At 39.6% G+C, this 252769-nt stretch overlaps 8 protein-coding genes across 12 annotated transcripts; 3 read left to right on the forward strand and 5 right to left on the reverse strand.

Moving 5' to 3' along the window:
* Positions 1–5398: 5398 nt before the first annotated feature.
* On the reverse strand, positions 5399–16085 carry RTCA (RNA 3'-terminal phosphate cyclase). The gene is made up of 11 exons (XM_067467766.1): positions 15864–16085; positions 13557–13657; positions 13009–13152; positions 12526–12649; positions 11663–11721; positions 11363–11504; positions 10125–10249; positions 9287–9345; positions 7712–7806; positions 6775–6879; positions 5399–5892 (listed from the first exon to the last, which is right to left on the reverse strand). Exons 1-11 carry the CDS (start codon positions 15909–15911, stop codon positions 5794–5796), a joined length of 1101 nt encoding a protein of 366 aa, XP_067323867.1. The 5' UTR covers positions 15912–16085; the 3' UTR covers positions 5399–5793.
* A 2168-nt stretch (positions 16086–18253) lies between these two features.
* DBT (dihydrolipoamide branched chain transacylase E2) lies at positions 18254–40369 on the forward strand. Its single transcript, XM_060774006.2, has 11 exons — positions 18254–18351; positions 22383–22506; positions 23344–23419; positions 24932–25113; positions 27286–27413; positions 28041–28284; positions 31493–31659; positions 33468–33545; positions 35345–35536; positions 37076–37147; positions 39795–40369. The coding sequence occupies exons 1-11, from the start codon at positions 18298–18300 to the stop codon at positions 39960–39962; spliced, it is 1485 nt and encodes a 494-aa protein (XP_060629989.2). The 5' UTR covers positions 18254–18297; the 3' UTR covers positions 39963–40369.
* A 1010-nt stretch (positions 40370–41379) lies between these two features.
* LRRC39 (leucine rich repeat containing 39) lies at positions 41380–51970 on the forward strand. Its single transcript, XM_067467767.1, has 9 exons — positions 41380–41764; positions 41991–42215; positions 43214–43319; positions 43706–43862; positions 45282–45418; positions 45600–45745; positions 46923–47075; positions 47580–47719; positions 49505–51970. The coding sequence occupies exons 2-9, from the start codon at positions 42091–42093 to the stop codon at positions 49561–49563; spliced, it is 1023 nt and encodes a 340-aa protein (XP_067323868.1). The 5' UTR covers positions 41380–41764; positions 41991–42090; the 3' UTR covers positions 49564–51970.
* On the reverse strand, positions 49335–59618 carry TRMT13 (tRNA methyltransferase 13 homolog). The gene is made up of 11 exons (XM_060774004.2): positions 59216–59618; positions 58248–58294; positions 58083–58149; positions 56646–56711; positions 55557–55629; positions 54729–54835; positions 54021–54188; positions 53720–53786; positions 52743–52817; positions 50831–51254; positions 49335–50038 (listed from the first exon to the last, which is right to left on the reverse strand). Exons 1-11 carry the CDS (start codon positions 59402–59404, stop codon positions 49843–49845), a joined length of 1479 nt encoding a protein of 492 aa, XP_060629987.2. The 5' UTR covers positions 59405–59618; the 3' UTR covers positions 49335–49842.
* A 1487-nt stretch (positions 59619–61105) lies between these two features.
* On the forward strand, positions 61106–80354 carry SASS6 (SAS-6 centriolar assembly protein). Its single transcript, XM_060774003.2, has 17 exons — positions 61106–61216; positions 63756–63816; positions 64678–64757; positions 65547–65651; positions 66930–67101; positions 67553–67630; positions 68299–68418; positions 68496–68687; positions 69125–69319; positions 71230–71319; positions 71410–71589; positions 73415–73496; positions 75124–75245; positions 75595–75720; positions 77809–77900; positions 78196–78290; positions 78393–80354. The coding sequence occupies exons 1-17, from the start codon at positions 61149–61151 to the stop codon at positions 78479–78481; spliced, it is 1947 nt and encodes a 648-aa protein (XP_060629986.2). The 5' UTR covers positions 61106–61148; the 3' UTR covers positions 78482–80354.
* A 3505-nt stretch (positions 80355–83859) lies between these two features.
* MFSD14A (major facilitator superfamily domain containing 14A) lies at positions 83860–112540 on the reverse strand. The gene is made up of 12 exons (XM_060774002.2): positions 112202–112540; positions 98488–98583; positions 96295–96357; positions 94380–94507; positions 92806–92920; positions 91997–92215; positions 90179–90292; positions 89809–89880; positions 87190–87302; positions 86771–86868; positions 86309–86472; positions 83860–85237 (listed from the first exon to the last, which is right to left on the reverse strand). The coding sequence occupies exons 1-12, from the start codon at positions 112286–112288 to the stop codon at positions 85031–85033; spliced, it is 1476 nt and encodes a 491-aa protein (XP_060629985.1). The 5' UTR covers positions 112289–112540; the 3' UTR covers positions 83860–85030.
* Positions 112541–116502: 3962 nt separating this feature from the next.
* On the reverse strand, positions 116503–153824 carry SLC35A3 (solute carrier family 35 member A3). 5 transcript variants are annotated; one of them, XM_060773997.2, is made up of 9 exons: positions 153731–153807; positions 148305–148413; positions 132533–132737; positions 129439–129593; positions 129222–129344; positions 127089–127260; positions 125233–125351; positions 124260–124393; positions 116503–121393 (listed from the first exon to the last, which is right to left on the reverse strand). In XM_060773997.2, the coding sequence occupies exons 2-9, from the start codon at positions 148404–148406 to the stop codon at positions 121303–121305; spliced, it is 1101 nt and encodes a 366-aa protein (XP_060629980.2). In that variant the 5' UTR covers positions 148407–148413; positions 153731–153807; the 3' UTR covers positions 116503–121302. The 5 variants fall into 5 exon arrangements, with proteins under 5 accessions (XP_060629980.2, XP_060629984.2, XP_060629981.2 ...); XM_060774001.2 differs by lacking the exon at positions 148305–148413 and having other exon boundaries at positions 153731–153824; XM_060773998.2 differs by lacking the exons at positions 148305–148413; positions 153731–153807 and adding an exon at positions 143946–144280.
* Positions 153825–159682: 5858 nt separating this feature from the next.
* Positions 159683–249348, reverse strand: LOC132773418 (keratin, type I cytoskeletal 9-like). Its single transcript, XM_067467089.1, has 65 exons — positions 249242–249348; positions 239063–239259; positions 237056–237192; positions 236159–236247; positions 235457–235604; positions 234409–234444; positions 233768–233803; positions 232732–232767; positions 231184–231231; positions 230815–230856; positions 229534–229572; positions 228385–228423; positions 227823–227855; positions 226066–226104; positions 224919–224948; positions 223944–223979; positions 221992–222039; positions 220476–220796; positions 219104–219139; positions 218708–218743; positions 217559–217600; positions 217354–217398; positions 216612–216656; positions 216348–216392; positions 216137–216181; positions 215915–215950; positions 215627–215662; positions 214106–214141; positions 213718–213762; positions 213022–213066; positions 211699–211731; positions 209656–209697; positions 209495–209533; positions 206638–206679; positions 203977–204012; positions 199408–199449; positions 193247–193285; positions 191164–191199; positions 190954–190989; positions 190386–190415; positions 188694–188726; positions 188361–188387; positions 185209–185253; positions 183176–183205; positions 182959–182994; positions 182009–182038; positions 181641–181676; positions 181426–181455; positions 180350–180385; positions 178066–178107; positions 176657–176695; positions 176455–176490; positions 176324–176359; positions 175568–175603; positions 174885–174968; positions 173045–173116; positions 170706–170744; positions 170523–170561; positions 168710–168748; positions 168555–168593; positions 167075–167104; positions 166695–166862; positions 163943–164005; positions 163067–163096; positions 159683–161685 (listed from the first exon to the last, which is right to left on the reverse strand). The coding sequence occupies exons 2-65, from the start codon at positions 239256–239258 to the stop codon at positions 161599–161601; spliced, it is 3402 nt and encodes a 1133-aa protein (XP_067323190.1). The 5' UTR covers position 239259; positions 249242–249348; the 3' UTR covers positions 159683–161598.
* Positions 249349–252769: the final 3421 nt, after the last annotated feature.

Consider the following 252769-nt stretch of genomic DNA (forward strand, 5'->3'; position numbering starts at 1 on the left):
ACACCGAAAAACACAGCAGAAGAGACTTAAAATAATAATATTAATGAAACTTTATTTATACCTCACCACCATCTCCCCAAGGGAACTCAGGGTGGCTTACATGAGGCCAAGCCCTACAATTCAGCAATTCAAATAAACAACATACAATGACAATAAAATATAAAATAAATAAATAAATAAAATACAAGAAGCCAAAAAATATAAAATACATTACAACGCATGCGTAAAACCACACATATATACGCAAACACACATACACACACACACAAAACACATATACACAGACTCGGCCACAGTAAAACCACACACATACACACACACACAAAACACATATACACAGACTCGGCCACAGCAATGCATGGCAGGGGACAGCTAGTAGGGGAGATAAAATTAAAAAGCACGCAAGTGCCAAGTTTTTGAAAGGATTAGTATATGTGTGTGTTTTGACACCCGAAACTATGCAGAAGGCATTTGCAGTTAGATTTGTGATTGTACGCAGAGCTCTCTTCATTTGTTTCAAATCTATTTCAGTGTAATTTATTTGGGAAAGACTTTAGTTCTTAACACACTGATATCTCTGATTAGCATCATTTCCTTTATTAACAATAGGTGGATGTGTGAGCACTTTAGTTTGTCCTACTTTGCTAATCCCAAGATTAAAGGAGCGGCTTCTATATACTCAGGAGATTCCCATGTGTAATCAGAACTGTCCCGGAGATCCACATTTCCATCTGTGCAGACTGCAATATTTCATACCATTATTGTAGTCTTAGCTGTTCTTGTAGTTACTCTGACCAATTTTTACCATTAGGGTTTCTACTTACAAGCCTTCCCATGCTGAGTCTAGTGATCCTTAAACAGTAGAAATGCAGTCCACGATCTGTACTCATCCTAAAGAGAGTGGTATACTCCACCAAAGCTCAGGCTCCACTGATAAAGTTAAGGATGGATGGAGGGACAGACAGACAGATGTCGCCAGATCTCAAGGTAGTGTACAAAATAAAATCAGCACAGATTAATTGGCAGAGGAAATTGAAGTAATTATATATGCATTATGCAACAAGAATATGTGAATTTTCTGCGTTGAAGGCAAGGTTCTTGCTTCGAGTGATCTGAAGACTTCAGCTTGAAGTGTTTGTGGAGGGAAGTGATGGAGAAAAAAATCTATTTTATACATCCCCCGCTGTCCTGATTTTCCAAAATCAAATTTCTGATCCATGCTGTACCACAGGCAGTACTTTGTCATGACAAAACAGTATTTCAAGTGCCATATAAAAGAAGGAGGCTCATATACGTTACAACTCTTTTCCTTGGAACAGTTATGTAATTGTTTAGGCTGTCATGTGATATAATTATTGTTGTACTAGACTTGTCCCTTTAGTAAAGGTAAAGCTTTCCCCTTGACATTAAATCTACTCAAGTCTGACTCTGGGGGGGGGGGGGGGGTGCTCATCTCCATTTCTAAGCCAAAGAGCTGGCATTGTCTGTAGACACCACCTAAGTCATGTGGCTGGCATGACTGCATGGAGCGCCATTACATTCCTGCCAGAATGGTAGCTATTGATCTACTCAGATTTGCATGTTTTTGAACTGCTAGGTTGGCAGAAGCTGGGCCTAACAGTAGGAGCTCACCCCACTTCCCATATTCGAACCTCCAACCTTTTAATCAGCAAATTCTGCAGCTCAGTGGTTTAACCTGCTGTGCCGTCATGGTCCCCTCCTGAACCCTATAAAAAGGTAAAGGTTTCCCCTGGCATTAAGTCTAGTCATGCCTGATTCTGGGAGGTGGTACTCATCTCTATTTCTAAGCCAAACAGCCGGGATTGTCCGTAGACACCTCCTAGGTCATATGGCCAGCATGACTTCATGGAGCACTATTACCTTCCTGCTGGAACCATACCTATTGATCTACTCACATTTGCCTGTTTTGGAACTGCTAGGTTGGTAAAAGCTGGACCTAACAGCGGGAGCTCAACCCACTCCCCAGATTTGAACCGTCAACCTTTCGGTCAGCAAGTTCAGCAGATCAGCGGTTTAAGCCGCTGCATCACCAGGGAGCCTTGTAGGTCAGGCTTAAACTTTGACTTTCATAAATTCTCAAGGAAAAGTTCAATTTCCTATTTCCATTGCTATGGGGTTGCCTTGGAGATGGGTGTGAGGGGTATGATGGTGCTGAAGTACGTGGGTCTGAACGACACTGACAGCGAGGAGGAGCTGCCCCCCCCCCCCCGGCTGGGAGGAGAGGACCACCAAGGACGGCTGGGTCTACTATGCCAACCTTGAATAAATGAGACCCCAAGGGCCATCCAGTCCAGTCTTCTGCCACGCAGGAATACATAATCAAAGCACTCCTAACAGATGGCCGTCCAGCCTGTTTTTTAAAAAATCCAGAAAACGAGAAATCACGAGACTCTGAGGCAATGAGTCCCACTGTTGAACAGCTGTTACAGTCAGGAAGTTTTTCCTAATGCGGAAAATCTCTTTCCCTGCAATGTGAACCCATTATTTGATGTCCTGGTCTCTAAAGATGCCCGGGGGACAGTTCCACCTTGTCTCCTGTTCTATTCTAATAATATAATATAATATAATGTAATATAATATAATATATAATATATATATTTATAATATTATAATGTAATGCAATATAATACTACTAATAATATGATATTTATATTACATATAATATTACTAATAATATTACAATATAATGGTGTAGTACAATAAAGTAATATTTAATACTATGCAAATAATATAATATATTGTATGTATATATACCTTGTAAGCTGCTCTAAGTCCCCTTTGGGATGAGAAGGGCAGCATATAAATGTCGCAAATAATAAATAAATAAATAAATAAATGTGTCATTCATTTATAATTGCACTGGCTTTTTGCAAAGCTTGAGTTTTCACAACAATCTTGTGAAGTAAAAAAAAACAAACCAAATGTATGGGGAAGCAGTATATGGCTGCTTACAATGTCAGTGGCAATGAGTCAGTTGCTGAACCACAGTAGTGGATCATACCACTTTCTAAGAAAGCACTCTGAAGTTGTCAGTATCAAAAAGCAACAAAATGGGGGCCCTGAAAGCAATTAGTTGCAACTGGAGGAAAAGGTCCTTTTGGCAGGACACCTTCGCTGCAATTATTTCTTCTCGGCTTAGACATTTACAAGCAATTGTGAAGCTATCTGCTGCCCCCATCGGGCACTTCCAGGCATCGGATGTCTTTCTGAGGATCTTTTGGATTATAAGTAAATCAGTCCAATTCTATCACTACACAGGAACACATTTGGAAAAACATTGCTGCCAAATATCCGGTAGCTGGGAACGGGTGAGACTCGGGTCACATTAATGCTACCAGAACAATTTCCTGGATATATTTTTAGATCTTTTTCTTGAAGAATAACACATACCTATTTACAAAAATCAATTTGTCAAGACCAATAGCTTGCGATTTCTTCACTCTGCTTTCACCCAGTCAAGTTCCTACAGATTGTGTTTAATTGAGGAAACTAGGATTATCTTGGCGATTGCTGTTTAATTGAAGGAAAACGGGGTTATCTTGTTGGAAGCTGATCTAAATACCCATATTCCGCAAGACAAAGAGAACACAGCATACCATATTCCTTAAATGAAAACCGATTAGCTAAATATTGAACAATTTCCCACAAAGTGCAAAGATATCATTGCCACACAACTACTTGATAGATACATGGAAATAGGTACTCTTGTGCATATGTGGATTAATAAATAGTCTGATGATCTCTACCTAGCAATTCGAAAACATTCAAACGTGAGTAAAACAATAGGTACCGCTAGGTGGGAAGGTAACAGTGCTCCTTGCAGTCATGCTGGCCTCATGACCTTGGAGGTATCTACGGACAATGCTGGCTCTTTGGCTTAGAATAGAGATGAGCACCACCCCCCAGAGTCGGACACGACTGGACTTAATGTCAAGAGGAAACCTTTACCTTTATATACATTTTGGAATGAGGTGCTTCATGTACAATCTTATGAATTTGCCCATTCATAACAGAAAGTGGCTTTTAATGTTACTTAATTTCTCCTGTATGTGATAGCGAATTTATTTATTTATTTATTTATTTGCCATATTTATATACCACCTTTCTCAGCCCGAAGGCAACTCAAGGCGGTTTACATTCGGCACAATTGGATGCCCCCCAACATACAAAATACAATTCAAAACAGTAACGTATAAAATATAGGTTCATAAAAAGTCAATAAAAACAGAAATCCTTAGTGTCTCCTTACTGAAATCACTATTTAATTGCATCATCAATCATTCCGTGGTCTATCATTACCTGTTACATTGCATTGCAAACGCCTGCTCAAAAAGCCAGGTTTTAACCTTTTTGCAAAATGTTTGCATTGCTGTGTTAATCCCACAAACAAACATTGTATTTTTATTTATATAGATGGATGAGATATATAATGGACGCTGTCAGCACAGCCAGTGTGATGTAGTGGTTTGAATATTGAACTAAAACACTGGGAGACCGGAGTTCAAATCCCGTTCAGCCATGGAAACCCACTGGATGACCTTGAGTGGGCCACACTCTTTCAGCCTTAGAGGAAGGCATGGGAACGAGGGAGAACCTCTCCTCCTATGAACCGTCATGGAGGTTAAGATCTTCCAGGGAGGCCCCGCCCTCTGTCCCACCTCCGCAGATGTGGTTGGTAGGGATGAGAGACAGGGCCTTCTCAGTGGTGGTCCCTCGGCTATGGAACTCCCTTCCCAGGGAAATCAAATCAGCGCCCTCCCTCTTGGCCTTCAGAAGAAAAGTGAATACATAGCTTTGAGATCAGGCCTTTGATGAGTGAGGTAATGCAGTGCTGGAAATGAATATGGAATTTGTGCAATACGACATTTGGAATGGCTCTGGAGTACGATTTTGGACTGCGTGGTTTCCTGCTAAGATATTTTTTAATGCTTTTGCTTTTAATGTAATTGTCCATTTTAATTTATTGTTTTATACAGTATCAAATTGCTGCCAACCTGTAAGCTGCTCTGAATCCCTTTTGGGGTGAGAAGGGCAGGGTATAAATGTGGTAAATAAAACCTGATGATAAAAAATTTTCAAATAGAAGAAATAAAACACAAGTGAAATTATTTGGGGCTCCAGTCAGGAATTACTCATCAATTAGGGTAAAATAAAGATAATGGTATGTGTATGGGGGGGGGGGGGATGCAGATGAAACACTATTTAACGAAGGAAAATACACCTCTAAATATTCAATGTACATTTTTTTACACTGCAGATTTTCATTTGATAATTGAAATCTCCCCACAGCCCTGAATAATGCCATTATTACTAACCAACATTGCTATGGTAATTATAAAACTATGAAGATCTGTAAAAAAAAAAAGCTGCAAACATATTCATCTGCTGAGATTGTTTTATTTTGGTGGAATCATGTCCAACAAATGGTTACAGAAATTTCAAACAAATGTAGACGGTGGCTGCTGTACTTTTGTGTATATTCTATTGCAGTGCTTGGGGAAAAAAATAAAAATGACTGAATCACAGAAGTCATTTTTAATGCTGAAATTATTGCTTTCCAGCTCAGCAGTATCTGTAATGATCAGCTACTTCTCTGTGTTTCATTCTCATAGGAAAAAAAAACAGAAGACTCCACAAGATGAAAAACCCCAACATCCTTTAGTGGAATTAATTCGGACCACTTTCTAATCACATTATCTCTTCCGAAATGTCTAGGTGAAATGTAGTGCAATTCATTGCGGAGGTAATTCTTAAATAAAAATTTAGCAGAACCTATAAGTTGGCATTTAACAATCCAATTCCTTGGCACTCAATAATGTAGGCATCCTTGGATGAACCATCATCTTCTGACTTTGACACCGTAAATTTAGCCTGCAAATTTTAAAAGTAATAAAAATATTTTATTTCAGTTCATCCAAACAGAACTCAGAGTACGGTATAAACCCTAAAGCAACAAATAAAGCACCACTATAAAAACAATACTACTTGAGAAGAAGTAAACCATTAAAGTTTATAATCAGGAGAAGCAATGCAAGCACTGTTTGTGAACCGCCGTGAGTCGCCTTCGGGCTTGAGATACAGCGGTATATAAGCAAAGTAAATAAAATAATAAATATTAAAATGCTCAAGCAAATCAAAACATCATGACTTAGCATCAAAATGATTGTGATGTCAGTTCTATCACTTGACCGCCCCTAGAGAGGAAAAATCAAAGTTGGGGAGGCACCACAATCCATATCTCCTAATGATAGTGCCCTGAAACAATTTTATTATTACTTGAAAAAAAACCTCCCCACTTAGAATAAAATTATATATGGTTTACACACAAAGCAATGTACACGATATCAACTATGAAATCAGACTCTGAGAACTGGGCATTGCCAGTCTGGTTGGCTTCCATACATGTAATAGAGAAATAAGATATAACAGCATTACACTCTTTACCAGTACAGTATAACCTTCATATCCACAAGGTAAATACCCTCAGTTTCATTTATCCACATATGACAAAATATGAACTTTTTGGGCATTTTCTAGGTCCCCTCAGCATGACTCTGTGGTATTATTGAGTCAGAAGTCCTTCATTTCAATTACATTTGCTATTACCCAGTTTTGCATATTCATGTGAAGTCCAGGAATGTATCCCCGACGGACATGGTTGACTGTATCTTGGTCTTATTTTGAGCCAGCCCAAGTTTTGCTACAAACATACAAAGGCAGAACTTGGCAGATGTGCTGATCTTATGCACTCACCTTGGTCAGCTGCTCTGCAAAATGGATAGCAGTTTCTGTATGAAGAGTAATCGGTCCTGTTTTCACTCGAGAGATCCCATCTGCCAAAGCCATGAAAATGATCAACTTGGAAGGAAAGGAAACAAAACAATCACGATTAAGCGTTGCAGTGATCAAACAGGACATCATGGTGTTTAATGACATCAGGATGAACCTAGTCAAAGCAGGGATCCCTAACTGCATGCCTCCTCTAGAATCTTTTTACATTTATATTTATTTATTTGTATTGATAGCACTCAATTACCATGAAGCAGGACAGAGGGTGACCAATTCAGGTAAATCAATTAAAGCTGCAACAATAAACAAGGTTATCCTGTAAAGTGTATGAAACACTCAACATTTGGCCAGTTTACTCCAGTGTCCTAAAATAGCAGAATATTGATGAGTTTCCAAAGAGGAGGAAAAAACCCAGTGTGGGGACAACTCTTAAGAAAACTGCTTTGTATACTGTTCTATATGTCCAAACACTTGCCTATTCTGAGTGGAGGGGTCGTGCCTTGGTGTAAATAGATTTGGTTTTTAAGCTTTTCTTCCAGCTGAGTGTATAAAGCCATATTTAGAGTTTAAAGGGTCCATGCTGAAGTGTGCCTATAAAAACAATGAGGGAAATTCTGGATACTGGTACAATAAATTCCCAAGATCCTAATGAAATGTAGGGAAGAATCTATCCTGATATTCTGGCATTCTTGTTTTGATTGATGTCTCCTTGCCCTGGGCAGATGTTGTTGGTTGAATGAGAGACTTTTTATACAATTTATATCTTTTTTTACTATGTTTCTGTGTTTTAATTATGCTGTAACCTGCCTCATCCAATGAGAAAAGGTGGTTAAGAAATAAAATTATTATTATTATTATTATTATTATTATTATTATTATTATTATTACATGTGCCTCTTACTTGGTCTTGCAGGTAATCATCCACGGCTCCTCCATGTCGTAGATTGCCAAGCAGCATTTCTGCTGCTTCAATTCCAACTTTGTCAGCGCTTTTACCTGTTTTTAAAAGTCCAAACAGAATTTAGTCCCTGAACTAAATTTAAGAGGTTAGCCTCTTAAATAAATGGAAAAAGTACAATTATAGGTTACAACATTATGCTGCACGTTTCTGTTTTAGCACAACTTGGTTCACTCTCAAATTCTCAGAAAGTAGTATAAAACTAAGTTATTAGATATAACTTGTTATCCCAGCAAACTGAAACAGAGTAGAGATGTGGGAAGGGTCATTACACTAGCTTTGCTGAAAAATTGATATTTCCTACTTTTATTAGCTTCCTTGAAGCATGCCTTTTTATTTTCTTCCTGTTGTATTTTACATGATGTTTTTAATTCACCTGTAGTACCTGAATTTGTTTACTTAAACAAAAACAACAGTTTATTACAGTCCATAGACCCATCAGTGAACAAACAGCCATTAAAAATATCCCATCTCATTGTCCAAAATTAGTATACATGGTTTTAAGTAATACCCATGTCCAAGGTTGGCTTCTTTCTCAGCCTTGTTGCCACTACAAGAAATTTTGCCACTATGAGGGTCACCCTGTGGCACTTGTCCTCCAAAAGATATCTAATAATCCCCTGCAGGGGATGGCTGGTCATGCAGAATGAAATTCAATATAAAAATTGGCTACGTTGCACGGTGTAATAGCGGCACTTCAATAAAATATGTTCTATTGTTTCTTCTTCATTACCTTCACAGGGGCATAGTCTTTGGGCGTAAGAAGTTCCAGACAATCTGCCTCTTAGCAGGTCTGAGGGGAAAACGTTTAATCTTGCCGTTGTAAAGAGTCTGCAATATTTGATCACTGTAAGATTTTTTAGGTATTCACATGTTTTAAACGGCTCTCTGTATGGCAAGCTGAAGACACTGGGAGAGCAAGGTGAATTTGAGCAGGCTCTTAGCTCTCCCAGGGCAATGTCCTGGAACCTTTGCTTTGGGGATTCTTGTGCCATTTTGAATCCCAATTGGAGCAAAAGGGATGCAGATAGTCCAATTGTGGCCGCTTTCCATTCAATCCTCCTCGCTCAAAGGGGTTTGGAAGCTTTATAGGGAAGATATGTAGTAAACCCTGTTCCCAGTTTAAATACCATTGCTTATTAACCATAAGTTTGTTTTCAGAGTCCAGGCCCTGGTACTCAATGGACATTCACCCATTTCTAGGAGCAGGACCGCATTTGATACACATTTAGAAGATCTCTTATAAACCTTGTTTGCACTCTGTCTAGGTTTACAGTTGAATTTTCACACCATATGGCCGCAAATTTATTTTTAAAAAAATCTTACTTTGAACTACCTGGTAGAGGAGTGGACTATAAACCTGAGAAATAAATAATAATAATAATAATAATAATAATAATAATAATGATCCCCGGTAATATAATAACTAAACCACATTGACTTGTAACATCAAGAAAAGTCAGCTTTTTGTGAAGGACTAAATTCTATAAAGAAGTGGCTTCATGCCATAAATCTCACCTCTTTTTCCAAGGGATGATCCTGCTAGTAAACAGCCAGTGGACGTTTCTGCAACAATTCTAATTTTTTTTAAAAATGCGAGAGATGAAAAAGAAACAGATCAAAGTAATTATATACAGAAAATATCCTTTGCTGAGCTTTGATAATGTACATAAACATACATGTATGTCCAAGATTTACAGTCACTTTGGATGCAAATTATGTCTTCAAAACTTAAGACCATTTTCCTAACTTCTTCCTGAGGAATTATCAGCCTATTGATTTTAGTGGATTAATGTTCACTTAACACTATTTTTCACTTTGTGGCCAATATATCTGTCTGTCTGTCTGTCTACCTATCTATTTATCTACTCTTGTTTCTACTAGGTTAACATCTTTGATTGTGTGTTTGTGTATGGCATGGGGTTGGACTGGATGGTCCTTGTGAACTCTTCCAACTGTAGGATTCTACCTTTGCAATTGTCATATTTCACAAAATAGTTGTATCCCCATGACTACCATCTTGTTTAGAGAGCCAAACGTAGGGTTTTCCTGGCAAGTTTTATTCAGAGGGGAGTTGTCATTGTTTTCCTCTATGGCTAAGAGTGTGTGACTTCATCAAGTTGACAAATGGGTTTCCATGATCAAGCAGGGATTTGAGCCTTGGTCTTCCAGAGACCAATCCAACACTCAAACCACTATACCATGGGGGATTTCACATCATGGAAAACAAATCCATGTACTACACATAATCCTATGGGTTTCAGTTGCAATAAGTCAACTCAGATTCAATTTTTGCTTTCACTTGGCTGGAAAATACTTTCTGAATGGAAACACTGCATCATTTGAACCTACTTACATTATTCCAGTTCCAGTTCCAAAGGCCTCATTGTCAGGTTCTCGAACCGCCTGTATATCGACATAGAGATCCCGGACCTCCTTTCTAATACATCTCACTGCTGCTGAAGCCGTGTCTTTTGCTATCTAAAGATATTATAGAACAAAACCAGTACAACAGTTAAATCATGCAGAAGCTTTGAGCTGCATATAGATGATTCTGCTGAGAATTAATTTTAGAGTCAAAAAACACATGTAAGAATCAGCTACACACAATGGGTTAGGTTCAGACTTCATGGGATGGAAGAAAAGACTTCCCTGGCAGAGGGTTGGACTACATGGCCCGTGTGGTCTCTTCCAACTCTGTTATTCTATGGTTCTATGAAAAGGGAGAAGAGGAAGAGTGCAGTTTTCATCTATTCCCCTTCAATCCACTGAACAGGGTTAGGAGATCATACAGAACAACACATAAAGTAGCACAATTATATGTAAATAGTTATTGGCGAAAACTGCTTTTGTCCCTTCCACCAACGCAGTGGTTCTCAGCTTGTGGGTCCTGCGATGTTTTTACCTTCAACTCCCAGAAATCCTAACAGTGGGTAAATTGACTAGGGTTTTTGGGAGTTGGAGGCCAAAACACCTGGGGACCCACAGGTTGAGAACCACTGCTCCAACGTATGTCTGTAGAGGACCTCAGTTCCTTCCGTTTTGGACTGGAAAATGTACATTCAAACTGGAATGTAAAATGCTCTCTTCTACTTGACACAATGGGACACATTGTTTGCTAGGTATCTTTTGTACATGTACACAGTGGTACATTAATCTTTACTAAAAAACACTTTTTTCTCTATAATCAAGTCAATAAAAACTCATTTTTATAAGTAAACTAGGTACTAGTGTATATACCCAGCACTGGTCTGGTGCTCCCTTCTTTCTCTTTCCCTCTCTTTTACCCTTAACTTTTCCTTCCTTCTCTCTTTTTTTTTTCTTCTTTTCTCCCTCCCTCCCTTCTTTCTTTTTTTCTTTCCTTCATTCTTCCTTTCCCTTCATACACGTCACCTAAAAATGTCTAGAGACACATATTTTGTCAGACATGGATAAATAAAATGATGAATACCAGGACTGTGGATACAGGGGTGATATCTAACATGCCTTAACCATTTCAGTAAATCTAATTTAAATGTGACTAGGTCTGGATCTCACCCATAATATAGGAAACACATCTTCTCCATCCCACTTCAGATTACTAAACACACTTACTTTGATTGGCAAAGCTCCCGCAACAAAGGCTCTTCCATGTATCTTTGTGACCGTACCACGGTCAGTTAATATAATTGGGCTTAGCTGCTTAACTGGGGATATTTGGACCATCACTTCACCACCGCCCTTGGGGTAGTAGCCTCTGTAGAGACACAGAAATTGGGCAGGTTACATAGAAAATAACTCTTCCATTGCAACATGTTGTTCTTGCAGTTACTGAAAATGCAGAAGAGCTGCTGGTCACATGTACTCACTACTTAGAAACTAAACATAAAACCACGTGTGATAATGAGTTTTTACCTCCTTTTTATAATACAGTCCAGCGTCAAATTGAACTTCTCAACAATTGGTTTGAAGACCTGGAAGGTAAACAGATTTGTTGAAAAACACAGATGACTGAAATGACTGAAAGATTCTGTTCTGTGATGGTGTTTAAGGAAATATAAGTATCTAACTCAGAAGAGAACAACTCAGTACAGACCACTTGGCTTGCATGCTTTTTTCCCATTCCTCTTTCCTTCGGGGGGTGATTGGAAATGATCAGAGAAACTTTCCCTTCTTTTTGTCCAACTGCAGAAAAAATGAGTTTCCACGAGCAATACTTTACGCCTGGGGTCCTCAAACATTTTGAACAGAGGGCCAGGTCACAGTCCCTCAAACTGTTGGAGGGCTGGATTGTAATTTGAATAAAACATGAATGAATTCCTATGCACACTGCACATATCTTATTTGTAGTGCAAAAAAAAAACCCCACTTAAAAACAATACAATTAAAATGAAGAACAATTTTAACAAATATAAACTTACTAGTATTTCAATGGGAGTGTGGATGACGAAAGAAGCTTTCTAGAAGAATCCATACCAAATGCAATTTGACACCACTTTAACTGCCATAGCTCAATGGTATGGAATCACAGGATTTGTAGTTTTACAAGGTCTTTAAACTTCTCTGCCAAAGAATGCTTGTGCCTCAACAAACAATAAATCCCAGTCCTGTGGCAGTTAAAGTTATGCCAAACTGCATTAAGTGTACAGTGTAGATACGCTTTTAGTATTCTTATACACTGGCACAGAAATCTACTATGACACTATTATATGTGGGAGGGGGGAAGACTACTTGGAATGTGGGATCAAAGGCTCCATCATAGACAAAGTATCACTTACCATCACTGTATAGTCAATCTGGGGAGCCATCTCTGCATTGGTGCCACCTTTCAAATGCAGTTCGGAAGGAGCGGCTGCAAACAACACACAGGGCATTGCGACTTGCATCAGCAGGCAAACACTCCTATGCGGGAATAGGAGACAAGGCAGGATTTTTTTATGCCCTGCATTTCCTCCAAGGAATTTAAGGGATTCCACTATTATATTTTCACAACAAATGATGTGAGATAAACTAGGTGGAAGAGGGTTTGGCCCAACATCACAAACTGAGCTTCACGGCTTAATGAGAATTTTAACCCAGGCTTTCCCAGTTCAGGTCCCACATGCCAAACATAATTGATCAGTTACTACAAGTCCCACAATCCATTAGCACTGGCCATGCTGGTGGGGACTGGAGATTATAGGCCAGATCATACAGAGAGACAAAGATTCCCCAATTTTTTAATAACACAGATGAGTTCCATCAAATACACAGAAACGTACCCAGCTGTTTTGGTATCTGCAAGATGGGTTCCACCCTTGATCTTTCCTGGCGTGAAAGTTACTTCTGTGGATCCGATTTCCCCCCCTTCCATCTTCCCATCGCACAGGGCTCGAACCATTTCCAGTCCAGACAGGTGCTGAGGCCTTCAAACCAAGAGAACCGAGTTAGAACATAAACACCGCCCATGTGTATGGTCACTGCAGAAAAGCAGCCAACTTTTGGTGTGACCACTGTCCATACCACACTATGGCAGAGTGGCTAAGCAGGAATAAAATACAGTCAAACAATGAGTATTGTCAAGGCTTGGAGACACTTCTAGAGCAGGGACGCACAAAGTGGGGACTTTACACAGGCATACATCAAATAATAAAGCGTCTGATAGAGTAGCTCCTTTCTCACCAAGTATTTTTATATGTGTCCCCCATGTCCATCTTCTTCATCTTCAGTCAGGCTGGACATTTAATTAATAGTTAATTTTACACATGTATATATATATCCCAATAATCACTGTTTTAAATGTAATTAGTCCCACAAAAAAAAGGTTTACCTAAGGCCAGGCTGACTCCTTCCAGCCCGAATATTCCTCACCCGTAAAGGCGTGCCAAGCAGACAGCTCAGGGCTGTGGAAACACGCAGGATCTGGCCGCCCTGCAAAGGAAAAAGAGGGTCAACCCCTAAGAGCAATAGGACTTGCCAGGGATGTGATCAGGGACCTTCTTTTCTCATTTGATAGGCAATTAAAGGAGCAAAAATTGAAAAGTGGGGATGGACTTGGAGTTGACAGGTTCATGTTATAAGCCATAGTGAGCTATGGAACTGATTGGGATTACGCTCAGCATGAGTTAGGACCAAAGAGGAATGGAAGACAGATATGTATAATAATAAAATTATTAATATTATTATTATTTTATCTCGCCTTTCTCCCCACAGGGATTTAAAAGGCTAACAATGTCATGGCATAATACAATAGAACTTAAAAAGCAAGGCAAAAACACATACATATGATTATAAAAAAATAATTAAATATTTGTGTCATGAGTGCAAAAGTTAAAATACAATAAAATACAATTAAAATTCAACTTAAAGACTAGACTGCTCCCCAAAATGTTTACTTCCTTTCATTGATGGGAAAGGTGGAGCAATAACAACAACAGTGACCATAATATTAATAAGAGAAGCGAACTCCATCTATTGTGAAGTATTAATACAGCATGGCTAGGACCTTCATATCTACTGGAATTTGGTTTGAAGCATACCAAAATCTGTGGATGCTCAAGTCCTGTTATATCAGATAGTATATTAAAATAGCATCAATTATATCAAATGGCAAAATCAAAGTTTGCTCTTTGGATTTTTTAAAATATATATACATTTTGAGCCTTGGTTTGTTTAACCTGTGGAAGTAGAATCTATGAATAGAAAAACCAATTGTATTAAGTGCCATTATTTTCTACAATGAAGCATAATTACATTATTGCGTTATGCAACCCATGAATGCTAATAGGGAAACAGATCCCATAATACGGTAGGAAACCACTAAACCTGAGCTAGTCAAGGTGGTGGTCCTTGGATCAGTGCTGATCCCCGAGTCATTGGCTTATGGTGTAGACTTTGGAGGCAAGGGTTCGAATCCCGACTTGGCCATGAAAACCATGAAAACCCATTGGGTGGCCTTGGGCAAGTCATACTTTCTCATCTTCAAAGGAAAGGCAAATGCACCCTGAACAAATCTTTCCAAGCAAATCCTATGATAGGGCTGCTATGTACACGAAGGCCCCTTCCACACAGCTGAATAAAATCCCACATTTTCTGCTTTGAACTGAAGTATATCGCAGTGTGGACTCAGATAATCCAGTTCAAAGCAGATAATGTGGATTATCTGCCTTGATATTCTGGGTTATATGGCTGTGTGGAAGGGCCCCTTGTCTCTCATTTACCACAATGTAGTAATCCAGTCATAACTTTGCAGAGTGGACGCATGATTGACACTTGCAGTCAAGGCTGACCCAAAACATTTTGCTGCTTGAGATCAAAAAGGCAATGGTGGCACCTCTTCCATATTCATGATCATCTGACTTGAGCTTGTCAATTATTCTTTTTTGAAACTACAACCACAGAATACTATAACGAGTATTCTGGGACTTGTGGGCACATTATACCAACAAAAAGGTACAATACAGCTGTCCCTCCGTATCTGCGGATTCTGTATCTGCGGATTCCACTACCCATAGCTTGAAAATGTATTTGAAAAACCCAAGAAACAAAGCTTGATTTTGCCATTTTTAATACAGGACACCATTCTACTAAATCACTTCATATAATGGGACTTGAGCACCCACGGATTGTAGTATCCGCAGGAGGGATCCTAGCTGCAAACTCCTGTGGATACCCAACATCCACTGTATTCCAATTGGGAAACATAGTACAAATAAAGGGGAGTTAGCAAGGGCCCAGCCTGGAAGTCCATATCTGAGTGGCTGATCTTCAAATATCCACTCCACGGGGTGCATCTACACTGTAGAATTAATGCAGTTTGGCACCACTTTAACTGCTGTGACTCAATACTATGGAGTTCTAGTTTTACAAAGTCTCCAGTCTTCTCTGCCAAAGAGTGCTGATGCCTCACCACATAGCAAATCTCACGATTCCATAGCACTGAGCCATGACAGTTAAAGTGATGTCAAACTACATTAATTCTATAGTGTAGAATGATATAGTCCAACACCTCCCAATCTGGATAATGGTATCTCCCACTGCATTCATTCATCGACAGACTCAGCGCCTGCGAGGATGCCCTCGGGTCCTAGTGCCCCCGCCTTTGTTCTTCTTAGTCTTTTGCTGTCTCCCAGCTCACCCCTTCCATAATGCTGCCATCGATCTCCACCCGGTCTCCGTCGCCCATGATGCGCCGCAGTTGAGAGGCAGGTCTCTAGATAAAGTTGGGACGGGCCAGCCGTTGAAGCCAGGCCGAGGCCAGGCAAGAGAAGGGGCGCAGCGAGGCAGATGGAGGCAAAGCGCAAAAAGAAGAGAGGGCGGGCGCAGCAACCAAAGCGCCTCCTCCGACTCGCCAGGAGTCGCCAAAGCAGGGGAGCATGCGCAGAACGGACCTAACGTCTTCTGCAAGTTCACACAGAGGAAGAGTTTGGGGAAGTTTGTGTATTAGGGGAAGAGGTCTAGCCATTCAATTAAAACAAAGTCTGCGGGATCCTGGCACTTGTAGTCCATAAAATATCCCTTCCTGACTTGCTCTGTTCAGAGGTGCATCTTCATTGCCGAATTAACATAGTTTGATATCACTACCATCGCTGAATGCTATGGTATTGTGAGAGTTGTAGTTTAATAATAATAATAATAACAACAGCAACAACAACAATTTATTTATATTTCGCCCTTCTCACCCCGAAGAGGACTCAGGACGGATCACAGTGCACATACACAGCAAACATTCAATGCCGCTTTTGTATAGACAATACATAGACAGACAGAACAGAAGGAGGTGTGTTGTTTCGATGCCATGCACAGTTGGGCTCGAGTCCACAGAGAGGGCTGTCGCTCCATCCTCTATGACGAAGAGCCCTCAGGACTTCCTCATTCCAGCATTTTCTGATCTTTTCTTTACTTACTTAGGCAATCCCTCGTTGTCCGAGTAAAATAGTCTTCCAAGTACTGGCGGTGGGTCCGTAGGTGACTAACCAGGGAGCCCTATTCTTGACCTGCATCTTCTCCCGCAGTGAGGGCATAGGTTTCCAGGTGGAAGGCGGTCCCAGTTGGGATTGGCTTATTGCACCTTCCTCTTGGCACGTTTCTCCCTTTCGCCCTCCATTTGTGCCTCTTCAAATTCTGCAGTACTGCTGGTCACAGCTGACCTCCAGCTGGAGCGCCCAAGGGCCTGGGCTTCCCAGTTCTCAGTGTCTATGCCAGAGTTTTTGAGGTTGGCTTTGAGGCCATCTTTAAATCTCTTTTCCTGTCCACCAACATTCCGTTTTCCGTTCTTGAGTTCGGAGTAGAGCAACTGCTTTGGGAGACGGTGGTTGGGCATCCAGACAACGTGGCTGGTCCAGCAGAGTTGATGGTAGATGACCATCACTTCAATGCTGGTGGTCTTTGCTTCTTCCGGAACGCTGACATTGTCCATGTGTCTTCCCAAGAGATTTTCCAGAAGCAGCACTGATGGAATCGTTTCAAGAGTTGCATGTGACGTCTGTAGGTAGTCCATGTCTCACAGGCATATAGCAGGGTTGGGAGGACAATAGGTTTTTAAACAAGCACCTTGGTATCTCTACGGATGTCCCAGTCCTCAAACACTCTCTGCTTCATTCGGAAAAATGCTGCACTCGCAGAGCTTTTATTTATGCTGTTATAAAACACACACACACACACACCGCTTTTAAGGTAAAGGTAAAGGTTTTTCCTGACATGAAGTCCAATTGTGTCTGAGTCTAGGGGTTGGTGCTCATCTCCATTTCTAAGCTGAAGAGCTGGCATTGTCCATAGACACCTCCAAGGTCATGTGGCTGGCATGACTGCATAGAGCACCATTACCTACCCGCCGGAGCGGTACCTATTGATCTACTCACATTTGCATGTTTTCGAACTGCTAGTTTGGCAGAAGCTGGGGCTGACAGCAGAAGCTCACACCGCTCCCGGATTCAAACCTGCAACTTTTCGGTCAACAAGCTCAGCAGCTCAGTACTTTAACCCACTGCACCAATGGGGGCTCTTCCCTCGCTTTTAGCGGTACCTAATTTCTCTAATTACAGCTAAAGCTGTTTTTGAACTGCTTAGATAAACAGTGAGCAGGGCTGACAGTCGGCTGCTCATGCCGCCTCGGGGCTTCGAACTTGCAACCTTACATTTGATAGATATTATAGTTGCTGATTATTTAACAGCTGTGCGAAACCTCCGGGTTTAGCTTCCTCTGTCTAAGAATGCTGTGCCTAAGTAAACTACAACTCCCATGATTCTATAGCCTTGAGCGGCGAGAGTGAAAGTCTTGTCAGGACTGCATTCTTACAGATCATAGAGGGAAAGTCACAAGAGCCTATACACATCCGGTTCCTGTTCGAATTTGAACAGGAAAGAGTTAAGCCGCGCTGACTACACATATACACTTCCGGCTCTCCTTATCCCTTCTGTACCTGTCTCCGAACCTTCTCCCGGCCCTCAAATGAAGGGGCGGGGCAACTTTCTCTCATCCTATTGGTCCGGGTGCGCAAATGCTGCCTTCTGATTGGCTGTCGGGTGGGAGGGGCGTAGGGGCGTGCGCAACTTTTCCTCCCCGGTTAAAGATGGCGGCGACGGTGGTCGCGCTGAGGAGTTCTTGTCGGGCTGCGGGGCGCCTGGTAAGCGGGGAAAAAGGAGGGCTCGGGAGGGCGAGAGCAGGCCTTCTCGGCGCGCCTCTCAAACACCCAGTGGTCAGAGCATTGAGCCATATGGCAGCTCAAGCGGTGTCAAACTGCATTAATTTTACAGTGTGGATGCAACCCTGGTTTTCGCCTGTTCCATTCAATATCAGTTTCAGGCCACTGTTAGATCCCTGCCCAGTGTTCTTAACTGCGATACTGTTCCTTGTGATTTCCTTCTGCTTCTCATGCCTTCATGATTTTTAAAATGCCCTTGCCTCCTCAGTCTGTGGCCCTCCAGCTGTTTGGGCCTCCAACTCCCAGAATCCCTGACCATTAGAAAAGCAGGCGAGGGCTTCTGGGAGTTGGAGGCCCAAATAGCTGGAGGACCACAGACTGAGGAGGCCTGCTTTTTTAATAATAATAATAATAATAATAATAATAATAATAATCTTTATACCCTGCCACCATCTCCCCAATGGGGACGCGAGGTGGCTAACCTGAGGCCAAGCTCTTTAAAATACAATACAACACAATAAAATACAGAATACAAGACACAAAATGCATCAGAAAATAAAATTACAATAACAAAGTAAAATAATAAAGCAAATTCACACAATAAAATGCTTTAGGGAACATGACATAAGAGAATTCCCAAACCAATAACACTATGTCACACGATTTTGTTCCTGGGTTAGAAATGGTTAGAAATTTCCAAATTGGTTCTGTCATAAAGACATGGGCAAAGTTTTTTAAACTGCCCAAAACACAAATCAAGGAACATGAAAGGCACTGCAGACTACTTCCACCAGAAAAACCAGCCATAACAGAGCACCTGAAGAACCAACCTGGACACAGCATATTATTTGAGAAGACCGAAATGCTGGACCACTCTAACAACCACCGGGTAGGACTACACAGAGAGGTTATTGAAATCAGGTGCGGAGTGGCTTGTTCTGCTCCACAGTCACACAAGGTGGAGGATTCTTCTAGGTGTTGCCATTTAGCCAGGTTGTCTTTTGATCTGCCCACTCCACTTCTGAGTCTGTTCAGGGACTTCCAAGTTGCCCATTCTTGGTTTGCCCCTGGAGGAAGACCCTTATGAGGGGCCATCCATTTGGGATTTCCTGGTTTAGCTGCCCAGAGGGATACTCTTGCTGTTGCTGGGGAAACATTAAGAGGAGTGGTGGTTCTCATGAAGCTTTTCCTTGATTTGAGTCTACTGGGAAGAGGCTGATAGCCATGCAGTGGGTGGATTTCACAGAGTTCAACCTTATTTCTCTCCCAGTTAGCAACAACTTCCCATTGCATATTTGGGGTAGGGGTGGGCAGTGCTAGCTAGCTTGTATGGTTTATCAACAGGTTTAAGACATTCTGCATATTTCGTTCAGTGCTATGTTCACCAGCTTTGCATGGACAGACTTGTACCAAACAGGGCAGGCATACTTAGCAGTTTGATGCCATGGTGCAATGCTATGGAATCCTGGGAGTTGTAGTTTGGAGAGGCACTAGCCCTCCTTGGCACTTAAACTGTCATGGCTAAATACTATGGAACCACAGGAGTTGCGGGCTGGATCTACATTGTTCTATATTCCAGGATCTGATCCCAGATTATATTCTTATCCCAGATTATCTGGCAGTAGACTCATATATTACAGGCCCCTTCCCCACATCTGAATAAAATCTCACATTATCTTCTTTGAACTGAAAATATGGCAGTGTTGACTCAGATAATGCAGTTCAAAGTAAATATTGTGAGATTTTCTGCATTGATATGTGTGGAAGGGCCCCCAGTTCAAAGCAGATAATCTGGGATCAGCTCCTGGGATATAGGACAGTGTAGATCCAGCCTGTAACTCCTGTGGTTCCATAGTATTTACCCATGGCAGTTCAAGTGGTGTCAAACTGCATTCATTCTACAGTGTAGATATACCCGTTTAATTTCAAGATTAAACTATAAAAATTAAACTATTCCATTGTTTCAGCCATCATAGCCAGTTCCTTCTTCATCGCACCATGACTCTTCAGATGACACATGTCCAGTCTAAAAGTAGACTGTTAGCTAGTTTGTTATGATTGTCTGAACATTTACATTTCATATCTAAACATGATAATCATTTTAGCAAACCAATTTGCACATGATACATTTCATGTTGCTTATTTTTTCCATTTTCAAATGAGAATGAGAAAATACCTAGGATTTTCCCCTGCTTCACCCTGCTTCAAATTTCCAGAACTGTTACTCAGTTAAAAGTATCACATTGCAACACAGAATTACTTGCTCTCCCATGCAGGTGCTTCAATTTCTGAATCTGAAGAGAAGATTATTTTTAGTTTTTTCCATGTGAACGGCTTGAGGTACTTTGAAGAATCAGATAATTCACTTTCAGCAAAACATTCCACAGTTATCTTTTGTTTTTAAGGCAACAGTTCCTTTTGGGAGGCTAATCATAATCTCTGAGAATTATGCAGCAAACACTGCTTTTGAGATTATCCTGCAAACATTCTCTGTTTGGGAGTGACCTCAGATCAAGGCTGGATCTGCTTCCATATATCCCAGGATCTCATCCTAGATTATCTGTTTATCCCAGATTGTCTAGCAGTGTAGACACATATAATCAACTTCAAAGCAGATAATCTGGAATCAGACCCTGGGATGTAGGGCAGTATAGATGCAGCCCTAGAGAGAGATGTAGTGAGTCATTCCATGTGTGTTTCTATCTATCTCAGCATTGATTAATGAATAGGACATAGTCCATCTATTTCACCAAATGCAGGTTGCCTCCTGCTTCTCAAAAGAACCTGTTTCACATTTGATCAATACTTTGATTCCCACTTTAATTTGAATAGCTGTGGATGGCTTTATGAATTCTGAAAGTAATAAGCAAATAGATACAAACTATATATCTTAATATACCTGTCTGGAAATGTATCATCTTAATTATATTAAGAAAACTTCCATAAAAATTAATCTTAGTTTTCTCACTGTCGTATAAACTTAATGATAGAACCAAATCTTTTGTGATTTTTTTGATAGGGCGAATAAAGTTATGCTGGTTGTTACACTCAAAAATTCTAACCAGATTTTACGGTTTGGTGGGAGGTTTCCCATTCATTCTCTGATTTCTGCTGAACTCATGGGGTTTATGATGACTGTTCCTTCATTGCTGGAATATGTTTCAGACATATGGAGTGAATTTTTCAGAGATATGGAGTGAATGTCAGAGATATGGAGGCTGACCATAATATCTGAGAATTATGCAGCAAACACTGCTTTTGAGATTATAGAATCATAGAATCAAAGAGTTGGAAAGAGGCCTCATGGGCCATCCAGTCCAACCCCATGCCAAGATTACTACAAACATTCTCTTTTTGGAAGTGACTTCAGATCTAGGCTGGATCTGCTTCTGTATATCCCAGGATCTCATTCCTTACATTGTCCAACAGTGAAAAGGCAGATTCTGGTTTAGTAGAGCTTTAGTTGACTCCAAAATAAAGTGCATACCACTTGAGCTAGTGGAATGGGGTTTGGGTTTTATTGCGATTATGTATTCTTATAGAATACATGATTCTGGAGATCTGTGTTTGATTTATGTGTTCTTGTAGAATATATGACTCCATAGACCTGACTCACCATGGAAACCCACCGGATGATCTTGCATAAGTCACACTCCCTCCATTCTTGAAAATCCTATGATAGGTTCAGTTTAGAGTTGCCATGTGTTGGAAATTACTTGAAAGCACAAAATACTAGAGCATGTATACATGCCAGTTGGAGAAGCCATAAGAGTTTTGTAAACATTGTTTTTGTATCTTCAAGTAAACTTTTACTTTGTCAGTATCTCTCTTTTGACATAGAAACGAAACCCGTAACACCAGTAAATGCAAGATCAATTCAAATTACACTCAACCTAAAACTTACCTAAAAACAAAAAAAATAGTGTTTACATTCCTCAAGCAAATTGGACGACAATAACTAGTAATTGCTATCAATATTATTCTAATAATTTCATTTTTGTTCGGTTTGACAGTTCTGCATACGTCATATTAGGCCCTATAGTAGTATTCGTTTGCTGAAAGCAAGACACATTTATGGATTTGATAAATCTGCCTGGAGGTATCGACATCAGCACCAGTTGTTCAGAACAACTGTTGGTAAGTTGATTTCTCACTAATTTTTAATGTTCTGTTTACTGTGCATTTTTTCCCCTTCAATTCCAAAATGAATTGGAATTGGTTAGAGCAGGTAATATTTACCATTAGTCTGTTTCTAGTGATTCAAATTTTGATGAATACACAATTGTTCTGATACTTTGATGTTTACTAATGACATAATCTTATCCAGTCTTAAATGGATGGCCAGAACTAAGCAATTACCTCTTAGTTATACTGAGATGCAAAGTGTTTAACAATTCTAGAAGAAATCAGGATATTATTAAACCATGATTTGAAGTTGACTTGCTCTAAAGCCTATAATCATAGTTTTGTTTTTTTTAATTTGAACAAGACAGGAAAGTTTATTGGTTTGTTCACTCACTTGCCTAAAGGGAAGAGAGACAATGCTTCATGTCAAGCAAGAAAGGCATATTCCTATTTTTGGTTGGTAAACTAAAGTGTCATTGGCTGACAAAGCAAGCCCAATGAGCATAGCAACAATCATCAAAGTCATTTTTCGCCTACAATTTTATGTATTCCTAAATACAGTGAATTTGATTTCTTTGTAAATGTGCAGAAAGCTAGTCCAGTGTGACTTTTCTGTAGATAACTCAGTCATACTGTAGACAATGGCCTTGTAAAATGATGTCACTTGTATACATTACTTTGTAGATTTTAAAAAATATTTTCAGTATTTAATATTTGCAAAATCCATAGATATGGACAGCAGACTGTTCTTCATTACCTTGGGCTCCTTCAGACTTCAATAAAGTTTTAACTTCGGGTTTTAAAAGTTCTACTCTTTTGTTTGACACTTTCTCCATTGTCTCTTTAAAGCTTCAAGTGGCCAAATTGTACAGTTCAAGCTTTCTGATATTGGAGAAGGAATCACTGAGGTGACTGTCAAAGAATGGTAAGTTACACTGCGTCCTTCCGCAGAGAAGGAGAGTCTATGGCCAACTGCCAATTGTTTCCTTAAAAGGAGGGAGGGAGGATAAAGAAAAACAATTATTATTATTGTTAACAATAATAATAATACTGTATTTCTGGCGTATAAGTCGACTGGGCGTATAAGACGACCCCCAAATTTTCCAGTTAAAATATAGAGTTTGGGATATACTTGCTGTATAAGACTACCCCTCTTCCAACACACACCAAATGAAAATTTTAAAAACACCAGATTTGATTTCAATATGGTAATTTTCCTATTACCATACGTCCTCCTCTGCCTCTCCGATCTCGCATGTGCGTGCCTGCACTGCTTCACTGCAGTCTTCAGGAGCTAGATCTGAGAAGCATAGAAGGACGTATGGTAATAGGATACAAGGGCGGGCCAGACAGGTGAAAAAGGCATGTTTTTGTGGGCACAGTGCTGCTCTATCTCTTTTTTCCTTACCCCGGGCGTCCCGGATGCCTGCAGCTTGCTTCACCCCTCACTTGCACCTTCCTGGTGAAGTGCCCCCTCATCTTGTCATCAGGACCTCATGAAGTCACTTCTTCCCACGAATCCTGGTGAGTGGATTTTCTTCTACCACCCTTACTGCTTTCATACGGTCGCTGCATCCGGCTGGGATGCAGCCACAGTCATGTTTGAGCTCCCCCCACCATATGCAGCAACCACAGATTCTCCAGTCCGTCTCAGCAACCGTCTTATAAGACGACCTCCGACTTTTGAAAAAATACTTACATGCCAGGAAATACAGTTATTATTATTATTATTATTATTATTATTATTATTTGTAGCTCTTCATAGCTCAAGGCAGGGCACAACACAGTCAAAACACACCATCATAAAATACATACAATTAGATGCCTATATTAAAACACATTGTTATAAGATGCATATATTAAAATACATAATACAAAGAGTAGAATACAATAGAATGGTTTAAAGTTGACTGAGTTGTTTCAGTGATGTGTAAAAGAGAAGTATGTGAATGAAGCTCATCAGGCAGAGAAACTAATTTTATTGAAAAGCTTTAAAATAATTCTGGGAAAGCAAAAAAGGATGAAGCATTTCTGGTGGTGGTGATGAGGATAATTATGTAATTTTGCTTTGTGTTGATTTTTTTGATGTTGTATTTCTGCCAACAAATTCAGTGGGATTTTCAGGTGAAGAGCAACAGATTAATTTAAAAGTTCATACCTGGAAGATATATTTACTTAATTAAACATGAGCCCACCTTCCCCATCTAAGTTCTCAAACTGTTATTAAAGCACATGCACAGAAAGCAAAATTATTTTAAATTGTGTTGTAAGAATATATGAAACCAGACCACAAATGAAATGAAATGTTTTTGTTTTCCTTCTCATAGTATCTAGCTTTGAACATACTGTCCTGCTATATGGATGCAAAATATTTTTTCTCTTGATGATGGATTAGCACGACTGCCATGTGGTCCATGCAAATATCTTTTTCTCTTAGGTATGTCAAAGAAGGGGATACTGTATCTCAGTTTGACAGCATCTGTGAAGTACAAAGTGATAAAGCCTCTGTCACTATCACCAGCCGCTATGATGGCGTCATTAGAAAACTCCATTATGCATTAGATGAAATAGCCCATGTGGGGAAACCGCTGGTGGATATAGAAACAGCCACTATAAAAGGTAATGTTAGCTGGCCTTCATTGTTTTTCTGGGATGTATTAGTCCCACAGAAGTAAATGCAGCTTTGACTTTCAAAGATTTAAACCAAACCTTCCTTCAGAATGAACTTTTTACCAGAAGATGCACAATAAAATAAGACTTGTATGAGTTTTTACAATCTCCCTTTTTCTTGTAGGGCAAAGAATACTGAATATACTTAATTTCCTTTTAAAAAGCTAATGCTGTCTTTATTCAATGAATATATTTTTTTATTTTAAACTATGGGTGCCCCCAGTGGTGCAGTGGGTTAAACCGCTGAGCTGCTGAACTTGTTGACTTGGTCACAGGTTTGAATCCGGGGAGTGGAGTGAGCTACCACTGTTAGACCCAGCTTCTGCCAACCTAGCAGTTCGAAAACATACAAATGTGAGTAGATCAATAGGTACCGCTCTGGCGAGAAGTTAACAGAGCTCTATGCAGTCATGCTGGCCACATGATCTTGGAGGGGTTTATAGACAACATGGGCTCTTTGGCTTAGAAATGGAGATGAGCACCAACCCTCAGAGTCAGACATGACTGGACTTAATGTCAGGGGAAAATCTTTATCTTATAGTTAGTAAAAACCATCCAGGATCATGGAGGTATTGCTAATCTCATTTTTAAATAATAATTTAATAATTATTGAATTATTAAAAACAGCCCAGCAAAAAAAATCTTGGGGTGTTGGTTTGGGATCTGTTCCTGGAGTTATTTGGGCCACAGAAAATGCATTGGATAGACCACATCAGCTCTAGTTTCTTAGATATAGTTATCATGGTTTTCAGTGGGCAAACACATGGTGACTATCAGATGGCATATGTTCTGTATTTCTAAAACTAGAGCTGAGAGGGGAAAACTGGTGCCGTTTTTGGAATTGGCAGGTCAAATATATTTAGAAACAGGTCTAACCTTTGAGGCACTAAAATGTGTGTTGCCCAGTATAATCATACATTAAATCGGAATGGATAGAGTGCAGACAATGGGTTTGCTAGCGGGGGTTGCAGGCCAGCAATACCAGAGGGCTTGGTGTAAATAAAGAAGCCAAAGTGTCCTTCCTGTCCCAAATTGATCATAAGATAAACCAAGCCATATCATAAACAGCTTTTAAATGTTTTAAAAGATTTTAAGGGTTTTTTGCTATATGGTGTGAAGGTGGAAGGGAAGCATGTGAAACATTGGAGAAGCATGTGAAACATAAAGTAGTTGTAGAGCTTGACATCCTTAACCACTCATGTTTACTTCTTTCCTTTGATTTGACAACTAGGCTGCCTTCAGTGGCCTCTCAGGCACTTATAGATTCAGGTCCCTTCTACACTGCCATATAAAATCCAGATTATCTGCTTTGAACTGGATTATATGGCAGTGTAGACTCATATAATCCAATTCAAAGCAGATACAGCAGTGTAGAAGGGGTCTCAAACTCATATGCTAGAGCAATTTAGAAGGTGTCAGACCCACACCACTCCAATAATATGTGCATGAAAGAATCGTACTTACCTTCATTAGCTGCCAGATTGTTAGTGGCATAGGTAAAGGTAGAGGTTTCCCCTTGACATGAAGTCTAGTTGAGTCCAACTCTGGGAAGTGCTGTCATCTCCATATCTAAGTCGAAGAGCCAGCATTGTCTGTAGACACCTCCAAAGTCATGTGTCTAGCATGACTGCATGGATTGCCGTTACCTTCCCACCAGAGCGGTATCTATTAATCGACTCGCATTTTCATGTTTTCAAACTACTAGGTTGGCAGAAGGTGGGGCTAACAATGGGAGCTCACCCTGCTTCCTTAATTCTGACATTTTGGTCAGTATGGTCAGCAACTCAGCAGTTTAACTCGCTGCGCCACCGGGAGTTACACATGCAAAGTGATTTTTTGGGGGGACAATGTACAATGTTTGTATCCAACGAATAGTGGCACAAGAAGACTAGATATTCGCAATAGTTAGTCATTGGCCATTGATTTATATAGGTTGTGTTACATTTGTATTCTACATAGAGGTTGTATGGTATAATGCCATCCACAGATACTTATGCTGGGCTGATGTGGGACCTCAGCCACGGATAGTTAAGTATATCCCACATGCTTAAATGAAATAATGGATGTAAAGCATCTTAATAGCATTCACTATACTTTCTTCATTTTTGGTCCAACCTCCAGATGTCGCTCCTGAAGAAGATGTTGTGGAGACGCCTGCTGTGTCGCATGAAGAGCAGACCCACCAGGAGATTAAAGGCCACAAAACCTTGGCCACCCCTGCCGTCCGCCGCCTTGCCATGGAAAACAATGTGCGTGCATTTTGTCTTGAAACAAGCCACCTTGCAGTAAAATTTCTCATATGTATTGTCAAGTGGGACTGGATGTGAGAGAGCCCAGTAAAAGCCATTTATAAAAGAAAGACTGTTCTAACCTTAAGGCCAGGCAGAGGAGGGACCAGTATGTGGCAAGGTCTGGCAGCTTCTTTGTGATGCCTTATTTCAATCTCTACATTTGAAGCTAGAGCAAAAAGTTTGATTCTTTGATACTTCTGCCGTGTGTTTCCCGTTGGTGGCACCTTCCATGGTGTGGGCTGGATCTGCAGTATGTTTCACCTATTGTACAATGGCAGTGGGAAGAGTATTGTGGGTTAGGGTAAACCATGGAGCCTTCTTAGAATAAATCTGGGCCCCTTCTACACTGCCATATAAAATCCAGATTATCTGCTTAGAACTGGATTATATGGCAGTGTAGACTCATATAATCCAGTTCAAAGCAAATAATATGGATTATCTGGTTTCATAAATATTCTTCAAATACTTCACTAGTTTGCCTTGTAGCACGTTTATTTTCTTTGCAACCCAGTTCAGTAGAAGTGTGTATATTTTCCCATTTGAGCTCTATTTCCGGAGTTCCTCAAATTGATGCATGTCTTTCAGATTAAGCTGAGCGAAGTTGTTGGAACTGGGAAGGATAACCGTATCCTCAAAGAAGACATTCTCAATTACTTGGCCAAGCAGACGGGAGCTATTTTACCGCTTTCGCCAAAGCCTGAAATAATCCCACCTCCACGAAAAAGAGACCTGGCGGCAGACACATCCAAGGAGAAGGAGTCTAGAATCCCTGTGCCGATTGCTGGACCTGTAGTACTTTCAGGGAAAGATAAAACGGTGGCCTTATCAGGTAAAATAATTTTTGTCTTAATAGTATACATTAATTATGTGATGATAATATGAAAAAATAAAATATTTAATGGTTTTGTATTCATATTAAAAAAATAATCCTGGTAGAATGCCAGTGGCTGCTCCAAAAACAATTAACACAGTCATGTTAGATTGAATTTATTAATAAGTTACATTTATTTCCTGTTCTTCCTTCCTTGGTCTCATGGTGATATCCACAAGTAAGGCTGAGAGAGAGAATTAGTCTGATGTCACTCATGGAGTTTCATTATGAATATAGATTTGAACCCAGATCTTTCAGCTCCTGATCAAACACTGTTTTCCATTGTACCATACGTAGTCGTGTCCTTTGTGATCTCACTAGAAATAAATTACACTGTTCTGTCTCCCAGGAGCATGGGTTTTGCATTACCTTTTAGTTGCTGGAAACAGCCTTTCCTTGAGTTTATCCCAGGCTGCTGCAGCCTTTGCTAGGCCTAAAAGGTTAGCAGACAGAGGCCGGAAAGCCAGTTTGCAGGCTCTCTGCAAAGATTGGCCAAAGAGTAGCTCTTTGGGCCCACCCCTGTTTCCAGGGTAGAAGCAGCCATTTTGGAGGTCTCCCTGCCCCTTCAGTCTTTAGGAAGAATCCATGATGTGCTGTTGGCAGACAGGTACCTCCGAAGATACCATTGTAAAAACAATTGAGACCGATAGATAGATAGATAGATAGATAGATAGATAGATAGATAGATTTATTGAGTAACTAGCTGTGCCCTGCCACGCGTTGCTGTGGCCTATAGTAAAACTTATCAAAGTTGAGGTAGATATCTGGACTATTATGAAAGAGAGGTACCTACCTATTCCTTCCCCCTTTTCCTCCCCCTTTCTCTACTTTCTTCCTTCTCTCCCTCTTTCTTTCTTTCCTTCTTTCACTACTTGGTTTCATCCTTCTCTCTTTCCTTCATTCCCTCCCCCTTTCTTCCTTTGCCTTTCTTCCCTCCCTGTTTGCTTCCTTCTTTCACTTTTTATTTCCTTTTATTTCACCACCATCATAACAATAACAATAATGCAATGCATTGCCTCTGGGACCTGACACCTCTCCCATTCTCCCTAAAAGGGTCTCATAGGAACAATAGCATCATCATAATAATAATAGAAATAACAACCTTTACCCGCCACGTGTTGCTGTGGCCAATCTTCCCTCTTTCTCTCCTTCTTTCCCTCCCTCCTTCCTTCCTTCCCATCTTTCCTTCTCATCTTCTTTCTCTATCTCTTTCCTTCCTTCCCCCTTTTTCTTTCTCTTCTGCTGTCTCTCTTTTCTTTCCTTCCATCTTTCCTTTTCTTTCCTTTTCTTCTTCCTCTAACTTTCCTTCCTTCCCCCTTTTTCTTTACCTCCCTTTCTCTTTCTTCCTTCTTTCCTTCCTTCCTGTCTTTCCTAGATTTTGACAGGGCGGGAAGGGGCGGGGTGGGGTTTGGAGGTGGCCTGAAGTAAAAGGAGGTAAGATTGGGGCAGGGGAGTGATGGAGCGTGGGGTTGCGTGTGTGTGTGCGGCAGCGGGGGGAGTGATGGAGTCTGGGGTTGCGTGTGTGTGTGCGGCGGTGGGGGGAGTGGGGTTGCGTGTGTGTGTGCGGTGGCGGGGGGAGTGGGGTTGCGTGTGTGTGCGGCGGTGGGGGGAGTGATGGAGCGTGGGGTTGCGTGTGTGTGTGCGGCGGCGGGGGGAGTGATGGAGCATGGGGTTGCATGTGTGTGTGCGGCAGGGGGTGTGTGTGTGCGGGAAGCGGCGCGGCGGGGCTTGGAGTGGGCATGGTTTCCGCAGAGGGAACATTGGCCGGAAGGCCATGTGCGCGCGCGATGGAACTTGCGGCTGGGCGCCAATGCGCATGCTCAGTTGTTTTGCCGTTTTGTGAGTGTGTTGTGTTGTTTTTCATTTTGAGTAGGTATGTTTGTACCTTGTGGGTTGTGTTATGGGCATGGGAATTTTGGTTAAGTTTCGTTGGGGTTTTTTTGAGTTGTGTTGTTTTGCCGTTTTGTGAGTGTGTTGTTGTGTTGTTTTTCATTTTGAGTAGATATGTTTGTACCTTGTGGGTTGTGTTATGGGCACGGGGATTTTGGTTAAGTTTCGTTGGGGGATTTTTGAGTTTTGTTGTTTTGCCGTTTTGTGAGTGTGTTGTTGTGTTGTTTTTCATTTTGAGTAGATATGTTTGTACCTTGTGGGTTGTGTTATGGGCACGGGGATTTTAGTTAAGTTTCGTTGGGGGATTTTTGAGTTTTGTTGTTTTGCCGTTTTGTGAGTGTGTTGTTGTGTTGTTTTTCATTTTGAGTAGGTATGTTTGTACCTTGTGGGTTGTGTTATGGGCACGGGGATTTTGGTTAAGTTTCGTTGGGGGATTTTTGAGTGTTGTTGTTTTGCCGTTTTGTGAGTGTGTTGTTGTGTTGTTTTTCATTTTGAGTAGATATGTTTGTACCTTGTGGGTTGTGTTATGGGCACGGGGATTTTAGTTAAGTTTCGTTGGAGGATTTTTGAGTTTTGTTGTTTTGCCGTTTTGTGAGTGTGTTGTTGTGTTGTTTTTCATTTTGAGTAGATATGTTTGTACCTTGTGGGTTGTGTTATGGGCATGGGAATTTTGGTTAAGTTTCGTTGGGGGGTTTTTGAGTTTTGTTTCCTCGTTGGATGCCCCTAACAAATTTATATATATAGATTGAGTCATAGATAGAAAACAATTGAGTTTGATTGAGTTATTTAGTTAGAGATAGATAGATTAAAAGAGAACTATTTAGATAGTTATAGAGGATTATCTAGATAGTTATAGAGATACCCTTTTTGGAGAAAGTTATACCCTCTTTTGGAGAAAGATTGCCTCAATTATTGAACCCCAATTGACTGTTTTTTTTTGTAATATTGATAAACTGAGCCAAGTCTACCAGGATTTCATGAATAAATACCCTGTTTGATGTTTCAAACTTGAATTGGACTCAGTTATTCAAGAAAGCTCAATCTTCTAAAGAAAGACCCCAGCAGTTCGCCTAGACCTAGATAGCAGCACGTCAAAGTTTTATTTTAAAGTGTCTGGCCGTAACGGCACATACACAGTTATTGAGATTGTTCAGTTGTTTTTACTCTGTTTTGATTGCTTGTTTGATGGAAAGTGGAAAAGAAAGCAGACAATAAGAAACCCTGTAACTGTAAAAGTCTTGTTTCAGTTTCATATTATCCTGCTTTCAATTTCCAGGATTCCAGAAAGTAATGGTAAAAACCATGACTGCTGCTTTGAAGATTCCTCATTTTGGTTATTGTGATGAGCTTAATCTTTCTCAGCTCGTCCGTTTGAGAGAAGAGTTGAAACCTGTCGCTCAAGAACGAGGCGTTAACCTCTCTTTCATGCCCTTCTTTTTAAAGGTGAGATATCAAGGCAGGCCTATTTAAAGCAAGAGTTTTTGCTTTCACCTTGTAGCTATATTTTGGCATAATGAAGACTCTGAACTGGGTTGGGGCACTCTTTATCCTCCTCCTAGCTGAACATGGGGTAAAAGTCCAATAGGTAAAGGTAAAGGTTTCCCCCTGACATGAAGTTCAGTCATGTCTGACTCTGGGGTGTGGTGCTCATCTCCATTTCTAAGCTGAAGAGCCAGCGTTGTCCGTAGAGACCTCCAAGGTCATGTGGCTGGCATGATTGCATGGAGCGCCATTACCTTCCCGCCGGAGCGGTACCTATTGATCTACTCACATTTGCATGTTTTCAAACTGCTAGGTTGGCAGAAGCTGGGGATGACAGCGGAAGCTCACTCCGCTCCCCAGATTCGAACCTGCAACCTTTTGGTCAACAAGCTCAGCAGTTCAGCGCTTTAACCCACTGTGCCACCGGGAGCTCCAAGAGTCCAATACAATCTAGCAAAAAAAGTAGTTGGAACACAATGCAGAAACTGCTTATTTTTTGCATTGCGGCTGCTTACCTATTTCATATATATTTTCCTTTGTACACCAGATTTCTCTCATCCACCTAGAAAGATACTGAAGTGATTAATTTATTCTTTTATTTATTTGCTGGCCGATGGGAACACCATATTGTCGAAGGCTTTCATGGCTGGAATCACTGGGGTGTCGTGAGTTTTCCGGGTTGTATGGCCACTTTCCAGAACCATTCTCTCCTGATGTTTCTCCTGCCTCTATGGCAGGCATCCTCAGAGGTTGTGAAGTCTATTGGAAACTAAAGTTTTATATACCTGTAGAACAGTGACTCTCAACCTGAGGTCCCCAGATGTTTTTGGCCTTCAACTCCCAGAAATCCTAACAGCTGGTAAACTGGCTGGGATCTCTGGGAGTTGTAGGCCAAAAGCACCTGGGGACCCCAGGTTGAGAACCACTGCTATAGAATGTCCAGGGTGGGAGGAAGAACTCTGTTTGAGGTAGGTGTGAATGTTGCAATTGGCCACCTTGATTAGCATTTAATGGCCTAGCAGTTTCAAGGTCTGGCTTCTTACTGCCTGGGGGAATACTTTGTTGGGAGGTGATTAGCTGTCCCTGATTGTTTCTTGTCTGGAATTCCCCTGTTTTTGAGTATTGTTCATTATTTATTGTTATGATTTTAGAGGTTTTTTTTAATACTGGTAGCCAGATTTTGTTCATTTTCATGGTTTCTTCTTTTTTGTTGAAATTGTCCACATGTTTGTGGATTTCAGTGGCTTCTCTGTGTAGTCTGACATGGAAGTTGTTTGAGTAGTCCAGCATTTCTCTGAGGATGCCTGCCATAAATGCAGGTGAAACGTCATGAGGGAATGCTTCTGGAACATGGCCATACAGCCCAGAAAACTCACAACAACCCAACGGGAACATCTTCTGATGTTCCAATTGGAAGAGACCTTCTCTAGTGGAAAGAGGCTGGTGTGACTTTTGCAAGTTTCCCCAAGAGCCTCATGCAGCTTCCCAAAATCTGCTTCAGTGGGATGGGGTTCAGGATACTGGAGCAGTGATCGGTAATAAGTCCCAAACTTCTGTCCATGGGATAGGCTTCCTGGAGCATCAGACGCCTTTCAGTGCTAGATAAAGATATGTCTCCCTTTAGATCCATCTCTTATCTTCTAATTTTTTATATATAATAACTTGATTTTGAAAAATAGATACATGTATACTTCCAGGTTACATTTATCAGTTTGAGCTGTATTCTATTTTTGCATTTGTTACTGGTGTTTTGTTTTTATATTCAACAGGCTGCTTCTTTAGGGTTGTTACATTACCCTATTCTTAATGCTTCTTTGGATGAAAATGGCCAAAACATTACGTACAAGGTTTGTATATGATTTTCTAAAAGAGTAACCTTCTTTGCATTTACAATTCAGGCTTCTTATAGTTAATAATAAGAATTGCAGGCAGTCTCCAAGTTACAGACATCCGAATTACATATGACTCATAATTAAGAAAAGGAGTGAGACAACAGTAAGTGAGAGCAATCTACCCCTCGAAAGGGAAAACCACTCCTGGAAGAGTTATCATGGGGAAAATGTGCCTCAATTGAAGCTTTATCACAAATCCTTGTTTCCACAACAAGCCAAATATTTAAAAATTTAATTCTCACAGGAACAGAAAGTGAGGAGAAATCTTCTGAACAGGGGCACAGACAGTGTTGCAATTAAACTTTAAAAAGCTACCTTTTCCAGCTTACACACAAATTCAGCTTTAAAGCAAACCTACAGAACCTACAGAATCTCTTGTGTAACCCGGGAACTGCTTCTATTAATTATATAAATACTATTGTAATATTATATATATATATATATATATATATATAATGTTACAATATAACAGTATAGTACAATATAGTAATATATAATATTGATATTGTACTATACTAATAATATAATATATTGTATGTATATATATCTTGTAAGCCCCTCTGAGCCCCCTTCGGGGTGAGAAGAGCAGCATATAAATGTCGTAAATAAATAATTAATTTTTTTTGTAATATAATTTTTTGCTCACCAGTTTCTTAGATGTGTGCTTCTTTTTAAATACTTTTAAATTTTCCTTTTTCCTTTTTTAATACACACACATATACACACACATTAACAACTTACAGTGTAAACAGAACACAAAACAATGAACATTCTGCAAACACATAACCCCACCACCAAGGCCTGAACAAGTATATTTTCCTTTGCCATAAATTTATGAGTCAACCAGTAAACAAACGTCTTATCCAAAATTCCTGACCAACAAGGTGGTATTGTTTTCCCTTATCAATCTCTAAAATATATTTAATGAAAACTAACCAATATGAATCTAAGTTCTGATATATTAATTTCCCACTGAACACCCTCATTTCCATTGATGCTTTATCATTTAAGGCTATGTTCCATACCTCTTCATACCATGCTTCCAGCAATTGGTTACTATCTTCCAATTCCTTGCAATTATAAGTCTCACCACTGTGAGTAAAATAATCACAATTTTGTTTTTTTCTCTTTTCTAAGTTCGGCTTTGTGGCATCCATTAGTAATGCTAACCTAGCATCTGGGGCAATGTTTAATCCCATTTCCATAAATGTATTGTTCCAAAAACTCTTCAGCTGGGGGCATTTTCACCATAAATGAAAATATGTCCCTTTGTGCACGTGTGCTTCTTTTAAAATACTTAAACCTCTGTTTTCGTGTCTCACTCTTCTTCCAAGAAGCATACACCATTCTTACCTGTGTTCCTTTCAATTCATAGCAACCCTGTGAAGGAGGTCAGGCTGAAAATCAGATGGCAAATGGCCCAAGGTCTCCCAGTGAGCTCTTTATGGCCAACTAGAGATTTCATTTCATGTCTTTCTAGTTCTGTCTTGAATTAAAGACACTAGTTAATGTTGCTGGAGGGGAAAGTGTCACCCCAAAGTTCAGTTTTATGTGCCCTCCCTGTTTTGAAAGAAAAATCTTGCCACAAAATGCCTACAAATGGTCCATAGTGTTTGCAAAGAGACGTTCAGTGCATGTTTGCCTTTGTCCCAGTAAGCGTTCTTCGACCTAAAATGACTATGAAATTGTGTTGGGCTAGTTGTGGGCCTCCAAAAGTCCCTCTTAATTCCATTTTTTCTGGTTATATATCCTAGGCTTCTCACAACATTGGAATTGCGATGGATACAGGGCAAGGCTTGGTGGTCCCCAATGTGAAGAACATTGAAGCCCGAAGTATATTTGACATTGCCTCAGAATTAAACCGCTTACAAAACCTGGGAGCTACTAACCAGCTGGGAACAAATGACCTCACAGGGGGAACATTCACACTCTCCAACATTGGCACAGTGAGTTGTATAACATTTAACCTCTACTTCGAGAACATATCTGCACTTATTTAAAATGTAATGATGACCAGATCTCATTGTAGGAAATGGGGAACACCAGATGTAGTTTGTGGTCTTAGATCTGGGAGGAAAGGGATAGCTTTCCTCCCTTACAGCCTGTGCTGGACGGGGTCGCACTCCCCTTGAAGGCGCAGGTTCGCAGCTTGGGTGTGACCCTGGACTCATCGTTGAGCCTGGACCCCCAGGTTTCAGCGGTGACCAGGGGAGCATTTGCACAGCTTAGGCTCGTGCGCCAGCTGCGCCCGTATCTCGGGAAGTCTGACTTGGCCACGGTCTTGTCACATCCCGCCTGGATTACTGCAACGCTCTCTACGTGGGGCTGCCCTTGAAGACGGCCCGGAAGCTTCAGCTGGTTCAGCGCGCGGCAGCCATGTTACTAACTGGAGCGGGTGGCAGGGAGCACACAACGCCCTTGTTGTCCCAGCTCCACTGGCTGCCGATTTGCTACCGGACCCAATTCAAGGTGCTGGTTTTGGCCTACAAAGCCCTAAACGGTTCCGGCCCAAAATACCTTTCTGACCGCATCTTGGCCTACGAGCCCACGAGGACCTTGAGATCGTCTGGGGAGGCCCTTCTCTCGATCCCGCCTGCATCACAGGCACGGCTGGCGGGGACGAGGGAGAGGACCTTCTCGGTGGTGGCCCCCCGGCTGTGGAACACTCTCCCGGCACACATTAGACAGGCGCCCTCCCTCCTGTCCTTTCGTAAAAGCCTTAAGACCTGGCTGTTCGAGAGGGCATTTAATTAAGTGCTAAGCAACAAACAATACGGTAATGAGAACTGGAATGGTACAAGGAATATGAGACTGGCTATGATTCCACTAAGAGACGAAGCGGATTTTTTGTGTAGTCTGTAAGTGTTGTATAGTTATATGTTGTTGATACTGGCCTTTTGTAATTGTCTTTTATGTGTACTGTACACCGCCATGAGTCACCCGTATGGGCTGAGAATGGCGGTTAATAAGTGCATCAAATAAATAAATAAATAAATAAATAGCTAAAGATGTGTGTATGGATCTCCCATTACTGTTACATGGGCAGACTAAGGAAAAGAAGAGGGCAGAGGGGAAAGGGTTCAGTTAAGGTCTATACTGCATATGTACAGTTGTGCCCACATCGCCATCAATGGATTGTTAGATCAAAACATGAGTCAACTATTTGTGGTTCTCCGGCATGTTGTTGGACTACTGTCCCCATCAGATCTAGTCTGCATATCCAACAGTTAAGAATGATGGGAGCTGCAGTCAAACAATATCTGGAGTGCCATAAGTTGCTCTCTCCTTAATGAGGCTGCTTCATACAGACAGCAGAAAAATTAGGCCTCATAACCTCTGAGGATGCTTGCCACAGATGCAGGCGAAACGTCAGGAGAGAATGCTTCTTGAACATAGCCATACAACCCGAAAAACTTACAACAAACCAAAATTAGGCCTGTTCCTTGTATTACCTTTACCTGATTCCTTCTATTTTGATACCCTAGATTGGTGGTACATATGCAAAACCAGTGATACTCCCTCCTGAAGTGGCTATTGGAGCTCTTGGAAAGATACAGGTATATTAGTTTTTGAAATATAAAGGTCTAATTTTACTTCATATGAAGTAGAGTCTGGGTAGAGAGCCACATGATATAGTGGCTTGTGTATTGGTTACGTTTCTAGACACTGGAGTTTGAAGCCCCTCTTGGCTATAGAAGCCAAGGTGGCAAGTTTGAAGCCCGAGTCGAATTGAGGGTAACAGCACCCAACTGTTACCCTAAGCTCACTGTCCACCGAAGCAGTTGGAAAACAGCTGAGCTGTGAGTAGAGAAAATAGGCACCTCTTTACCAGGGAGGTATTTTACGACATCATAAAAATGCCAGTGATCAAAAAACAAGGAGGGAAATTCTACAATCGAAAAGGGCTCATCATCACAGCAGATGGAGCAACAGTACCCCCCTGTGCCGGAATCAAGCATAACCTCCAGCTGCCAAAATTGAAAAAAACTGAAATACCTCTTGTCTGTCTGTCTGTCTGTCTTGTATGTCTAAAATGGCATTGATTGTTTGCCATATACATGTGCATTGTAATCTGCTCTGCGTCCCCTTTGGGATGTGAAGGGCGGAATAGAAATACTGTAAATAAATTCATACATTTTTTTTTATCTCAGTGGGAGTCGAAGGCAAACCCACTTCTGAACAGATTTTGCATAGAAAATCTTGTTGGTTCACCATAATTTAGAAGTGACTTGAAAGTACACAATGATTTCTGAAGTTTGTGTTGATTTTATAGTGTAGGTAGTAGGTTCAAAATTATTATTAGTAGAAATAATAATAATAATAATAATAATAATAATAATAATAATTTTGTTTCCCCCTCCATGACTTGAGGAAAAGCACAACACAGCTAAAATACATTACCAAAAAATACTTACAATTAAATATATAGTGCAAGGATCAAAACACAGTACTTATGCAGGCACTTAGCTGTAAAAAAGGAACTGTATTCTTGATATTATTTGCCCAGTCTTCATGACAAAAAGTATAGTTATTAATCCAATATCTGGAAGACCTTATCCAGTTAAGAAAAACTTTTCATCAAATCAAATATTAGTCTCCCCTATCTAAATTTCCTTTTTAGATGCCTTAGTGCTAAACACGGTTTAGTTGCTTTTATTATTAGCTAGTTGTTTTTATTATTAGCTAGTTCTCTGCTTTACCAGACATCCAAGTTACTAGGGTAGAGAGTGGAATCATATAGGATTTTTTTTAAATGCATGGGCTATTTTTATATATGATCTGTTAAAGGGTCTGCTGCAGCTTGAATGCTTTTGACAGGTGTTTGCTAGATCACCTGTAATATATACAAATCAAAATACCAATGTCAGGGGTGCTTTGAATGCGATTTTCCTGCTTCTTGGCAGGGGGTTGGACTGGATGGCTCACAAGGACTCTTCCAGCTCTATGATTCGATGATCTATGTGCAGCTCAGATGACTGAAGTTTACAATGCTAAGCCTACTACCTGCACTAGGATATTTAGTGAGACATTTCTGAGTAGTGTACATTTGGGATAGTATTGTGTGACTGCAGCATTGTATGTGCTTATCTGGATATAAGTCTCATGACACCCATAGAATTGTACTGTAAAGGGCACTTGAAATATTACACTGTGTAACAAAATTTGAAACATTTTCTGTTCCTGGTTTGAAAGTGTTATTTCCTGTTTAAATGTGCAGTACTTACCCTATATACTCGAGTATAAGCCGAGTTTTTTCAGCCCTTTTTAGGCTGAAAAAGCCCCCTTCAGCTTAACCTCAAGTCAAAGTTATTTATTATTTTACTCTGTTATTATTATTATTATTACATTTATTATTTTACTCTATTTTATTATTATTATTGTTATTACATTTACATTATTTTACTCTATTTTAATTTTATTACATTTATTATTTTACTTTATTTATATTGGAAGGATACGCAAGTACATTTACATTGAAAAAGGTTAGAATAATGGTTTAATCAGAGTTGGACAGTCTTATCTTAAATTAGGGTTTTATGGAAATATTCAAAATCATTTAACCTACTGATACCTCAATTAATGTAATTTTATTGGTATCTATTTTTATTTTGAAATTTACCAGTAGGTGCTGCATTTCTCACTCTCAGCTTATATTCGAGTCAATACATTTTCCCATGGTTTTTTTGTGGTAAAATTAGTTGCCTCAGCTTATACTCGGTTCGGCTTATACTCGTATATATACGGTACTTTGAAAGTTGTTGTTATACTCCAGAAACTTGGTTTTTGTTTTTTATCCTTCTGTTACCTGAAACCCAAAAATCTGTAACTTTCCTTCATGAAAATGTACAATTTTAACCTTAACCAAGTCTTTGCAGTTTGATAAACTTTTTCCATGTTTTTATGATAGACTCAATTAGGAAATTATATGTATAACCCAGGTACAAACATCATGTTACATAGTGTTGTCATTTCTCTTTCTCATTTTGTTTTATTTCTTTGGTTTGAAGTTTTCAGAAAATACATCACAATTGTTTTTGGGAGATACCACATGAGGCAATTCTGTAGAGTTATTGGAAAAGCTTTTAGATCCAAAAAGTTCAGGACTCTCTGAGTCAGGTGAAATGTAAAAGGCGCTGGGAAATTCTCATGTTGTAATTCTCCGTTTTCCAACAGTATGCTTTCTTTCTGTCCCTTCTTTTCTAGGTCGTCCCACGATTTAATAGTAAAGGGGAAATAGTTAAAGCACAAATCATGAATGTGAGCTGGTCAGCGGATCACAGAATCATTGATGGCGCAACCATGTCCCGTTTTTCAAACTTGTGGAAATCCTACTTGGAGAACCCCGCTTCGATGCTGTTGGATCTTAAGTAAAGAAGACTAAGGCCTAGACTCAGTTTTTAACTGTGGAACTGCTATCAAGCTGGCACTGCTAGCGTGACCTTAAGAACTACTACATTTCCTAATCTATGATTACCTTGTGTAACAACTAGGACTTTCAGACAGTGACCACGACGCTGGTTATCTGTTACATTCTGTCTGGTTGAGCAGCTTGATGGTAAATTATTTGGTGGAAGATTGTTGTCAAGTCATGATATGACTCCTTGTTAAGGTAGTGAGAAATCTACGGTGATTTAAAATGCTTTATAGTCACATGACCAGAAGAAGCTGCTAAGATTTCTGGATTTATAGACTGCTTGTGCTATTCACAAAATTAATTATGTTGAAACGTATTTCCAAATGGAAATAAAAGTTTCTAGTTGAAGTATTAAAAAATAAAATCTAAGGGGATGTTGCCAAATTTCTATTGCATCTAATGCCTTAGGAAAAAAAATTGAAATAAAAAGCCTTTTATTTTATTACATATTTTAGACATGGCCTTTTCTTGCTTAATAGTTCAAACTTTCCTTTTCTTTTTAAAAATTGCCTTTACACCAAAAATGCTTCTTGCTGCAGGTGTCTGTTGAAATTTACAACACACACGGTGTAGCATGCAAAACCCACAGTGCTTCCCTTTGGAAGGAAAAGCTGTATGCCACATATAGAATGGCACATGCATTTGGAAGATAGGAACTTGGTTCTCGGGTGTTACAAGGAACACTAAAGCTGCACATAGTTTGCAGATATCTATCTGGTAATGTGCAAAGCTGCTCCTAGTGGAGAGATCTTTGCAATATTCAAGAGCAGTGTGTTGTCGAAGGCTTTAATGGTCGGAATCACTAGGTTGCTGTGAGTTTTTTGAGCTGTATGGCCATGCTTCAGAAGCATTCTCTCCTGACGTTTCGCCCACATCTATGGCAGGCATACTCAAGAGGTTGAGGGATCTGTTCGAAACTAGACAAGTGAGGTTTATATATCTGTGGAATGTCCAGAGTGGGAGAAAGAACTGTTGTCTGCTTGAGGCAAGTGTGAATGTTGCAGTTGGCCACCTTGATTAGCATTTAATGGCCTTGTAACTTCAAAACCTGGCTGATTGCTGCCTGGGGGGAACTTTTTTGGGAAGTCTTAGTTGACCCTGATTTATTCTTGTCTGGAATATCCCTGTTCTGTTTTATTAGTGTTGCTCTTTATCTACTATCCTGATTTTAGAGAGTTTTTAAAATACTGGCAGCCAGATTTTGTTTGTTTTCATAGTTTCCTCCTTTCTGTTGAAATTGCAGCTTCAAAGGGTTTAAGAATTATGGATTGCTTGTTGTCTGTAAGATACTCATACTACAATTTATTTGGACTGCTTTATTCTTTGATGTGTGAATGAATCTGCACAAATACTGTTTCAGATATCATTGCAGTGATATCACAAAGAGATATACCAAATTCTCAGTTATGCCACCCTATATGATATAGTAATATCTTCCTGACTATTACACGTAGCAGTCTTTGTACAGCGCAAGAGACTTTTCTTGGCATCTAGAAACATGACGGCAAGTTCTGAAAAACAGAGAGATTTGAAATTAGGAAATATTTCAGGAGTGTATGGCATCTGAATACAGCAGCACCTACTATTCCAAGCCAGCAATGTGGTTAAAATTAGATCTGGCATTGCATTTCAGTCTGCCCTACTCGGTGCGCGGTTTGTAAATGACTTCAGCACGGCAGGCGAGATTCATGACAGCTTCCAGTTGTTGCGTCAAAACCGATGAGACACGCAAAACCAAGCAATAAGGACAATGATTTAGGTAAGATCCTATCTTGTTCCTATCTTCACAAAGGATATGTTAATCTGTATGTTCCTATCTTCACAAAAGATATGTTAATCTGTTGATTGAGTTTTGTGTTGCTTTGAACTAAACACTTTATGTGTCTGGCGGTTCATGATCAATGTTTTGTCAAGCAATTGTAAGAAAGGCAAATGAGGCTCCAGTGTGAGAATTTGGAAAATGATTGTTGCTCTTTTTACTTTAGATATTTCCTGCTGAAGGACATTTTAAGTACAGGGATCTCCTGTCTGCAGTGGTAACGGAGACGAAATGATCTAGATGTCGAATCAGAATGCAGACGAGCCATGACAGAAACGACAGTTTGCGTTGGCTTGTTTACATCCGTCAAAGCACTTTGGGAAGTCAGGATCCAGAAGATAAATGAACAGCTTCAAAAAGAAAAGGAGGTTCAACAAAGGGTTGCAGGGAGGTAGGTACTCATTCGAACTTGGGGATTGTAGGAGCAGGAGAGTAAGAAGAAAGGTGCTTTTGATCTCATTTTGATCAGATTCCATCGGTGATCTGGAAGGATGTTGGTGCCGAAGGAAGGAAGCAAAGGGGAAGTTATTTTACAGCACATGGGTGCACATCAGTGGTCTAGGATTCCTTCAGGACTTTAACATGTATGCAGTCACTCCTCTAAGTTTGCAGTTTTGACATTTGAGGATTTGATTATTCATGAATTTGATTTATTCGTATTTACCCTATTTATACCCCGCCTTTCCCTACCCCGAAGGGGACTCAAGGTGGGCTTACACAGAGGCAATTATTCAGTGCCTTAAAACACATACAACTCCAAAATATTAAAATTAAAAGTAATACATATTAAACATTTAAAAACATTGCATTCCATATTTAAATCATGCCATCTATAATTGTAGTCCAAGCCATTCCATAGTCCAAATCTGTTATTGCACTGCAATATTCTCTGAAATCCTGATCCCACATCCGAGTTCTAACTTTTCTTCTGAAGCCTAAAATGTCTAAAATGTTAACATTTAAAATGTTCTCTCTAGGAATATCTATGTCTTCTAGTGTGGCTGTATGGTAAACTCTTCTAGTCATGCAGGAGACAATAGAAATTGTTAGAGACAACGCCTTTCTAGGAATCTATGTGATTTGATATTCAGCTTCCAGCAGAAGTTGATCATAGAATTGCGCCGGAAGACTAGAAATTCCTAGAGAGGTGTGTTCTCAAATAAAAATAAATAGCAATGTAGTTATTTGTAGATTTTTCACTTTCATGGCAGTCCTGTTACTGTAACCCTAGCAAATTTGAAAGGCTGACTGTACTGATTTATTCACAAACAAGTATCTTTGCCTGATCTGTGCCAAAACATGTGGCTTAAGACATTTTGGAATCTAAAGTTGGAAATCTTGGGCAGCAAGGAAGAGTTATATGAAAAGTATGCAACTTTTCTACCGTAGGTTGACTGTTGCTTGGGAAGAGAGGGCTAGCTTTGCCAAACTGAAACAAAAAGTCATCACTGAAAATGGAAGGGCTGTTTTAAGAATTGAACAAGAAGAATGGAAGGTAATGTCCATGTGACACTACTAATAACAGATCCCAATGGTTATTATAGTTTTTGGTGCTTTGCCCATTTTGTTTAATTATTCTATGCAAGAGTCAAGTGTCTGCATGCTGGAGTTTTATTTGCTTGATGGTCCATTTTTTCATAGAGTGTATTATACAGCGTCAGACATTTGTGTGTAAAATTATGTATATGCACTATGTAGATTGTGTAGAATAATATACTGTTAAGTTTTTTTTGTGTTGTCCTTGTTAGAATATTAAATGTCATTATATTGATCTTCTGTGTTGTTAAAATATTAAATGTATTTGCATTTTTAGTCAAACTTGATTGATCTGATATACTCAGCGATTCACCCACTCCCTCCTTTTATCTCTTACCAATCTAGACACTACCTTCTTGTTTGCTGAAACTGAACCACCTCCAGGAATGGCAACTTCACAGAGTTAGTTTGGTAAAAATCCCTCAGTTTATTGGCCGCTTTCAAAATCTCCTTGTTCTAGATCTCTCTCGAAATTCCATCACAGACATTCCCAGGGAGATCGGTGAGTTGAAAGATATTTTTGTTGTTGTGACCTCTCACTTTCTGTTTTAATGCAGCAGGTTTGACTGAGTCTCGGGATTAGGTTCTTGGTAGGATTTCAAAAATAAAATAAAATTTCACTCCTGAAGAATGTGGGTTCGAAAGATGTTGGGATTCTTTATGTTTTAATAAAAATGGCTGCGATTCTACATCAGGAAACACACATCTGGCACAAAGCATTCCTGAGAATAACTCCAGGCATGTATGGTTTTAATAAAACCAATACTATTAAAACATATTAGGTCCTTAAAGTGCCATAAGGTCTTCCAGTGTTTTGGGAGAAAATAAAAATAAAAATTGAACCCAGTCTATAAAAGCTAGACCCTAATCCTCTTTATTTTCTTTTAATATCTACCTCTAACACAGCGTTTCTCAACCTGGGGGTCGGGATCCCTAGGGGCCTCACAAGAGGGTTTCAGAGGGGTCGCCAGAGACCATCAGAAAACATATATTTCTGATAGACTTAGGAACCTCTTTGGCAGAGAAGGCTGAAGATGTCTCCGGCTGTCCTTCTCTTCCTTTTTGGAAACAGATGGCGGATCCTCCCACCAAAAGCCCTCCTCCACTCTCAGCCAAGGGGAGGGCTGTTTCTGAGACTTCAAGCGAGGAAGAGAGAGCGTGCTCAGTGCATGGCGGCATGGTGCAAATGTGTGTGAGGGAGAGCATGTGAGGCTGGAGGGAGGCTCACGCCAGTGAGTCCCTTCAAGGTGTGGGGGTTCTGTGTGGGAAGTTTAGCCCAATTTTATTATTGGTGAGGTTCAGAGTGCTCTTTGATTGTAGGTGAACTACAAATCCCAGCAACTACAACTTCCAAATGTCAAGGTCTATTTTTTGCAAACTCCACCAGTGTTTTTTAGTATTCATGCCAAGTTTGGATTAGGGTTAGACTACATCTCTGGATGTAGGTGAACTACAACTCAAAAATGCAAGGTCAATGCCCACCAAACCCTTCCAGTATTTTCTGTTATTTATGCAAGTTCTGTGTGCCAAGTTTGGTTCAATTCCATTGTTTGTGGGGTTCACAATGCTCTTTGATTGTAGGTTAACCATACATCCCAGCAACTCCAATTCTTAAATAACAAAATCAACCCACCCCCCAACCCCATCAGTATTCAAATTTGGGCATATCAGTATTTGTGCCAAATTTGGTCCAGTGAATGAAAATACATCCTTCATATCAGATATTTACATTAGCATAATTACAGTTATGAAGTAGCAAGAAAATAATTTTATTGTTGAGGAACTGTATTAAGGGGTTGCGGCATTAGGAAGGTTGAGAAACACTGCTCTAACAGGTTGCTGTTTGCTGAAAAACAGCACTGTTTGCAAATAGCTATTAGTTCCTTTTTTATAACATTGGTTTTGTTTGTCATTTCTGCAGGTCAGTTGACAAATCTCCAAGAGCTGAACCTCAGTTATAATAAAATTAAATCCATTCCTAAAGAACTAAGCAACTGCGTCAGCTTAGAAAGGCTGGAACTGGCTGTGAACAGAGACATTTCGGACCTTCCCCATCAGGTCTGGTGCAAATATTTTCTCCCAGTTACGCCCAGGGCCAGGTAGTGCTGCCAAGTTCTTTTTCAACATTCATAAAAATAGCATCTCGTTCTTCCTCTTCATTACAATCCAAGCTTTTGGTCTCACGAAAGATTGTTTATGGGGCTGTATTATTGCTCAGATACTTTCTTCTTTTCCTTAGCTCAGTGATATGAAGAAACTCTATCACCTAGATCTCAGCATGAACCAATTTACCACGTTCCCTTCAGTCATCCTGGTGATGCCCAACTTGGAATGGTTAGACATGGGAAGCAACAAACTGAAAGAAATCCCTGACAACATTGACAGGTAAATATATATCTGGAAGAAAAATCCATCTTCGTTACTTAAGTCTAAAAATATTTAATAGCAATGGTAAGTTATTGAAATAAAATGTCTTCTTACCTAGAATTAAATATACTGCTGTATAGGCAAACAACATTGTACCGTATAACAGAACAGATGCAAATAGTTTGAATTGTGAGCTTCAAGTTGTTAAGCAGATAAACTTTAAACTATCGTATATCACGGTATAATAGTTGCCACAGCACAATCGTCATACCCCTTTTTCTGGCTCTAGAAATGACTTCCAGTCTTTCTTTGCGTAATCAACACATGTAACACGACTAGGACGGTGTATTTAAATGGTGTATTTTAATATTTTGATAAATGTTTTTTAATGTTTATGTATTGTATGTGAATTTGTGACCTGGCATTGAATATTTGCCATGTATATGCTGTGCTCTGCCCTGAGTCCCCTTTGGGGTGAGGGCAGAATATAAATGTTATAAATAAATAAATAAATAAATAAATAAATAAATAAATAAAACAGCCATTTGGGGCCCAGATTCTCCCTCCTTCCTTTCTTCAAATCAAGACAGTTTTTTAAAACCCCAGAAACTACTACTACTACTATTACTACTACTATTACTACTTTCTTGGAGGTAAGACTTTTTTTTTAAAAAAAAACAACAACCTAGGAATGAGAATTCATGGCAGTTTTTTTTATCAAGTAATAGTCGCACCATTTTTTGTCAAAAAAGGATTTAAAAGTGTGACTATTATGTGATGAAATACAGTATCCTTTATTGATCTATAGACTTTTTCTGAATGTCTACAATTCCGCATGGCTCAGCACAATAGCTCCATATTCACAACTATGCAGTGCTGAGCCATTTACCACTAACTCAATTTACTATAGAGCTGTTGCCAGTCCTTTCCCTGGCAATTTGTGACTGGTGAAAAATGAAGGGAATCACAGAAACATCTGGCTATATCTCTATAAGAAATGCAATTTCATAATCTACTGAGGACTCCTGGGTTCCATATGAATTACTCAGAAGTGGATATGCATATTATGCTCACATTCTTGTATCATTGTGGCAACACAAAGGAATTCCATATCTGAAGAAGCTGCAGCAATTATAGCTACATAGCCACTCAAGTGATTTCCATCATAATGAACACATCTGTTTTGAGTTTACAGAGCTGAAAACCTACATACTTTGTGGCTGCAGAGGAATGAAATAACTCATTTACCAGAATCCATTCGAAACCTACAGAACTTGAGCACCTTGGTTCTCACCAGCAACAAACTCCAAGATATTCCTGTTTGCATGAAGGACATGCCAAACCTGCGGTGAGAGTAAAGCCATTGCTTCATCTGGCATGCCTATGCTTTTAAATGCACTTTCAAGTGGTTGCTGCTTCCATTCATGTCTGCTCTAGACGCTCAATGACTGCAAGGGCCATTCCTGCTACTTATGGGCATGTCTTGTTCAGAGGAACGCTTCAGATGGGATACAGAAAGTTGGATTATATATAACAATGGAAAAGCATAGCTTTAAAAGCTAACTTTTTTTTAAAGGAGCATCAATTACAAGACATATTTTGGATGTAATGCTAGATCATAGCTACTTTAAAATAAAAACATGTTTTCCTTGAGCCCATGTGAGCCCACAACTCAAACAAACTTAACACGAAATGTTAATTTAGTAACACAAAGTTAACTGTGTTGGAAATGCTCAATCGTAATTTAAAAGAATAAAGCATATGGTGCTAATTTTTTCAAATTGAGAATCTGATTATTAGACCTGAAAGTGCCTCGCATTTTTTATTTTTCCCCTTTAATATCTGTATCCAGATTTGTCAACTTCAGAGACAATCCCCTAAAGCTGGAAGTAAAACTTCCCCCTTGTGAGAACGAAGAGGAGGAGGAAGAACGAGAATTGTACGGAATTCAGTTCATGCATGCTTACATTCAGGAGTCGCTCGGCATAAAAGGTATCTCTTTTTACAATTAATTTTTTTTTTCGTGTCAGGAGTGACTTGAGAAACTCCAAGTCGCTGCTAGTGAGAGAATTGGCTATCTGGGTTGCTGTAGGTTTTTCGGGCCATCTGTAAGGATGTTGCCCAGGGGATGCCTGAATGTTTTGATGTTTTACCATCCTTGTAGGAGGCTTCTTTCATGTCCCCACATGGGGAGCCGGAGCTGAGAGGAAGCTCATCCGCCCTCTCCCTGGATTCGAACCTCTGACCTGTCGGTTTTCAATCCTGCTGACACAAGGGTTTAATAAGGGTTGAAACCCAGTCTCAATTCAGACAAGAAAATTATCTTCTTTTGAAACAATGCAGTCTTCTAACCCTTTCCATTCCAATCTCCTTCCTCAGAGAGGAATTGCATAGTGAAAACTAAGACATTTCTCTCTGAGATATGAAAGATCATTTTAGGACAGTTAGGGGAAAATAGTTGCCATGTGTTCAGTTTTCTTCTCCTCCTTAAAAGGTCTTTGATCTGAGAGCACCTAACAATACAAATAAGTCCCTTCTTCAACCCATCATTCTTCTGCTACAGATCTTGATCATAGCCATTCCTGGCTAGTGGAGAATGGGCGGAAATGCAGATAATCCCTCAGGTATTTTTCTATTGCTGAAAGAACCATGACAGGTATCCTTCAGGGCCTCTTAGGAGTTCTCCAGAGGTCACAAAAGATGTCATGACTCTGCATCCAACTATAGCAGTGGTTCCCAACCTTTGGGCCTCCAGGTGTTCTGGACTTCAGCTCCCACAATTCCTAAGAACTGGTAAGCTGGCTGGGATTCTGGGAGCTAAAGTCCAAAACACCTGGAGGCTCAAAGGTTGAGAACCACTGAAGTATAGTAAGACAGCTGGATGCTTCCTTATCACTTCACCTACTCTTCAGCAGCCAGGAAACTGTGATATTGAAGAATCTGAAGCAGAGGGAAGGGGGATGGCTGGGATGGGATTTGTGAGTTGTGATTGTGTAAGTTGGATTTGTGACATCATGTCAGGATGCTAGACCACATTTGCTAAACAAAACAGTGACCCAAGCCAGCCTTAAGTAACCTGGTGTCCTTCAGGGGCAGTCCCCTCCCTGTCTCACAAAGGTAGATGTGCAACGTCCTGCTCAGCGCCTGTACAGGCTGGATTCCAGCTGTTGATGGGCTCGAATTTCTACTCTCTTGCTTTAACATTTCATTGATCACATCTGTATTTCAATGAAAGTCTTATTTGAAAGAATATGAGTATTTTGAAAAAGGTTATGTCTTACATTGCTTGGCTTTTCTGGCCAAAGTTACCAAAGGAAGCTTGAAAACTACTCTTCCTGTATCTCTGATTGTGGTAGTTCTAGGGAAATAGTTTTGCAACTGTTTTTGTTTTTTTCCATTGAAAAAGTCACATGACGGAGAGGAACCAGGATTCTAGTGTTCCCCAGTTAAAGTCACCTTGCTCCATGATAGGAAAAAAGGATAAACAATCCCTGTATGTTTTAGCCACAATATTGATTGAGTCTCCTGCAGTATCTTAACTGTGCATTAACTGAAATATGTGATTTGTCTCATAGTTATCAAACAAAAAACAAAGCAGAGGACAATCTTCAATAGAAGTGTTTTAATTCTACACAGAAGTAGAGTTCAAAAGTAGTTAAAATAATGTACAAAAAGGCTTACAAAACAAGTTAGATATAATAAATAAATGACCATTATTTTAAAATATAAGTTTCTTTGCATGTGTATTTGTCCCTTTGTTTTTTTCCTCTTTTTCAGATATGGAAAGTGATATTGGAATTGGTTCTAATGGTGCTGCTGATGCTGCTAACAAGTGAAAAAATATTCTGTGCCAATTTGGGTTTTTGCTGCTATTGGAAGGCAGCTTTTATAGTTCTCCCAAGCAAAGAAGGACTGAGTGACAGCTATATTTTCGTTAACTAAAATATCAAGTTGTTTATGAGGAATAAGCAAGTGTTTTCATCTTCTGTCACCAGAGGAGATTATAAAAATAATTTGGTAAACAAAATACTGGATCTTAGGCTTTCAGAGCCATTTGGTTCTATTGCTACATTACTGTATGTGTCAAATAGTAAACAACAGGATTTTCCCCACTTTCAAGCAGATGAGGTGGGCAATTCAGATTGACATGGCACAGCTGTCAAAAGGACATTTTCTAAGGAAACACTGAGGTCTGTATAGTTCTGCAAGACAGCTTCATAACCTCTCTGCCGTAAATATTCAATCCGACCATGATCGATCAACAGTTTGCAACGGCGGCCTATCTGTTTCCGCTCTTCAGCAGTTAATAGCCTAAAACCAAAAGGGGAGAAAAGTGCATTTTAGGTCATAATAATACTAACATTGTTAAGGATCAGAACAGAACATTGGAATTACTTGGGATGCTATACAGAACTGAAATTAGCAAGGCAATTTTTGTACATCCTATATTTGTATGAATTATAGTGTACTTTAAAACCTTTAACCATATTTCGGCACATAATAGTCACATTTTGGATGGCAATATTTGTATTTTTATGTTCCTCATAGAATAGTTGCAGAGCCGTTTGGGGCTATTCCCCCTTCCTTCCTCAACAAGGCACTTTAAAAAACCTGAAATGGGGGTCTCTGGAACCTGGATCTTCCCTCTTCCCTCCAAAGAACTCAATTTCCAGGTTTTGTAAACTGCCTTAACTTTGGAGAAGGAATTGATCTTTCCTCCTCCTTTCTTTGAGGCAAGGTAGTTTAAACAAACCAAAAAAGGAGCTGTTTGAAGCTGGATCATAACGTAAGGCAGTTTATTTTATTTTTAAAATCAGAAACCAGAGAATCAAAGGCAGATTTTTTCATCATGTAATAGTTGCACCAATTTAAAAAGGGATAAAAAGTTTTAACTATTATACAATGAAATACAGTAGTTTTCATTAAATTACATAATACATTTTGTCACAAAAATCATCTAACCAACATATCTGAAAGATGCTGGGGTCCACATCTACCCGATCAACACTTCTGTAACTCTCACTTTTTCAACAGATTTAAAATAGCAAATGCATGTAGTTGACAGTGACAACATACGGGTTTGTCCTGAAAATGACCACCTACCCTTGAAGGCTATCCCAATTGCTGTCAGCACCATTGTCATCATCTTCATGTTCTTCTGCTTCATTGCTTTGCTCCTCATTCTTTCCATCGGTTGCAGTGTCTTTCCTCGCAGTCTCTCTCAAGCCACACGTTGCCCAGCTTGCCATTCTTCTAAAATAATTGAATTCCGCTGCCCCAAGTCCTGCAGCGGTAAAAAACTCCTGGCCAACATAATGCTTCCAATCACACCTGTGATGGCAACACAGCGCAATGACAATTCCAGCCACGGGACTCCAGTTTTCACTCACAGAATTGGTACAGGTTTCATCAGGGCAAAAAGATGTTTCACTGGTTTCATCAGTCTTCAAGCGTTTTGGTGCAGGATCTTCCTCTTTGTCATCACAGTGTTTTGCATAGGTTTCAACTAAACATCTCAGTGCAAGGTCTGTGAATACATATGCATTGCTTAAACTGTGTGTTTAGAATTTTATGTTTGGATCTTATTTACATCTCACTGAATTCACATAAACGACACGTGTCAAATTCAAGGCCTGGGGGCAAAATTACACCCACCATGTCATTTAATGTGGCCCTCCAGATGCTGGACTACAACTCCTATATTCATTATCATTAGACATCATGACTAGAGGTGATGGGAGCTGTGATACAATAACGTTTGGAAGGAGTGCAGTTTGTTCTGTTGAGTCAAGATGATACTGTTTGAAGTGAGATACAAGGCCTGTGGATATGATGTCCAACATTAAAATGTCCTTTAACCGTTCCTCAGAGTCACAAGTATTACTGGGTTACAATTCCCATGATCTCAGTCTGCATGGCGGATAATCAAAAGTAATGAGCGTTGTCATTCAGTAACATCCAGGGACCCATATAGGGTAAAAAACAAAGCGCCAACCACTATATTAAAAACTAGTTGGCCCCTGTATCCACAGATTCTCTGTCAGATTCTCTGCATCCACAGATTCTCGGACCATTGAAGGTAAACATGAGGTTGATGTAGCCCTTGATGAAAATGAATTTGACACTCCTGATATAAACCCTTTGTTCATTAATGTATGTACCACACAGTATAGAAAAGCTATTATTTATATTACCAAATAATCTGTACAGTTAATTGATTTACCCCAAAATAAAATTTAAACAGGGCTGAGCTTAATATATATGTATGAAGCCACTTGCTAAGTCTTGTTAACTTGTTTCCTCACATTATTTGAATTACCTTTTATATTGCAATTTGTGTGTTCTTAAATTAAACTATAATAAAAGATGTCACAGGATGCTAAATAGCTGGTTTTTTATTTGCTAAAAAGAAAAATCTGTGGATGCAGGCAATATAGGAAGACCACACAGAAGTATATTGCATGCATACTTATACTTTTACTTTGCTTACAGCTTGTACATATGTGTTCCAAATCACACCTGCCAACATTTCTGCAATGAACAAATACAGTAATGTTGTTCTAAAATTGTGTGCCATGTATTTCTGTGCTCCCACCCTCTGATTTTAGGTAAGCCCTGAAGAAGGCTTTAAGAACTTCCTACAGATTTGTCAACTTTTTATGAAATAAATAACAATTCTATTAACATCCTGAGATATGTCTCTTATCAGCTATAGCTAGTATTGTTAATGGTGAAAGATAACTGAAACTACATTCCAGCAAATCTGGAGAACCACGTATGAAATGCACTTTTCTATATACCAAGAAAGGGCATTGAAATATAGATGCACTAAACTGTGTGATCTTTGGCAATTGTATTATTTTATGCAAAACTAATTTCTTAAAATTATTGCTCCGTTTCTGCTCTCTGCCATTGGGCTTTCTAACTCCCAACTGGTTTAGTTAATAGTCAGAAATTATGAGAATAGTCATTTTAAAACATCTGAAGAGCACAAATTCCTGTGATGCACCTCTACCTGTTGCAGCACCACACACGTGTTTTCCAATTCCTATGACAGGGAGCTTTCCTTTTGCAAGAACAGGAACCTTATCTAAAAGGCAAAAAAGAAGAAGCCAAGTCAGAATTAGTACACCGAGTCAGTACCTTTCTGGATTATATAGGTACCCATATACAACAAGCAGTCAAGACAAATCCTGACATTATATACAAATGACACATCACATATAATTTCAAGCTATTTCCCATAAAATTTATTTTTCGACTACATCTCCATGAATCTGGAAAAGAACGTGCTCTTTTCCAGCAGACTCTGGGACACATACCAGCAGGTCAAGAAAACAAGAGACCACTTTCAGTTCAGTACGAACAAAATGTATCAACACCATCAACACACTTTCTTTGTCAAATGTGTCCAAACTGCATAACTGAGTACAGTGCCTTCATTTTCATATTGTTTGTGCAATAAATTACATCTATCCACATGTAAATATTTTTAATTGCAAAAACATATACAGATGAACAGTACACAGGACTGAAGAGATTTACTAGATGTACTGTCTGCAAACATATTCAAATTAAATTATCCATGCGAAATCAAATCATACTATTTAATTGATTCCTGACCTGGTTTGAGTGATAAGGTTTCAAAAATTCAGCCAGAGGCCATTGGAAGTATCTAATCTTCCAGTTACAGAGAAGTACTGATATACGTCACTGCATCATTTAAGATTGATTTGTTTATTGGAGCTAAATTAAGGAGAGTAGACACAATTTTTGACTTAAAATAAGCATTTTTTTGCTTTTGATGGCAGAATTCCCTACCCTGTCCTGACAGATTTTTGATCTCAAGCTATATTTTCTACAATTGCATTGAGGTTAACAGATCCTGGCAGAAAATTTGTTCTCAGGTGTTTGCAGCCTTCTGTACTATCTTTCAGAGAGTTCATTAAGGCACTTTTAATTAGAGCTTTTGGAAATGAATAAACGACTTACTTAAGCACAAGTGCTGTATGTCAACTTGAAGCCTTTCAAAACTATTTCTGCTGTGCTTCCCATCTACCTGTGTAAAAAGATATATTATTATAAAAGTAAGTAAAACTACTAAGGTACTCAGCATGTTGAAATTATAGTATAAATCTAAAAACAAACTACTCAACAATGGAAGTTACATTATTATTGTGACTATGTTTTTGCAAGGTTTAAAATGGAATGGTATTTATATTTTTAGCTTTTCAAACTGCATTACTTAAAAAATAGGGGGGGGGGGAAATAAAAGCTGGCAATGATGTCCCACCTTGAACCTTGTAGCTGCCCTTTCAACAAGAAGAAAATGGACATCTTTAGTGTCCTGTAAAGCTATATCCACCCAGTGGGACAGCTTTCCTCGACCGGCTCCAAATTCGACAAAACAGTTTCCTGGTCGAAGTAATTCCAGTCTTTCCATGTTGCCTAATATAGAGGCCTAAAGAGGTAAAAATATTATGTATGAATGTATTCTCAGCAATATATCCTACAATCAGCAGCACTTGCCAGAAAACCTATTAAATGGTTTATCTTTCTTTCTTTACATGTGATTTAATGATAGCAAAAAATAACTTTTTGTGATTCATACTTTATGACTTCTTCTTCTTGTTTTAAGCACTCTACTATAGATATCATAGATGCACCTTAGTTAACTGAAATGATTAACAGTCAGATAGCAGTAAACTGTGACCATACAGGATTTTCTTTTACATCTCTTGTTAGAATGTATTCCATTGATTTATTTCATATCAAATGTCAGAACAAATGTGAACAAAAGCTCTGTTATGCACCAACATAAGATTTGGGGTTCAGGGAAGGCCATACATTCAGGGACATTTCTGAAAATTTCTAGTAATCTTTTAATTGACACTATCAAGTATAATCTGTAAAAAGATAAGATTAAAAAAATGGTTGACACAGAATCAACTAAAAAATAATTAGAAAATTGTTTAAAATAGGGCTTAGAGAAATGTACTACCTGTTGCTTCAAATGCTTAGTAGCTGCATCTCCATTTTTGGGGTCACTCAGAGCGCTTTGTAAGGCCTGATGACAGAGGATTTGGTCCTTAATTACATTATTTATACCTGTAAATGAGATGCAGCTATGTTACTGAGTCTCAAATGAGGCTGCTGTTTACTTCATTTTTAGCAAATATATTTTTAAGGCTGAGTTGTCAGTGTCACATCAGACACTTAATCTGGCTTAGGAATTGCTTTAAATAGCTACTGTGGCCTTACATATTTCTAAAATAACCTCTTATAAGACATGTAAATATTTGGGGTGCTGTGCGTTTTCCAACAGACCTCACATCTGAGGATGCCTGCCATAGAAGTGGGTGAAACGTCTGGAGAGAATGCTTCTGAAATATGGCCATACAGCCTGGAAAACTCACAGCAACCCAGTGATTCTGGCCATGAAAGTCTCTAACAACTCATGTAATTATTTGATTTCTACAGTACAACTTAACCTGTAATAACATAATAGCTTGCAGTAACAGCTTTGGTCAATAGGTGGCAAACATCCTTAGCTTTTCCTAGAGATAAAGCTAAGTTCAGTCTTTGAAATATAGGCAGTTTGCCCTGTTTCTCTCTGCAAGGTTCCCATACTATCTATCCCAGAGAAAGATAGACTGGGGCCAGGAGTAAGGATAAATGCTGACTGGGCACCAAGATGAACAAAAAACCACAAGAAAGAAAAAATGAAAGGGAAAGGGGAAAAAAATCATCGGTATGAAGAAAGATGAAGGGGTTTAGATCTTTGCAAAGCTAGATACTTCTGTCACTAAAGAAATAATACCAAACTCACTGGTACTTGCTCTTCTTAGCTTCCTAAGGAGGTCTTCTAACTCTTCTTTAGATAGTGAAGAAATTGGAACTTGCTAGAATATGCACAAAAAGACATATGGAAAAAATTGGCTATTGTTGATATATTAGAAAGTTAGCCCATATACACTAAACAGAACAAGGTTTTTAAAAAAATTATTTCCTGATATTAATGACTGTTGCCATTAGATTGAAACTAGTGATCACATAGTTTTACAAAGAACATATTATAATTTTCCTCTATTAGACAATCTACTTACATAACGAAGGAGAAAAGTAAGTTCAACTTGGTAATAAACCTGGTATAGTGTATTCAGCCCTAATCTACAGGAACAGGGGGGCACAGTACTTTACTTTGTCTTATTGTTTCTCTTATTAAATGACATCTAAACTTATACATATCTCTGCTGATCCAGCATGAAAAAGATAGTAGCAGATGTGAGAAGTTGGTGCAATCATCAGGATTTTCCATGCAATCCTGGTATTTACAGTTAAGAATATCCTAGTTAGAGAGAATGGGGGCTTCATCGAGCCCTTAGGATCCTAAAGTATGCTGCCATGGTAATTAAATTGGTACTGGAGTGCTATTATTTAGTGAGTATGGGCCCTTAAGTATGAAGCCTCAGAGGATTGATAGCATGTTTGTGACTTTTTCTAGAGAAGCAAGACATCATGGTCTATGCTGCATTTGACAAACAAAAACAGCTCAACCAATTTTAGATGTACCAGACTGAAAAAATAGGTTTGTCTTGCTTCAAAATTATGGTAAAACCCAGGAAATATGTTCAGATCTAGACATGAGAGATGATACAAAAAGAATAGGGAAAGTGCAGCCTATGTATTTCATTTATGGACCTCTGATGCCCCAACATCAGTCCTGAAAAGCCTCAAGGGTCTACCATTTTTGTTTTCAAAACTCTTGGGCAAATGCAACCTTCAAAAGCCCACATGTAATTCACAAGATAGCATTTTTACTGCCATATTTTTTTCTCCAAATCACACTGTATAATAATTAACAGGTGCTCTCTTTCTTAACATTTACAAACAGCTTGTATTTAAAACAATTCCTCACCTCTTCTTCTTCAAGCAATTCTGTTGCATTTTTCAGCCCTGCATTAATATCTTGGGCAAAGTAGACCTTTAAGTAAACAATAAAACAAATCAAATTATTTATGCCTATTTATGATTCAACAATGAAGAGGGTTTTTGCAATAGTATATATGGATTCGTAGAGATTTCAATGAAACTATTCAATATAATATTCCACCCTTTCACTGGGGCTTGATCATATCATGGCATAAAGCCACCATAATGGTTGGACTACAGCAATAATTCTCAGTACATATCACATCTGTGAGAAAACAAATCATTAAAAAAGGTAGAGGTTTCCCTTTGACATTAAGTCTTGTTGAGTCCAACCCTGAGGGGTGGTGCTCATCTCTATTTCTAAGCCAAAGAGCCTGCGTTGTCTGTAGACACCTCCAGGTCATGTGGTCAGCATGACTGAATGCAGCACCGTTACATTCCTACAAAAGCTGTACCTATTCATCTACTCACATTTACATGTTTTCAAACTGCTAGGGGCATTGGGGGCTAACCCGCTGTTAGCTCACCCCCTCCCTGGATTACCCTACATCACTGGAGAAAATATACAGTTTAGCTGGTATTGCAACACCTGACATCTGCCGGGAAGTAGCAACTAGTAAAGAAGGGACCGAAACATTGACATCTTTGGCCCATCCTCTGCATGTCAACATCTTAAATCAAGAAACAGCTTTCTAAGATCTACAGAGACACTCACAGGAACACCTCAGCAAGCAAGAGTCCAAAAGTGGCAGGCTAAAACCCAGAACCTCAATCTGTGGCTAATACCGGATGAGAAACTCCCCCAGGGCACACAGAAGGCTGGACGACTAAGAAGGCACTGAATAGACTGCGCTCTGGCACCACGAGATGCAGAGCCAACCTTAAGAAATGGGGCCACAAAATGGAGTCCACGACATGCGAGTGTGGAGGAGAGCAAATCACAGACAAAACATATGGAGAAATAAAATACAGTACCATTCACATATATTGTATATGGATTGGGGGTGCATCTACACCAGGAACGGGCACACCCGGGCCCTCCAGGTGTTTTGGACTTCAACTCCCACAATTCCTAACAGCCTCAGGCCCCTTCCTGTTAGGAATTGTGGGAGTTGAAGTCCTCCAGGGCCAAGTTTGTCCATGCCTGATCTACACTGTAAAACTGATAGTTTGATACCACTTTAATTGTCATGACTCAATTCTATGGCATCCCGGGAGTTTCAGTTTGGTGAGGCACCAACATTCTTGGGCAGAGGATTCAAGACCTTGACAAACTACAACTCCCAGGATTCCATTGCATTGAGTCATGGCATTGATTTTACAGTGTAGGTGGAATACTAGCAGATGAGAGTATCACTGACAAACACACTTTGCTTTTAAAGAACACCTCATTTATTTTTTCATGGAATTCAAGTGCACTCACAGGCTTTGGCTTCTCTCTTGAATTACACTTCTTCAAATGTTTCTGCAGCTGATCTTCATAAACAGTGCTAAATAAAGAAATGGAAAGGAAACTAGTATTGTGATACTAGACATATTCTTTCTCTCTCTCAACGTATAACACACAAACAGCATTAAGTTTCCTTACTGCTTTGGATCCAAAGGGCAGGGAATTCTTTTTCTGCTTTTTTCTTCCTGGTTAAAAGAAAGACATTTCAAACTCAAAAACACTATGACACAGTCTTTGTTCAAATACATGGTTTAAAAACTTAAACAATTAATTCAATAACTTGCTGTGCGTTTCACCCACACCTATGGCAGGCATACTCAGAGGTCTATTGGAAATTAGGCAAGTGAGGTTTACATATTTGTGGAATGTCCGGGGTGGGAGAAAGAACTCGTCTGCTCGAGGCAGGTTGCTGTGAGTTTTCCAGGCTGTATGGCCATGTTCCAGAAGCATTCTCTCCTGACATTTCACCCACATCTATGGCAGGCATCCTCAGAGGTTGAGGGGTCTGTTGGAAACTAGGCCAGTGGGGTTTATTTATCTGTGGATTGTCAGAGTGGGTGAAAGAACTCTTGTCTGCTTGAGGCAAGTGTGAATGTTGCAATTGGCCACCTTGATTAGCATTTAATGGCCTTGCTAGCAAACATCTTCTGACAAAGGATTCCCCCAGGCAGGAAGCACCCAGGCTTTGATGCTGCAACGCCATTCAATGCTAATCAAGGTGGCCAATTGCAACATTCACACTTCCCTCGAGCAGACAAGAGTTCTCTCTCCCACCCTGGACATTCCACAAATACGTAAACCTCACTTGCCTAATTTCCAACAGACTTCTGAGTATGCCTGCCATACATGTGGGTGAAACGTCAGGAGAGAATGCTTCTGGAACATGGCCATACAGCTCGGAAAACTCACAGCAACCCAGTGATTACAGGCACTGAAAGCCTTCGACAACACAATCAATTCCATAATGCTATGGAATCCTATGAATTGAGGCTTCCGCAGTTTTGGGCAGAGGCTAGACAAGACACTGTCAAACTACAACTCCCAGAGTCCTCTAGCATTGAGTTAAAGCGGTATCAAACCGCGTGGACTCTCCAGCTCGGGCGTACCTCGTGGGCGCCGTGCTCCCCACAGAAGCGCCTCCCTTGGGCCGGGACCATCTTGCAGAAGCGCTTTTTCCGCTCCACGAAGAAGGCGCAGCGCCCCGGCGGAGGGGAAAGCGGCAAGGCCTCGGCCGCCGCCATCTTGCGTGGCTGCCCTGCCTCCGCCTCCCGCCGCCTCCTCCAATCCGCCTCCATCCTCCTCCCTTTCTCAGTCCTGGGCGCTGAATTCAACCGAAGGCGAAGGAGGGGAAGGGGCCTCTTGCCCAGAAACGGCCAAAGACCCCCTCCTTCCCCGCTTTCCCCCGTTCAGGCGCATCCTTTCCCTCTCCTTTCTAAAACAACGCTTTGTGGTCCTCGCCCTTGAGCAGCCCTTATCGCAGCTATTCCCAAAGTTTGCTCCTGTCAGTGTTGTGGACTTCAACTCCCAGAAGGCCTTGCTTATTCGGCCAATGGCCAGGAACTCTGGGAGTTGAAGTCTCAAACATAGGCAAGACCTAAGCAGGCCTCTTCAACCTCCCAAGTGTTTTGGACTTAAGTTCCCAGAATGCCTAGGACTTCTGGGAGTTGGAGGCCCAAACTGTTGAGTTGCCAGAGTTTGAGGATGCCTGGCCTGAAGTTTGGGAAAGGCCACACAACCTAAAATTGTTCCCTTGGGTGGCTGAGAGAGTGACACCTTTGCTTTTTCTTTGTTTTGTTTCATGCCCATTCTTAAAACTATTGTGTGTGGAATCACTTTAAGGCTATGTGTATATGTAACAAATGGATTTTGTGTCTAAACTTATCCCATGAGGTTGTCGTACAAATAGTCCTTCTAGCGCAGTGTTTCTCAACCTTCCTAATGCTGCGACCCCTTAATACAGTTCTTCATGTTGTGGTGAACCCAATAATAAAATTATTTTAATTGCTACTTCACAGCTGTAATTTTGCTACTGTTATGAATTGTAATGTAAATATCTGATATGCAGGATGTACTTTAATTACCGGGACCACATTTGGCACAAATATCTGATATATATATATTTTGTCGTGTCAGCAAGTTGCTTGTGGTGTGAGAGAATTGGCCGTCTGCAAGGACGTTGCCCAGGGGACACCCGGATGATTTGATGTTTTTATCATCCTTGTGGGAGGCTTCTCTCATGTCCCCGCATGAGGAGCTGGAGCTGATAGAGGGAGCTCATCCGCCTCTCCTCGGATTCGAACCTATGACCTGTCGGTCTTCAGTCTTGCCGGCACAGAGGTTTAACCCACTGCGCCACTGGGGGCTCCTAATATCCGATATGCCCACATTTGAATACTGGTGGGGTTGGGGGGGTTGATTTTGCTATTTAGGAGTTGTAGTTGCTGGGATTTAAAGTTCACCTACAATCAAAGAGCATTAGGAACTCAACCAATGATGGAATTGAACCAATCTTGGCACACAGAACTCCCATGACCAACAGAAAATACTGGAAGAGTTTGGTGGGCATTGCCCTTGAGTTTGGGAGTTGTAGTTCACCTTCATCCAGAGAGTACTGTGGACTCAAACAATGAAGGATCTCTAGACCAAACTTGTCATTTGGGAGTTGCAGTTGAAGTGTTCAAGCTCTTGGCCTTCCCAGGTAACCTTCAGTTTCCTGTTGGCTTCACACTTGTGTCTTGGCAGGGTGATGCTTCAGGTGGTTATCTTTCAAATTAAAGGGAAGGAAGAATGACAACTCCAGAAACTTTGACGTGCTATTTGAGGCTTATTCAAACACCCACAGCCCTTCCTCCTCCTCCTCCTCCTCCTGAAGTGTCTTCTTGGCAGAAAGCTTCGCCTTCCCTCTCCGCCATCTCGCTTCCCGTCCGTTGTCCCTGGTGGGCGGGGCCTCCCTTTCTCCACCAATCACGGCGGCCCCCTGCCGAAGCCCCGCCCTCTTTTGCCCTCCGCGGGACGCCGGCGCCAAACTCGAAGCGCAAGATGGCGGCGGAGAGCCTCTTCAGCCACTTGGTGCCAGTGCAAGTGAAGGGACAGGGCTGCGACGAGAGGTGAGGGGCAGGCCGGCTTTCCTGCCCGAGGGGAAAACGAAAAAGTGCGGGTCCATTTCGCAGGAGCCTCACAGCCAAGGAGAGGCTGTTTCCTGGCGGGGGAAGCGTCTCACTCCGAGCCGCTCGCCTTCCTCCGCCGGGGCGGTTGGCCTTTCCTGCCGGGATGGGAAGGACTCGGGGCTCCGGCCGCCTGGAGCTTCAACATGTCTGAATCGCTCAAAAAGAACTGTTTTTGAGGTATCTGCCTCAAGAGTCCTTCAAGTCAACTTTTGATTTATGGCGACCCCAAGAACGAGAGATCTCTATGAACAGTCCTGTTCTGGATTTCCCTGACTGTGGGTGCATCTGCGCTGTACAGTTAATGCAGTTTGACCCCACTTTAACTGTGCTGTGGGAGTTGTAGTTTGGTGAGGCATCAGCTCTTTTGATAAAGACTACCACTCCCATGGTTCCATAGTAGAGAGAGAGATGTCAGTTAAACTCAGTGTCAAACTGCATTCTTACTATATTAGTTGTATTATATTTTATATGTATTATAATATTTATATATAATATATTTGTATATTATATACAACATATATAATTATATATACACACACACACACACTAGCCGTCCCCTGCCATGTGTTGCTGTGGCCCAGTCTGTGTATATGTGTTTTGTGGGGGTATATATTTGTGTATATGTGTGCGTATATATATGTGGTTTTGCGCATGCGTTGTAATGTAAATTATTTTGGGCTTTTTAAGTCTCTTCTGTTGTGTTTTTTAGTGTTTTATGAGTGATGGTCACTTGTTGGCCTGATAGGTGTGTTGTGTCCAAATTTGGTGTCAATTCGTCCAGTGGTTTTTGAGTTGTGTTAATCCCACAAACGAACATTACATTTATATATATTACCATGATAACTTTATATTATATATTACATATAATATTATTAGTAATATTGCAGCATAATGTGTTATTTTTATGTAGATTTATTTATTTATGACATTTATATGCCACCCTTCTCACCCCGAAGGGGACACAGAGCGGCTTACAAGATATATATACATACAATATATTATATTACTAGCATAGTACAATATTGTTATTATATATTACTGTATTGTACTAAACCATTATATTGTAATATTATTAGTAATATTACATGTAATATAAAATATATATCACCCTGTCTCACGGATTTGAACTGCTGACCTTCAGTTCAGCAGTTCAGTCGGCATAAGGGTTTAACTTGTGCCACTGCGGTTCCTGCAGCTACTTAAATCACAGAATACTGTGAATCCTTGGTATCTGCTGCAGTTTGGTTTGATAACGAAGTAGATATCTAGATCTGTGGATGGTCGAGTCCCATTAGATACAATGGTGTCATAAAATGATGTTCTTTATATTAAATGGAAAAATCATTGGGTTTCTCCTTCTCCAATATTTTCAAGGCATGGATAGTAAAATTCACGGATATAGACTCTGTGGACACGAAACACCAACTGTACTACCATGGGAAAAAATGGCAAAACTTAGTATTTTCAAGATTACCTACTCTATATCAAGGGTCCTCAAACTATGGCCAGATACAGCCCTCCAAGGTCATTTACCCGGCCTTCGCTCATGGTCAACCTAAGTATGAAACAACTTGAAAGCACACAACAACAACAATCCTATCTCATCAGCCAAAAGCAGGTCCACACTTCCCACTGAAATACTAATAAGTTTATGTTTGTTAAAATGGTTCTTCATTTTAATTATTGTATTGTTTTAGGTGTTTTTTGAACTACAAATAAGATATATGCAGTGAGCATAGGAATTCATTCATGTTTTTTAAAGATTATAATCTGGCCCTCCAACAGTTTGAGGGACCGTGACCTGGCCCTCTATACAGGTTTAGGACCCCTGCTCTATATCCCAGAACAGATTTACCCTCTTACGTGGGTCTTTAAAGGGTGGCAATTGAGTATTTCTCCTTTTAATCCAATGAATTGATAGGAATCACTGTTTAAATTGTATCTCATAATTATGAGTGTGAAGGCATCTCTGCTTTTGAAATTTATGTTCCCATGCTCAGATTAGTTCCTCATAGCAACATATCAGTCAGTCCTTTCCTCTATTTGGTTGTACAATGAGAGTCAGGGCCCTTCCACGCAGCCATATAATCCAGAATATCAAGGCAGAAAATTCCAAATATCTGCTTTGAACTAGGTTACCTGAATCCACACTGCTATATTTTTACATTTATGTTAAACTGTTCTTCGTTTTAAATATGATATTGTTCTGCCATGGTTTTTTTTTTTTTTTTGCTCTACAAATAAGACATACGCAGTGTGTATAGGAATGCATTCATTTTTTTTTCAAACTGTACTCTAGGCCCCCCAACAGGCTGAGGGACCGTCAATAGGCCCTCAGCTTGAAAAGTTTGGACACTCCTGCTTTAGGGTCACCATAAGTCATAAGTAATATGAAGGCATATCACAATAATAAAATATTTCAATTTGTAAAATTGAAAAATAGCTGGCACTGATGATTAATAGTACATTTCTGTTTTAGGCGGATAAATGTTCGTGTCAGTATTGAACTGCAATCTACAACAAATCCCATTCAAAGGAAGGTCAGTATTTGCTTACTATGCCCTGACTTACTTTGAGAAAAATGGATTTTTAGTTGTTTATGTGTGTGATCCTGCTGATAATACTTATCACATTGATACGGCAACTAGCGGCAAACATGTACCTCAATGAAACTGGAGGAAGCAGTAGAAGTAGGGATTACTGGCTTCCCTCTAAATGCACATTGTGATAGATAGTGTTGCTTGTCCATGGACAATACTTTAAGGTTGAGGACCTTTTTTTTTTTTTTTTTTTAAAGAGGGATGTATTCCTTCTGGAGATAAGATGTAACTGGGGACTGCATACTATTGTATTTTTTTCTTTTTTATACCCATTTTTCTCAGCATGGAATGTAGAGCACTTTAAAATAATAAAAATAAAAAATACTTAACCAAACAGCTATTAACATTTTAAACAAAAGTTGAAAAAATAAAAGATCAACCTACCATTTTCAAACAGCTTTCTGCCATATGATAAAAGAATCAGGCATTTTTAGGCCTCCCAGTGGAAAGAGAGCCATTTTTTTGTTCTGACCTTGAATTTAGCTGTGTTCTGCTTATTACCTGACCCAGAGGGGTAGTGGAGATAATGCTAAAAGGCGGGTGCAAACTTCTATATCCCCTCTATCATCCTGCTTGATCCAAGAAATAGCAGCCTAGTGGCAAAAACATGAAGACCAAGCAGAGTCCAGGAGGAGAAGTTAGAGCTAGATGGAGGAATATTCCCATCATTGCTCTGAATCCTTTTTTAACATACAGTTCTGTATGGTTTCATGTATGGCTATGCTGTTACTGAATGCACTTCATCAGAGAAATATATTATTCTAGACTGCTTTATAATTATTTTAAACACTTTGCTTTTAGGATTTAGTTGTTCGGCTAACTGAAGATTCTGATCCCTTTTTTCTATATAATCTTGTTATTTCCGAAGAAGATTTTCAAAGGTAAGTTTTCAAGTTATTGTTCTGATTAGGAATATTCAGTTAAATCACATTTTTAAAAGTTTTAATTGAATTATTAAATGTTTGGTCATGGTTTATATATCTTATAAAGCTTAGAGTAAAGTTCATAGAGCAACTTAAAGCATTCTGTCTGTAGAATAAAGATTATGAGACGTACAATTTCAATACTTTCTATTATAATGTATCCAATATTTTGGCATTTTTACTTGGAGATCACATTGGCCTTAATGATGAACTCCAATTTAAACCCTGGTATTTCAAGTCTATTACATTGGTAGTTTAACTGGTAATTCTGCGATCAATAGCCTAAAAATAATTATTTTTGCAAGTTTCTAAACTTTTTAGTTTGCAGTGTTTGAATTATGGGGGTTTCCTCTATTTGCAAGTGTATGTCATTTTTTACCTGTAATAAGTGCTTACATAATTAATGAAAGAAAAACCAAGTGTATTCAAAGTGCTTTGTTATATATTGCTTGTACAGTGGGCCTTCCATATCAGTGGGGCATTGGTTCCTGGACCCTCCTGCAGATACCATTTTTTTTACTTCAATTGTGGTTTGGATAAACCAAAACTGAAGTAGTACTTAGAAAGTCTTAATGGCAAGGTAAGACTTTGCCTCGATAAAGAGAGACGTTTTAACACCCTTTGTAACAATATATTAGTACGTTTATATTCTGATTGTTCTGGATTTAAGGAGTTTTTTGTCCTTGGTTCAGTCACTCTTCACAAAAATAGGCATGCCTATTAATAATTTGTTTCCTTTCTATATAGCTTAAAACTCCAGCAGAGTCTTCTGGTAGACTTTTCTGCTTTTCCTCAGAGATTTATAGATCTTCTCCAGCACTGTATCCAAGAACAAAATAAAGACATTCCAAGGTTAGTAATATGTAAACAGCACTCTGTATTGTCTTCAAAACAGTTAAAGGATACAAATAACAGCATCCAAGAAACCAATATACACATTTTATGGAAATCACTGCTTCATCAACTTGGGACCCAATCCCAAATGGAGCCCTCTTAGCTCAAAGTTGAGATCCTGAAAAAGTTGGCAATAGTAAAAGTTTTTTGAACATCACCTAGTGAGTGTTTTGGACATTACACAAATCTGTTGTGCACTTTTTACAGTGAATTCTGCAAAAGATGCTTCCGCTGTTCTTCATAAAAAGGAAAATCACCCTGTTTAGCAACCTTTGCAAATGCTGGCTTGTTATCAGTAAATGTTTGTTTTGTATACCTATTTTATATAACTATAGCTTGGGGTTAGCTAAAAATTTCCAGGGCCAAAACGAGGCCTGATCTTTTTAATCTGATGTTATTGCATGAGACTCTCAGCCAATATGATCAAGAGGCAGAGATGAAGGCAGATGTAATCCAACAATATATTGGAAGCTGCACATTTCCAACCCCTATATACTTACATCACATTTAGTAATTAAAAAAAATGAATTGCTGTTTTGTCATCCATTATTTTGGTGTTCATTAGACTTTAGCAGTGCGAGTTAACTTTATGCCCTTTAAATCAGGGGCGGACAAACATGCAGGACATATATGCAATTTTTCAGTCCTGCATCCTTCTCAATATGACTTGAAATGACATGTCATAAGTAGTTTCATTTTTAGCCAGTTGGGGATGGTGGTGGTGATTTATATTTATTTAGAGCTTTGGGACTTTTGTAAGTGCAAAACTGCAATGTTCGGCAAATGTTGAGTTGTTTGGGGAATCACTACATGGGACTATATGGGTCGATGTGGCTCGCAGACTGCACTTTCCCCATTTTTGCTTTAAGTGGGGGACGTGCATTTTCTGTTGTGAGATTCTAGTACTTTGTCTTGAATGGAGCAGAGCATCCTTGAATGATTTGCATCATCCTTTCTTCCCTTAATTGGGGCTTATGCAAATCAGATCTATGCTCATTGTCCTGCACAAAAAGAGCAGTTCTCTGAGGAACAGGGTATTAATGGATCTCCAGTTAAGCTGCTTGTTTTACCACTTTCTCTTTTCATGTCATCTATGATAAAGTGCATCCATATTTTGACAGTGCACTTTAATGGGATGGGAACATAATTTTTGCTTTTATATACTGGTCTGTGTGCTTCACAGTTTAGGGATCCAGCTAACAAATATTGTCTTGTGGTCTTATTCCTTATTTTTAGGTTTTTGCTACAGCTGATTGCTTCAGGATCAAGTTTAGATCATGGTCCATCTTTTTTAAATGTGATTGAGACAAATCCATTTAAACATCTTACCCACTTGTCCCTAAAATTTTTACCAGGAAATGATACAGAAGTCAAGAAGTTCTTGGCAACTTGTCTGAAATATATTAAGGTAATACGAGTGTTTTAGCTGAACATTATGTTGCTACTTTTTCAGTTTTCAGTTCAATTCTCTGGCCATAATAAATATTGTTGCATTATTTAGTAAGATGGGGAAGTAAAATATAAAGTCATGGGGCATCTTGTTCCAGGGCTTGCTGTCAGTTGATATATTGCATTGTACCTAAATATAATCTCATCCTACATTTCATTATAATTTTGGAACTGTATAAGCCAAGTACAATTTTCACAATGCTGAAAAAGACACTAAGAGTTAACTAGCTTAACTTGTCAAGCTTGTAATAATATATCTTTGTAATTGTTGTGCTGAAAATTGTACGCTTAACTGTGTTTACTCAGAATTTCTTCTGAGTCTAGTACAATAAGTGCATTTAGGGTCGAAGTTTTATTATTTTAAAAAAATGGAAATACCTCAAGTGACTTACAAATTCAGTTGTTTATAGGAAGAAAAATTGCAGCTGGAACAAAAACTTATCAAAACAGAAGAGGACCTGAAGAGACAGTTGAGCTATACACAACAGGTAACAACAAAATAAGTGTAAGCCAGTTTATAGAAAATTAATGTGAAATATCTTTTTTCTGCTTTAATTGACCCATTCTTTACATTGTATGCCCAAACATAGGGCCATGGAATGTCTTGCACTGACCTTCTGTTTACAACAGAAGGTCAGTGGAAAATATTTTGTGGCCCTCATTGCAGCATGAACAAAAGAATCTTAATCAAGAGAAAAAGGTTTGTAGACTGAGGTCTATGTCATCAGATATGTACACTGAGTTTATGAAAGGTAATGGTAGAAACTTCTTAATCCCAGTTAGTTTCAAAGGTATTAAGTGATTTCTTTGTTGAGACAAAGTAATATGGCTATGTCTTCAAATACTTTAGATAGAAAAAAAACTACTTCATCAAATACAGTTTATTATTGATTTCAAGTGCAAAAAGACCTGTTTCTTTTAAATGAAATGTTTGTGTGTATCTGAATAGACATAAGAAAAGGCGAAATAATTATTTTTCTGTGAGGTATGTTGAGAAAATGTCTACAAAACAATTCTTGCACTGGGATACGTGTGCATTACTAGAAACAAAAACTCTTCCCAGACTCTTTCATGAAGCATTGGCATACTATTGGCTAAGAATTGTTTAATTAGGTGTAAGTTAACCATCTAAAGTTTCTCTCTCTCTCATACTTAGAGTTTATCAGAAAAGAGCAGGGAGTTGGACAAGTTAAGAAATGAATGGACATCCAGAACAGCGTCACTAACCAACAAACATAATCAGGAGCTGGCATATGAAAAGGAAAAAGCTCTGCAGGTGTGTAAGGAAACAACATGAACCAATAACACCATCATACATTGACCTGTTGTTAAAGTGCCGGTTTTTCTTTGCAGACGCAAGTACAATATCAACAACAGAATGAGCAACAGAAAAGGGATTTGGAAAGCTTGCATCAGAAAACTGTCCTGCAGCTGCAGACCAGGTTGAACGAGGTGGAAAGTGCCAATAAAGAGCTGATGGAAAAGAGATACAAAGGAGATTCCACAGTCAGAGAACTTAAAGCAAAACTGTCTGGCATAGAAGATGTATGAAACGTTCACTTACTATGATCTATATCCGGAAAACATATGTGATTTTTCAAGTATCTATTCACCCATAAAAAGAGTTATAGAAAATATAACACATACGATATTGCAGTAATTTAGATTTGTAGTTTATATACATTTTATTGCTAAGGTTGCTTTTATTCATTTTAATCTATTTAACTGTTAATTTTGTTTGTTTGTTTTGCTATTTTTGCTTAATTTGCTTATTTTGATACTGCACATGGCATTGAATGCTTGCCATTTTGGTTTTGGAAGGTGCCCTGAGTCCCTTTTGAGAGAGGGCAGGTTAAAATAAATTATTATTATATATTATATTATTATATATTCTGCATTGTGTGGTACATTTTATCAAACCACACATATATGCTACAAATGTTTAATTACAGTGCTTTCAAAATATTTTTTCAATCTACTAGGAATGCCAAAGAGCAAAGCAAGAAGTTTTGTCACTACGTCGAGAAAATGCTGCCCTAGATGCTGAATGTCATGAAAAGGAGAAACAAGTGAATCAACTCCAGATGCGAGTCGCTGTTTTGGAACAGGAAATCAAAGATAAGGACCAGCTAGTTATGAAGACCAGAGAAGTATTGGATGTAACCCAAGAACAAAAGGTTTTTAATCTTTCTGTATAGCAGTAATTTTAATTCACCAGTTGTGACTTTAAGAACATTATCTATGGATGAGAAAATTACTACAGAAATGTTGTAGCTGTTTATATGCTTCATATAGTTTAATTATTATATGAGGAGTAGAAGGCTTGTGTTGTATGTAGTCTGTATTTTGAATTATTATGTTTTCCTAAAGTTATGTAGTGTTCCATATTGCAATAGGTGTTATTCTTTGAGAAGGCCTAGAATCCAGTTGGTCCTGCTGAGCTAGTGCTGAGAGGCAAAACCCCCTTTCCATTGAGACCAAGACAATTGAGGACATTTTATTGGAACTTCAGTTTCCAATGATAAGTAAAACCAGTTCCAAGTAGTGCCCTCCCTTTGCCTTGTAGTAATGTTGCTTAAGATAGAAAAAATAGTGAGTAACAGCATGTTCTTGGAGGCCATATTTTTCCCTCCCAAGTTTTCTTTTCCGATACCTTACTCCTCCATCTTAACTTTTCCTCCGCATATTAAGACACTGTTTCTCCCAGTCTCAGATATTTCAGTTTACACTGCTCCACTCAGCTCTTGGGTGGATGCTGTCTTGTTTGCTGATTTAGATCAGCTCTAGGGAGGCTTCAATCCTTACCTACTCACTTCAGTGGTGGCAGGTTAGCCCAGATGGATCATTGCAACTAATTATGTGATTATGACCACGCCCTCTGGACTCTTATAAGCCACCTTTCTCCCTTCTCTTTCACTGGAGGGAACCTAAGGACTTATAAAACCGACAAGCATGTATATACTAAGAGACTAGCCATCCCCTACCACGCATTGCTGTGGCCCAGTCTGTATATCTGTGTTTTGTGTGTGTCTATATGTGTGTGTGTATGTGTGTTTGTGTGTGTATATGGTTTTGTGCATGTGTTGTAATGTATTTTTTTGGGGTTTTTTAAGTCCCTTCTGTGTTTTTATGAGTGATGGTCACATGTTGGCCTGATAGGTGTATTGTGTCCAAATTTGGTGTCAATTCATCCAGTGGTTTTTAGGTTATGTTAATCCCACAGACTAATATTACATTTTTATTTATATAGATAGATGTTTATGGTGCATGGCTGAGAAAGTCACCTGAAAAGAATAAGCTCAGGCAGCAGTTAAACTAAATGTGTTAAACTCAAGGCCCACAGGCCAAATCCGGCTGCCATATCATTTTCTAGGGCTACACCTCCTGTCTTCCTCATCATTAGACATCATTTCTAGAGCTGATGGGAGTTGTGATACAGTAAGATCTAGAAAGCTGTAGTTTGTACTATATAGTTGGGAGAGTGGGGTTTGAATTTAGAAAAAAGGCTTGTGGATTTGATGTCTGACTTTAAAATGTCCTTTAACCTTCCCCCTTTCCCCAGCCTCAGTGCCACAAGTACTGTTGGGGTGCAGTTCCCATTATCCCCAGTCCACATGGCAGATAATCAATTTTAGTCTACTTCCCTATCCTTTTAACTGCCCCTAACCATTTAGTTTTAGCTAACTCCATTTAACTGTTCAATTGCCAGGTACATCTGTCCCTCTTCTTACATGGTGAGGGATATGCTAACATTGAGCACAGGGTGGCGAGCTTTGCTGCTTATCACAGTACTGTACTGAATTGTGGCAATTTTAAGCAAGTTTAGGTATACAGTAATATATTATACAGTCATTACAAAAGATTGGTTGATTATAGACTTTACCATACATTATAAACATAATTAAAGATGACTAACTTTTTGAGATGTTAGTGACTTAGATTAGAGTAGAGCTTTAAGAACTTGCATTCTTAGAACATTTTAAATAATGTACTATATAATGATCATTTAAATAATGATTTGTATAAGCTACGTATCTCAAATACTTTTTTTAGATTCCCTAATATGAAATGTACATTCTTTTAATAGGCAAGCCTGGAAGAAAACATCGAAAAGAAACAAATCGAAATAGGAAAATTAGAAGGAACACTGAAGTCTTTATCTTCTGAACTCCTTAAGGTTTGTTCAAACATAACAGTTGAATTTTGTGATGACAATGATGTGATTTCATATCGTCTTGTTTTAAAATTCTGTAATGTTGTTTACTAGGCAAATGAAATAATAAAGAAATTGCAAGGAGATGTCAAAACTTTAATGAGCAAGTTAAAACTGAAAAATACAGTAACAATTCAGCAAGAAAAACTCTTGGCTGAAAAAGAAGAAAAACTGCAGAAGGAGCACAAGGAGCTACAAAAGACAGAAAGTTCTCTTCGAGAAAAAGATCAAGAGGTAAATTAAAAACAGGACTTCTGTCCCATAAATGTTTAAAGGCTTTTTAAATTTTCACTTTACTCTACATCTGTACCTTAAACATTCATTTGAATCTTGCTGACACATGATCCAAAATGCACTGATTCTTATTTTTCACCCTGTGAAGACACCAAGGATGGAATGAGAGAAGGGGAGGAAAAAAAAATGTTATTTTACCCCTTCCAAAAGCAGAAGCCAATGAAAATTGAGCTGCCCAAATTCCCACTATGTGAATGATCAAAAACACACATAGACATGTTGGGTAAAACAGCAACAACAGTATCTTTAGCAGATCAGAAGCTTCTTGAGCATAGTAAAGTGAATGAGCTTCAGCAATTACAGGAGCAGAATCAAGCTTTAAAAGTTACAAAATACTTTACTGAAAGAACTACATTTCTATATAGGAAATTTATCTATTTATCATAAAATCATAGAGTTGGAAGTGATTTCATGGACCATTCAGTCCAACCCCTGCCAAGAAGCAGGAAAATTGCATTTAAAGCACCCCTGACAGATGGCCATCCAGCCTCTGATTAAGAGCCTCCAAATAAGGAGCCTCCACCACACTCCGGGGCAGAAAGTTCCACTGCTGAACAGCTGTCACAGTCAGGAAGTTCTTCCTAATGATCAGGTGGAATCTTCTTTCTTTCCTGTAGTTTGAAGCCATTGTTTTGCTTCCTAGTCTCTAGCGCAGCAGAAAACAAGCCTCCTCCCTCCTCCCTATGACTTTCTCTCACATATTTATACATGGCCATCCTGTCTCCTCTCAGCCTTCTCTTCTGCAGGCTAAAGATGCCCAGTGCTTTAAGCTGCTCCTCATAGGGCTTGTCGCCAGACCCTTGATCATTTTAGTTGCCCTCTTCTGGACACATTCCAGCTTGTCACTATCTCCCTTCAGTTGGGATGCCCAGAATTGGACACAGTATTCCAGATGTGGTCTAACCAAGGCAGAATAGAGGGGTAACATGACTTCCCTGAATCTAGTCATTAGACTCCTGTTTATGCAGGCCAAGATCTCATTGGCTTTTTAAGCTGCCGCATGATATTGTTGGCTCATGTTTAACTTGTCCATGAGGACTCCCAAGATCTGGAGACGTCTTGTTTCTGTCCATGCTTACAGGAGAAGAACACAATGGAGGACTCGGGTTGACCATGTGACTAGAAATTGAATGAAAAGAGGCATGTCCTGAAAAGTATAAGTCTAAAAAGCAGAATAGTAGGAGAGAAAGAGGGAGGGAGGCTTTTCCTTCCAGCTGTTTTCTATTTTCTTGATGACGACTATAAACTTGCCCAAAATGTGGTTGACTTCCAACAGTACACAACTTCCCGATCTTGTCATGCCATCCCCTTCCTTGCTGCCTGCACAAGTGAGCAAACACATACATGCACCCTCCCTCCTCATGATATCTTCAAGTTATCCCTGCTCACACAAGTGAGTGAATACACAAGTAATCTCCTTGCTGTCTTTCCTCTCATTGTATCATCTTCCTGCATGGGTGTGTGATCAAGCAGATGTGCGTGCACACCTTTCCCTCCTTGTGATACTCTTATTCCATCCCCTTCTCTCCCACCAAAGGAAGTCTGCTAGATTTGGAACACAAGTGCAGTCCAGCCACCCTGCTTAGCAAAGTGGTAAAAATGGCACAAGACAGTAGTGGAGGCAGGGCAGATAATCTGCCAATTATCAAATCCATGAAGATGAAATCCACAAATGTGGAAGGAAGTCTATATATCATTTTGTTTCAAAGGCAGTATTTTGATATTATTGGAAGAAATACATTAAATTAATGTGGAAATATTTCAGGTGTGCAAATTACAGGAGCAATTAGAAACGACTGTGCAGAAACTAGAAGAAAGCAAACAGCTTCTCAAAACAAATGAAAATGGTAAGACCTTAATTCATGACTATTCCTGCTAATTGTAAAAAAAAGCCCTCAACCAACCAACTAACAAAATCAACAAAACATGGATATGAGAGACATAAATAATACCTGTATTTACTCGAGTCTAATGCACCATCAAATTTAATGCACATCTTAATTTTCAAAACCTTGAAACCAAAAAAAAGTATTTACCAATGAATGTAGTGCACAGCAGCAAAAGGGCACACTTTGAAATTTGGCCATTACAGGTTGCTCCCTGCTTAGAATTCATTCTTTAAAAACAAAAAGCTTCCAGCAACAGGGAAAAAACCATTGGGGTGCATCTATGCTGTAGAATGAATCCACTTGATTCAATGCTATGGAATTATGGAGGCTGTAGTTTTATATGGCATTGAGACATCTCTACCTAAGAGGGCTGGTGCCTCTCCAAACTACAACTCCCAGGATTGCATAGTATTGAGTCATGACTATTAAATTACAGATGACATCCCTCAAATAGGAGCTCCAGATGCTCTTGAAGCAGCTTCCCCTTTGGCTTTGGCTCAGCATTCAGATTACTATATTACATGCATCTAATGCGCACCTTAATTTTGGCAAGGTAATTTAGTCCAAAAACTTGAGTGTTAGACTCGAGTTAAAACAGTATCTTGTAAGACTAGGCAGTAACTCTTTCCTCTCTCGTCTATTTATGGGTGATACCAAATGCAGATGTCTGATGGATATGGGGTGGGACTATTTCATTTTCTTGCTGAGGTCTTGCAACTACCCCCAAAACATTCTCCCAGGGAATTGAGTCCATTTTTGGCATCAGTGAGAAGGGAAAGAATTTCCATTGTTCTGTGACTGGAGCAAGAGCACCATTTTGGATTTATGCTGAAGTGATTTTTTTTTATTAAGGGGATCTAGATTTCATTGTCTAAAGCAGTGGTTCTCAACCTGTGTGCCCCAGATGTTTTGGCCTTCAAGTCCCAGAAATCCTAACAGCTGGTAAAATGGCTGGGATTTCTGAGAGTTGAAGGCCAAAACACCTGGGAACCCACAGGTTGAAAACCACAAGTCTAAAGAGAGTTTTTGAGGTTGATCTCCAAAAATATATGGAGAGGAAAAATATACTTCCTCTCCTTCCCCATCCTTGAAAATGAGTAACAATACATCTTATTTCCTCCTCTTTTGCACAGCTTCTTTGTACTTCACTTTTAATGAAAAATTCTAATGATATGGTATATTTTTGATGTAGGGGGGTTGCATTAATAATCCTAGAACAGAGAAGGCAAGTGTAGCTCCTCCACATGTTTTGGAGCACAGCTCCTGGAATCCCTGAAAACCCTTGTTGGAGTATGTGGAAGCTGCTGTCTAAAATATTTTGAGGCTACCAGGCTGTCATCCTTGTTCCTTAGAATAATAAGTTTGTCAGCCATTAATTTACTTTTACTAGGCTGATATCCATTGATCACCTGAGATTACATTGCTTTGCATTCAGTGGAAATTATAGCTGAAATTACATTCTTAAGATTGTGTTGTGTACATTTTGAATATGGCTATCTAGCACTAAACTGGGCACAGCATTGGTAAATTTGAAATAGCAATAAAGGCAATTAAAAAGTGACATTTTAAATATTTTGATTTGTAGTCATCACATGGCTAAACAAGCAATTGAATGAAATTCAACTGACAAGAAAGCAAGATGTGTTAGGAACATCTACCTCTCCTAGCAACATCACTTCAAGAACGGGCAGTTCTCCTCTTAGCATGGTAATTGCGATATCATTCTCTGTTTATATTTCTGTTATAGTGACCTGTTTTGATATATAAGAATATTGCATAATGTTTCAGATGAGAGAGGGAAGGACGTGTTTGAGGCTGGTTGACTAACTTACCTTCCTAAATCAAGGAGAGCACTGTCTTGAAGTCCATGAGAGCAAATGAAATATAGTATTCCAGAAATTAATAACTGCTATACAAATAGTCGTATGATTATTTCCTTTTGTGTGTGCTTGGCTTACATTTTTTAAAAATGCAATAGAAAGACATCAAAATATCTTGAAAACTGCTTTTTAGGGCGTTCTTGCTTTATCTTCATAAGTTTCACCTTGTTTAACAGGTTGACAGTAGGATACCCTTTCTCGGTTCTGGACTGAGCTATCCCATCTCCCCATTGCTACCTTTTCAAAGCTACCCAGACACAGCGTTTGCCAAAAACACCAGTCAGCAAGCTTCAGGAATAAAGGCAGGCATTTTAAATATTTTATGGTCTTCTTTAATTTCTTTTGCATTTTTCAGGTTACACTTGCTATGCACTCTGTATTTAGACTTCTTACTGTTGGGGTTAAGGTCCAAGGGTTTTGTTATTGAAAATCTTGGGATAGTGGTATTCCTAGGCTTCCTGGTGAGTCTTTGGATTTGTGAGGCAGTTCATCTGTTCCTTGTTTTTCTTGGGTTCTGTTTTTGATAAAACTTTGAAAAGCATTATGATCCTAACCCCCTCTGAAGTTGACCACTGAATAAAAGGCAGTAATTTTTCTGAAGGAGAATGAAGGATTTTTATATGGCATTATATAAATCAAATGGAAATGAGAAACAAGTTGTTCTGATTTTCACAAATGCATTTGTGTAAACACCCTCATGGTTTGAACTGAATAGTGACATGTAAAAGACAAGTGAACTTTAAGAGAGTAAAATTTCTATTTCGTTGTGAATAAAAACGTTTTCAGGGTGGTGGTAGCAGCCAATAAATAGGCACTTCTATTTAGGAAATGCAAGTGGAAAAGTTAACTTCAATCTAATTTTCAATCTCTTCCACTAGCAATGTACATTACCTGACTTTGCCATCAGAGGCTGAGGTGACATATGCCAGCATAACGCCAACTTATGTTGATATCTGTATTTTAAGGGAAGGAAGTGTCCTGTATTTTACCAGTACCCCTTCTCCAGCCATGCAGTAGCAAGTATAGGGGTTCTTGTTGTGTCTCCCATGTTATATCAGCTCCACTGGTTGCCAGTTCGCTACCAAGCACAATTCAAAGTGCTGACTTTGGCTTATAAAGCCCTAAAGGGCTCTGGCCCAGTTTACCTGTCCGAATGCATCTCCCTCTATGAACTACCATGGAAATTAAGATCTTTCGGGAAGGCCCTACTCTCGATCCTGCAACCTTCACAGGCATGATTGGCGGGGATGAGAGAGAGGGCCTCCTCAGTGATTGCCCCACAGCTATTGAACTCCCTCCGTGGCGAGATTAGATCAGCCCCCTCCCTCCTTCAAAAAGATGGTAAAACTTGGCTGTGGGACCAAGCCTTTGGGACAGTGCAATAAGGCAACAATAGGAAACTTTACCCTGCTGACCGGACCGGTATTACTGATCTCAGATGGTTTTAAACTATTGATTTTAAAGTGGAGATAATTGATGTTGGTGTTTATGTATATTTATAGTTTATCTTAGCTTCCGGCATTAAATGTTTGCCATATTATATGCTGTGCTCTGCCCTGAGTCCGCTTTAAGTTGAGAAGGGAGGAATATAAATGTTTCAAATAAATAAATAAATAAATTCTTGGTCACAGCTCTGTCTCGAATGCATTGCTTTGCTCCAAGGTTGATGTCAGCTTCATCTAGTTAAGGCATGGGCAAACTTTGGCCCTCCAGGTGTTTTGAACTTCAACTCCCACAACTCTCAATAGGCTGTTAGGAATTGTGGCAGTTGAAATCCAAAAGAACTGGAGGGCTGACGTTGCCCACGGCTGACCTAGGTCCATGTCAGCTGTCCTTGTATATCCAGGAAAGAAACAGCACTCTGGGCTTAGGGTTTTCTCCAGGAATTTGACAACCAGAATATCCCAGGATTCACTCCTACAGCAAAGCAGTTGCTGAGCTGCAGCAAGAACTGCTGCTGCCGCAGCTGCTGTTAAGACTGCTAGAAGAATTGGAAATGTTTTTATTTATTTTAAAAAAAATTTACCACGTCTTTCTCCTGCCAAGGAACCAAGGCAGCTTATAACATTAAAAATGGGCTAAAATGCACATTGCAAAAATTAAAAAAACAAACAATACTATTGAAGCACGTAGTTAAAATAGTTTAAAATATATTTTAAAAGCATTTGTAAAACAGGATAAAACACACACTGCTGCCAGCACAATTTCATTTTAAAATTTCCATCATTTATGGGACTTAAGAGTGACTTTTCCCTCCCCTCTCCTCAATGCCAACAAATGGAAACTTGGACCCTTTGATTGTGATCAGGATTCTTCTCAGACCTCTGTGATGTTTGAAACTGCTCCGGCTATAAAATTTTAAATGTGTTTAACTATTTTTGTGAGCCCAGCAGGTTCAGTTCAATATGCAGCTTTCAGAAAATAACAGATGTCCAGATCCACAGCCAGGAATTCCTGTGTTGGGGAATACAAATAAAGAAAAGTGAGTTCTTTTTGCTTTTACAATACTGTTAAAACATAGTTGTTTTAGAAATAGGTATTTTGTAAAAAGAAAAAAAAAGTAGCATTACCTTCCCGCTGGAGCAGTACCTATTAATGTGCTTACATTTCCATGTTTTCAAACGGCTAGGTTGGCAGAGGCTGGGCTAACAACAGGAGCTCACCCTATCCTGTGGGTTTGAACTGCCGACCTTTCCGTCAGCAAGTTCAACAGCTCAGTTGTTTAACCCACTGCACCACCACTGCAATCTAATACATTTGTGTTTTCTTACTATTAGTGGCGAAAACCTGGGATTGGATGCAAAGTATCTGAAGAAAAGGGAAGACAGTATTCCTTTGCGTGGGCTCAGTCAAAATACTTCTCACAACCCAGGTAAGCAAGCACAAAATAATTATTCACATATGTGAACATTTGCTGTACATTTTTAATCCTAAAAACATTAATTTGAGAGTGTCTCTCTCCTCTAATTCGCAGGTCAACCAAAGTCTACTGCACTGAAAAAAACACAGATACCCTCCAAACCTGTAGCTCCTCCCAGAGCTTCTGCTTATTTTCCAGGGTAACAGATAACATATTTGGCTATAATAAATGTATTACGAGCAGTTGTACATTAGCTAAAGTATGTCGACATTAAATTTCAAGCAATTAAGCACTGTGATTACTTTCTACAGTTTAATATCAAGAAGCTAGTATTTACCTGAAATGTTTAAACTGTCATTTTTATGTAAATAATTAGCGTCCCAACCCTGACTTCAAAAATATGGATTATAATTAACTATTAAGAAATAAGCAGCCATTGAACTTGTATACTTGAGTATATAATCTTACTTCTGATATCCATTGTGAAAGATGCCATCAAGAAAGGTTTGCTGTTTTTCTTGCTTGTGCCAGAGATGACTTCTGAGTGAAGGAGTTTAAGGATAAATAACTCACCTTTCTCTTTCTCCCTATAAGCTAGTTCTGTTAGGCTCCTGAACGTAAATATTTGTAATTTCTAGTTAATGGGTCTGTTCAATAATATGGTGTAACACTGTAGTGTTGTCCACTGATTGCAAAGACATCCAGGTATTTGCAGGTATGGTTTATTTTGTCTCTTATCAAAGAGTAATATCTAGTTTTCTCTAACGCTGAAGAAGCATTACTTAACGGCTGAGTTCGAGCTTTAAAATGTCAAAAATAAAGCACTTAAAAGGTATGGATGTGTGGCTGTTTAGACGGTTCGATTGCAGCTCCCATCAGGTCTAGCCAGCAAAGCCTGTAGAGAGGAATGCTGCTCGGTTGGTCCAGTAATATAGATAGGAGTGTATGTTCGTCATTCCTGCCAGATATTCCTAATGTGTTTGCACTTGCTATTTGTGCTGAATTTAGACAGTTCACTGCAGAATTTTAAAAGTCTTTTTAGCATTTAACTTTGATAAATATAACCTATTACACATTCTGCATGGAGAAATGGTCTGCATTATAATACTGAGGAGTCGAGCATTCAAATCATAGGACAATATAAATTTTGCTGCCAATCAAAAGTCTTGTTTTTAACCCGCATGTCTTTTAAGAGATAGAGGAATTGGAGATTATGCCCCTATGCTCTATTTTAAACTGTTTACAGTCCTTTAAGACATTCTGTACAGAGCGCCGGATTCTGTTTTGCACCTGGCAGTTTCACTCTTGCTGTATCTGAAGCAATGTCCAGTATTTCCTTTCCGTCCCTTAAGAGGTTGCTCCTGAGAACGGAGACCCTCTGGAGTACCATGTGAGGAGGCACCAGTGGCTGGAAGAAGCAAATGTGGAAATCTGCAATGATTATAACCTTCCCGCCTTCTCCAGCAAGAGGCCTAATAGATTGTGACTTCCTTTATGAATGTAAAGCCCCCTTTCCGTGCCTGGATCCCACCTACTGAACCCTTGAGCGTGGAAATCAATTTGTAGGGTGTGGGTTTGGACTTGCATTGAAATCAGTGATGATTTGAGCACATTTTAACTCTGCTTTGTATCTGTGGAATTTCAAAATGAGGTTGGCTGTAAAACGTCCATAGATGTTGCCACATAATTCCCATTCGTTTTAGTAGAGCCTGATGTCGCTCATTCTCTGTTCTTCAAATTCTGTATTAAGATTTTGTCAAGTGTGTTGTTTTGATGACTCTCGGGTTTCTGCATTGGTTTAAAAGGTGAATTTCTTTAGCTGTTTTAAATCATTTCAGGTATTTTATAGGCAGATTGTACAAAATTGTAATAACTCTCCTGTCGGATAGACAGGTGAAAATTCTCCTGCATGTTGTTTGAAGTGTGTAAATATAAATGAAATCTTTTGAACATGTACAGTTGAATCATATTTGCAGTGTAAAAGTTGTACATTTGTCTATAATCAGAATGATGTGCTCATATTTATATCGAAATACTCTTGTTTGTACATTTTCAAATAAAAGTAAATATTCATCTGTAGTCTTAATTTTAATGTCAGTGTGGAGTTCATGTCTAAACATTAATCTTACTGAAGATTTTGAGCATTTCATTTTGTCTGATGGAAGGCTACAAATCAGTTGAGGAATGTATGGCATCATTTGTAATTTTTGCTGAAATCAAGGCTAGTCCTAGTATTATTTTTTGCTGGAAGTGTCTGAACTCACTTTTAAAAATTAATTCAAGTTGCTTCTGGTACTTCACTTCAATACATTAGTTGATTCTAACTTACCTTATTAGCTGCTTGAAGAGTTACTTAGAACATTGGGTACATATTCTTATATTGTTATGTATTCATATGTTTTATGTAATTATGTTTATTGTTTGCATTTTTGGTTGTGTTTTGGTTTTCTTTATTGTAATTGTTGTTTGGGCCTGGCCCCATGTAAGCCGCTCCGAGTCCCCATTGGGGAGATGGTGGCGGGGTACAAATAAAGTTTTATTATTATTATTATTATTATTATTACATATACACTGCACACATATCATTTGGGAATTGAATTGTGGGATACAGTGAGATGCTAGGAAAGTTAATTCCAGAATATATTAGATTTTTGTCCAATTATTCTTCCTAGAGACAGACTTGTTTGCCCTATTAAAATGGCTTTAGACTGAGAGGCAGCGATTAAAACAAACACAGAAGCCACAGTCTTTAAAAAAGACACAAACAACCCATCCCGATTCCCAGAGTACACTTAATGAACCTAATGATGTCACCCACAACATCAATGGTTCAGTCACTGGCTCATCTTCCATTGCAGTTAGCTTTATGACATCTGTGCCCTGCATTCCCCACAGAACAGGAAAATCTCTGGAAAAGGAGGCAAATCTGAAATTAAATCTGGTTGCTTTATTTCTAAAATGGGATAGCACTAATTTTATGGCTGCTGTGTCACTGATCCCAAAACAGCAAATATGAAGAAAAAAATGAATCTTTGAAGTGATAGTAACAAGACAGCCGAACAGAAAGGTCCAGTTCATTGACATGCTGTATGCTTTCAAGCTGCTTGGGGAGGAGATGATAGAAGGGTCACATGTAACTGGATTGAGCATTCCTCTCCACTTGCAATGCATCACTATGTGGCGTGATTGTTCTGTTCAAGATCTTCCAGTCCATGTTGGCGACTGCCATCAAGGTAACGGGACAGCTGTTCAAATCCCTAATCAGTTGTAGAAATTCATTGGTTACCTCAGGCAAGTCACTGAGGGAAGTAACAGCAACATTCCTATGAATAAATCTTGTCATGTAAATACTTTGGTAGATTTGCTATAAATCAGAATTAATTTGAAAGCACATGATACTCTTGAGTTTCAATATATGAATGTTAAGTGCTATTAAGTTGACTTTGAGTTATGACAGCCCTCTGAATGTCATCCTGTTATTAGCCCTGCTAAGGTCCTGCAGACTGAGTGTTTCCTTGACTGAGTTCATCTATCTGGAATGTGGTCTTCCTCTTCTACCAAACATTATTGCCTTTGTTTTTGAGTCATGTCTTCTTACGATATATCCAGTCATAATTAAAGTAATCCTGGATTCAACTTCATGCTTTATTTGCTCAAGGGCCCATTTTTCTTTATAGCAGTCTACAGTATCTGTAGAACGCTTCTCCAGGATCTTTCAAATGAGTTTTTATTCCTCTCAGTGTACTTCACTGTTCAACTTTCACAACCATAGAGATGGGCAATACAACAGTACGACCAATCCTGACTTTGTTCAGTGAGAGATCTTGGCACTTCAGTATTTTGTCTAGTTCCTTTTGGCTGCCCTTCCAAGTCCTAGGATGCACCTACACTGTAGAATTAATGTAGTTTGACACTTTAGCTGCCGTGACTCAATGCTATGGAATCATGGTAGTTGTAACTGTAAAGGTCTTTAGGTTCATCTGCCAAATAGTGCTGGTGCCTCACCCAATTACAACCCCCAGAAATCCAGATCATTAAGCCATAGCAATTAAAATGGTGTCAAATGGCATTAATTCTAGTGTAGATGCATCCTGTCTTCTGATTTCATGACTGCGGTTTCCATTTCTATTAATGACAGACCCATAGTATGGAAATGTTGAATTCTATGGTCATTATTTTTGTTTTCTTAACATTGACTATATACCTGCCTTTGCACTCTTTTCAGTAATAATGACCTAAGTCTTTGCCATTTAGTCTGAATTGGCATACATTACTTATATTCAAAGTGCTGGCTTTAGCCTATAAAGCCCTAACGTATCTCCTGCGAATCATCGCAAAGATTCAAGATTGTCTAGGGAGGCCCTGCTCTCTGCCCCACCACCCTCACAAGTGCAACTGGTGGGGATGAGAGACAGGGCTTTCTCAGTGGTAGCCTCTTGTCTATGGAACTCTCTCCCCAATGAAATCAGAACAGCCCCTCCATCCTGTCTTTCAGGAAAAAATTTAAGACATTGTTATGGGACCAAGCATTCGAGCAGTAACTATAGCAATGCAATACTTGAGATCTCTTAGAATGACAGACTAATGGACTGATCCTGGACTACGATTTTGAACTTACATGATTTTAATTGCTATTTTAATAATTTATGTTTTATTGCTGGTTTTAATTGCAATTGTTATTTTTGCGAATCTGTTTGTTGGGCATCAAATTGTTGCCACCCTGAGTCCCCTTCAGGGTGAAAAGGGTGGGCGTACAAGTATGGGGAATAAATAATAAATATATCACAAGTGGCAATTCTATTATGTAGTGCAAGGATAGTAGATGACAGTGTGGAGAAATTGCCATTATCAAAACCCTGAACTGCTCGCTGGCATTACTACCTACACCATGTACAGCATTCATATATGTTTGCAACTTTAGGAAATTGATTATGTAGTAATTAAATCAATTTATAATTCACAAATCTATGGTATAATACATGTGTTTCACATTAAATTGTAATGTTAAGTTCTGATCTGCCTAATAAGAAATTTCTGAAGGAATTGCCATTGCTACAATTTGTAAGAGCTTGGGGAATGCACCTGTTCTTAGACGTGGTGTCCCTCTATTAAATTAATAGCTTAATATATAGTGTTTTTGCTGCAGTGGAGTGTAGGATTCAGACACATTTTTTTTGGATACTTGGTAGCTTGACAAAGCACTACATTTTAAGATCAGAAATAACTTTTGCTCTCCGTCTTGATCCCAGCACTTTATAGTTTATCTTCTATTACAGAAGATAGAAATAAAAATGTTGCAATTCTTTCAGCTGTTCTTAGTGGGCTGTACCAAAGATAAATAAAGGCTTGGCTAAAAAAAAAGATAAACACCTAGAACAGATAAGACACCTTGATTACCAACAAAGCCACTAATAATCTCATCCATATGCATGCTCACAGCTCTATAGTGCTGTTCCAAAGAATTTTAAAAATCACTAAAATATGCAACTTTATTAACAGTGTATTTACATATTTTTCAGCTTTTTAGTCAACCGTGGTGAAAGTTAAAAAAGCTTAAGCAATAACCACAGCACAAGATGAAAACATTTTGAACTATACAATACTTTATACACATTTTATACAAAGGAACACTTAAATAATACAACTGGACACAAAAATATACACTTTTAGAGAAATTCACATCAGTAATTGTATAAAGCTCTCTCCAGTACTGTGGTCCTGAAACTGCAGGACTAAACCTTGGCTCTGAAGTGTTAACTTGTGAAGGTCCTGAAAGGCCACTATAGAACAAGGGTTGCCCCTCCAATTGCTAGGCAAGGCTTATTTACCTCTCCTCTTATACACCTCATGCAAAAATGGCAGCTCAGCAATAATTTGGCCTTAGTTCCATCCCATATAGCCAGTGATCCTGTCCAGCAACAGAAGGGGCAATCCAGGATAGAGCACATTGACATCTTCAAGGCTATCAGCTTAGAGTTGAGTTTGTATATTCAAGTTTTGAGGTCCTTATGCAAAACATCCAAAGCATAGTGGTATCAAAGTGTGTTTACGAAGGTAGAGTTCTGGAGCCAATAATAAAATCTAGGCTCACTCTACCCACTAATTTAAGTACTACATACTGATACTATACTCAATTCAAAGAACAAAGAATTAGCAGAATAATGCACTTAAAGGAGTGTGTACTGTTCAGGATGTGTGTTCAACACATGATTGTGTTAATAATAATAACAAGACCTGCAAGACATTGATTGGAAAGTCCCAAGGTCCCCCCAATTCACCACCTTTCTTGGTCAAGTGCATCTGTGTTAAGGCTTCAAATTCATCCGACCCAAGATTTACAGATAAAATAAATGGGTACCCAAGTCCTGCTAGTATGTCTCACTGAGACCAGCATGAAGAGAATAAAGCTTAACACCTTCCGGAAACTGGTGCAGGAACACATGCCGTTACCTTCAGTATATATAACTTTGTTTCAAAATTAAGATGTGAAGATTTAATATCCCATTAGGACTTTATGGCAAAAAAACCTAAACAGAGGCTTTTAAAGAATTAAATAATTTAAGTTGTAACTTCTTTGGAGGATTTTCCACTTCCTTTTTTTGTGGTTCTTACAATTTTCATGCAAAGAGAAAAATTCCTTAAGTCCACCTTAAGAAATGACACTTTCAATGGAAATGGAATGTGCATCCAGAACTGCAGGTGAAAAAGAGTAACGGTAAGAAACTCGCTCTAGGAGTCCTGGAGTTTTGTTGTCATACATTTGTGTCTTGTAGCAAAGGTTCTTTGGCCTCCCCAGGGGCCTGTGGACTGTGCGGGTGGCCATGTCCACCACAGTGTTTTTTCCAGCTGCTAGAGCGGACATTTAAGTTGGTGTGTTCTGGAATAAACAAGGCAACAAGTAGAGCCAGTAAGACAGAGCAGGCTCCAAATAAAAAAGGAGGACCCGGAATGATCGAGTTCTGGAAGACAAAACACAGAATAAAATAAACACAGAGTTGACAGAACTAAAAAAAATGAAGAGTGAACTGAAGCACAGTATCATGTTATTCCAACACCACCACCCCTCATTAACCAGAACAGTGGTTCTCAACTTATGGGTCCCCAGATATTTTGGTCTTCAACTCCCAGAAATCCTTACAGTTGGTAAACTGGCTGGGATTTCTGGGAGTTGTAGGCCAAAAACTTGAGGACTCACAGGTTGAGAACCACTGATCCAGAAAGATTAAAAGGTATATTAACCTGTGAGACTCTAAACAGTAACCTGTTCAACTTGCTTCAGGCAGTTAAAATACAGAACACTAAGTGCACATGGAAGGACTTCTAGCTGCTGCTTCTCGATACACCTATCTTCATCATGTACATTTTCCATAGATGACTGAAATCAGGAACAGGGAAGTGTTGCGTGTCTAGGGTTACATTCTATCCTGGAATATGGAGCTATCATTATTTATTTTCACTGAGGTCCCCCATCAGCCTCGTGGTTGCCTTCAAAGGGCACAGACAGCTCACATCGCTTTCGATTATCCACCATGTGGACTGTGGATAATGGGAATTACAACACAACATCACATGTGGCTCTGAGATTGGGGAAAGGTTAAAGGACATCATATCCACAAGCCTTGTATCTCAATTCAACCCACCCTCTCCTGATTAAACAGAACAAACTACAGCCTTCCAGATGTTATTGTATCATAACTCCCATCAACTGTAGTCATAATGTCTAATGATGAGGAAAGCAGGAGTTGTAATCCAGCATCTGGAGAGCCACATAAAATGACATGGCAGGCCGGATCCAGTCTGTGGGCCTTGAGTTTGACACATATGCTAGAATCTGTAAGCAGCTACATGACATGCATGGAAAAGGCCAGTGTCAAAAAGTGGGCAAAGTTTGTACTGTTACAAAACTGGATGGCTCTCCTGCTCCTTAACTTGCAAATTTGCCTCCTTGTGGTTTAGCATTTTCAGTAATATGCTTTTAATATGTAAAGTGATCCCGCCGCCCGTTATTACAAACAAACTGAAGACAATACCTGCTGTGAATGGTGCTGTGTAGCTATGCTATCTCCCAAGTCATTCTGAGTCACTGGAAGCTCATTCAGTTCTACATGGAAAATGTAGAATATAAATCCATAAAGTGCTGGTCCCAAGCCGTTACAGAGTCCTCGGATTCCTGTTATCATTCCTTGGACAACACCTAGGAAACAATTTTGAAAGTCAGCCACAGGAAAGTGCTTTTATTTCATGGGATACTCAATATACAGCATGTTTAACACATATTTGCCTGCCTTCCCTGGAAACTGCATTCAATTCAGACTGCTGGGAAACATTTTGACATTTTTTTTACTAGTACTCAATGTTCTGGTTAAAATAAAGCCATCTGCAGAGTCTAATGAAAGCAAAATGTTAGCATTGTCTGTCAACACTCAAGAGCAGTTATAATTTCAGCAGTTAAGGAATGAGAGTTTTCCCTTTTAAATTTATAAAGCACCCACCTTGTTGATCAGCATCAGCGGTCCGTGAAACTAGTGCACTGACAGCTGGAAACGTGATGCTAGACATGGCAGCCACAGCACCTGCTGCCCACATCATCCTGGAAGGCAGGAAAAAGAGAGAAAGGGGAAAAAACCCCAGAAGGTATGTGAACATCCATCATGCGAAGGATAGGTCAATTGGAAAAGAACATTTTTTATGTAGCTGTCAAACTTCTCCATGATAAATCTTTAAATAGAGAGTATAATCACTTATCACACAGCTGTACAACATTTTAAATAGAAGCAAAACACTGATCTTGCACTCAACTATGAATCACCAAACACCAAGAGGTATTTTTAAAGAAGCCTCCTAAATTAAAAACAGAATATGCTAAAAATGTAACACTATATAAAAGGAAATGCCTTGAGAAGCAACTTACCAAGGTTCTGAGCCAAAACCATACCACGCAAGCTGTAGTATTTGAAATCCCAGACCCAGCAGGATGGTGTTTTTGTTTCCAATTGATCTCATAAGTAAACTCAAAACTATTGTCTAGGGGAAGGAAAAAGACAATTGGTAACCAAAAAACCCAGAAATGTGATAAAAGCATTGATAGCATGTAAACGTATGGCTCTTGGGGACTTCCAACATCCATGCAGAGACAACCCTTTTCAGGAGTGGCTCAGGACTTCATGGTCTTCATGACAACCATGGGGCTGCCTCAAGTGATAGCTGGCCCTATTCATAATGCTGGCCACACATTGGGCCTGATTTTCATCTCCGAGGGTAGCCAGAATCTGAAAGTGGAGGAACTGAGCTTGATTCCGTTGCAATGATTAGATCATGTCCTGGTTAGTCTTAGACTCACTGGTACCCTTAACCTCCACAGAGGTTGTAGACCTATTAAGATGGTTCACCCTAGGAGACTGATGGATCCAGATAAATTCCTGAGGTCTCTTGGGAAATTTCCCGCTGCCAGAGTTGCTGATCCTATTGGGGTTTTGGTCAGCCTCTGGAATATGGAGGTGGCCAGGGTGATCAATATGATCACACCCCTTCCCAGACATGGAGCTAAGTAAGCTCCCTGGTTCTCGTGTAAGATGGGATCCGGGAATAGGGTTACAACCCGAGCTAGATGGGGTCACACTGCCCTTGAAGTCTCAGGTTTACAGTTTGGGGGTTATCCTGGACTCTGCCTTAAACCTGGAAGCCCAGGTGGTGGTGGTGACTACGTCGGTCTTTGCACAATTAAAGATTGTGCGCCAACTGCACCCGTTCCTGGAGAGATCGGAACTGGCCAGAGTGGTACACACAATTATCACATCCAGATTAGATTACTGTAATATTCCCTTGAAGAGTTCTTGGAAACTACAGTTCGTTCAAAGATCAGCAGGCAGGCTTCTAACGTGGGCTGATCTCAGGGAGCATACCACTCAGTTACTGAAACAGTTCCACTGGCTGCCTATACATTTCCGAGCCCAATTCAAAGTGTTGGTTCTCACCTATAAAGCTCTATACGGCTTTGGTCCTGGTTACCTGGAACACCGTGTTGGCCGAGCACTGACATCATGTGAGAAGACCCTTATCTCAACATGGGCCCGCTCAAATGTGCACTTAAAAAGGACCAAGGAAGGCTCTTTCTCAGGGATGGCATCAGCACTTTGGAACTCCCTTCCCAAAGAATTAAGATCTACCCCATCCCTGTTCCGGAAGGAGGGAAAGACCTTCATATTTAAGAAGGCTTTTAACTAAATTTAGAACCACATTGGGTACTGCTGTGCTATGTTTTAAGATCCAATGTTTTTAGGTCGAAGGGGTTTATATGGGAGAAGGGGGATTGGTCTTATCCAATATTTGATTTTAACTATGTTTTCACTTTGTATTGTATATTTATATGTTGTAAGCCACCTTGAGACTGCTTGCAGAGAAAAGTGGGGTTAAAAACATCTTAAATAAATAAATAAATAAATATTCCGTTAACTCTTAATGACTTTGCCAAAACCATGCTGGTAAACAATGAAAAACTGAGAACATGGAGAATAAGAGAAACTGAACAGTATCTTCTAATACTGTATAAAATTCATGAGAGGGAAATTCTTAGATATTATTTACTACTCTCAATTTGCTGCTTTTTGGCAGAGCACCATATTCTCTTATGTTATAACTGTCATTTGGCAAGCTGTTTGTAAAGTTTCCAAATGAAATGTCTCTAGTTCTCTACTGAACATATTGAGTATCTCCTTACTGCTTAGTCAGAGCTGCTATGATGTAATAACACCACTTACTACAGAGCACAGCCACACTGTGAAGACTTTATTGCTACTATCAGCCATATCACAAATCAGTCAGTATATGGAAGCCTTTCAAACAGTCTTCATTTTATGGATGGCAATATAATGTTCAACCATGAATAGCAGCATCATAATTTCCAAATGTCTCAATAACATTAAATATACAAAGGCCTAGTAAGATCCACTGAATACACAGAACCAGTTCCACACATCTTCTACTTTTGTATTCCAGAGAAAAAAGCAAAAAAAAAAAAATTCTTAAGATTTATATCTACTTTCAGTTGCAGCTCCACAGAACTCTGCCCTAGATACTCAGGGCCCTGAATGCTCCATATGCAGTTCTCATTTCACCAACCCTATGACCTGCCAAAGCACCTGCCTTCTCCAGTTAAATACATCTCAATAGTGGAGAGCAACTTCTAAGGGTCAGGGAGCATATCAGCCCTTCCCTGGGGATCTTAGAGGACCACTTCATCCTGAACAATTTGCCACATACATACACATTTTTGACTTAAAACTAGTCAATCACAGCCCAAGCAGCCTTCATGCTGTATGACTGGCCATTCTGAGCAAAGGGGGGCTTTTCTCAAAAGCAGAAATTATTACCAGTTCATTATTTCCTGTCTAAGACATCCAACTGTACTTCTTGAGGCTTAAGCAAGTGTTGTTAGTCAACTCAAGGTACAAAAATCACATAGGAAGCTACACTGAATAGAATCTGCCCATCCCTCCTGTACAACACACACACAACTGAGAGTTATAGTTACCTGTGCGACAATAGAGAGGATTCCAAGGACTGCTATAAACGCTGCAACACTTTCCGGTGAGAATCTCATTATCTAGAGAAAGAAATAATCTTTATTACTGCATTTTGAAAATAGTTAAAATTAACTTTCTTATTGAAATGAACTGGCTCCTATTATGATACTGAAATGCTGAGTGTCAGTGATTTCTTCAGTACAAACACTCTTTAAATGATTCCATAGTAAAACACAAATAATAATTTCATTCCAACATAGCTGTTAATGGAAATTCAACTCCCAAACTAGCAGTCACTAGCAGACAAATCATTCAGGTTGTGGCCCTCATTTTTGTGTATTAATCTTTAAGAATCAAAATAATGAGGCAAATGCTTACTTGTCTGAGGTACAAGAAGAAGCTGGAGTACTGGCCTGCCTCAGGGAGGTAGGAGAGAAAGACTGTTATGCAGATTAGCAGCACAATGGAATCCTGACCCACTTTCTTCAGTGACTAGGAAAAGGAAAGTAAAAAAAAAACACCCTTGTAAATCATCAGCTATACATTACTAATAAACCTGATGTCCCTATGTCTCTTAGTATGACAGAGATCATGACTGACACAGGTTTGATTAAACCAGCATACAGAAATTGGATCAGGTAGGGAAACTAGCTATCTAGCTCCTGAAGGATGCTGCCTTATCACGATCCAGCATATCAAAGCTGGAGCGCGATAAGGCACTGCAATTGTCTAGCTCATATGGTAGATACCCAGAAGGTTGCTGGAGGGTGGGAGAGGACAATGGAAACACTGTTTACATTTGCTGTGGTTAGGGGCACAGGTTGCACACAAAGGCAAAAAACTGCAGACAAAGAAATGGTCATTTATTTGCCGGAGAGAATACCCCTTTAGGAATTATTTGGTCCTCTAGTTTAACTGGAGGTTATTAACCAGGAGGCACAGACAGCAGATTCCCAGAGATAGCATTTTCATCAAATCCTATCCTAAAAATCAACCCTGCAATAATGTGGATGGGAAACTATGTGGTCATTTCAGCATAAATACTAGAGTTGTGTATAATTTCATTATTAATTTGTATTTTGGATCAAATTTGTTAAATTCATGCATACGAATCGATATTTGAAACATGTAGGAATGGTTGGGGGGGGGGTTAGAAATTGAAGAACACACTAATCATTTTAGTTAATGTTCTGTAACATTCAAGTGCCTCCCAAGGTTAGTTTATTTTTCAGTATAAGCATTAAGCAACTTTGGTAAAGCCAAATATAAATAAATAAATAATAAAGTGCTTTTAAAAACCAGTCTTTTTTTCTTTGACCCAATCACCATAAGGATGACACTGGAGACAAAATGAAAGTTAATGGGCGGGAGACTGAGAACATAGCCATCTTAAATGTAGTTTGGGAAGGTTAGGCCCCCTGTGGCAGAAAACGCAAAAGGCCCTACCCTAAACTACATTTCTCAGAATGCAGTGCTCAGCATCAGAAAGCCTCAATGTAAGTAATAGTATCAATCTGTGCTAAGTTGAAGTTATGTGGTTGTGTGTCATAAAGACCGACAGGAATTCAAGGGAATTGCTGCTATTGCATTTTGGGAGGATAAATTGTTCTTGTCTAAACTTTTAAAAATCTCCAAAAACCTGTAGATGTGTGAATCTTTCTGAAATCTGTGGGGATTGATGCCCTGGTTAGGGCATTATATACAATGCCCTTGTGCATTGTATATAAAATTCAAGTAGATAAATCTTGTAGTTCTTTTAAAATGTTGTTTATAAAAACATTGCAAATTCCCCAAAAACCTGTGGATAAGTGAAATGTTCTGAAATTTGGTGGGCTAACAGTGGTAAATGTGTTCTATCATTGTAGGAAGTTTCACTCAAATAGCTTTAAAAATGAGGGGGACGGAGCTCCTGAACTTACCCCAATTATAGTAATTATGCGCAATTACTATAGCGAAATAGTAATGAAATTTTGTTACTCCCATTATAGTAACAAATTTTTCACAAACTATACTTTAAAATCACTTTAGAAATGAAGCGTCAGCACCCAGTTTTGTAATGACTTTTGAACGATTTTTTAAAATGGATTTCACATCTCTACTAAATACAGTAGCGAAACTAATGCACATTAATGGATATGCCATAATCTCAAATCAGCTCACACCACACTCTGTACACCAAACAATTAAATATATTACCGCAAAAGGGTCAGCTTGTTCCCAAGAAATGGGTGCGCCCCATGACGCAGGCCTCATCTTTTCTGGCAACGATTCAGGCACAGCAACAAGAATAAAACAAATATCCAATAATGCAATAGCTGTCGCTAGGACCACCACCAGACTATCTCCATAGACTCGACCAAGATAGGCACCAATGGCAGGGCTGGTAACTAAACTTGCAGCAAATGTTGCTGAAACCTATGAATGGCAACAGTGAAAAATAGTCAGTGAATAACATCTCTAAATATCTCAGGTCATAACAAATGTGTTCTTGATTAGAGGACAGGAGAAAGCTACGAAAATGTTTTTAATGCTTTTTGATACACAGTTGTATACAAGGCACCTCACAAAGAAACAAGACCCACTTCATATAAAATAATAAGAAGAATACATTCTGAATTATTTATATTTGGGACCTGTTTTTTCTTACAGCAACTAGTAATAGAACAAACAGGACCAAATTTATAAAGCATAGCCAGAAAATGCAATGTACCATTAGATAAAGAATATTTTGTTCTATCAAGATGGTGAAGATAAGGTTGTACTTTAAAATGCTAACAGAGAAGAACAAGGAGGCATACAAGTTCTTAACCATCATATGTTTGTTTTACATGGCACTGAATTATTGCCCATTGTAAGGCCGCTCTGAGTCCCCTTTAGGGTGAGAAGGATGGGGTATAAATACAGTAAATTAAAATAATAATTAATTAACCATATATAGTTTTAAAAGGTTCTAATTACTAAGGTCTTTCGTGTTTTTAAAGAATACAAAAGAACTACACACATACCAAGCCATAGGCCATGCTTCGTTCGTGTTCTTGGGTTATATCTGCTACATAAGCAAACACCACTGAAAAGGTCACTGCAAAGACTCCGGAGACAGAGATAACAGCGAAGTACCACCTGGAGGGAAAATCACCATAAGATTAAAAATAAGGAGGAAGCGCTAGGAAAGGTAGCTGATTAATAAGCAGCACACGCATTCACCTATTTAATTCTGCTTGTCTGAGTTGTGCATGTATTAACATTTATTTTCCAACCAGTGTCATTACAGTCATAAATACATCAAGAATAGTTAAAAGCTCTATGGAGAACATTTATAAAAATCAGAAAACTAATTTTTATTCATACTTGCAACAGTGAGCTACACAAAAGCAAATCACATAATAAGATATAACTATAGTGATCTACAGTTATCTCTCAAGAACTCTTCTCCCATCTTTTGGACAGACATCTCAAAGCCAACTATTCTGTTAAAAATTTTATTTTGTTTAGTGAGTGGAAATATAAATTTGCTTGAATACTGGCACAGCAAATCTTATATGAAAGTCAATGTTAAGTCTTTCCACTAAGAGAATAAATATCATCAACAACCCTAATGTTTGATACCAATTTGAGATCAAACCATTTAGTAGTTTTTATTCCAGATCAGATATGGTCCTTATTATGGTCCTTTATATGCAAGAGGAAGAAAAAGAAGAGGAGGTGGTTGTGGAGGAGGAAGCTGCAGAGGAGGAGAGGGAAGCAAAGGAAAGCTTTGGACTCATGTTTCATATACAGAAGCTTCCTATCTCACATGCTAGATCACTTTGGAACTTAAGAGTAACTCCAAAGCAGAAATATGCAAGCTATTATGATAATGCCTCCAAATATTGAAGCAGGTCTCTGAATTTTGCCCATAATTGTTTTTGTGCTAGTATCTTGCATGTATACTAATATCAAATTAATGTCCAAATACTCAATTCGTAAAAAAGGTTTCCTATGCATATGCACTAGATAGGTTGATGTGAAAAATAACAGCTTTGTAATCAAATGGTCTTTATTTTGTCATTTATTTTACTCTTGCTTGGAGGTATTGTAAATGTCAATGATATGAGGGAGAAATCTTCCATGAATCACAAGATGTGAGTATTACCAAAAACAATATAATAAAAAATCAATTCCAAAGAAACACTTACTTAAAGACTTATCTATTCTGCATCTGAAGAAACTAAATGACCAAAACCTGTAGAAAAAGTTGGGGAAAGAGAAATTTCGTAGGCCCACCAATTGGATCTGTATGTCCAAGTGTAGGGAATGGACTCCAAGAAAGTCTGAAGTGTACCAAAAACAAGTGTTGCCCTTTTATTCTCCAGTATTGCCTGAGAGCAAAACAAGCAAGGAAGCCAAGGACAGTTTTCTATGCCACACACAATGCCTTCATTGGTAAGTGATCTGGCCTTCTGCCAAAAGGACCAATCAGAGCTTGAACAACAACTGTCAAAACAAGCTGAAGAAGCTGACATTTTAACAAGGCTTGTATCAAGAACACAGGATCAACACGTCCAAGACATAATTGAAAAAAAAGAAACAGAACACTAACCATGGGCTGATCTTCATCAGTGGAATTGGTGCACATGTAAAAAATACTGTTAGCAGCAAGAAGGATTTTCGGCCCCACACATCAGACAAAGCTCCAATCAAAGGAGCGCTCAGGAAAGACAATAAGCCCTGTGAAGTAAACACAAATGTTTTAAGAAAAAGAAACACCCACACTGATTTGGGGGTGGGTGGGGAGGACAGCATCTATACATAATATGAAAGCCAACTTTTAAGTGAAGCAACAATTTCCCTGTTCCTTGCAGCAAGTAGCAGATCAGCAGCAACACTCATCAGAGGGTTTCTGTGAATGCTTCTTAGACCACTAAAACAGAGGGTGTGCCATATAACTTCCTCTTGGGGTTTTTTTGTGAGGGGGGGGGCAGTGTGCCAATAGGTTATAGACAGCTGTTTGCAATTAATATGAATTATCTCCAGATGACCAGGCATTTTTTCTCTGCCTTGAGCATGCTGGAGATAAAGAGTGACTAGATGGGCTAGCAGCTGTTACAGATCTACCTGGTTTTTGTATCTACTGCTTCACAAAGCAGGATAAAGCTCCCATTAGCTCTGTGTGGCAGTAGTTCTAGACTGAGAAAAAGCACTGAGATCTGTTTCTAAGTAAGGAAGTTTGTACTCTAGGGGAGTCAATACCAATAAATATGCAAACTGAATATAAATGATAAGAAGAGCAGAGGGAGAAGCTGTAAAGCCAACAAGATAAATTTTTCAATGATATTCTTCCCCAAAGTGCAACACCAGACATCTTATTCCAAAACAGGTATTTAAGTTTGAGGAACTTCTAGAAATTCTTTGGGGGGGGGGAGCAATACACTAGCCCGCTATCAGATAATCTTCAGAACTGTATTATGTCAGTATTGGGGCTACAATTTCTCACATAGTTTTAACAGGGGCTGCAATATATGTAGATGGGATGGTGAATGAAATCAATATAGCTTTGCTTTGGTCAATTGACACAAGTATGCATTCAGTATACAGGGTCTACTATAAAGACAGACAGTTAATGGCAGGATTGCCAAACTTAAGCCTGATGCAACATTTGGAATCCCCAGAGCGACCTGCAGCACATTTTACAAGCTACTGAGCCATTTTCCTGTCTATGAAGTTATCTTCTCAATAAAACAAAGTTACTGATGCATCAATGACACAATGTGTACCCTGGCATTAGACTGCCATTCCATTCAATTGAAACTGCAGCAGAGAATTAAATTTGCAATATTTCCAGAACAGCAACTCAAAATACAGTTTAAAGTGGTGGTGGTGGCCTGTGGCCAGTGGAAGAGCAGACTAGGATGGCAGGGCTGTTAAGTGAGGGGAAATGGAAGGGAAGCTGTTCTTCACATACAACAGAATGCTGGAGGGCAAGTAGTATCTTGTTTCAAAAGTGATAAGAGCTGCATGGGTCATTTGTGCCTATGTCTTGAGATGATGTGCTCAGGCTTGCTTGAGGTGAGCTAGATACTTATGAAGGGATTTGTGGAAGCAAATCATGGAAGAGTAAGACACTGGGTTTGGATGTTGTTTTTAGGCATAACATTTCTTTTATCACAAGCTTGGTTGGAATCAAGCCTAGAGCTCTCCAAGGTGACTAAACTGTGTGTGCCAGGTGGACTGCAGGTGGGGGTTCACATGATGAAATACTTTTCCATATTTTTCCATTAGGTACAACTTACTATCGTAAAATGACACAGAATAATTCAAATGCTTTCCTTTCTAGCATTCCTCTTTCCATGTTCAAAAAACTATAACTGAACTCTAATAGTGTGGCTGCATCTAACAACAAGTAACGCAGCATTGTCTCATGGACAATTGCTTGAATTATATGCATTCAAGCACTTACAGAAAAACATCCCCATGTCCCCCTGAAAGAAAGGATTTTAAAGTCAGTCTTATCTTACCTTTACTCCTTGTATTAGGCCATTCATTAAAAATGTGTGTTTTGGAAAGGTTTCATGCAAAACCTGTAAAATAATCAACAGAAATTCTCAGCAATGCTAATGCAGCATTAAAAAAAGCACACTGGTTTTTCTTATGTACTCTGGAGTGTTTCATGTAAGGAGGAGGAAAGACGGGACGAGTGGCATGTTTACAATTAAGGGGCTGCAGCTATAACATGACACAACATGAAGTATAGTGCTCAAACAGGAATATTTTTCTAACAACCAATGCTGCAGCTGCTGAGTCACCCAAACCAATGAGGTTTTAGGAGCTAACATTTGGATAACAAGTGTAGATCTTTTCCTATCCCTACAGAATAGTACAAAATAAGCATTAACTATTGCAAACACACAGGAATAAGCTTGACTAGTCAAGAATTTGCTTTCTAATCCCATCTTCTTTTATGCACACTCTGCACAATTTGCAGTCATGTGACACTGTAGACTTTTTCTGCATAAAGAATTTGTGATTGTGTGTCCTCGGCGCTTCACAAAATAAATTTGAAGGAAGAGTTGTGTCTTATGGATGATTGGATAGGTAAAATACAGGGTTAGTCAAAATGCATAGGCCAATAAGCCATTCAATTGAATGGCTTATTGGCCTATGCATTTTGACTAACCCTGTATAGGTCTGCATAAATAAAATAAATATGACTGATGAGAGTGTTGAAGGATTCAGTGTGGAAACAGAATCTGTAATCCTTTTATTTAAATAGGTTACAAAGTTCACACATGAAAAATTGCCAGTGTGTTTTATGGCTTCCCTCTGAAGTTCATAGTACAAGTATATCGTTTTCAAGACATACACTAACCCAAAACTGTTGTGAAGTCTACTGCGAGAGAAGAACCCAGAGGAGAGAGAAAACGTTGCCACTTGTAGTACTAAACATAATTATCACCAAGATCTTTTGGGTTTCTACCAACTCAAGCAGACCCACTGGACTAGCTATCGAACACTTAGTCAATATGTATAATCAAATCCTGTTGATTCAATTAGTCTACGGCAGTCAGGAATAACAGCAGCATTCAGGTCCATATAATTTCTTGCTTTGAGTTTGTACACTACAGAAACACATTCTCTAATGCAGGGACAGGTGTTTATGGGACCCAGATGATGTTGGACTACAGTCCTCATTATTCTTTACACTTAACTAAAACAGCTAAAACTGGCGAGAGTTGCACTCATTTCCCATCCCTACTCCAAAGGATTATTTTTATGCGTGATATCAAAGTTTGCTCAGAGCACTTTGACTGCAATTTTAATTTAATGGTACGATGAGGAAGCATTTTCAAAGATAAGTGCATTTTTAACCTTTCATCAAATACAAGATGAGCCAGTTTTCCAGGAATATATTACAATAATATCTCATTGAGAACAGAATGCTTATCTGAGTGCAAATCTCAACTATAATGAAATGCCCCTTGCACAAATATAATAGTATTACATACTGTTACACATTATCTTTAATAAAACATTGAGCCAACTACTTGAATAGCAACAAGTCACAACACTGGAAGGTAAATAATAAATGAATCAATTTCTTACATTTCTCTCCCCTTTTGCAACGTGAAAGCCTGCCTTCGCTCCCATATGCTTAGGAACCCTTGCACCTACTCCACTACTCTCACCAACTCATTGGTAGTTATTTGATGGCAGGCTTAACCATTTTCAGTGTCAGTAATTTGCAAAAACAGAGGTCTAAGAGCAAAGAGATAAAGTGGCAAGCCAAACATCTTTTTTTCTGCAACTGTCTTTAGGAGAGACAAGTTATTGAATCAATAAAAGATGGCTTATGTTTTTTGAGCTGAGGGTGCACAATCCTAAGCTCAATAATGGTTTAGTAAGTGAGAGTGAGAAACAGGGCAACACTTTCCCAATTGACATGTATCCTCCCAAGTGTTTCAAGGAAACTTTGCCATCAGGTTAAAAAGGGAGTGCTGTCTGCAACCACTGTCCTAAAGTCAACGTTTAGAATGCGGCAAGAGATGTGGTACTACTACATGGCCAGCTACTTGCTCCTAGTTGCACAGCTATAGCTATGAAAGCCATAAGGCCAAATTAAACAACTGACTATCATTATTCACTTGAGCCAGAAAACAATAACTAACATGAAATTAGAAAATGTATAAAGCAAAAGGAAAAGTACTACTTACCACTAAGGTAGGTGCTGTCAGGAGGCCCCAAGCAAAAAATTCCAAAAATATAACTATCACAGCATGGTAGACACTAGGCGAACCTATTCCTTGAGGCTAAAAAGAAGGGGGAAAAAAGATTACAACTGAGGTAATGCACACAAAAAACTCTCATTACAAGAAGAACGAAATTCATTCAAGGACGTAAGACAGCTATCATTATATTTATGTGCAATGCCATACAAGAATTTAGTGCAGCACATCTCAACCTAGTTCTTCTACAGATGTGTTGGTCTGCTACTTCCATCATTAGCTGTCAGCAGAATTTAGAACTCTAAACCACCTACTTGGTGAAGAAACCAAAATGTACAACGGGAGATAAAAACACACTAGCATGAGGCTTGGTTCTTCTTGGCACATAAAACCAAACCATATTTTGGAATTATAAATGTAGCCACATGGCAAACATTAATGTTGCAAACCTTTTTCTACAATTTAACAAAGAGTAAAGATTTCTATATCCACAAGTTTTAACTTTTCTAATTCCTACATAACAGCCACTCGAAAGGTTTGATACTATTTATACATGAGTATTTTCATTTAATTTCCCAGATAACTTTCAAGGTGAAATATAAAAAATGCAATCAAATCAAAACCTACCATCCACAATCCATTCAAGTTATATTAGGGTGGTAGAAAAGCAGCACGAAACTAAATAATGCCTTAGAATGGGATGGACACAATGAAACCCTCTAGAATAAAATTTGCCATCAGCGTTGTAAATATGACCAATGGTGAAGAATTCTAGGAGCTGCTATTCAACAACATCTGGAAGGGCAAATTTTCCTCATCCCTGCATAAGAAGACCTTTGCGAAAATGACTCTTAAACAAACCTCCCTTTATGAATAAGAAGAACATAAATGTTTAGGAGTCCTTATTACTGCTGCTGCATCTACAGGTGACTAAATCATACATTTATGTTAAGTTCACTAAGTCATTCTTCATTAAAATACGATGCAAAAGCACGTTTGAGGAAAATATTAAAAACTGAAAGTTTTAACTGCCATGGGTCTCCAATTAAACATTAGGTAGGGTTGCCCTATGAGTTCAAAATATTTCAATACTATCCAATTTTGAATTGAACACATAAAACAAAAAAGAGCATTTTATGTACATACTATTTTTTGCTCTCTGGGAGCAGAATTAGAACTCAATGATCCTAATTTCAAGACTACAAATTAAATTTAATTCTGATGTAGAATTAAGACATGGCAGGGAAAAATTCCAGCCTAAAACATGAAATATCCCATCACAGCTCCAAATAATCTTTTTTTCTCATAATGAGAGTGCAAAGATACAACAGCTAAAGTGCTTTAGTTGTTTCTCTAGAGCAGGGCTTTTAAAACCTTTTCTACTTGTGACCCCTTTCTGCCTGGAAAATTTTCACACGACCCCAGCTATATAGGTATATCAAATAGGTATAAAATCAATCATGTATTGAAAATAAATCTGCATGTGCAAGTCTTGCTAAACAAGTTGATTTTCATGAAGTTCAGCTGAAGCATCTTCTGAAGAATAAATTGTAAATGCTGTGCACGTTGTTGCTGAAAGAGCGATCAGAAATCTTTTACTGTTGTCAAATTTTTCGTAATCCCACCATTGAGCTCAGGGGATCCGATTTGGAGGCCGGACTCACAGTCCTGGTCCTAAATGGGATAGCCTTAGCTCAAATGCTCTAGAGCAGTGTTTCTCAAAACTCTGCTCTTCAACTGTTTTGGGCTTCATCTCTCAGAAATCCCTTACAATTTACCAGCTATTAGGAATTGTGGGGGCTGAAGTACAAAACATCTGGAGGAGCAGAGTTTGAGAAACAGTGCTCTCAAGGACAGAAAGATTCACACACAGAGCTTGACTATCTCATCCTTGCTCCTCACAATGGTGGATGGAACACAAACTCCAGAAAGTGAGACAAGTCTTAGGCTTCCCTTTAAAGCTGGAGCTACAGAGGGGAGGATTAATTTGGTTTCCCCCCCAAATTAATCCTCCCCATAACCAGCTCTAAATGAGAACAAGATGATTGAGGGGGCCCTGCCTATACTTGATGTATATTGCCCATTTCTGGAATTAGTGCCTACAACTTCCATCTTGGCTTTCAAGGATACAGCTCAAGGTCAGAGACAACAGTGTATGTTTGGCATGTCCTGGTTACCAAAGTTAACCCAAGTTTGTTGAACTTCATATATAAACATATAAAGAATTATATAAAACAGCACACTAAAACTTCTCCCCTTCCCTATATGTGCTCTGCCTTCTGGATATTTTGTAGAAAAACTGACACATCCAGTGCACTCAATGTTGGACCACAGTTATACTATGCCAATATGGTTATGCAATATAATGGAGCACTCTGGCCACCATCTCATATATTTCCTTCTTGTTGTTAAGAGGAAATTGTTGAAGACACTGAACTGAAAGTAAGCAAGAAAGCTGCAACATGTGGTCTGAGAGAGCATCCTGTAACACATCTTTCTGAGAAATCAGGGGATTTTGCAAATAGCACTGAAGTTATTACATAAAATATTTCATAATATCAAAGTAGTTTCATATGTTTGTGTGCATGTGTCTTCAAATTGCCTTTCAGGGCAAGGAATCCTTAGAGGTGGTTTGCTATTTTCTTCCTCTGAAATATAGCATCTGGTTTTTGCTGGTGATCTCCCATCCAAGCACTAGCCAGGGTGAACCTTTTTAGCTTTCAAGAATAGATGGGATCGGATCCCTTACACCTAGTAATATAGATCCCTAAGTTATAACTTTAAGCTCTTGCTAAAACAATCTATATTTTAAGCACATCCTGACACACCCAAAATCTGTACAGCATGTTTCCTTGAAATGGTCTAAACAAAGAGGCCAGGAATTTAAACAATTTCATTACAAGCTATAACATATGGTAGTAGAGGCTGTATCAATTCTCCTTCCGTTAGTTATTTTAACATTATACTAGATTTATTTTCCTAGGATGGTTAATTCACCATAGAGAATAGTAAGATAAGTAAACCTTCTCAAGACTGGATAAAGATTAACATAATTGACAAAAACATTTCTGAATAGAAACATGTGAAAGAATAATACACTAGATGGAAAACACAGTACTGTATCATTCATTATCCATGTTTATTTCAGCACTCAACTGATCGTACAGTTGAACATATTTATACCAAAGCCACCCATGTCTGCAAGCAATTATGCCATTATGCAACACAAGAAGACTTCAAGTTAAACACAAGGTAAGTGGAGGTTGCTTACCTGTAAACACGGTTTCCCGAGTGACCACCTGTGGATTTGCGCAGGAATTACCATAGGTGCAAATCACAGGTGGTCACGAGGGGAAAATGCTATAACATCAAGTGCACCAGATCTTATTATGCATTCCTTTTCAACCACCACCTTATTGCCATTTTTACTCCAGATTGAAAAGAGTGCAGTGGTATTTCTCATCTAAAAAGGAATCCAATATGATAATATAATATACTTCTCTTTTACAGTAAAAGAAATGCCTTCTGTCAAGTTAAACTACTGGAACTTCCAGCTTAATACCATAAACTTCATGTGTGGCACAGATATACAAGAGTTAGCTTGGATACTCCTGAATCCTCACTTTTGAACCAAAATATAATGTTATGGGCTAAATTGACAAAATAACATCTTGGTCAAGACAGGAAAGGAAAGAAGCCAAAACTTCCCATGGAGCAGATGAGACACACGCTCCTAATACCAGGCCATCATCAAGTGGTTTCTTTGAACCACAAATCATATTGACTTTAAGTGTGATGAGCAGGTAGTCTCCTGAGATCTATAACCTACTGGTGAAGCAGATTGAACCTGAGTATATCTACATGTGAAGTGTGATGTTTACCAACTATTTATGACCATCTGTAACAACGTCCTATACTGAAAGATTATTGCAGCCATCCCAGGGCCCTTCCACACAGCCCTATATCCCAGAACATTTAGGCAGAAAATCCCACAATCTCTGCTTTGAATTGGGTTATCTGAGTCCACACTCATAAAATGTGGGATTTTCCACCTTGATATCCTGGGATATAGGGCTGTGTGAAAGGGCCCTCAGTCATCTCTTCAAGGACGAACAAATGCCTTTGAGAGCAACAGTTTTGTTGGAAATGCTACCACCATGACTGACAATATAGCAGCTGTTTTGGGCCAAGCAATATAAAGCTGTAATAGATTATGGGAGTTATAATCTAGAACATATGATTCCCTATCCCTTAAATAAAGATCATTATATGTATTAGGATATTACTAAAACAGCTTCTACAAGTCTAAACATATTGTACAAACCAAGGGTACAAACATCTCAGATACTCAACTGCCCAGATTCTTTGGAGGAGGGAGGAAAAAACATTTAACAATAATTTACAGATTTTAAACAAGCTTAGGCTGGCCTATACTCTAGAAACCTCTCGCAGACTTCAAAAACAAAACAAAACAAAAACACCTTAAAACTAATGCCTACAGGATCTAAAATACATCTCTTTCAATCCCAGAAGTTGCAAGAATGGTTTGATAAAGAGAGAAAAAACGTAAGCAGGAGGAAATGGACAATGAAAAGAAATTGTTCTATAACAATCAGGAAAGCTGAACCAAAGCCAGGAAATGTGAAGTATTTAAGCAGAAACACAGAATCAAAGGTTGATACTTAAACCAATTTCCTGTCTCAAATCGGTTTTGACACAACCACTCCCAAACACACCTCTCTCTTAAAAGCATTGGGGCTTTTGATCAGAAATTTGGGACTCCAAAAGAGCCCTGAATTTTTTGTCCAAAGTGTATGTATGTTGGGAGCAAGATGTCAATAGTACCAAAACTTTCCTTCAGTGCAATTCAATAAAAAGATAGCATGTCTTGATTACTTGGCAACTGTAAAAGGACTGACAATCATGTAGACCTCCAGAGGTTACAAAACTGAAACATTCGAAGGCCAGCCAAAGTAGCTAATAATGAGGAATGCTGGGAATTGCAGTTCAACAACATCTGGCAATTTGCCTGATTCTCCTTTTTCTTCAACAATAGCAAGGTGTTAAAAGAACATATCTGTTTCAACAGATTACACACCAGAACTCATGTATTTTTATGTGTCAGCTTTACACTGTTTTTTAGTTTTAGTAGTTTAATTCTATTTTAATATCAATCTTTTGTATGTTTTAGTTATTGTGGTTCCTTGATATCTGCTTGGCATTGGTTCTATCATCTTGCTATGAATACTGAAATCTGTGGATACTCATGTTTATTATACAATAGCATAGTAAAATATCAAAATCAAGCTTTGCTTTTTTGGAAAGTTTTAAAAATATGTTCAAATTGAATCCATGGATGAATATTCCATGGATATGGAGGGCCAACTATGTACAGTGAGCTCATCATATGCACAGGGGTTTGGTTCCTGCATAGAGAGAGAAAAAGCAGATTATCACGCCCCATATTATTTAATAACACAAAATGTATCTCTGTTCATATCATCACTATTTAATAATATGGAGTGTGATGATCCATGAATTAAACTCAAAGACAGGGTTGTTTTATTTTGTGAGGTGCCTTAAATTGTAGCCTTTGAAGGGTGGTGGAGGAGGTAGAGTAGCAGCAAGCACCATCACATCCACTTGCAGTCTTGTAGTCTGCCAATGGCTATTTTCTGTTATAAATCTAATCCCAGCTGATTTTAAAACCCTGAAACACAACAGAGCTTTGTCTTAATTATTCTTTGTAGACAAAAGGCACACAAATATGTCTGAAATCAATAATCTCAAGGTAGTGTGCAATACCATCTGAAATGGAAATAATCATCTTAAAAGTTGGATATACTGACCCCAAACACAGCAGAAAGAGACACAAAAACCTTAACCTATGGATTTAAAATTGCTACACACATGGTCTGATACAAGTAACCTAACATCTGTGTCAAATGCCACCAGATAAACACTCTTCAATGTGAAAAGGATAATTAGAGTAGGATCAGAAAATATATGATCTTCCAAGTATTATCTGACCGCAGCTTGCATCAGTTACGCCAATGGTCAGGCAAGTAAAAGCTGGAGAACCACTTATCTTTCATTGAGAAGCAAATGGAGGGAAAGGAAGAGTTTTAAACATGGTTTTAAAAGGGAATTGTGTTTTTGAAATGGCACAAGACAGTGGAATTGAGCAGGTGCTTGATGAATTTAAAAATTAGTTGTCAAAGGTAAAAAAAATTACATATACATATATAGTTCAATATTCTAACAGTAAGTTTTAAATACAGTTAATTAGTTATCCAAACTTTAAACGGTTCTTTTTTTAAAGTAAAGTATTTAACTCTATTTCTTCAAAAAAAAATCTTTGAACTTACAAATTGGAACATCCTATCAGCAAAAATATAAATGCGAGAATCAGCTGACAATTAAACAGTAACTTATCCACCCTAACAGCTACTTCAAACTACAGTCAAAAATGTAAACAGGAGACCTGTCCACAAGGACTCAGAAATACACTCACTGGGGACTTTAATTGGTGGCAACTGACAATAGACTCACTAGGGACTTTAATTGATAGCAACTGACTGACACATGAGTACATGTGCACACCAGAACTCATGCTTTGTATGTTAATCATAAGAAAGTACTGATGTAGTATTATGTTATAGATGCCACCTCTGGATTGATGACCAAGTAAGAAAATTAATTTGGACTCAAATCAGTCAATGATTAAACCCTGTCAGCTGTCATAGCTGAAGTTCCAAAGTATGTGACAAACAAATAAAAAAGCACAAGCAGATCACACTGGATTCAGAAGAGTCATCTAGTTCAACACTTGCCATTCAGGAACACACAACTAAGGCACTCCTAAAAGATACCTATTCAAGCTCTATTTAAAGAACTTCAAAGTTAGATACAGTAGTCAACTACCTTCTGAGTCAATTTAATCCATTACTAAACACGTCTTACTGTAAAAATGTTCCTCTGTTCATGTGGAATTTATTTTCTTGTAATTTGAATCTATTGTTTTGTTTTCCAACTGCAAGTGTAGCTAAAAACATATTCTTCATGACAACTCTTCAGGTATTTACAGATAGCTATCATACCATCTTTCAGTCTCCAGGCTAAGCCTGTCCAGCTCCTTACATCACTCCTCATATATCTTAGTATGACCACCCTTCTCCAGATACTTTCCTGCATGTCAATATCCTTCTTGAACAATGGTGCCCAGAACTGGAAACTATACTGCTGATGAGGTCCAACCAATGCAGAACAATGACACAAAACTTCCCTCAATTGGGACGCTATGCTCCTGTTGATATAGCTCAGAAATGCGTTGACATTTTTTTACTGTTGCACCACACTGTTGACTCATTTTTAGTTTGTGATCTACTAAAACCTTTAGAAAACCCTTAGAGTGCCAGTGGCTTCAGCACTGGAATACTACTCAGAGAATAAAGCTTGAATTCCCATCGGATCATGGTAACCCTCTGCATGACATTGGCAAATCACAGATTTTCAGGCTCAGAAGAAAGCAAAGGCAAATTCCTTTCTGAACAAATCTTACCAAAAAAAATCCCCCTCCTCTGATAGATTTGTCTTGGAGCTGCCATTAGTTGGAAATGACTTGAATGCAGTCACAATATCCCTATATTCTCAAACTGATTTTAAGACAGGGGTTATCCTGTTTAGATTGATACATTTCACTTCTGCCTAGATACAATACTTTACAGTTGAGATTCATTTTGTTATTTTTGTAGGGAGATGTAGTTTTTTGTTTTTGTTTTTTGCTTTACTAACTAACACTTTGGGTTGCTTTCATTTTTAAGGTTTCTACACTTAACTGTTCTAGGGTTACACAAATCCTCTAGGAAAAGTCATCTAAACTGATTATATCTAGTTTAGTAACAATGCTTGCAATGGCGGACAACACCAGCACCAAGTAAGAATAATACTTTAACTACCATCTGGCTTTGTAAACAGTACAGAGTACACAATAACTGAGTAAATGTCTCCAGAAAAATAGTATTATTAGTAAAATATTTATGAAACAACCCTCCAACACTGGCCAAAAAAGCAAGACATGATGGTAAAATCCACTCTTGCTATTTACAAGCACCTGATGATTACCCTAAATCTAGAAATGTTAGTCAAAAAGTCAACCCCACAAAACCTGGATAGATTTATCCATGTGTCAATGTGAGTACTGTACCTTAACTCTTATAAAAAAAGGAAGCATCCCCTTCTGTGAGTAGTATGGCAGAAAGCAAGAGCTTAGTCTGTCCTGGGAGAACCTAAAAGAAGCATTAAACCCCTCTGCTGTGTTCCTGCTTCTGGCGTTTTTGAATGTTTGGGTGGAGAAATAGCAGCAGCAGTCAGGGATGGATGGTTCCCTAGAAGGTACTGGTGCTTTTTCCTCTTTGTGGAATGACCTTCAACATAGCCATGGGACATACCACAATCCATAATTTTGGACCCCAAATCTGCCCTTGACGTCAACTTATACATGAGTATATACAGCACATGGAAACTGCCTCCCAAAGTCAAAGTGGAAATTGTAATAGAAACACGTCCTATGAACTAATTAAAGCAAAATCTAAATTAGAAATTCCTCAAATAAAACAGTACCCCAAGCCCAAGGGCAAGAAAGGGATCAAATAACAAACATGCTGGAAGACCATCTGGGGTAGTGGTGGGATGAAGTTCTACTCATCATACAACTCTTTTTTGAAAAACTAATGAGTCAAAAATTGAATATTTTTTATACTCACAATATCATATCTTCTCTGGGATAAGTACTACAACTAATCGTGGAAGCAGAAAGAGGAACATCTGTTTTGTACAGAACTCTTCCCCAGTATTTCAAAGTAGAAGACATGGTTTTGTTATTAGTGATATTCAAACAAAAGCCCTTGTTGCTACCACTCTTTCCACCATTAGTTCCTGAAATTACTGTATGTTTCATCTTTTGCAACAAGTCATCCTACAATGGATTATAATTATATGTTACTGAAACATTAGCAACATTTGCTTTCGAAAACCTGCCTAAAACAGTGGCTCTAGGTATAATGATAATTTCCACTCACACTATAACACTATACTCAGGTAGCTGAGCTTTTAAATAGCCTGAAAACTGTTTACATTACCCAAAATAACAGATTCCCACATTTAGGGTACTCCCTAAATATGCAAAAACAGCTATAGCTAGTGAATAATATACACTGAATAAATGTATTATGGATTGAGTACCCCTTATCCTAAATGTCTGGGAAGAGAAATGTTTTGGGTTTCAGATTCTGGAATTCTTGCATAAATGTAATTAGGTATTTTGTAGATTGGACCCAAATCTAAACATGAAATTCACTGATGTTTGATATACATAACCTGGGGATATTAATATATACAGTTTTTAATTATTTGGGGCATTAAACAAAGGGTGCATCTATGCTGTAGAATTAATGCATTTTGACATTGATTTAACTGCTATGGACTAATGCTACATAAACATGGGATCTGTAGGTTGGTGAGGCACCAAAACTCTGTTAGACAACAGGGACCAGGTAAAACTACAACTTATATAGTAGTTTTAGGCCTTAGGTTAATTTTTGGAATTTTGTATATAAGTCTGTTCCGACATATACACATTCAACTTAAGAACCTACAGAACCTATCTTGTTTGTAATTTGGGGACTGCCTGTACACTCCATAAACATACCCTACAGATAATGTTTTACACACTATGTTTAACCATTTTATACAGGTTGGGCATTTTTCATTTGGAATTTCAAAATCCTAACTACATGGGTGGTTTAGACTGTTGATGCCAAACTACAGCTCCCAGGATTGAGCTATGGCAGTTCAAGGACCTCATCACACTAGAGCCTGGATCCACTTTAAAACCTGGATTACTACCTCTTATGTCCTATGGGGTTTGGTGTAGAACAATATTTTGTGTCCTATGGGGTTTGGTGCAGATCATGGAAAGAAAACAACAGCCCATGCTTTCCCCTCTTAATGTGATGAGGTTGATAGGCCAAGAAGCTGCAATATAGAACTTAGTCTTGCAATGTGGAACAGGTCCGTATTATCCCAGACCTGGAGATTTCAGGATCAAGTGCTGAGATCTATGGATGATCATGTGCAATGCCACAGGATTATGACACTAGCCATCCCCTGCCACGCGTTGCTGTGGTCCAGTCTGTGTATATGTGTTTTGTGTATATGTGTGTATATATGTATTTGTTATGTGCATATATGTGTGTTTGCACATATATATGTGGTTTTGCGCATGTGCTGTATTATTTATTTTTTGGTTTTCTTAAGTCTCTTCCGCTCTGTTTTTCAGTGTTTTTATGAGTGATGGTCACTTGTTGACCTGATAGGTGTATTGTGTCCAAATTTGGTGTCAATTCGGCCAGTGATTTTTGAATTATGTTAATCCCACAAACTAACATTACATTTTTATTTATATAGATTATTGAGCATTACACCTTATGGACCTCATCACACTAGAGGCTGAATCCAATTTAAAGCCTGGATTAGTGTTTCTTGTGTCCTAAGGGGTTTGGTGCAGAATAATATGATCCCATGGAAAGAAAGGGACGGTAACCCGTGCTTTCCTCCTCTCAATGTGATGAGATCAATAGGTCAGGACACTGCAATGAAGAACTTGGTCTTGCAATGTGGAACAGGTCTGTATTATCCCAGACCCTGAGATTTCAGAAGAGTCAAACGCTGTGAACTATGGATAACCATGTGCAATGTCACAGGATTATGATGACATTATTGAGCATAACACATTATGAACCTCATCACATTAGAGCATAGATCCACTTTATAATGAACTGTCGAAATTTAAGACACAAGTGAAGACCTGTCTCTTCTGGCAGGCCCACCCAGAAAGTATTAAAGCATAAACATGAATTGTAATGCATGCCCTTTTTGTTTAATCTCTCTTTGTCTGTTTTAATATGTATTTCATAGAGATATGTTTTGGTATGCCACTTTTATGGAGGTACATTTCAGTGTGTGAATTTGTAATGTTTCTGCTGAGTTTATGCATTTTAATTGTTTTGTAATTCGCCTCAAACAATGAAGAGAAGCAGGTAAGAAATAAAACTATTATTGTTGTTTTTGTTGTTGGCTGCTGCCTCCTGCAGAATTCTGGGGCTTGTACTTTAGGGAGGGGGCTTTATATTTATATATTTATTATTTCCTGTATTTTTACCCTGAAAGTACCCCCAATAGTGCAATGGGTTAAACCCTTGTGCCAGCAGGACCTCAAAATAACTGGTCAGCAGTTTGATATGGGGAGAGCAGGTTGAGCTCCCTCTGTCAGCTTCAGCTCCCCATGTGAGGACATGAGAGAAGCCTCCCACAAGGATGGCAAAACATCAAAACATCCAGGCATCCCCTAGGCAATGTCCTTGCAGATGGCCAATTCTCTCACACCAGAAGCGACTTGCAGTTTCTCAAGTCTTTCCTGACACGCTCTATCTCAGGATTAAAAAAGCCGTTAAAACATTGCACATAGACCCAAAATCCTAATCCAGAAATCATTCCAATCAAACTACAATCATTTTGTAGCTGCATATAGCCCTGTATTACTCTCCGAACGCTTGGTTCAATAGCCAGGATTTAACTTGTTTTCTAAAGGACAGGAGGGAGGGGGCTGATCTAATGTTGCTGGGAAGGGAGTTCCACAGCCCAGGGGCCACCATTGAGAAGGCTCTTGTACTGTTTAGGCTGAAAGGTCCTGGACCTCACTAAACTACAAACCCTAGAATTCTGCAGGAGGCAGAAACCAGATTTAAAGTGGATCCTTGCTCTAGTGTAGTGGTTCCTAACCTTTTTTTTTTGACAAGGGGCCACTTGACCACTCTGCAGGGACCACTCTGCAATATTAGTACCAAAAGGGGTTACAACTCAGATTTGGTCAACTTTAGATTCGGTTTGGTTATTTGGGGTGCATTGGATAGACCACATCAGCTCTAGTTTCTGATACATAACATATGCCATCCAGTAGTCGCCATCTGCTTGCCCACAGAAAACCATATTTAATAATCCAGAGCTGATGTGGTAGTAGTAATCTTTCACGAGTAGTCAGCCTCTCCCCTCCTGACATCCCAATTGCCTTGGCACTATAAGAGGGTTTTGCGAGACCAGCTCTCGTTGCTGAGTGGTTTCGAGGCAACGGTGTAGTAATGGTGAGGCTGCGGACCATATTTTTGTTCTTGGGGAGCACGAGTGGTCAACAGCCCATGGGTTGGGAACCACTGCTCTAGTGTGCTGAGGTTTTATGTCAGGGATCCTCAAACTAAGGCCCGAGGGCCAGACACGGCCTTCCAAGATCATTTACCCATCCCTTGCTCAGGGTCAACCTAAGTCTGAAATGACTTGAAAGCACACAACAACAACAATCCTATCTCATCAGCCAAAACCAGGCCCACACTTCCCATTGAAATACTAGTAAGTTTATATTTGTTAAAATTGTTCTTCATTTTAATTACTGTATTGTTTTTAAGTGTGTTTTTGCACTACAAATAAGATATGTGAAGTGCATAGGAATTAATTCGTGTTTTTTTCTCCAAATTATAATCTGGCCCTCCAATAGTTTGAGGGACTGTGACCTGGCCCTCTGCTTAAAAAGTCTGAGAACCCCTGGTGTAGACCAACAATCTTTAGCCTACACGCCTACCTTTTACACATATGGTTTATTGGGAACTAGGCTGTGGCATTATGATAGTATAAATATGTGAGAGGAAGTCACAGGGAGGAGGGAGCAAGCTTCTTTTCTGCTTCCCTGGAGACTAGGACGCGGAACAATAGCTTCAAACTACAGGAAAGGAGATTCCACCTGAACATGAGGAAGAACTTCCTGACTGTGAGAGCCGTTCAGCAGTGGAACTCTCTGAGTGTGGTGGAGGCTCCTTCTATGGAAGCTTTTAAACAGAGGCTAGATGGCCATCTGTTAGGGGTGTTTTGAATGCAATATTCCTGCTTCTTGGCAGGGGGTTGGACTGGATGGCCTATGAGGTCTCTTCCAACTCTAGGATTCTATGATTCTCTTTAGCTAGAAATCTGGCCCTCTGTTTAAAAAGTCTGAGGACCCCTGCTTTATGTGCTGTCAAACTACATGAACTTTAAAGAACACACGGTCAGCAACGGATCCCTTTGGCAGAGAAGTTCCTTATGAAACGACAACACCTGGGATCACACAGCATGGAGCCAAGGCAGTTAAAGTTCTGTCAAGCTGCATCAACTCCGCAGCTGAGATGCTGCCAAAGTTTGTGTAAAGCGAGCCAACTCGAGAACGGAAGTGCCCCCCATGTCATCCACCCCACTTTGGAGTGTTGGAGGGGAGCTCAACCCGTGCAAGAGTCACACGTGTCCCAACATTTCTTTGCTGGACGGCAGATTAAGAAGGTGGGAGGGAGTCCCGCACACGTGTCGGAGGGCACGCTCCCCAAGGCTTCCTTGAAGAGTCTGCTCTCGAAATGGGGGAAAGTGGACAAGTGTTGATCCCAAGTCTGAGGGAGAGACGTTTCCGGGCTTTGGGGCGGACTGTGGCCGCTCAGTGGGTGGAAGAGAGGCCTGCAAGTGACCAGGGGCGAGGCTGAGGCCCGCAAGGCCCCTCCGTGAGTGAGGCCTGCTCCCTCCTTGGCCTCACAAGCCTGGGCCTACTCCTCCTCCCCCTCCTCCGACTCACCGTGCCGCCGTCCTTAATGATGATCTTCTTGGCCAGCAGGATGCTGCGGTTGGCGGCCCTTTTCTTCTTCTTCCCCGCCTGGGTCATTTTACCATCCTCCTGGAGGAGGGCCGAGGCGGGGGAGAGCGGCGGCCGGCGAGAAGAGCTCGGGCCCGAGGCGTCTTCTCGGCCTTTCCCGGCAGCCAGGACTCGCTCGCTCGCTCGGCTCTCTCTCGCCTCAGACTCTCTCTTCGCCTCAGTCACCCGCCGCCGGCGCCGCCATCTTGGAGCGAGCGAGCGAGCGAGGGAGGGAGGGCAGCCAACAACAGAGGCAACAGAGCCTCACATCACGCGATCCCGCGATTGGTCAGGAGGCGGCACACGTGAGCGCGGAGGCCCCTCCCACGAGGGACGCCGCGCGGGAGCCTATCGCCGCCCGCTGACGATCCCAGCCGACGCCCCATTGGGGGGAGCGGCACGTGAAGTGAGGGAGAGAGCACGTTGGGAGGGGGCGGGGCTTACCGTCTCCATGGAGTCCGCCTCGGGCTCACAACCAAAGCGCCCACAGCCCAGGACTCTCGCAGCGTTCAAAATACAACTCCCGTCATCCTCCACCGCCGGTCTTGCTGGCAGGGGCAGCTGGGAATTGGAGTCCAGAAGCATCTCGCTGTCCCAGCCTCGAACAGGAGTTCTTGCGAGAACATTTTATGTCCCTTCCCACCTGTGTACTTGACTGTTAGTTATAGTTGACTACACCGCTGGAGAAATTTTTTTTTATAATAATTTTTATTGTGCATTTTACATATATACACACATAAATAATGGCTGTGAAGGGACATAGGGAAGTAGGGAAAGTAGATTGGGGGAGGGGGAAGTTGGGGGGGGGGGGAGAAACACAAAACAAAAACGATCACAAATGAGACCCGTCACCTCCCCAACAAAAACTTAAAATAGCTGTACTTCCCAAAGTCGTCTGAGGGTTAATAGAAAATTTCCAATGTCAGTTGCGGTTCGCCAAAGTCCTCTCGAATTCACTTCGGTTTAGAGATTCAAAAGCAGGATAAGTCTATCATGAGTGGAATCTTCCTTGAATTAATATAGTCTCTGAATCCTGACCAGTCCGTTTTTTCTCGAGTGTTGTTTAGTTTCTGTGACAGAAATTTATTTATTTACTGCATTTATATACCGCTTTTCTCACCCCTGAAGGGGGAACCCCCGGTGGCACAGTGGGTTAAACCCTTGTGCCGGCAGGACTGAAGACCGACAGGTCACAGGTTTGAATCCGGGGAGAGGCGGATGAGCTCCCTCTATCAGCTCCAGCTCCTCATGCGGGAACATGAGAGAAGCCTCCCACAAGGATGATATAAACATCAAATCATCCGGGCGTCCCCTGGGCAACATCCTTGCAGATGGCCAATTCTCTCATACCAACCTTTGAGATTGTTTCTTAATTTTTTAATTATGGAAATTAAAATAACCAGATTACTATTTTTCAAGTGATATATCACTATATGTAATAATAATACATGCAATCCCAGTTTGCATCTACAATGTAAAATTGATGCAGTTCAACATTACTTTAATTGCCATGGCTTAACATTATGGAATAATGAGAATGGTAGTTTTATTTATTTACTTCATTTATATCCTACCCCGATTAGGGTAGGCAGCAATTTGATGCCATAAACATACATATAATAAGATAAACAGTTTTATAAGGTGTTTAACCTTTTTTGTCCAAATGGGCTGGGCAAAATCTCAAGTACCAGGATCCCATAGTATTGAATCATGGCAGTTCAAGTGGTGTCAATCAGCATTAATCTTTCAGTGAAGACGCACCCTATACCTGTAGATTGCACTAAAGTGCAAGTCTGGCCTATAAAGTCATCTGGTGTTCGTGATTTAAATCAGTGCCGCAAATCCAGCATCCAAATATTGTTCACAAAAAAAAATCATGGCTTCAGCTAATTCCTGTTATTTATCTTCCCCCCTCCCCCTTCTCTATATCGTACCTACCTTGTAAATTACTCTCTATTTTATAAACTGTACTGAATTTTATGATGACCAGTAGTTGTAATCAAATAACTTAAACTCTAATGTATCACAATCACAGGGAAGGATCTGTATTGCATTTGTGCTGAATGTAGCAGATGTTTGATTTAAAAAAGACACAGATGGTGACACCTTGTTGGATGCCCAACAACAGATTCAGTGACATCTTGTGGCTGTTCAGGAAATCTCATGTCAAATAAGGACAGTATATTGTGCTCAATAAATGGGAGAATTTGTGTTGAAGTTCCACTTACTATTTTCTGCCTTTCCTTATGATGGTCTGTGAAGAGCCTTCTAAAATATAAGCCTTATATTGCATCCTCTGAAAACTTACAGGACCACCAGTGAGGTCAGATCTGCACTGCCATACAGTTTAGTGTCTGAATTCAGATTTTTTTTCATGTCAGGAGCAACTTGAGAAACTGCAAGTTGCTTCTAGTGTGAGAGAATTGGTCGTCTGCAAGGATGTTGCTCAGGGGACGCCTGGATGTTTTTACCATCCTTGTGGGAGGCTTCTTTCATGTCCCCACATGGGGAGGTGGAGCTGACAGAGGGAGCTCTACCTGCTATCCTCGGATTTGAGCTTTTGTCCTGTTCGTCAATGGTCCTGCCAGCAAAAGGGTTTAACCGGGTCTGTGGTGCAGCTGGCTGGGTGTCAGTTGCATTAAGATCACTACTGACCGAAAGGTCATGAGTTCGAAGCCATTCCAAGTCAGAGTGAGCTTCCGGCCAATTTGTGTAGCTTGTTGTCAACCTTTGCAACCCGAAAGACAATTGCATCTGTCAAGTAGGAAATTCAGGTACCACCTATGTGTGGGAAGGCTAATTTAACAAATTTACAAGGCCATAAAAATCTCCAGCAAAAACATGTGGGGAATGCGGAAAGTGCTTCATCAGTTTCGCAGATGGACTGTGAAGCAACAGCTCCCCTGATGGCCAGAAAATTGTAATGCGAAATAGCATCTGACTATCTGTCTATATGTGTTGTGTCTATGGCATTGAATGTTTGCCATGTATGTGTATATCGTAATCTGCCCTGAGTCCCCTGCGCGGTGAGAAGGGCGGAATATAAATACTGTAAATAAATAAATAAATACATAAATAAATAATAAAAACCCACTGTGCCACCAGGGGCTCCTGAATCCAGATTATCTGCTTTGAACTAGATAATGTGAGTCTACACTGCCATATAATCCAGTTCAAAACAGATAATCTGGATTCAGAAACTGGGTTATCTGAAAGTGTAGAAGGCGTCTGAGACTACTGATCTACTATAGGTCATGTGGGAACAGAAACTCTTACCAATTTATAGGGCCCATGTTGTGGTAGAGATGGAAACAGATAGTTTCTTAAAATCTTCTCATATCTGTTCACAAAATCACATTCTGAATACAGCCTTGAATGGTAGAAATGTGCAGAGAGGGAAAGTTAGGGTAGAGAAACTCCTAACCATAGAAGCAACTTCCTATCTTATAGAACAATACACACTGCTGTAGTTCTTCATTGCTCCCACAAAACCCACAGCAGCCAAAAATTAAATAAGTAAATGCCTTTTATGTCACCAGGGCATCCCTCTAGTCAAGGACAGCACATGGCCGGTTGGTCTGACCACTGGAACAGGGAAGTCATTAGAAAATGAGGATGTGTGTCTTGCAGTAGATATGCTCGTGGATTATTTAGGTGGTGAAAGTAAAAGTGCCTTTTCTTCACCACTGGTATCATGAGGAAAATATGAAAAATAATACTTTTTTGCTACATCATAACTAGATCCTACACTCTCCTGGCTCGTGACTTCCTTGATGGAAGTGGGTATCTCAGGCCCCTTCTACACTGCAATATAACCTGCTAAGATTATCTTTCTCAAACGGTGAATCAAGCTCAGTCACAACATTGTATTTAAAGACACCGGGAAGAAGTATGAAAAAGTCTCAGTCAGAGAATGAATTGTTGAGGCAGTTTGAACCCCATCCCTCCCTGTGCCCACCATTCAGTTTTGGGTACCCTTCTACACTACCAGATTGAATGGGATTATATGGCAATATAGACTCTTATAGTCCACTTCAAAGCATATAATGTGGATTATCTGCTTCGATAATCTGGGTTCTGAGCAGGTAGGTGCCACACTCTCTGTAAGAACCAAAGCATTTCCTGCCTGGGTGGAAGCGGACTTAAGTAAAACAATGGTTTTGATAGAACATTTTGTATTAAATTGGTGTAAGGCCACTTACATGAAATGTGATCAAAAGCAATCATAGTACAGAATGTGCTGCTAATAAATCAATCAAGAGTTTATAAACATCAAAGAAGAGTTGTCGATTTATATAAAATGTGAGCATAGCCCTCTCATACATAGATTTTTACATACTTGGAACTATAATCATAAAATTACATCTCTTAAAAACACAAAGATAACAAAATTCAAAAGCAATGGTAATTAAAAAGCAACCAAACACACAATCCATTTTGTACAGACATAAAAAGTTGAAAAGGCAATAGTAGAGAGATGGCACACATGGGCCACCAACCTGTAAAACCAGTTCTGAACTCTCCTAAACCTATGTCTAAGCTAAATCTGCTTAAATATAACCAGTGAATTTGGTGGAAAGCTATGCTCAGGAGCCGATGGATGTTGACTCCACAACTGGACCCTTGACTTGACAATTATTGTAGACTTTGAGACAAAAATTGACAAGACAAAGAAGTATGGTGACTGGTAGAGATTTTGTGTGTGTGTCAGAAGCGACTTGAAAAACTGCAAGTTGCTTCTGGTGTGAGAGAATTGGCCGTCTGCAAGGAAGTATGAATGCAAGGAAGAGGATGTCTGGATGTTTTATCATTCAGTTGGAGGCTTCTCTCATGTCCCCACAAAGGAACTGGAGCTGACTGATGGGAACTCACCCTGTCTTGTGGATTCGAGCCACCAACCTTCAGGTCAGCAGTTCAGCCGGCACAAGGGTTTAACCCATTGCGCCACACTGGCTCCGGTAGAGATCATAAATGAAATTACTCTTTTGGATTTATCAGTATAGATTTGCACTGTTTGCTTTGTTTATTCATCAGAAAGCTAGCCATGTAAGTTTTTATTACTTTTATTTATTTATTTTATTTATTATAAAAATGGCAAGTTGAACTTGCCTGCAGACTAAAATCAATTGCAATTAGCTGTAATTTTGTCTTTCTACTCCTTTTGGGGTGTTGAAAACACACATACTTTCATAAAAATGATATGCAATAGTGATAAAATACACATACTACACAAGATGCAAAATAAATTAAAAAAAACCCCCAAACCTGCGCATTCATCACAATGAAGCATATGTCATAGTGAAGTATTTGTTCCCAAGGTGGATTTCAAGTATACCAGAGCTGACTTACAGATACATGTACAGATACATTACTTGTCTTTGATCAAGTGTAGTATCTCTTCTTATCGGTTTAATATTTGCGAACTATATATTTGTTATACATGTATGAGTCCATGGCTGTGTGAACTAAAACTCAGGGCATCAGTGGTACCCTATACAGGGAATGAAAATTGCTGTTCTATTATCCCATGTGTGTTGTACAGCTTACATGTCAAGATGCAGGTGGTGCTTCACACATCTTTCTCAGCATTATTAAAAAGGGATTCTGAATGACTGAGTCTAAAAGATCTGACCAAAGAGAAACTCTCCTTAGCTATGAGAATCTGAGCCCAGGGAATATGATAGTCATGTAAACAATTGAAGCCAATTCCGTTCCATAAGAAGAGTTAGATGTTCCAGGAGTTCAGGCCATGGCTCCATCTACACTAACCACTTAATGCAGTTTGAGGCTAACTTAAAACTGCAGCAGCTAGACAACAAACTCCCAGGAAAGCAGCCAAAATAAATCCCTTATTACGCACTAGTGCTCTGGGGTTTGTGTAATCACTACCTGTACTACCTAACTAGTAATCACACAAAACAATACATGAAGTTTTCGTTAAGATAATACCGCAATGATCTAATTGATGACACACACACATCAGTTTTCAGACCATAACATGAAACGCAACAGCTCCTATTAATACAAAAAATATAAACAATTAGACAAACTAAACTCAAAATGGTGTGATATTTTCTATTAAATATGAGGAATCAGGTCATCCTCGCCATTTTGGAAAATATTTTCAAGTTCTTTGGCAATTTCTCCCTTTACCAGTGCCAATGCCTGGAACATAAATTATGTTCTCTGTTAACCATTAGTGATAGAGACACTGCATGTAAGTGATAGTTAGCATTTAATTTGAAAAGAAGAGCTGTGACATCTCTGTATACATCTTTGGAGGCTTAACTAAAAGAAAGACTTGACAAATATTGTTAGTGAGGCTGCAATCCTGTCCACGCTTATCTAGAACTTATGTCCTTTTGATTTACTTCTGATATTTTTTTTTTCATGTCAGGAGTGACTTGAGAAACTGAAAGTTTATTTCTGATGAGACATTATAAATTATTTCAGAAAAATTCAAGAACTTCATGGAGTACCTGAACACCATTAACTGGTTTAATTCATGGTTACAACATAACTAAAGAGTCATATGAATACTCTTAGACCCCTAGTCTCTTACAAAAGGCCATGCTTTTATATGTACACGTTTAACCTATGCATTTTAATTAATAGATATTGATTTTTATGTGTGCTGTAATCTTGTCTATGTGTTTTTAATCTATGTTGGGTTTTGTATTTATCTATTGTTTTGAATCCTGTTGTACCCCACCAGGATAAACGGGTAAGAAAGAAAAAGTATTATTGTTGTTCTTGTTGTTCTTGCTGTTATGTTTCAGATTAAATGCAAGGTTAAATAGGTGTGTATTCCCTGGTTTTGATGTTTCCATAAGACATTTAATAAGAGGTTTGCTTACATGAAACTGGGCCACATTTTTTTAAATGGAGTCACACAATGCAACCTAGCTAATCCAAGGACATACAGTATGACCCCCATATCTATGAGGAATACATTGTTGGACTGACTGTGGTTACACCACTAAATTACCTCACTTCTGGTCCCACCAAACTACAGAGCTATGCTGGAGGACCCAGAGGAAGTGGGAATCCGCTGGAGGATCTAGCAAATTCCAAAAGAGAGGATTTGGGTTCCACCATTCTAGGTGTCTAACTTTATATGCACAGCAAACCACATCAAGTTGGCAAACCTCCCATTGGTCCGGCCACAAGATCCCAGCATCAATTCTTAAGAGGGCTTGGCTCACTCACTACAGCTCACCATTAAAATGCATAGAAACACTCAATATACATTTATTGCAAGATATTATTTCTGCATCATGCTGGGTATTTTAAGAAATGTTTTGTCTTGAAGCCACAAAAAAAAAAAAAAAAAAAGAATGGGTATGAAACTGAAACTATGTGTGTTCATAAGGATTATCATATAGCCAATGAAGTCCTTACTGGTCACAATTACTTCCCAGTGGAACCCATTCAACATTTTCCCAACCAGAATGCTCACAGGGTGCATGGGGTCCTGTAGTTGTCCCTTGGCTCCCACTAGAAGGAAGCCTGTCATTATTGCACAATAACAATCTTCATTTCTTGGTTAATGCAATTGACGTGTTTTCTAAAAAGGGAATTTACAAAGTGGACTGAATTACTTTAATTACACCATTCCACTTTTTAAAAAAGCTCTGTAATATTGTACAGTATATACAGATGATATATAACCATAGCTCCAAAAGGAATCATATAATACAGTACCTGTAAACAATTGCCTGGCAAATCTCAAAAATACCTTTAAAAATATTTTCAAATAAATTTTGTAAACAACAAAATGTACTGTATGTTAAGTACAATAATTTTTTTGCTTGTCAAGAAAAGTAATTGTTCTTTGAACAAACAGACCCATATTCAGAATCAATAATGGCACTATCACTCGCCCTGTGGCCATTTTCTAAATACAGATGGAGCATCCCTTTCTGAAGTGCTTTTGGATTTTTGTCAGATTTTGGAATACTTGCGTATATGTAATGTGATATCTGAGAGATGAGACCCAGGTCTAAACGCAAAATTCATTGATGTTTTGCATACACATAGCCAGAAAGTAATTCATACACAATATTTTAAATCATTGTACAATGTTTATGTACACTGAAAAACCGGAAGGTAAAGGTGCTACTATGTTCGCCACTCATATGGACATTTTTGGATTTTGGAATATTTCAGATGTCAGGGTAAGGGATCCTCAACCTGTATGAGAATAAACACAATTTCATGGGTGCTATGCCACCTCCATTTGTTTCAGTGGGTCTTCAGTGTGGTCTCCATTTAAATAAATAAGAAAGGTGCAGTCAGCATGCTTTGTGTGAGCTGACCACTATAAACAGACAATCTACACAACACTCTTGACATAATCTACAAATGATAATAAAAGTATTAAATTTTCCCTCTCATGGAATCTATCAAAGAAATTGGTCATCACTGTTAAGAAACATATATAGATGTTTTACAACATCAATTTCTGTTTATTAATTCAGCTTTCTATATAAAATATTAAAAATCTGAAAAGGAAATTTATTCAATAATATCTTGCAAGTTTTTGAATCGGAATACCTAATCAGAACTGTCTCGGTAGAACAAGATTCTTCTGCTATTTCTTTTCTTTTGCTTTGATTTGGTACTTATGCAGCTGTTTTAAAAACATACTAAGGTGAAACAGTCGATTTGCAAAAACAGGTATGATTCAACAGACGTTGTCATGTGCTCTTGCAAGAAGAGTGCATAGGACATTTCTGTAGCAGTCAAAGCCAGTAAATCATTCTGATTTAATCTCAAGAGTTCAAGCGGGAAGCATTTCTAATTGCAGGTCTTAGAAGCAATGTGTTCCCTTTTGAGTTTTACTTTCAGCCTCTCTTCTTTTCCAGAGGAACACACTGTTTTTCATCTCCCCCTCATTGGTCTTCTATAAACCATTATTTGATATCATTCCTCCAATACAGCATAAACTCTTCCTTTCCTGTGCTCAATGGTCCTCCATACAGTTTTATTCTGAAGTCCTTAATGCACAGTTTTGGCAAAATGGTCCTTTGTGGTAGAGCTTGCTACGCTTTGATAGGGTTCCCTGCGGGCTTTGGATCATAGCCATATAGGAATGTCGCAGCTATTACAAGAACAGCTCCAAGGAAGAAAACACTAAAAGAAAAAGAGAGAGAAAAACTTAGAAAACGTGTCTGTTTCACATTCGGGCTTGAATCTTCTTGATAGTTCCAAATACAGCAATTCACCAAATTAAGGAGTTTTACATGAACGTTGAACAAATGATTAAGTGGATCTACTTTAAGTGGGACTACTAAGTGGCCTCATAAACCAGATAGTAGCTCATACAAGAAATACTTGTTTTACAATCAGAATATCAATTGACTTTGCATTTCCCATTCCTCTGTTCTTTTTTTTAAAAAAGGATTATAGTTCAATGTATTGTCAAAGGCTTTCATGGCCAGAATCAATGGGTTGCTGTGAGTTTTCCAGGCTGTAAGATCATGTTTCAGAAGCATTCTCTCCTGAAGTTTCACCCACATCTATGGCAAGCATCTTCAGAGGTTGTGAGGTCTGTTGGAAACTAGGCAAGTGGGGTTTATATATCTGTGGAATGTCCAGGGTGGGAGAAAGAACTCTTGTCTGCTAGAGGCAAGTGTGAATGTTGCAACTGGACAGCTTGATTAGCATTGAATATCCTTGCAGCTTCAAAGCCTGGCTGCTTCCTGTATGGGGGATGTTAGCTGGACCTGAGTGTTTCCTGTCTGGAATTCCAGTTTTCTGAGTGTTGTTCTTTATTTACTGTCCTAATTCTGGAGTTTTTTTAAAATATTGATAGCCGCATTTTGTTCATTTTCATGGTTTCCTCTTTTCTGTTGAAATTGTCCACCTGTTTGTGGATTTCAATGGTTTCCCTATGTAGTCTGACAGGGTGATTATTAGACTGGTCCAGCATTTCTGTGTTCTCAGATAACATGCAGCTGTGGACAAGTCTAAATAGGGACCACCAAACGCAGCATTGCCCAAACACAAATCAAGGAACATGAACTGCACTGCAGACTAATTCAACCAGAGAAGTCAGCCATAGCAGAGTACTTGATGAATCAAGCTGGACACAGCATATTATTTGAGAACCCAGAAATGCTGGACCACTCTAACAACCACCATGTCAGACTATACAAAGAAGCCATTGAAATCCACAAGCATGTGGACAATTTCAACGGAAAGGAAGAAACCATGAAAATGAACAAAATCTGGCTACCCGGTATTTTTTTTAAAAAAACAACTCTAAAATGAGAACAGTAAATAAATAACACTTAGAAAAGAGAGGAATTCCAGACAGGACACAATCAAGGCCAGCTAACACTAATCCCCCCCAGGCAGGAAGCAGCCAGGTTTGAAGTTGCAAGGTCATTCTGTACTAATCAAGGTGGCCAATTTCAATATTCACGCTTGCCTCAAGCAGAAAAGAGTTCTCTCTCCCACCCTGGACATTATTCCACAGATATATAAACTTCACCTGCCTAGTTTCTAACAGACCCTTCAAACTCAGAGGATGCCTTTCCATAAATGAGGGTGAAACATCAGGAGATAATGCTTCTGGAACATGGCCATGCAACCCAGAAAACTCACAGCAACCCAGGATTATAGTTTTCACTCTCTTCCCATAAGCTTGTCACGAAAGACTAGGACCCCTCCAGAGATATGCTAAGGAACTGGAACAATAATGAAGAAAAAAACACTATATTAAAGCTATGTGGTTAAAATTTTTGTTTTACAAGAATTTCATATAACTTTCCTGCTTATAGATTTAGTTGGACAACTCCTCCCATGGCCTTATGTGTGACATAGTCAAATTCCCTTGTCTGGTCATTTACCTCTCAATTTCCTACAAATTATTCTTTATCCACTACTGATTTACCAGCCAAAGTTTAGCAACAAACAAAAGGCAAAGTTGGTAGGTGTTTTGCTTTTGGCATTTAATTATTGACCTGGCCTGCACTGTTGCTTGATCTCTCTGAAATGAGCATCTGGTTGAAATATAACTTCAATTATGTGCTTATCTACAAATGATTAATAATATGAGTTTGAAAACAGAAACCACTACACTGTTTTATGAGGATTTTATTCCTTAAGGAAGAATCTTGGAAATGACTTATAGAACACTACGATGCATGTTTATTTGGAATTAAGTATCTCGAGACTAACACTTGTGCTAGCAGCCCTCAAGCTTTGGAGAAAGGCTGTAATAATGTGTTTTTGTATATAGATATGCTATATATTTGAAGGTAAGATCTTGATGGAACTTTTCTACCATGTATTAATCTAAATTACAACCAAATTGAATAAACATCTAACATACACAGGCCCTTAGTATCGACTGGGTTTGGTTCCAAGATCCCCCGTGGGACACCAAAATCTGTGGATACTCAAATTCCATTACAACAGCATAGTAAAATAGTTTGCGTACCTTATATAAAATGGCAAACAAACTAGGGCTGGAGAGAGCTTTGGAAAGGGGTTCATAAGACAAGCCCTTTGAGCCAAACTGAGCCACAACATACATCTCTACCAGTTTTTATCTAAACTACAGTTTAATCCAAGTTGACATTAAAGATATCAAGCCAGAAGAATGGGAAGCACAAAAACTAGAAATGCCTATCAACAATTAACAAGTGCAATGTAGATTGAACAGCCACCTATGGCCCCTTTGACACTACCATATAAAATCCAGATTGTCTGCTTTGAACTGGATTATATGGCAGTATAGATTTATATAATCCAGTTCAAAGATGATTATGTCGATTATCCGATTTGATAATCTGGATTATAAGGCAGTGTAGAAGGAGCTTTAGGTGGCTTCCTACTGGAGAGATAGGGCGGGCTACAAATAAGTTGTTGTTGTTGTTTTGTCGTGTCACAGCCATCCCTGCTTAAGCATTTGAACATAATGTAATGAAAATTCATTTATACTTTTACAAAATGTTTGAATTTTCAGATTACTTGTGTAATCTCCTCTTACCTTGTAGGGACAAAATCTTGCAGCCAAAAGTACGAGATTAACGTTGACAATATAATAGATAATGACGTTGCAAATCCCTTTAAAATGTTGTCTGCATATTTTATAACAGCAGCTATAACGAGGCCTCCAAGTGCCTGGCAAAATATCACAAAACAGATTGTTACCATTTTTTTTTATTAAATCAATTAGATGAATTTGAATTAACTGTATTTGCTTACAGCAAAGGGAAGAAACATGAGGGTGGGAGCATGCATTTACTCAGGTTGGCCTGGTGAGTTCGTACTTGAGCTAATATCAGAGGCAGCCTCGCACACACCCTCAACCTGTAATTCTTAGTCTTCCTAATTCCAGGAATAAGAACCAATGAACTCATAAAAGCTATTGCTAAGCAAATAAGGATAGGATTGTGCAGTTAATCACTATGCTATGTGAGCTGCTAACCCTTTACCTTCAAGTATTGTATTACAAATTGCTACTGAGTAGCTGCACATTCATATGTAAACAATTGGAGCTAATTACATTTTAAATACATATTTAAAAGGCTGCCTACATGCAATGCTTTGCATCAAAAATCTTTATTAATGCTAATCTGTAATGGTAAGAATGTGTAAAAGAAATCCTGTTAGTATTACTGAAAGGCATGTTACCTGGTCATCTAAATTATTTGCATTGGAATTTATGAAAATTGCCAATGAAAGCTGGAAAGAAGGATGTGTACATCTTCCTCATAGATGCTTATAATGAAATAATCATACAATGATACTGACCTGCCTAATTGGCAGCAGTTTTTAAAATAGGTCCCGTTTTTATCCTAGTATTTTAACCCATTAAACATAATTGTTGCTGATTAATAACGAGCAAAGTTGACCCCCCTCCAATCCCTATGGAACGGCACTTGCATAATGTGGGAAAACAAGCCCAGATGATTCTCGGAGAGGAGGCTGGTGAAGAAAACGTAACTTTGACTCATTACCTGCAGCACGACTACTATCCAGGTTAGCTTATTATAACCTTGAAAAAACCCGTTCTTTGATACAGGTTCTCCGTCATAAATATATACACCCATCAATCCAAATATGCTACCGAAAAATCCTGAAAGACAAGTCAGATTTTGAGTCACAGTAAAACAAGAAACAAAAAGAAGCCTTTGCCCCTGCCACTCCCAAATTCAGACATATCAGGGCTGGTAATATCACTACAAATAAGATATGTGCAGCGTGCACAGGAATTCATTCATGATTCATTCATGATTTTTCAAATTATAATCAGGCCCTCAACAGTTTGAGGGACTGTGACCTGGCCCTCTGTTTAAAATGTTTGAGGACCCCTGGTGTATACCAACAATCTTTAGCCTACACTCCTACCCTTTACACATAGGGTTTATGGGGAACTAGGCTGTGGCATTCTCTTTAGCTAGAAATCTTCTTCCTTGGGAGGCCGGTTGGGTTACCTCTCCACTTGCTTTTTAAATTCAGTATTTTTTTAAAAAAATCATTTTTTCTGGACTTTTTAACATAGTCATTGACATCTTCCTATTATATTTTACTATTATTGTTATTATTAATAATAATAATAATAATAATAAATTATAATAATTATAATATAATTATTTTAATATATTATTATTATAATAACTATTGCATTGTTATTATTATTGTATAGTTTGTTTGTATTTGTAATATTTGTAGTATTTGTCAAATCTTGTATGGTGTTTTTTGAAATCCCATGTTTATGCGAACTGTCCAAGGACCCTACAAGATTTGAAGACCAACATCCAGGAAGAAATTGCCAACATAATGCCTGCTATGCTGGCAAGAGTCATGACAAACGCCAGAAATCGGTTTACTCAGTGTATGGAAAATGGGGGACGTCACCTACCTAATTTGATCTTCATAAAATAAAACTTTAGGTATGCACCTACATTATAAAAGAATTCTGATTCATACAATGGATTTTATTAAGTTTTGAAAAAGGAAGTTATGCTGCTGCACCCTGTACATCATTTAAAACAGGTTAAATCACATAATAAAATCCATATAAAACAATTTAAAACTATAAAAATCTATGACTTCCAGGTTTAAATCTATGTCCATTTGCATCGTTAAGCCATTCCATGTTCGTTCACAGTACTGAGTTTGTCTGGTTACAATGAGGTTCCAAAAGCTTGCTCAAAGAGCCAGGTTTTTATTCTTTTCCTAAAAATCAGGCGAGAGGGGGCTGATCTAATATCCCCAGGGAGGGAGTTCCACAGCTGAGGGGCCACCACTAAGAATGCCCTGTTTCTTGTCCCCGCCAATTGCATCTGAGAGGCAGGCGGGATCGAGAGCAGGGCCTCCTCAGATGATCTTAAATTCCTGGAAGGTTCATAAGGGGAGACACATTCAGATAGGTAAGTTGGGCCAGAACTTGCAATAAGGGCACAGGAATGGACACGTTAAGATTGTTCTTTAAGGTCATTGTTCAGAACCTCACACAGAAAATGCACTGGCTTCCAAAACGTTTTGGCACATAGCATGGAGGGATTGCTTTAAAAAAATAACTTTGTCTCATTGTAATAGTTGCAGTGTACTTTGGATTCCAGCCATATTCTTTCACACCCATTAACTGCTATCAGAAATCAAACAAACTGAGCTGTGTCAGACAATAAAGGGAACAACAATTGCATTTTGAACAGGATGCAACAGCCCTAGTTCCTGTTAGCACAGCTAATGGAGAGTTTGGCATATGCTTTTGTAACAATTTGATTGTACCGAGCATATTGAGGCAATATAATTACGCTCTGAGCTACACCTTAATTTTCATCCTAGGTTTTTTGCAATAAAGGCTTACCTAGCTGGATGTTTCTAATCCATACAGATTGTTTTGTTTCTTTCAAAATTTTCTCAAAGTACACTCCAGCAAATCCACTTGAAAAACAGGCAATAAGTACTGCAATCAGGCCCACAAACTGTGACCCTGCTGAAAGCTCTTTCGTTGCTGTTGTTTGTGAGTCTGTTGGCCACTGAAAGAACAAAAAAAGGAAAATGAATTCTAAAGGAGTAGCTCTGCTGATTCATTATAGCAAAAGCAACAGAGTCTTGATTAATTTGTTAGCCTTTAAGATGCCCCAAGTACAGCAAGCGAGAGCATTAAAATGATACATACACAATAAAAGAGATGCAACGACAAGTCTATGCTTTGTATTTTACTTACAGAAAAATACGCAATGAAATACTAGAGCTAACCTTAACAAATGGGGCTACAAAGTGGAGTCCATGACATGCAAGTGCAGAGAAGAGCAAACCACAGACCACTTATTACAATGCAACCTGAGCCCTGCCATATGCACAGGACCTTCTTAAAGCGACACCAGAGGCACTCCAAGTGGTCATCTTCTGGTCAAAGGACATTTAGCATAATGCCAATTTTTTAAATTTTGTTTGTGTTTTTAAATACAGGTTAACTCGCATTTGACATGATAAATATAAATATAAATATAAATAAATATAAATATAAATAAATATACCAGAGAAGTTTTCCATCCATGTCTCAATTTAAGTCCAGCATGGTGTAGTGGCTTGAGCGTTGGACTATGATTCTGGAGACCATGGTTCGAATCCCCATTTGGCCATGGAAAGACATTGGGTGACTTTGGGCAAGTCACACACAAGAGTAAAGCCCTTCTGAACATATCTTTCCTCAGATGAACCTTGTGACAGGTTCACCTGAGGATCGCCGTAAGTTGGAACTGAAGGCACACAATAACAACAAGACACAACCTTTGCATCCATTGGTATCGGCAGCTAGGATCAAACACACTCATATTCTAATATAGTCTTTCAGGCATTTTGGGTTTCAATCCCCAGAATTCCTGAGTACTGACTGTACTACAGGACTTCTGGGAATTGAATATTGGATATTCAAAGTGACTGTTCCAATTTTCAAGGGTGTGCTGCATCTATACCCTTAACTAGCCTTTAACTGTTACATGACTCCCCCTTTCAATGAACAAAAGTAATATATATTTATTCATATTCCATTTTTATACAATTTATTGCCATTTATCAATATTTTAACCCCAACTTATACCAATGGGATATTATGTCATAAGGGTGCATGGAACAGCAGTCTAAGGTGGGGTTTCTTAAACTTTTACATTCATACCTCTTTTTGCCTAAGAAAATTTTATGTGACCCTGGCTATATAAGGTATATAAAATAGAAATCAGGCCCGTAGCCAGGATTTCATTTCGGGGGGAGCTGAATTTTTTTTCAGGGGGGGTTTCGGGGGGGGGTGAGTTTCGGGGGGGGGGGGCTGAGTCTGAGTGAAAGAGGGTCTAGCCTAGCAAACCTTTTGTATCATTACCCCAATACCCCCATGCATATGGGATATATTGTGTATGGTGATCAGATCATGTTATTAATAAACATAACAGTTTAAATAATGCACCAATAAGGCCTTTTCGTGAACCACCATGAAAATTTCGGGGGGGGGGGCTGAAGCCCCCCGAGCTCCCCCCCTGGCTACATGCCTGATAGAAATAAAACCCAAACATTTACTGATAATTAATCAGCACTTGCTGGGTTTGCTTAACAGGCCGATTTTTCTTTTAGTGAATTACAACTGAAGCATTTTCTGCAGAATCCACTAAAAACGCTGCACATTGTTGCTAACAGATTTGTGTAAATGGGTGGCTTTCAGAAACCTTTTACAGGTGCTAGATTTGCCAGACTTTTCATGACCCCAACATTAAGCTAAGAGGATCCTATTTGGAATTAGGACCTACAGCTGAAGAAACACTGTTCTAAGAACTTAATGAAGTCTCAGTATGGTGTACTGAGTCTCCTTGGGTGCCTTCAGAAAGATAGGACAGCTTATAAATAAAGTATTATTATTATATTATTATTACTTCTGAATAAAGTTGTATTTCAAATAACGAATCAAGTAACTATTTTGTTGATAAAATTCAGAGTAAATATTTACCTGTACAAATGCAACTCCTGCCATTAGAATCACTAATGAAAGCCACTGATATACTCCTAGTTTCTTACTGAGCATAGACACAGAAAACAGTGCCGTAGTAAGGATTTTTAACTGATATGTGACCTAAAAGAAAAAAAAAAGGCAAGATGGTTAAAACAACACTTCCTTTGTTTGCACAGCTCTTAACAAGGAGCACCACTCTATCAAGTGCTAGTACCTGGTAAGTAGCTGCATCTAAGTTTGACAAGGCCACATATAGCAAGTTATTTTGTAGTGTGTAAATCCCAGAAGGAATAGCAAGCTTAAGGGTCTCCATTGGCTTGTTGAGGATTTCATCATGCAACACTCTGTTCAGACTTCGTAGATTGCATTCTGTGAAGGAAAAGAAGTTTAAACTTTCTGTAAGTTCTAAAAATGAACAGTTAGAATGTGGCTTATACATTTCAGACATTGTTTTGTGTAAACTAATCATTTTAAACATGGCATACCAAAATTATATAATGAATGTCCACACAAAACAAGAAGTGTTTCAAAAAAGTGCAAAACTGAAATAATGCAGGTGGTAGGCAGGAATCAGTTGGATCATTCAGGTGACATACTGGGTGAGGGAGGGAAACCCAAAACTGTGCCCTGGAAATTCTACTGGCACAAGATTTTGATTGGTATTGTAGGCTGTTATGGGACAAGACTGGAAGAAAGTACATATCTTGTAACACAATACTGAATTCAGACCACTGGGTTGTTTTAATAAATGTACAGCCATGACTAGTACTTGCTGCTAAAGAGATAAGATTTTCAATGGTTTGCCTTTTCTTTAGGGGATCAATTTATAGTAAAATAAAGGACACAAAATTTAACTATATACTAGGCTTGTGCAATTCAGCTGGAAGACGATCCATTTTTGGGATTCGAAATTTCGTTGGGTACCCAGATCCGTTTTCGCGAGCCTCCCAAAAATCAGCTAATAGGAAAATCTGTTTTCGGCTAAGCAGTCAAAAGATCTGGGAAGATTAGGCCAATTGGTGGCAATAGGGAACTTACAAGGCTCCCCTGGGATCCTTCCTTAACTTCGTTCAACAAACCCAGACTCTCTTGAAAGGAAGAAAGAAAAGGGTCCCAGGAAGAATGCTTTCCTTTTTTCCTTTCAAGGGGGTCTGGGTTTGAGGAACAGAGTTAAGGAAGACTGCACCACATACTCCCGAATAGAAGGAAAGAAGCTGTACCCGGTAGCCACGTGGGCCATTTTGGGCAAAAAAAAAATGGCAGCTGAGGCCTTGCCGTTACAACTGTCTGGAGAAGCCAAAGAAAAACGGCTAAAACAGATTTGTGCATAAGTCTACTATGTACTCTATAATCTCATGTGTAAGTCTAAAATCATACAAGAAATGGAGTACTATATCATAACTCTTATACAAAAAGGAATCACGCACTTCTCTGAGGCTGCTTCCACCCTGCCATATATATAATCTAGATTATAAAAGCAGGCGATCCATATTATCTGCTTTGAACAGGATTATATGAGTCTACACTATCATATAATCTAGATCATAGCAGATAATATGGATTTTATATAGCAGTGTAAAAGGGGCCTGAATAGGATGGCAAAAGGCAAGAGCTTAGTCTGCCCTGGGAGAACCTAAAAGAATTACTGACACCTCTACTCTCTCCACTATGGCATCGCTTCTGCCCTTTTTGAATAACTGGCTGGGGAAATAGTGGCAGGGGTCAGGGGCAGCTGGCCCCCAAGTTGACACTGGCAAAGCAAGCTATTCCTTAATTTATTATGCATCTTATCAAAATCCATAATTTATTATTGTTGTTATTATTAACTTTATTTATACACTGCCTTTCTCCCCGTGGGGACTCAAGGTGGTGAAAAATCCCACACTTTAGTCAAGTTTAAAAAGCACAATACAAAAGTTAAAAAACAATTAAATGTGGTAAAAACAGATTAATATATAATAAATTATAACTAATACACTTAAAATACCCTTTAAAACTCACAGTCCAGTCCATCCCCAAATTCCACCCACAACATCCCCAGTCTGCCCCTTATTCTTCCCTAAATGCCTGCTGACAGAAGAAGGTCTTAACTTGTATATATGGTACTCCTTTCTCAACCTCACACATGTCTTCTTTGAACCCCGGCACTGTTATTATGGAAATGGTACTAAAAATACTGCTATCATTGAACTGTCATTGAACAGTATTGTTCCTCTTGTACAATATCGTTTAATTAACTGTGGTAGTGAATGCTGGTAAGCAATTTATCCAAAATGAGGTCACAGAGAAACGAGAAAGATGTGCTTGTGGTAAACCTGGTGTTTGCAAAAGCATGTTTAGAAAGTCTGATTGGGCAATCCACATCCCCAAACCATCCAATGATGACATTCAAATGTCATAAAAGCAAAATGAGAGCTGTAATTGAAAAATCAGAATCGAGACTGCATACCTTCCGACATTTCACAGGTGGAAACTAGAAGACATGTGGCCAAGCAACACTGGAGTGTGGTCAAGGAGGCAAAGGTTATCACTGAGGACGAACAGAGAAGCTAGGAGAGGCTGCAATCATTTGACCATTTGCTTTTGAGTGAGAGTACTGAAAAGGGCAAGATTCTGCCCAAGCATGTAGCCGGGAGGGGGGGGGGGTGAGGTGTTTCAGCCCCCCCCCCCCAAATTCTCAGGGTGGTCCGCGAGAAGGCCTTACTGGTACATTATTTAAACTGTTATGTTTATTCATATCATGATCTGATCACCATGCTCAATATATCCTATATGCATGGGGCTATTGGGATAATGATACAAAAGGTTTGTATCCTCAGCCCCCCCCCCCTTGAATCAAACTCACCCCCCCCCTCCGAATCAAACTCAGCACCCCCCAAATCAAAATCCTGGCTACGGGCCTGATTTTGTCCTACTTTTCCTCACCCTCTCAGGTTAACTGAGTGCAAAACATTTTGCATTTTAAATTCAGTTTACAACAACTGAAGTAAGGTAGGGATGAATGGGAGAATTGGAAGGAGGAGAGAGAAACAAAAACTTTTTTAAAGGAGCTGTAAAAATGGGGAAGCAGGGGATTCATTGGAATTGTCTATGCCAAACATAGACACTTGGAGAACATAGATCTGGAAGAAGAACCGAATGCCCTTCTTGAAAGGAATTAGTTGACTCCAATCCTTAAGAGGGACATTAATTGTAAGGCAGAGAATGCACAGAAACTTTGTGTACAGGTCTCACTTGTACTGACAATATTTTAACTGGCTTTTGGTGCATTTAGAAATAAACAAGGAAAGAAATAACCAAGCACGTACTGCTGTCTTTGTAAACCAACAAAATACAGGCCGTAATCTTGAGAAGTTCGGCAATAACTACGGCAGTTGAAGATAAGTAACGAGGCCCTTCTTCTTTCAACGTCCGGGAATAACGCATAGTCAGCACCAAACTAGTTGTCTGGAAGACCAATATCCCCAGCGAAAGGTATTTTAAGTTGGCAGACATAGTTTGATTATCGCTTTCCTGAAGAAAAAGAAAAGAAGCAACATGATAAATGAAAGGTACATCAGGGATAACTTTGTCAAGTGAAGTCGTACAATAGTCTGAATAATTCACAACAGAGAGAAATCTCTGGAAACCAGAAGTAATGAACCAAAACATTTAATGTGAAAGCACAAGTTCATATGCAGAGCAAACAGTTTGCAGTGCTGGAAGTTAAACTAAGGGTCCTTCCAGACAGCCCTATATCCCAGGATCTGATCCCAGGTTTTCTGCTTTAAATTGGATTATACGAATCCACACTACCAGATAATCTGAGATAAATAGAAAACCTGGGATCGGCTCCTGAGATATAGGGCCTGTCTGAAAGGGCCCTCAGACATGAAAAAATACTTAGTTTTTGCTTGCTTTGGTTATTAACTTAGGCTGGGGCTCATTCTCTTGTGCAACTTGTCACTTCAAAATCTGTTACTCAATTAAACATTAATGCATCTCAATGGAAGAAGCATTTTCTCTTAATTGTTATTTAATTTTGGGAAAATCTCATCATTCTGTGTTTGTTTGTTAATGGTTAACTAACAGATACATGAGAATCAACAAGATGTACACCCATTACATAATCATTTACTAAAAACTATTTTGGCTTTTTACTAAGTGGGAAGCAATAAAGTGCACACCTGGTACAAACGGTTCCGGCCCAGCTTACCTGTCTGAACGTACCTCCCTCTATGATCTGTCTCAGAGGCAAAGATAGTCAGGGGAGGCCCTGCTCTCGGTCCCACCCCCCTTGCAAGCACAACTGGTGGGGATGAGATACACGCCTTCTCACTGGTGGCCCCTCGTCTATGGAACTCCCTCCCCAGAGAAATTAGATCGGCCCCCTCCCTCCTTGCCTTCAGAAAAAAACTAAAAACATGAAAAAAACTAAAAACATGGGATCAGGCTTTTGGTCAATAATGAGAGCAAGGCAATAAGAGATTATAATTAATTTAATGATGACCTGAAATGGCCCTGGAATATGACCTGGATTATTTTAATTATTGTTTTAATGCTATGCTTTAATTGGGTGATTTTAATATTTTGTTTATTTGTTTTTTTGGGGTTTTTTTGTCGTGTCAGGAGTGACTCCTGGTGTGAGAGAATTGGCAGTTTGCAAGGACGTTGCCCAGGGGACGCCTGGATGATTTGATGTTTTTATCATCATTGTGGGAGGTTTCTCTCATGTCCCCTCATGAGGAACTGGAGCTGATAGCGGGAGCTCATCCACCTCTCCCTGGATTCAAACCTGCAACCTGTCGGTCTTCAGTCCTGCCGGCACAGGGGGCTCCTGTTTATTCGTTGATGTATGCATGCGGCACTGAATTATTGCCTTTTTAAGACTGCCTCGAGTCCCCTTTGGGATTGAGAAAGATGGGATACAAGTATAGTAAACAAATAAACAAATAATAAATAAATACAACTTTCTTCTACTAAAAAACCTATACGTCTAACTTGTACTAAGTTCAATCACTGATCCACTCCAGTCAGTACTACTTATATTGCCAATGGCTCTGTTCTGTATGTCAAAAGCTGGGAAATTCTGAATACAATGCACACTCTATCACTAATATGTGCCACTTATAGAGAGACCAGCTCCCTCTCAGTGTTGCAAAGTCATAGCTTGGGAAAGTTACTTTTTTAGACTATAACTCCCAAAACACCCAATGCTAGCTTAGAGAGTCTGAGAACTGAACCCCTCCAAAGGTAGCTTGTTCCAAGTAAACTATCAAGCTCATCCAATTAAGCACTATTCCTTGAAGTATTCAACCAGCTTGCACATTAGCCGCACAACATCAGCATACAAAGATCAATCCATGCCATCTGAGTCTAATGTGCTAAAACGCATGACCAGAAAATGTTGTACAGAGCTGTGTTCCAGGTGCTTGAAGCAAACCCCACCTTCTAAGGATCTTGCAGGTTTCCACCTTTTAAACCATGTGATTCATGGTTTGATTCATGGTTTGATTCATGGTTTGATGTAAACAAAAGTATGGAATTGTAACTTCAAAACTAGACAATCAGGCAGAACATCAGAAGTGAGTATAACTAATAATATTATTTAAAGGATAATTTTCTCCTAGGCATGAAGGTTTCAGAATATGAACTATGGAAGTATATAAGAATAAAATTAGAAAGGACAGGAGGAAATCTGTGTTCCAAATGAGATCTGACCAAAGCAGAACAGACTATGACTGCCTCAATCTAGAGACTAAACACTATATTCCTATTAATGCCTCCTAGAATCACGTTGGCTTTTTTAGTTGCCATATCGCACTGTTGCCTCATGTTCAGCTAGCTAGTGGTCTAATAATTGGTTGTTGTGTGTTTACTAGGCTGTATGGCCATGTTCCAGAAGCATCCCCTTCTGATGTTTTGCTTGTATCTATGGCAAGCATCATCAGAGATTGTGAGTTCTGTTGGAAACTAGGAAAATGGAGTTTATATATCTGTGGAATGTCCCAAGATGGGAGCAAGAACTCTTGTCTGTTGGGGGCAAGTGTGGATGTCGCAACTGGCCGTCTTGATTAGCATTTAAGGGCCTAGCAGTTTTCAAAATCTGGCTTCTTACTGCCTGGTGTAATTCTTTGTTAGGAGGTAATTAGCTGGCCCTGATTGTTTCTTGTCTGGATTTCCCCTGTTTTTGAGTGCTGTTCTTTATTTGCTATCATGATTTTAGAGTTTTTTAACACTGGTAGCAAGATTTTATTCATTTTCATGGTTTCTTCCTTTCTATTGAAATTGTCCAACTGAATTTCAACAGAAAGGAAGAAACCATGAAAATGAACAAAATCGCTTCATCTACGCCTGCCATAGATGCAAGTGAAACGTCAGGAGAGAATGCTTCTGGAACATGGTCATACAGCCCGGAAAACACACAACAACCCAGAGATTCTGGCCATGAAAGCCTTCAACAATACATTGGTCTACTAAGACTCCTAGATCCTTTTCACGTGTACTGTTTTCAAGCTTGGTGCCACCCATCCTCTCCTGAAACCAGCAGCCCAACCATTCTGCAATCTAGACACATAGACACATATAGAGCAAGAGAGAACTCGACTGTCTTCTGCCGGTGACCACTGGTTAAATATAAGCATCTGTCATCTTCCTATGTAGTTCCATCCTAATTGGAGCCAACTTCCCTTGGCCACTATTTTCAGCCTTTTTGAGTTATTTTAAAAAATATCTTTGTACCACTAGCAAACTAGTTTATCTAAAAACTGCTACTGCTTATTTGTGGCCGTGGTGATCCATGCCCGAGTTAAGAACAGAAGGGTGTGCTCTCCAAAGTCCCTGGGGTCACTAAACTGAACTGACAAAGCTAGGGATTAAAGCAGAACAAGTTGAGCAGAATACTTTCCTCACTTGTTAGGGCAGGAGGTCAATTGCTCAAGGTGGCATTTACACCTGCTGAGGTCTGACTGGATCCATTCCATAACTGCTTACTTTGGCCAAGTCCCAATCTCAAGATGCCTAACAAAAATATGATTCACTCTCTAGCTTGCAATGCATTTCTCACATGGTCCACAGAACGAATTAGTCATTTAGCTTAATCAGGGCTGGGCAAAATATGTTCCCCTTCCATGTCGTTGGATTGTAAGTCTGAACATTTCTAACCAATGCTTATCTGGTTAGATGCTGCAGTCCAACAATAGCTGGAGGGATGTACTTTGCCTTTCCCTGATCTTAAAGATTAACTTTTGCTTTTGGGCAAAAGGTTCAATACATTAGTACAATATTCTTCGAGGATAGCATACGCAACAAAGGAATAACACAAACAAGCTTACATTTGACACTTTTATGGACTACTAACCGTCCCCTGCCACACGTTGCTGAGGCCCAGTCTGTGAATATGTGTTTTGTATGTTTACGTTATGTGTGTATGTGTGTATATATTTGTGTATGTGTGTTTGCGTATATATGTGGTTTTGTACATGTGTTGTAATGTATTTTTTTTTTGCTTTTTAAGTCCCTTCCACTGTGTTTTTCTGTGTTTTAATGAGTGATGGTCACTCGTTGGCCTGATAGGTGTCTTGTGTCCAAATTTGGTGTCAATTTGTCCAGTGGTTTTTGAGTTACGTTCATCCCACAAAAGAACATTACATTTTTATATGCTAGAAGTTAGCATAGAGTTGCACAGGAGGACATAGTAAATTCTTAGAGGATACCTCTCTAGATTCTCTGCCACTACTCTATGGTATGCTGAGGCCATAACTGCGATTTGGCTGAGAACATATCGCCTGTGGATACAGGGGTCTTGCTGGATCTTAAAATAATTTATTGAAATAGCAGTTTTCTATGTTCTTCAAATGTGTGAATGTGACCTTAGAATGATAGGCAACCACTCTCTTTAAAAAGTATATAGAAGAACAATGAAATACATGTTTTGTTATATCATTAAGGTTTCTGGAAATAGTGAATTTCTGGTATATGTCTTCTCTTGGAGCTTGGCCAGCCAACTGCAGCAGGTCTGGGAGCAATTTCCACCCCATGGGCCTCCTAGAAACTTCAAGGATTAGAAAAACACCCACAAAATCAGAACTGGCTAGAAATATACTACAGGTTTTGAAAATGTATAATTTTTGGAGTTAAGCAATGCAGATGGGTCCTTCACAGAGAGGCTTCTAGGAAAGGCAGGTCATCATTACTATTCTTTTTTAAGTTTAATAGTGGAGCCATGTTTTATGAATTTGAGGAATAGGAGGCCTTAATTCTGGCTGCCTGAAGCCTAAATACCTTAAAGACACTACATTCCTTTTGACATTGGAAGCTAAACAGAGTCAGTTCTAGTTAGTACTTGGTAGGCTTGTGCAATCCGAGTAAACCGTGATCCATTTCATGTCCCGGCTTTCGTGTTCCGACTTATCTATTTTTGTTCTGGGGTGCCAAAAGGTCCATTTTCTATTGACCCATTGGGGGGGGGGTCCCCTGGCTCCCCTTCCCATCATTTAAAGCATTTAAGTTGTTGCTTACTCTAGAAGAGAGGCACTCAGCTGAAGGCAGGTGCATGCTTTAAAGAGGCTTCGTACCTGTTTCTGCACTAGAGGAGAGGTGCTTGGCTGCAGGCAGTCACATGCATTTTCTCTCCTGGGCCTGCACGCCACACACACTGTTTCCAAGGCAAAACCAGTTTCTTACTCTAGAGGAGACGGAGAGGTACTTGGCTGGAGACAGGTGTGTGCACTTTCTCTCCCAGCTGCACAATGCCAGCAGCCACACACTTTCCAAGGAAAGGAAGCAAGTTCTGGAGAGGTGCTCAGCTGCAGGCAGGCGCATGCACATTATTTCCCGGGCTCTTATCACACCAGCAGCCACGCACTATTTCCAAGCCATTTTAAGGATGCTTCCACTTCCAGATAAGGAAGAGCAATGACCTCCTGGAAGAGTAGTTTTCAGGGAATTAGGGTTTTCTTTTTGTTTGCTGGGGGATTGATTAAAAAAGATTAAACTGTGATGCTCCTGCTTGCTTTCGTGTTGGGCAGGTTTTCATACCGTTGTGAGCTCCCAAGTACTAAAGGTACCAAAAGAAATGGAAGAAATTAATTCCGCGCCCAAGTCTAGTACTTGGATGGGAGATGGTCAATGAATACAGGCTATCTTTTAGAAGAAGGAACTGGCAAAACCACCTCTGAGGGTTCCTCGGTTAAGAAAACCCTATGAACACCCACTCACCAGACGCCGATAGGTGAGTTGAAGGCACAACATAGACAGACAAAACTTATTGGTTTCTATGAGCATATATGGGAGTAACTATTTGAGAGTCCATATTGGGTTGACTTCAGGGCCACAGGTGACACTTAGTCTATTTTTTAGTTTCAGGAACTTCCTGCAATCACTCAGTTCAGATCTTGAGCAAGAGATAGCTATCAATTTGACAACATCAGGGAAAGAAGGATAATGAGGGAAAGGGTGAACTCTTTTAAAAGCGGGGGACAAGAGAGCAAGCGTGACTAGGGATTTAAATCCTCACTATTTTGTGAAGGTGAAAAATGATGGTAGCTTTCTCTCTTTTCCTCCACAATACTGTTTCCATATTCAAATATCCCAAAGTGTTTTCTGTGCAAGGGAATTTTGTGAGCAAAAAACCCCAGCAAAAAACAAAAAACAAAAACCTGTATATTTTCATTCCCAAGCCTTCAGAATGTTTAAATATGGTTAGAAAATTGTGCAAGATTCTTGCAAGTCTATTATTCCTCTTGATGAATTTCCCTGAGGCCTATTTTTTGACCTGTGAATATACAACAGTGACAATTGGCTCCAGCCCAACCTTTGGCACTGTTCCTTCCATTTTTACCCGTTTTGGCTTTACCCTGCCAATACAAGCAGAACTTTCTCATGCACGGATAAGATCAGTTCTCTTGCTATAGGAGAGACCGCTCTTTCTAACTTACAGGATGGCATTACATTTGTAAAAAAAACTACCCGAGAGAAAATAAGCCAATGCAACAGGGCATCTAGGAAATGTTCATAAGAGACTCAAAAGTCCCCAAAGCCTTCAAGTATTGTCTCTGATGTCTGAGAAGTGAAAGGTCCTCTGGCACTCCTTTCACTTGGTAAGTTTTACAGAGCAACTTTCCTGTTTTGCCAGACTTTTACATGGTTTAAAGTTCAAGGGTTCTCAAGGCCCCTGTTTTATGAAAGCAAAAAAAAAAAAAAAAAAAAATTAAAAAAAAATTAAGAAAAGTGTGGGCAGGAAAACTCACAATCTTTTTTGGGAAACTTCCTGCATATAACTCCCCCTCCCCACACCCACAAAAGCTCCATTCAAAAACTCAGTGGAGTAGGAGGGGAAAGAAAACTATAAATGTATTTGTGAATGTTTTTAGAAGTCCACAGTAGTTGGCTCAGTTTCCAGCTTGTGCCTTATCTCCTGGACAACTTGAAAGCTACTGTGTGCCTCTCAGAGGTCGGTCATGTTCAATGTAAGCAGGCAGAGAACATAATGGCAAGCCCTCCCATTCCATGTACAAATGCTTACCAACACCAAGAAGAAACGTTTTATGTATTTATTGTTTGTTCATTTGTTTCATTTTAAAAAAATCAGAGTTGGAAGAGACCTTGTGGGCCATCCAGTCCAAACCCCTGCCAAGAAGCAGGAAAATCACATTCAAAACACCCCTGACAAATGTCCATCCAGCCTGTTTAAAAGCCTCTAAAAATGGAGCCTCCACCACACTCCGGGGCAGAGAGTTCCACTGCTGAACAGCTCTCACAGTTAGGAAGTGCTTCCTAATGTTGAGGTGGAATATCCTTTCCTGCAGTTTGAAACCATTGTTCCGTGTTCTAGAGGCCTCATCACACTAGAAAAAATATCCACTTAAAATCTGGTTTCTGCTTCCTATAGAATTCTGGGGTTTGTAGTTTAGGGAGGAGCCTTTAACAGCTTTACTACAAACCCCAGAATTCTGCAGGAATTTCAGTGAATTTTTTCTCTAGTCTGAAGTGTTTAGTCTCCAGGGCAGCAGAAAACAAGCTTGCTCCCTCCTCCCGATGACTTTCCCTCACATACTTATACATGGCCATCATCATGTCTCCTCTCAGCCTTCTCTTCTGCAGGCTAAACATGCCTAGCTCTTTAAACCACTCCTCATAGGGCTTGTTCTCCAGACCCTTGATTATTTTAGTCGCTCTCCTCTGGACACATTCCAGCTTGTCAATATTTCTCTTAAATCATGGTGGCCAGAACTGGACACAGTATTCCAGGTGTGGTCTGATGAAGGGAACTCTTCTGGGGAACCGATGGCAAGAACATCGGTGATCTCTGAGCATCTTTGGGCTGTAGTTGTGCTGGATGTTATTTTGTGCCTGCTAAAGTGACCCAAAAAACCAGACTAACCAGCAATCTTCTCTGCTCTCTTTTCTTCTCTTCCTGGGGCACTTTTGCAGTATACAATTAAAGCAATGTTGTTCAACTGTAACTAGTATGACAACTTTCTATGAAATCCTAGGATTCTTGGTTTAGGGAGAAACATTGAGAAAACTTAGTTGTTGTGGTGCCTCACTAAGCTACATATTTAAGAAGCAATTACAGCAGTTAAAGTGAAATCAAAGTGCTATAAATGCACAGTGTGAAAAGGCTCCTGGCCTGTGCCATGCACTGCTTTAGTAGCTCCACTCTATTTCACCAGCTAGTTTCTGATGCTGCGACAAAAAAAAACTAGTCTATATAAATAAAAATGTAATGTTCATTTGTGGGATTAACAGAACTCAAAAACCACTGGACGAATTGACACCAAATTTGGACACAAGACACCTAACAACCCAATGTATGTCCTTCACTAAAAAAATGATTTTATCATTTGGGAGTTGTAGTTGCGGGGATTTATAGTTAACCTACAATCAAAGAGCATTTTGAATACTACCAATGATAGAATTGGGCCAAACTTGGTACACAGAAGTCCCATGACCAACAGAAAATACTAGAAGGGTTTGGTGGGCATTTACCTTGAATTCTGGAGTTCTAGTGCACCTACATCCAGAGTGCACCGTGGACTCAAACAATGATGGATCTGGACCAAACTTGGCATGTACCCTCAATATGCCCAAATGTGAACACTGATGGAGTTTGGGGGAAATAGACCTTGACATTTGGGATGTATAGTTCACTTACAATCAAAGAGCATTCTGACCCCACCAATGATAGAAATGGGGCAAACTTCCCATACAGAACCCCCATGACCAACAGAAAATACTGTGTTTTATGATGGTCTCTGGTGACCCCTCTGACACCCCTCGCGACCCCTCCCCATGGGTCCTGACTCTCAGTTTGAGAAACACTGCACTAGAGGAACCATCACTGAGGCCAATAAAAGGATGAGATGTTACTATTTTCCATTGTGTATAAAACCAAGTTCACATCTCCTTTGAAGAAATGAATTACTCATTACGTGTATTTATTTCTAATATTTGTATTCTGCCTGATATACCATAGCTTAATGTGCATGCATTTTAACTTTAAAGCATTTTAATTTAATTTAAAAGACTTTCTGTATATACTTCAGTTTTCAATATTAATGTCAAAAATATGAGCTATGATTTTACATAGGATTTGTGCTACAATGTATTCTGAATACTGCCATGGCAATTTGAAAGCATAACAGAAGGATCGGTGGCCATTCCTTGGTTGGTTTTACAATAGGAGGAAAGTCTGAGAGTAGAGGAATTAGCTGCACAGATGTTTTCATTCAAAGAATGAAATGGATAAGGTAAGAAGAGGTTCAAATATTGTAAGCCAGCTTTTGGGGCAGGTCAGGTATATACAGAATTTGACATCAATTTGAAATGGCCAATCCAGCAAAAAGAGCTGTGCTTCATTTGTAGTCTTAAGTAAGGCAAGTTAACTCATCAGCTGTTGGTTATAACCTAAGAAATATGTTGCTCAAGGCAAGAAGGGTGACCATTTTTCCAGGATGACAAGTTTTACAGGTTCTGTACCTAGCAACCCAATATGCCCTTTCTCTTTGTCAATTTAAAACGAAAACATTAACACATAGTATTTAAGTTATTTAAATATGAATGGCAAGGATTGTAAATATTCCCATATAACCTTTTGTGTGCAAATCAAAAACCGTATGAAAGTTTTCATGTCAGACTACACAGAGAAGCCATTGAAATAAACAAGAATGTGGACAATTTCAACAGAAAGGAAGAAACCATGAAAATCTGGCTATCAGTATTTTTTAAAAAACCTCTAAAATCAGGAAAGTAAATAAAGAGCGACACTCAAATAACAGGAATTCCAGACAAGAATCAATCAGGGCCAGCTAACACCTCTCAACAAAGGATTCCCCTGGGCAGGAAGCAGTCAGGCTTTGGAGCTGCAAGGCTATTCAATGCTAATCAAACCAGCCAATTGCAACATTCACACTTGCCTCGAGCAGACAAGAGTTCTTTCTCCCACCCTGGACACCCCACAGATGTATAAACCTCACTTGCCTAGTTTCCAACAGACCTCACAACCTCTGAGGATGCCTACCATTGATGTGGATGAAATGTCAGGAGAGAATACTTCTGGAACATGGCCATACTGCCTGGAAAACTCACAGCAACCTATATGGAAGTTAGCTTGCTGTAATGTGCCTTCAAATCATTTCTGAAAACCCTAAGAAAAGAGATTTTCTGGTGCTGAGGGCGTGATACTCACCCAAGATCACCCAGTAGGTTTTCATAGCTAAATGGGGAATCAAACCCTGGTCTCCAGAGTCATAGTCCAACACTCAAAGCACTACCCCACTTTAGGGCTGGCTTTCATAGAATCATAGAGTTGGAAGAGACCTTATGGGTCATCCAGTCCAACCCCCTGCCAAGAAGCAGGAAAATTGCATTCAAAGCACCTCCGACAGATGGCCATCCAGCCTCTGCTTAAAAGCCTCCAAAGAAGAAGCCTCCAGCACACTTCGGGCAGAGACTTCCACTACTGAACAGCTCTCACAATCAGGAAGTACTTCCCAATGTTCAAGTGGAATCTCCTTTTTTGTAGTTTGAAGCCATTGTTTTGCGTCCTAGTCTCCAGGGCAGCAGAAAACAAGCTTGCTCCCTCCTCCCTATGACTTCCTCTCACGTATTTATACATGGCTACCATGTCTCCTCTCAGCCTTCTCTTCTTCAGGCTAAACATGTCCAGCTCTTTCATACCACTGCAATATTTGTCTCACCATCTCTATGTCCGGAACGTAAACCAATCTGATAAAATATACACAAATTAAATTTAAAATGCACAGGCAAAGTTCACTCCTCATTCATATACCAACATAATTTGACTGCAGTGATCTCAAAATGAAAAATCCCAACAGTATTTGGAAAACCAGTAGTACTCCTAGCTACAATACTAAAAAGAAAACAGTGGATTCTGAAAAACCTGCTTATAAGGAGAGGCTCCACCTCACTCCCATGCCTGAAAATGTTTGGAAATGTTTAAAACCAAAAGGGAACAATACTTTGCTTCATACTATTATTGCCATTCAAGTATTCTCATTTATTATTATTATCTAATGTGGAGGAGTGTAATACACTCTTTAAAAATCCTAATTTTTACTTTCATGTATACATATCACTATTATGATAAAGGAGAATTTTACTACACTTAATATTTTTTTTGCATATTTAAAATACAAATTCAGCCAAGATTCCACCCTGTCCTATATTTCCTAAACATAAAAATGGATGTTTTCAAAGATCACATATAGATATACCAACTTCAACTGTCAGCTCCTCTTCGTCGTCTGCCATGATTCTACAACTTGAAATGCTAAAGAGCGTAACATCATCCAACCAGCCTCATTCCCAAAGGATCACGCATCAAGAGATTCATTTCTCCCATGTAGTCTCAGACAAAAGTTACAGCTTTCAATTTCTTGCAGCATCAGCTTGCCTGATTCCAAATGTTAATGTTAATGTTCTTCTTCAGCAAATGCCATACTTCGCAATCTTGAGTGCAGTTAAATTTTTTTACGAGGAAACAAGTCCACAAGGATGGCTGTGCAGAGCTGACTCTGGGAAGTCTGTCTCCTGCATACGAGAACTAAGGTACATGCTGTAAAATATTTTCAGTCAGATGCTACACCTACCAAATGACGTACCAATGGATTGTGCAATTAAACGACAACCTTCCACAGGAATAATAACCCTGCCCACTGATAAAGCATACAGTAACCGAAAGAGGTTGTTCAGCTTGTTCTCTTTAGCTGAGAGATATCAGATGAAAGACATTCAATATAAACAAGATCTGAATCTACAAACCACATTGTGTATGGAAAATATAAAGCACAGGATTGATTATCAGAAGGAACGTTGGCAGGGCCAACCATTAAGACTCCTCTTTGCTCCTATCCTACGTTAACTGCAGGTCCTCTCTAGAACAGCATTTCTCAACCTGGGGGTTGGGACGCCTGGAGGGGTCACAAGGGGTGACAGAGGGGTTGCCAGAGAAAACAGTATTTTCTAATGGTCATGGGAGTTCTATGTGGGATGTTTGGCTCAATTCTATCATTGGTGGAGTTCAGAATTCTCTTTGATTGTTGGTGAACTATAAATCCCAGAAACTACAACTTCCAAATGTCAAGATCTATTTTCCCCATACTCCACCAGTGTTCACATTGGGGCATATCGAGGATTCGTGCCAAGTTTGGTCCAGATCCATCATTGTTTGAGTCCACAGTGCTCTCTGGATGTAGACGAACTACAACTCCAAAACTCAAGGTCAATGCCCACCAAACCCTTCCTGCTGATTATGGGAGTTCTGTGTGCCAAGTTTGGTTCAATTCCATTCTTGGTTGAGTTCAGAATGCTCTTTGATTGTAGGGGAACTATAAATCCCAGCAACTGCAACTCCCAAATGACAAAATCAACCCCCCAACCCCACCAGTATTCAAATTTGGGCATATCGGGTATTTGCCAAATTTGGTCCAGTGAATGAAAATACATCCTGCATATCAGATATTTATGTTACAATTCATAACAGTAGCAAAATGACAGCTACTGTAGCAATGAAAATAATTTTATGGTTGGGGGTCACCACAACATGAGGAACTGTATTAAGGGGTCTTGGCATTAGGAAGGTTGAGAACCACTGTGCTAGAAGGACTATTTGTCTCCTGCTCCCAAGTGACATTAATTAAGCATATTTTAAAAAGGTGGATATTGCACCTTTCTTACAGTTCAAATTATTTTAACTCACATTTTGATTCAGTGGATCCACTGTTACTATATCCAACCAATAGGTTTCCAGCCATGCAGCTCTTGCACCATTCTTGCACTGACATTGTTTAATTTTTATTTTATTTTTTTACTAAGGATCGGCCACAACCACCATTCACAAAGAGTTTTATATATGCTGATGACCTTGGCTTAACAACACAAGCAAAAGACTTTGAAAGAGTTGAAAACCAACTAACTAATGCTCCGAAAGATCTCTCCAATTACTGCAAAAACAACCACCTGAAGCCTAACCCTGCCAAGACACAAGTGTGTGCTTTCCATCAACGTAATTGTGGAACTAACAGGAAACTAAAGGTCGCCTGGGAAGGCCAAGAGCTTGAAAACTGTTCCCACCCTAAATACCTCTGCGCTATCTTAGATCGAACGGTAACATTTAGGAAACACTGTGCGAACACCAAGCACAAAGTAGCTGCATGCAATAACATCCTGCAGAAACTTACTAATAGTGCATGGGGTGCAGACCCAAAATTAATAAGAACAGCAGCTCTGGCCTTATCTTACTCAACTGCTGAGTATCTCTGCCCTGTTCGGCACAAGTCTGCCCATGCAAAGCAGGTGAATATGGCAACCAATGAGACATGTAGAATAGTCACACGATATCTTAAGCCTACACCTGCTGATAGACTCTGTAAAAGGCATAGGCAAACTTCGGCCCTCCAGGTGTTTTGGACTTCAACTCCCACAATTACTAACAGCCAGTAGCTGGGAGTTGAAGTCCAAAACACATGGAGGGCTGAAGTTTGCCCATATCTGCTTTATAAGCTAGTTGGCATTGCCCCCTCTGATGTGCGACATGAAGTTGCTGCCAATTGCAAGAGAAATAAGGTTGAATACTGTGAAAGCCATCCACTGTATGGCTATCAGCCTCCTCCCAGTAGACTTAAATCAAGGGAATGTTTCATGAGAACTCCTCTAAATGTTCTTCCAGCAACAGTAAGAATATCCCTCTGGGCAGCAAAATCAAGCAATTCCAACTGGATGACCTCCTATGAGGGTCTTCCTCCAGGAGCAAACCAAGAATGGATAACTTGGAAGTTCCTGAACAGACTCAGAATTGGAGTTGGCAGATCAAAAGACAACCTGGCTAAATGGCACTACCTAGAACAGTGGTTCTCAACCTGTGGGTCTCCAGATGTTTTTGTCTTCAACTCCCAGAAATCCTAACAGCTGGTAAACTGGCTGGGATTTCTGGGAGTTGTAGGCCAAAACACCTGGGAACCCACAGGTTGGGAACCTCTGACCTAGAAGAATCCTCCACCTTGTGCGACTGTGGAGCAGAACAAACTGTGGAGCAGATGGAGATTCCACTTGAACATTAGGAAGAACTTCCTGTGAGAGCTGTTCGGCAGTGGAACTCTCTGCACCAAAGTGTGGTGGAGGCTCCTTCTTTGGAGGCTTTTAAACAGAGGCTGGATGGGCATCTGTTGAGTTTGCTTTGAAGGCAATTTTCCTGCTTCTTGGCAGGGGGTTGGACTGGATGGCCCATGAGGTCTCTTCCAACTCTATGATTCTATGAAACATCTCAGCATCTGTGTGCTTGTCCACAATTACAGAGGAAGAACTGTCTAAAGCTATAGACAATGACGTTGCTGTTACATATTTTTGGTCTAAAACGATTTAGCTGGTTGTGATCCCTTTATTTTATCAGTTTTAAACTTCTTTATTTATGCAATGCTTTTGATACAAATTTTAAAAAGTCATACAGCTGCATACTCTTGGATTTGTTGTTGTTGTGCCTTCAAGTTATTTCTGACTAATGGCAACAGTAAGGTGAACATATCACATTGTCTGAATGTGTGCAAGATTTGTTCAGAGAGAATGTTGTATTTGTCTCCTTTTGAACCTGAGAGGGAGGTGGGACTGAGAGAAGGGCTTCTCCAGCACATCTTAATGCCTGCGCTGGTTCATAGAAGGAGATGAGGTCTCAAAGATAGGTTGGACCTGAATTGTAAAGGGCTTTATAGGTAATCACCTGCACTTTGAATTGGGCCTGGAAACTTATCGGGAGCCAGTGGAGCTGCTTTAGTATCCCATTGAAGTGCAGCCTCACACAGAGCTGTTTCAAAACAAGGTCTCATTCACTGAATTTTACTAAAACAGGACAACTATTTCCCATTTCACTACTGAAATATCTTGTTATTTCTTTTCTAATTCATGTTTGCATTACGAATGTATCATACAACAAATTCAGCTTCTTAATCCTTAAACAGTTCTCCTTCTAAGGTGGTCCAATAGAGAACTGAGGCATTTTAGTAGAGCTTTAACTTTTGAAACACTTATCTTGTGACAGGAGTATCTCAGGGATGATGAGCATTTTGCACACTAATCACAAAAACTAGTAGCACTGTCCAAAGGCATCCCAATGCTGCTATAAAACACGCCATGTGGTTCTCATTTTAGTAACACTGTGGTCAATCTTCAAAGTAGGTAGCAACATGATCTTCTAAACAAGATAGGGAAAATTATAAAATGGTAATATATTGAAACCCATTCTTGACTCCTTTAAAATATTGGTGGGAAGAGACATTTACCACTTTATCACATTAATTCAATACTACTGAACCGCTTAAGAAATGGCAACCTACTATATTTATCACATCATGTAGGCTTCAAGTGTAGGGAAGAGATACCTTAAGGTTAAAAAAGCGTTGCAAAGGGTTGTCTTTTCAGACGCTTTCTAAGCTGGTTGGCAAGTGACTTCTTTTGCAAATTATCCGGATAGAGATGGGCAAAATGATCAATTGTGGTATGTGATGGTATTCATCGTTCCCAGCTTAAAATGATACGGTTAAGCAATTTATGGGAGCAGCCTCCTTTGAGAAAAAACTCCAACATTACCTTTTGCTTACTGAAGACGGAAGATGGGCAGTATGTTGTGTTTCTTTCTGTTTCATACACTTTCTGGGGGACTTCTTTCCTTCTGTGTGTTGTGTGTGCCATGTGTTACCTCGGGGAAAGAGAGAGAGAGAAAGTGAGGAGGATTGCTAAAATGATAGCAAAGGGAGAGCCCTCAGATGCCTCCTTCCCTCCTCCTTCACTTCCTTTGGTTGACCCCAGGGGTCATCTAGTCCAACTCCCTTCTTTCTGTCATGTAGCAAAAACAGAATCAAAGCACCCCCGACAGAGGGCCATTCTGTCTCTGAACAACAACAACAACAACAACAAAGAAAATATGTTCCTAGTTTGCAAGTATTATTTCCTGTTTAATTGTGTAGTCCTTACTTTGAAAGTAGTTGTTGTGCTCCAGAAACTTTGTTTTTGTGTCCACAAACTATGTTAAATTGGTGGAGAGACTACAAGATATTCAATCATTGAGAAACTAGAGAAAAACATGCTGTAGCAGGATGTCCTTCTTGTGAAAATAGGGAGGGACAGAGGGCGGGAACAACTCTCAACAATGTGATGGCAAATCAACTGAGAACTCCTGAATAAAATGGATAGTTTGATAGTGTGTGATGTGGTGGAGGTAGGAAAATAATCAATTTAATTTCAAAACAGAGTATGCCTGAGCTGCATGGCAATCTACTCTTCCAAACATTTGAGATGTTCAGTGGGATGAAGTCTATTGATAAATAAAATACAAAGGTTTTGAACTGGTTCTCTACTAAAAGGAAGCCAAATGTATCAATTTCCAGGGAGTAAGAAGAAAATAATCATTTTTAAGATGTGCTTTCAAAAGTTCCAGAAATGTAACAAAGTAACTGTGTAGGAAAAACTTAGAAAAGACAATAGAAAAGGTGAGCTCGAAAACTTATAAACTATTCAGCTGAAAAGAGTTTTTCAAGTACCAACAGATATATCTTTAATGCTTCCTCCATTCTAATTTTCCCTTCAATATTATTCAAGATATGAAAAATATCTAACATAATACGCAAAGATTTTGTAAGATGACAACAGCCATTCAGGAATCTAATCCGGACGAAACGTCAGAAGCCAGATACATAAGAAATTCTGGGCCTAACTGGGTTTGACTTTACTATTACTCAAATGATTAACAGTTACTGTGTACATAAAGTGATGCAACAGTTTTGTATTGACACAGGCATTCCTGTGCCAAGTGCCTGGTGCCAGAAATCGAGAAGTTTCTCCCTCTTTACGAATAAATGTTATATACACTGACTTTATTGTGTAGTCATCATTCACAGTTCTGCCGCTTTTCAGCACCAGCCGCAGGCCCCAGCCAGTAAAGTGTAGAAAGTAACCTAAAACTTCTCCCCATAATTTTCTAGGGATTTATTCAAGACTCACCTTTAAGATATACATAAATAAATTTCTAACAAATACCATAAAATTTCAAAGTAAAAGGCTGTGCATATATAATACCATTCAGCTAAAACTCATGCACAATTTGTGGGAGTTTCTACAGTTCAAGTCTATTTCCATGCTCTTCTCTGTTTGGAGTGGTTGCTTGCATTCTCGGTCAGTGTCCAATTTCATATAGCTCATTAAAAAAAATAGAAATCACTACTACTGTTTCCTTTTTATCTCCACTGCTGTGATACGCAGCAAGAGTTGGCACTGACAATCACTGATATATGACATCATGTAATGTTTCAATTTTTCATGAATAATAATAATAATAATAATAACAATATTTCTATTCCACTCTATCTCTCCGAGGGGACTCAGAATGGATTACAGCATACACAGATAGGCAAACATTCAATGTCTTTAATACAGTGAAATAACAATGCTACACAAATACACAGAACAAAGGTAAAGGCTTCATTATTCATTCTATCATTTCCCTTTGCCGGTCATTTGCCAAAGTGGGGGATCCTGGCTATTTTACTTTCTATTTTAACTATGTGAAGCACTCACAGTACAGTAGCAAACATGTTTTTAAATCATCAGCACATCAACAGGTCATAATCGATATGCAGAGAATGGTAAAATACAATGAAATGGAAAGATGTTCCATATTTAATATACCATTGATCCAAGCTGTCCTTTGTGGGGTTTTTTTTGTCATTGATCTAGCAATCTAAATTGTTATTGCCATATTTGTTTATTCATTTTCATGAACTGCTCACTCCATTCCCATCTTTTCCATTCCCTAAGGCTTTGGGTTTTCACATGTGAATGTATCTTCAAGTCACCTGTTGACTTATGGCAACTCAATGAATTTCACAGGGTTTTCTTAGGCAAGGAATAGTCAGAGGTGCTTTTGCCAGTTCCTTCATCTGAAATGTAGCCTACAGCACCTGGCATTTGTTGATGGTCTCCCATTCAAGTACTAGCCAGGGATGACCCTACGTAACTCCCATGATGGAGCCCCCGGTGGCGCAGTGGTTTAAACCCTTGTGCCAGCAGGACTGATGACTGACAGGGAGAGCACGGTTGAACTCCTTCTGTCAGCTCCAGCTCCCCATGCAGGGACATGAGAGAAGCCTCTCACAAGGATGGTAAAACATCAAAATATCGAGATGTTCCCTGGGCAACGTCTTTGCAGACAATAAATTCTTTCAACACCAGAAGCAAATTACAGTTTCTTGTCGCTCCTGACACACACATAAAACCTCCCATGATCAGGTGGGATCTACTACCTTTAGAACAGGCATGAGCAAACTTTGAGCCTCCAGGTGTTTGGGACTTCCTACCGGCTGTTAGGAATTGTGAGAGTCGAAGTCCAAAACACCTGGAGGCCCAATGTTTGCCCATACCTGCTATAGAGAGTCAGGCTCTCCCTCATCAACTCTGAGCCACTCCTTATCGAACTCCAGTATACTAATCCCAAGAAAACCTACTATTTCATTTCTGAAATGAGAGGTGTGTGACATATGTCCATCTCCAAACCTTTTTTTCTGTGATCCTGAAAACCCTGAGTTCTTAAAAGATAATAGTCCTCTACACGTGTTCAGACAACACACCTTTTTATTATCATCTCACAGCACACAATATGGGGGGGGGGGGGACTTTGCTATGATTTCATGGGTTATGAATGCATCTACTGTAATAACCCCCAATACAAATCCAAAATACAATCAGATAAAGGGAAATCACAACAAAAAGTCCTCTTACGTCTTAAAACTAAGGTAACTTTTACATCACAGGTTTTTGAAAATGACCACTGAGAATAGACTTTAGTCTTCCTGGAAAACCCTAATGACAATAAACTCTTTTTGCCATGAAGATGCTGCAAGATGTTGACCTGGCTTTGCTGCAACTGACTAGGGGCACATCTACATTGTAGAATTAATGCTGTTTGACTCACTTTGACTGTTGTGACTCAGGGTCCTTCCACACAGCCATATAACCCAGAATATTAAGGCAGAAAATCCCACAAGACCTGCTTTTAACTGGGTTATCGGAGTCCACACTGTCATATATCTCAGTTCAAAGAAGATATTGTGGGATTCTATTCAGCTGTATAGAAAGGGTTTCCTGCTACTGAATCATAGGTGTAGTTTTGCAAGGTTTCCAGCTTTCTCTGCCAAAGAGGGCTGGTGCTTCACCAAACCGCAAGTCCTTGGATTCCAAAACACAGAGCCAAGGCAGAAAAAGAGCTGTCAAAATGCATTAATTCTATAGCGCAAATGCAACCTAGGGCAACTCCCTTGAAAAACTGACAAATGTGTACTTTGCATGTTCTCAGAAACACTATTTCCCCTTATAAAAAACAGGAGGAAAAAGGATGAAAATCACTTTGGTACCATTCTACACTGCATTTGGAGGAGTTGGCTTACATCCATGACAGCTCAAGTGAAAATCATAAGCAAGTACAGTAGAGTCTTGCTTATCCAACATAAACGGGCCAGCAGAACATTGGATAAGTGAAACTGTTGGATAATATGGTTGGATTAAGGAAAAGCCTATTAATGTCAAATTACATTATTATTTTACAAATCAAGCACCAAAACATTATGTTTTACAACAAATCGACAGAAAATGCTGTACAATACACATTATGTAGTAATTACTGTATTTACAAATTTAGTACCAAAACATCGCAATGTATTGAAACAGCTGTGTGTCCGGGCGGGAGGCAGACTGCGTTGGATAATAAAGAACATTGGATGAGTGAAGGTTGGATAAGTGAAACTTTACTGTACAAGAGTTTAGGTCCAGGACCCCCACTACTACCACCTCAACGGATACCAAATTCCATGGATGCTCAAGTCCCATATTATACAGTGGTGTCATAAAATATGCCAAAAATCAGGGTTTGCCTTTTGGAATGTTTTGACACAATGTTTCCAAGCCGTGGATTGTACAATCCATGGATACAAAGAGCCAGTCTTAGGCCCCTTCCACACAGTTGAATAAAATCCCATAATATCTGCTTTGAACTGGGTTATCTGAGTCCACAGTGCCATATATTCCAGTTCAAAGCAGAAAATGTGGGGTTTTATTCAGCTGCGTGGACGGGGCCAAAGAATCTTAGGGCCCTTCCACACAACCCTATATCCCAGAATATCAAGGCAGAAAATCGCACATTATCTGAGTGTGGACTCAGATAACCCAGTTCAAAGCAGATATTGTGGGTTCTCCTACCTTGATAGTCTGGGATATAGGGCTATGTGGAAGGGCCCTGAGTCCACACTCAGATAAAGTGGGTTCTCCTCCCTTGATATTCTGGGATATAGGGCTGTGTGGAAGGGCTCTTAGTCCACACTCAGATAATGTGGGTTTTCCTGCCTTGATGTTCTGGGATATAGGGATGTGTGGAATGTCCACAATCATCCAGGCGTCCCCTGGGCAACGTCCTTGCAGACTTGCAGTTTCTCAAATCACTCCTGACACGACAAAAACAAAAAACAAAAACACTCAGATAAGGTGGTTTTTCCTGTCCTTGATATAGGGCTGTGTGGAAGGGCCCTCTGAGTAAGAAGAGAACCTATGGGCCATGTAGTCCAACCCCACTGCTGTCATGTGGAGAGAGCACAATCAAAGCACCCTGGGCAGATGGCCAGCCTGCTACTGTTGAAAAGCCTCCAGCACACTCTGAGGCAGAGAGTTCCACTGCTGAACAGCTCTTCCAGTCAAGAAGTTCAGGTGGGATCTCCCTTCCTGTCATTTGAACCCATGGCTCCACTGAGTGCTAGTATCCAGGGGAGCAGACATAAACAAGGCTGCTCCTTTTTTCCTTCGGGCATCCTTTCAGATCTGTATACAGGGCGATCATGCCTCAAGTCTCTTCCCTTGCCTTGGGCATCCTTCCTTTAGCTTCCCTGTCATCCCAAGCGGAGCCCTCCTCCTCCTCTTTCCTTCCCTCCCTCTTTCCTCCCTCCCTGCCCCCCGGGGTCCTTTCCTGGGCTCCTCACCTGCTTGCCTTGCTTTGCCTGCCTGCCAGCCGCGCGGGGAGCCCGGCGCGCTTCCCTTCCGGGTGCCTCTTCCCCGGTCCCGCCCCGAGAAGGCTCCGGCTGCCCACAAGGCCCCGCCCGCTCCGTTCCTCCTTCGCGGGAGGCGAGGGGAGCCAGGGTCCGGGGAGGAGAAGGTGTCCCAGGAAGGCCGAGGCCCCTGCTAAGGGCTGGCACTGCTTTGCCACCCAATGCTGGCAACCCAAGAACGCCTCTACGCTCTGCAACGAAGACAGCTTGGCTGGCACCACTTTGGACTGCCAGGGCTCAATGCTCTGCAATCCTCGGATTTGTGGTTTGGCAGGGAAGGCTCAAGACCAGCTGTTTGGGCCTTCAACTCCCAGAATCTCTGCCAATTGAACAATACCGGCTGTTAGGAATTGTGGGAGTTGAAGTCCTAAACACCTGGAGGGCCGAAGTTGGCCCATGCCTGCCCCAGAGGGATATGAGTCCCATAAAGGCACTGGACTCTCCCTAAATAAATACCTTTCTGGCCTTGGAAGTTAAGCAGGATCAGCCCTGGTTAGTTCTTGGATGGGAGGCCTCCTGGGAAGACATGGCGCTGGAGGTTATGTTGCAAAGAAAGGACCTGGTGCAGCCACCTCCTAGTACATACCTCTTGACCCATATGAAATTCATGGTGTCATCATAAATCAATATGTGACTTAAGAGCCCCCGGTGGTGCAGTGGTTAAACCCCTGTGCCGGCAGGACTGAAGAGCGACAGGGCGCAGGTTCGAATCTGGGGAGAGGCGGATGAGCTCCCTCTATCAGCTCCAGCTCTTCATGCGGGGACATGAGAGAAGCCTTCCACAACGATGGCAAAACATCAAAACATGTGGGCATCCCCTGGGCAACGTCCTTACAGATGGCCAATTCTCTCACACCAGAAGCAACTTGCAGTTTCTCAAGTCGCTCCTGATACAACAACAAAAAAGGTGACTTATTTATTTATTTCGGGCATTTCTACCCCACCCTTCTCACCCCTTAGGGGGGACTCAGGGCGGCTTACATCCGGCACAATTCAATGCCAACAATTACAATAAAGTGCAATAACAATAAACTTGAAGATAGACATCAACACTGTAGTGAAAGCGTACATTTCTGCCCATTGCTGCACTTCAGCCCCACTTTAACTATCATGGCTCAATGCTATGGAATCTTGGAAGCTGCGGTTTAGTGAGGCTTAATTGAGGTTGGTATGTCTGTGCTTTAACAATGTTATAAACCGGAGTGGAAATCATCTATCGGACAGATGGCAAGCTATTTAACCTCAGCAGACGGAAAGCCAAAACGAAGGTTACAACAACATCTGTTATAGAACAGTATGCTGATGACAACGTCATCTGTGCGCATTCAGAAGAAGACCTACAAGCTACTCTAAACGCCTTTGCAGAAGCATACGAGATGCTCAGCCTGACATTGAACATCGAGAAAACCAAAGTGCTCTTCCAGCAGTCACCGGCCAATCCCTCTCCAATGCCAGAAATACAGCTTAATGGTGTAACATTTATTATTTATTATTTATTTCAAGCATTTCTACCCTACCCTTCTCAACCCCCTAGGGGGGTTGACCATTTCCACTACCTTGGCAGCTGCCTCTCCACAAAAGTCAACATTGACACTGAAATTCAACACCACCTGAGCTCTGCGAGTGCAGCATTTTTCTGAATGAAGCAGAGAGTGGTTTGAGGACCAGGACATCTGTAGGGATACCAAGGTGCTTGTTTATAAAGCTATTGTTCTCCCAACCCTGCTATATGCCTGTGAGATGTGGACTGTCTACAGACGTCACATGCAACTCCTGGAACAGTTCCATCAGCGCTGCCTCCGAAAAATCCTGCAAATCTCTTGGGAAGACAAACGGACAAATGTCAGCGTGCTGGAAGAAGCAAAGACCACCAGCAGTGAAGTGATGGTCCTCCGCCATCAACTCCGCTGGACCAGCCATGTTGTCCGGATGCCCTACCACCGTCTCCCAAAGCAGTTGCTCTACTCCAAACTCAAGAACGGAAAACGGAATGTTGGTGGACAGGAAAAGAGATTTAAAGATGGGCTCAAAGCGAACCTTAAAAACTCTGGCACAGACACTGAGAACTGGGAAGCCCTGGCCCTTGAGCACTCCAATTGGAGGTCAGCTGTGACCAGCAGTGCTGCAGAATTTGAAGAGGCACGAATGGAGGGTGAAAGAGAGAAACATGCCAAGAGGAAGGCGCATCAAGCCAACCCTGACCGGGAGCGCCTTCCACCTGGAAATCAATGCCCTCACTGTGGGAGAAGATGCAGATCAAGAATAGGGCTCCACAGTCACCTACGGACCCACCGCCAGGATACTACAGTTGGAGGACCAACATCCTCGGACTATGAGGGATCGCCTAAGTAAGTGAAGTAAGTAAGTAAACTGCAACGTGTTGTAAGATGAAAAGCCATGTAAATACTGTCTGAATATACATTTTGTACCAGAATACATTTTCTACTAATGTGCAAGCTGAGGCGTATATCACATTCTTGAAAATTATACAGCACACATTTATATCCAACAGGTGTCATCCAAGGAAGTAAATGATGAAATCGGAGATTCTTTGCTATGACTTCCTCATTGGCTTTTTCACTTGTTATACCTGCTGCCTAAAGCACTCTGCAGGGAAAATCCTTTGAGACTTCTTTTATTCAAATGTTTTACTGCGGGAAGAGAAATTTAATCATATCTGAGGGAACAAAATAGTTCTTTCAAAAGAGAGAAAATGAACAGCCGTTCTCTAACCGATGATATGAAATTGTGAGCAACTAACAAGAAAAGCCAGTTTGGCTGCAAAAGGGTGTCCTAGTTGGGCAGATCTCTTTTCATGCTTTAAGGGCTTGTTTTACTAGAATAGATAGTTGCAGCGTGAGGGAACAATCCTGTTGTAGCTCAGCAGATGGGCTCACTGATGATTCAGAAGGGATTGTGGGATTTCCTGAGATTCAAAGTGATGCAGATTCAGGCCAGATTCAAAGTGTTGAAGATTCAGGTCAGGGAAATGAAACTGGCTCAGAAAGTGGCAAGCTCCAAGATCAGTTACAGGTGCCAGAAACAATATCATTAGATAAGGGGTTGAGTGAAGAAGTATTAAAGGGATAGAAAAAATGGGTGGAAAATGACATGACTTCATGACTGCTTATTCACAGCCAGTTGTTTACCTTAAAGTTAGTTCAGACAAGGTTAGCTTTCAAGTTAGAAGCAAGGCTTGAGTCTCTGGTCAAGTGAAGTCTTGGATTCAAGTATCGTCGAAGTTTTCTATATTCTTGTTTTATGATTCTTGCTTAAGTTTTTCTAAGTATACCTTTTGCTTATGGATTCATGCTGATTTTTGGCTATTCCTGGACTGTATTACCTTTGGATTTTATGACACATTTGGATTCCTGTGTGGCTATCACCTATTGCTAAACCTCTTTCAGATTATTTCTCTCCTTTCTTTTTTCTCCTGCTTTTTTCCCATATATTTGATGTGTTTTTACAATAAACTGCTTGTTTATACTCTGAACTCTTGTGATGCTGTGGTCATAGATGGCTCCAGGCCTGGGATGCAACAAATCCACACAACTGTTGAATGAAATTTTTTGTTGTGTCATGGTTTCTGGTGTATCATGATTTACATATTCTAAATATGTCCATCAGAATAAGCACACAATTTGTACATATATGTTACCTTGTACCAGATCTGAGGTCATAATCTGGGTGTCAAACTAGGACTCTTGGAGACAAGGGTTTGATTCTCCCCTTAGATGGGGAAACCCAGTTGGTGATTTTTGGCAAGTTATACTCTCTCAGCCTCAGAAGAAAGCAACGGACACCCCTCCCTCGAAAAATCTAGCCAAGAAAACCTCATGATAGGTTTGCCTTAGGGTTGTTGTAAATTGGAAACGGCATGAAATCTCACAATCCCACCAAAGGATTAGCATCAGCACTCATTAATCCAAGTTTCTTATAAACTTGGAAACATCCTACTACAGTATTTATGTTGCGTTATTCAAGCAAAAACAGACGGTAGCTTTTTATATATCCCTATGTTCAGCTCGAAGCATCACACATACTCAGTTCTGTCCCAAAAGGAGTATTGTCATTTGGAAATGGGCCAAGAAAGAGTGTTTGCTTGGTGCCATCCTGTTTTTTATTATCATGTAACTGTTCACTTTATAGTTGAGAATGAACTGTCCTTTTGTTCTGTGTACAGAATGATCTGTGTGTGACTCAAATGTTTGCACACTTTGACAGTGAACTTGATAGGGTAAAAGACATTGCTTTCATATTTTGTTTCTTTTTTTCAATTTTAGTTGGCATATCTTTGTGACTGCACTTAAGCTGTGCAAGAAATACCAAACACTGTATAACCTTCTGGGTTAGTCCAGATAGGCATGTCCTCTTCAGTATGATACCGTTATTTGATGGTGTTCCCATTTTTATTTCTAAGGTTCCCAGTTTTAAACGATTACAGTGCCCTTTCTAAGTCAAATATGCTGGTTGTTTTAGCCTCACCGTTTTCCCTTCAGCCAGTTGTTCTATATTTCACTGCTGTCCTCTGAGAGCTCATCCAAAATTGAATGCAGCTCTTCAAACCAAAGATGTTCCCAATTTCTTTTGTATGGCATGAATGGACAACTAATATTCTTCAGTTTCAAAAGATCTTTCTTTCAGGCAATCGGTTCAGAGCTATGACAGGAGAGATCTTCCTCTCCCAAGAGCCTACTGAGTGAAGATGAAGAAGGACAGAGAGAAGGGGCTGCCAGAAAGAAGCTTTTTGCCCATTTTTGACTCTGGCCTTGTCCACCATCAGTGTGCAGCCTTCGACAGATTATGACTAAGGGAATGGGACCCTGAAAGGATCCACAGCCCGTTTTCAATACCAGCAATGGTGACATTGCTGCATCCTTTCTCTAATCAATACATCATGATCTATAATCCCGATAACCCGGTGTTAATATTTTGTGGTAATACTTGGCCTTGCATGAAGCAAGTATTCATGGAGGCAATGGATCATAATTTATTAGTGCTGTTTTCTTATCTTTCTCTAATCATACCTTTTCTCTTCCAACATCAAGTCTTTGCCAAGCTTTGCACCAGGGAACTGTACCAGGTTAAGTTGCTGGCTGAACAACTGAGGCCCCTTCCACACTGCTGCATATCAGGCATGGGCAAACTTTCTAACTTGGGGGCTGCATGCTAGCACTCCCTGCTAGGAGGACTGGCTGCCCGGTGAGGGAAGGAAGGAGGAAAGAGAGAAGGAAGGAAGAACGAATGGGAAGAAAGGAAGGAGAAAGAGTGGGAGAGGAAAGGGGGGAGGAAAGAGGGAAGGAAGAAAGGAAAGACGAGGGAAGGTTGGTTGGGTGGAAGGGAAGGAATAAGTTAAGGATAAAGGAAAGAGAAGGAAGGAAAGAAAAGGAAAGGAAGGAAGGAGAAAGAGGGAGGAAAGAGGGTAGGAAGTGAGGCTAAAAGGCTGGAAGGAAGGATGGAAGAAGAAAGAGGGAGAGAAGGGATAAAGGTAAAGAGGAAAGAAAGAGAGAAGGAAGGAAATACAAAAGGGAGGGAAGGACAAAAAGGTGAAAGGGAAGGAGGAAGGAAAGAGAGAAGAAAAAAAAAGATAGGATTGTGTGAGAGAGGAGGGCCTGAGAAATGAGCCCAAAAAGTCACATCCAGCCCCCTGGCCTGGGTTTACCCATACCTTCCATATATCCTAGGATCGATCCCAGATTATGCGCTTATCCCATATTATCTGGCAGTGGAGACTCATATAATCCAGTGTAAAGCAGATAATCTGGGATCAAGTCCTGGAATATAGGTCAGCGTAGAAGAGGCCAGAGAGGGCATATACACACACATACACAGAGAGACAGACAGATAGTCAAACTACGTTCCAACTCTGAAAAATACATGCAATCCACACTGAAATTCATATGAAACCAAAATCTTTATTAGAACAATTTAATGGCTATTCCAATGAACAATGCAAATTATATTACATCTTACAACTCTTATAAAGCTGTCATTGTTTGTTTCAGTTATAAACCTGATTTACAGAATCCTAAAATTCCTATTAAAGATGAACATTTGTCACAAGATATTCCTGTTATGGTTTTCATCATAAAACAATGACAAGGGTGAAATCTGAAAATGCTAAGGACACACAACACATAGGCTGTAATCCTAAACATAGTTACCCAAGAGTTAAAGTAATTGTAGTTACTTTTGAGTTACTATATTTGACTGTTAAAATTTATAGAATTTCTTTAGAATTTAGGATCAGCCTTAAGCTTTTGGATTTTGTCTGTCCAGACACCATGGCACATTAAGGTAGATTTTAGGATTCATTTAGTTCTGTTTATTAATTACCAGCATTGGGGTGTTTTTGAAAACGTGAAATACTATATTTTGGATAGGTTCATATCAACACAAAGCATGCTGTATATTATATAAAATGTATTGCATTTAATGGTTATGTGTTAGAAACAATTCAATAGTGATAACTTATAACTAGGACACCTGAGCACAATGCAGATATATATGCTACTATCACATTTCTCTTTGGAAATGCGATCATGGAAAATTTATACAAGTAGGCTATATATATTTGTACAACTATATTGTATTGTTATGGGATTTTGATTGGGTTGAATGATCTCTCAGAGGTGCATTACAGCCTAGTGATTGGTAGTAGAAGATCCAGGTTTAGTAGTGGTGATGGTAAAGCTATTGTATAAAACCTAACAGCGGTATTCTTAAGATTACAAAATACATGCCTTTATTCTTTCTCTGAGAAACTCTTGCATTACAATATGGAAGAGAAATGGTCCATTATCAGATTGTGACTAGCACCTGATAATTTATTTATGGAATAGTTTCATCCCTCTGGAATAGGTTGGAGAGCAGGAGGAAGCTAAGATATAGGGAAGCCTGATTTCTTGAGATGTGAGGGTAGTTTTGGTAGAGGCCAGCATTATATGTAAGGGCCATACATGGAACATGCTGTAGTTCCAGGTCAGAGTAAGTCAGCTTTTGCTCTTTATAACTGTGTCCAATGATCTGCTTACATACTCTATATACCAGTGGTTCTCAATCTGTGGGCCCCCAAGGTGTTTTGGCCTAGAACTTCCAGAAATCTCAGCCAGTTTACCAGCTGTTAAGATTTCTGGGACTTGAAGGCCAAAACATCTAGGGACCCACAGGTTGAGAACCACTGCTATATACTCATGTATAAGTCTGGGGGGGGGGGGGGGGAATGCTCTGATATTGCTGTAAGCATAGTTTCCCAGTTGTAATCCTCACATTCAGCTTCAGCCCACTTCATGTGATAAATACACTTAGGACTGCCGTTCATGGTTTCGTATTTTGGATCATTACCTGAAAACCAAAGTGTATTGCCGAGGGCTGGGTCTTTGCCCTCATGTATACAAAGATTGTTGAGCTATTGTTACAATGGGACACAGTTTCAAAACATGCTAAATCCTGCAGATATCAAACATCAAATAAGTAGATTGTGGCCACTTGGTCACAGATCCTTTACGAATATTGAATTCCTATTTTGACCAAATACAACTGACAAATGAATTATATCTCAAAAAGCAAATAAAACACTACATTTCTAGCAAATGAAATACCCATTTCACATCAAGATGAAAGCATAGTGCACTAAAGAAAACAGATAACTCGACAGACTAAATGACTCACATACAGAGTACGTATACAGGTGTGGAACGAAGGGTTTATCAACCTATAAACTTGACTCAAATGCTTCATTCAGAAAACATTCTTGAAAGCTGCCATTTCCTTGGAATTACTTCAAATGTCTATCTCATCCATTAATACATGACTGAATGAGAGATAGCAAAGGCACTCAAAATACTGAAAAGCAGGAAGATGACGGCAGGTTGCTTCCCAACAGCATTCTAGAAAAGAATAAATATAATAAATATATATTTACCATAATATTATTTTCTGATATTTTTGACAATTTGTCCCTTTTTTCTACAGGGTCCATTCTGATTTATCACTCCACTCTGGTCATTTCACCTTAAACTAAAATGTCCATGAATGTTTTAGACTTCTTTCATACCAACTACTTGGTCATTATTTTAATGGTCTTCTTTGAAATTTTGGTTGTACTCTATCCTCCCTGACATGAAACGAACAGCACAGTGTACAGTACAGTTTTTCTCGTCTGGATACTCCAGAGATTTATGTAATGTCATTATGATAACTGCTGTTTTATTTCCAACTCCTTCCCCATTAATCCCAACATTGCATTTTTTTTACGACTGCTGCTCTCTGAAATATTTATGCCAGCAATTTTTGTCACACTGCCTCTTTGCTATGTAGTCAAAGTTAGTTCAGATTCTACTGTCAATGTTACTGTTATTTGCCTGAATGTGTGTATTCTTTTGGTAGTTTTTTGAAATCTCAGCCAACACTTGGAAAAGGTATTTTGTTGAACTGTAATTCCTAGAATCCACCATGATGTTTAGGATATTCTGGGAGATTTAGCCAAAGGAAAACAAGGAGACAAAAAAATTCAAAGCTCTGAATCTCTCTCCCCCCTCCCCCCCCCTATTTTTTGCCTCTTTCTAAGTTAGGAAAAGACCCAGAGTTTTCATAGCCAGATTGTATAACCATCTATAAGCGTAGTTCCCTCTCACATATCAGTTTCCATCTGTGGTTGTATCTCTTAAGTGCTCTACACTTTGGGTTGAGAGTAATTTTCACTCTTCCAGACCATCAAACTTTTGTGGCAAAACAAAACCAGAATAATGGTACTGTCTGTTCTTCCCTTAGTACTAAACAGGTCCACTGAATATTTTCCCCTCCTCGGTTTATCTCTTCTCAGTCAGTTTACCCCCATTTCTACTCCCAAACTATAGGTAGTAATGGAAAAAAAGTGTGTAAATAAATGGTCTAAATTAGGTGTAGGAATCACTTGCTTTCCTGATGTTGTTGAACTGTAACTCCCAGCATTCATCACCACTGGCTAGGCTTACTAGGGCTGCAGGGAGCTGCAATACAACATCTACACGTGTACATGATTCAAATGGTACAATATCTATGAAGTTTGTTTCACAGACAAAATTATTAAATATATTGTATGAAATCACCTTCATTCAGGTGATATGTGTAAGAAGTATATGAAACATTTGTTTCAATCTCCAAGACACTACAGTATATACAGACCAAATGAAATAAAATCTGATCCCAAGCTTTTTGGATAAGGGATACTCAATATTTTTTTTATATTGCCATTGTTATTTCATAGAAAGAAAGAAAAAATGTACTTACATTGCCAAAAGACTGGTGGGTTTGAGAACCCTGGATGGGAAAAGATACAGAAATTATTTCAGAAATGATATCTCGTGGCCTGGGGAAATTGCCATTATATCTTGCACTGCCTTTGGACCAACATGGGAACCTATTGAAGTTCAGTATTTTCCTTTTCTAAACTATTTTTCTCTGATTGGAATTCCAAAGTATGACCCAGATTTTTTTAAAAAATAAAAGGGATATTGCAATATTTCGGGGGCGGGGAGAAGCTCTATGGTAGTTGTATGATGCATGGAGTTAATTTGGGTGAAAGTGGTGGTGGGATGGGGTGTCATCTTGAATGTGTCTTAGGATAGCTCTACACTGCTATATGATCCGGATTATCAAATTAAATAATTCAGATTCTTTACTTTAAAGTGGATAACATATGTCTAGACTGGCATATAATCCAGTTCAAAGCAGATAATCTGGGTTTTATATAGTAGCATATTTGGGACCTAAGTTTTTTTGTGAGCTACAGTCACTGATTTCAATGGAATGTATAGAACAACACACGGCACTTACTACAATGCACTCTGAGCCCTGCCACATGCACAATGGAGAATGTTCTTACAGCGACACCAGAGGCTTAAAATGGCTAGCTTTTGGTCAAAGGACATTTAGCATAATGCCAGGTTTTAAACGTTGTGTTTTTTTATACATTATAACTGTATTCTCAACTTATTTCTGACACAATAAATGAATAGTACAACACTATACACCAGGGTGGGGAACTTTGGGGAACTTAAGGAATAAGGAGGTCCTTAACTATCAAGAAGATAAACAGTGGCTAATGGAAACCTCATTCCGGATTATAGAAATTAATAAACTAAATCTTACAGCCATAGTTCTTACATGTCCACCATACTGGTAGCCTCCGCGTCCACCTCCGTACGGGTTACTTCCATACTGGGGACCCTGTAGAATCAGAAAGTAATAAGAAAATATGAAAAATCAATAAGAAAAATAATCATTATTTTAAATTGTAAATGGCAGTATTTCTTTGACTATTTGTTAATGCTATAGAGAAGACGCTAGAGCAAATACTTAAGTTATCTATTGTTTGCTGCTTTGCCAGTACTAGGGCTGTAAACCATGTTTAGACAGAGAAAGAGATCTCCATACATCTCCAGATGTTTTGCACCTTTTGATAATTTGTATGTATTTTGAGAACTTTTTGTGGATTTTCACATGGGCAGCATGGTACTTGTGGAAGTATAATGCTTTTCTTAGCAGAAAAAGTGGGTATTTTTAAACAAAAGCCCCCAAATGTGAAATACTATTGAACAATGTATAATATATATATAAATAAAAATATAATGTTTGTTTGTGGGATTAAAATAATTCAAAAACCACTGGACAAATTGACACCAAATTTGGGCACAATACACGTATCAGGCCAACAAGTGACCATCACTCATAAAAACATTGAAAAACACAGCGGAAGAGACTTAAAAAGCCAAAAGAAATTACATAACAACACATGCGCTAAACCACATATATATAAGCAAACACACACATATATATACACAAACTGGGCCACAGCAATGCGCGGCAAGGGACGGCTAGAGTCTTATAATTTCAAAGGCAATAAAACTTGAATTTGTTTGTTTGTGTGTGACAACAAAGCAAACATTTAATCTCTAGATTCCACAATTTTGGCTATAATAAACCTGTAAAGCAGAGTGCTAATATAACACTCACTGCCTACTACAGTTAAAAAAAATTGTTGGAATTCTGTGCCTGGATTTAAGATGAGGTTGTGGCACTGAAAGAAACTGGCTAATCCTTCAATCCTTCATCTATTCAGACTGCTTCCTTCTCCAGTCTCTATTAGCCATCATGTGCTTGGGTGCTTTCCTGTGTGGCTAACAGAAGATTTTTTGGGACAGATTTTCCCCCCAGCAAATAGTGAGAAAGGGAAATGCTTACTGCTCCCCTATCATATGGCTCTGATCCAAACCACCCATCCAACATGACTGTTTCCACTGGAAAAGCAAAAGATCTCAAAACTTACAGATTCTTTATGTTGAGTCAATCTCTTACAAAGCCATATGTTAGGGTTATTTGCTTTCAAATTAACTCTATTTTATGACCATTCAAAAACAAATCTAGCATGCAGTTTTCTCAGCAATATTTATTCATAGGAGGATTTTCACTGGCTTCCTCTAAGGCAGACCTGCACAATTCAGCAGTAGTAAGGGGTCAAATTACAACAGGCTAAACTTTTTTGGGTTGCAATCCCAGAAACAGGACTGGGTTGAGGAACTTGTCCATGGAACCTTATAATAATAATAATAATAATAATAATAATAATAATAATAATAATAATAATAACAACAACAACTTTATTTTTATATCCTGCCACCATTTCCCCAAAGGGACTCAAGGCAGCTTACATGGGGCCAAGCCCAGCATAAACAAAGTTTAGAAACTAAGACACAATTAAAAACATAATAACATAAAACAATCTAAATAAAACAATAAACCAACAGAGTATTAAAACATCATAAAATTTAATCAAACAACCTCAATGGCCAATGATCAGGAGTATGGTGGACATGGACAGATTAGATAAGGCAGGGCAAGGACTTGTGCAAATTGTAGACTATAGGGCTGGGGCTGGGGGTAAAATGCTGAATGGACCTAGTCAATAAGTTAGGGCTGGGCAGACCTGATCAGGGACTAAAACCATCTGGCATCCCTCCTGCAGCTCTAAGCATGGGCTTCCTTTACAGCTTCTAGGGGAGTTGCGTCCAACTGACATCCCAACATCTCTTATCTACCCAATAGCACCTTCGAGACTCTGAGGGCAGCACCAGCGAGGGGACAGAGCACAACAGTGAGAGCAGCTGATGAGGAGCCCCGTTCACAGGCATTGAAGAAGAGGTGGCATCAGGATCCAGGCACTGGGACCTGGCTCTTACTCTTGGTCCCAACCTGAGCAAGGAGGATCAATGTTGAAGCTGTGCTTGCTTGTGTACCAGTGGCTTTGAGTTCCCAATGATCCCCCTCTCAGGAAGGAGCTGCTTGTCTATGACCTCATCTTTCCCACTGATGGTCCTACTAATAGACATCTGAAATAATTTGGGTGGCAACCACCAGCCCTTCAGGCAAGGAGAACTGCATTGTTGTTGCCCAGGGTGCTCTGCCTGGCAGCAGTCATGGGCTACCTGAAATCCTTTGGGATGTTGCATGTGGCCCATGTTGTGCAGGTCTGCTTTGCTGCTAAAGAGAATGTGATTTGCCCAATGTCAAATCCAATGCTTGAGTTTGGATTTGAATTCTAGTCTTTCTTAATCCAGCACTCCAACAATTACACAATTCCTGGCTCTGTAAAGCCATTTACTCATACAAATACTGCTGAACAGTACTCTTAAACTGACCACCATCCTTTGGTTCTGCTATGTTGATTACTTTGGTTGTCTCTGCCAATAGGAACTCTGCTCTTAAAAGAACTATCCAGCATTATTTTAGTTTTTTTTAAAGTTTCATTCACTTGTCAGAAGTCTGACCAGTGAATGACCAGATGATTATAGCAAAATGTAAATGTAAATGACCAGAAGATTATAGCAAAATGTAAATTCTTTTGGAAAATATTCCTTACTTGTCCTCCATATGGCCTTCCTCGTCCACCACCATATTGGTTGCTGCCACCATACTGGCTTCCTCGTCCACCACCATATTGGCTGCTGCTACCATATTGGCTGCTACCACCATATTGGCTGCCATATCCGCCACCATACTGGCTGCCTTGCCCACCATAAGAAGAGCCCTGTTAGAAACAAATGTTTTCATAATCTAGCTGCAGGCATCTAATATCTCCAAGAAATCAGATGAGAATGATAGTTCAAGAGTAGGGACGAGGAAATAGAATTAGCTCCTCTAATGTTAGAGGGAACTGCAGCTCTAGAAAGAAGTTAATCCATATACACAAATGAATCATGTATCCTAGACAAACTAATACAGCAGACAATAAATACTTACAGAAATCCCACCGGGGCAAAGACATCTGCCCTGGAAAGAAAAGAAAAAGCATGTGTGATATTTTTTGACTGAAGGAAGATTTAGCATCTTATCAGATGGCAATCTATATAAATAAAAATGTAATGTTCGTTTGTGGATTAACATAACTCAAAAACCACTGGATGAATTGGCATGAAATTCGGGCACAATGCACCTATCAGGCCAGCGAGTGACCATCACTCATAAAAACACTGAAAAATACAACAGAAGGGATTTAAAAGGCCAAAAAAACAAAAAAACACTATAGCACATGCACAAAATCAACTCCTCCGGCAAACAAAACACACAATAGCATATTCACACTCTCTTCCGGACTACAGCTCCCAGCATCCCTAGACCAGGCTCTTTAGGAGAGGAGGATGATCCAAATGCACCACTTCCAAGCTGCAAGATTTCTTCTCCTTGGATTTCTATGAGAGCATCCCAATCCCTGCATATTTCCAATTTTCTATTCCTGGACTGCAACTCCCAGCAATCCTCCAGATAGATAGATTAGATAGAGGTAGGTAGGTACGTAGATAAATTAATCAGGAGGACAGCGGGGAGTTCAGTCCAAGAATAGGTAGAGAAGGAAGAAAGGGGGGAAAGAGGAAGGGAAAGAAAAGAGGGGGGGAGGAAGGGGAGAAGAAGAGAAGGAAGGAAGGAAGGATAAAGGCAAGAAAGAAAGAAAGAAAGAAAGAAAGAAAGAAAAGGAAGGAAGGAAGGAAGGAAGGAGAGAGAGAGAGAAAGGAGGAGAGAAAGAGGGAGGCAGGCCTGTAGCTAGGATTTTGATTGGGGGGGGGGGGCTGAGGATATACCCTAGCAAACCTTTTGTATCATTATCCCAATACCCCCTATGCATATGGGATATATTGAGCATGGTGATCAGATGATATGAATAAACATAACAGTTTAAATAATGTATAAGTAAGGCCTTCTTGTGGACCACTCTGAGAATTCTGGTGAGGGGGGCTGAAGCCCCTCAGCCCCCCCCCCCCGCTACATGCCTGGAGGGGGGGAAGGTTGGCCACAGCAACGCATGGCAGGTACAGCTAGTTTAGGAATAATTTTGTTCAAATAAGATCTATTTTCCTTTATCTGCCTCAAACCATAAGGAGAGGCGGGTAAGAAATAAAATTATTATTATTGTTATTGTTGTTGTTAGGTGCTGTCAAGTTGACTTTAACTTATGACGACCAAATGAATGAGAAAGACCCCTACGTCATCCTCTCAGTGGCTTCCTTGACTGTGGCCTCTTCTACACTGGTATATAAACCAGTTCAAAGCACATAATCTGGATATTATATGGCAGTGTAGAAGAGGCATGAGGATATACTGGGCAAACTAAAGATTAGGAACCACTGAAGTAGAGGAAGAAGTAGCACTACTAATATTACCAGGAAAGGTCAGGTTGTACTTGAACAAATGCAACTGAAAGTCATAGCTAGTAGGAAACACCTACCGGTCCACCAGGCTGTCTGCCTCCAGAATATGCTAAGCTCTGTATTAGAAAAACATAATTTTTAATTTTCTGAAAGGCAGACCTATAACTACATGAGAATTCATCGGTAGAAAGTGGTGTTTACAATATCAACTGTATGAGGAATGAAGACTTACCGGACCACTCTGCTGACTGCCTGAAGGGGAGAATGAATCCTGTAATTTAAAAGTAAAAAAGCCCAGGTGATTTGCATCCCTCTGAGCTTTCTGGTTCATATTGAGCTTTGTTTGAATGCCATAAACAAAGAAAAAATGCAAACATGCACACTCAGATGGCCTTTAAAAGGGCAGCGTAGTCTTTTAAAAGGCAAACACCCAAAACTGGCCTATGATTAAGGCAGAAATGGGAACTGTGTCAATTTCTACTGCTATTGCCATCACCTCAAGCCTCCATAATAAGGGCTCTTCCACACAGCCATATAAACCAGAATATCAGGGCAGAATAATCCACAATATCTGCTTTCAACTGGGTTATCTGAGTCCACACTGCCATATATCCCAGTTCAAAGCAGATGGGATTTTATTCAGCTGTGTGGAAGTGGCCTTCAGTGCTCAGGCAAGACAAGAGTTATGGTGCAGCTATACTTGGAGAGCATATTCCCCGTTCCTGTCGTAACATGAATCAGCCATGATGTGGAGGGGAGAACCATAACAACCTGTGCTCCAGTGGATAATTGTTAACCAGCTTCATGTCCTAATTCAACAAAAATGCTTTAACTGGGATTAACAGTGTCAACATAAGCTTTAATCGTGGCTAAATAAGAGCAGGATAGGTTTTACATGGGGCAAAACACAAGCAAGCAATGAGTCCACGTCTCCACAACCTCATTTCTTATCTAGCTTTAAAAAACTTGACTCCACTAAAGCTGAACTAGTCTCAAGAAAGCATGTAGATATAGACAGTTATCTTTTGCGAGCAAAGCCCCACTTTTTCTGATTGCTATGTGCCCATAGATCTTATCCTACAATGGAAGTCTAATCCATATCCAGCACAATGGGAGAAGGACATAAATGCTGAGAGTGAGGGGACAGTTTCACCAAATCAGCTTTTCATATCTTGGGGCTCTTCAAATGTCAATGTAGGATGCCCATTATGTTGTCATTGGTTGATGGGAATTGCAGCACAAGATGTTTCAATGCTGTCAGAAAGGCACTTGAAATGGCACAGCAAACATCTTAAAGAAATGCTCATCTAGGGGTGCATCCGAATTGTACAATGAATGTAGTTTGACACAACATTGTGTCAATGCTATGGAATCCTGGGAGTTGCGGCTTGGTGAGGCAGCAGCACTATTGGGCAGAGAAGGCTAAAACTATAGTTCCCATGATTCCATGGCATTGAGCCATGGCAGTTGAGTCAAACTGCATTAATCCTACAATCTAGAAGCATTCTAGATTTGGTCAGTGTCTGGGCAGACCATCTGGGAATGTAGGTACACATGTATGGTGCTGTGAGTACTATCATAGGACAAAGGCAAGATATTTTGATATCCCAATAAATAAGTCCGTAAGACATGTATCTATGGGCCATTCCACACAGCCATACAACACATAATATTAAGGCAGATAATCTACAATATCTGCTTTGAATTTGATTATCTGAGTCCACATTGCCATATAATCCAGTTCAATATGGATTTTAGACAGCTATGTACAAGGGACCTTTGAAAGAAAGTAGTAGTGCTCTTTCTGATGAGCTATTTTTTTTTTTTGGTAAAGCAACTGATTGATATAGCTCACCTCTGCCCTGTTCTAAAGCATTATAGCAAATCTTGGAATACATGTCAACAACTTGAATAAATGTTGCAATTTCCTCCTGAGAATCCTTGAACACAAGTTATATACAAGCTATCTATTTCTGTGCTAACAATATTTTTACCTTCCACCATGGAAATGGATAGTCATGGCATTTTGAAATTGGATTGTTTACCTGTCCACCAGTCTGATTTCCTTCTGAAAAAGTTGAGTTCTGTAAAAAAATAAAAATTAAAAATTAAGAATGATTTGTTTCTGTTTAAAACAATAAAATGATTTCTGTCTGTTGTGGGTTGAATTTATTTTGGAAATAATACAATATTTATGCCTGTGTCCAGTGAGGACCCGTAATTCTTACCTGTCCACTAGGCTGACTCCCTCCTGAAGAAGTGTTGGTCTGCAAGAGATTAAGAATTCAATGCTTTTGTTGCTTGAGAGTGGGATCTTTATGTGGAATAAGAGAATGCCTGATCCAATCCCAACTTGTGGGAATTTAGGTATAAGAGAACATTTCTGCACACTTCTCTATAGCATTATAGCATATTATTCTACTTGAACTACAGGTTGCATCCTGTAAAATTCTGTGATTTGTAGTTTGAGGTGGTACAAGATCTCTCTGGCTGAGAAGTCTTAAGTGTCCATTCCTTAAGGCCAAATCCCATCATTCTATGGATTGTAACCATGGCAGCTGAAGTGGAATCATACCACATTCACAGTGTACTGAGAGAGGGCACATGGACAAAGATTTGCTTTCCTGACCTAACTGTCATACAATATTCATATAGTATTGGCCATAAAATTATTGGTCTGCAATCATGCCAATCCGCATAAATAAGAGACTGGATTTAGTTCCTGGATTCTGTTCCTCTTCATCACTGGACTATGGAGTGGCATGACTTCAGAACCATGCATGAGCAGACTTGACACATCTACATAGAGATATAGACACCACATTTTAAACATGCTTGAATCCAGTTTAACAAAGACAGTACAATATCTCATATATATCATTTCACCAAATCATCCTCAGAACGACACTCTACCATTTGAGAGATGAAATGAATTTTCTTGTCCGTTTCATATAAAGATTTTAACCCCTCCCTTCTAATGAGATATAATTTCTACTTCTAGTCAAACATCATCTTTTCCTACTAGCTACAACACCAATGTGGTTTCTATTCTTCAGGCACTGAAAAAGGTTGAAACAAAAACTGACAGACACAGAGAGGCATAGACTTTCTTTCTGCAAGGTAAGGTTTCTCTCTAGAATAATAAGCGTGAAGGCAAAATCTATATTTTCTACAGATGTTACAAAATTAGTAGGGAAGCTTGTTGTATTGAAAAGAAATTTTGTAACAGAGAGCTGGGGAGCTTTTGGTGTGTAATAACATCCAGATGGCCATATGTCCCCAAGTCTGTTGTAACACAAGGCTGATTTCCTCAAAACTGTATATTTCCTAGAAATGATGGGAGTGTGTTGGGGATATAAATAAACTTGCTTTATGCTCTGGCTGTACATGAGTTAAGCAATTTCTACCATTTGGGGAATAATCTGGCCAGAATGTCCAGCTTCCTTCTTTTCTTTTAGAGATATGAGTGGGATGTTTCTTTTTATGTTTGATTTTGTTTTATTTAAATCATGGATCATTTAATTATAACCTGTCCACATATATATATATATATATATATATATATATATAGGATTATATCAGTGGCTCCCAACCTTTTTTTGACCAGGGACCACTTTGACCAGGGGCTACTTGACCACTCTCCAACATGGGTTTTTGCTCAAATTTAGAATCGGTTTGGCTATTTGGGGTGCTGATTCAGAAAATTGCATTGGATACACCACACCAGCTCTAGTTTCTGATGCAGAACATATGCCATCCAGTAGTTGCCATTTGCTCGCCCACAGAAAACCATATTTAATAATCTAGAGCTGATGTGGTAGTAGTAATCTTTCGTAGGTAGTCAGCCTCTCCCCTCCCAGCATCCCCGTTGCCTGTGCACTATAAGAGGGTTTCCTGAGACCAGTCAGTCTAATTGCTGCGTAGTTTCGAGGCAACTATGTAGTATTGGTGGATTATATTTTTGTTCTTGCAGACCACTGGTGGTCTATGGACCACAAGTTGGGAACCACTGGATTATATGAATAAGATGTGTTTATTTCACCTCATTTGAAGCTTCTTCTTCTTCTTTTTTTTTTTTAACTAAAACTCATTTTGCATTTTACCATTAAATTAAATTGTATATGATTTTGTTACCACTTTAAAACTTTAACTGTTTCCTCACTCCTGCACACTTTCTTTCTTGCATTTGGTGCTGCCCCCATTTTTCTCTCTTCAGTTGTAAATCAAGTAATTTGATATGATATGCAGATAAGGCTGACTACGATTTTCAGGATCTGATTTGTGGGTGCCCCAATGACATTTAACAAATATCTGCAATCAAATCTAGAAAACAGGAAAACGTGGATTTCTATTATCAAAACCAGAAGTTCTTTTTTCTAAAACTATAGTTTAAAAAATCCACATATAATCTTATCTTTACATTTTAAAATGGACTAAATGCTGGAGAGAGGTTGGGAAAACTGATGCTCAAACTGGGAATATCTTCAAATTAAAATCTAGGGGCCAAGACTTCATTTAGAATATCTATTTTCATGTATACAAAATGGAAAATAATGTGAGATTTTACCTTGCCATATTGGCTGCCACCGCCATATGATCCACCTGGTCCATACTGACTGCTGCCACTATATGATCCACCCTGTACAGAAAACATTTATTTCAAAAATGGTTTTCTGCTGTCAAAACGCAATATTGCATCTTTCTCACATGTTCATGAGCAGAGCCATCCTAATGCTAAATTAGTCACTTGGAGGATTAGGATGGGGGTAAAAACACTTTCCTTCTGGCACATAGACCCTCCGTTTGAAAAGGGACTCTAGTTAGTCCAAGGGTAAGATTAATCCAGAGTTGCTTTTTTGTAAGAGGCCCAAATCAGACACCTTAGCTATTCTATCTTGGAATCGATAAAGCCACCCCCACCTCTTTAGAGAGAGGGAGAATTTAAAATAAAAATAGCTGCTTGGCTGAACCTGGCAATACCCCCAACATCTTTTGCTCTGGCTGACACAAAATGGAAGAAAATGAATGAAGTTGCCACTTCTCGCTGAACTCATTTAGGATAATCTGTAAATTATTTATTCTGGAGCTCTGTAGAAAAGGCCATTTTATGTTTTCTAGCTTTGTATATATCCTACATAACCTTTCCCCCCAAAATAAATATATATTATAGGTCAAGATAAAGGTTTCCCCTGACATTAAGTCTAGTTGTGTCCAACTCGGGGGGGGGGGGGTGGGGGTGGTCATCTCCATTTCTAAGCTGAAGAGCTGGCATTGTCCATAGACACCTCTAAGGCATGTGGCCGGCATGACTGCATGAAGCGCCGTTACCCTCCTATTGATCTACTCACATTTGCATGTTTTTGAACTGCTAGGTTGGCAAAAGCTGGACCTAACAGTGGAAGGTCACCCACTCCCCGGATTTGAACAGCCAACTTTTCGGTTAGCAAGTTCAGCATATCTATATATATAAAAATGCTCTGTGCATAATTAGTACCTTAAAAACAAAAGAACCAATGAACAAAATCACACCAAATTTGGCAACAAAACGTCTCACAACACAAGGAGTGACCATCACTCAAAAAATTATAATTTTTTCATTTGGAGTTGTAGTTGCTGGGATTTATAGTTCACCTACAATAAAAGAGCATTCTGAACTCCATTAACGATGGAATTGGACCAAACCTGGCACACAAAACTCCCATGACCAACAGAAAATACTGGAAGGGTTTGGTGGGCATTGACCTTGAGTTTGGGAGTTGTAGTTCACCTACATCCAGAGAGCACTGTGGACTCAAACAATGATCTATCTGGATCAAACTTGGCACAAGCACTCAATATGCCCAAATATGAACACAGATGGAGTTTGGGGGAAATAGACCTTGACATTTGGGAGTTGTAATCACTGGGATTTATAGTACACCTACAATCAAAGAGCATTCTGAACCCACAAACGACAGAATTGGGTAAACTTCCCACACAGAACCCCCATGTCCAGCAGAAAATATTTAAGGCCATCCAATCCAACTCCCTTCATCAGGGCAAGAAAACGTAATCAAAGTCCTGACAAAGAGCAATCCAGGAATAGAGATAGATAGATAGATAGATAGATAGATATGATTCACACACACATAGTATCATAGATTTTAAAGAGACCCTTAAAGAAGGACAATGATATCTTGCATGTTCCAGGGTGGGCAAACCAGACACTCTCCACATCAACAATGACAAAGAAACAGCAAGAAATACTGTTTACCCACAAGTTAAAAAAATTACATATATTAGAAACCAACACTTTCTCATTACTTGATTTTCCAGATCAACGGACTGGGCCACAGCAACGCGTGGCAGGGGACAGCTAGTATAAATATAAATATATAAATATATATTATACAACACATTATTTTTACCTGTCCATATTGGTTGCTGCCATATGACCCACTCTGGCTGCCATATGACCCACTTTGGCTGCCATATGATCCGCTTTGACCACCCTATACAGAAAAAAAATTATGAATGTACAAAACAACTATCTTAGTATATTTGCACAAAACTGTTTTGTAGATTCAAGACGAACGACTGACTGACTGTCAAATTTATAAGTAGTCTGCCTTTCTCTCAGACTATAAATCATATAGTCTCCCAGACTAGAAAGCTTATTTTATGCTTAGGCTTAGGCTTCAAGGTACAAGCATAAAATAAGAATAAGAGCTTATCTTAATTTTATTTTCTATATCTCTGTGTATAACATGAATGGCTCATGGACCAAGCAGAAAGATATCTGCCTTCACCATTCTGGGATAAGCCTCCTTCCAACTAGTATAAGCCATATGTTCTGGCTTATACTAGGACATATGTTATTGACATGTTGTACAATAAAGGGTTTCATTTGTCCACATTGGTGGCGTCTGCCATACAATCCACCCTGGGCATCCACTACAAAAATCATTTATTACTTCAACATTTATATTATTGAATCGTAAGCAAAATATTTTCTATATTTAAGACCAGAATAGGCACTTGCTCTATATTTTTCCCTGCATACTTTTTATTATGAGATATGGTACCTATTATATGTTTTTACATGTTTTACCTGTCCATATTGGCTGTTGCTTCCATATGATCCACCCTGAACAGAAAACAAATGCTAATTTAAAAACAATGGTTGCACATATTTCTTTCTGTGTTTGAGAGTGGAATACACATGAGAGATGGAAATAAGAGATGAAAACATTTGAAAAGTGGTCAAAAAGTGTTTTCTGCACGTTGGGAAACCCTGATGAGATAAAATTTGGACTGAATAGAATCTTTGCAGTTTGTGGCTAATTCTGTGCAAAACTTGCACAAGCCAGATTTTGTGTGTGCGCAAAACCCAGCTTTCTGTGTTTCTACGTTTTGTTTTCTGTATTGAAAATGCTGTTTAGTGAGGGGGGAAATGCTATTTTCAGTTTAAAAACTCTCTCTCTATATATATCTATATCTATATCTATATCTATATTGCACTGAGTAAGTCCCAACTGTGGACATTTTGCATTGGGAGAAAAATTGCAAAAATTCAGTTCTTGTGGGTTTTTTCGGGCTATATGGCCATGTTCTAGAGGCATTTCTCCTGACGTTTCACCTGCATCTATGGCAGGCTTCCTCAGAGGTCTGAGGAAGCCTGCCATAGATGCAGGCGAAACGTCAGGAGAAATGCCTCTAGAACATGGCCATATAGCCCGAAAAAACCCACAAGAACTGAGTGATTCCGGCCATGAAAGCCTTCGACATTGCAAAAATTTCTTGTTGCTTCCTTTGAGAATGAAAATAGCTAGAAAACACTGCTTTAGAATAAACATAAAGTGTTTACCTGTCCATAATGGCTACTACTCCCATAGGATCCATCCTGTGAAGAAAAAAGTGAATATATATATATTTAATGTTGCTGAGGATAAAGCAACTTTCTTTCTTTGATAATAGAATAAGTATATATTTTTTTACCTGTCCATAGCGGCTGTCCCATCCATATGATCCACCCTGTTCAGAAAACAGTTATTATTTCAAAAGATTGTTCCCAAAATACATATTGCATTAGTACATTTGCATCCCGGTATTTTTCAGATTAAAGAACATAAATTGATCCCAAATTATTTTTTTCTGCGCATACTTTAATGTATAGCATATGCAGAATATATTTAATTACCTGTCCATATTGGCCTCCATATGATCCACTCTGTCCTCCCTATACAGAAAATATTGATTACATTGGGGAGAGTGCGGGGGGGGGGGTGTTTCTTGTTGCAAAAACACATTAGAACATCTTTAGAACACCTGCACTAAGCCAGTTTTATTATTCAAGAACAGATGTTAGTGTGATACTTGTTTATTTAATTTAATCATATATATTTCAGGTTGCATTTGCACTATAGAATGAATGCAGCTTGACAGCGTTTTAACTGTCAGGGCTCAATGCTGTGCAATGCTGAGATGTGTAGTTTGGTGAGGCACCAGCACTCCGACAGAGAAGGCTAAAGCAGTGGTTCTCAACCTGGGGTCCCCAGATGTTTTTGGCCTTTAACTCCCAGAAATCCTAACAGCCGATAAACTGGCTGGGATTTCTGGGAGTTGTAGGCCAAAAACATCTGGGGACCCCAGGTTGAGAACCACTGGGCTAAAGCCTTGTAAAACTACAACTCTCTTGATTCCATAACATTGACCCATGGCTGTTCAAGTAGTGTTAGACTACATTCATTTTATAGTGTAGAAGCACCCTCTGTGATTCAGTGTAGAATATCTTTCCTACAAAGGAGGTAGGCTACCAAACTGTGAGCTTGTTAAATTGTACATCCTGACCCCAAGTGGGGTCCCCTCTGCTCAATGTTTGGGTCCCGAAAAAAACAGCAATAGTAACCTACTGGCAGCTCTAGACATCTAACACTAATGTGTTTTTGTGTGTGTGTGTCAGGAGCGACTTGAGAAACTGTAAGTTGCTTCTGGTGTCTGCAAGGATGTTGCTCAGGAGATGCCTGGATGTTTTACCATCCTGTGGGAGGCTTCTCTCATGTCCCTGCATGAGAAGCTGGAAATGACAGACAGGAGCTCACCCTGCTCCCCAGATTCAAACCGCTGACCTGTTGGTCAGAAGTCCTGCTGGCACAAGGGTTTGACCCATTGCACTACCGAGACAATGTGCTGCACAGTGTTTACAGTCTGCAAAAAATACTTCACCTTTATGTCATAAAAAGGAAAAACAGCTTTGCAAATAATGGTTTGTTATCTTGAAAAGTTTAATTGTTATGCCTATTTTATATACCTATATACCTGGGGTCACATAAAAAATTTCTCAGGCTGAAAGGGGTCAGGAGTGGAAAAGTTTAAGAAGCCCTGGTTTAGAGATTTTTGTTATCTTCATCATGGAGATGGACACAAATGACCTCATCAGACAGAGCTTATTTCGGCGGCATATGCCGCTTTAGCCCTAGTAGACCCATGGAACATGCTGGCTCCAATCTCATGATGCAGAAGAACTTCTAGCGGGGCTCCGTGGGGCATACAGTTTTTTTTAACAACAGTGTGTATTACTTATTTAGTATGCATTAGAAGTATTTTTACCTGTCCATATTGGTTGTTGCCATATGAACCACTATGCACACCCTAGAAAGAAAACAATTGAAAAAGGGATTGTTGCCGAAATATGTATTAACATTATGCATCTTCGCTGTGCTTCTTATTTTCTTTTGAATTTTAAAAATGATTTTAAAACCATCTTCCGTTATTTATTTGGAGTATCAACATAGTATATTGTTTATAGCAGTGTTTCTCAACCTTCCTAATGCAGCAACCCCTTAATACAGTTTCTGATGTTGTGGTGACCCCCAACCATAAAATTATTTTTGTTGTTACTTCATAACTGTAATTTTGCTACTGTTACGAATTGTAATGTGAATATCTGATATGAAGAATGTATTTTCATTCACTAGATCAAATTCGGCACAAATACCCAATACGCCCAAATCTGGATACTGGTGGGGTTGGGGGTGGGATTGATTTTCTCATCTGGAGTTGTAGTTGCTGGGATTTATAGTTCACATACAGTCATTCTGAACCCGATCAACAGTAGAATTGGGCCAAACTTCCAGTGCAGAACCCCCATGACCAACAGAAAATACTGTGTTTTCTTATGGTCTTTGGAAAGCCCTCTGACCCTCGCAACCCCCTCTCCGGGGGTCTCGACCCCCAGGTTGAGAAACACTGGTTTATAGCATTGTCCTCTGGAGATCAGGGTTCTTTCAGCCTCAGAGGAAAGAAAAAGCAAAGCTCTTATGAATAAATTATGGTAAGAAAACCCTGTGGTAGCTTTGTCTTAGGATTATCCTAGGTTGGAAATAACATGTAGGCACACAACAACATTACATTATTTATCTGACGTCTTTGCATGCTTTTAAATATCTCTCAACTGTCCAGAAACAAATTTTAATTGCAAATCTAATTGATTTACTAAAGCCTAATCATTAAAAAACCACATCAGGGATTTAAAAAAAAATCTTACAAAAACAAAACTGGCAGCTGAAGGAGTAATAATAAAAGCACATTAATATTAGCAATTCATAGCTATAATTAATGGAATCATCTTCACATCGCTATTATTCAAATTACAGCACCAAATGAAAGCCTCTATAGAGACAATGGAATCTATGACCAAAAAGATGGGAAAAGTGAACTTGACTCTCCACTACACATGTGCGCAAAATTTGTTTCTACCATTTCTAGTTTCTTTCATGTCTTCCATTTATTCAGAAGCACAAAATGGGAAGCCCCATCTCCATATGAAAATCTGCTCGACACTAAAGCCTGCCTACAGCCTGCTTTTGTATGCATCCGAACTTGCCTCCTTTCTTTGGAAAGTGAGTGCATGTGTGGTGAGGCGTGCAGGCAAGCAGGCCTGGTGTGGCAGGACATGTGGCAGAATATGTGTGGCAGGGTGTGCAGGCAGGCCCAGAGCGTGCCTGCAGTTGAACGCCTCTTACTCGAGAGTAAGAGGAGCTCGCCTGCAAGAACTGGCAGGTGTGCACGCTTTCCAGGCCTGCCTGCACACCTCGCCTCACACGCACTCTCTTTCCAAGGAGAGTGCATGTGTGGCAGGGTGTGCAGGCAGGCTGGAAAGTGTGCACACCTGCAAGTTTCTGCAGCCGAGCCCTTCTTACTCTAGAGTAGAAACAACAGGTGCCAGGTAAGAACGTACTCTGGTAAGCGGAGCCAATGGGTGTGAAGCCCCTCCACCCACAATGGTCCGATTTTCAGGCCCCGAAACAAAAGAACCTAAAACAACCCCCACCAAATTTCGGGAGGCATACAAAAAACTAATTGGGGCCCCCAACAAAAGTCAGGACACAAAAAGGGGGCAAGGTTTTTACCGAATGCACATGTCTACTCTCCACCCTGAATCTCTGATGATATCTCAAAAACTTTGCTTTCTAATGGTTTAATCAACACAAACTTTGTTTCATGTACAAAGTTATTAAAATATCATGTATAAAATTACAATATATGAAACATGAATGATTTTATTCTTAGACTTGGATCCCACCTCCAAGATAACTCATTATGCACATGTAAGTATTTCAAAATATGGGAAAAATTCAAAATAAGGAACACTTCAAATCCCAAACATTTTAGATAAGGTCTACTCAATCTGTACATTCTATACTAGTAAGGAGGGGTGGGGAAATGTTTAGCTGTCCAGATATGTTGATGAATTATTGCTGTCAACATGCCTCACAATGCGAAGTCTAGTTAAGGATGATGTAAATTACAGTGTAGTAGAATTTCACAGTCTTGCTATTCATAGATTAAATATGCTATCCATAGATTAAATTTACATTTTAATAATATTTACCTGTCCGTAAGGGATGCTGCCACCATAAGATCCACCCTATAAAGACAACCATTACTTTTTTTGAAAAAGTTGCTTTTGACAGAATTTGAAAATTAGCTTTCTAAAAAGAAACGGGTTTCCATTCCAAAACATGCAAGTATGAGTAGTTCTACAGGTACCGCTTCAGGAGGAAGGCAACCAGGAGCTCCAAGCAATCATGTTGGCCATGTGACCAGGAAGTGTCTATGGACAATGCAGGCTCCTTGGCTTGGAAATGGAGATAAGCACCTCCCAATGAGCTGGAGCACTGGCTCCAGAAGACAGAAATGAAATGGGAAGCCTTTGCTTTTGTCTTTGTCTGCCTTATTTGTATCAAGGCATTGAATGTTTGCATCAATAGGTACTGCTTCAACAGGAAGGTGACTGTGCTCTATGCCGGCCACATGACCTTGGAGGTGTCTATGGACAACGTTGGCTCTTCAACTTAGAAATGGAGATGAGCACCACTCCCCAGAGTTGGACATGACTAGACTTAATGTCAAGGGGAAACATTTACCTTTACTATGAGGAAGAGGGATTTTTTTAAAATAAAAACAGTCCCATTAAGAACTGAGCATTCCTAGTAGCCCTGGAAATCATGGAATGTCAATAACAGCTGAATATATTTGCAAAACTAGAAGCAAAACATTTGAAGAGGGAGAGAAGGAGCCTGTCTTCTTTGGGCTGTAACATAGGAGTGGATAGAAGACCTCTCAGTTTAGGGGAACGGGCTATTTTGGAGTCCCCAAAGTGCCACTCTTCCAAATAGTCTTAAAACAGAGATCCACCCAGTCTCAAGGCGTTGGGAAAACATTCCAATTTTCTGGCTGAAAACATTCAATGATGGCAGGTTGAGAGGATATGAAACAGTTGACTTTGGCTGGCTAGAAAGGGAAGGACAAATGTCTTTGCTATACAGTTTTATAAACTTTCTTCTAGCTCCAGGCCCCAAAGAGAACTCTCAGTATTCAATTTCAGATTGTTTCAAGCTTTGGGCAGAAGTACTCCTCTGCATTCTCACTCTGAATATATACGCAATATACTAAAATAATCTTTACCTGTCCATAATGACCTCCATATGATCCACCCTGTGCACAAAAAAAGGACAAAAATTGGTTATTTTTTGTTGTCATTATTAAGACATTACATTACGGCAACATTTTTGGTACTTCTAGCCTTTCTATATTTAGGAGCTGAAGTAAGAGTAATTTAATCTGCTATGCTCTATATTCCCATGGTATATAGATTAAATATTTGCCATAAAATATTTTACCTGTCCATATTGGTTGCCGCCCCCATATGAGCCACCCTGTACAGGAAACAGTTATTGATTAGAATGGGTTTGCCATTATATATCTACATGAAACCCTGTTCTGTACCCAACAACAAAACAATCACAACTTCTTCTGTATTCCATACCCAAGTCTGTATAAGTGGGCACCCCAGCCACACACACACATACATATTTTCACTTTTATTATGGATATAGATATAGATTTCACATTCTTTCTTCATTTAATATCATTGGGCTGTATCTCTGGGAGAAATGCTGGTTATATATCCACATAGATAGACACACAGATAGATATTCTTATTCTATATTGCAACTGAATTGATATACCATATATTAAAATTTCTTACCTGTCCATATGAGCCATGACCATATGATCCCTGTGCAGAAAATTTTCATTACATTTTAAAATATCCATCAATAAATCTTTCCTAAGTCACAGTCTATGTTTAAAAGAACACTAATTTTTTTTCAAATGTCCTTATTTTTCTATGTCTTCAAATACTGAGTGCTACTGTGGTATATATATTACCAAAGAGCTAGTATTGTGTAGTGGTTTAAATGGCAGACTCGAACATTGGGAGAGTAGGATTTGAAATCCTAACCAGGCATGGAAATCTACTGGGGGCACTTCTACACTGCCATATGATCCAGATTATCAAAGCAGAAAGTCCACATTATCTACTTTGAACTGGATTATATGAGACTACACTGCCATATAATCCAATTCAAAGCAGATAATCTGGATTTTATAGGGTAATGTAGAAGGGGCCTGGTTGATCTTGGGAAAGTCATATTCTCTCAGCCTCGGAGGAAGGCAAAAGCAAACCTCCTCTGAACAAAGCATATTATAAAAACCGTATGATGGATCTGAACCAAAAATGGAACACATACCCTTCGTAACCATCTTTAAATACTGGCGGAGTTTGGGGGAGGTTGGCCCAGAATGATGGGAGGTGTAGTACACCCACATCCAGAGAGTACTGTGAATCCCACAAATGATGGATCTGGACCAAACATGGCACACATATCCATCATTGCCAACTTTAAATGCTGGCAGAGTTTGGGGCCGGGATTGATCCAGAATGATGGGAGTTGTACTACATCTACATCCGGAGAGTGATGTGAATCCAAATAACAATGGATCTGGAACAAACATGGCATACATACCCAACATGACTAACTTAAAATACCGGCAAGGTATTGATAGAGGAAGATGGGAGCAGTCCTCTGCTCACATTCAAAGACTCATGTGTAACCTACACCCATAATTTAATTTTTATTTAAAAAATTGTTTTACCTGTCCATATTGACTGCCACCACCATAAGATCCACCCTGTATAGAAAATAGCTATTATTTATTTCAAAAGAGATTTTATCAGCAAGGCACCAAGATGCTTTAATGCCATATCCATAATTTTAAAACGTTATACAATCAGAACTGGAAATAAGGAGGAGTATTTTCTTTTTTTCTTTTTTACCAACTCCAAATATATGATGTATTTTTTAAAATGTACCTGTCCGTATTGACTGCCATATGATCCACCCTGCAAAATAAAACTCTTGTTACTTCATCATATGTTTGAAATATTACAGTAGCCCATATACTCTTGCAGGAGTTGTGAGTGCAGGATCCCCGGAGAAAGAGATTTTTTTTTAATTTGAGAGAACACACCTTTAGGAATCTCTAAGTTCTCCAGTGTGCCACTATAGTCAATGTGTACAAGAGGACAACCACAGAGCTGGGCTGGAAGACCAAGAGACTCCTAGAAAACTGTTCTCTCTATGAGTATCTAGGTCAGGACTTTCCAAACTGTGTTCTGTGACACTCCTGTGTGTCAGCTGCAGTGTGTAGGTATGTCACAGAAAGATAGCAAGAAACCTATGAGTTGAGTGTTATTATCCTACAAATCAGCTGGAGCTGATAGAGGGGAGACAACGGATGAGCTCCCACTAACAGCTCCAGCTCCTCATGTGGGGACATGAGCGAAGCCTCCCACAAGGATGGTAAAAATATCAAAACACCCTGGCATCCCCTGGGCAACGTCCTTGCAGATGGCCAATTCTGTCACACCAGAAGCGGCTTGCAGTTTCTCAAGTTGCTCCTGACATGACAAAAAAAATCTATTGTCATTTACAAATATAAATCAAAGATTTTTTATGAGATAAGTTATATTGCCATACATTTCGTTATTACAATAGAAGTATGCATCTGCATCTCTTATAAAAGGTTGATTTAAGCTTCAGTGTGTTAGTAAAACTGAATAAATGTGTCACAAAATGATGAAAGTGTGTCATCAACACGAAATATTTGGAAAACTCTGCTCTAGGTTCTCCAGTACAACACTATGGTCGATTTGCAGCGAAGGAGACAAGCTGGATTTACACTGAAATATAATGCAATTTCAGAATGCATATTAGCTGCATTGAATTACATTACATTATATTATATTATATTATATTATATTATATTATATTATATTATATTATATTATATGAGACTACACCAGGCATGAGCAAACTTTGGCCCTCCAGGTGTTTTGGACTTCAACTCCCACAATTCCTAACAGATGGTAAGCCCATGCCTGATCTACACTGTCATATAACCCAGTTCAATGCAGTTAATTTGTATTCTGAAACTGCATTATATGGCTGTGTAGATCCAACCTTAGAGATTTTTAGTGAGACCATAATAAACAAGTCCGCAACTAATCAAATCTGTAAAAGTTCAACCAGCAAATGTGGTGGGCCGACTGTATTTTAGATATAGACAGATGTAATTACAACACAATCTTGTGTACTTGGTAGTGAGACTTGCTGAATCCAGTGGGCTTATTTCCCAATAAATGTACAGAAGATTGCAGCCTAAGTGGCTTGTGGAACGATGCCAAAGTATTCTTTTAATGCCAATGGAAGTTATTAAGGCGGTGAGTTGGGCCTCTGCCAGCCAGCAGATGGGTTTGGAGCCCTTGTTAGCATAATGGCCAAATGTTAACAGCTGTCCACTAATACAGAAAGCATCACTTCATATCAGTAACATTGTTAATTACTTTTTGCATTAGCTTGACAGCTTGAGTTTCCGAAAAGATATGAAGACTGGGAACAGACTGGAATAGTGAATTTTCTTCTGATAGTAATCTGCTAGCACTTATTGCTATTGGTGGGGAAAGGGTCGTGCTTCTGCACCTTAATTTCGTTTGTTTGCTTCTGCGTTATATAAACCTTGGAGATCCATTTCCATCAGCTTCACCCTGGAGGTGTTGCATCCAGGTCTAGGATCTCAATATAGCCACAATAGGGAAATTGTTCATTAAAGGGGTTAGTCTAGGTACAATTTGTTATTTAGGGGACTAATTTTATTATTGGTTATTAGGGGATGCTGGACCACTTCAGTCCAAGGGCTGGAATATTTATCTGTCAAGTACTGTCTGCCACAACATTTACCACTAATAAAATTTACTCTACAGCAATAATATATGTCAGCGTTCAACACCAAAAGAACAGAACAAAGATATGGGATTTATTTTCTTTTTTAAAAAACAATTCTTACCTGTCCATATTGGCTGCCTCTGCCATATGATCCTCTCTGTCCACCCTGTATAAAAATACGGTCATTAATTTAAAAGAAATACAGGAATGAATATATTAATGAAGATATTTCTTTTCTTTCATATATCTCTCTGTATATTATATCATGCTATGATATGGATGAATAATGCAAAAAGTGTTTCTACTTCGCCATATTGACAGTTGTTGAATTCACCTTTTACAATGTCACATAAGTAAATTCCATTTAGCAAAGTTTTTTTTCCTTGTAGGAAAGAGAGACTATATGAAACCCTGCTCAGTACATTAATGATTCATTTTCATTTACTGTAAGTTTCTTTTGTGCTCCAAGATTTTTTTCCATTTTAGGCCCCTTCCACACAGCTGTATAAAATCCACATTGAACTGGATTATATGACAGTGTGGACTCAGATAATTCGGTTCAAAGCAGATATTGCGGATTATTGTGGATTTGATATTCTGGGTTATATGGTTGTGTGGAAGGGCCCCTAAAAGAAAGACAACAGTAGCAGAATGAGAGGATATCAGTAATGCAACCTCAACTTCTGCAGGAAGAGAACAAAGCTCACCATAATAGTAATCAGAATTTCAAAATCTTAAATAAGTCTGTATTTAGTCACCACACATAATTTATTTAATATGTATATCACTGTAGATCTTACTGCAACTTGCACAATGTTATTATCAGTATAAATTCCATCTAATCCTGCCAGTAAAATGTGTGTAGAGCTACATGAGTAAGCTAAACCCTTTCAATTGATTGGCATTAATTGTGTTTCCACAGGGAGAAATGTGGAGTGTGTCAAGATATACTTGAGACCTAACACTAGCCCCATTTACACTGCATGCTATAGCATTATAGATGAGGCTATTGTCTCTCCAGGAGTATCATCACATCATTCTTTCATGCTCTGTTATTGTATTTGAAATCCACCCCAGTTTCATGAGAACAGATTGTGAACACTCTCTATCACATCCTTGCTACATTTGCACTTTAAGAACACTCTTTGCTTTTAAAAAATCTGCATTAATTGTGTCAGTATTGACTCCTATATCTCTCCTCTTGCTCTGTGATTGATCCATGTTTTTTTTCCAAAGTTGTAACTATAACAGTGCTATGACAATAAGACCGTAATAGGTGCTATAAGGTTGCGATTTATTTATTTATCATGTCAGAAGTGAATTGAGAATACAGTATGATGATATAAGAGTAAACAAACAAAAAACATGTATTGTCGAAGGCTTTCATGCCCGGAATCACTGGGTTGTTGTAGGTTTTTTGGGCTATATGGCCATGGTCTCTAGACCATGGCCATATAGCCCGAAAAAACCTAAAACAACCCAAACAAAAAAACACAAACTAGAAAAGGGGATTAAGGGGGGTTCTAACATACTAGTAAAGGTAAAGGTTTTCCCCTGACATTAAGTCTAGTAGTGTCCGACTCTGGGGGGAGGTGTTCATCTCAATTTCTAAGCTGAAGAGTCGGCGTTGTCTGTAGACACCTCCAAGGTCATGTGGCCAGCATGACCGCATGGAGTGCTGTTACCTTCTCACTGACACTCACATTTGCATGTTTTCAAACTGCTAGGTTGGCAGAAGCTGGGCCTAACAGCGGGCGCTCACTCTGCTCCCTGGATTCAAACCGCCGACTTTTTCAGTCAGCAAGTTTATCTGCTCAGCGGTTTAACCCTCTGAACCACCTACAAGCATACTACAAAGGCCATTCTCCCCACCGATGCACCAGATGTGGTCTAGGAGTTCTCTTTCTAGGGAATCCTTAAGGGAAGGACACCCTGGCCACATTCTCTAATACAGTGGTTCCCAACCTGTGGGTCCCCAGATATTTTGGCCTTCAACTCCCAGAAATCCTAACAGCTGTTAAACTGACTTGGATTTCTGGGAGTTGTAGGCCAAAACACCTGGGGACCCACAGGTTGAGAACCACTGCTCTAATACAATGTAATAGGCATGGTCAATCCATGGTTCTAAATGGTTCTAAAGTACTTACAAAACTAGAGGTTGCTGGTTCTTTGCTTCTACAGTGTTGCTAAAGTTCTGATGGTGAAAATTTCAGAACTCTAACAAAACGTTCAAAATTACATTATTATTTCGTTATTGGTAATTTTGGAGGAAAGTGCTGAGAGTGCCTTGGACCGCGAGAAGATCCAACCAGTCCATCCTCCAGGAAATAAAGCCCGACTGCTCACTGGAGGGAAAGATACTAGAGACAAAGTTGAAGTACTTTGGCCACATCATGAGGAGACAGGAAAGCCTAGAGAAGACAATTATGCTGGGGAAAGTGGAAGGAAAAAGGAAGAGGGGCCGACCAAGGGCAAGATGGATGGATGGCATCCTTGAGGTGACTGGACTGGCCTTGAAGGAGCTGGGGGTGGTAACGGCCGACAGGGAGCTCTGGCGTGGGCTGGTCCATGAGGTCACAAAGAGTCGGAGACGACTGAACGAATGAACAACAAAATTTTTATGACAACACCAATCAGAAACTGCCATTTTATAATAAAATTTTAAAAGTTCTGTTAGAGTTCTGAAATTTTCACCACCAGAACTTTAGAAGCAAAGCACCAACGCCCTCTAGATTTGTAAGTACTTTAGAACCATTTAGAACCATGGATTGCCCATGCCTACTATGTTACACAATTTTTGTTCCTGGGTTATAAGTGTCAGTTCCTAGTTGGTTCTATCATAAAATCATGGAAAAAGTGTATTAAACCTTAAAAACTTTGTTTTTGCAGGACATCCTGCAGCATATTTTTAATGACTATCTCATAGAGTCCCAACCAAGCCACAAAAACAAAGTTTCTGACGTATAACCACTACTTTCAAAATAAGTACCACAAAATAACACTTTCAAACCAGGAACAGATATTTTTTTTCAAATTATGTGACATAGTGTAATGAATCTTCATGGAAGAAAGCATTATGAGATATCCACACCCAAACTGATTTACTGAATAGTTTCTGTGTGATAAGTGGGACTAAAGCACTGCTATGACAATGAATGCGAATGTCAGCCTATGGCAGGGTGAACTGATATCTTGTGAATCGACAGGACGAAAACGCTAAGGATCGGAACTCAGAAGACAATGAATGCCATATTAGTAAAGAATAATAGTTACCTGTGCACCAGGGCAAACACATTCTCTCTGTAAACATATCAAAGGTTAGTTTGATCTTTATGGTAAAAAGTCAAATGAAATGTACACGCTTTTCACATACATCTTATATTCCCCTCCCCTCCCACTCACGTCGAGAAGTTTCTCTAAATTACACTTCTCTGGGAAAAGTTGAAAAAGGTCAAAAACTATGGCAGTTAAGGGGGAAGGTTTAAATATAAAAGAGGAAGCATTTTTAAAAAGGAACAGTAATGGAAGCATTTTTGATCACCCTTAAAGATTTGGCTAATAGAAAACAGGGGGAAGAAGATTCTTCCAAAAGGACAACTTTCTTACCCGGTTGTTTGCATATGCAATATATGATTCATCCTGTAAAGAATGAAGAGAGTTATTTTTTTTAAAAAAAATCAATTGTCTTTTCAAAAGGGGGCTGATGCAAAATAGTTAAAAAAAAAAAACCAGAAAAATGTTTTAGCTGTATGTCTCTTTCTCTGTGGGCTTTAATTATTCCATCCTATCAATCTATAGCATTGAGGGAAGGTGTTAAGTAGGCATCCTTTGAATTTATAAGCACTGAACTGGACAGGTAGCTCATTACATCTTCAGTGCAAACAGCGGCACCATATGGAAATATGCAGACTAAAGTTGGAAAACCATGTCTTTTACTGCTGCTCATTTGTAAAAGCAACAGTGCACACAGAAAACTAAAGCACCATCTTGCCCTTATCCACCCACCTGAGATTATTTTTTTTTAAGTACATTAAATGTATAAATTTAGCAGGAAAAAAAATATTTTAACAAGTGTAAGACTGAGTAATAGAATCAAAGAGTTGGAAGAGACCTCATGGGCCATCCAGTTCAACCCCCTGCCAAGAAGCAGGAATGTTGCATTCAAATCACTCCTGACAGATGGCCATCCAGCCTCTGTTTAAAAGCTTCCAAAGAAGGAGCCTCCACCACACTCCGGGGCAGAGAATTCCACTGCTGAACGGCTCTCACAGTCAGGAAGTTCTTCCTCATGTTCAGATGGAATGTCCTCTCTTGTAGTTTGAAGCCGTTGTTCCGCGTCCTAGTCTCCAAGGAAGCAGAAAACAAGCTTGCTCCCTCCTCCCTGTGGCTTCCTCTCACATATTTATACATGGATATCATATGTCCTCTCAGCCTTCTCTTCTTCAGGCTATCCCATACCCGCTCCTTTTTATAGCCTGATCATGCCCATCTTAGTATTTCTAGCTGTTGGTTTTTGTTGTGTGTTGTCTGAGTGAGTTTTAAGATTGCTGTTTTTATACTCCGATGTTTTATTTAATTGTGTTTTATCTAATTGTTATGTTTTGTAATGTTTTATTTTGATCATATTTTTGATTATCATTGTTTTTTCTTTGATCTTCTGTGGACAGCTGAAACATTAGGGCCAGCTTTAGCACAGCAGGTTAATCACCAGCTGCAGCTGCAATAAATCTTGCAAATCAAAAGGTTGTCAGTTCAAAGCCGGGTCGGGATGAGCTCCTGACCTTCAGCCCAGCTCCCCACCCACCTAACAGATCGAAACAGCAATATGAGTAGATAAATAGGAACCACATTAAAGCGGGGAAGTATTTTAGGCATGGCATTTCAATCAGAAAAAGGAGGAAACTTTACAAAGAAAACTCTTCAGCAAGGAGATGGAGCGACAGCACCCCCCTGTGGCTGGAACTGAGTACAGCCTCAAAAGATGCTGAAAGATGGGAAAAGCCTATATATATACCTCTATTTGTTGACTGTCTTGTCAGTGTATAATCGGTATTGAATGTTTGCCTTATATGTGTTCTGTGAATCGCCATGAGTTCCCTTCAGGGTGAGAGGGGTGGAATATAAATACTGTCAATAAATATATTTTGCCCCATGTGTAAGCTGCCTCAAGTCCCTTTGGGGAGATGGAAGTGGGGTATAAAATAAAGTTATTAATAATAATTATTATTATTCCAAAGAAATATATAAACATTAATAGTTTATATTTAATTTATATACTGTATATTAAAAGGGTCTTACCTGTTCATGTGGGCCACCACCATATGATCCCTGTGCAGAAAATGTTTATTACTTGAAACAATATTCATCAACGAATATTTCCGAAATCACAGTTATGTTTAAGAGCAAAGCAAGCTTTAAACCTTCTTTATTTTTCTATATCTTTCTATACTGGAGGTGACTGTGGTATACCTTCTCCAGAACACCAGTGTGATGTAGTGGATGAAATGTTGAACTAGGATACTGGAAACCAGGGTTCAAATCTCTGCTCACCATGAAAGCTCACTGGGTAACTATGGACTAATCACATTATCTCAGCCTTAGAAGACAGCAAAGATAAACCTACTACAAACAAATCTTGCCAAGGAAACCCAGTGAATAGGGTTGCCATAAGTAAAAAAATGACCTGAGGGTACATGACTATACATGCTACCTGCCTGCAGCATCTTCTACAAAGACAACTTTCAGAGATGACTTTTTGGGGGTGGCTCACTGTGTGTGCCCCCTCCTGGATGTCTTTCACTTAAAGTCAGCTTAGTAACAAATAAATAAATCTATAAAATCACTTTATTTTATAAATTAGTTTTACCTGTCCATGTTGGCTGCCTGCACCATAAAATCCACCCTGAATAGAAAACAGATTTGATCAGTCAGACACCAAAACGTTTCCATGCTATGTTGTCTTAAGATATCCATATTTTTAAAATGTTATACAGTCACAAGCAGAAATAAGAACAAGTATTTCATTAAAAAAAAATATTTTCATCTTTCCAGATATATGAAATATTGTAAATTGTACCTGTCCATATTGGTTGCTACCACCATGTGATCCCCCCTGCAAAAACAAAAGAAAATAAAACCCTCTTGCTAGTTTATACAAGTTGTTATGGTTGAAATATTACAGTAGGCTTCCCACCTTTGAAGAGTTTAAGGGTACAGGACCCCCACAAAAGTGGAAAGGCTGTAATTTTTTTAAAAAACTATTGTTTTAACCAGAGATGACACCTCTGTAGGAATCTCTAGGTCCTCCATTGCAACTCTGTGGTCAGCTTTATGAAAGCTTGGTGGAGGACCTAGGGCAGATCTATACTAACCACTTATCCTGGGGCTGTCCTAGAATGGTAAATGCCAATCAGACCTAGAATGGTTTACACTGCCACTAACATGGCTGCTGCAGAGGTGAGAAGGAGTCCTAACTGTTCAGCAGTACCAAACCTAGTTTGGCACCTCAGCAGGTCACCCTTCCCATATCTCCTCATTCCCGCCACAGGATCCAGGAGGCACTGAATGGCTTGAGTTGGTCATTTGTTGCTTGAGTTATGTTACCCAGGATGCCAAAGCGATGTGTGAGGGGGTAAGAAAAATGGTTCCCTCCCTTCTTCAATCACTTGTCCCTCTGGCCAGTGTCAATCCAGGTAACAAAGAACCAATATGAACCATGTTGTGCGCATTGGCCATCACAACGAGGAGAATGGAGCGGGGAACGATGAGTGCCATTGCATGGCCCTGAATTGTGAATGCCCAGGGAATACAATATAGCTTCATAAACAGTTGCACCCAGTTCCATTTTTGAACCAGCCCAATTGTTTGCATGGGCCCAAAGCTGTGGTCTGCTCTGGATTCTCAGGGAGAATTTGGAGCAACCTCTAACTTTGGTTAATGTGTCCTTGGCTTGTGTTCATTCAAATAAGCATTAATGAAATCTGCAAATAAAAAATCCCCAAAAGTTCAACCTGCAAATGTGCCTGTATTTTAGTTTTAGACACATGTAATCACAGTACAATCTCACAAGTGAATCTTCTTAGAAATGAAGTTTGCTGAATACAATGGGTTTATTTCCAAATAAATGTGTAGAAAATTGCAGCCTAAGTGGCTTGTGGAACAAATGCCAAAGTATTTTTAAAATGCCAATGTAAATTACCAAGGAAATGAGTTGGGCCTCTGCCGCTGGGCAAATGGGTTTGAAGTCTGATGATTTTAAAGTGTGAAAGATGAGCCAGCACGGTTTGGCTGTTGAGCAAGGACACTGGAGACCAGGGTGGCATTTACCTGGGCTAATGTGTGGTAAAGTGGGGGAAGTTTATCTTAATGCAGCCATAGCCCCACGTTAATGGAAGTTGTGTTGTGTTGAGTGGTGGTGTTCAGATGCCCTGCCAGATGTTCCAGCAAGGCACCCTAACACCAACAAGGCACCCTCGCCCCCAGAAAAGCCTTCAAAGTAAAAATTACTTACCCAGCTGGCCCTTCCGCTGGCCCTCTCCTGGTGCATTGAAATGACGTGCCATGAGAAGAGGGGCAAGGAGCATTTTTCCTCCTGGCCCTCTCTTCTCCTAGTGCACTGTTTCTACACGCCAGGAGAGGGTCAGCAGTAGGATAATGGCAGTCGGGTAAGTATTTTTTTTACTTTTAAAGGCTTTAAAAGGGTTTTTGAAGAGAGGATGGGGGCTGTCTTGGGTTTTTTGGGCTCTATGAGCCCAGAAATCTTGAGATAGCTGTGTGGATTGGGCCTGAAAGTTGCACAAGGACCCACACTTTAAAAGGACCTACTTAAAGACCCAGGTCTTTCCAGGAATCAAATTAATTCAGCTCAAAACAGGGTTTTCCTGCTTTGGACGGCTCAGGTAAAAGCATGGGAACTTGCATATTTTGCGAGCTGCGAAGATACACCCTCAGACTCAGAGGAAGGCAAGGACAAACACCTTCTGAACAAACTCTATCAAGAAAATCCTGTGATAGTGTCACCTCAGGCTCACCATAGATCAGAAATGATTCAAAGGTATACAACAACAATAAATATAAATATTAGCTATTTTATAATACCTGTGGGCTAGAGTTAATTAAAGGGACAACTTGTCAAAATCTAACAACAAGAAACTTCTTACCTCTGTATGATGGTTTCCATTTGTAGCAAAGCTTTCAGCCTGCAAAAGAACAGCACACATTATTTCATTGATAATTGGAAATATTTCAAAGAACATACTTTTTCTTTCTAGAGGCACAATATTTCATAGAATCAAATGAACATGTCTTACAAATCAGTTCTGAATCATATATCTTCTCCAACTTTACCTGGTTCTTCTGCGGCAAAGAAATTTGGCAGGATATCTTAACATTTGATTAGTACAAAAGCAGTGTTAGTAATATCTAAGAAAATTAAAGGGATACTGGGATGGGCAGGCTTAAGGACTGATGGATCTACTTTGGCTAGAAATTCAACAATTTCAGCCACAGTCACAAGCAAAACGTTGGAGTACAAGGGATTAGAATATACTCTGGACACCTCATTCATAGATTTTTAGAGGGATTGGGCGGCTCAAATAACATTGTTGCCTTCCATCTACAAGTCATTCAATCTTTTTTTGTACCACCTATTAAAGAGGGAAATGATTTCTGATTGGTAAAGTATCTTTAATTGGGATGTGAGAAGCATTCTCATTCTCCCAAAGAAAGTATGTCTCTGAAACAAGAAAATGGTCAACTGCCACACAATTTAAAAAAACATTTTGTGACATTCTGTACTGAAAATTCATTAATGCAGGGGGAAAAAACCTCACTGAACACTTTGTTCTGGTGCATTATTTTTTGCCTTTTTTGCAAAAACCTTAGGTTTTATGTATACTAATTTTCACTAAAAGTCCTAAAAGTTTAAAAAAAATAAAACATTGTAATTTTTCTTTTGCAATATTGCCCTCCAGTGAGAAAAGTTTTGAAATTCTAAGTTTGGGCATTAAAAATGAAATAAGCGGAGATTGGCATTCCTAGTCTTTGAGTGCATGCCAAATAAACATTAGCATGTCTTTGAGCATGTGCTTTGTTCAAGAAAATATATTCAGTTCTTTTACATGCATATCTAATCCTGACTTCTCCAGACATATAGCTCCTTGTAACAGAAGTAGGGAATCTATGGCCCTCTAAATGTTTTGGTCTGTACCTCCTTATTTGCCCTTGCTCAGCATTGTCATTATCTAGTGATTCTCAGTTCTGGCTCTTATTTCTGAATAAAGTGGCATCCTACACTGATTCCCCAAAAATAAGACCTAACCGAAAAATAAGTTGTACCATGATTTTTCAGGTTACTCATAATATAAGTTCTACCTCAAAAATAAGCCCCAGTTATAACTGTCAGCCAGACGGATGCATTTAGCAGTAGTATGTCCACTGGAACACACAATTGATATATTGGATTATAAAACAATAATAATAATATATCATTAAATATAAATAAATAAATAAATAAATAAATAAATAATATTATTGACATAATATTAAGACCATGTTCCTGAAGAAGACATTATTGTGTTTGAACAAATGTAGATTGTTGTACATGAATAAATATAGATTGTTGTACATAAATAAAAAGACATCCCCTGAAAATAAACCCTAATGTGTCTTTTGGAGTAAAAATGAATATAAGAGCTCATCTTATTTTTGTGGAAATATGGTAATACCCATAATAATACTTCCTATAGGAGCCAGCCTGAATTGGGAGGACATTTTCTCTACAGAGGATATGTGCTCCAGTTGATTGCATAACTGAGAGTGCATTACTTACTTACTTAGGCGATCCCTCGTTGGACGAGTAAGATGGTCTTCCATTATGGATTTCCTTGTGGGTCCGTAGGTGGCTGTGGAGCCCTATTCTTGCTCTGCATCTTCTTCCGCAGTGAGGGCATTGGTTTCCAGGTGGAAGGTGTTCCCGGTCGGGGTTGGCTTGACGCGCCTTCCTCCTGGCACGTTTCTCTCTTTCACCCTCCACTCGTGCCTCCTCGAATTCTGCAGCACTGCTGGTCACAGCTGTCCTCCAGCTGGAGCGCTCAAGGGCCAGGGCTTCCCAGTTCTCGGTGTCTATGCCAGAGTTTTTAAGGTTGGCTTTCAGCCCATCTTTAAATCTCTTTTCCTGTCCACCAACGTTCCGTTTTCCGTTCTTAAGTTCGGAGTAGAGCAACTGCTTTGGGAGACGGTGGTCAGGCATCCGGACAATGTGGCCGGCCCAGCGGAGTTGATGTTGGAGGACCATCACTTCAATGCTGGTGGTCTTTGCTTCTTCCAGCACACTGACGTTTGTCCGCTTGTCTTCCCAGGAGATTTGCAGGATTTTCCGGAGGCAGCGCTGATGGAATCGTTCCAGGAGTTGCATATGACGTCTGTAGACTGTCCACGTCTCACAGGCATATAGCAGGGTTGGGAGGACAATGGCTTTATAGACAAGCACCTTGGTCTCCCTACGGATGTCCCGGTCCTCAAACACTCTTTGCTTCATTCTGGAAAATGCTGCACTTGCAGAGCTCAGGCGGTGTTGTATTTCGGCGTCGATGTTGACTTTGGTGGAGAGGTGGCTGCCAAGGTAGCGGAAATGGTCCACATTTTCTAATGTGACACCATTAAGCTGTATTACTGGCATTGGAGAGGGATTGGCTGGCGACTGCTGGAACAGCACCTTGGTTTTCTCAATGTTCAGTGACAGGCCGAGCTTCTCGTATGCTTCTGCGAAGGTGTTTAGAGTGGCTTGTAGATCTTCTTCTGAATGCGCACAGACAACATTGTCATCAGCATACTGGAGTTCTATAACAGATGTTGTTGTAACCTTGGTTTTGGCTTTCAGTCTGCTGAGGTTGAATAGCTTGCCATCTGTCCGATAGATTATTTCCACTCCGGTGGGAAGCTTCCCATCAACAAGGTGAAGTATCATAGCGATGAAGACGGAGAATAGAGTTGGGGCGATAACACATCCCTGTTTGACACCGGATTCCACTTTAAATGGGTCACTTTGGGAGCCACTGCTGTCCAAGACTGTTGCCATCATGTCATCATGGAGGAGCCGCAGGATGTTCACAAATTTGTTAGGGCACCCGATTTTGTGGAGGATGGTCCAGAGAGCGCTGCGATTCACTGTGTCAAATGCCTTTGCAAGGTCGATGAATGCCATGTACAGGGGTTGGTTTTGTTCCCTGCATTTTTCTTGGAGTTGTCGTGCAGTGAAGATCATGTCCACGGTTCCTCTGGAGGGGCGGAAGCCGTTCTGGGATTCTGGGAGGGTGTCTTCTGAGAGGGGCAGAAGGCGGTTTGCAAGGATTCTTGCGAGGATTTTCCCAGTGGAGGTTAGAAGGGAGATACCTCGATAGTTTCCGCAGTCTGTTCTTTCCCCTTTTTTGAAGAGGGTGATGATGGTGGCGTCCTTGAAATCTGCTGGGATTTTCTCGGTCACCCACACTTTTTCTATGAGCTGGTGGAGTTGGTGTGTTAGCTCAGGTCCTCCCTCTTTAAAGATTTCAGCAGGGATCCCATCTGGTCCACTGGCTTTGTTATTCTTCTGTTGGCTGATGGCATTGCTGACTTCTTCCAAACTAGGCAGTGCTGCAAGCTCATCCCTGGTTTGTTGTTGTGGGATTTGTGAGAGGACCTCGTCGGCCACATTGGAGCTGCGGTTCAGGAGGCTTTGGTAGTGTTCTTTCCAACGTAGTGCAATTGAGTTTTGGTCCTTCAGGAGTTTGGTTCCATCTGATGAGCGTAGAGGCTGTATGCCATGGTTTCTTGGTCCATAGATGACCTTTGTGGCTTTGAAGAATCCCTGAGCATTATGGGTATCTGCCAGGTGTTGGATTTCTTCGGCCTTCTTTGTCCACCAGATGTTCTTGAGTTCTCTTGTCCTTCTTTGGACCTCAGCTTTTGCACTAGCATAGATCTTTTTCTTAGCAGCACAGTTGATGTCTCTCTGCCATGCTTGGAAGGCTTTCCTTTTCTTGTCAATTAGCTGTTGGATCTCGATGTCATTTTCATCAAACCAGTCTTGATGTTTCTTGGCTTGGTATCCAATAGTTTCTTCGCAAGCTTGGATGATGGAGGTCTTCAGTTTGTTCCAATGTTCCTCAACATTTTCGGGGTGTTCTGTGGGTAGATGGTCCTTGAGTGCTGTTTGGAGATGGGCTCGCCTGGAGGGCTCCTGAAGGGCTTGGGTGTTCATTTTGCGCCTTGTCTTCCTTCCTTGGAGTCTGCGCTTGGGGGCGATCTTGATAGCCATCGAGGATCGAATTAGCCTGTGGTCAGTCCAGCAGTCGTCAGCACCTATCATGGCTCTTGTGAGGAGCACGTCACGGCGGTCTCTGGCGCGTGTGATTACATAGTCTAAGAGGTGCCAATGCTTTGACCGGGGGTGCTTCCATGATGTCTTGAACTTGTTTTTCTGGCGGAAGAGCGTGTTGGTGATGACAAGGTTGTGCTCCGCACATTTGGTGAGAAGCAGGATGCCATTTGAGTTGCTGTTTCCAACCCCGTCTTTTCCTATGGTGCCTGGCCACAGGTCGAAGTCTCGCCCGACTCTTGCATTGAAGTCCCCCAGGAGAATGATTTTGTCCTCCTTAGGTATCCCCGATAGGACGGTGTCCAGCTGACAGTAGAATTTCTCCTTGATGTCTTCATCAGCGTCTAGTGTTGGTGCATAGGCACTTATGATGGTTGCCCGTTGGTTTTTGGCAAGATCAACTCGGAGGGTGGAGAGACGTTCGTTGATACCAGTGGGTGCTTCGGACAGATGTTTCATCAGATCATTTCTTATAGCGAAGCCAACTCCGTGCATTCTTTGGTCTTCTTTGGGCAGTCCCTTCCAGAAGAAGGTGTAGCCTCCTTTTTCTTCTTTCAGCTGTCCCTCTCCTGCTCTCCGGGTCTCCTGAAGGGCTGCTATGTCGATGTTGAAGCGTCCCAGCTCCCTTGCGATGATGGCAGTTCTGCGTTCGGGGCGTTCACTGCCACTGTTGTCCATCAGAGTCCGTACGTTCCACGTACCGAAGTTCATTTTTCTTTTTTGGCCGCAGGGTGGTGACCCCACTGGACGCGGCAGTCCAGTCAGGGATGAGTGAGGCAGACTATGTTTGGGGCACCTTTTCTAGCCCCCTCCCCATGTGGGGTGAGCAGAGTGGGTCCTCAATAGGGCTGCTCAGTCGTGGATACAGCTGCCGAACTACTCAACTGCCTCGGACCTTGAGGTAGAACGACTGAGTCCGTACCCACCGCCCATGTGCCAGTCTGTGACTAGGGGCTTCCAGATTTCACAGTCCTGCCCCCGTCGCCACTCGCTGATCGCCATGGGACTTTGGTTGGTTGGTTTTTATTTTCTGTGGAAGACGCCTGTGCGTGGATTTTTTTAATGTGTGGAGGTCAGTGCACAACTGATCAACACACAGACTTCACAGAGTGAGGTTCCACTGGTGATGTAGTTTAACACAATGACCGTGGCTTCTCAGTCTGTTGCAGCCTTCTTCCGCCTTCGCAGCCGTTGTAACATGTGCCATGTTATCCTCCGCCTGCTCCGCCGTTGAGGTCTTTGGGTCTTCGGACTGTGCTTGGTCTGGGACCTCCCCCGCAGCCACTCCTGGGAGTGCACGACTCCAGTTGTTGTGCCTACAGGTTCATCGGAACACGCAAGCCCCCTCACCACGACAAGGTGACAGTCCATCGAGGGGGTGAGAGTGCATATACACTATAGAATTAATGAAGCTTGATACCACTTTTACTTATTTACCATATTTATATCCCATCTTTCTCACTCTGGAGAGGACTCAAGGTGGCCATACAACAGGCAACACCTCGATGCAATACATGCAAGTGTCAAATAAACAATTACGATTAAAAAGCAAACAATTAAAGCATGAATTATTAAAACATCAATTAAATTAATTGCAATAGCTCAATGCTTGGAATCCTGGGAGTTGTAGTTAGATAAGTTACCAACATTCTTTGGCATAGAAGGCAAAAGACCTTGGAAAAGTACAACACCTATGATTCCATAGCACTAAACCAGGGCAATTAAAATAGTGTCAAACTGCATTACTTTTATGGTGTCGGTGCACCCTCATATTAAGAGAGACAGATTAAGAAAGTGGTTTACAACTGAGATTATATTTCCCCAGGCCCTTTGGTGAGCTGGTTGCACATCATAACAAACCCTGAAGACTAGACCATTACAAATTATGCTATCTGGAAAGCCACACCCCTGACAGTACATTGGAGTAAATACTTTAAACATTTGAAATGGAATGGGTGTGCTTACCTCTGTATAGGTATCAATATGTCCTGCAGTAGACGTGTCAATCTGTAACAAAGCCAGACATTTCAGAAAATCAAGTTCCCTTCCTTGTGTGAGTAATACAATGAATAAATACGGAACATTTTTCCATTGATTCAATTCCAAAACAATAAAAACTGCTCACACTAGTGGGGAAGTGGCACTGATATTTTAAAATAAATGGAAACGCATTTTGCCAAAACCTTAACAATAGAACCAATGTCCATTGTTGCTGGGAGAATACATAATGGACTGGATTCGTTCATAAATCTTGCTTGATGTTTTTGTTAAATCCCCTTATACTGTGTCATAAAACTGGTTGTGCTAAGCACTCTGTCAATGTCAAATAAAGCTGCTCTCATCACAATGCTAGAACTGGTCAAGGCTTCTATGAAATAAAGTTGGGGGGAGATTCCTCAGCAATCCTGCATCTTCCTGCTGTGCCTTTAAAGCAGGCATGGGCAAACTTTCTAACTTGGGGGCCGCATAGAAGAGCCACCCAGTCCAAGCCCCTGTCATGCAGGAAGGCACAATCAAAGCACTTCCAATAGACAGCCTCTGCAGAAAAGCCTCCAGAGAAGGAGACTCCACCACACTCCCAGGCTGCCTATGCCACTCTCCAACAACTCTTACTCTCTGGAAGTTCTTAATCTTTTCAGTTGAATCTCTTTCCCTGCCAATTGAACCCATTGCTCCCTTGTGCTCTGGTCTCTAGAACAGTAGAAAGTCAGTTTTCCCTCTCCTTCTCGGTGGGACACCCTTTGAAATCTTGAAACAGGGTTCTCGTGTTCCCTCTCGACCTTCTCTTCTCCCAGCTAAACATCCCTCAGGAGGAAAGGAGGAAGGAAAAAGAGAAGGACAAAAAGAAGAAAGGGAGGAAGAGAAGGATTGATGGAAGGAAGGAAATGGAAGGAGGGAAAAGGAAAAAGGAAGGAACAAGAAAAAGGAAGGGAAGGGATGGAGGGAGGGAGGGAGGGAGGAAGGAGAGAAGGATAGGATGGTGAGAGAGAGGAGGGCCTGAGAAAAGAGCCCAAGGGGTCATATCTGGCCCCCAGGCCTGGGTTGGCACATACTTGCTTTAAAGCCCTACTCCCTCCATATGGCTACAGGTATGCCGGAAGAAAGTACTGATCGTTCCGTATTGCATCTAGCCCCAAATACATGTACATATCCCAGCTCTTTAGGTCTTGAACCTGAAAATCAGATCCTACCTACCCCCCATTAAAGGTCAAGTAAAAGAGAGAGGGGGAGGGGTGTTTTCCAAGATCAATTATTTTGTCATGCCCGGAGATTTATCTCCAGTATCAAAAATCATATTAAATTCGATGCAATTTTATACTTCTTTAGCTGTAAAACAATTTCCCAGCAAAAGACTGCAGTACAATCACACTTCACTGGCTTTACCTATTACATTTTTCTAGGAGTTCGGTCTGCATTGTATAAATTGGTATAAGTAATCATACATGTTTAAGAAACATCCTTGGTTCAAAGTTTTCAGTGTGTTTAAGGCATAGACTTGTTTATTTTTCTTGGCTCTTCAAAGCTATTTCTCTTGGGGGCCTTCCATACAACCATATAACCCAGAATATCAAGGCAGAAAATGTGTGTTTTGAACTGGGTTATCTAAGTCCACACTGACGTATATTCCAGTTCAAAGTAGAAAATGTGGCATTTTATTGAACTGTATGAAAGGGGCCTTTGAAACAAAACTCTCATGGTACCAATGGAAGTTTTCCTCTGCAAGACACTGAGAGGTCGACCCCCCCCTTTTAAGGAGCTTCATTGGCTGCCGTTCATTTTCCGATCCCAATTCAAGGTGCAGGTTCTTACCTACAAAGCCCTGAATTGTTTGGGACCCGGCTTCCTGCGTGACCGCATTTCTGTTTACGAACCCACGCAATCTCTTCGATCATCTGGAGAGGCCCTGCTCTCGCTCCCGCCTCCTTTGCAGGCACGATTGGTGGGGACGAGAGAGAGGGCCTTCTCGGTGGTGGCCCCCTGACTCTGGAACTCACTCCCTAAGGACATCAGACAAGCCCCCACATTGGCAGTCATTAGGAGGAGCCTGAAAACACTTTATTCAAGTGTGCCTTCCCTGAATAAAGGAAACAATTCCCTGCAAATATCCTTTTTTTTTTTTTGGGGTCGTGTCAGGAGCATCCTGTTGTGAGAGAATTGGCCGTCTGCAAGGACGTTGCCCAGGGGACGCCTGGATGATTTTTGATGTTTTTATCATCCTTGTGGGAGGCTTCTCTCATGTCCCCGCATGAGGAGCTGGAGCTGATAGAGGGAGCTCATCCGCCTCTCCCCGGATTCGAAAATGCAACCTGTCGGTCTTCAGTCCTGCCGGCACAGGGGTTTTACCCACTGCGCCACCGGGGGCTCCACTGCAAATATCCTGAGAAGCAGTTTAATTACCTGTTGGGTTGCTCTTTACATTTTGTTTAAAACTCTCCTACTAGATACATCCTCTGTTCATGTCTAGCATTTATTTTAAAGTTTTAACTATTACATTTGGCCCGGCCATAGGTTTTTAAATCCTTGTGTGTTATTGTCTATGTGTGAGTTATATTAATTGTATTGTTTATTTTGCTTATTCCCTGTTGTTTTTATTGACGTTTTGTTGTTGGGCTTGGCCTCATGTAAGCTGCTCCGAATCCCTTGGGGAGATGGTGGCGGGGTATAAATAAATTATTATTATTATTATTATTATTATTATTGGGCTGTAGTCGGCATTCCTGCCCAGCAGAAGGGGGTGGTGGTGGTGGATTAGATGTCTCTTGGGGTCACTTTTTGTTTAATAGTGCAACCAGTCCCCAAGTTATGAACAGATCTGTAGGTTTGTTCTTAAGTTGAATTTGTTCTGTAGGTTTGTTCTCAAGTCGAATTTGTATGTAAGTCAGAAAACGTACTTTTAAAAATGTAACTCCAGCCTAAATTATATATATATATAGCTTTGGATAACATAGGGGAGGTTTAACACCCTTGTGGTGTTTGTTTTGCTCTCTGTGCCCATGTTCAGGAGATTCCACCTCACTTTCTGTCCCTGTGATAGTTAGTTTTGGAAAATGTGGCTTGTTGTGGAAACAAGTATTGGTGAGAAAGCCTCAGTGGAGACACCTTTTCCCCATAATAACTCTTCCGGAAAACCATCAATTTAATTTCATAATGGAGTATGACTGAATACTATGATAAACATACTCTAGCACACAGTTCTCTGCTTCAATGTGATGAAGTCCCAGGAGTGAATTTCCCTTCCTAGGAATAGATTTCCTGTTGTCGCACCCCCTGTTCTTAAATATGAGTTGTTTCTAAGTTAGATATTTGTAAGTTGGGGACTGCCTATACTTTAGGTAATTGGGAAAAAACCCCGGCGCCCTCACATTTCTGTGTGAATGCAATATTGAGATAGTCAAGGCCAAAAACAGAGAAACAGCCAGCTAGAACAAAGGCCCATAGAGACAAAAAAAAATGCTTTTTAGATAAAGATATTCAAATGCATTTCTCCAGACCAGCAGAAACTAGTTTAAAACAGAGATGCTGCCAAAAAGTTGAAAAAAATCCACAATATCTAGGTGAAAGGACATAATTTACATAGAATTTTTCATGCCTCCTTTTGCATAATTTTATATTAATTTCTTGCTATCTGAGAATTTTCAGATAAACAGGCGAAGTGTAGTTTAAAACTAGGTGATTTCATGGATGTTTTGCATTAGACTAATCATAGAGATTTTATGTAAATTGAGAAAAATCCAATTTTATACATTCCTGATCAAGTTTGCATGCTTTAGACCAAACTGGACTTTAGAGCGTTATCTTTCAGCTTTGACGCCTTTCTGGCAGAAAGTAAGAATAAAGGCTCCACTTGATTTCCTACGTTTGGAGGCTTTTTTCCCTCTGCAAACTAGTGATATCAACATTGCAGAAGTCTGTGTGTTCACTTTCAACTCCCCACCCCCACCCCAAAATAAACTACTGAGAGCAGGAGAAGAGCTTGGCATCCGAAAGAACTGCCATTCCCAGAATAGCTGGCTGCACTAGCTGCCTAAGACTCATAGAAATTGCAGCAATATTGGGGAAGGGCATCACTCCCCAATATTGTTGAGTTCAACAAAAAGAGACATGCAACTTGCAGTAATGCATTTAGTGTTGCATGCAGTTTGGCTCCAGGAAGTTCTGGGACACAAAGGGTCACTAAAGCTTTGGTTGACAACGTTTTGGATGATTTGTAATAAGACTTTCTTTTTGTCCAATATATCATAGACTTCCTTTTGAACAGATATTTTTATGTAGCTAAAATGGCACACATCCATTTTAACCAGACTCTACTTGGGGATTATTATGGCCCCTTCCACACATCTGTATAAAATCCACATTGAACTGGATTATATGGCAGTGTGGACTCAGATAATTCAGTTCATAGCAGATATTATGGATTATCTGCCTTGATATTCTGGGTTATATGGCTGTGTGGAAGGGCCCTAAGACAATAGCAGTATCATGACTACAGTACCCAGAGTCAAAATGAAGATGATGGTTTTAGGCAGTGCTTACATTTTCACTTCGAATTGCCCTGATTAGAGAACCAACCTGTAGGAAAGCAAAAGAAAACTGTAAAGTAAAGGTATGTACATTAAGTCTAGTTGTGTCCAAATGTGGAGGGTGGCGCTCATCTCCATTTCTAAGCCAAAGAGCCGGCATTGTCCGTAGACACCTCCAAAGTCATGTGGCCAGCATGACTGCACGGAGTGCCGTTACCTTCCCGCAGAAGCGGCACATATTAATCTACTCATATTTGCATGTTTTCGAACTGCTAGGTTGTCAGAAGCTGGGGCTAACAGCGGGCACACACGCCGCTCCCTGGATTCAAACTGCTGAGCTTTCGATCAGCAAATTCAGCAGCTCAGCGGTTTAACCCACCGCGCCACCGGAAAACTGTAGTTTCTTGCTATAATTTAAATAATGCAAAATCTGATCAATAATAATCTACAATATTAATGGCCAGTGTGTAAAACATTACAACAGAGGTAAGAAACCTTTAGCTCCACCAAGTATTTTGAACTTCTATTCTGAACCAGATTTGTCAGTGGTAAGAGGGTTATTGTGTCAGTTGCATTCCAAATAATGACAAGGCCAAAGATTACACATTGGCCCACAAGGTCTCAAAAGATAGCTGTGGAAATATGCCAGGAAATTAAGATGAAAATATTGCTCTGCTGAGATCAACCACTATGATAGCTACAAAACGGGGATTTAAGTGGAGATTCAGCAAATGAGGAAGACCCAAAACTGAGAGCTATCTAGCAAATCAAGGCAGAAGATGACATGAAATTGAGGTTGGGATGGATCTAAAAGAGCTCCACTTATTTCAATTTTTAAAATCTTCTCTAACAGTAGGAAAAGTGTGGACACACAATTCTTTCATATGTTCTTTCAAGGAACAAACTATATTTCTTCAATTTGAAGACACCACTGATTGTAAGATGCACACTCGTTTCAGTACCACCAACAGAAAATAATGTTATATATATATAAGGAACATTGTCCATTGTTTGTGTTCAGTCAAATTGTGTATTGTTTTGATGACATGTAATTCTATTTTATGTGTGGCACCTTTGGGGAGATGGTGGTGAGGTACAAATAAATTATTATTATTATTATTATTATTATTATTATTATTATTATTTAGTGTACATAAAAGCACCCATGATTCTAAGATGCACCCCGTTTTTAGAGATGTTTATATGGGGGGAGCATGCCTTATGATTGAAGAAATACAGTAATTCTATTTAGAGGCACCACTAGGGTTGGTATCACTCAGTACTCATGGTGATACCAGTACTCATGGTGTCAACCTGTCAGTTGTTGGGTTCCCCAGACCTACCAACATGACCAAAGCTTTCCCTACATCCCACCTGGGCTCTTCCACTGCCCATCTCAAACAGGAAACAGGGAGGTAGGGTGTTCCTCTTGTTGGGTCCTCAATGCTGCTTACAGCCAGGTCTTTTGGCACCAACCACAGAATCTCCCCTCAGTCCGCATAGCTCCCTGGTTGTCACCAGTATTAAGCCCCCTGTTAAAGTTGATACTTTTTGGCTCAAATAATATTATAGCAGGACTGGGCACTTCCAGACAGTACTAAATCACGAGTTTTAGTGAGGGGCAAAAAATCCCAGGACTACAGGAGAGGTCCACATACAGAACTGTTGGTCCTGGGATTTCTGCCTTTGTTGTCCAGACTAAACTTGATGCTTTGTTCCGAGATTTAGAGGCTCCTAAGACTTCTATTGAAATCTGGCAGTTTTTTTAAAAACCCGTGACATGCGGATATGTGGATATGCGAAGATTTGGTTATGGAGATCACTGCAAAAGTTCTGTTCTATGTGCAGGCCAGAGAAACTGTGCCCTCCACACATTTCATTAAGTTTCTGGCACATAAAGAAAATTTTTGCCTTCTACTCAAGTGGCACCTTCTTTTTAGGAATCGACCAATCAGAAACAAGCATCTAAAACCTGGGTACAAATCCAGACAAAAAGTCCCATGATTTCCGATTGCTGGGACATACAGACATGCGAAGATTCGGATATTCGGCTCAAAACCGCATTATCCCCACACCTGGAAATCTCATGTTTTTTGCCTTTTGCAGCAATTGCTTCTGGGTTTACAGGGAATGGCATCTGGCCACCCTCCTGTTTGCTGTGGAAACTCCTGGGATAAGGGTACTGTCTGGATGGGCCCCTAGTTCTTCAGGGCAGATCCGCCATTCCTTCAGTGTTAAGCCAATGCTCCTTGAGCATCTCCAGATGGCCACCCTATTGTCTCCACTGTACCATAGCTAGGTGGTTTCCCAGTTTAAAACTTTCATTTTCTGATTGAAAAAAAAAGTCTTCTTCAGAGGTTTTGTTACCATTTGTAAAAGCTTTAAACCAAAATAAGCAGGTGTTTCTGGTTACATTCTTTTGCATTTGACTCCATGCATCATTGGAACGTTACCCTCGAAAACCTCTCTCAAATTGAATTTGGCCCTTAGATTGACAGTGTTTCATGGGCATTTCATTAAAGAACATGAAGTAATGTCAGTTGTGATCTTAACTGAAATGTCAACACACTTTAAAAAAAAAATAAAAGTAGGAGGAGAGCCAGGCATGCAAAAGGTTTGAACAAAACAGAGCTTATGGTCAAGCGCCAAAGAAAGACAGGTGAGCAGCACTTACTTTTTCACTCTGAGTCTTTCTCATTAGTTCATGAGATAAAGCCTGGGGAAAAGGAGGGGAAAGCTAAGTATTAATCTTAGACATATTGATGATTATGATTTAGAGTAGTGCTTCTGAAAATGTCTATGTTTTTCCCCCCTATATCTGTTTTCCTACTATGGAACCCAAGATATTATGAAAGATTTGCCAACTTTGGAAAACAGCATCAGCTTTAAAGGTGAAAGATCTGACTGGGTCTATCACACAACTACTTTTCTATTGCATTATGCAAGCAATTGATAAAGCCAGGACTCCGGAAATTGCGGGTGCATGTGCGAGTCTGCTCCGCAAAAAAACAATGCCACACACTTAAAGTTGGAAAGAATTAGACCACAATTTTATTGATGACAACAACAAAATAGGGTTAGTGCCTGCATGGGTCCGTATGCAAGCACTGACCAATCCGCCTGTTGATCAAAGAGCCTGAACCTCCGGCCCGGTACCGGAGTCCCTAGGAATGACAGGAGAGGATCCATGTGGGCAGCTGTTAGCTATAGTTTCCCAATTTAGATGTAATCCCAAAGACTTCCTCGCTTGTATTCCTGCTCCTGTGAAGGAAAGGCAAAGTGGCTGAATGCAGGGCCATGAGGCTTGTTTTCTTCTGAGTACTTTTGGTGTGAGAAGGGACAGATACACATTTAAATAAACACATAAATACACACATGCATACTGACTTGAATTCAATGGTTTTAGCTGCTTTTAGTTGTACAATGCTCTGAAATTCTCTAATATAAGGCAATTATAAATATATTAAAAGAAATAGTACAAAGCTAAGATAGGAGCAGAGAAACACACTCATTCTATTGAAACATGGCTGCTGTGGATGTCAGTATCTATTGGCTCTCTTCATTTCTCTGTATGAACTCAGAGAAGAGCTAGAAAACATTACAATAACCCCTAAAGTTACTTTAACCCCCAACATTTCCAAGCTGTTACCACTTCATCACATTTACTAAATTCCACTGAGTGCTACACTTAAAATGTGGTAAGCCACTATGTTCATCACATTAGGTTGGGTTCATGTGTAGGGTAGAGCATTGTTTCATAATTTAAGTGTGGGGGGCAGCATTATTTTCAATTTTTTCAGGAGGTGGTGGGGAAGTGGATTTTTGGTAATGATTCAGATGTTTGACCAATTTTGTAATGTGATGGCATTTGTTACTCTCAGGTTTAAAATGAAATGTTTCCCCCATTTGTGTGAGGGGAAATTGTGGGAGGAGAGAGAAGGATGGCAATCTCTGGTGCATCTGCACTGGAGAATAAAAGCAATCAGGACCCACTTTAAATAACACATTTCCAGACTATGCACTCCTGGGAATTATAGTTTCCCAAGGTCCACAACCTTCTCTGGGTGCATTTGCAATGGAGGATAAAACAGTCTGGACACACTTTATATTATTATTATTATTATTATTATTATTATTATTATTATTATTACGCCATGTCTCCATGCTGTGCAGTCCTGCAGTCATAGTTTCCCAAGGTCCATACCCTTCTCTTGCTGCATTTACACTATGGAATGAATGCCCTTACACCCCACTTTAAATGTTATGACTCCATGCAATGGAGTCCTCCTGGGAGCTTCCCAAGGTCCATACCCTTCTCTGGGTGCATCTACACTGTGGAATGACTGCAGTTGGACCTTACTTTAAATGCCATGTCTCCATAAGATGGTCTTGGAAATTCCAGTTTCCCAGGGTCCATGAACTTTCTCCTACACTGTGAAACGAATGCATCTGGACCTTACTTTAAATATCATAGCTCCATACTATGCATTCCTGGGAGTTATAGTTTTCCAAAATCCACACCCATTTTTGTGCGGCAGCCGAGAAGGGGGGGGGGGGAGTACATTGCCGCTTTCCCTCCCTGCTTCCTTGCTTCCAGAATTGAGGACATGTAACAGCTGACATTTCAAAGAGAGGAGGTTTGATGGCAAAGAATGCTGAGTACAACTGAGTAACACTGATACATTCAACAGTGTGATGAAGGTAGGCAAATAATCCGTTTCATTTCAAAATCGAGTATGGCTGAGCTCTATGATCAACCTACTCTACCAAACACTTCCCCTCTTCAATGTGATGAAGTCCCTACTAACAGCATTCTTTGGAAGACATTCAATATTCTTCTGCTGGTGTGCACTGCAGGAGAAGATCAGTAGCAAGAGAAAGCTCAGCTTCCACTATTGATCTTCTCATTGAGTAATACCTGGTAAGCTTCCGAAGATCCAGATTCTCCCATAATGTGTTTTTGAAATGCTCAAAGTACTCCTGAACTCACAGGACTGCTATCTATGGTTTTATTTATCCATGTCAGACAAAATACGCCATCTATAGGCATTTTCTAGCTCCAGCAGTGCAACTCAATAGTATTCTTGGGACAGAAGTTCCTCATTTTAATAGAGCTCACTATTAGTCATGGTTTTATGTATCCATACGAAGTTTGTCAATGCATCTTCACAGATATGAGGATCATACTGTATGAGATGTTGGGGTCCAAAGAAGCTTAACATAACAATACATGATAACAACTACAGTAAGTAGTAATTGTGGCATATAGGTGTGAATATAACTCAATTCTACTAAATAATTTTGGGTTACATTTGGAATAAAAATATTTTCAAGACATGGATAGTTTGCTTTTGCCTTCCCCTGAGGCTGAGATTTGCACAAGATCACCCAGTGGGTTGTCATGGCCAAGTGGAGATCCAAACCCTGAATCCGTGCTCAACACTCAATCCATTATGCCACATGGGCTCTTTTACAACAGTATTTGCTGTCATTCCTGATTGAAGTTGAAGTTACAGCAATGCAACACTTACTCTCTTTTCACGGATCTTTCTGATGAAATCATTATATGCCTGTAGGGGGAAAAATATGAATTCAAATGAAAAGAAGTTGAATAAATCCTCTGTACTCTTATCTCTATAAATAGGTCTTATTTGGAGAACATCCAACATGTGGCAAAAGAGAGAATACTCACTTGTGTTGCTAGATCCCTTTTGCCTCTGCAATTTGACGAGCTCTGTTAAAATAACACAAATAGAATGAATAAAATGAACACACAAAGGTCTTATACATTTCCTTACAGTTTGTGACCGGTATGTTGAACTTGGACTCGTAGCCAAATGCTTCATATTCACTCTATTTCTGCTGAAGTTTATTAAGTCCCAGTTGCCACCATGACAGATTACAAAAAGTTGTCTGAATCCAGTGAACAAAAGGAACTTGGGTAGATGTTGACTTCGGGATGTTTTGTGAATGTTAATTCTACAAACAGCTCTTATTGCCAACTTCACTCTCGAAAAATTGAATATTCTGCCCTCTCCTTCTTCAACTCCTCATACTGCCAGAGTAACTCAGGCTTTATCACGTCAGCCTATTGTATCTCAGCAATTGTTGAAGCAGATGGAAATATACTGGCACAGAAACAATCACTATCATAGGGTTGCTCTGAGTTTTCCGGGATGTATGGCCATGTTCCAGAAGCATTCTCTCCTGACATTTCGCCCACATCTATAGCAGGCATCCTCAGAGGTTGTGAGGTCTGTTAGAAACTAGGCAAGTGGTGTTGATATATCTGTGAAATGTCCGGAGTGGGGGAAAGAATTCTTGTCTGCCTGAAGCAAGTATGAATGTTGCAATTGACCACCTTGATTAGCATTGAATGGCCTTGCAGCTTCAAAGTCTGACTGGTTGCTGCCTGGGCATGTGGGCAATTTCAACAGAAAGGAAGAAATAATGAAAATCAATAAAATCTGGCTACCAGTATTAAAATACTTTAAAATCAGGCCAGGAAATAAAGAGCAACACTTAAAAAATGGGAATTCCAGAGAGGAATCAATCAGGGTCAGCTAACACCTCCCAACAAAGGATCCCCCTAAACAGTAATGAGCCAGACTTTGAAGCTTCAAGGCCATGCAATGCAACATTCACACTTTCTCCCACCCTGGACATTCCACAGATACACATACACACACACACACACACACACATCACCAAGTATGATAGCGATTAATATGTTGTTGAATGCTTTCATGGCCAGAATCATATATATAAACCCCACTTGCCTGGTCTCCAACTGACCTCACAACCTCTGAGGATGCCTGCCTAGACATGGACGAAATGTCAGGAGAGAATGTTTCTGCAACATGGTCATAGAGCCCGGAAAACTCACAGCAATCCACTGATTCTGCCCATGAAAGCATTCGACAACATATTAATCACTATCATACTTCTCTGCAATCACAATATGGTGCTGCTTTGGTGATGTATGGTCCCATGATCACAGTTCCTCTCTGTCTTGCAACCCTCTTATTCTCTACCCAGGACATGTGTACCTTTCAATATTTCACAATTTATTTTTGCTGTGATTTCGCAATGACAGCAAAACAATAACATAAAAAAGAAATATAAGAAAAATGTAATCAAAGCAACCTTCCCTACTTGGGAATAGTGAGGGAGGATGTGGAAAACCATGCTTAGTGACACCACATAACTGCCAAAATATCACAATTGCAGCAGAAGGGAATTTTGGACCAGGGGCAGCATAGGAACAGCAATGCTGCTGGGAGCCATGGACAGGTTTTCTCCCTCAATGAAATGAGGCTCTCAAACAGAAAAGGCATGGTGTTATGTGATAAGTAACCAGACAAACATGCTAATAACTTTATTAACAGTGTTTACTTCAACCCCATATAAAAATATCCCCTCTTTCTCGACCCAACCCCATAGTACCTTGCATCAGGAAATAATGAGTAAGATTTATTGTAAAGGTAATTTCAAGCAGTCCAAACTTTGGGGGTTGAGAAATATAGCATGAATCACAAGTTGCACTCTGAATTATTTATAATTGTGGCCTACAGAAAATTCACCATGGAGTTACTGAAGATTTGGATGATTGCAGCTTTTCGGGATAGCAAACCCAAGAAACGATCTTAACCTTCCTTCTGAATTCATACAATTCCAACTGACAAGATTGTGCTTATATTGCCATTTTAAAATTGTACAAAGAAAGAGTATTTACCAGAGCTTTTGCACCATAAGTAGAAACATCACCCTGGATGAGGAGAGGGAAAATGCAAACAGTTATTGTTGTTGTCATTAATAACACAATTGATATATAAGCCATAAATCACAATCCAACCACAGCTACTATTTCTCATGGCCACCATTACTTTCAGAGATATAATTCTGTTCATGTGCTCACCTGAAAATGTGAACCATTATATCTGGTGGTGGCAAGGATGTGAACACCTCTAAACTGTTTCCTCCAATGTCCTCAATAAGTTATAGTCTGCTAGTAAATTAGAACTTTGTGTGTTAAGTACAAAAGCTTAAATATGATTTTGTAATAGTTGGGGATGTGCAATCCATTAAAAACGGTTTGGAATTCATCACAAAACTCGAAGGCACTGACATTTTGTTTCTAAGTGTTTCTAAGGTATAGTTACTGAAAAGTTCATTACTATAATGAGAGTAATAAAATTATGTTATTTCATTATTGTAATTGCACATAATTCCATAATTGGGGAAACTTCAGGGGCTCTTTTCTCCCCCATTTTTAAAGCTATTGTAGTGAAACTTGCTACAATCGCAAAACATATTTACCACTGTTAGCCCACAAAGTTTCAGAACATTTCACTTAGACATGTATTTTTGGGAACTTTTTAAAGTTTTTATAAACAACAATTAAAAAACCCACAGGAGCTATCTACTTGAATTTTATCTGCAATGCACAAGATAATCAGAGCATCAATCCTCAGAAGTTTCAGAAAGATACACATCTCTACAGATTTTTGGGGATTTTTGAAAGTTTACACAAAAACAATTTATCTTCCAAAAAAAGGGACAACAGGAATCCCCTTGAATGTCTGCCTTTATGACACACAACCACATAACTTCAACTTGGCACAGATTTATACTATTACTTACTTACGTTAATCCTCTTTGCAGATTCACTAATTTTATTTATTATTATTAGACTGACTCTAAACAGCTGATGCCATTGGGGCCTTCTGATGCTAAGCACTGCATTCTGGGAAATGTAGTTTAGAGCAGGGTCTTTTGCATTCTCTGCTACAAGGGACCTTGCCTTCACAAACTACATTTCTGAGAATGCTGTGTTCTTAGTTTCTTACCCAAGTTTGCTAGTCCCGCCCCCAGTCCCTTCCTTATGGAGATTGGACCAAAGAAGAACAGGATTGGTTTTTAAAACACTTTATGTTCTCTTGGCTTTAGCCAAATTGCTTAATGTCTATACTGAAAATTAAACTGACCTAGGTAATATCTGGGGATAGTCAGTACGTTATACCTCAAGAACTGAGTACGTAACAAAAAGACCACTTACATTATCACAACTGTTACTGTTGTAACTTCCACTGGTCTGAGAGCCCTGCCAATGAAGAGGAGAGAAAAAGAACAACATTATTGCTTCTCATGAGAAGACGGTCTTAAATATCATGATTTGAGAAACTGGAACTGAAGATCAGATGCATATTGAGAAGTCAAAGCAAGATCAAAAGACCTTGTTCCAATTCAAGTGGGAGACAAATGACTGGTGGCCCTACCATACAGAACATGCCAGAATATCAAGGCAGAAAATCCCACAATATCTGCTTTGAACTGGGCTATCTGAGTCCACACTGCCATATATGCCAGCTCAAAGCAGATAATCCAGAAGGGGCCCTAGAGAGATAGCAGTTTGTCCACTTTTGCGGGACCCTTGCACCCCTAACCCTTGCAAAAGCAGAACGCTTACTAATACATTAAAGGCAGTCTGGAAACTTCAGGTTTCCACTCTCAAGCAACCTACCAAAAATGTAGCTCTAAGGCCCCTTCTACAATGCCCAAAAAATACCTGATTTGAACTGGATTATTTGACAGTGTAGAGTCATATAATCCAGATAATGTGGACAATCTGCTTTGATAATCCAAATTATATGGCAATGTAGAAGGGATCTAAAACAGCTCTGCCTTTCTCCATATATACAATATGATACTATAGTGACATTACACATACTTTACATTGTAAAATATTCCTTACCCCTCCATATTGGTTGCTGCCACCATATGAGCCACTCTGTCCTCCCTGTACAGAAATTATGTATGAATTACAAAAGATCAACTTAATATATATCAGCAAAACTATTTTCTATTTTCAGGGGGAGAAAAGTGTATAAATACTCATTTTGATTTCTGCATCTGTTTGTCTTTTAGCAAGGCATTTGTTAAACATATGCATTTCTTTACATGTTGACCGCTACTACCATGTGACTCAGTCTGTTCTCATATATAATTTACAAAAATATCATCTTACTATAAATACCCAAGATGCTTTCCATATTTGAGAAGAGAAATAACCATAAACATGCATTTTGTTTTCTGTATTACCAAGACATTGATTAAATATCTATAGTATATTTTAAAAATACCTGTCCATATTGGCTGTTACTACCATACGATCCACCCTGTAAAGGAATCACATATTAATTACAAAAGCATCACCGTAATATATCTGCACAAAAATATTTCCTAGATTCTGCAGAAGAAATAAGCATGAACATTAATTTCAATTTTGTTTCTGAGACTCTGTGAAAACTGTTGGATAATAATAATAATAATAATAATAATAATAATAATAATAATAATTTTTATTTATACCCCACCACAATCAGCTCACAGATACATTTTGAAGTGCCGCATATAAAACAGACAATACATAGCATATAAAACAGCAACAGAAGTCTAAAAACAACTACACACACAAACCCTATTGTGATACAATTGTAAAATCCCTAAATCCCAGTAGAACCTGTGAATAAGGCTGGCTATCCACAAATAACAAATCAAAGTACCAGAGTAAGCAGTTGCTGAATCCTCAATATGATCATAGATTACACAAGATCAAAGGCCTGTCTGAAGAGCCATGTTTTTAAATTAGCCTGAAAGGCTTGGAGAGTGGGGGCTAAACTAATTTATCTAGGGAGGGTATTTCAAAGCTGAGGGGCCACCACTGAGAAGGTCCTCTCTCTTGTCCCCACCAACCATGCTTGAGACAGTGGTGGGACCAAAAGAAGGGCCTACCCGGAAATCTCAAAGCCTGTGCTCGTTCAAAGAAGGAAATGTGGTCTCGAAGATATGTTGGACTCGAAGCATATATGGCTTTATAGGTGATAACCCACAAATTGAATTGGGTGCGGAAGCTTACTGGAAGCCAGTTTGAGCTGCTTTAATAGAGACGTGGTATGCTCCCTATAGCTAGCCCCAGTTAGTAATCTGTCTGCCAATCTTTGCACCAACAGCAGCTTTCAAGCTATCTTCAAAGGCAGCCCCACGTAGAGTGCATTAGAGTAGTCCATTGTGGAAGTAACCACCGTGGTAAAGTAAGGCTTTTCACGAGCTGGTGCAACAAGTTTTAACTGTGTGAAGGCCCCCCAGCCACCACAGACACCTGAGCTTCAAGCATCAGTGATGAGTCCAGGAGGACTCCCAGAGTGAGGACCTGTGTCCTGAGGGGGAGTGTAAACTGGTCGAGCACAGGTTCTCACCCTATACCCTGATTGGCCTCGCGAATGACCAGGAGGACCTCTGTCTTGTCTGGATTAAGCCTCAACTTGTTGGCCCTCATCCAGTCCATCACAGCTGCCAAGCGCCAGTCCAGGTTCCGTGAAGCTTCCTTGGAGTGAGGTGGAAAGGAGCAGTAGAGTTCTGTGTCATCTGCGTAGAGGTGACACCCAACTCCAAACTCTGGATGACCTCGCCCAGTGGATTCATGTAGGTATTGAAAAACATGGGGGAGAAAATGGAACCTTGCGGGACCTCTCAGGTCAATGGCCAGGGGTCTGAGCAAGCGTCCCCCAGCATCACCATCTGGGTGCAGTGCCCTCAAGATTATGTATGTGTGTGTATATATATATATATAAATATATAATATATAAGAAAAAAGCTTTTACCTGTCCATACTGACTGTTGCTACCATACGATCCACTCTGTAAATAAATCACATATTTTATATGTTTATTTGTTATGTCACGGCTTGAGGCAGAGCACAGCACAATTAAGAAACATCACCATAAAATAGGTACCATAAAATTCGTACGTTAACATGCACCATTGCAAAACATATATTAAAATACGAAGTACAAGTATTAAAATAAAATAAAATACATATAATACAATACAAATAGAGTGCATTTTATAATTCCCCATTTAGAATTATATTATACAAGAAAAAAAATTACCTGTCCATACTGACTGTTACTACCATATGATCCACTCTGTAAAGGAATCACACCTTAATTAGAAAAGGATCACTTGAATATATCTGCATAAAGAATTTTCTTGATTCAGAAGGAGAAATAAGCAGATATTTTAATTTCAGTTTTGCTTTCTTCATCTCTTTCTATATGCTTTGTTACAAAGGCATTGAGTATATAGGTATTATATATTAGAAAAATTTTTACCTGCCCGTATTGGCTACTGCTGCCGTATGATCCACTCTGTCCACCCTGTATAAATAATATAGTTATTAATTGCACAAATATTAATTTCATAAAGCTACTTGTCATATTAAGAGACAGGAAATAATAATTTTATTTTATTATCTGAATTTCCATACATACTTCTATTACTGTTCTACATAACATGTATATTATATAATACAGGTGTGTTTACCTGTCCGTATCGGCTGCCACCGCCATATGATCCACTCTGTCCACCCTGTACAGAAACATTACAAAAGCATCACAGTTATAGATATTATCACAAAAATATCACTTTAATATATTTGCAAAAAGTTATATTCCAAATTTAGGATTAGAAATAAGTATACATTCTCAAATTTAATTTTGTATTACTTTGTGTCTACTAAAGTCTACATGATATATACTGTATATATATATGTATGTATGTATATGCATATGTATGTAAAGATTTTACCTGTCCATATTGACTGCTGCTTCCATATGATCCACTCTGACCACCCTGTACAGAAAACAATTCCTTGTTTTTGAAAAAATGTACCAGAAATTCTTAGCTGTTTTCTATACTTAGGAATAGATTAGTCTTCAAGTTATTTTATTCTTTAGCCTCTGTTTAAAAGCTTCCAAAGAAAGAGCCTCCACCACACTCTGGGGCAGAGAATTCCACTGCTGAACGGCTCTCATTACCATCGTCATTACTGTGTTCATCACATGTTCACATGTTCATTGCACATTCAGTACAGAGTAAGGAGTTGACTTATCCTTATTAAAAAGTATTAAAATATTTATACCTCATATTTAATCTAAAGATCTCAGTTGAATCATGTTGACATAAAGTAAACAATAATATTCATTTGAGAACACTAATACTATACACAACCATTTGAAAAGTTAAAAGAAGAACGTTTAAAACCAGTTAAAACACATTAAAATAATTTAAAACCAAGCATTTAATTGTCCCTGGCACTGGAATGAGAGCAACTTTGATGGGGAATGGAGCCTGAAAGGAAGTGTAGCTCTATTCTGTATCAAAGCTACTCTCATCCCAGTGCCAAGGAAAAATAAATGTTTTTTAACTTAACAGCACAAGGGTGTAGATTGTTCTGTCATGCCTTAGTATAGACATAGGAGTTTTCTGCATCTACTACATAATACCGTTGTATATATTAAATATATTCTGTATTATGGAATAATTTTACCTGTCCATATTGGTTGCTGCCACCGTATGATCCACTTTGCCCACCCTGTAGACAAAACAGGGCAAACTTAATACATTGCAAAAGGACAACAAAGTTACTTTCAAGACCACAGATTAGTGGGAATCCCTATTTTTATTTTATATCTCTCTGTATATGCCACCTTTAATAAGTCATATATTACATAACCCACACACTGCTTTTTTACCTGTCCATATTGGCTGCCACCATATGATCCACTTTGTCCACCCTGTAAAAAATTGTATACAAATTACAAAATGATTGCTTTCATGCATTTATACAAGGGCAATTTTTAAGTTGGGAGAGGGGGGCAAAATATCAAAGAATGGATTGTCAAAGGCTTTCATGGTCAGAAGCACTGGGTTGTTGTAGGTTTTTCGGGCTGTATGGCCATGTTCCAGAAGCATTCTCTCCTGACGTTTCACCTGCATCTATGGCAGGCATCCTCAGAGGTTGGGAGGTCTCAAAGAATGACATTAATAGCTTTATTATGCACACCCCTAGATATAATAAACAGCAGAGGGCAGTGTTGTTCAGGATTTTAGAGCACAAAGGCTTCTATGAGGTGAAAACATTTGTGTTCTTGAAATGTATGGCTGAAATGTGAGAGCTGGACCATAGGGAAGGCTGAGTGAAAGAAGATAGATGCTTTTGAACTGTGGTGTTGGAGGAAAGTAGAGTGCCTTGGACAGCGAGAAGATCCAACCAGTCCATACTTTAGGAAATAAAGCCCGACTGCTCATTGGAGGGAAGAATAGTAGAGGCCAAGATGAAGTACTTTGGCTACGTCATGAGAAGAAAGGAAAGCTTAGAGAAGACAATTATGCTGGGGGAAAAGGAAGGAAAAAGGAAGAGGGGTCGACCAAGGGCAAGATGGATGGATGGGATCCTTGAAGTGACTGGATTGACGTTGAAGGAGCTGGGAATAGTGACGACCAACAGGGAACTCTGGCATGGACTGGTCCATGAGGCCACGAAGAGTCAGAAACGACTGAACAAATGAACAACATGGCTGAAATACCCTAAATGTGTATGATCTTGGAAGGGTCAGTCTTGGTAAGATGGGAGACTGCCAATGAACACCAGGTACTATAGGCTCTATTTCAGAGGAAGGAACTAGCAAAACCACCTCTGAAAATCCTTTGCCTAAGAAAACCTTATGAAATGCATGGGGTTGTCATAAGTCAGCATGCATGTACCTTGAAGGTATACACACACAAACCAAGCTGTAATTCATGCCTTGTAATGGCATTTACTTTCCAGAGGAATGAGAGTTAGGCAGAAGTATGAGACTTCGATCCATAGTAAGTTTGACCCATACAAAAGTCTGTTTTACCTGGCTGCTTCCATAATTTTGTTGCGATGATCCACCCTGCAAATAAAAAAAATTTTAGGTAATCAGTCATCTGTAATATTAAAAATGACAAAATCAAAGTGCCTTTACTATGCCTAAAACAGGTCAACAAATTAAACAGTTGTTTAATCTGGCTGTTTCAGCGAAACAATTTACATATATACATATATTAGCACATAGAATTTAGTAACAACTTGAAGACCAAGAATTAATTTCAACTGTTAGTCTTAAACAAGGCCCTTTGGATCAATTGAAATTATACAACTCATTGATTCACCAAGTGTCATTCATCCAGTGGGTCTATGCTGTTTAGGTCTAACCATTTGAGCTCTCTACTACAAAAGAGATTTTCAAGGAATTTCAAGAAAGACAACTTACCGGTCTGCACGGACTGCTGCCACCGTATGTATTTCCCTGGGGAGGGAGGGGGAAATAAATAATGATTTATTTCCTCTGGAAAATGTAAGCATATCTTCATTTCTGGACAACAATGGTGAAAAGGGCTTATGTAAATCTATTAAAATACTACTAACAGAACACTTGCTTTCAAGTTTAGAAATCAGTAAATATTCACTGGACTTCCTGTGCTTTTTAGAAATTGCTTTGTGTTCTTCATGAAGGATAAATATGGGTTATTGGCACTTAACTAATATTATTTTCAATGAAATATTTATTACACAAATCCCAATTCTGACAAGTGCATTGTAGTAAGCAGAAAGCATGCAAATAGCTTTCACACAGGGCTTTAGCACAGCAGGTTAACTGCCAGCTGTAGTAAATCTTGCCAACCAAAAGGTTGACAGTTCGACGCCCGAGTCCGGGAGAGCTCCTGGCCTTTAGCCCAGCTTATGCCTATCTAGCAGTTTTGAAAATAGTAGTAGATAAATAGGTACCGCTTAAGTCGGAAGGTATTTAAGGCACCCATAAGAAAGTGCCAGAAAAAAATTGAAGTTTACGAACAAAGCTCTTTGGCAGGGAAAGTGGGGCAACAGCACTCCCTTGTGGCCAAAACTAAGCACAGCCTCCAAGATGCAGAAGATGGGAAAACCTATATATACCTCTATCTAGGTACAGTTGTTTGTTTTGTCAGTGTATAACGGCATTGAATGTTTGCCATATATGTGTTCTGTGATCTGCTCTGAGTGCCCTTTGGGGTGAGAGGAGCAGAATATAAATACTGCAAATAAATAAATAAATGACCCTGGAAAACAACAGGCCTGGAGAGCAATGGCTTTGTATGATAAGACTGAGGACCTTTCCATACTGCCATATAATCCAGATTATCAAAGTAGATAATTCACATTATCAGATTTGAAATGGATTATATGAGTCTACACTGCCATATAAGCCAGTTCAAAGAAGATATCTGGATTTTATATGGCAGTGTAGAAGAGGTCTGAGGTACAAGCGGGACTAATGTATTGCTACAATGGCATAACTATATGTTTGTTCAAACAACTCAGCTTGAGCCATGATTTAAGGCTCAGATAACACACTACGTTGAAATTAATATAAAATAGAAAGAGAAGCACCTGATCTCCTTGCGGTTCTACTGGAAAAGAGTAATTGGGCTTACTGAAATTCCACTTCATTGTGCAAGGTTTATGGCAAACTATCCCTCTGTTACATTAAATTACTGTATAATTTCCTCAACATAAACTAGAGAAAAATTAAGAATTCTTTCCTTACAATTATAAGATATAATCCACTTTAAAAAAATGGACTCTGATTTGTGGTTAATGATTCTCACCTGACCACAAGGTCTACTGCCACTTGAACCCGATGATCCACTGTTGCTGCCGCCAAATGTATATGATGATCCACTGCTGCTGCTTCCAAAGTTAGAAGATGATCCACTGCTGCTCCCAGAAGGAGAGGATCCTGGTCCGCCAAATGTGATAGAGATTCCATTACCACCACCTGAAGAGGAGGATCCGCTAGTGCTGCCAAATGTAGATGATCCACTACTACCGACTGAAGAAGATGGTCCACGGCCACCAAATACAATTTTGGTCCCACTGCCTGAAGGAGAGGATCCACCGCTGCTAACTATAACAGAGGATCCACCCTGCTGCAAAACATAAATGACAGATAATAAAGTCCAGGATTTTTTTCTTTTACCTAAATGGAAACTACTTTTTTAAAAAAATAAATAAAAAAATAACGTTATTTACAAAGATTAATTTAAAAATAATTAGACCATTTATGAGAGGGAAAGCCGACTTTCCAAATATTAAAATAGAGGAATATGTACTTCAAATATATTTTAAAAACATATTTCCAAGACTAGAATAAATTATGTATAGAAAACATTAAGGGCCATTTAGGGCCCTTCTACACTGCCATATAATCCAGATTATTAAATCAGATAATCTACATTATTTGCTTTGAACTGGATTATGTGAGTCTACACTGCTATATAATGCAGTTCAAACTAGATAATCTGGATTTTATATGGCAGCACAGAAGGGACCAAAGTTAATGAGTACAGCAAAGCCTGACCTATCATTAGGCAGCGGGAGACAATGACATCAAGCAGTATTTTTGAAGTCAAGAAAGGGCAGCAAGTTTGGTCATTAATTAACAAATAATAATAATAATAATAATAATAATAATAATATCTTTATTTTTATGCCCCACCTCCATGTCCCCAATGGGACTTGGGGCAACTTACAAAAGGGCAAGCAAAACCAAATAGAAACATATCATAATAAAATATAACATCACTACAACAGTTATTATTTTAATTCTAATAATAAGGTTATTATTCTATTTTTTATTGCCAGGGACAGGGAGAGGTGCTTGTGAAATTTTCTAGCATGCAACATTAATCTGGGTGGATCTACAAAAAAGATTAATTACATTTATCAGCTGTTGTGGCAGAAGCAGGCAACTAGATATCCTTCTTTCTGAGAATTTGATCAAATTGATTTGGGTTCTTGAAAATTATTCCACGTGTTAGTGCTATCAGCTGTGCATGTGTACTTTTGGACTGAGGAACATGTGGAAGAGAAACCTACACCTCTGAAGAAACTAGGACATGGGAGGGTTCCACACGAGGCTTGCTCGCAGGCTTGCTTTGCCTCTCCCAGAAACCAAAATAATGGGAAGGAGGGACATCATCAGTTTCTTCCTATGCGAGCTTCAATTTCATTCCCGATCAGAGCATGGGAGGGAGTTACTGTGTCGCTGGTCCAGTGAAACTAAAGTAGCAAGGATGGTTTCTATGAAATTCTAGTGAAGCCAGCATCATGCTATTAATTTACCTGAGAACCGTAAGAACTACTGCTCTGCGATGAAACAGATTGTATGCTCTGTAAAGAAAGCAGAAAATTAACATTTCAAAGCAGCAAATAACAGTTATATAAACATGTGCAGTACATTTTCTGTGTTTTTTGATGATGGTGTGACCAAAATTGGAAATGGCTAGTCCTCGTTTTAATTCCCAAGGAACCTAATAAACTTCCCCAGACTGCAATTCCCAGATGAAAACAAGGATACAGAGGAAAGCAAGGTCAAGAAGGAGAAAGTTGTTCAGGAAGAAGAACACACAAGTTAGGAGAAGCCGAAACAGGTTGCTTTAGCCTAAGCCTACCGGGAAGGAGAAGAATCATAGAATGATAGAGTTGGAAGAGACTTTATGGGTCATCCAGTCCAACTCTCTGGCAAGAAGCAGGAAAATCACATTCAAGCACCCACAACAGATGGCCATCCAGCCTCTATTTAAAAGCCTCCATAGAAGGAGCCTCCAACACACTTCGGTGCAGAGAGTTCCACTGATAAACAGCTCTCAGAGTTAGGAAGTTCTTCCTAATGTTCAGATGGAATCTCCTTTCTTGTAGATTGAAGCCATTGCACCACGTCCTAGTCTCCATGGCAGCAGAAAAAATGATCTTGATTTTTGGCAGTTGTAGTTCACCCACATTCAGAGAGCACTGAACCCAGCCAACGTTGGATCTGAACTAAACTTGAAACACAGACGCAACATAGCCAACTGTGGCCAACTGTGAACACAGATGAGGTTTGGAGGTGATTGGCCTTGGAATATGGGAGTTGTGGTTCACCCTTAACGGAAAGCCCTCTGAAACCCACCAATGATGGATCTGGACTACACTTGGCACACAGACCAATAGTGGTGGGGTGATTAACCCATGATTTTGGGAGTTGTAGTTCACCCACATCCTTATGCATTTTCTAATGGGCGCATTCATAAATAATAAATAACAAAAAGAAAGACTGGCTTTTTTTCTAAGAAATAGCAATGCAAATTACCAAAGTGATATTACCAAACATTCCAAAACAAAATATGCACTTTTCAAATAACCTGGGCATTGTTGGGTACTCAAGCAAGTATATAATAAAAGTGTCCATCCAAAGAAAGGGTTTCCAACACATTCCAAGGCAGCATATCCTAATGTATTCTAACAATTTTATGGACTCAACCCTTAATACCCCAAAGTAGTGTGTCTTTAAATCTAAGGCTGTAAAGAAGTGGGGAAAAACCTACATCTCCCTAACTTCATTGCATGCAGCGTCCACCATAAGATTTCAAAGAGAGGAGGGTTTTTTTCCAACACAAAATACAGGAGAGGGAAGGTGGGTGGGTGGGGTCAAATCTCTACAGTGTGATGGCAAATCAGCTGAAGATTACTAAGTACAACCAAGTAACATGGATAGATTTAACAGTGTGATGGAGTTAGGAGAATCTTCCATTTCATTTCAAAACAGAGTATGACTAAGCTCTACTCTACCAAATACTTGATTTGGATCAATGTGATAAAGTGGTGAGAGATGGGAATTGAATGGTGCTGAAGGTGTTGCTGAACTACAACTCCTAGCTCCCAATTGGCTAGGCTGGCAAGGACTGCTCATTTGCAGGATCACCTTCCCAAGCAGGAACCTGAAGTTATTTAGTTCATTTCTTTAAACTTTATCATGAATGGTATTCTGGAACCCTTTGCCACCTCAAAACTGCCAGCTACTGGTTCCTTCCCAAGTGTAGGACACATCGTAAAAAGTTACAGTCCAGTTTCAGAGACAAAGGAGAAAGAGGCACCCTTCCTTTTTTTAGAAAAATCATTTTTTGTAACGCACACCTCAAAACTGAGGTGTGCACATTATATTTGATAGATCACTAGACTTGAGTAAATACGAGTATTTATTTACTTACAGATTTTTAAAAGGGTTAAAAGAGTTACAATTACGAGAATCTGCTTACCATTTTACAGGCTTGGCTGTTGTAGGAGGATGAGGTCTGCAAAGAAAAAAAACCCAAAGGAATTCCTTACTGAACAGATAATTAATATGTTGCTTTGATATAAGATATTTCTTTCAACAATTGATCTGATTGGTGAAAGCAGAGTCACGCCAACTTATGTGTAGGCTTAAAATTCTAGAATTTCTTACTTAGTGAGCTGGGAAAGAGGCATTTGGAAATTAAACAGTGGCATCATTAGGAGTCTTCATTCATCAGCCCCTTTTCCTCTTAGGCCCTATCTACACTGCCATATAATCCAGTTTCTGAATTCAGATTGTCTGCTTTGAACTAGTTCGTATGGTAGTGCAGACTCATATAATCCAGTTCAAAGCAGATAATCTGGATTCAGAAACCGAATGATATGGCTGTGGCTGACCAAGCTATTGGGGCAACACAAAAAGGGGGACCAAGTATATATTTATATTTATCCAAAGGGAAAAGAAAATTTCATGCATTCTTTGCATCCCTTATCTGTACTACATAGTTATTGCAATTGGAGATCACTTCAGTAATTGCTAGGAATTCACACTACAGAATCCTGGAATTTGTAGTTTGGTGTCGTATTTATAATTCTGTGCTGGAGCCCTTCAGTGTCTTATAGTACTCGAGTCACAGAATTCTGTAAGATGGAGCCACGGTAGTTAAAATAGTAACAAAATCAGTTAACTGCATAGTGATACAACTCTTTTTCACACGATGTTTGGTAAATCTACCTAGTTGCACCTAAAACATTATGCAATAATAGAAGTTAGCTGAACTCAGCTTGTTCTCTTATTCAGAAGAAATAGAAAATGTCTAATTCTGTCAATTCAAGGTATATTCTCTGTTGGCAAAAATGGTTAGCTAGAAATATTAAGAGTTTTGTGATACAGATAAAATATTTTGTTCTGTAGTTTGTTGAAAATGCAGCCAACTTAATGCTAAGACAATGTTTACCTTATCACAGATCTGCCCAGGCTGTCCAGTCTAATGGGAAGAGAATGAAAGAAGAGCATTACAAAAGAAAAAATATTTATTTATTTATTTATTTATTTATTTACAGCATTTTTACCTCGCCATTCTCAGTCCCCCAGGGGGAGACGACCTCAGAGCGGCTAACAAAGGCAGCAATTCGATGCCACAAATCAATAACAATATTTAAATTGGGTTGTTGTAGGTTTCTTCAGGCTATATTGCCATGTTCTAGAGGCATTCTCTCCTGACATTTTGCCTGCATCTATGGCAAGCATCCATGGACCCAGTGATTCCGGCCATGAAAATCTTCGACAATACAATATTTAAATTGCAATAATAACAATAATAGTATTTTATTTATATCCCGCCTCCATCTCCCCGGAGGGACTTGGCGTAGCTTACAGACAGCACACAATAGTGTCACAAACCACATAAAGTACAGACAAAATACATCAACAATTACAATAAAATAATATCAAAGTAACATAAAACAATATAAATAACAATATAAAACAACAGAGAGAAGAACAGGCAGGGACATCTAATCACCTTTCATTAAGAGTTTGCTCCAGGCACAGTCAGCCCATTGTATGCTAATCAAGGTGGTCAATTGAAAAGATTCACACCTAGCCCATCTTACAGTAGCCTTTTGTCTCACCCTGGTCTTTCCACAGATATATAAACCTCCTTTTTTCCTAGCTCCAGACCTCACCCTCTGAGGATGCCTGCCATAGATGCAGGCGAAACGTCAGGAGAAATGCCTCTAGAACATGGCCATATAGCCCGAAAAAACCCACAAGAACTGAGTGATTCCGGCCATGAAAGCCTTCGACAATACATAAAACAATATACTTTGCCTTTCTATTGCTTGAAAAAAGCAATGCATTCTCAAAGGTTCGGCACTTTACATTATTCTTCAAATATATTATTTTTAATATTCTTTACTTATATATAAATAAAAATGAATGAATTACAATTAATTAAAATATATTTTATCATGTGTATTTTATATAAATACAATAATAATAATCTGAGCATGGGGCATTCAGCACAATCCCGGATGTCACATGATCTTAACCAGTAAACATAATTATTATCATTTTGATGAATTAGATGAAACAATAGTTACCTGAACGGTAATACGGACACCACCTTGGGAGCCTGGCCCCTGCAATAAAAATAAAGAATTCCCCAGTCAAAGTAAAAAATGCCCTGCAGTCATTCAGAAAGACATGTTCTTATTTATGGAGTGAAGAAAATGCTAAAAAGTTATTACATGATCTGTTCAGAAGTTACCAAGGATCACCTCCAGTATGGTTTCAATTGTCACAATTATATGGGTTGTAACAATGAATTATTTGGATGATGTATAATTCTCTCTCCTCCTCCTCTCCCCGCCCCCTTTACCTGTATTTTATGGGGACTATGATTTTATGGGGAATATTCTTGGGATTATACATTTAGAGAATGTTATAGGAAAGTATCCAGAGGTCTTGTGGTAGAAAAGAGCAACCCAATCATACCTGAGACTGTATTTTCTCACTGTATTTAGTACTCTGCAAAAGAACCAGAGATCAATTATTTTCATGGACACGAATCCTTGCCTTAAGGAAATACCTGCTATGCTTATTTAGACTCAACTCATAAAATTAATGTCTCTTGTTCTCCATTGCCTCCTCTGCTTCAAAAGTCTCCTGAGACCCAAGTGTGAAATCTGACATATCATATGAATGGCTGCTGTTATCTGTTGTTGGTGGCATTGGATACTTCCAAGCAACATATTACCTTCTAACTTAAATAAACATGATTCCATAGAATCTATTTTACCTCAATAGTCAAACAGCAAAGGCAATTCATACACCTAAGGGTCCAGCATTTTCTGATAACTGCAATCAGTTACAGATTTTGTTTTTGGGGGACATCCTGAAGCAAATTTGGTATACATTTTCAATGAATATCTCATTGAGTCTCCACCCATTCAACCTAGTTTGTGGTAGCCACAAAAATGAAGTTTCTGAAGTAAGTACAACACAATTAAACAGGAATAACAATTTCAAAGCAGGAATTTTGTTACATAGTGTAATCAAAGAAGGGCTGTCAAACATATCACTCATTGCTATTTTTCATATAGTGTTTACTCATGCTAGTAATGGACCTGAACAGCTAACATATACAATAAAATATGAAAATTATTCCTATTTGCAAGGTCATATCATGTAGCCATTTCATCCTATACGGTTCTGGCCCAGCTTACTTATCCGAACGCATTTCCCTCTACGTCCCACCTCGCAGTTTAAGATCACCCGGGGAGGCCCTGCTCTCGCTCCTGCCAGCGTCACAAATATGTCTGGCGGGCACGAGAGACAGGGCCTTCTCGGCTGTGGCCCCCCGCCCGTGGAACTTGCTTCCCACTGTCATTTCCCACCGTCACTCCTGTCATTTAGGAAGAAATTGAAGATGTGGTTCTGGGATCAGACTTTAGGGCAACAGACATAGATAGCACTTTGGACATGGAACTGGATATGGAATTGACTGGAATGATGTTACGGCTATTAATACTGTTTTTTACTGTTTTAATGAATGTGTTACTCATTGTTTTAATTGTTATATTGTTGTGTTATAGGTAGTGGCATCAAATTGCTGCCAAATGTGAGCCGACCTGAGTCCCCCTTCAGGGGTTGAGAAGGAATGGGATAGAAATACCAGAAATAAATAAAGTAACAAATAGTAACATTTGCTTTTGCCCTGAAATGAAGAGTTTTGAGCACAGGCTCCAAGCTAACCAGTCTAAATTTTCCTCCATTCTTCATTTTAAAAATGTTCTTTGTGGCGTCCACTCTAAAAGTTTGAAATGTATTTCAAATAAAACAGAAGCGGAATGCTTACCTGAATATGCTTGTATTTGGAGTTGGCAAGTTGCTATAAAGGAATAAGAAAACATTATGTTTGCACAAAAATCAATACTATGATAATGTTTGGGAAATACAGTTGGAAACATGGCTTTCTCTTAAAATAACTTGCATGTCTAGAAAATGACTTATACGGCTTGGTTTGATATATGGAGCAGACATTTTGTGGTCCTTAAGTTACTGCTAGGGCTGATGGGAGTTGCAGTCCAGCAACATCTGAAAAGTGAAGGCTGGCCATACATGGTTTAAGATGTGCTTCAAGACAGAGCATGTAAACTAAAAGAATCCTTACCGATGTGTATGTTGAGCGCTGTAAAAAACAAACATACAGAAATGATTTATTAATTTAGCAGAAAACTATAGAATAACATTTATTGTAACAGAATATTTATATCTGACAAGTCAACCAATGCATTTCATAGGCCCCTTCTTTTAAGATATTTAGGACACTGTTTTCTCATATCGAGTATTTTCTTATAGCAATATTATAGTTCAAAGTACAACATTTCAAATATTTTTTCAAAGAAGAAAGAACTTACCTCAGGTGGATAAGGGTTGCTTGGAGGATACACAAAGACCTACCAAAAATAAATTTATTAGAAGTCAGATTTTGTTTGAATTCATAAGATCAAATTCCTGGCATACTATTAATTTATTCTCCAACTCCACTTCTATCATTTTGTTCGGCAAAGAATGAAGTGTTTGCAATACTTCATCACACTAGAGAATGAATCCACTTTAAATCCAGTTTCTGCCTCTTGCAGAATTCTGGGGTTTGTAGTTTAGTGAAACAGTTAAAGGCTCCTCCCTAAACTACAAACTATAGCATAATGTGATGCAGGATGTCCCACAAAAACAACGTTTTTGCAGTCTAATAAACTTTCCCCACATTTTAATAATAGAACCAATTAGGAAACAACATTTATAACCCAGGAACAAGAATTGTGTTATATAGCGTTATAAGGAAAGGATATACTGAAAAAAAACCCATATATTTTAATTTAGAAATAGTACATACGTAAATGTGTGACTTCATGCATGTGTGCGTATCCTTGAAATCACCTGACAGTTTATGGTGACCCCATGAATTTCATACAATTTTCTTAGGCAAGAAATTCTTAGGGATGTTTTGTGATTTCTTTCTTCTAAAATATAGTTCACAGGACCTGGTACTTGTTGGGGGTCTCCCATCCAAATCCTAACAAGATCTGACCCTGCTTAGCATCTAAGATCTAGTCCTTCAGTGTATTCAGGCAGATGCTTGTTGTCTGTTATTGTGTGCCTTCAAGTCATTTCCAATGACGGTGACCCTAGGTGATCCTATCATAGGGTGTGGGGTATGTGTGAAAGTATGTGACTTGCTCAAGGTAACTCAGAAGATTTTTTTGACCCAGTAGAGAATTGAACCTTAGTATCCAGTGTCATAGTTCAATACTTGAATCATTTCAACACATTGGCTGTCTAGGAAAAAAGAGTACATACCTTTCCTTTATTTGACGTTGAAACAGACTGAAAAGAAAACAGAAAACATATATTCATATTTTATTCATTGGTACCAAACTGATTAGGGAAAGGCAACAGAAAGAGTTCTTGTCTGCCCAAGGGTTAATCCTGCCCTGCTTCACAGATCGTTATTTTTTAAATTAATTGGAAAAAATCCAACAGAGCCAGTGATTAAAAGAACTTACCTGTCCATATGAGTTGCTGCTACCATAGTCAACACCTGGCTGCGGACAAAATAAATTTTGGTTACTTCTTCATAAAGGGCATGGATTTTTAAAATAAAAAAATCTATGTAATTAAATTAAGTCTATTTATAACTGTAAAATGAAGTAAAGCTGGGAAGAATACAGGGGAATTATATTTACTAAGAGGAATTTTGGAGCTTCCACAAAATTGGGGATTATATCATCCCCAGCCTTGGAAGTGATAGTTAGAGCTGGTGAGCATTGGGAATCCCAGGGCATCTGGAGGACTAGAATTTGTTCAGCCCAGATCCCAAACATAGACCCCTTTCTAAGTAAAGGTAAAGGTTTCCCCTGACATTAAGTCTGGTTGTGTCCGACTCTGAGGGTAGTGCTCATCTCAATTTCTAAGCTGAAGAGCGTTGTCCATAGACACCTCCAAGGTCATGTGGTCAGCATGACTGCATGGAGCACCGTTACCTTCCTGCCAAGGCAGTACCTATTGATCTACTCACATTTGTACGTTTTCAAACTGCTAGGTTGGCAGAAGCTGGGTTTAACAGCACAAGCTCACCCTGCTCCCAGAATTCAAACCACCAACCTTTCTGTCTGCAAGTTCAGCAGCTCAGCGGTTTAACCTGCTGTGTCTCCACGGGGCCTTGGCCCCTTTCTACATTGCCATATAATCCAGATTATTAAAGTTGATAATCCACATTAACCACTTTGTACTGGATTATTTGAGTCTACACTGCATATAATATAGTTCAAAACAGTTAATCTGGATTTTATATGGCAGTTTAGAAGGGGCCTCAGAGAAAGCACTGGGGAAAATATAATTGAGATTTACTCTAGGACATCATTTCTCAATCCCGAGGAACACGTGAAATTATTTTCAGGTCTCAGAGAACCCTGGTTGAGGACAATGGAAACGAAAAGGAGTTACTATTGAAAATGCAAATATGATTCTCATATTTATCATATTTATCACAAACCATGATGATTATAGCAGACATTCTTTTTGTTCTGCTCAGAGAGTCCAACCAATTGAGATCCATTAGTTCAGCTTTGTAAAAGCTTTTCCAGTTCTGTTTTCCATCAGATAGTATTAACACAAGCACACTTGTATGATACATGAATAAAGTTAATTATGGTACCTACTACTCACAATTAAATTGAAATAATGCAAGCATCCCACAACCAACCCCCCCCCACCACCACCACCACCACCCCGCCAAAAAAACCCTCAAACAAACAAAAGGAAATAAAAATTCGGAAGATACTTACATCACCACAGCCATACTTGTTGTAAACACTAGCTGTTCCACCCTATATAGAAAAAAAATTTTTTTTGTTAAAGGCAAGTCATGGCATAGCAATATTCTTACTAATTGAAACTGAATATTGAAATGACAGAAAGGAAGGAAGTTAGTGTTGCATTTTTTTTCATAAACCCAGTGATCTGAGATTATTGACATAAAGCATTTGAAAGAAAGAGGTTGCCTATTCAAAGGCGAAGGTGTTAAGAAAAAACTGGAAATGCTCTCAGTGTTCTTCATAAAGTATACAACCCAAGCCCAACCCTAGAATACAATGTTAAGAAAAACAGTTGCATGGGGACAAAAGTCTTTAAAAGGTGGAGAAATGTGTACTTACACCAATGCATCCAGTCTTTTTGATCCCTCCTTGGTACACTATACCTCCCTGGAAGACAATAAACATGGATTATTTCCTTGTAAACTACTTTTTTGAACAGCTCAGCAAAGAAACTGGCATCATATGGCATTAATAGCTGTCATTGCAGTCCAGTTACTTTGCAGGGGAAAATCTTATTTGAGAATAACTATTGCTGTCCTTGGGAGAAACATATACAATCTGCAAAGAAATTTAATACTGATTATTAGGCTGAGGTATTTTCATACCCTATTCACACATGGTATATTCCACCAGAGACAGTCCATGAGGGTTCTGGGAAATCAAGAAGATGTCACATCTTGTTGACAGTAATGGACATCTCCAGATGGGGTATATGTGTTGGGTATACAACAATAATTATTGTGGTAGTTCTCAAAGTTTTTCAAAATATACAAACAATGTCATTGTTGTCATGGCAATTCCCAGAATGAGATGCAACATTTTATTTCCAACCTCAAATGAGCTTCTTTTTAATACTGAGACATATCACTTCATCACTGAGTGCTCCATTTAAAAAGTGGTGAGACACTCTGTTCATCACATTAGGTTGGGCTCAAGTGTAGGATAGAGCATTCTTTGTGTATTTTAAGTGTGGGGGCCAGAATTCTTTTCAAATGTTTCAGGAGGTGGTGGGAAAGTGGATTTTTAGTAATTATTCGGATTCTTGGACAACTCTGTAATGTGATGGCTTTCCTTTCTTTCCCTTCCCTTCTCTCCCCTCCCCTTCTGTGATATGGCTGTGCTTTGTGTTGCATGGAATAGCCAGGAGAGAAGGATGATGATGACGATGATGATGATGATGATGATGATGATGATGATGATTATTATTATTATGTCTCCATGCTTCTTTGGGTGCATTTATACTATGCTCTTGGATCCCACTAAAAATACCATAACTCAATACTATGCAGTCCTGGGAGTTATAGTTTCCCATGGTCAATACCCTTCTCTGGGTGCATCTAAACTGTGGATTGAATGCATTTGGACCTTACTTTAAATATCATAGCTCCATACTATGCAGTCCTGGGAGTTAAAGTTTTCCAAGGTCCACACTCTCCTCTCTGGGGCAGCTGAGAGAGGGAGAGCACATTGCCACTTTCTCTCCCTTCTTGCTTCCTTGCTTAAGGAATTGAAGACATGTAACAGCTGACATTTCAAAGAGAGGGTCCCCCCCCCCACAAAGAATATCGGGCGGGGGATGGGGGTGGAGGATGGTGCCTAGCAATTACAGTGTGATAGCAAATCTACTGAAAGAATGCTGAGTACCACTGAGTATCACTTTAACAGTATGATGAAGGTAGGGAAATCATCTGTTTCATTTCAAAACTGAGTAAGACTGAGCTCTACTCAACCAAACACTTCCCTGCTTCAATGTGATGAAGTCCTTTGTAAGAGCCCTTCAGCAGTCATCCAGGAACATAATAATGCTGGTAAATTAGTACAACTTTGAGTAATTCCTGCTATTCCATCATCATGTTTTTTGTAAAGGTAAACCAAACTGGATATTACCTGGGCCTGGTTGCTACCACTCTGGAAAGTTGAACTCTGCACGGAAAACAAAATGCAACAATTTGCTCATCAAACAACATATATTAAGTAGCAGCACCTTCATAATTTTAATATGTATACCCCATCTGTTCTTTAAAAAATAAATATGTATATTCTACCTTTTCCATAATAGGAAAATGTGCACTGACTTATTCGACTTATCTTCAACTCTGTTTTATTCTGTGCTCCATATCTCTAAATTAATCAACTACCAAACTCACAAATTTTGTATTTTGTCTGTCTGTTTGCTTTATTCTGTTAAAAATGTAATATAATTGACTGGTCGACCTGACACGACAAATAATAACCAGCTATTTAATTTTTAATAATTTACAGAAATTTCCTCCAGAGCAGCAATTTTGCCTTACAAAAATGTTTGCAATGGTCTCCCAATTGCACTCCTCAAACCTAGCAAAACAAACAAAAAGCCCAAGAGTGAACAGCCAATTATTTCCTGTTTCAATTTTTCTGTTTGGTGGCTTTTCTCTTCACATTGGACGCCTGGCATAGCCCATAGTGGGCTTTAGGAATAGGAAGCTGGACACTGAACTTTCAGGATTCACCCATCCCAATTTACACAGTAAATCAATCTACTTGAACGTTGGATAGACTGGCAAAATCTAAGAGAACCACAAAAAGGGCACCGAAGAATTTTCTTTTCTCATTCTGAGTATCTTATGAAATTAAAATAAAATAGTAAAATCTTTTTCCAAGGCAGATTATGTACTAAGAAATAGATGAGAAACTCTGGAACCAATAGGAAGAGTTAGCACATTTAGGTCATGTTTATATAAGAACCATTTAAATCTTTGGGATGATGCACTAACCTTTCCTATCGATTTCAGTGGTATTTACAGTTTAAGCATGCCTAATCCTGGATGATCACAGCAACAATTAGAACAAGAAAATAAATTTTATAGAAAAGAGATGGAGGCAAATATGCTGCTGTTAACCCATGTGTAATGGGGGTGGTGGTGATGGAGGAGAGAACACTTACCTTGGCACATTCACTGCTGCTTGCATATGTTCCACCCTGAAAATAAAATGAAATCATTGGTTTTTAACAATCTACATCAAATTGCAAGTGTCAAAAGCTTGTGGAGGACTGAATTTCTCCACAAAGCAGTTCCAGAGGTTTGAGGATGTAAATGGAGTGGGAAACAAAGCACGGATACCTTGTGCTTTCTGTTCCTATTGTGTATACTATTGTCATTACAGAATATGATAAAGCTCATTACCTTGGGGAGATGTGAAATGCTTTTGGGGGCTACAACTAACAGAATAGGAGATTCTGAGAGTTTTCGCCCAAAAGTGTAAGGTTTTTAAACTTCACAAAACATTACAGAAACAGGGAGCTGACTACAGTTCTGGTTTTTCCACTTCTCTAAAGTGTATCATTAAAAAATGCAGGAAAGGTGCCAGTACCATAAAAGAATTTGGTTTCTTGTGCTAACAAAGACCAGAGTCCTGAGTTAGCTCAAGACTACAACTGACAGAGGAAAAGAGAGCTGCCTTTAATCTGTAGCGCAAGAGCCAAAAGCTCAACTCTAAGTCCACTTGCCACACAGACCATGGAATTGATGCGATAGTTGCATTAATAAGATACACATTGTGAAATGGTCATCCAGATATTCTTACCTGTCCACAGTTTACTTTTACAGTGATCGATGAAGACTGTAAAGAAAAGGAAAGAGTGAATGCTTATTCAAAGGGCTTCACTTATGCTGAATTGTATTGACATAGATCTAGCTCACATTCTTGATTCCTCATCATGTAAAAATCATATGTGATTGGGGATCAATAAAGGTTTCATGGGGAGATCTATACTCCATTTCCACAACTGCAGATATTTCAATCATATTCGTTCATTAAATTTGAGTAAGCAGAATTAAATTTTGTTGAGTTACATTTTGTCTCCACAATTTTAGTAATTACATTCATAACAAGCAAGCTAAACCTTTGGAAGATCGCAAGCCACTAATATTTATTATCTCACTGAACTGGTCAGACTGCCAATACCATGTTGGTTACATTGATACTTGGCTCGCCTTGGTATTAGGGTCCTCCATATGTGGAATCAATACTTTTGGCATTGGTCAACTTCCTCTGCATTTGTCAAAGTTTACCAGATGGTCCCAGTCAACCCCACAGGTTCTAATTTTATAGTTGTGCTTCTTTAAACATAGAGTGAAATTTCTCCTTTCCCCCTGCCAGACCCGTAGCCAGGATTTTAATTCGGGGGGTGGCTCAGGGATATATTGAGCATTGTGATCAAATCATGATATGAATACACATAACAGTTTAAATAATGTTCTAGTAAGGCCTTCTCGCGGACCACCCTGAGAATTTGGGGGGGGGTGTGTGTGTGAAGCCCCTCAAGCCCCCTTCCCAGCTACGGGCCTGCCCCTTCCTTAATTTTCATGCAAACCTAAGTTTGGTGATTATATAATTAGATAGAAGGGAGTATTTAGTATACATTTTTATTCAGAGTGGTTTGCCCCTGCAAACAAGATAAGGCACAACAAACAAAAGAAAACAAGTCATCTTGACTTCTTTGCCAGTTTGGCTGGCATTGAAAGAATTTTGCCCAAAAGCTCTAGTTTATTCAACTTGGGTCCATTCCAATGGGTAACTTTTGCTAGTCCTATACAAAATATCTTATGGTGACCAAGACATTTCAACAAACCTTCTTTCTACTTCTTGCTGATGCATTCACTAGTTTGGGCTCATCAACAACTTCAGAAACATTTGCAGTCTTATTGACATCTCTAGGAAAGAGGACTGTTCTGGGAATAACAACCCAGTATGTTTCAGGATCACGAAAGATGGTGGCTCTGGAAAGATAATGGAGTTGTTAATAATTACCTTATAATTATAATATACTGTAATGTTTTCCTAGTGGTGTGTCAAAGGTGAAACAGACTCATTTGGTTGCACAGGTAGTTGGTAATTAAGGCAGTGAATCCACAATTTGGTTTTTGTCTGGGTTTTGAAGAAGCTATCTGATGTGCTGAACCTATTACGCATAGTACACAAACCATAGATCACTACACCAATAAAGTAAGAGGATCACTCTTTTGTTGGTGTCTAGATAACCACAGTTCTTACTGAATGTGATATAGTGATACACATTAGATAATTAAGACGCCTGGCTGGAACAATGTTCTTGAAAGCAGTGATAATGTAGAAAGAAAAATAATCCTGAGGAAATAGAGAATCACACTCAAAATCTCTTAAATATGTGCTTATATAAACTGAATCCTTCTAACACTGGGCCAACCACAAACAGATGTGATATTGTAGTTTTCCTCTGAGTCCATGTGAATTGATAATCCCAAGGAAAGATTAAATCACAAACAAAAATGAAGCCTTTTAAATCTGTACTTACACAAACTGAACTTTTGTGGCTTCAGGTGAAATCCAAACAGACGTGATGTTGTGCTTCTCATCTGAGTTCTTGTGAATTAATGTGGAACTCTGGAAAATTAAAGATGTGCACATGATACATTTATCCGGTTTGTTTTTTGAAATTATAAGACACACTGCAAAACCAACTCTTATTCTGAGAAATGATAGTACAAAGAAAACATGGCACCAAAGAGCCTCCTGTATCTACTTGAGCTAGTACTCAAATGTGTAAAGAACATTCAAGTTGCATCTTCTGTATCATATCAGACTGGGATGACTGGCCCCAGGTTCCGGGTGCCAGGATTAAATCAAAGCAGGATGTTTTTGCTGCCTGAAATGGAGCAGCCAATGAAAGAGTGGCCATACTGACCATACTGAGAAATTGTGGGAGTTGCAATCTAGAACTCCCAAAGTCATGATATATAGTGCAATCAAAGCCAAAGGGACAAAATTCCATGCAAATCTCATCCTCTCCTGGATAACAATAATAGTAACCAATTTAGTTCTTTTTTTTTATGATAACCACATTCTGTTGCACTCTAACTAATGGGCACCCTTAGTACCCGAATGGTTGCTATGCAGTTGTGACCCATGATTCAAATCACAGTTGTTGAATATCTTGGGAGGGTGGCAACGAACCCCTCATAATGGGTCAAACTGTAGAGAGACAGTTCTGTACGCATTCCTTATAAGATCAGAAGTGACAGTTTTGCCTGAATCCATGTTTAATTTGTGTAAAATTGTGCCATAATTTCAAGCAATATTCTGAGAAAAGAAATCTAACTGCAAGAGAATAATCCTGTGTTATGCAGGTTCGCATTGAACACATTGTTTCAGAAGATATTATTCATCCATGTTAAATCATAAACAAACATACCGATAGGTTATAGCAATTAAAGGTGTCTGTATTTGGATCTGTGATATAAAATGAGCCAACCGGGATGTTTTTATCAATGTCTCGGGCCTGCAGCATGAACCATTTGAATCCAGCATCTGGTGGTCCTTCTATGTTCACTGGAGAAACAGACATTATGAACTTTGTCAGTGTCATATACCTGATGATTAATTTGTGCTGGGTATAGCATATTCATTCATCTGCTCAACTGCTCACTAAAATTTCCAGGACATTTTTCAAGCAATTATGATAAGAAATCTCTTCACACTAGCTTTGTGGTGAATCCGGTGACTGCTGTCGGGGCACGTGGGGAACCAGTCGCCCATGCCCTGCATTGCCCAGTTTACCAGTCAGCGATCTCAAGGGGAAAAGCATCAACCTTCCAGCTTCCCCCTATCGATTCAAGGCAACATGGGAAGCCTCCTGCATTGCCACAGTGGCTGCATGTTCCTCTTCATCACCCCTTTAAGCGCATCGCACCACCAGAAATAGTAGTGTGTCATGTAATGAGAGCTGTGCTTAAAGGGGCAGCGAAGTGGAGCAAGTGGATTCTTCCCCCGTCTGATGAGGTCATAAATCCGCATTTTGCAGGTGATTCCAAAGGAGGCTTTTCATTTATAATTCTTGACACATCAGGTGTCTAGCAGACAAAATAGTCACCCTTCTCTGCTGGGACATTCTTCGCAAAACATTTGTTTGCATCTTAAAAAGTATGGAAATTGTGTGTTTTTTAAAAAATAGAAAGAAGAGTTTTATACATAAAATAATGTATTTTTTTTTGGGGATACAAAATCTTTTTCTGCCTAAAGAAGACTTTTGTGCAATTTCCTCATATATTTTTGCAGAAATGAATTTTTCACAAAAAAGATTTCAAAACATACATACACAAAATAATTGGAAAAAAACTACTGATGTTGCCTACTAAGGAGTAAACTTTGAAATTATTATTTTCTGCATTTGATAACCAAATAAACATAGACTTCAATTCCTTGATACCACAAACATATAACATGAAAATCATATAACATCTATTTTCTACCTAAAGGACTCAAAACAAAGGCTGGATCTACACTGCCCTATATCCCAGGATCTGATCACAGATTATTTGCTTTGAACTGGATTATATGAGTCTACATTGCCAGATAATCTGAGCTACAGAGATAATCTGGGATCATATCCTGGGATATAGGACAGTGTAGATCCAGCCAAAGGAGGTTTAATATGAATTGCTGGGATTGCTTAGAGCCCACTCAAATTCACCGTGCTCCCCCAGAGTTTTTAATTTACCATACAGGGAGCTATTTAAGTCTTGCAATTATCTATAAAGTCTTACAGTGATTAAATATCACAGACTCATTACAACAGCGAGATTAAATGTATTTCCCTTAGAACTGCTAAAAGACAGACTATCTAGAATTCCTTACTCCCAAAGACTATGCCCCTGTGGAGGAAATGAAATAGAAACAATAGAGCACATTTTATTGCAGTGCCGCTACTGCATAGTGCAATGTAGCCAACTTTTATATCCAATCCTGTCCCACATGACCAGCCATCCCCCACAGAGGATTGTTAGATATCTTTTAGACAAGGCTGAGAAAGCAAATATTAATTGAGATGCCAGTGCTGGATCTCAGTTGCTAATTTTGTGAACAGAAATGCTCCTTGCATTCATGGAAGGCACCAAATCCATCAGAGGGTTTTTGTTAGAGGACGAGATGAGTTGCTTTTTCCTCTTTTCCCTTGTAATGCTTCTCATGGTGTTTTGGAGAGTTTTGAAGACCTCCAAATTGCTTTCCAGTATGCACAGAGGGGAACGAGAAATCCAAAGATTGTTTTCCTACAATCATCCACCTGTCTGGATTTAACCCACACTTTTGCTACCACAAGTTCATCTGGAAAATGTGAAAGGTTAATCTACTCTGTTTTAGTTCCAATAAATGAGAAACAAATGGTAAACTAAGCAGAGGAGAATACAAATATGTACTCTACCTTTTACTTCACTTCCTGGATCATATTGCTCAGAAGGAAAGGAAACGTGAAAGGGAGATGCAGATTCCTGAGGTTGACCTGGGTGGTCCGGCACCAAAGTTTCACAATCGATTGAAAAATTTGTATATGGAGCACTGCGGACTCCGGATATTAAGATCCCACACAGCAGGATCACAAAAAAGTGGTATCTCTCCATCCTGAAGGGAAGCAACAAATGACAGAACAGATGAAGAACATTTTGGTGTCCAAACTATTGATGCAATTAACAGACAGGTTAAGGTATTGCTAGCAATTAACCTTTTAGCTCACAATATCAGATTACACCAGTGTATATGTGTGAGTGCCTTCAAATATCCTATCAATGATGACTCCACACATTTCACAAGGTTTTCTGAGACAAGGACTAGTCAGAGGTGGTTTTGCCAGTTCCTTCCTATGAAATATATCCTACAGTTCCTGGTATTCATTGGCAGTCTCCCATTGAAATGCGGACCTTACTCAGCTTCCAAGATCAGCTGGGATCTGGTGCCCGTAGGGTATTTACATCCTCTCAGCACATATATTGCCCATCATATTGTCCATACTTTGTTGTGTTGCAAAGACAGCAATAATAACGGTGTTGGAAGATAGTTGTACAATTCCAATTTAGGCTGAATGTGAAGGGAGCATCAGTAGATAAAGACATGATTTTACAGTGGAATGTTTTTTTTTCCCATGAAAAATCCAAGTAATTCTAAGCAGGGTATTTTCTAGAACGCTGCAGTGTACTATGTGAAATAAAAATTATGACTGCCAGGTTAGCAAGCATGCTTTTGCATCATCTAAGCAGAAAAGTGACAAATAGACTGTAACAAATTCTTAGACAACTCAGCATAACATTTCACTTAAGAGAATAATTTTTTCATGTCAGGAGCGACTTGAGAAACTACAAGAGAATGATGCTCTTTTTGTTTGCTTGTTTCTGAAATATTTTAATCAGAATTTACATCAACCTTGATCCTACATGGATATTAATTTCTTTTGAAAGATCCCTTAATTGCAAGGGCAGAGGAATGCATCCAGATGAGGCTTTTATTGATGCTTTTTAATTCATAAAAGTTTGTGTGTGTTTGCGTTTTGTCTTCAGATATTTGTAAACATCCTCTGTAGTTCATTACTGCTTCTGCCTTGTCTCTTATTACACCCATCCACCCTTAGAAAAGGAATTATGGAGAAGCTGCATCATGTCTTTTGAGTGACAACATGGGGGAGAAACCCACATCAGGAATCTAGAAGTACCCATTGTCAACAGCACACACTTTCTCCATTCCTTTTAGTTCCACAAACATCCTTGGAAAGCCACATCACCTCTCACCAAGTTGTCATTTAAAGTTTTTCAAGGTGTGGAAGAATGGGGAACAACTAACCAAAGTGCTTAGGGGAAAAATGATGAACCATGATTTGTGGGCACAAGTTAGGAAAAAACAGAAAACTAGTGTAGAAGAATATCTGGCTTTCCAAATATATGATTACATCTATGATCTGTTAGAGAAACCATCATCTAAAAGAAACCACAGACTAGGCTCTTCTCTTGTTTCCATAAAACCAAGTTACCATATATTTTAAAAATGACAGCATTAACAATACCTTCGATTTTTGTTTCGTGTCAGGAGCGACTTGAGAAACTACAAGTCACTTCTGGTGTGAGAGAATTGGCCGTATGCAAGGACATTGCCCAGGGGATACCCGGATGTTTTACCATCCGGTGGGAGGCTTCTCTCATGTCCCCATATGGGGAGCTAGAGCTGACAGCAGGAGCTCACTCCACTCCTAGGATTTGAACTGACGACCTTTCGGTCAGCAGTTCTGTCGGCACCCATTGCGCCACTGGGGCTCCAATACCTTTAATTGGATTGCATTTACTAAAGAAAGGAAACCTTTCTGCTTCATATTCTTTCTTGGATGTAATTTTACAGAATCCTCACATTGTTTTCTTTCTGAACCAACCATTCAATTACTTAGGCTCACGTAGTAATTACCATTTCAACAAATCTAGCATGTACTGCTTGATGGAGACTGTCAATAACCCTGACGTGTTTGCTTGGCACAAAGGCAGATATTCTTTAATGAAGAGAAAGAAAATACCACCTGTTTCATTCCAGGTGCATTAGAGCAGCATTCTGCCATTGTTCTTTCAAGAGGCAGGGAGCATTGTGTTTGGAAGTGGCATTTAAGTGCAAATGGGCTCTATAAATACATGATGAGTAATCCCTTTTGTGCACCTAGTATTTGGGACATTGTTATAGACTTCCTTTGGAATACCAAAGCAGAAGATAGAATGACATTTAGAGATGTTATATGCAAGTCAATCAGATTTGAGTGCAAGGAGTTCACAAATCCATATATCTTATGATATTACATTTTGGGTATTATAAAGGACAAGGATGGGATTTATATGGTGATCCAGAAGATGTGGCATACATCTCCCGTTAGCCTTAGCCATCATAAATAATAATAATAATGATAATAATGATAATAATAATAATAATAATAATAATAATGCAAAAGGCAACCTTACTTGGATCTACGTGCATCATTCAAAAATACATAACACAGTCCTAAACGTATTGTCGAAGGCTTTCATGGCTGGAATCACTAGGTTCTTGTAGGTTTTTTCGGGCTATAGGGCCATGTTCTAGAGGCATTTCTCCTGGCGTTTCGCCTGCATCTATGGCAAGCATCCTCACTACCTCTGAGGATGCTTGCCATAGATGCAGGCGAAACGTCAGGAGAAATGCCTCTAGAACATGGCCCTATAGCCCGAAAAAACCTACAAGAACCACGGTCCTAAACGCTTGGGAAGAGTTCGACTTGTGATTTTGTGATACGAAATCCAGCATATAGATCTCGTTTGCTGTGTCATACTGTGTTTTGTGTCAGTAAAATACTACTACTACTAATAATAATAATAATAATATTAATTAACAATTAATATTAAAAAGCTGGCATGACATGAGGATTTAAAAATCGAATTGCAAAGACTCTGGCACAAACCAGTAAAGGTGGTCCCAATGGTGATCGGCACACTGGGTGAAGTGCCTAAAGATCTTGGCCTGCACTTAAACACAATCGGCGCTGACAAAATTACCATCTGCCAGCTGCAGAAGGCCACCTTACTGGGATCTGCATGCATTATTCACCGATGCATCACACAGTCCTAGACACTTGGGAAGTGTCCGACGTGTGACCAATACAACAGCCAGCAGAGTGTCTGCTGTGGACTCATCTTGTTGTGTTTCAAATAATAATAATAATCATCATCATCACCATCGTCATCTTTATTTCTAGACCGGACCTCTCTCCCAAAAGGGACCCAGGGCAGTTTACAGCATAAAAACAGGCAAACATTCAATGCCTTACAAAGTAACAAACAGCATCAGGAGTAATAGAAAATAATGCACAATAATAACAGTAAACTTATGAGACAATTAAATGTTGAAATGGGGAATAAACTAATTAGACAATATACTATGTATAAATATTAAGCATATATCATTTAAAACTGTTAGACATGAATTGCATATGAAATGGCTAACACAGGTGTTTATTAAAATGTATCATTGCCATCATACAGTGCAAATGGTTTGTCAGCATTCTGGTAGTGTAGTATCTTCGTCCTACTCAGCCTCCTCCCTTCTGTCCTTCAGAAGGATGGTGAAGACCTGGCTGTGGGACCAAGCCTTTGGGGCAGTGTAATGAGGCAGTAATAGAATGGTGTTCTGAGATGATTTAAAACAGTTGATTTTAAAGTTGATATAAGTGATTTTAATGTTTGTGTATATTTATAGTTTTATTTATTATTGTTATGTATTTAAAACGTTTATATTCTGCCCTTCTCACCCTGCAGGGGACTCAGGGAGGAGCACAACATATACACGGCAAACATTCAATGCTGGGACATAAAACCATAAATATATACAAAAATTAAAATCACTTATACCCACATTAAAATCAGTTGCTTAAAAACCATCTCAGGACAGCATTTTGCCTCATTGCACTGCCCCAAAGTCGGGGTCCCACAGCCAGGTCTTCACTGTCCTTCTGAAGGACAGGAGGGAGGGGGCTGATCTAATTAATACTGCCAGGAAGGGAGTTCCATAACCATGGGGCAAGCACTGAGAAGGCACTGTCTCTCATCCCTGCCAAATGTGCCTATGATGGTGGTGGGACTGAGAGCAGGGCCTCCCCAGAAGATCTTAGTTTCTGCAGTGGTTTGTAAAGGGAGATGCATTTGGACAGGTAAACAGGGTTGGGGCCGTTTAGGGCTTTATAGGTCAAAGCCAGCACTTTGAATTGTGCCCAGTAGCAAACAGGGAGCCACTGGAGCTGATGTAATATGGGAGTTGTGTGCTCCCTGTATGCCACTGAATGGTATTGAATGTTTGCCATATATATGTTGCCATATATATATCCCTGCGGGGTGAGAGGGGCGGAATATAAATATTGTAAATAAATGAATAAATATTCCTCTCCATATGCATAGCCAATGGTATGAGCTAATGAAAGTCATTGTCTGAGAAGATCTGGAGGACCATCTGTTCCCTATCCCTAACAAAAAGTATGAGTGAACAGGAACTCACTTCTGCCCACAACTGCCATCAACACATCCTCAGAGTATTAAAACTTCAAAGCCATTAGCCAACCAAATTTCTGGATTATCGGCTAAGTTCCTAACCATATTCCAGCAATACGCTTGAGATGAAGAAGAACCAAATGCCAACAGAAACCAAGTGTTCTATGAACAACAAGTCACTGCATCCGATGGAGAGATTATAAAGCTTATGATGAGAGATCTGAATCATGCCAAGGACACACCCCAAGAGGAACTCCTTAGGCTTGGCAGCTACCATAATCAATAAAGGGTAGTGAGCAATCAGATGCCTGTAGAAATGAATGATCCTCAACATGGAAAGAACAAAAAGGTGCAGTGGAGAGAAGGGAGATTATTTCATCCCAGTCACCAAGAGAAATGTCATTCACTTGGGATACCCGGTGTGCATACTGTTTAGGTATCAGCAGGATAGGTGGGGTTACTAGTTCTCTTGTGGGCATATTGACTTGGACTGCCTCTAATTAAAACTTAAGTACAGAATGTGGGTGCTAGTCTATTAAACGGGGTGTGATAAACTGTGATTTCACATGAGCTAGCCAGTCTCTGTTGTTGAGATCTTTCGCGCTGACTCATAAGCAATGAATATTACTGTCCTGAAATGCATCATTTAAATGACACTGCTGCTTTGGCAAACAAGAACTTTAAACATAATTCAAACTCTAAATATTTATTTCTTTTCCTTCTTCCTTCCTGGAGATGAAGAGACCAAAACAGTATCTCAAAACCATCAGCTGAAGAGCAATTCAACACTATTTTGAAGTTTTTTTTTTTATGTCAGAAGCAACTTGAGAAACTGCAAGTCACTTCTGGTGTGAGAGAATTGGCCACCTGCAGGGATATTGCCCAGGTGATGCCAGGATGTTTTACCATCCTGTGGGAGGCTTCTCTCATAGTCCCGCATGGGAAGCTGGAGCTGACAGATGGGAGCTAGTTAATACGTACAACAAAGTAGCCCACTTGTACACAAAAAGGAAAATAAATCAGTTCAGCCAATAATGTGACTGGTGAAACTTATTATACAGTTCAAAATCATAGCATTCACAGAGCAATATTATATGCATTTGGTACAGTCACTCAAAAATGTATCAACGCTATATGTTCTTGGGTCGAGTTGAACATAAATCTGCAGACCTCAACTGGTTTCAGCCTCACTCCAGGCTTTCCTCTGGTGGATTGAAATTACATATATATCAACATTTGCTGCAAATAAATTCATTGAATATCATGTACATAAACACCGAAACCGGTTGTGGGCTGCGGATTTATGTTCAACTCAACGCAAGAACATACGGCGCTGATACTTTTTTTGAGTGACCGCACCAAATGCATATAATATTGCTTTGTGAATGCTTTGATTTTGAACTGCATAATAAGTTTCACCAATCACATTATTGGCTGAACTGATTTATTTTCTTTTTTGTGTACAGATGGGAGCTCACCCCATCTCGAAGATTCGAACTACCAACCTTGCGCAGTTCGGCCGGCGCAAGCGTTTAACCCATTGCACCACCATGGCTTGTACATATTTAAGCCAATGTGATTGGATCCTATATGCTACTACTGTTACTAAAATACTTGCACTTTGAATTTGGAAAGAGACTTATTCATTATCTATCATTCAATTATCAGAAAATATCATTGTTTTTTAGATAAGGTATCAGAAAGCAAGGATACCCCCCCCCCCCCAGATATCCCAGTCAAGCAGCATGTGCAGGGGGGGGGGGGGGCATATAAACAAAACTTCCATATGTTAGATTCAACTTGCTTAGGTTAGAAATTGCCTTGTTGGTTTCCTTACCAGCTTTGGCAAACAATTTGTTTTTGTGTGCTTTTATTTTACACATTAGGCACACTCCAATAGATATGCAGGAAAATGGGAATATTGAGGAGGAGAGTTGGGTAAGATGAAAGCGTTAGGTGGAAGATTCCATGGAAAAGCCGTAACCTTTTCTCCTGAGCTGGTTATTCTCTACCTTCTCTCCCTTGGAAAACACAGGTATTTGTTTATACTACAGACATTTGTTTGTGTCCACATTCCTTTGTCCTGCAGTCCTAAACTAATTCACTGTTTTTGAACCATGAAGAGGGATACTATTCAGTCACCACTGCTCAAGTCAACTAGTAGTCCAGTCCTGAAGATGCATCGTTTTGCTTACTCTAAGCAGCAATATAGGTCTAAATACCTGAAGGCACCAGGTCTCATTTGATTGTGGAAACTAAGCAGGCAGAACTTGGGCAGCACTTGGATGGGAGGCTACCAAGGAATACCTGGCTACTACTTAGATCAGTGGTTCTCATCCTGTGGGTCCCCTGGTGTTTTGGCCTACGACTCCCAGAAATCCCAGCCAGTTTACCAGGATTTCTGGGAGTTGAAGGCCAAAACATCTGGGGACCCACAAGTTGAGAACCACTGATTTAGGTGGAAGACCACCAAGGAATTCCAGGGGCTGTAGGCTATATGTCAAAGGAAGGAAATGCAAATCACATCTAAACATTTCCCTTTGAAATGAAGCAAACTAATATTGGCCTATGAAATTCAGAAGGCATCATTACAGAGAACTCATTTGGCCAAACCTGGTAAGGAGGAATTGTCCCGACACTGGATGAATAAAAGAAACAGTAACTGTCCAAGGTGATCCAACAGTGAGTAATGTGTACATGTTGAGAGTATAGCAGCATGAATGTTGTAAATATGTCAAAAAAGAGAAAGAAATATCAGTGACATGGCAATTTAGACCAGAACTTTCCAAACTATGTGTTGCAACATGCTGGTGTGTTGGTCGTAGTGCGTAGGTGTGTCACATGAATGTAATGAGTCTATGTGAAATAAACAATACATCATGTTTTTAAAAATATAAATGAAAAGTTTTCATGAGATATGTTGTTTCCCCTACAGTTCATTATGACAATGTATTTAGACATCCATATTTCTTATAAGGGGTTGATTTAATCTCTGGCATGCTAGTAAAGCTGAATTACTGTGTTGCAAAATGATGCAGGTCTAGAAAGGTGCGTCACCAACATGAAACATTTGGTAAGTTCTGGTTCTAACAAATGGAATGCCTGAGAACAAGAATATATAGACACACAGTTAGATCTCATATTGAGAACAGAGAGGTCTTTTTGACAAATAAAACATTTCAATTCGCAAATCTGAATCTTACATAGATCCATATTCCAAAAACTCTTCAAGATAGTACATGAACCTGAGAAAGTTGGCTGGAGACTTCAAAAGTGCATGCCACAAAATTGTCTTCCAGCACCTTTAGTTCTTTCTTCTTTCGTGAATACATAGTTAAGGTTAAACTTCCATCAAATCATTAATTTGCAACTGATTGTCCCAAACTCCAGTGGTAATTTTCTTGTCTATGAACAAGAAGAGGTGGGGAGAAGACCCTACTTTATTTGGTTGTGCACTTCTTTCCTTTTTCTCATAGCACTGTAAGTCCCTTTTCATTGGGAAAATGACCAAAACCATCATGGTTTTTCCATCCCTCAATGAATGGAATTTCTCACCTCTGAAGGAACCAATATATTCATTTCACCCTCATGTAAATCTACAGCATTTCCTTTGTTCTCTTTTCTTCCCATCACAAACAATTTTTTTGCATTTTCTATCTCCTTCAATACCATAACCTGAGATGAAGGACAGCCTTCCATAAACTCAAACATGTAGGACTACAATTATCACAATCTTCCAGTCATCGGGGGGGGGGGGGGGGGAATTGTGGGAATTAGGAATTGGAATCTAACACATCTTTTGGGATAGATACCCTCCTGATAAGAGCCTTCTCTAAGGCTATTAGTGGGGAGCTGCGGTGGCACAGTGGGTTAAACTATTACACTGCAGAATTTGCTCACTGGAAGGTCGACAGTACAAATCTATTAGATAGGATGAGCTCCCATTGTTAGTCCCAGCTTCTGCCAACCTAGCAGTTCAAAAACATGCAAATGTGAGTAGATCAATAGGTACTGCTTCTGCGGGAAGGTAACGAAGCTCCATGCAGTCATACTGGCCATATGACCTCTGATGTGTCTACAGACAATGCTGGCTCTTCGACTTAGAAATGGAGATGAGCACCACCCCCAGAGTTGGCTTGACTAGACTTAATGTCAGGGGGAAACCTTTATCTTTAAGGCTAATGGATGGGGAAAAAGAAATGAAGTTTATATGCACAGCAACAGGTGAGCGGAAATACAGCAACTGAGGAAATGTCAGAGCTGGGTAACTCAACAAAGTGAACATTTCCGCCTTCCAGCTACATGGCCTGTTTTTTGTTCCTCATATACACTTGCTGGCTACACAAAGGAGCTGCTTAACTTTTAATGATTTTAATGGGTGCTTCAATAAGGAACCCCAAATTTTCTATATGACCCAGATCTATGAGGAAGCTCCATTTCGGCACCTGGAAATGCTGGTTTGTACCAAAAGTAGGAGAGGTGATAAAAACAGCTGGCTAGGGACCACATTATGAATGTGTCTCCATATAAAAGAGACCCTCTCTCTGGGCATGTAAAAGCAAATACAGGTTGAGCATCCCTTATGCATAATTCAAAAATTCAAAACACTCCGAATCCAAAATTGCCCACATGAGTGCCCAGCTTTTGTGTATGTGTCAGGAGCAACTTGAGAAACTGCGAGTCACTTCTGGTGTGAGAGAATTGGCCATCTGCAAGGACGTTGCTCAGGGGACACCCAGACTGACATTGTAAGTTTGTATTTCCAATCCACCCAACCCTCATAAACCATAAGCACATATTCCACTATACAATTCCTTCAAATTTAAAAGAGTTTACCATCTCATCCATTTGCACATATTGCCCTAAACAGGTATGGAAATGTAAAGGATTGGACTCTTCAAATTACAAATGAAGTTTGTAGGTAAATTGTTTTTGAATTCTGAAGTCTATCGGAGATGCATTGCATTCATAAAGGAATAAAACTTCCCAGCATCTCAAAAAATCATTAAGGAAAGAGGGAATCCAATCACTAATTTTATTTACATGAAAACAGCAAGTGATATGAATAGAAAGTACATTCCAGATTTTGATCTCATCTTGGAAAACTTCAGATCCATGCACCTTCTCACCCTAAGCATGCTTTAAACATCCACCCACCTGTAATTTAGCATGACAGCATAATGCAATATGTGTGTTAGAGATACGAGATAATTGATGTGTCAGTTCCTCCATTTGGAAGGCTCTGCTACAAATACTAAACAAATTCAACCCTCTGGGAGAGAAACCCAATAAAGTCATACTCAACAAAGGATTCCCAGACAGCCTTCAAATGTAATTATGACACAATGATTTAAACATTTGATTTATAGCCTGAGCTAAACAGATAGTTAGTTCAGACCTCAGAAATCAGTCAGATTTCCATCTACATTCTTAGCATGTAATAGTTGGTAATGAACTTATTGTAGAATATATATTAAGCAAATTGCACTGCTATAGGAAACTAAAGACACCAAGTGAAATTGCATCTCCTCTCCCCCTTCTCATCTTACAAATTCCAGGCAACACACCTTGTTTCTTGAGTCCTGTTCAGTAGCAAAGGAACCCCTGAGGTCAAGTGTGCAGAAGGTACAGTCCTGGAGTGCAAGAAGTTGTCCTGAGAGTGGTAGAAAAACCAAAGCCGGTGTGGGAGGATCTACCAATCGCAAAGAGGATAGGCAAAAGAAATAACCCAACCACCGACTGGCCACTCCCCTCAAGAATAAGGTCACTGCATCCTCACTATGGAAAAGTGTGGCAATAGCCACTCAAACAACTCATGACTCATGTATCTATTCCAGCTTTAACATTAGGAGGTTCCAATGGAAGATATTTCTTTGAATCCAGCATTTCTACAAGAAAGCAAAGCATGCAAATTTTAATTACTTTAAATCTGAAATGGAATTTCTTGCATGCCCCTAGTACCAATTTTGAGTGTCTGGCTTATTATAAAGCAGTGGTTTCCAACCTGTGGTCCATGGATCACCAGTGGTCCCCAAGAACTAAAATATGGTCCACAGCTTCACCATTACTACACTGATGCAACAAGAGCAACTGGTCTTGCAAAACCCTCTTATAGTGCTGAGGCAATGGGGATGTCTGGAGGGCGACAACACACAAAAGGTGTGACAACAAGCTTCCTGACTGCTGCTTCTCCTATTCCTTCCTCCCCCCAAGCAGAGCCATTCCATGTGACGCCTGGAAACGGGGGGGGGGGGGGTGCCTTGGTGTCTTCGTTTTTAGGCCTGTTCCTGGGGTTATTTGGGGTGCTGATTCAGAAAAATGTATTGGATAGACCACATCAGCGTTAGATTATTAAATATGGTTTTCTGTGGGTGAGCAGATGGCGACTACTGGATGGCATATGTGATGTATCAGGAACTAATGCAATTTTCTGAATCATCCTCCCAAATAACCAAACCAAATCTAAAGTTGACCAAAAACTGAACTGTAATCCTTTCGGTACTAATGTTGGAGAGTGGTCCGTGGTCAACATGGTTCCTGGTTAAGTGGTCAAAAAAGGTTGGGAACTACTGCTATGAAGTGTAATCAACCACCAGACGTTAATAGTGACTTCATAATATTCCACATTCTTTATAACTGAGATTATTATAAATACAGTCAGCCATCCATATCCACGGATTTCATATGCATGGATTAATGGCTTGAAAATATTCCCCTCTCCTCACCCCATTTTTTAAAAAATATTGATTTTGCCATCTTATATAAGGAACGCTGTTTTACTATGCCATTATATATATGAGAGTCCCCGGTGGCACAGTGGCTTAAAGCGCTGAGCTGCTGAGCTTGTTGACCGAAAGGTCGCAGGTTCGATTCCGGGGAGCAGCATGAACTTCCGCTGTCAGCCCTAGCTTCTGCCAACCTAGCAGTTTGAAAGCATGCAAATGTGAGTAGATCAATAGGTACCGCTCCGGCAGGAAGGTAACGACACTCCATGCAGTCATGCCGGCCACATGACCTTGGAGGTGTCTATGGACAACGCCGGATCTTCGGCTTAGAAATTGAGATGAACACCACACCCTAGAGTCAGACATGACTGGACTTAATGTCAGGGGACAACCTTTACCTATATATAATATGTCTTAAGCATTCATGGATGTTGGTATCCATTGAGGGGAAGGGGGAAGGACCTGGAACCAGTACATACCAAGAGCCCACTGTATTGCAAGCCATTTTAGTAGCTTTTGGCATCATCCAGAAACAGATTTTTTAAAAGTTTAATTGTTATAATAAACAAAGTTATTTTTACTGATTGGGAAATTGTGGCAGCTTACCTACATTGATAGTCTTCCCAACTATAGTGTGATGTATTGAATATTTATTCAAATCATTACAATGTGTATATATTCATCTTCCTGAAACAACACCCTGTGCAAATTGTATGCAGATTTTAGGCAAATTTGTGTTGTGTTTCTCCCCCTTTTTTGACGTGGAAGTAGCCACCCAACTGCATTATAGCTGGTCATACTAGTGGCCGTGTCATCACCGTATGAAGTATTGTAGAAACATACTGGAGGAGACCAATTGTGCGTCCCTGTTTGCTTTGATACCAGGGAAGAAGCTGGGTGAGGCGTGGGGCAGCTAAGCTTTATAGCTACCTCAGCAAATTTAACTTGAAACTTCAGACATGCTCCCGCCTCTCTTTTCCCTTTATTTGACTCAGAGAAACTTATTAAGTATTATTAGGCATTTCATTGCAGTTGCACCTAAGGCCCAAATCCTTATGTACCAACTGTAAAGAGAAAACAATAGCTTTGTCTCTGCAATGGAGAACCACCACCATGGTATTTTATTTCCCTCTGTGAGTCTGTTTCAGTGTTTGAGGTTACACAAAAATACACTATGAAATATTCCATGGCCACAAGCCAGATATATTCTTCCAGACCTCCCACAGCCAAGCTAAACAGCTGTTTATGAACAACAACATGCAATATCACACATCCCAGTGGTTATCAACACAGAAAAACTAATATATGAGCCTGTCTCAACTTATGTACAAATTCACCTTAAGAATGAGCCTACAGAACCTATCTTGTTCATAAGTTGGGGACTGCCTGTACTTGGAAACAAAACCACAAGTAGCTATTATTTGTACTTTCTGCATTTCAATTCCTTTTGGCCCCATTGTTGACAATTTCCTTTCTCCCCTCATGCATCTATATACTTAGTTGCTGCCAATGGCACGGGAAATAAGGTTGAACACTGTGAAAGCCACCCACTGTATCGTTGTCAGCTTCCTCCCAGTAGACTTAAATCAAGGAAAAGTTTCATGAGAACCACCATTCCTCTTAACGTTCCCCCAGCAACAACAAGAGTATCTCTCTGGGCAGCTAAACCAGGAAATCTCAAATGGATGGCCCCTCACGAGGGTCTTCCTCCAGTGGCAAACCAGGAATGGGCAATTTGAAAGTCCTGGAACAGACTCAGAAGTGGTGGGAGATCAAAAGACAACCTGGTTGGCACTACCTAGAAGAATCCTCCACCTTGTGAGATTGTGGAACAGAATAAACAATTATATACAGGGTTAGTCAAAATGCATAGGCCAAACATACATACAATTGTATGTATGTTTGGCCTATGCATTTTGACTAACCCTGTATAATGGCATAGTAAAACAGTGTCCCTTAGGTCAGATGGTAAAATCAAGATTTGTTTTTTGAATTTTGGGGCGGGGAGAGGGAAATGTTTTTTTAAGCCATTGATCCATGCATATGGAATCCATAGATATGGAGGGCTGACTGTATTTATAGTAATCTCAATTATTAAGAATGTGGAATATTATGAAATCACTATTTCGTCTGGTGGTTGATTACACTTTATAGCAGTGGTTCCTAACCTTTTTTGACCACTTTGACCAGAGACCACTCTCCAACATTAGGTCAACTTTAGATCTGGTTTGGTTATTTGGGGTGCTGATTCAGAAAATTGCATTGGATAGACCACATCAGCTCTAGTTTCTGATACAGAACATATGCCATCCAGTATTCATCATCTGCTTGCCCACAGAAAGTAATATTTAACAATCTAGAGCTGATATG

Source organism: Anolis sagrei, chromosome 4, assembly GCF_037176765.1.
Source record: "Anolis sagrei isolate rAnoSag1 chromosome 4, rAnoSag1.mat, whole genome shotgun sequence".
Lineage (NCBI taxonomy): Eukaryota > Metazoa > Chordata > Lepidosauria > Squamata > Dactyloidae > Anolis > Anolis sagrei.

Excerpts from the sequence above, each read along its gene's own strand:
- RTCA (XM_067467766.1), bottom strand. The coding sequence starts at position 15,911 with ATGGGCGACGGAGACCGGGTGGAGATCGATGGCAGCATTATGGAAGGG. Across the intron at positions 13,658-15,863 it reads ATGGCAGCATTATGGAAGGG|GGCGGCCAGATCCTGCGTGT; the intron begins GTGAGCTGGGAG and ends TTTCCTTTGCAG. Across the intron at positions 12,650-13,008 it reads GCAGATACCAAAACAGCTGG|GAGTGTTTGCCTGCTGATGC; the intron begins GTACGTTTCTGT and ends ATTCCCGCATAG.
- DBT (XM_060774006.2), top strand. The coding sequence starts at position 18,298 with ATGGCGGCGACGGTGGTCGCGCTGAGGAGTTCTTGTCGGGCTGCGGGG. Across the intron at positions 22,507-23,343 it reads GTTGTTCAGAACAACTGTTG|CTTCAAGTGGCCAAATTGTA; the intron begins GTAAGTTGATTT and ends GTCTCTTTAAAG. Across the intron at positions 33,546-35,344 it reads GCCAAAACATTACGTACAAG|GCTTCTCACAACATTGGAAT; the intron begins GTTTGTATATGA and ends TATATATCCTAG.
- SASS6 (XM_060774003.2), top strand. The coding sequence starts at position 61,149 with ATGGCGGCGGAGAGCCTCTTCAGCCACTTGGTGCCAGTGCAAGTGAAG. Across the intron at positions 71,320-71,409 it reads TATCTTCTGAACTCCTTAAG|GCAAATGAAATAATAAAGAA; the intron begins GTTTGTTCAAAC and ends GTTGTTTACTAG. Across the intron at positions 71,590-73,414 it reads TTCGAGAAAAAGATCAAGAG|GTGTGCAAATTACAGGAGCA; the intron begins GTAAATTAAAAA and ends GAAATATTTCAG.
- TRMT13 (XM_060774004.2), bottom strand. The coding sequence starts at position 59,404 with ATGGAGGCGGATTGGAGGAGGCGGCGGGAGGCGGAGGCAGGGCAGCCA. Across the intron at positions 58,150-58,247 it reads TGCCCTTTGGATCCAAAGCA|CACTGTTTATGAAGATCAGC; the intron begins GTAAGGAAACTT and ends TTCTTTATTTAG. Across the intron at positions 54,836-55,556 it reads GCTAAGAAGAGCAAGTACCA|GTATAAATAATGTAATTAAG; the intron begins GTGAGTTTGGTA and ends TCTCATTTACAG.
- SLC35A3 (XM_060773997.2), bottom strand. The coding sequence starts at position 148,406 with ATGGCACACACAACACACAGAAGGAAAGAAGTCCCCCAGAAAGTGTAT. Across the intron at positions 132,738-148,304 it reads CCGTCTTCAGTAAGCAAAAG|GAAAGCGATAATCAAACTAT; the intron begins GTAATGTTGGAG and ends CTTTTTCTTCAG. Across the intron at positions 129,345-129,438 it reads TAGATGCAGCTACTTACCAG|GTCACATATCAGTTAAAAAT; the intron begins GTACTAGCACTT and ends TTTTTCTTTTAG.
- MFSD14A (XM_060774002.2), bottom strand. The coding sequence starts at position 112,288 with ATGACCCAGGCGGGGAAGAAGAAGAAAAGGGCCGCCAACCGCAGCATC. Across the intron at positions 98,584-112,201 it reads TCATTAAGGACGGCGGCACG|CCTCAAGGAATAGGTTCGCC; the intron begins GTGAGTCGGAGG and ends CCTTCTTTTTAG. Across the intron at positions 86,473-86,770 it reads CGCTGATGCTGATCAACAAG|GTGTTGTCCAAGGAATGATA; the intron begins GTGGGTGCTTTA and ends ATTGTTTCCTAG.
- LOC132773418 (XM_067467089.1), bottom strand. The coding sequence starts at position 239,258 with ATGGAGAGATACCACTTTTTTGTGATCCTGCTGTGTGGGATCTTAATA. Across the intron at positions 178,108-180,349 it reads GCAGCATCCCTTACGGACAG|GGTGTGCATAGTGGTTCATA; the intron begins GTAAATATTATT and ends TTTTCTTTCTAG. Across the intron at positions 170,562-170,705 it reads GGAGTCAGCCTAGTGGACAG|AACTCAACTTTTTCAGAAGG; the intron begins GTAAGAATTACG and ends ATTTTTTTACAG.
- LRRC39 (XM_067467767.1), top strand. The coding sequence starts at position 42,091 with ATGACAGAAACGACAGTTTGCGTTGGCTTGTTTACATCCGTCAAAGCA. Across the intron at positions 45,419-45,599 it reads TTTCGGACCTTCCCCATCAG|CTCAGTGATATGAAGAAACT; the intron begins GTCTGGTGCAAA and ends TCTTTTCCTTAG. Across the intron at positions 45,746-46,922 it reads ATCCCTGACAACATTGACAG|AGCTGAAAACCTACATACTT; the intron begins GTAAATATATAT and ends TTGAGTTTACAG.